Below are 264,820 nucleotides of genomic sequence, written 5' to 3'. Positions count from 1 at the left end.
GCGGTTAGTGCTTCCAGCCTCCTGGTGATCTGGGCTTCGGGCCATTGTGCTTTATACATGGGGGCCCTGGGTGGGGAGAGTTGGGGGAGGTTGGAGGTCAGGGTTGGGTGTGAAATGTCACCTTGGAAAAGATGCTTAGAAGAGCCAGCTATAGCGTGAGTTCTTGTCCCTCCTTATGACACACGACCACTCAGTCTGGTGTGTTCTGGCAAGATGTGTTTCAGAAGTCTGTTTTAGGGCTTTTAATCATCTTTAGAAATGACTCCCGTGGGCCAGCATCCTGGCGCAGCTCGTTAAGCGCGGGCCTGTGGGGCCAGCATCCGGCATCGGAGCACTGACTGAGGTCCCGGCTGCTCTGCTTCTGATTCAGCTCCCTGCTGTGGCCTGGGAAGGCAGAGGAAGATGGCCCAAGTCCTTGGACCCCTGCCACCCACATGGGAGACCTGGATGGGGTTCCTGGCCCCTGGCTTCGGCCTGGCCCAGCCCTGACCGTTGCGACCATTTTGGGAGTGAGCCAATGGATGGAAGATCTCTTTCTCTGTCTCTCCCTCTCTCTCTGTCACTCTGCCTTTCAAACAAGTAAAACAATCTTTTTTTAAGAAAACCATTTACTTGCATCTTAATGGTTGCCCCTTGAAACCAGTCACATTGGCCCCTGGCCTCTCTCCTTGGGCCGCCTGCCTGTGGTTGGGTGGGTCCTTGTAGCACAACTCAGTGGGTCTAATGGCGCAGGCTGGAATTTTATTGAAACCCCCCCCCCAAAAAAAATGACAAAACCCATGTACTTTTTCACTCAAATGAGAAAGAAAAAAGGCACCCAAAGAGAAGATCAACTGGAAGGCAGGCACCAGCCGTGGACAATGGCTTTTCAGGCAAGCCAGGCACGGAGCTCGGGGCATTTGAAACTCGACCCAGACAACTTCATAAAGACGGAACACTGACTCTGCACACCTGAGAAACGCCATGCCTGCCCAGAAACACACAGCCTCGCGGCTCTCACCTCGGTTGCGAAGTGCAATTTCTGCATAGCAGTGGCAACATGAAACGTGTTTCTCCATTCACTGAGCTTTGCCTCGAGGTTACTGCACTCAGTATCCAAGGCACGAGTTTCCAGAGGCAAACACCAATTTCCAAGGGCGCTTCATCGTCCATTCTCCCTTTCACTGGCTCAGCATATGAAATCTAGCATTTGCGTGCTACCGTGCAGTCTCCGTAAGCATATTTTTTAAATCAACGTGGATGGCGTGATCAGGTAGGACAAATGGCTTTCATGTGTCACATCTGGAAGAGGCATCGCCAGCAGTGGTACAGCAACAGATGACGGCGAGTCTTTCTCCTCACTAAGATGCTCACCTGCTGCCGTCCCGGTGATGAGGCCAAAAAGCACACCAAAGCCCAAGACATCATCCATCAGAAAGGCCAGGACTGTTCGGACCTTTGCAGGTTCCTTCCGGAATGGCTCTTCCAGCCGTTCTAGTTCAGAATGAAGCAGACCTGGCCTCTCACTCTAGGTCATGCACATGGAAGCTGCCCCACAAAGGGGCCAGAACACCTGGCCGCTTGGTCCAGAGCTCTAACTTTGGTTTGAAATTAAACCCTGGGCTGCGCATCTCCGTCACGTCACTTAGTATCTGTGCCGCCTTGGGCAACTGACTTCGCCTCTCCAGTCCTGTGCTGCGGGCTGGAGTTCACCCCCGCTGCAGGAGCGTGGTCAGGGCTAGAGGTGACCAGTGGGAGCTGCTGGTGTGATTCCCCACACCAGCGGCGTGTGCAGGACGACTGGATCTACAGCGGCACCAGTGCACGTGCGGAAGATCCTCAGACGGTGCTGCCACGCAGTCACAGCGAGTTTTTCGTGATAGGAGATAACTGCTCAGAAAGCCAAAACAAAATTTTAAGATTTGTTTATTTGAAAGGCAGGGAGAGAAAGAGAAAGAAAAAATGTTCTTCCATCCACTGGTTCACTCCCCAAAGGGCCACAACATTCAGGGCTGGACCAGGCCAAAGCCAGGAGCCCGGAATGCCATCCAGGTTCCTCATGTGGGTGCAGAGACCCAAGTACCTGGGCTATCTTCTGCTGCTTTCCCAGGCACATTTGCAGGGAGCTGGATTGAAAGTGGAGCAGCCAGGGCTCAAACCAGTGCTCATGGGGGATGCCAGCATCACAGACAGCAGTTTAACCTTCTGTGCCACAACACCAGCCCCCAGAAAGCCAGAATAACTATATAAGTGCCACCAAGTTCTCTGGAGACAGAAAGCAAAGGAAAACAAAACAAAATACATTTTTCATTGTTTTACTCATACAGAGTTAGGTACAGCCCGTTTCTGTCAGCCCACTTGTCCCAAATAATTTCCAATTAACTGGAAAGACAAGTGGGAAATGGTGTCAGTTTTCAGACCTGGGAGACAGATGTCTACTTTGCAACTTCTTCTCAAAGACACCAGAACACTGAAATGATGAGGTTTCGGGCATCCGGGTGTGCTTTGTGTGCCTGTCTGCTTGGGACTGGGTGGCACTGACCCCAAGGCACACTGCAGGTGTCACCATCAGTTAAAGGAGGAGGCGTGGGGGTGGGGGCAGCTGGAGCTCAGAGGCAGAGGCCTCCGGGGACACTGGACACTACTCAGGGGCTCTGCAGCCCGGAGCCAGCCACAGAGACTCTGCTTCCTCCCCGTTGGACACTCTGCTCCCCAGGGTCACCACAAGTGACAGGCACAGGACCAGGCTGGACCTGCTGCTTTGTGGGCAGAGTGACACAAGTCTACTCTCTAAAGCTCCAACCTCTCATGCCAACACAGACGGGCCCCATCATGTCTACCTCTTGGATTTGCCGCAGCCTTCACGTGACAAATGCATTCCTTTTAGTTTCAAAATTTATTTATTTATATGAAAAAGCTACACAGAGAGAGAGAGAGAGAAAGAGATCTTCTATCTCCTGGTTCACTCCACAAATGGCCACAACGGCCCCAACTGGGCCAGGCAGAAGCCAGGAGCCTGGAACTGCATCCAGGTCCCTTGTGTGGATGCAGGGACCCAAGTACTTTGGCCGTCTTCCACTGCTTTCCCAGGTGCATTAGCAGGGAGCTGGATTGAAAGAGCAGTCAGGACTCAAGCCAGCGCTCCGATGTCGGATGCCCACCTCACTGACCAGCTCCGACCCTGTGAAGGGCTCAGCAGGACCCCAGCTGGATGTGGGAGCATGGGAGGATGCTCCTGTGGCTGCAGCTGGCCTGGTGGCACAGCTAGTGTGTCTCGTTTCCGCGTGGGCTCCCTGGGAGGGCCTGGCTAGAACGGAGTCACAGCACGGGTGACGGCTGTAACACAGGCCCCTGGGAGGAAGAGAGCAGAGCTTGCACATGCGGCCTGCATGGGCACAGTCCCGTCTGTGGCGTGGCTGCCCCCGCCAGTCACACCAACACAGCACGTAATATTTTTTGTCCGCCTGTAGCTGAGAAACTTCAGGCTGAAATACAAAGTCCGAGAAGTCTGAAAATGGTTGCATGCTTGCAGCATGTTATTTCCAAAACTGAATATTTCTTAAACAGAAAAGTCCTTTAGGGGTTTGTTTGCACAAGATTCTGAAGAAATTTGGGCATAGGTCCTGGGAAATCTCAGAGTGCTAATTGAGAGAAGCTAACAGGGAGCAACTGTAAGTCTGTTTCAACGCCCACTGCCTCTCTTACGTCTCCGGGCTGTTCTGAGACGTTTGTCAATAGCCCTTTGCAAAAGCAGAGGCCGGGAAGCTCGGAGACTGAGTGTGTTTTACAGAAGTAAGACTCCTGGGGAAATACCCCGTGAACGTTTTTCTAAACATCAGCTTCGAGTCTCCCATAGGATTAAAAATGGCAGCAGAAAGCCTCAAGTGCCTGTTCAACAATTCAGCCCACAAAAGCGTCCGCTTTCTAGAACTGGGCCAGGCCCGGAGTGTTTCTAAAATGCGAAGCTTCCAAGATCCAAGGAGGCTCGGCTCTCAGCGAAGTCAGGCAACTTTGCCCAAGGTCAAGGGGAGTCCAGGCCAGGGCCAGGCCTGGGAGGACCTCGGGCCTCTGCTCCAGGGTTGCAGGAGGGCCCGCTGGGGCGCAGCTCGCACACCTCACCTTCTTTCCAAGGCCCAGACAGCAGGGGTTTCCCAGGCGCAGCCAGCCCTGTCCCTTCTCTCACGTGAGCTGGACTTGGTGCACCCCAGTCAGTCTTTTCTCATCTGAGAGAGGACAGGTCCCTGTGTTCTCAGAGGGAAAAGCTGTTCTGAAGTGGGCGCTGCTCCTAGTTCTACCAGGATTCCTTGTAATCAGGATATTTTAATACAAAGGAAGCCATAAACACCCTCTCTACACCCATGGAGAAACATATACATAATCCAAGCGCACGTGTCAATCAAGGGCACTTTCCAACAGGGAATACTGCACATGCCAGCGCTAAGAACCTCTCCCAACCTCGGTCCCTTTTGCAGCCTGAAGTGTGTGATGCAGACACACCACGTGCAAGCGCCAGGCAGTCAGCCTCGGCTTTCCAGCAGCCCTAACTGGCAAGCGTTGGCCCGTTAAGCTCAGGTGTGCACACCAGAGAGGAAGGGCGTGCCACACACCCAAGTCAGCCGGATCCCTTCCGGGGTCCCGTCAGGTGGGAGGGGCTTTATTACTGCAGCTCACGCGGGTGTCCCCAGCTTTGGGTGGCTGCGCCGTGGCCTGGTTCTCCTGGCCCCAGGGAGCGCTAGGCACAGGTGCGCAGTGGGAGGAGCCCTCTGCCATGGCTTCCCTTGCATTTCTCTGTCCAGGGGCTGGCGTCTGCTTTCCCCAGCGGGGACGTTTCCGGGGTATTTGGATTCTCCCCTCGTTTTCACTTCGTCAAGCTTCTGTACCTCTGCACCTAGGTGAGATGATTTGTTCTCTTCTTCCTGTGCTTGATGCGCCTTAAAAGTTGTTGCTTTAGGTTCTTTTATTTTTTAATTTAGAAATTATTAAAAAATAATTGCTGAGTTTGCCTCAAGAATCTTCTGGAAACCGTGCACCCGCCACCCAAGAGCAGTGCCCGTGGCCCACAAGGTTTGGCCGGTGATCTCAGGGCCTCTCAGACACCCTAAGCCCCACCTGTGCACCCACACACCCCCAGGGGTGGAACTTACACCACGGGTAAGGCCAGGCTCACCAGGCCAGAAAGCGAAGGAGCCGGGATGTGCCATAGACCCGCCCAGCGACGGTGGCCCCAGACAAGGGTAAATCCACTGACGGACAAGCCTGCTGACTCTCAGACTGGCTGCTGCATCTCTGTCTCTCCAGTACCTCTGCTCGTCCTAACCCCTAAACACCGCAGGGACCAGGGCTGGGTCTCAGCTCTCTCCACGCTGTCCTCCCCACCCCCTACCCGGAGTGCCCAGCTCACCTGGGCAGAAGCTCACCTGGGCAGAAGCTCACCTGGGCAGACTCAGGTCAAAGCCCAGAGCATTCCTCACGCTTCCAGGCCCACCCACACCCACTCCCTCACCACTCCTGTCTGCAGACCCTTCCAAAGTGACAGGATCTGACCACGCCCCAGCTCCCTGCCCCCACCCTCGGCTGAGGCCCCTCCCACCTTGCTAACCTCTCATTCCCATCAGAGGCTCCCCGGCCAGTAAGTCAGTGACTCCCCGGTCAGGTCACTCTGGGGTCTCGGCCCCCCATCGGCTGCCCGCCCCAGTACTGAGCCAGCCGCTCCCTGAAGGCTGTGGCCCCACCCCAGCTCCTCAGTGGGCCTCGCTTCTGGGGGGACTCACAGCTTTCGTGGGAAAATGTGCTTCGGGAAAGCACCACGCATGGGTTTCCGAATTCTTTGCACCAAAGGAAAGTGACATTTTAACCTCATTTTCCATGAACTTCTTCACGTGCCTCTCACCCTCGCGACTGAGCGTCGTGCCCGCCATCTCCCAGCCCAGCCCAGCTGGTGCAGCTGTGCACCTGACGCCCCCTCCCACAGCCTCACCCCGTTCTCCGCTTACTGCCGCTCGCCCTCCCCTCCCCTCTCACTCACCACGCCCTGGCTTTGCTGTACTTGCCTCAGGTCACTGACAAGTACCCGACTGCAGTGTGCACTTGCTGGCTTATTTATTCAGTGAGTTTTTGCGTCCTGTGCACACAGCGTGGGCTCCCCTAGAACAGCGAGTTCGTCTCTTCACCATGAAGCCACCTAGCACACAGTCAGCCCACAACACCCATGCGTGGAAGCAATGACTGAGCAGCCCGTGCAGAGCACACGGTTGGCCACAGTCAGACCGGCAGAAGTAGGGGCACCCCTGGGCCCAGCAGGCTGACCCGGGGCATCTCGTCACAGAATTATCGGTCCCACGTCAGACTCAGGCTGGGAAGTACAGACAGGCACTGCTGTCACGGGGAGACGCATGCGCTCTGCTGTTTACACCAAGTCAGAGGCAGGTGTTGTAAATCGCCTGCAAGGCTCCCGGAGACACAGGGCCCATGTAGACGCTCAGGTGGACAGGCGTGCCCAGGGGCGCAGGCCGCCGCACGGCAGTCGCCATCTCCTCGCGGGATTCCTGATGACAGCCACAGCCCCCGCGCTGAGCTGTGCCAGACACTTCCAAACTCTCCGGGCCGCATGCGCTGGAGCCTGCGGGGGACCCTGCACACACTGGACTCGCTCGTCCTTTCAGGGCACCGTCCCTGCAGACTCGGCAGGAGTGGCCCAGGCGTCCAGGGACCGCTGACCGCCAGGGCAACCCCAGTCTACCCTCCACCAGCAGATCTCCAAGTAGGCTCCCGCGTCCTGGAGGGACGCAGCGTGCTGGGGCCCTGTGGAAGTGCTGAGTCAGACCCCCCTACACTCGAGTGGAGCCCGTCCATCGCTGTGCATCTTCCAGGGACCACCGCACACTGGGAAGCTGCAGGGCCCCTGCAGCAAAACCAGGCAGTGGTTCCCACCGCATGGAAAGCTCTGCTGGGCTGAGAGTCGTGGCCCCCACGCCAGGGTGTCCACGGACCCCACTTTCGAGGCTGGCCACTCGGACCATCGTCCACTGAGCTCTGGGACGCTTCAGGGAGGTTAACTAATGCAAGTTTTAGGAACAGAAAAGCTTTGACCTCCCCTAATGAAAACTAAGTTGTCTTCAGTTTAGAGAACCAAGAATAGGTGTACCTTAGAAAAACCTGGTTTTAATCAATCAGTACAAAAGGCAACAGCAAAAACCTGACATCTTTGCTTCAAGAGTTATGGGGGGAGGGCGGGAAACAAGCCTTAGAAGTCTCACTGTTAAATATCGCATTTCCAAATACTCAGTGTAATCGTCGCCATGACACCTGAAACTTCAGAAGCGAGTCATTTTTGTTGCTACAGAGGGAACTCTGTAGTGAGGCTCAGAGTGCAAGGAATGGGGATCTGCGGTTCAGTCTTGCTTAGCAGACAACTCCTCCCCGGAGCAAGACGCCAGGTTCAGTCTCTGTGGGTTGAGTGAAAGCGGCCTACAGCTGAAACTATGTCCCAGACTGCAAAGCCCACATGTCCCTCGATTCGAGGCATAATAGGGGCATTCTGGAACCAAGTTTAAATGGCTTTTCTGTCTCTCCCCGCACGCATCGAGGGCTGTGAGCACAACATTCAAATGCAGCCAGAAAAATGTCCCATAAAGAACTTTATTGACAAAAAGGTAAATTTTTAACCGCCCTTCAGTAGGCTGCATTCACGAGGGGGCTGTGTTGAAGAAGCTGGGCTTTCACAGCTTGACCAAGAATTCCCATGTTAAGAGAACGCGTGCGGTGTAGAGGAACCCAACTGCACGGCGCTCCTCAGTGTGACCGCCTCTGCCCCAGTCCTGTGTTGGGGGCAGATGGCTGGCTGCTGGGCACAGTGGGCTGCACCGCCAAGGTGACTTTGCCCTTCAAGTCAGAGCCCAGCAACTGTGACCCAAACCTCCACGTTGTCTAAACGCTTCCCTGGGAAGGCACAGGTTGTCTTCTGGACATGCTCGAGCGCCAGTCATGCCACCCACACAGCAAAGGTCGACTACGCACGAACACCAGCACAGCTCCCCGAGGGGACGGAAGGCCCCGCTAAACCGTGCCTTGCCTGGGGCAATCTGCCAGCATCCGTGCAGTGGCTCACAAGTGCAGGCCGCCTCCGCTCCCGCCACAGCCAGGACCCGCTTCCTGGGGCTGCCATGCTGCTCAGAGAAGTAACACACACGTGGAGATGCACAGGAGCACATGAGCACGGGGAGCTGGAAGCACCTTCTCACTGTGAGATCAAACACTGCACTCTTCCCAAGGAGCAATTAAAACCTGAATCCCAACATCGGCTCCCAACCGCGCCGTAAAGCAAGTGAACAGTAACACTGGAGGGTTGGGGGTACCTTGGTAGAATACAGTTAAAAAGAGGAAGAGAGGCCGGCGCCGCGGCTCACTAGGCTAATCCTCCGCCTTGCGGCACCGGCACACCAGGTTCTAGTCCCGGTTGGGGCGCCGGATTCTGTCCCGGTTGCCCCTCTTCCAAGCCAGCTCTCTGCTGTGGCCAGGGAGTGCAGTGGAGGATGGCCCAAGTGCTTGGGCCCTGCACCCCATGGGAGACCAGGAGAAGCACCTGGCTCCTGCCTTCGGATCAGCGTGGTGCACCCGCTGCAGCGCGCCAGCCGCGGCGGTCATTGGAGGGTGAACCAACGGCTCAGGAAAACCTTTCTCTCTGTCTCTCTCTCTCACTGTCCACTCTGCCTGTCAAAAAAAAAAAAAGAGGAAGAGTGTCATGTGGATGTACAGAATATTCTAGACCGACTGAAGTCCAGAGACTGACTGTGAGGTGACACGTAAAACCATTGCCTTGGGACCCAGGTCACGGCCAGGCTGGACATTTAAGCCCCACCACTCCTTCCCAGTGATGTTGATCTTCCAGTACCGTCTTTGAGCCTCAGTTTCTTGTCTGAAAAATGGGAAGAAGGAATTGTAAAGATGAAACAAGACATTTTGTAAAAACAAAAAACAGCCGCTTAATACTCTATGCCTGAATCTTGACCTTTCCCTAGCAGGCACCTGTAGCAAACAAACAAAAACGTAATAGAAATATAAAGTAAGCAAGAAGAAATCCAGAGGCCGGCTTTGTGGTGCAGGTTAAGCTGCCACTGGCAATGTCAGCGTCCCATTATCTCTGCCTGCGGTTCAAATGGGCTGCTCCACTTCCAGCACAGCTTCTTGCTAGTGCACCTAGGAAGGCAGAACAGGACGGCCCAAGTACTTGAGTCCTGGCACTCATGTGGGAGGCCAGGAAGGATGCCTGGCTTCCGGCTGCGGCCAGGCCAGGCTTGGCTATTGCCACCATTTGCAGAGTAAACCAGCAGATGGAAGATCTCTCTCTCTCTCTCTCTCTTTCCCTCCATTTCCCCCTCTGTGTCACTCTCCCTTTCAAGTAAATAAATTAATCTTTTTCATAAAAGAATAAAAATCTATCCACCATATCCTAAAATCCCAAATAAGTTCATAATACAAGAGTACTTCAAAATTAAAAGAAAAATGAAATAAAAGGTAAATTCATTTTGCACAAAAAATCTGAAACCAATGTATACCTTTCCATGGTATGCATTTTCCAGAATTTTTTATTTCATTTATCGAAAGGCAGAGAGAGACATGGATATCCCCCACCCACTGGTTCACTCCCCAAATGCCCACAACAGCCAAACTGGGCCAGGCCAGAGCCAGGAGCCAGAACTCGTGGGTGACAGGGACCCAAGCACTTGAACAATCACCTGTAGAGACCTGCAAGCAGAGGCAGAGCCGGGACTTGAACTCTGGCACTCTGCTATGGGATGCGGGCATCCCAAGCCGTGTCTTCACTGCCCCGCTCCAGGAACGTGCTGAAACCCCTCCCATGGGCCATTGAGATCCCGGGGATGAGTCCACCCTTGATCAGTTGTGTTCCCCTGGGAATGGTGCTGTTGCCAGCACTGTGTGTGTGTCAGACTGCTGGCCAGCGTCTCCACCACAGGCTGAGAAGACCCAGGCATCCAGCTGAACCGGTGCCCCACACCACACACCTGCCACGCCAGTGCCACTAGAATACCAGGAAGTTCTTATTTTAGCCACTTTGAAGTCTGTTTCCTCAGCATTTTATGGGTGCAAACATCAACCAGGTCAGCTCCCCGGTCGGAGACATATGCCCTGCTCGAGTTCGCAAACCCATCCCCGCCAGGCCCGCCTGTGTTTCCTTCCTGTCTTCCACTCCTGGGAGCGCTCACAACCTCCTGTTTTGTTCAGACCGGGTCGATAGTCAGCGATTGGGCAAACACCGGTTTCCCCGGGAAGCACAGATGTCAAGCAGGGGCGGGGCCTCCGCACCGTGATCACAGATGAGCCCTGACTGGTTACGTCCAGTGTCCAGTCACGTGAAGGCTGTGATCTTCCCTTCAAAGCCACACAATGAATTCCTCTCTCCACATGCATGAGGAATGGCGTTTGTCCTTGGCTTGGAGCAATACGGGGAGAGGCTGGTTCACACTTCCCCCCAGGAACCCAGCGGGCTCTCCTGCCTCTCTCCAGAAGCAGGTGGTGTTAGGAGGGCTCTGCTTCTGGTGCCCTTGGCCAGGGCAGGAAGCAGGGGCTTCCTGGGTCTGTGTTTCTGCCGTGCCGGCTCCCACGCTTGTCCCTGGCCATGGTCATGGCTCTGTCGCCCCAGGTCTGGGGCTCTGGGGCTCATGCGCATTCTTACTTTCTCTTGTGCTGTCCCAGGGAGGGGAAAGGGGTACAGGCATGAGGTGGCACGAAGAGCACCACGGGACTGACACGTGCACCCATGTGCAGGCCGGCCTGGCGGCTGGAGGCCCACAGGAAGCTCGGGCACTCTGGAGAGATTGTCATAACGCCCACGGCAGTCCTGCACGGCAGGCCCTGCTGCTGTCTTGTAACAGAGGAAACCACTGTTCAGAGACCTGAGCTTGGCCAAGGTCGTGCTGCCATTCAACCGTGAGGCCAGTGCTAGTGACCCCCAGGCACCAGCTCTCCCCAGCACCCACCACCTGGCCTCCCGGGGGAGTCAGTGGAAGCAGGATCAGGCTCACTTCGCCAGAGGACAAAATCCACGCCTGAGCTAATGGCTGGGGCGAACACCCAAGGTCCAGTGTGTGTGATATTTCAACGGCACTCAAGGCTGCGTGCACACAGCACAGTCCTTGGCGCTCAAGTCACAGGAGCCCGCACACCCATCCTCAGAGCTGCACCATCTCTTGGTGCTGGGGGCAACCGCCTCTCCTCCCTCTCCTGCATCCATCCCCAAAACCCATCTGAGCAGCGCTTGGCGCATGGGGACAGCGCAGAAGCCTCCTCTGTTCCCATCTCTCTGGTCCTTCTCCCTCCCGGGCAGTGTGAGAGCCCACCCTGAGCCAGAATCCTGACCAAGATCGGATATCCGGGCCACCTAAGTTCTCCGTCCGGCTCTGCATCTCCGAATGCCTCCCCACCACCCCCCAGCTCTGGGCTGGGGGAGCTCCCGGGGCGTGTGGTTCCTGCCTCCCTCGCTGGGCCAAGGCTTTTCTCCAGGAGAGAGGAAGTGGGACGCGCCCCAAGGTTGGCCTCCAGGGCCTGGGAATGCGCGAGGCCCGAGCGGGACCGGGGCGCCGCGCGCCAGCCCCCGCGCTCCCAGGCTCGCCCCGCTGCCGGGCGCGGGCACTTTCTCACAGCCCGCTCTGCTGGAGGCGCGCTTGCCATGGCAGGCACGGAGGGCCTGCTTTGTCCGCCCTTCCTTTCTGATCCCGCAGACGGCTTTTCTTCTTCTTGCTCTAATCCCTTTCGGCACTGGTGCGGGCAGACCCCAGAGGCCCGGCGCAGGAGCTAGGACCCCACACTGGGGCTTTCACACCGAGGGGCTCCCGTCCTGTCCTCCTGGGAAGACTGGCGGTGCTACTGGGGCACCAGAGTCCTGGCTGGATGTCCTTGCGCCTGGTGGAGCAGCGAGTGGTGGCCAATGAGTCTGGATCGTGGGCTCCCACTTTGCAAGACAAAGGTGCCTGCAAGAAACCTCCTTGCATTACAAGTTCCTTTGTGAAAATGATTTTTATTTGTTTACTTTATTTATTTGAAAGGCAGGCACAGAGAGAAAAAAACTGGAGTGGGAGCAAGGAAGAGGCAGCTCCCGCCCATGGGTTTACTCCCCAGATAACTGCCACAGCTGAGCCTGGGCGGAGGCTGGACCAGGCCAGCCTTGGGAACTCTGGCGTCCCGCGCGGCTGCTGCCCATTTGTTGATCATTTATTTTGTGCCAGCGGACAGAGACCCATCGGCTTTGCTTCCACACAAACCCCTCAAGGGCAGGAGGCCCAGAGGCAGGAGTTGGGGGTTGGGGAGGGAGTTGGGGCTGGCCGCCAGCCTCCCCTTCAGCAACTGCCTGGAAGGTCCTCCCTCCCCCCTTTTCCTTCACTCCTGCCTCTGTCCCTTTTCCAAATTCGGCTAGTTTTCCCTTCTTTTCCTGGTTTCTTTTCTGTGGCCCAATCCCAGGGTTCCTAGCAGATTTCCAGGCAGCTTACAGCCCTGCAGAGTTGCAACGTCCTCCAGCAGCGAGATGAACGGCCGTGAGGGGGCCACGGCAGCCAGAGTGGAACAAAGAGGCTGAGCTAGACGGGGCCTGGGCTCCTGGTTCTGATATCGGAAATGACCCCCCAAAATCTATATGAAATGTAGCCCCTTCGAGTTCCCCAGAAGTCCCATCTGGGGTGCCACATATGCTATCGAAATTTGGGGTGCCATGTGACATCACCATATGCTTATTAATAAATTCCCAATATTAATAAGCTTAAGAGGGTTCTTGCCTAATATTTAGAGAAGAATTCTAAATACCAGCATAAATAAACGAGGCAGCATGGTACATTTTAGGCATTTATTTGGTGCGAAAGATGCATGGGAGAATGAGAGCTTTGTTTGAGACAGAGGTAAATCTGGGTTCATACTGAGCACCAGGAACAAGCCACATGGAGGAGCATCTAGGCCAGGAAGCCTGGAGCACATGGCCTGAAGGCCACGCACCCTGGAGGTGCAGGGCAGCAGCAAGCCCCCTCCTGGCAAGAAGCCCAGAGAAGAGAGAAGGGCTGGGACACACCGTGTCCCAGGCTTTTAACCCACTTCCAAAGGGGAGTAGTTAATTAACCTGATTGGGGGGTGGGCACTCAGGTGTGGCCAGGTAGGGTCATGCAGTCACACAGGGGCGTGGTGAAGGTATCAGGTAGGGTGTGAGGTCACACAGGGGTGTGGCAAAGTCGTGGTCTTCCAGCTCACAGACCCAGTCGATTTTAACCTGAATGCCTGCCTACTTCAGTTCCCTGGTGCTCCTGGGTTGTGTCCTTGTAAGCCACCTGAGCTGGCTCCAGGGGCCTGAGCTGAGCCGCGACAGGTGCTGCTCTCCTGGGAACTGAAAGGAAGCTCTAGAGTGGACAAGGATCCGTCCCCAGCCAGCCCCATCGGTGAGCCCTTGGTTCAAGGGGTCTTTTCTGCCTTCTCCCTACCTCCAACCCCGCCCACCCATTGATGCACCACTCAGAGGGCACCACACGCGCGGTCCCCAACACCCGGCTAAGGACAGTTCCTACCAGAATCCGGGAGAGCGGAGCTCAGAGCAGGAGAGGGAAAGCTGGCTTTGCCTCTTCCTCGCGGGGGTGCTTCCTGTCCCTCTGCACCTTACACACTCTTCCCTGAAGGAAGAAGGAGAAACTCAGCTCGTGCTGAGTCGTAAGTTCAACACCACATACCCAGCCTATTAGGGAAAAGAGACAAAAATTAATTTTAAATTTTATGGTCACTAAGCAGTACATACAAATGGCCAAGAAGCATGCAAAAAAGTTCTCATTTTCATAAATCATCAGGCACAAGCAAGTTGGAAGCAGACTGTAATATACCACACTCAGAGTGGTAAACGTGGATAAGGCACCACTCTTAGACTTTTTTGAGGGGAAAGTAAAATTCCTCAACCACTTTACCCTATGACCCACTGATTTCACTCGAGAAATGCATCCAAGAGAAATAAAACATTTGTGTGCAAAATTACCCGTGCAAGGGCAGGCGTCTGGCACAGAGGTTGACATACAACCTGGGATGCCCACATCTCACATATCAGTGCCTGGGATTGAAGTCCTGGCTCTGCTTCCAATCCAGCTTCCTGCGAATGCGCACTCTGGGAGGCAGCAGGAGATGACACATATGCTCGGGGCCCTGCTGCTGTGTGGAAGACTTAGTTCCAGGTTCCTGGCTTTGGTCTGGCCCAACTCCGTCTGTTGTGGGCATTCAGGAGTAAACCAATGGATGGAAGACCTTTGTCTGTGTCTGTGTCTCTGTGTGCCTGCCTTTCAAACAAAATGAAAAAAATCAAAAAATTTAAATAACTTGCACAAAAATATTCATGGAGCTTTATGCATAATAGCAAAGAATTGGAAACAGCCAGTGTCCATCCATAGGAGAATGAAAACAAACACTGTATGTACTTGGAGTAAAAGGTGACAAATTGCTGATACCGGCACCTCTGTACATAAAACCCAAAGCTACACTGCGGAAAAGACATGCTGCTGATTCCATTTACCTGAGCAAAATAATCTGTGGTGGAGGAAAAACTCCAGGCAGTGGTGGTCAGAGATCGCTAGGCAGGGGCACAAGGGAATTTTATGGGAAGGGAAGGTCTACATCTTAATAGAGACTTGGGTAATAGGATATTCACTTGTTCAAAAACCAGTAAATACACACATATAAAATGTTGTAGACAAAAAGCCCTGGTCCTTCTTGCAAACAGGTGTTCTGGGGGGTGGGGGGCGCACAGGTCCATGGTGCCGCATTAGCAGACCAGGGCTGGAGGTCAAGGACAGGGCCTCCTGGAACTTTTGGCTGGGGTCTGTGTGATCCTCAGAGGGCAGCTCTGCATACTCAGCTGTGTTCTGCTCCCAACACCCCCAGGGCCCCCAAAAAACCTGTCTCTACTGCTGGAAACTTTCAAGTTGAAAAATCCTCAGTTGCCAGCGACATTTGAGGCCATCCGCTCACCCAGGGCCTGCTGTGTGTGGACCAGATGTCCTGCTGTCTTCCAGAGGCAGGAGGTAGAAGTGTTTTCCGACAGAGAGGGTTTAAGTCCACCTGAGGGTCAATGCTGAGTCCAGTTCACAGGCAACACAGGGGCCCAGGAACGGGCTGAGCAATCCCGGCCGGAGGTGGGCTGTAGCTCGAACAACTGGCCCAAAGGAAGTCAGTGTCATCAACAAGGGACAGTGCAGGAGACTCCCAGGACTCGTGGCCAGTTCAACAACAGGCCTGCAGTGCATAGTGGTGTGAACTCAGCTACGAGGGAACACACAACGGGGACACGGACAAAGTGGATGGAAAGGGGGCTCCTCGGAGCGCATCGTGTGTCTTGTTCTGAAAGCCGTATTTTTCAGGGGCTGCTCCAATATACCCAGAGTAGACATCTCCCCGGGGTGGGATGGGACACCCTGCTCCTGCCTGTCTGTGCTGAGTCCCCTCAACCCATATGGACATATCTGCCCGGCACTGAGCTGCAGGCAGCCCCCAACCCAGTTCCCATGCTGCAGCCCTAACCCCCAGGGCCTCCACATGTGGCCAGATGCAGGGTTGCTGCGAAAGTACTGAGTGCCGTTGGGGTGGGCTCCTCACCCAACAAAGGGGGAAGTGGGGGGCAGAGACACGCACAGGGAGAGTGGAGACAGACCCGCGGCTACAGGGCGCACCAGTGCCGCCGCTCCCTGGGCTCGGGAACCCCTGTGGTCATTCACGGGGTCACACAACCCTGCTAGGAGCACCAATCACCCGAATCTGAACTTAAAACAGGAGAGGCGGGGGCCGCAGGGTCCCGGGCCGCCGCCCTCGGCCCCCTCTCCTGAGCCCCCTCTGCTCCCCGGAGCTGCCCTAACCCTTTCCGTCCACGGCGAGGCCTCCCAGGAGGGCGGCCGAGGGGGCGCCGGGCCGGGGCAGCCCCGGGCCCTCCCTGTCAGCCCGGAGTCCGCCTCGTCGTCCCCTCTGCGGCCCTGAGGCTGGGCTCGGAAACCTGAGCCAGCGGCCCGCGGGATCAAAATAACGGCCCAGAATAGCCCGGGCCGCCGCCCTTCGCGGCCGCCCAGCCCGGCCCGGCCAGGCCCTTCCTCTCCGCGCCGCGGCCCGGACAATCGCAGGAAGCCGACCGCTTTCTCCGCACGGGCCGGCTTATCGAAGGGCCGCGGTGCGTTCCGCGGCTGCGGACTTCCACAGAAAGGCCGGGAGGAAGGTCGCGTCCTCCGGCCTCTCCACCGAGCGCAGAGACCAGCCGGCCTCTTCGGGGGCCTCTGGGGTCGGGTGACCACTCCCCGCCCCCACCCCCGCTCCTGAAACACAGCTCGGGAGGGGGCCACGCGCACTCCACAGGCCGCTGAGGCCAGGGTGTGACCCAAGCCCATGTATCCCTCCCAGCCCACCTGGGAAAGGGGAGAGGACAGGAAGGCAGTGAAGGAGACCCTCACCTGAATTCCTGGTGGCCCCTCCCAGGAGCCCCCTGTGGGCCTGGCACCTGCAGCCCCTCCCCCTCCATGCTTCTCCTCCCTGGGCTTCCAGAAACCCCACTGCCATCACATTCCTACCTGCATCCCCTCCCCACAGAGGCAAAGACCCTGGAAGGCCATCCAGAGCCCATCAGGCCCCTGCTCAGGCCACACCCTCTCCTTTCCCCAGCCGGCCAGAAACCCTGCTGGGCCCACTGCCCCTCCCTGCTGCCGGGATCCAGGGGCTCCCACTGGCCGGGTCTCCCAAGCGCCTGGGCCATCTGCTGCTGCTTTCCCGGGCACATTAGCAGGAAGCAGCATGGAGAGCAGAGTAGCTGGGACAGAAACCGGCACCCATGTGGGATGCCCGCGTTGCAGGCAGCGGCTTTGCCCACTAAGCCACGACAGTGCCCCGTGGCGCACCACAGTCTTGCTTGTGTGGGTTTGACTTTGAGTCCCTGTGTTTGTCCCTCAAACATCGCATTGAGGTTAGCAGTGTCCTCTGGAATCCACTCCACATCAGACAGGCGGGCCCAGGCCACAGGCCCTACTGTCCGCCGTGTGTGTTACAGTCATGGCAAAGCTCCTGAGCACAAGTGTCACTGTCCCTCACAGCACCCGCCAAAGCACCTATCACACCGTCTGTCTGCCCCATCTGAGCAACAAGCCGATCCCGTGACGGTGGGCATGGATTAACCAAACTGACGGCTGATAGCCCCGAGGCGACGTTGCTAGTTGAAAGTGGGAGTTGGCTCAGGATAAGACCTCAGATTCAGAGGGCAGATTCTATCCAATTTTTATTTATTTATGTTCGATTTATTTGGAGAGTAAAGAGACAGAGAGGTTTTTTTTTTTTAAAGATTTATTTATTTATTTGAAAGAGTTATGCAGAGAGGAGAGGCAGAGAGAGAGAGAGAGAGAGAGAGAGAGAGAGAGAGGTCTTCCATTCTCTGGTTCACTTCCCAATTGGCTGCCACAGCAGGAGCTGCGCTGATCCAGAGCCAGGAGCCAGGAGCTTCTTCCAGGTCTCCCACGTGGGTGCAGGGGCCCAAGGACTTGGGCCATCCTCTACTGCTTTCTCAGGCCATAACAGAGAGCTGGATGGGAAGTGGAGCAGCCGGGTCTCAAACCAGCACCCATACAGGGGCCGGCACTTCAGGCCAGGGTATTAACCCACTGCACTACAGCACCGGCCCCAACAGAGAGATCTTCTATCTGCTGGTTTACTCCACAAACACCCATAACAGCTAGGGCTGGTCCAGGTGGAAGCTGGTAGCTTAGAACTTAAGCCAGGTCTCCCAAGTGGCAGGGACCCAGCCACTTAAGCCATCACTTATTGTCTTCCAAGTTGGACACTAGCAGGAAGCAGGAGTCAGGCACCAGGACTTGAACCCAGAACTCCAATAAGCGATACGGATAGCTTAGCCACTGCATCAGATAATGCCTGCTCCCAGAGGACTGATTTTGGAGAGATGGAGTTGGGCCCCTCTCATGAGATAAGTGAACCCTCCCCTGACAGTCTGTTCTGGAGGGGCTCCCTGCATTTCCTTATCTAAAAAGCCAAGAGAGCACATAGCTGGCTCGAAGACACGGGTTCCCTCCGTTTGCACGATTCCCTCCGTTTGCACGATTCCCTCCGTTTGCACGCATGGGGCATTTTAATAATCGAGGCAGCTCGCAGTTAAATGTAGGCGCAGCTTCAGACTGGGTCTCAACACTACAGCTCAGAGGAGGCGTGTGCATGGAAGTCTGCTTGTTCCGCACGCCCTAGAGGAGGTCGTCCCTTGGCTTCTCCCAGGACAGCGCTCCCCGGACCCCTGCTGGGCCTAAGCTCTCCCCCGCCTGGCAGTGCCTAGCAGTGGGCTTGAGTGGAGGAACAGCACACCTATTAGACAACCTCCTCTAAGCAAACCCAGCAGGTTCCCAGGCATGGTGCCTGCATCACTCAGAGGAACAACGTTCCAGGGGTTCTGTGTGCTCTGTCAATCAACCAGTGAATCAGCATCTAACTGAACCCCTTCTGCAGACATCCTTAACCTTTAGGGAGGTGGTGCCTTGGACCCCTGTGATCGTCAAATGAAAACTCTGAACTCACTCTGTGTCGCCTGCAGAAACAGAATGGGGTGAACAGTAACCGGAGGTCGAGTCATCACAGCAGATGAAGGTGGAATTCTGTCCAAGGATGCGGGCCCAGGTGCTCCCACAGGGCTTCCTGCTCTGCCTGCACGATCCCCTTAGCCGGGGGCCTCCGGAGCTGGAAGGGCTGAATGCACTCCAGGCATCCATTTGATGAAGATGAGGGCTCCCTCTCACCTGTCACCGCACCAGTGAGAACTCTCTTTCCCGTAAGTTCCCAGCAGACTTCCCTTCAGATCCTGCCGGCCTACGAGGTGAGGCGCCAAAACCGGAACCAATCACTTCAAGGGGCTGGAGGCCCTCGCAGGTGGCGCAAACCCCTAAGGAAGCCAGGGAGAGGCACCGCTACAGAGAGGCAGCAGCCCGCGCAGGCTAGGGGATCTGTAGACCCCTTAAGTCTCTCCAAAAGCCACCCGCAAGACCCCCTGAGGGCCCAGGAGCCAAGCACATGCATGCATCCTGTTCAGAGGCACCTTATACAGGTACCCCAAGCCGGGGCATGGCTATTCGTAGGGTGAAGATTACCGTAGTAGGTATGAAAGCAAGTCGTGCAGGTGCACACTGTCCTGGAGATCAGTTGGAGGAAGGTGGTCTGGGAAGAAATGGAAAACAGAGTTGATGGGAAAGACGGACCAGATTCCAGGAAGGGCAGGCCAAGGCAGGGCCGGCTGACATTCCACACGCAGAAAGCAACCGCCTGCCCGGAGTTTTTCCCGTGACAGAAGAGCTCACAGCTGGGTCACAGCTAAGCCAGGGGCCGTCCCCCCTGCTGCATTTGTGTGGCGGCCTTTTGATGACCAGTGGATTCTGAGAACAAAGCTCCCAGGCCGCCGTGTGTCACCAGACCCCAGGGGCAGAAGGAGCTCCTCCGCCCACGCACAGGGAGGGCCCGATCCTCAGGAGCCACCCAGCAGGCACAGAACTGAACTTGCCGATTTGGCTTGATCCAGCTTGCACAATCCTGTTTTTGGATGTTTGGTGCTGTTCTGATGTCTTTTGGTTCTCAGTGAAAACTCTCATTGCTCTTGCAGCTCGGTGAGATCGTAAGAGTGACAGGAAGAGATTTAGCAGTGAAGATTCAAGCTCCTACAGCAACGGTAACAAGGGCGTTAGGGAACCAAGGACAAAACTTGAGGAATGGGGCCAGTGCCGCCGTGGCACACTAGGTTAATCCTCCGCCTGCAGCGCCGGCATCCCATATGGGCGCCGGGTTCTGTCCCGACTGCTCCTCTTCCAGTCCAGCTCTCTGCTGTGGCCCGGGAAGGCAGTGGAGGATGGCCCAAGTGCTTGGGCCCTGCACCCACATGGGAGACCAGGAGGAAGTGCCTGGCTCCTGGCTTCGGATCAGCACAGCTCTGGCCGCTGCGGCCGTTTTGGGGGTGAACCAACGGAAGGAAGACCTTTCTCTCTGTCTCTCTCTCTCCCTGTCTGTAACTCTATCTGTCAAATAAATAAATAAAAAACCTTTTGAAAAAATTGAGGAATAAAGTTTTCCTTAAAGAGAACATATAGACTTAGCTGGTGTTTCTGAATTGAGTCAGAAAATGTCCCAAAGAGAACATGGCCAGTTTGTGTCTTGATTCAATCCCCAAAATGGACTCCCGTGCCCTCATGGGAGAGGAAGTCGGCACCAAATGAAGCATGAGACACTTGTAGATGCACATGTGGGGCTTGGAGAAATCATAATCATTCATTTCATGTGTAAGTGGCCTCCAAAATTTTCATGGAAGGCAGGTATTATGAAAAGACTATTCTCGGATTTCAAAAATATTTTGCACCAAAACTAACTACTCTTTTAATTCTATTTTTTTAAAAGATTTATTTATTTATTTGAAAGTCATAATTTCACAGAGAGAGAAGGAGAAGCAGAGAGAGAGAGGTCTTCCTGCTAGTTCACTCCCCAACCGACCACAATGGCCAGAGCTGCGCCAATCCAAAGCCAGGAGCCAGGAGCTTCTTCCAGGTCTCCCACGTGGGTGCAGGGGCACAAGGACTTGGGCCATCTTCACTGCTTTCCCAGGCCGTAGCAGAGAGCTGGATCAGAAGTGGAGCAGCTGAGACATGAAATGGCACCCATATGGGACGCCAGCACTGCAGGAGGCGGCTTTACCTACTACGCCACAGCACCAGCCCCTAATTCTATTTTTTACAAATGTCTGAAGTGCACTTGTATTTAATCTATTTATGAAGTAATACAGAGTCATATGCAAAATCCCGTATCCTATAAAACAAATTACATTCATCTCTAGCTGTATCTCATTCTTATCCATATATATATGCTATTTTATAGGATTCATAATTAATTATTTTCATATATTGTACTCTGCTGAACATTTTGTGTGCATTATAATTACCACATAATGTGCTATAGAGTTAGCATTCTATGACAAAGCAACCGCTCCTGTATTATGCATGCTAAGTCTTTATTCTCATAACCCTACCCACATGCCTTATAAGAATAGTTTTCTGGCATTGTGATATAGTGTGTTGAGCTGCAGCTTGCAACACTGGCATCCCATATTAGAGTTCCAGTTCGAGTTCTAGCTGCTCCATTTCTGATCCAGCTCCCTGCTAAGATGACCCGAGTGCTTGGGCCCCTGCCTCCCACATGGGAGACTGAGTGGAATTCCAGGTTCGGGCTTTCAGCCTAGCGCAACCCTGACTTTACGGCCATTAGGGGAGTGAGCCAGCAGATGGAAGATCTCTCTCTGTCCATTCGTCTCTCTCTCTCTTTCTCTCTCTCTCAACTCTGATTTTCAAATAAACGAGTAAATCTTTTTTTTTTTTTTTTTGACAGGCAGAGTGGACAGTGAGAGAGAGACAGAGAGAGAAAGGTCTTCCTTTGCCGTTGGTTCACCCTCCAATGGCCGCCGCTGCAGCCGGCGCACCGCGCTGATCCTGGCAGGAGCCAGGAGCCAGGTGCTTTTCCTGGTCTCCCATGGGGTGCAGGGCCCAAGCACCTGGGCCATCCTCCACTGCACTCCCTGGCCATAGCAGAGAGCTGGCCTGGAAGAGGGGTAACCGGGACAGAATCCGGCGCCCCAACCGGGACTAGAACCCGGTGTGCCGGCGCCGCAAGGCGGAGGATTAGCCTATTGAGCCACGGCGCCGGCTCGCGAGTAAATCTTTTTTAAAAAAATAAAGTTGCCAGCCTACTGTCAAGTGCACCTCACAAATTTTAAACGAAAAAAAAAAATAGCTTTTTCTTACTTGAAATTATTTTATTCTGGAGACCAGAACTGGAAGATCACAGTGTAGCATGTTATGGCTCTTGACAACAATTACCAAATTACCTGCCAAAATAAACAAACAATTTGCATTTCCATCAGGAATTCGTGGATATTCCTAGTCAACTGAGAGAATTGACTTCTTGTTTTGATCATCTTTCTCCCATTATTGGTCATTGAAAGGGGTTATCATAGCATTCAGAGTTTGTGTTACTTGTGCCTGACTCCCGGTAGGTGACGGTTTTCCTCCCACAGATCTGTTGAACTCACTCCTTGCTCTCGTTGTCACTTCTCGTCTTTCAGGGTGGCTGTGAAGGCCCTTGGTGTACACCTCACGTTGAGCCTCTGCCGCTTGTCGCCGTCCTGCCTGCTGTGGCCGGGCTGTTCTCCCACCTGCTCTCCTTGCTGTGCCACACCCCGTGCAGAGCACTCTGTCCCAACAACCTGCAGGGGAGCCTTGTTCTCCCCATTTCACAGCTGGGAAAGTGGAGGCTCCAGCTCTTACGTCTTTGGGCCAGCCTCCCAAGGCGAGGACCTAACCTGTGGGTCCTTCCTGCCCCGCAGTCTTGCCACAGGCACGCTCCAGGCGTGTTTGTTCGGCTTCTTTCTACTTAGGTCTCTTCTGTGTCCTGGGCTTTTGTGACATGGTGGCTTTTAATTCATATAACCACATGTGTGCACACTGTTTTAAATTGAGTCTCTCTGCAATCACAATGACCACCGTGGACACATTGTTGATGTTACTTGATGTGACATTGTACTAAGCCCATTGATCAGTTCCCAGTATTGTTTTCTAATTTGTTTATTTGAAAGGTGGAGCCACAGAGAGGGAGAGGGAGAGGCAGAGGCAGAGAGAGAAGTCCTCCTCTGCTGGTTCACTCTCCAAACAGCCACAACAGCCAGAGGTAGGCCAGTCCAAAGCCAGGAGCCAGGAGCCTCCATGGGGACCCCCATGTGGGTGCAGGGGCCCAAGGACTTGGACCACCCTCCACCGCATTCCCAGGCACACCAGCAGGGAGCTGAATTGGAAGTGGAGCAGCCGGGACTCGAACTGGGGCCCATGTGAGATGCTGGCACTGCAGACAGTGGCCCAACCAACTATGCCACAATGCCAGATCCCACAGTATTATTTTTTTAAGAGAGATTCTGTCTTCCCAGATGGTTCTACGTATTCATTAACCTGGGATGTGGAGACCTTGTGTCATATGAAGACTTTTGCTTCAGAGGCATTTTATTTTTTGCATAACTCCGTCTGTCCATTTCATGTTAAGATGAGCCTGGGTAGGGGAGAGTGTTTGGTGCAGTGGTCAGGATGCCTCGTGGGATAGCTGCATGCCATATGGGAGTGGCTGGTTCAGTCCCAGCTCTGCTCCCAACCCGGCTTCCTGCTAATGACACCCTCAAAGGCAGCAGATGGCAGCTCCTCTGCTTGGGTCCCTGTCACCCATAGAAGAGACCCAGATTGAATCCTGGCTCCTGTCTCTGGCACGGTCCATCCCCAGCTGGTGTGGCATCTGGGGAATGAACCAACAGGTGGCAGCTATCTCTCTGTGTCTCTGTGTGTCTGCCTCTCAAGTAAAAATGAATTTAAAAAGTGTATAAGTTTTTAAAAATTACCTGAGTAATGTGGCTTTCTAGGTGGGAGAAGAAAAATGAAGTCTTAAATAGTCATACTGTGGTCAAAAGAATAGAAGTGAGACAGATTGGAAGACACAGAGCTGATTCTCCCTTGAGGTCATGCCAAGCGAGTGCCAGCAAATGCCAGACTTAAAAATCTCTGTCTGTGAACTGACGACGAAACTGTGCTGGGTCAGGGGTAGACTCCCCAGTCGCCGATCTGCATGGGAACCCACTCGGGTGCCCCACATCCTGACAAATTCAGACGCGAACCCTCAGTCTTTGCTTAGCTTTGTCCTTTCCGTTGGAAATGGCCCATCCAACCCCAGTGGGGCCAATGGCGCCACTCTTGCACTGGCAGCCCAACCAACCCCGAGACGTGAGAACCCACACTCCCGCTGCCATGTTTCCGGGGTGCTGGAACACACTGTCACCCGGGGATACAGGCTGTGGATCTCAAACCTGCTGCTGCCACAGTCAGCAGCTGAACGATTCTAGCCACAGAGGTTTTCAATCAAGGAATCGGTTCCCACAATCATCCTGGTCTACACAGCAGATCCCTTGCGGCAGGTGCATCTCCCCCCGCCATGGAGGGAGTGGAAAGGGCACTGACAACGTATCCTGTGTCCTCCGTCCACATGGTGCAGCTTCTGGGGACATCTGACCCCTCTCTGTGTCGGTGGGATCCCACACACAGGGCCAAGCTTCTGCCTCCTGCCTTAACTAGTTGGACCACAAGCATGGCCTGCCCTGCATTCCAGATCTCCCTCCCTTTCCAAAGCTCTTGCACCTGTTGATTCCCAGGCCTCGTACACCCTACTCTCTTAGCTGCTTGCATCTCCCTGGCTGTCCTCGTTGGCCATTTCTCTCAGTGGTGCACGCCTGTGTCCCCTGCCCACCTGTCTCTGCCGTCTCTGACTTGCACAGGCAGCCCCTGTAGGAAACCTCATACAAGAGCTCCTTTTTGGCCTGTTTGTTCTGTTGAGATTCCAAGCACATTCAGGAGTGAATGGTCATAACCTGAAGGAGCTGGAGCCACTTCCTGAGACCGCGGTAACACAGGGCCCCAAGGCGGCGGACTCCAAATGCAGAAATCTGTCCCCCCACAGTTCTGAAGGCCACGGATGGAAATCAAGAAGGTGGTAGGGCACTGCCTGCCCCTCCCAGCTCCTGGGGGCCTCAAATGTTCCTTGGCTTCTGGCAATGTCACCCCAGTCTCTGACTCCATCACCACCTGTCTCCATATTCTCCTCTTTTTTTTTTTTTTTTTTTTTTGACAGGCAGAGTGGACAGTGAGAGAGAGAGAGACAGAGAGAAAGGTCTTCCTTTTGCCATTGGTTCACCTTCCAATGGCCGCTGTGGCCAGCGCACCACGCTTATCTGATGGCAGGAGCCAGGTACTTATCCTGGTCTCCCATGGGGTGCAGGGCCCAAGCACTTGGGCCATCCTCCACTGCACTCCCTGGCCACATCAGAGAGCTGGCCTAGAAGAGGGGCAACCGGGACAGAATCCGGCGCCCCGACCGGGACTAGAACCCGGTGTGCCGGCGCTGCAAGGCGGAGGATTAGCCTAGTGAGCCACGGCGCTGGCCTTCTTCTCCTCTTCCTATAGGGACACCAGTCATGCTGGATTAGGGGTCACTCCAATGACCTCGACTTAACTTGGTGACCTCTGCCAAAGCCCTATTCCGCAGCAAGGTCACATTCACAGGAACCAGGCCTGACTCTGGCAGTATGTATTTTGAGGGCCACAATTAACCCAGGCAAAGTTTGTCGTCGGGCTCCTTCCTTCCCCGCCACCACATCCTCCCCAACTCTGTGGGAGCCCTCTCCTGTCCCCAGGTCCACCCCCTATTCCGTGGCCCCGGTCCAGAGCTGCAGCGGGCGAGGGCAGAGGGAAGCCCTGCAGCAAGCAGCTCACCCTGGGCTGGCACGAAAGCCTTGCAGTGAGCAAATGGAAGCAGGGGTGGAGCTTCGCGCACCCCTCGAGGCTCGAGGAGGAGGCCGGTGTCTGGGGGCCCTGGAGATCATTCCGGGGGGCACTTGCTCGCTTCACTGAGACAAAGGCTGACACCTGTCCCGGGAGAAGGAAGTGAGCCAGGCTTCCTCTCCCGGCTCCCCATGTTCCCAGGGCAGCAGGGTCTCCTGACAGCTGTGCACACCTGCAGGGCGGTCAACAAGATCTCCGGGAGAGAGATGTGAGCACACGCATGACCCCAGGCGTGTTTCTGAGGCCTGTGCGGCACAGGCTGGTGGGAAAGCCAGAGGGTCACGGTGGAAGGAGCCGTAGTGGGTGTGGACAGGGCCACCCAGTGCCCAGTTTTTACAGGGGGACCACAGTGGGGGTCAGGGTGACAAACAGAGGATGCTTGTATGTTCTGGCTCCTTGGCACCTCCCCTGACTGAGATGTCCTTGGAACCCACCGCAGTGGTCAAGGCGGCACCTGCCACCAGAGCTGACTCAGACAGGAACTCCAGGGGCTGGCACTGTGGCGCACCTGCTGCACCAGAATCCCACATGGGTGCCAGTCTGTGTCCCAGCTGCTCTTCCTCTGATCATCTCCCTGTTAATGCGCCTGGGAGACAGAAGACGCGCCAAGTACTTGGGCCCCTGCCACCTGTGTCGGAGACTCAGACGGAGTTCCAGATTCTTGGCTTTGGCCTGGCTCAGCCCTGGCTGTTGTGGCCTTTTGAGGAGTGAATCAGTGAATCAGTGCATGGAATATCTCTCTCCTCTCCTCTCCTCCCCTCCCCTCCCCTCCCCTCCCCTCCCCTCCCCTCTCCTCTCCTCTCCTCTCTCTATGTCTCTCTCCCTCTTTATAACTCTACCTTTCAAATAAATATATTTTTCCAAAAAAAAAAAAAATGAAGTGGCTGGCATTGTATTAAAATGAGCAAAGCCGCTCTCTGTGATGCTGGCATCCCATGTGGGCGCCTGTTCATGTCCTGGCTGTTCCACTTCCAATCCAACAACCTGCTAATGGTCTGGGAAAAATAGCAGAAGATGGCCCAAGTATTTGGGCTCCTGTCACCCACATGGGAGACCCAGAAGAAGCTCCTGGCTCCTGGCTTTGGCCTGCCGGAGCCCCAGGTGATGTGACCATGTGGGGAATGAACAGAAGATGGAAGATCCTCTCTTTCTCTGTAATTCTGGCTTTCAAAATAAATATATAAATCTTAAAAAAATGAAATTCACCTGCCACCTCTTGTTCGGACCCAGAGGACAAACTTCCCTCCCTCTGGAGAGAGCTGCTTCTGCCACCATCGCCACCTGACTGCAGGTGCTCTGCTTGCCGGCTGCAGCAGGTGGCCTGAGCTGAGAGGAAGGAAGAGCCTCGAGGGCACCCTGTCCAGCAGGGGCAGCAGCGAGGCCGGGGCAGGGCAGCCGGAGCCACACCGCGCCCTGGCCTTGGGCCCCGCCCAGGGTCAAAATAAAGCCCTGTGAGTTCCAGGTCTGAGTCGGGAAGGTTGGGAGAGGTCACAACACGCCCTCTGGAGAGAGTTAATTGTTGGAGGACATCACACCTGGGAGATCGTGGATCAGCCATCTCCTAAAGTTGCGTGTCCCTCTCATTTTTTTAAATGGCTGCATGAAATTTCAAGTTCAGACAGATCAAGCCATCATCCATCTAACAGTTCGCTTTCTAAAAAGGTTTATCCTGAAACCAGTAAGTCCCAATTCTTCTAGCACACCTGTCACAGCCCACGCCAGACAGAGTAGCACCTGTCCATGGGGCTCTCAGGCACACACACATCATGCACCTGTGCCGCCTCCACCAACCCCAGCCCCTCTGAGTGACCTCCCCCCACAGGCACCTGCTCCCCTCCAAAGAAACGCAGCGACTGCTTCAACACAGCATGTGGAAAGGAGTTGATTTTTCAGCTCATGTTCTGCAGTGTGGAGCTCATTCACCCCTCCCCCTCTCTGCGACATCAGTTGCCCCTCCACCTGGGCCATCCTCCTGGCCTCTGCAGTCCATCCTGCAGCCCCAGAGTCCATAAAGCATCCGATCCTTTACCAACCTGCCGCACCCTGGGGCTAGGCTGCAGGTTTCGGTCCATAACTATTTCCCAATAGTTCTGCTGACGCCGTTGGACCTCTGGGAGGAGTCTCCCTTGCCTTGTGCTAGGGCAAGAGATTCACCGTGAAAGATGACAGGGAAGGGAGGAGCACTGGCAAGGACCATCACAGATCGTAAGAAGGGTCCAGGGGCGGGTAGGCGTCCCCAGACTCTCGTGTCCCATCCCCCACGCAGTTGACACTGATGGCGTGTAGAAGGGGTGTGGTCCTGATGGTGAGGTTGGAAAGTGGCTAACACCCACTTCTGGAAGGGAAATGGAGTGACCTGGTGGGATGTCACTGTGGCAGCCACAGCCCCGGAGGGTGCTGGGGGGGAGGGAGTGCGTGTGTGTGTGTTGTTTTGCTGATTTGTTGAAGTTCTTTCTATTTTTTAAAGGATTTTATTTATTTATTTGAAAGGCAAAGTTACAGAGAGGCAGAGAGAGAGAGACAGAGGTCTTCCATCACTGGTTCACTCCCCAGATGGCTGCAAGGGCCGGAGCTGCACCAATCTGAAGCCAGCAGCCAGGAACTTCTTCCAGGTCTCCCAGGCAGGTGCAGGGGCCAAGCACTTAGTCCATCTCCCACTGCTTTTCCAGGCCACAGCAGAGAGCTGGATTGGAAGAGGAACAGCCGGGACTCGAACCAGCGCCCATGTGGGATGCCAGTGCTGCAGGCGGCAGCTTTACTCACTATGCCACAGCGCGGGCCCCCGAAGTTCTTTCTAAAAAGGAACAGCCCTTCCTTCCCTTGCCTTGGAAAATGAATGGGAGCCACACAAACCCCAGATGTCTCTTTGGTGTCACTGTGGCAACTATCTCACCAACACCACGTCTGCTTCCAGAGCACAAGGAGGTTTTAGAAATGAAGCATGACGGGGGCTGGCGCTGTGGCGCAGCAGGTCAAAGTCCAGGCCTGCAGTGCAGGCATCCCATACGGGCACCAGTTCAAGTCCCGGCTGCTCCTCTTCCGATCTATCTCTCTGCTGTGGCCTGGGATAGCAGTAGAAGATGGCCCAAGTGCTTGGGCCCCTGTACCCACATGGGGGTCCCCATGGAGGCTCCTGGCTCCTGGCTTTGGACTGGCCTACCTCTGGCTGTTGTGGCTGTTTGGAGAGTGAACCAGCGGATGAAGACTTCACTCTCTCTCTGGCTCTACCTCTCTCTGTAACTCTGTCTTTCAAATAAATAAAGTAAATCTTTAAAAAAAAAAAAAAGAAAGAAAAGAAAAGAAAAAGAAAAAAGAAAAGAAGTGTGACACCTGACTGCACACCCAGTGAGTCTCTGCTCCCAGCCTAACAGGCTCCCATCTCGCCCCTGCTCCAGTGTCAGACACAGGGGGGCGGGGCCTGCCCCTCAGGGAGGAAACTCCCACATGGACCCAGAGGTTGGAAAGGGGAGGAGAAAGTTGGCCTTAAGGAACTGAGCATCCCGCACCACTGTGGCGCCTCCAGGTACTGCAGGTGCACACACCGGGGCTCATAGGCCCACAGAGCCTTGGCCACCCAGAAGGGCCAGGGGCCTGGCCTGTGTAGGCGGCGGAGCACAAGGTCAGGTGCATCCACCCCATTTCCTCTCTGGTCTCCAAGAGACCCAAGCCGCAGCTCCCATTGCCCCAGGCCAGGTGAACAAGCCCCAGGGCTCCTGAACTGCATGGTCTGGGTCTTGTGTTAGCCACATCTCCTCCAAACATCTCTGAAACTAAGGAAGCCACCGACTCACCGCTGGATGTGGGAGAGCAGAAAGCCGAGAGTCCCCACCATGGAGCAGTTATCACTCGTAAGTTCCTTATCCCAGGGACACCAAACAGCAGGCGAATGAGAGATGCTCACTGTCCAGCTAAGCTGACACAGGGGAAGTCCTAAAAATGTGCCTCTTCCAATCGGCACCCGGGCAAGCTGTCCCTCCTCCAGCCTCACGGCCACCCTCCCCTGCGGTCGCGCCCAGCTGTCGGAGCCTCCACGGGGTGGCTGGAACCAGAGTGTCTCTGATCCCCCTCCTCCAAAACATTCTCACAGAAGCCGCCCAAGAGCACAAAGAGCCAACCAGAGGAGAGGGACAGAACGGGAGGCCCTGTCCCTGCCTCGGACGCAGGTGCAGGCGTCAGCAGCCACAGAGAGGCTGCCAGTGGATGCAGACCCCGGCGGGGACGCGCTCGACTTGTGAAAGACCCCAGGGTCTGAGGCCTTCCCTGGGGCTCCGAGGGGTGCTAACGGGCGCCTGACAGTGTCCAGGAGCTCTTGGAGCCCGGGGACGCTCCTCAGCCAGGTTCTGTTTGCTGGGACTGTCGTGGCGGTGGGCCAGCGTGGGGAAGAGTGTGTCTTGGCACTCAAACCGCACGCACAGGCAGGCGGCAACGGCCGTGAGCACAGAGGAGCTTAATGGAGTGGCGACGGGCACATTCCACCTGCCGGGCTCCGTGGGGTTGCCTCCCAGCGGTAGCGCTAGCTTGGATACATCCCATAAATTAACCCAACCATGAATATGAGCGCTGCCCGCCTCACCCCGCCACCCAGCCCTAAGGCCTGAAATGGCAGGCAGTGCTTGCTGGAGACTGGCCTGGAACATCCCGGGCGTGCCCACCCGTGGGCCTGCCCTCGTAAGAAAATAGATATAAATTCTGGGCGTATTTTGGAGAGACAACTGCTTGTGGTTCTACTCCCAAGTTATGGAGGCTGTGGCCAAGAGGCGGCTGGGCTGGGGGCTAGAGGTGGGGACTGAGGCTGTGGGATGCCTGCTCTGACGTTGCCATGGAAACCCTGAGTGAGGGGAAAAGGAGTGGAAATGGAAATGCCCCATCTACCTTGGAGGTCAACCAGCTTCTAGAGATGAAATTATCCCTGCACCAGTGTGTGGCAGAGAATGTGCCAGACGCCAGAGCCACGGTGCTCCCCTTGGTCTGTTCCAGCCCCCACAGCCGGGCCACCTGGCTGTGTTCTCACCTCTATCCTGAATGGTCACTGCTTTAACCTGGAGAAACTGGCAGGTGGCCGGGAGAGCACCTTGGTCAAACAAACTTGGGAAACGCTGCATGCGGAATTTTTAAAACTCCAAATAAAGTTCTGCAGCAGGCAAACCTACCTGACCTCCTTAGTCCAGTATTTCCCAAAATGTGCCTCCTCGGGCTACAGGAACACGCTCAGAATTTGCTCCCAGATGCCCAGCCTCAGGTCCGCCCGGAGACAGGCTGTCACGCATGGGCTAAAAGCCGTGGAAGGGTTGCACCCTCCGATAAGTCAGTGCCTGCTGTTTTCCACTGTGCTCCGGGCAGGACCGCGAGGCTGGGAGATACCTGTCTGCTGGACTGCCCAGGGCAGTCAGTGTCCCCTGCCCTTCGTCCTCGCTGGGCAAATCTAATTACAGAGCCCTGTTACACCCGCCCAGCTCCTCGGCACGCCGTCCGGGAAAGGGCTTGGCCATGCCTTGCAGGTTCTCACCCGGTGTTTGGGGCCAAGAAGTGACGCCACCAGAGTGCGAAATAACAAGGCCCTGATGGAGGTCAGATGTGAAGAAAGGCCGGAGGCCCCAAGGCAAGAGCCAAAGGTTCTGCAAAGGAATACCATCGCCGCGGAGAGGAGGGGCTGGAAGGGGCCTCCAGTTCTTTATCTTCTACACGCCGCAGGGTGTGTGTGTGTGTGTGTGTGTGTGTAAGAGTGTTTTCATAAGATGGATTACCAGTACCTCACTATTTTAGAAAAAGCAAATTTGGAAGCCTAAGTAAACAGGAAAAGAAGTTTCAGATTCGCATTTCAATTAACCAGTTGCATCCTACGTCTTTTTTTTTTTAAGATTTATTTTATTTATTTGAAAGACAGAGTTACAGAGAGAGGTAGAGACAGAGAGAGAGAGAGGTCTTCCATCCGCTGGTTCACTCCCCAGATGGCCACAACAGCTGGAGCTGCGCTGATCAGGAGCCAGGAGCCAGGAGCTTCTTCTGGGTCTCCCACATGGGTGCAGGAGCCCAAGCACTTGGGCCATCCTCTACTGCTTTCCCAGGCCACAGCAGAGCTGGATTGGAAACAGAGCAGCCGCCCATATGGGATGCCAGCACTTCAGGTCAGGGCTTTAACCCGCTACACCACAGCGCCGGCCCCATCCTACGTCTTTAATACAAGAATTGGGTCCTGCCCTGGAGGTGAGAGCCACAGTCTGCTTGCTCTGGGAACAGTTACAACCTAAGGTTCCACCCGAGCCCACCGCAGCTTCCCACACAGGCCCAGGTGCCCCTGCCTCCCAGGTTCTGTATCCATTTGAAAGGCGCATCTGGGGCCCTTGGCCTTGGAGCCAACCAACTCCTCCTCTGACCCTCCTGGCTCACCGGATGGAAACAGTGTTTCGCTCGCTGGAACAGCCCGTCCCAGGCCCGCGGATCCACCCTCGCTGGTGGTCCTTGCTCCGCCTCGCATCAGCATCACAGCACATCTCGTCTCCTTCCTGGGGCCGCAGGTTCAGGTTCACGGAGTTTGTCTTTGTCAGCGTTCTTTGCCTTGCAGACACCGGAAGACGCAGCCTAGCTTCCAAAGGGCGCTTACTATGGGAGTCCTGGCTGCGCTCACGGAGCCTGGAGCCGAGTTTGCTGGCAGCTTGCCCGAGAGCCCTAGCCTCGGCTCCTGTGCGCCGGCATGGGAGAGTTTCCTGGGGCTGCCAGAACAAAGCACCCCGTTCAGAGGCTGGGAGTGTGCGCTGCGGGGATCGCTCTGGGGGGCTCAGTCCCAGGCCGCCCAGCTCCCCCTGATGGCTGGCGATCTTTGGCATAACTTGGTTCTGTGCTCACGCCACCCCCATCTCTGCTTCCCTTCACACATTGCCTCCTTGTGTGCCTCTCTGCCTCCATTTTTCCCTTTAATAAGGACACCAATCGTATCGGATTAGGGGCCCACCCCTCTCACCCGCACTTAGCAAAAGGTTGCTACAACAACCCAAATAAGGTCACCATCAGAGGTGACCTTGGGGTTACCTTGGGGTGGGGTAATCCAATGTAACCCGCAAACCATGGGGTTGAAATTTTATTGGATGAAGCACCAGGAAAAAACAGTGTAGTTCTTCACTCTCTCCCCTTCTTCCTTCCTAAGCATGGATGTGATGCAGGAGGTAGAGCAGCCGTTTTGTCACAATGAGGACAAAAGCCTCCTGCTATAAACAAAGGAGGAAGAAGTCAGAAGCAGACTTTCTGGGGCCATTACACAGTCTGGACTGAATCCTTTTCACCTAAAAGTAAGAAAGAAAAAGAAAAAGATAAGCTTCTCTTTATTGAAGTCAGTGGTGCTCAGCCAGGAACAATTTCCCACCCCCACTAGACATTTGGCAATGAATGGAGACATTTTTTGGCTGTCACAAGGGAAGGTCCCAGGGGCAGAGCATCTGGTGGTGGGGAGAGGCAGGGGTGCTGACGAGCATCTTGTGGGGAACAGGACGTCCCCTCAGCCGAGAAGGACCCAGCCCAGAGTGTGGTAGGGCTGCTGGAAGACCTTGGCCCTGGTCACCGGTGACATATTTTGATACATGCAACCCAAACCCATGGAGCCGGCAGCACCGGAAGGGAGGCTGCGAGCAGGAATCCAACTGTGCTTCCTCCGGTTCTCCGGACAGCACCTCTCCCTTCGCGCTCTCTCTGCAGGCCTGGTCCATTCCTTTCTCTCTGCCAAACACAACATTCCTTCATCTCTTGACTTTATCTGTCCTAAGCCCAGGACACCTGTAGAGACTAATTTGTAGCTCTCATTCCGAATTCTTCGTTTCTGGGAAAACCGACTGGACTGGCTCATCTGGAGTTGGGTTCTGAATCAGCTGCCCGGGGCCAACACAGCTGCCCCGCTGTGGCTGCCGGGTCTCTGCCTAGGGGGTGGTGCGAGAGGCCAGCAAAAGCAATTTTCACCAAAACGGGGTCACTGGCCAGGAAGACGGCCCAGAGCCGGGATCCTCCAAAGGGGGGATCTTCCTCCGTGTTGGCTCCTTCCCGGCCCCTCGCTCAGTGCTTGTAAGCAGAAAGTAATCAGTAAACAAGTGAGGAGCGGTTAGGAGGACGGGGAAGTAGCACGATGCTCTATGACCCAGGGCTACGTCCTAGTGTGATTTATTTAGGGGGCCCCAGGGGTAGGGAAGACGGATTTCTCCAAGCAGGCAGCAGGTGGGAGACACCCTCCAGCCACAACCTCCGCAGGTCTACTTCCTACGCTGTGTTTGTCTGGGTGTCCGGAATTCTTTGACACTGCTGCACACAAGTTTATAGTCAGTGTATTTTGCTTTTTCAGATGAAGGTTTGGACCCACGGCTTTCCATTGAAGTTTTCCACCCAGGAAGGTGTCTGCGTTGAATGCAGATTATCTGCAAACAACTACCTTATTGTTTAAAGAGAACTCTGTCCAGTGCTTCCCAGCTTTGGGGCTCTTGGGAGACATCGTGACCCTTGGTTAAGCACCCACGTGGGGCCAGGGTGCTTCCTCCATATTCCCTAAGGCCCTGCTCACGCCACCCCTCAGAGGGCGTGCCGGGCAGTCCGGTGGTCAGGGCCCTGCTGCTTGACTGATGGGTTCACTGTGTGCAGCAGTCCAGCCCCGGGTGTTCCCCGCCGGGCAAAGGCTTCCTGCCCCAGCCCCTGGGGTGTGTGTGAGTTTGAGCCTGAACAGGAGCCTTCCACATCTCATGACAACCGGTGGCTGGAGTTCATTCCTGACGTGGGTCATGGAACAAGAGAATTTAGATGGCGGTCCTTTCCCAGGAACCACAGAACTTTAAGAAAAAAACCTCACCGTGTGGAGCCCCGTGCTGTGGCAGGCACCTCACCAGCACTGTCACGAAGACCCTGAAAGGTGGCGACTAAGATGTGCATCTTGCAAATCAGAGCTGGCTGTCACGGGGTTCATCGGTTTTCTCTCCCAAGGCCACACAACAAGTCGAGACGGGGCCAGTGTCTGAATCAGGGACCTGTGCCCCCCACAACCTCCCCACCCTTCCTTGCCAGGGACTCCAGGAAGTGCCGGCCAAAAATAGGCCATGCTGTGTGCTGCTTCCTTCCTCCTGGCCGAAGGGAACAGCAATGCGTGGGAGGGTTCTCCCCAGTTTCCTCTTTCTGATTAACAGTGTGTCCTCCGGCTACAGCCCCCTCCCTAGAACCCACGCCCACCAGGGCAGGGAGAGACTAGGACGCGATCTCTGGCCCAGACAGGCCACTCCCTGCTCCTCAGAGGACCTGTCCCTCTCCAGGATGGGTCCCTCTCCTGGGGCTGCTTGACTTTTCCCTCGACACCCCCCTGCTCGGATTTTTCCGCTACCCTTTGGCCCTACACCTGCACCCAGCTGGCATCTCCGTGAGTTCTAGGTGGCAACAGCCCAGAGGAGACCACAGCATCAGTTTCTGGTTGCGGAGTTTGGGCCCACTTCCCACAGTCCTGTTGATGGTCCCTGGAGGAACTGGCTGTGCACGGACCAGGGGGACACTGGAAGAGAGAGCACCTCTCAGGAACACTCAAACAGGTTCGCCAGCACCGCATCTCCTCTTCTGCTCCAAGTCCTGTGTTCAGACGAGCGGCCTAGGGAGCACTGCACCAGTAGGCTCCTCCTGGGTCCCACCCCTCGGCTCTCACAAGGAAATTCACGCCTCTGCGCATTCCTCCAGCGTTGGTCAGCAGAACCTGGCCCCTGGGGGGATCAGAACAGGGTCCTGGGCAGGCTGTGGCCGTAAGCTCTGCCTTCTTTAGAAATATTTATGCTTGGAGTCACCTGTGACAACACCAGCATCCCATGTGGATGCAGGTTCCTGTCCCAGCTGCTTTGCTGCAGATCCAGCTGCCTGCTGATGGCCTGGGAAAGCAGGAAGGGGAGGGTGGCCCAAGTGCTCGGGCGCCTGACCTGGGAAAAGCTCCTGGTTCCTGGCTCTGGTTTGGAGCAGCCCTGACCATTGCACAGTCTAGGGGGTGAACCAGTGGATGGAAGATCTCCCCCCCGCCCCGTAACTCTGACTTTCAAATAAATGAATAAATAAGAAATATCTATGCTGAAAGAAATTCTGCAAATCAAATCCTAAACTCATTAGAATTGACTCTATGCTGTTACATTCACTGCTGTGGTTAAACTTTAGAAAATGTAGAATCTTTTTGATAATTCAAATAAATGAATTTCAGGACCCAGGACACTGGCATCCCGATGTGAGTGCTGGTTGGAGTCTGGCTGCTCCACTTCTGATCCAGCTCCCTGCTAATGTGCCTGGGAAAGCAGCAGAAGATGGCCCACGTGTTTGGGCCCCTGCACCCATGTGGGAGACCTGGATGGAGCTCCAGGCTCCCAAACTCATCCTGGTTCAGCCATGACTGTTGTGGCATGAACCAGCAGATGGAAGCTCTCTCTCACTCGCTCTCTCGCTCTCTCTTTGTCACTCTGCCTTTCAAATAAATAAAAATTTTTAAAATAGACAAATTGCAGTTCGCCTCTGTCCTTCTACCTTTCCATACCATTCTTGGAGTGTTTAGAAGTGCAGCACGTTCACTTGCCAAAAGATTTGGCCAAAACCGAGTAGAAAACACCTACAGCAAACACGATCCGCCAGAATTCCTGGAGCTTCTAGCACCATCCAGAGCAAGCTGCCGCCTGTGCCATTCCTCCCTGAAGCGCTCAGGGCTCCGCAGGGGTGGGGTGGGAGGAGGAAGGCTCAGAGAAAGCCGGCGGCAGGATCTCCGCTGTGGCCATCGTCATGGCGTCCGAGGCAAGAAAGGCACCAGGTCCTGGCGGAGGGCAGAGGACAGCCTGCGCTTTTAGGTCCCAAGCCGCAGGTGTCTGCTGAGCTGTGAGGATGGGCACAGCCCTCCAGTGCTCTTTGCATGGGAATCCGCGGAATGCGAGGGTGTGAACCATTAGCTGCTCCGTATAATAACAAAGGGAAAAATTTCAGAACAACAACAACAAACACATCCTTAGGGAGCTGCGAGACTTAGAAAGATATTTCATTGACTTTTACGTTTCTTGCAGACCAAAGGGCATTCAAAGGCTTCCTAAAATGGGAGGCTCTTTGGAAAAGCATGACCAGCCTGGGGTTTCTGGTTGTAGCTACAAACGCTTTAAATAGCCCCGGGATTAATTATTCAGAGCAGCAGTCTTCCTTGAGGACTGAAACCGTGGGAAGAAAATACCAGGTGTTGGGACACGATGCCTTCCAAAGGCACCGGACATCTCATCGGGATCCATGCGGCCGGAGAGCGTGGCACGGACACCGCACGTGGAGGACGCGTGTCCAGGAGACGTCCTGGTCCTCAAGGAGCCCTCACAAAGACCTGCAGTGTTTGCCCTCAGCGGCTGGTCCAGGCCCGGGACGGCCAGGAAGGCTCACCCTGGCCCCGCATTCCGTCCCCGTGATCTGCCTTGCGGGGAACACACACCTGACACCAGGAGGCCTCTCCTCAGCGCCCCCAGGAGGCAGCACTCCACAGCGTGGAGCGGTGAAGAGAGGAATCAGTAGCTAGATTCATTTCCTTTTTTCATTTCCCCAAAGTGCACGTGGACTTGGCATGGGCGCTCCCAGCTTGGCCAGAAGCGGCTGACAAGCCCTGAGGTTTGGGGTGCCGTGGGCAGAAACCCAGAAAGCTGAAAGCTCCCAGGGACCTGGCCGCAACCGGTCTGGTGGCCACACCCTCCAACGATGGGGGATGGACGGTGGGGAGTGGACCCTGGGGTCCTTGCCGGGCCACGGACAGAGCTGGGGAGTGCGTGTGCCTGCATGTGTGCATGCCAGCTGGCCTGTGCACTCCAGCTTTGTGGCTTTGCTGTGGCGAAATGAAGATCCTGGGAGCACTTGTGTGCTCCTCTGCTGGGCATGCAGCCCTTTCTTTTCCTTGCCCAGTTGGCCACTAACATCTGGAGGAAGTGAGGCCGCGCTGGCTGATGACCTCATTCCCACTGCGCCTCAACATCCCCCCGCGAAGGGACAGGCTCAGAGGGAGGTCCGGCCATGGCAGGCTGACCAGGCTGGCCCCACACACCTCACTGTCAGGAGCTGTGGTTGCAGCTGGGCCCAGCTGGTGGGCACGGCCCTGAGACCAGAACCGAGACGGTGACAGAGGCTTCCTGTGATCCGGCCGTGGGACTCAGTCACCCAGCAGAATCAGCAAAACATCTACTACTATTGATGACGTTGGCCAAACTGAAGATAAATCGGGTTCTTTGTCTTGAACCAGTGATGATGACAAATGACTTTTATGAAATCAATAAATCAGTAGATCAATTGAGAGCCAATAATTCAGGACCCCCAGAGGCTGATCACAGCCACACCCTGCCACGGCGGGCGAGGTCAGCTCCCCGCGAGACAGCCCCTGATCCCTCCCCTCTGCCCTCCGTCCTTTGGTCCCAGAGGAGACAGAAGCAGGCTGCACGTCAGTTCAGGAGGAGCCCTGGGCAGTGTCGAAGGGCAGGCGTCACGGATAAAGCCCTTCCGGCACCGCCTCTCCTGCCAGCCCATGCTTCCAGGTCGGTGTAGTCACCGCCTGGCAGATCAGAAGCTTCAGGTGCCTGTGGGCAGCCCGGGAGCTGGCTCTGGGCAGCAGCAGGCGGGGTGCTGCGTGTGGCTGCGCTCCTATCCACTGAGGGCCTGGTGTCCCACAGCCAAGGTACCCAGCTGCCCAGGGGCTGGGAGGCCTGCAGCCTGGGAATCACCTCCCTGCACCCCACCCTGCTCTCAGCCCCGCACCTGCTGCCTCCTGGGAAGGAGCCTCCCCACCGCTGCTGGCTGGTGCACACACACAGCACCCGAGTGGACACACACACACGTGCACACACATGGTTACACACAGCACATGCACAAAGCACACATACACACTCGTGCACACAAACATGCGCACTCACACACAGACATACAGAAACCCACAATCACCCAGACACTCCCGCAGACGGCACCAGGCCCCAGCCTGGCAGAGCTCAGCGAAGGCCGCAGGTGGCCTTCTTCCTTTGCTGGCTCGAACCCGGGCCTGCCCCGCCCTGTCGCAGGCTCGCATCTCAAGGCAGGGATCCACAAACCCCACGTGCTTTCGCGTGAACTCAGCGGGAGAGACTGCAGGCCGGCGCCAAGCCGTGACGGCACTGGAGTAGGCGCAAGCCCTGTGCTCTGACAAGGGCCTTCGCTGAAGAGACGCCGACGCTTCCGGAAGCTGCGAGGAGTTTGGTGAGAGTGGCAGCTGTCCTGTCGTCCAGGAAGAGAAGGAACAACCAGGACCTGTTTTAGAGCCTCTGTCTGCAGACGGGTAGGTCTGTGAAGTGTGGTTTACCAGGTACAAGCCGTGCTCTGGGAAGGGAAGCGCTTTGTGAAGACGCCCAGATGAGGGAACCGTGCAGAGAGAGAGCTGCGTGGTGTCTCTGCACAGGCGCCTCACGGGGACTTGGGTAAGCGTCAGGCTGGGCACGCCACCCGCAGCCTCAGCCGGGGCACAGGGCCAAAGGCCACATGGGCGCTGAATGAGCCGATGCAGGCCCAGCCACCTGGGGCACGACACGGAGGAAGGTGTCCTACCAGAGGTGGGCCCAGGGACACCACGGGGTCGGCGTATGAAACCACCAACTGTGCAGAGTAGCACCAAACCTGGTCAGGCAGCAACCCACTGGAGACAGTCCAGCATGAAGGGGACACACTTAGCAAACTGAAGCATGAGTGTTCTATAAAGATTTATTTATTTATTTGAAAGGCAGAGTTATATATAGAGAGACAAACAGAGACAGACACAGAGAGACAGAGAGACAGAAAGGTCTTCCATCTGCTGGTTCACTCCCCAGATGGCTGCAATGGCTAGAGCTGGGCCCATACAAAGCCAAGAGCCAGGAGTTACTTCGGGATCTCCCACATGAGTACAGGGGCCCAGGAACTTGGCACAGGAACTCCCAGGCACATTAGCAGGGAGCTGGATCAGAAGTGGAGCAGCCGGGACTCGAACCAGTGCCCAAAAATATTGTTTTCACCTGGGCAGTCATTGTGTTCAACAAACATTTTGTCAAGCTATATAGGGAAAAAGTTGTTTAAATAGCACTTTAGCAAACCCCATGTAAATAAACAACAAGTTGTTAAAAAACACAGAGCCTGAATCCAAAACAACTTATACTCACATAAAATACGGAAAACAGAAATGCCAGAAACAGAAGAAATAACGTTCTTTATAACTGCTCATAAATGTCAAGGAGCTGCTAAAACAGCTGGAGTGACACGGAGTCATGCAGAGGATCGGATTCGAAAGCTTCCTAAAGGGGTGGATGAGAGGTGAGAGGGAGGAAGGGAGGTGGAGAGGCCAAAGGGAAGGTTTTGCATGAAGCCAGCTGGGAGGTGCAAGTGCCCAGACGCAGGGACCAGGTAGCCGGGAAGTCAAGAGGAAGAGGGAGGCTGGGATTCATCTCTGTGCTGGACAGAAAGGCAGATGGGTGGGACTGGCAAAGTCAAGACTGAGAGCTGTAGATTTTATTTGAAAGGAAATTGGAGGCAGATGGTCCAATGGCCAGGGGGAGGCCTTGTGGGGCCACAGGTCGAGGGAGTGGGCAGAGGACTTGCTCACAGGGTCCTGGGGCTTGAGATCACCTGCTGTGTGGGTGGAAAATGGGGAAGAGCTAAGGGAAGCAAGCCCCCTGGCAGGTGAGAGACTGGCTGAGTCCTCGAGAGAGGCAAGGGGACTCCCAGGTGACCCACACATTCTTCATCTAGCTGCCAGGGAGAGGGGAGTCTGACCACAGATAAACAAGGAAAGATTACAGCAGGGGGAAACACAATGTGGACCCTGGATGTTGGCAGGGTTAGCCTGGAATATCGGTGGGTTTCTAAGCAGGAACTGCCCACCAAAATAAAAGAAAGAATGGCTGAGCTTGGTGGGGTTGAGTGTGGAGGAATTCAACATATTGTGTCCTGGAAGTAGACACACCCTCCTGCCATGACTAGAAGGACATTGGTGCTTCAGCTTCTAGGATTCGAAGCCCAGGCTGGGTGCCACCTGCCCACACGTGGGAAGATCGGTGGTCAGCCTGATTCTGTCAAGACACGCTGGGTCTTGGCGTGAACCCAGCTGACAAGAGGTCACGGTGGGCATTGTAGCATCCTTGTTCTTGTCCTATTGGGCACTTAAAAAAAAAAAAAGGTCACTTATTTTCCTGTCTGTTCTTTTTATTTGTCAATAACTGGGGAGGAATAATCTTAGACACGGAGAATAGTTGCAGTGACACTACATTTCTTGTCTACTCTGTGACAGTTTTTCAATCTGCCCTTGTTTTTGATGACCTTGACAATTTTTAAGACGATATATGTCAGTTCTTTTGTAGAATGTCCCTCACTTTGTTTGTTTGTTGTGTTTTGTTGATTTTTTTTCATGAATAGACTGCACTTGGCCGGGTTGGGGAAGAGGATCGCAGAGGAAGAATGCCACGCCTCTTGTCAGACCCATGCAGTCTGGGCGATTTATCACCGATGGCACAAACCTTGCTCACCTGGCCTAGGTGGTGTTTGCCAGGCCTGTCCATTGCAAAATCCCTTGGTTCCCCCCCCCCCCAACACTCTATTCTGGAAGCATGTCAGTGAGCCCAGCGGCTCTCAGGGTTGGGGGTGAAATTACACTCCAGGTCTTGGATGGGGAATCGTCAATGTAGATTACAGTCATGCAACACGGAATGACCTTTCGGTCAACAGCAGACCGTGTGCAGGATGGCAGGGTCGTAAGATTCCACTGCCTTGTCATGTCATAGCCACTGGAGTCGGGGCAGGCACACTACGATGTCCCCACAGCGGTGAGGTGGCGTGACGACACAGTGTTCAGGATGTGTTGTTGTGGTGGGAAGATACGTGGCTGTATTTGGAATTCTGTGAGAAATATGGGTCCCTTCTCTCCCGTTTATTTGATCATTTATTGGTGTCAACACGGACTCATGTGTATTTATTTTATATCATGAGTTACAATGCAGTACTACATTATTTACTTTTTTGCTCAAATCTTTATGGCTTTGGCCACTGGGAGCTATTTGGGTTTGATTCTCGTGTTCCTTTGATGCATCCCATCCCTTTGCTATTTGAGCATTTCCTCCATTTTTGCTACTACAAGACACTGCAGGCCATCTCCTGTTTTCCCTGACCCAACCCTGGAAGAAGTCGTCTCTCCAACTGGAGGATTGGATTAGAGACCCAGATGCGGACCCAGGACAAGCGTGCTGCTGCTGGAATGTCACCACTTCAGGCCCTCTCAGCAGACAGGCAAGGGAACACGCACACCGGTGCCAGCTAGCATACAAACACAAATACATGGCTGTTCTTTAAAAAAAAAAAGTTTGTTTCATTTGAAAGTCAGAGTTACAGAGAGAGAGAGAGAGAGAGAGAGAGATCTTCCATCTGCTGGTTCACTCCCCAAATGGCTGCAATGAACAGGGCTGGGCCAGGCTGAAGCCGAGCCTCACCTGGGTCTCCCAGGTGGCTGGCAGGGGCCCAAACACTTGGGCCATCTTCCATGCTCTTCCAGGCCATTAGCAGGGAGCTGGACCGGAAGTGGAGCAGTCAGCATAGACACTGGTGCCCCTCTGGGATGTCAGCATCTCGGGCAGCAGCTTTACCTTCTGTGCCACACCACTGGCATGATTATTCTTGTATCCGTCTCTCAAACACAAACATTAATTCACGCTGACATCTCTGACCCAAGTCCAGCAGCCGTTCCCTTTCCATATCTGCCCCTCTTTGACAGCAAGAGAGCTAGTTCCCAGAACCCATCGTTCATTGACTTATCCACGCCATCCCAATGCACATGCTTCAAAGCTGTTGGCCAGCACCCTCTTGAACTCTTTTATCTGCGTTTTTGACACACAAATTGTTTATGTATTAACTTAGTGCACAGCAAATGCTCTAGAAGACATCAAGGCACACGAAAGAATTGAGACTCAAAAAGATGCTAGAACCAGCTAGAATAATGAATCTAAGTAAAAATAAAAATTACGACACAATACACAATAATTCGATGTTTAAAAAGTGACATGAATAACAAAGCAGAGACCAGGCTTACCAGCAGGTTCATGTGAGAGGGGGAGAGGGGTGGCGCGACCTGGTTGACCACAAGCTCAGGGTATGACGGTGTTGCTAAACAGAACCACAGATGAAAATAGAACATCCCAGGAAAATGCTCTCTGGGCTGGGCACAAGGCAGACAAGCTCTCCGCAGATGCAAACATTTATATCCATCCTTTAAAAAGTACATAGGGAGAGGGATAGGATCACACTCTTAAAATACTTCCAGGGATTAGATGTACCCTGGGCCGCTCCAGAGGACAGGTCTAAGACCAGCAAGTCCAATGATCATTCCTGACCTGGTGGAGCTGAACGAGGGTAGTGCCAATGACCTATCCCGTAGGCTCTGATGTGGAGGATGGCGCATTGTTGGCACAATTAAGATCCATGAGGCTGGAGGGCAACACTAGAAGTCGTATCTAAAGAGAGTGACAAGGAAAAGCTGGCAAAGGGAGCCCAACTGGGCTGCTAATGACAAAGCCCAAGTGAAAAATGCAGATGAAGTGGGGAACCAGAGCGAGGGTTGGTGGGGGACCAGGAAAGCTGACATGAAGTAACACTTTTCGTCCCACTTTCTGTCCTATGCCAGTGCACTGTTTGCCTTCCCTCCCAGTCCTTTTGAGGGGCACAGAGCAAAATGGCAAAGTTAGGACAGGAAGAGGGAAGCAAAGCTTGTTTGATCAGGATGGCTTTCTAACAAATGGAGTTGTCCCAAAATGGAACATCATTCCTGTCAAGAGACAGTTTCCAACAGAACCGGTCAGGCAACAGCAGTGGGTGGCTGCTGATCACTGTCTGGACATGCCAGGACCACAAAGGAGTCACAGAACCTTGGGGTTCTGTCGGGCTCAGAGGGTAATTGACCAGGCTGAGCTGATGGGGTCCCAGGGAAGTAAATAATAGATATTCAAGATGCCTGGAAGAAATAGCAAGCACAGATGCCATACAATAGTGGAACCCATGAATGTGGCATTGCAAGTTGTGTTTCCAATTTACACATTCAGTGTAATCTCAATCAACATACGAATGACATTTTTCTCAGATCTAGAAAAAACAATGCTAAAATTCACATGGAAACACAAGAGACCCCAAACAGCTAAAGCAATCTTAAACAACAAAAACAAAGCTAGAGGCATCACAATACCAGATTTCAAGACATACTACAGGGCAGTTACAATTGAAACATCCTGGTGCTAGCACAGAAATAGACATGTAGACCAATGGAACAGAACTGAAATCAATCCACACATCTACAAGTAACTAATTTTTGACAAAGGAGCTAAAGACAATTCCTGGAGAAAGGAGAGTCTCTTCAACAAATGGTGTTGGGAAAATTGGATCTCTGCATGCTGAAGAATGAAACAAGACCCCTACATTATCCATTATACAAAAATCAATGTAAAATGGATCAACAATCTAAATCTATGACTTGATATCACCAAATTGCTGCAAGAAAACATTGGAATTCTGCAAGACATTGGCATAGGCAAAGACTTCTTGGAAAAGACCCCAGACTATGAAAGCAAAAATAGACAGATGATATTCCATCAAACTAAGAAGCTTTTGTACCACAAAGGAAACACTTCAGCAAAGTGAAGAGGCAATCAACAGAATGAGAGAAAATATTTACAAACTATGCAACTGATAAAGGATTATTATCCAGAATCTATAAAGAGCTCAAGAAACTCAACAACAACAAAACAAGCAATCCAGTTAAGAAATGGGCAAAGGACTTAAACAGGCATTTTTCACAATAGGAAATTCAAATGGCCAAATGACACATGAAAAAATGCTCAAGATCACTAGCCATCAGGGAAATGCAAATCAAAACCACAATGAGATTTCTCCTCACCCCAATTACAATGGCTGTCATAAAGAAATCAACAAGTAATAAATGCTGGCAAGGATGTGGGGGAAAAGGTTCCCTAATCCACTTATGGGAATGCAAACTAATACAGCCATTGTGGAAGACAGTATGGAGATACCTCAGAAAGCTGAAAATAGATATACCATATGACTAGTGAAATAAGCCAGCCCCCAAAACACAAATAGCATATGTTTTCCCTGATCTGTGGTAACTAATAGAGTACCAAAAATGTACCACATAGGAGTGAAATTGGTATTTCGAAATTTGATTATTATTTTTAAGATTTATTTATTTATTTGAAAGGCAGAGTTTCAGAGAGGCAGAGGGAGAGAGAGAGAGAGAGAGAGAGAGAGAAAGATCTTCCAACCGCTGGTTCACTCCTCAGTTGGCCACACCAGCCAGAGCTGTACTGATCTGAAGCCAGGAGCCAAGAGCCCATTCCTGGCCTCTCACATGGGTGCAGGGGCCCAAGGACTTGGGCCATCTTCTACTGCTTTCCCAGGCCATAGCAGAGAGCTGGATCGGAAGTGAAGCAGCCCATATGGGATGTCGGCACTGCAGGCGGTGGCTTTACCTGCTACGCCACAGCACCAGTGCCCCCACTCTTAATTTTTACAAAGATCTCTTTTCAGTTTACTTGATGATCATAAAGTTAACCCTACACTAAGTAAAAGAGTTCAACAAATATGAAGAAACAAAACAATATTTCTCAATGGTAGAGACAAGGGCTGTAATAATCATCAAATCTCAAAATGTCCATTTCTCTCCAATACATTACATCAACTTTACACACATACAATGGATATACTTTTTTTTGTAATTAAACAGTTTTTAGAAAAAGACCACTCACTAAATTAACCCAGGGCTCCGGAGCTCTAACCCTGGCTGGGTCATTGACTCCCTGTGGGACCTCCGTAAGTCACTGGCGTCCCTGACCTTGATTTCTGCATCCATAAAGCAGACTGGGCCAGAGTTTTGCTAAGGTCTCAGCCAGCTCTACATCTTTTAAGAGGAAGGGTCTATCCCTGAAGACAAGTGACCCAAGTGGTACTTTCCTAGGACGTAACTGAGCCCCCTCTCCTGGCCTGCAAAAGTCCCTTTAACATCTCTGTTAGCAAAGGGGAAATGGATTAAAAACTGTAAGACAGTGGTTAGCACCTGAGTCCCCACTGGGGACACAGCTCGAATAGTGGAGGTGAGGAGAGAAAACATGAATGGGCTCCAAGTGTAAATATAAAGGAGCCAAAGGTGTCACCTTAGATCTATCCCAGCACTCCACGGCGTGGGCTGGAGGCGAGGCCAGACCAGACGTGACGTCTGTGTGAGCTGAGAAAGGAAGCCAGCTCACAGAGGCCTGCGCTATTTTGGTTTGCGCATGGGAAGACATCTGTCATGGGATAGTACGCTCTGCAGGCGCCTGGAACAACACGTGGCTAGATACACTCTCAGGTTGGGGGGAATCCAATCTGAAATTAACGTGCACACACATGAGGGTACTTTCCAAAGTCCGGGGGAAAGTGGACTTGAAAGATATAATAATTTTGGTGCAAAAAAAAATTGGAAATTCATGCATAGTACCCGTGTTCCGCAGACTTTCGGAAGACCCCTGCTACGTGTCATTCGTGGAAAGGTTAAAGTTGATGCCTGGAGGGTGTTGCCCATGGGAGAACAGGGCTACGTGGGTAGTGAATTCTAGAGAGGGAAATTCTGTCTTCTCTGAGTGGGAGCTGGCTGCAAGCACAGGGTTGAGCTGCAGTCAATTCTGAGCGTGAAAGCCTTGACTGAGGGCTGTGAGGTTTCACACAGCCCTGTCCACCAGCCCTCCCCACCTTAGGTTCCCAATGAGCTATGGACTGAAAATATCTGGGGGAACAGGAGGGTATCTGTACTAAACAAGGACAGACTTTTTGTCTTGTCACTGTCCCCTAAGCAAATCAGTGCAGGAACTGTTTACATAGCACACACATTGTATTGGGTATTATAAGCACTCTAGTGGTGATTTAAAGTATACCGGAGGCACCTGCGCTGTGGCGTAGCAGGTAAAGCCGCCGCCTGCAGTGCCAGCATTCCATATGGGCGCTGGTTTGAGTCCCAGCTGCTCCACTTCTGATCCAACTCTCTGCTGTGGTCTGGGAAAGCAGTAGATGGCCCAAGTCCTTGGACCCCTGCACCCAGGTGGGAGAGCAGGAAGAAGCTCCTGGCTTTGGATTGGCTCAGCTCTGGCCATTGTGGCCAATTGGGGAGTGAACCCGCGGATGAAGAACCAAAGCCGGGAGCTGGGAGCTTCTTCTGGGTCACCCACGCTGGTGCAGAGAGGGACCTCTGCCTCTCCTCACTCTGTAACTCTATCAAATAAGTAAATAAATCTTTAAAAAATAAAGTATATAGGAGGGATCTGATGTTTGGTCCAGCAGTTCAGACACTGCTCGGGCTGCCTGCACCGAATGTCAGAGTGCCTGGGTTTGAGTTCAGGTTCCACTCGGGATTCCAACTTCCTGCTAACACGCACCCTGGAAGGCAGCAGGTGGTGGCTCAAGTAACTGGGTACCTGCCACTCTTGTGGGAGACCCACCTTAAGTTCCAGGATCCTGGCTTTGGCTTGGCCCAGCCCCAGGCACCGTGGGCATTTAGGGAGTAAACCAGCTCTGTGTGTGTGTGTGTGTGTGTGTGTGCGCGCACGCGCGCATAGTTACATGCAAACTCTACACTCTCTTATGCAAGGGACTTGAGCATCTGTGGGTTTGGTATCCACGGGCGTCCTGGAACCAGATCCCAGTGGATAAGGAAAGACCATTGTAGGCGATTTCCACAGCAGAATATCAAGTTCTAGAAGCGCTTCTCATAGGCAGCTCTGGAAGAAATGGGCCACAGGGCAGGGTCTGGTCCACAGTTCCCGGGGCGATCTACACTTCACGCTCTCAAGCTTTCCCAGAGGCCCTGGGACAGACCTGGCCTGGGGATCAGATCTGATTTTCAACCTTAACTACAGGACACAATATGACATGAGCAAAGTCGCTTAGCCTCTCTGTGTCTCATTCCAGAGATATAATCTGGAAATTCCATGGCTTGAAAGTCCAGGCTATAATGCTTTACATTTAAACATCTGCATGTTTAAATGCTTCAGCTATGGCACCTGCATTAGACGTGGACACAGATAATTAAATACCTCACTACTCGGCTGTAGAAGGAAGGAAGGAAGGCCAGGCAAGACTCCAAGACCCATCGCAGTCCCTCGAAAACTTTGAAGGAACAAGCAAAGTTCAGCAACCCCAAACTGGAGACTTTGATTTACTGTCACTGAACAAGTTGAAAAATCCTAGTAAGAGACACTTGAACCTTTTAAGTATCATCTTGTGGTAATGATGACCTCTCATGCATATTTATGCACTTAGCTTTATAATAACCACTTGAAAGGCTTGGATTTCCCCCTAGGGAATGAGCTATGTGAAGTGTAACAAAATATTCCAAGTTCAAAGGTCCAAATATGTAAAACACAAAATGTTAGAATTCCTTCCACAAGCAGAAAGCACCTTGGTGCCCAACAGGCCCGCGTACTATTGATTCAGGGAGCACCTGGACACGCAAGTAGCTCTCGAAAGCCATCGAACGCTGGCCTCACCCTCGGCCCCACATTCCTCCTGGGCAGCGCCGGCCCGCCCTGCTGGCTGACGTGTGCACCGCGCGGTGAGGACAGGTAAGAGGGACGGGCAGACGCTGGTTTCACGGAGAGAATTCCAAGCAGGCTTCCTGTTTGGAGCAGCCCAGAGTTGCTCTGCAAAACCTTTTTTTGTTACAGTTACTCAGTGTCATTCATTACCCTCTCAAAGTAAAATCATATGACCCCATTTCCTCAGTAAGTTAATTATTTTATTTTTTTGGATGAGGCAAAAACACTACTTTTATTGTTAATTAATATGCTAAAATTAGATTATACCATTCTGGACATGTGAAATTTAATTTAGTACTTTCAAATATGTTTTTTAAAAGGCAGCTAAAAATAAACGCCCTCATCGTCTTTTCTTTTTCCAGTTGAGCATAAATTTCCTTCCGAGGAAGCTCCATTTCTTCCTACTGTTGTGAATGACATAATGTCACTTATTTTCCAAAGGGAGGGAGAAAGGACAATAATGAGGCATTCAGTTCACATTTCAAAATTCAGATATTTAATAGTGGAGAAAAAACGTATGTAACAAAACAGAGATAATTACCCATCGGTCTCAGGACCCACATTGCCAAGTGGAAAAGTAAGAAATGTTTTAACTTGAAGGCCAATGTCAAGTGCTTAAGCTTTGTCCTGGTACATTTCTTTTGCTCTTCCCCTTGATCAAAGCGAAGACGCAGCAGGAAGTTCTCTTCTTGGAGACAAGCAGAGTTAATGGTGCAGCCCAGAAAAAGGCAGCGTGGAAGGTGCTTCAGCCGCGGCGCCCGCACGCCTTCTTGCCTCTCGGTCCTTCCTGCTCCAGTGAGATGCCACCTATGCGTCTGGCACAGCTCGCAGGCAGTAGAGCTGCAAGTGGACAGCCATCCATGGCCAGAGAATGTGCTGACCCCCATGGGAGAGGTCGGCCTTCAGGGGACTCACTGCTCTCTGTCCAGTTAGCACGCAGCAAGCCTACACGCAAGGAGGGACTTTTCCCATCTCTGCAGAGCACCGATAGTTCTTGGAAGCCAGTGAGCTGACGCTGGGCGTTCTCTGCTTCCTGTTTGGTCCGCCCCTGCTTCTCCTGCCCAGAGAATGACAGAAAGATTCAGTGTAGAGTCTGCGTAGCAGGAAGGGGAGTGCTGTGTCAGACCTGGCTGTTAGCTTAGACTTTCAAATCCTTGATGCAAAACGTCCTTTAAACTGTGCCGTGTCTCCCGAGATGAACCAAGGAGCGAGTTCACATCTACCCAGCCGTGACGCTGAGAGTCAGGGCTCGGCCTCATTCTTCTGCAGCAGTTTTTCATCTAGCAAACACGTCCGTTCTACCGCTACGTGCATGCGGGTCCGACATACCTTCACACCGGGTCATCTGAGGATTGCTTCAAAGGAAAACAGAGACCGACATAACACTGATCTTCGCTGTTGCTTTCGGTTTTGCAGGAGCCGGGGAAGAAGCCGCAGATGCGTGTCCGTGCTGCCCAAGGCAGTGATGGAAGGCAAAGAGGAAGGCGCACAGGTCTACACACAATGGGAGACCAATCCACATTTCCCTTCCCTCAAATGAGTCAGGGAGCCCTCTGCCTGGGTCTCACTACTCAGGAAGAAAACATAATCTCCTCTCATTAGCTTGTTCTGCTCCCTCCCCCCACCCCAACACCACCACTGGCTTCTTTCCAGAACATTAAAATAGTCCTAGGGGCTGGCATTGTAGCACAGCATGTTAAGCCACCTCCCGCTACACCAGCATCCCATATTGGAGTGCCAGTTCAAGGCCAGGCTGCTCTGCTTCTGATCCAGCTCTTTGCTAATGCGCCTGGGAAAGCAGTGGAGGACGGCCCAAGTGCTTGGGTTCCTGCCAACCGCACGCGAGACCCTCATGGAGTTCCAGGCTCCTGGCTTCAGCCTGGCCCAGCTCCAGCTGCTGTGGGCATTTGAGGAGTGAACCAGTGAATGGAAGATCGCTCTCTCTCCTCTCTTTCTCTTTCTCAGTGTCACTCTGCCTTTCAAATAAGTAAAATAAATCTTTAAAATAAAATAATCGCAGAGAAGAACAGCAGTTACAGAAGCAGAACGATAGTGAGATCAGCTAGCAAATAGCAGTCTGCCTCCTGTGTCCAGCTTTCGGTCAGAACTTCCCCTGTTCCAGCCTCTATTCCAGTCCACAGAGTGACTGTCCTACGCCAGCGACCACCGAAGCAAGCAGGGACCACTCCGATACAAGCTGAGAGCCGCGAGGGTGTCCCACCCGGGCCACCCGGGCCTCCCTGGGCCAGGAGTACCCCTTTCCAATCCTGCTCGGGCCGGCTGGCTCCTGCCTTTCCCGCAGTGTCATGGCCGAGGTCTCTGCCCACTCACCCAAGGCCCTCACTTCCTCTGACGTTCAAGGTGACGTGCTGGCTCCACACTGCTCAGCATGCCCAAAGACTTGTTCTGCCCTCCTTTTGTTTTCTTTTGTTTATTTATTTTTCTTTATTTGAAAGGCAGAGTGATGAGAGGGAGAGAGAGACAGAAATGCCAGCTTCAAATGCCTACAACAGCTGGGGCTGGGCCAGGCTGTTGCCCGGAGCCCAGAACTCAATCAAGGTCTCCCACGTGGGTGTCAGGGAGCCAAGTACTTCAGCCGTCACCTGCTGCCTCCCAGGGTGCGTATCAGCAGGCAGCTGAGTTGGAAGTGGAGGCAGGACTCAAATCCATGTGGGTATCCCGAGTAGAGTCTTAACCAAACTGCACCTGACAGACACCCTGCCCTGCCATCCCGTCTTTGAAAGCATGACCCCCATCTCCTGCAGTAGTTGGATGAGGTCGTGACCCACAACCCCACCTCCTGAGAGAGGAGCCCAAGGCTCCCGTCTTGCTCTGAGCCCCACCAGCAGCCAACACCACGCCTCCCTCCTCCTTCCCATCCTCCGTGGACTCCCTGTCTCCCTCCTCTCATTTCTCCTGTGCATCCTCTTCGTCCTCTCAGCTCCGGCTCTGCCCCTCGCCGCAGAGCCTGGTCCTGTCCCACAGGTTCTGGTCACACAGGGCATTTATACAGTGTCCACAACAGCCTCAAAATGACAGGGCTGAGCCCAGCCCACCCCAGAGACTGCCTTCCCCTTGCCCAACTCCTCTCTCCACCCCCATTCCCTCCTCATGCTGGTGGGGCCCAGGGCTCTTCCCAACCCTTGCCCTGGGGCAGCAGGTGGAAACCAGGGCATGTTCCTTGCGTCAGGGTTGGGATTATCTCTCTCTTCTCCCGGTGGGAGAGCCGATTATGCCTCGGAGTCTATTTATCTTACAAACAGTTATGGAGCTGAAGAGGCTGCATCGAACAGCTGAGGTTTTAAAGAGTTGGAGTACTGGGGCCATTATTATAATGAAGCTCTGTGATGTATCATCATGTCTCTGGGTGGCCAGGCACAATCCTTTAAGTCTGAGAAATTGTAGATGACGTGTAGTTTTGTTTTATTTTAATGCAGAGAGTGCAGCCTCTCCAAAGCTTGTGCTCCTGACCCACAGCCCCCATGTCCGTCTGGGGGCTGGGGGGAGCCCCAGCCCATAGCCAGGTCAGCCAGGCCTCTCCACCTTCATCCCTAAACTGGCAGAGCCTACAGCCTCAAAGAACCCAGCATTTCCTCCTCCTGCTCTGGCCACACTGGGCCCTGGGTAGGGCACAGCCTGGGTGAACACAAGGGCTGTGCTGCTGTCCTCTTCCGTCAGAATCTGTCTGTCTGTCTGCCTCTTCCAACTGGCTCAGTGGGGCAAGAAGGAAGAATTTCTCTTCCTCCCCAGATGCAGCAAACAGATGCTGGGGACCAGAGACCTTGCACAGCCGATAAAAGATAAGTCATAAAATCTATAAAACTGCTGAAAGAAATCAGAATTTCAGCAAACTGTGTTTTTTTTTTTTTTCAGGCGGCTCCTTTTGATCAACTATGGGGAGGCAGCATGCGGGGTTGGGGGAGCCAATCATGCGTGAAATCCCATCTGTTATTATAGCGTGGGGTGAATGTGGCTAGGAGCAGAATAGAGGGTGGAGTGATAGCTGAGCTGTGATATCGACAAAGTAGAAATGGAGAATGGAACCAGTGATAAAGACGAAGCCGTCACCATCAATTAGCATTTACCATTTCGTCAACATCTTGAAGGCAATGGGCTTTCTAGGTTTAACGTGCAACTTCAAAGTAATTTTGTAAGCTGTTTAAACGATGCTCCCTTTTTACGTCTCTACATAATTTGATTACACAAACCATCCTCCAATCCTTGGATATGCAAATACAACATCAAAATGATTTTTCCTGTTTTCATAGAACTGGATGCGGTTGCAGTGATAAGAAGCCACAGTAATGGCAGCAACACGTCAGGAACTCACGCACTGGGCACACTGAGGCCACGTGGGTTTCAGGTGACTTATTGGGAATGACCCTTGTTCTGCAGCCACACCACCCTGAACAGACCCAATCTCGGCTGATCCCGGAAGCTAAGCAGGGTCAGGCCTGGTTAGTACCTGGATGGGAGAACAACTCTTCGGAATAAGAATTTGGAAACCAGAGGTGGCACACAACTGAGATTCAGAGCCGAAGCCTTGGCTGCTGCCAGCAGGATGCTGAGCTCACAGTGGAAGCTCAGGGCCTCTGTTTCCCATCTGTAGAATGGGAATAACAAGACGCAGCTCATAGACATGCTGCGAAGATCAGCACTTAGAGGAAAGTGCCCGGCGGAACGTGGAGAAGACGCTCACATCGCAGCAGCTGCCCCTCACTCTACTGGGACGACCATGATGATTAATGGAATTCTGGGTTATTCTCTGGCAAAGTTATGTTTCAAACAAGCACCAAGTGAGCTGAGTTCTGCCACTCGGCCAGCTCTTCAGATCTCGGGAGAGGGGACAACGCTGATGCTTCTGGGAGGAGGAACCCCCTCGGAGGACCACAGCACCCAGGCAGTCTGCACTTCCTCAGCTCCCTCTAGGGATCAGAATGTGTGCCCCATGCTGTGGTCTGGAGGCAGTGACCCTTGACCTCTAGGAGTTCCCAGTCTGGGGGGCGAGGGAGGAGGTGGTGAGCAAGCATGAGCAAGGTCAGGGATTGTCAGCTGGGCAGTGACAGGCTTCACAGGACTGGCGATGGCTGCCGAGTGGAGGCTGAGTGAGAAGAGTGAGGTGGATGGACGAGTGTCACGAAGCCTGTGTCCCCGAGCGGTCCTCGACTCAGGGTGATCTACCCTCCTCCGGGGACACTTGGCAATGTCTGCAGACATTCTTGGCTGTCACGACTTGAGGGTGTCGTGGTCCTCTGGTGGATAGAAGCCACCAGGCATGCAGCTGCAGTGTCAGGACAGCACCCAGCCACTCCCCACCACCAAAGACCCGCCCAGTCCCAAATGACAGTTGTGCCTGGATGGAGACCCTCAAAGTTATAGGGACCTATAACTTGTGTGCACCTACTTAGCTATGCTTCAAAGTTATGTTTCTTTCTTGTTTTAAAAGATTTATTTATTTATTGGAAAGCAGAGTTACAGAGAGGCAGAGAGAGAGAGAGAGAGAGAGAGAGGTCTTCCATCCATTGGGTCATTCCCCAATGGCCACAACAGCTGGAGATGTGCTGATCTGAAGCCAGGAGCCAGGAGCTTCTTCCAGGTCTCCCATGCGGGTGCAGGGGCCCAAGAACCTGGCCCATCTTCTACTGCTTTCCCAGGCCACAGCAGAGAGCTGGATTGGAAGTGGAGCAGCCAGGACTCAAAGCGACACCCATATGGGATGCCGGCACTGCAGGCACACTGCAGGAGACAAGCACTTCTGTGTCACCACCCAGGATGAAAAGTGTGAACGGCGTCTGGGTAGTGGTGGGGGTGGGGGTGGGGAAGGGACACACACCAGACTGAACCCATCCATTCAGCCATGCTGCCCAAATCCACACCCGCCCCCCAGCACTGAAGCACAGGCAGGTGCCTTTGAGACCCAAGGCCACAGCTCTCATTCTGAGCTGTTCCCTGGTGGCCATGGGGTCAGAAGAGTAGGACATTGCTGGACCAAGTCCCTGGAGCATCTAAGGGCTCTGACCCCCACGCATCACTTCACCGCCCTGAGCCCACAGTGACCCCAGGCGCCCAGCAGCAGGACCAGCCTGTCTGGGAGGCGGTCACACCACAGTGTGATCTGGGAGGTCGCCCAGGTCCTCACTGGCCTCTGCACACCCAGCAGCACTTCTAGGGGCTGCAGGAAGGCCCCGTGGAATTTTGAGGCAGTGAGTTTAATTTTCCACTTTCATAACTTCATTCCTGCGAGTCTTGAGTGCTGGGTTTGGCCTTTACGAGTCCTTTATTGTACAAATCTCCCGAAGCCCTTATCAGCTAACACCCCGGGCTTCGTGGAGCCTTTCAGAATGAATTCACAGGAACTAGAGCGAGGACAGCAGGAAGAAGGCAGTTCGCTTTACGGGGGCGCGAAGACCAACGATAAATTTCCAGGCGTCGTTATTTACCTCTTTATTTAGATAAGGCGCTTTCTCTGGCTCTTCTGTATCTGCCCAAATGCCTTCGTTGTGGAGCAAAAAGGCCACGGGGGGAGGGAGAGGAGAAAGTCGTGGAGGGGCCGCCTTTGCTCTTCCCCGGCAAGTGTGTGGTCATGGTGTGGAGAAAGTCCTCCTCTCCTCCAGCCAGTTACCTCCACTGCGACGGAAGACGGTGAGCGGCTGATGTTGATGAGTGTAGGAGGTGAGCCCGGGGCTGTGAGCTGGCTCTCGAGGCCACCTTACAGTGTAACTGGCAGGCAGGTTCCAGGCAGGGAACCCGGAAAAGCCGTAAGGAAGAAGAATGGTCCGAAGCCGGAAGTCGCTCCCAGGCAGGGAGCAAACCCGAGAGCCCCGGGTGGGGTCCCAGGAGGAGAAAGGAGGAGGAGAAGGCCGCGGCTGAGGGAATGGAAGCCCTGCAGGAGTGGTTGGGGGAGGCAGATGGTTAACACAGGGGGAAGGCACCCACCGCAGCTCGGCCCCCTTCTCAGCCTCCTGTGGCTACGACTCTTCTTTAAGCAAGAAACGCCCGTGTCTCCACGTCTGGGCGGTTTCTGAGGACGGTGCTCGCGGCCCCAGTGTGTGGCCCTGATACCTCCTGTGTGTGCCAGAGCTCACCCAGCCCCGCCTGCCCCGCCCCCTTGATCAGATCGGCTGGTTGGTTTGTGCTGCCTAGTCCAACCTCAGAAGGACCCCTAAAGGTGATCCACACACCTGCTCTCATTAGAAGGAGGACGGATCTGGACAACCTTGGGGTCAGTGCCTCTGGTGGGAACGTGAGGGGACAAAGGCAAGGCCAGCAATGCCAAGCATCCCAGCACAGTGGACTGTGGCCGAGAGAGACTCGGGAGGTCAAGGGCATGCTGACGCGCTTCGGGTCACTTCTGATCATGAAAAACTCAGATTTGTTTTATACAAAATATTTGTAAGCAGGTCTGATGTCACGTGTTTAGTGACTGACGCAGAGATGACAGAAGAAGGATTTGCCTTTGGTGCTCATCGGTGCTGAGATACCAGGCAGCTCTCAGAACAGAGCCCCGGGGGAACTGCGCCCCACCCCCAGGCACACCCTGTGTGGCCAGGCTGAGCCTCCTCCCTGGGGGTGGAACTTAGCCCCAGTGTTGACCTCTGGCTCCCGAGGCAGTTCTCAGGCTCCTGTCCAGCTTCTGATGCCCCAGGGGCTGCCCCCTGGGTTCTCCTGTCCCTGGGCCTGCTGAGTCACAGAGAAAGTGTCTGGAGGCAGTGGTGCACCAAGCGGGTCTGGGTCTGCCCCGTGAACTGTCTCTTTAATGCCCCACCCTCTCCTCCAGGAGGATTGGAAGGCGAAGCCCTGGAAGCTTCTGGTCCAGCTCAAGTGGGTGTGCCCTGGGGCCCAGGCTCTGAGCCATTGCACCACTCCTCCCACTGGTGCCTAGGGACCCGGGCAAGGCCCTCCCAGGGGTGTCCAAGGCCAGCTCCTTCCTAAGAACCCCAAGATGTCACTTCCCTTCCTGACTGCTACCCCAGGAGTCCACAGTGCTGACTTCCCCCAGTTGACTGGGGAGTGATAACATCCTCATTCTGACAGCTATGGGGTGTGTGCTTGGGGGTTCTTGGGGCTTAAAGATGTCTTGGGCTTCGTTGCCCATGAGCTAAATACAGGCAATCCCAGGCCACGTCCTTGGGGTCCTGCATGGCTGTTAGGAAGGCAAAGAGGGCCAGAGACAAAAGCATTTGAGAACCACTGTCCCAGGCCCACCAGGCTTCGGATCTGCACAGCTCCAGCTGTTGCAGCCATCTGGGGAGTGAGCCAGTGGATGGAAGACCTCTCCCCCCTCCCCACCTTTCTGTAACTCTGCCTTTCAAATAAATAAATAAATCTTTTAAAAAATCTTGATGTGAGATCATCCCATATCACCAAGCTGGGCCCTCCAGGGCCCTTGTCAGAGACACACAGAGGAGAGAGAGTGAGGAAGTGGTTATGTGAGGATGGAGGCAGACATTGGAGTGATTCTGCCGCTGACTGAGGAATGCCTGTAGCCAGCAGAAGCCGAAAGAGGCAGGGAACAGAACCTCTGTTGGAGCCTTGGGGTGTGTACAGCCCTGCAGACACCCAGTGCTTGGACTTCCACCTCCAGAACCGCGACACACTACATTCCTGCTGTTGTGAACCACAGTTTGTGGTGCTTGACTACAGCAGTCCCAGGAAATGATACCCACCTGAGATGGAGCCTTGGGATTTCCAGGACCCATCGTCTGACTCTCTCTAGCCTGGGTCCTTCCAGAATCCCACACTGGCTGGGTATCTTCCAGTCCAAGGTCTCCACAGAGCATGGATGCTCCAGCCCTGCTTCCCGGTCCCTCTGTCCCACTGGACACAGGTAAAAATGGGAAAAACAGCAAGGAGCTGAGCCCACTAGAGCCCTCCCATCCTAGTCCCAGGGGAATGAGTCTGTCCCTCGTCCTTGGTGGGGGGATGAGGGGGGTGGGAGGGGTGAAGACACAAACTCAGAGTGAAAATCTCTAGTAGGGGCAAGAAGCTTCGGACTCCCCCAGATGTTTGCCATGAGCCAGGGAAATCTGAGTAGGTAAAACTGAAGCAGTGGGGCCAGCAATGTGGCGCAGTGGGCTAAGCCCCCGCTTGAAGTGCTGGCATCCCATATGGGCACCAGTTCAAGTCCCAGCTGCTCCACTTCCTATCCAGCTCTCTGCTATGGCCTGGGAAGGCAGCAGAAGACAGCCCAAGTGCTTGGGCCCTGCACCCACATGGGAGACCTGGAAGAAACTCCTGGCTCCTGGCTTCGGATCAGCCCAGCTCCAGTGGTTGCAGCCATTTGAGGAGTAAACCAGCGGAGGGAAGATCTCTCTGTCCCTCTCTCTCTCTGTAGCTCAGTCTCTCAAATAAATAAACAAATCTTGAAAAAAAAAAAAGAAAAGAAAAACTGAACCAGTAGTTGTCACAAGGCCACTGGGAAGAGGTCGAAGCCAGCATGCACGAGTGGAGACTCATTTGTTTGTTTGTTTGTTTTTTTACAGGCAGTGTGGACAGTGAGAGAGAGAGAGAGAAAGGTCTTCCTTTGCCATTGGTTCACCCTCCAATGGCCGCCACGGCCGGCGCACCGCGCTGATCCGATGGCAGGAGCCAGGTACTTATCCTGGTCTCCCATGGGGTGCAGGGCCCAAGTACTTGGGCCATCCTCCACTGCACTCCCTGGCCACAGCAGAGAGCTGGCCTGGAAGAGGGGCAACCGGGACACTTGCACCCCAACCAGGCTAGAACCCGGTATGCTGGCGCCGCAAGGCGGAGGATTAGCCTAGTGAGCCGCAGCGCTGGCGAGACTCATCTGTTAACACGCATGTAGTATCTCCGTGTGAAGTGGCTTTCACTGCCTGATTCCAAGTTGACAAATCACTGCAGTGCTAAGGATACATATTAAAAAGACAGGGACTGCACTCTCGGCTGCCTGCTAAGTAGACTTGTCTGGGAGTCTGCGTCCCAGCCTCTGGGTCGGGCTTCAGCCCTCACTGACCGGAGGTCACTGTGTGGAATCCTTTCATTCCTGGGACTCTAAAGAAAGCAGGCTTTCTGCCTCTGCACAGGAGCGTACATGAAGAGTCTTCAGTCTGGAAAATGGAGTGAAAACTGTAAGTGTAGTTTGGTGCCCGAACTTTGAAAATCCACGCGCAGTTTGCTCACAATGTGCATTTTCCACGAATGTTTTCAAGACCCGCTCACGTGTGCAGCAGTGAAACACGCAACACCAAGAAATGAAAGCCCAAGTATCTAAGGAGACAAGAGGTGCAGAAATCCCAGCGTGGGAATGGGAAGCCTTGTGCCCCTGCCAGTTCAGGTGGGAACTTGGGGTTCAGATATCGGAACTCGGCAGTGCCTCCCACGCAGAGGGCAGTGCACCCCGTCAGGTGTGGCAATGAATCATGGGAATCCCCAGGCCGAGTCCTGGTGGGATAAGGATAAATAAAATTAAAATTCGGAAATTTGCTTTAAATGGGTTGTTAATTGCTGTTGAGCTTTAAATATTTGAGATTATTAATGTCTCCCTCACCCCCTGAATGATATTTCAGCAACGGTCCCCTGTTATTAGGCTATTAAATCAGACATATCAAAAAGGAAGCATTTATTTATATCTTCAGAGACATGTACATCTAATTAAGATGGTGTTACTGTGCATATTTTATATTAGGCAAGTGCTGCCTGCGATTCCTGTCTAATCAGCTCTGAAGGGTCTTAATAAGTGTTTGGAAGGCTTGACATGGGCCGAGAGGACACCCTGCACCCTTCCGAGCAGCAATTCCTCCCACCCCCTCGCCCTGAGTGACGGTGTTGGTCCTAAGAGGCTGACTGACAACCTCCAGGAAACAAGTTCAAGAAACGCACTGCGCTGCCAGAGCATCTGGGTGTTAATAAAGGTAACAAAACGAGCCACCCTGCAGAGCTCACCGACCACCTTCCACAAGTGCCCCATGGACACCCACGGCCTCGCGCAGCCCTCACCACCACCCAAGGGGTGAGGGACACGGCCATCTCCATTGTGTAGGCGGGCAACACAGGGCTTACGGGGGTGAAGGAGGTGGCGGAGGCAGGACTAGGACTAGGACTTTTTGTTGTTGTTGTTTTCTCTTTGAAAGTTTATTGTTATTAAAAAAAAAAAAAAAAACCCTAGGCTTTACACATTTTACATTCACCTTTCAGAACATTTAATGGTACCAGTTAAAGACACTATATAAAAAACCCACCAGCTGCTTGAAACAGCTGCAGATTTACCGTGTTCTGGTATTAAAGTGGTTTGAACTCTTTGGAAAAATTGGTGTAACATTAAGTCCTAAGATTTCAAATCCCCAGATGAGGAACAAAAATTATAAATCAGGAGGAAATTAGTAAAAATTCAAGGTTAAAAGGAAATGACAGGAGAAAAACAAAACAAAAATATTGTAAAAAATAGGATTTCCCTTTCCCTCCCCAGGGTTAGGTTACAAATGCAATCAACTCTGTCTCATACCACTCCCCCCCCCCCACCATTTCTCTTAGAAAAGCCACCCAGTCCTAAACACGGGATCTCGTACACAAATACATGTAGCCTGATTGGCAGATCAGCCTCTGGGATCGAAATCTGGCCCCCGTCAAAAGTTTTTTTAAAAAATAGTAAGTTAGGTAGTTACACATTCTTAAATACTGTTATCCAAATGAAGAGAAACATCCTGGCTTTGGTATGGCAACAGAAATCTAGCTGAAAAACAGGATGGCTGGCATGGGTCGAGAGAGCCTCTGCTTCTCCCACCCGACCCCACTCTAATGCCAAGAGATGTTCGTCCATCCCGGTCCACAGTCACCCAGGAAGACGCTGCCTCTGTCCTCCTCCGGGGGATGGACGTTCACTCTGGGGAGCAAAACCGGATCACATTCTTCTTATGAACGGAGCACAGGACTTTGTATAGTTGTGGCAGACGCACTTCTACCTGTAGGACTGACACGTCCCCAGAATGATGTCCAGCAAGGCGCTTGGGGGAGGTGACCGTGGAGAAGGCTCCCGCAGGACTGAGTGGTGCCTGGCTCCATGCGAGCTGCCTGCTTGTCTTTGTGCACGCTGGTGGACACCGCCCTCCGGCCTGCCTGGAATTGTTCCTGCTTTATTTTAACCCCTCGGGCAAACCCATTCCTAGTTCTCCAGACAGAACCCAAGCTCTGGTGTTGGCCTGCAAGTGCTGTTGGGCTCTTAAAAGGGAGAGGGTGTAAGAGACAGAGGAAGCCCATGTCTAAAGGGAGGTCGAATTTGCTGCCCGGAAGCAGGCATCTGGCTCGGCAGCTAAGATGCTGCTTGGGTCGCCACATCCCGTACCAGAGCGCCTGCCTGGCGTATCTTCTCTGCTTCTGGTTCTAGCTTCCTACTACGCACACCGCACACCGGGAGGCAGCAGGTGAGGTCTCGGCAGGGAGTCCCTGGGTTGAGTTTCCAGCTCCTGGCTTCAGCCAGGCCAGCCCTGGCTATTGAGGACATTTGGGAAATGAATCAGTGTATAGGAGAGCCCCCCCGCTTTGTGTATGTGTGTGTCTGTGTGTCTGCTTTTCAAAGAACAATAATAAACAGAAACATTTTAAAAATTCTCCGTATAAAGCCAATTTATATCATGGAAGTGATCATTTGCTGCTCCTGTGTGTTTCTATTTTGGAGCTTCGTTAGCCCAAGATTCTTGACCCTGTTTTCTGCAACGTGGTGAGAAGGTAGTGGAGAAAGCAGGAGTCTGGGTAATTTCAGAACGATTCAGGATTGAATCATGGCTCCGGCACTTCCAGTTGATGAGGCCTGGAGCAAGACATCTCATCTCGGAATCTGTTTTTTGCTGCATGTCAAGCATTCTTCTCATAGTCTACCCTAGATATGCATTGTCTGATACGGTAGCCACTCGTCACATGTGGCTATTTACATTTAAATTCATTAAAATTAAATGAGAAGTAGTGTTCCTCGGCCACACTAGCCACATTTTAAGTGTCCCACAGCCATGTGGCAACAGGTTACCAACTGGACAAGGCGGATAAAGAACATGTCTATCATACAGAAACTTCTGCTGGACAGCAGGGTTCTCGGGACTGTCAATGCCAAGATCGGGACCAATGGGTGGTGACCTTGGCAGTTTCTGGCCTTGATGGGGGCGCATTCCTCATTCTCTCTTGGACCTGGTCTCCTCATCTGTAGAATGAGAGTGCTGATTACTTCACAGGATGGCTGCAGAGATTAAATGAGGAATTGGAAGCAGAGGACTTAATACGGTCTCCGTCACAGCAGATGCTCGGTGCATTATTGCTCCCCTTGTTAAGATAAAAATCAGTTCCCCTAATTGCTACTGTGTTCATATAATAGGATATTGCCCCTGCTGTCCAGAATTTATTGGTTTGTTATTAAGGTTCTATCTCAGGATGTTCCTAGAGGTGATTTGACAAAATAATACTAAAGTCATGCTTAAATTGCCATAGGAATCCGTTCTTTAATTCACATTTGAGAATTAATTGCTCACAAGATAATCTTAACAGCATTCCTGCTGGTATTGGTTGCTATAATTATAGACTCTTGGAGCTTGCAGAGGTGTTAGGGAAAATACAGTTGGATTCACCGTGTCTGGAGATAAGGAAAGTGAAACCTAGGGGAGGGGCTGTGATGCTCCCCATCCTCTGGCCATGGAGGGGCCAAACAAGGACTGGAACCCGGGTCTGTCATCACCAAGTACAGGGTTCTCAGCAGAGCGCCCCAGCACCCTGGCGGCTGCTCCACTTTCCAAAAGAAAACAATGAACTCTGGGTTGCTTGCAAGGCAAGGCCAGTGTGCCTGCCTCCCTTTGGACATCTACCTGAGTGTTGGGAATTCCAGCGTGGAAAGCACCAGGTGGCCACCGTGGTCATCACTCTTCCCCTCGGCCACCCTGGTGGCTCAAGGGTCCATTCTGCTTTCGCTTTGTTTGGCCACTGTTGGACCCACTCAGTCATTTCTTCATCACCTCGCAGGTTCCTCCCCCAAAACTGGAAACTTTGACCCGGGTGCCATATACAAGGCATACAAGGCAGGCTGGTTGCTCTTCTTCTGATCCGCTCACTGGCTAGGAAGTGGTCTTGTGTTTCAACCATTTGTAGTGACGCATTCAGATTCGGATAGAAAGAGAATTGATGCTAAAAGAAATCACATCTATGAATCTTGGGGTACAGGAAGAAAACCTAATCTTGAACCAGTTTGAACTTCCCTACCAGAAAATAAAAGGTTTTACAGAAGTGAGAAATTGTAATTGATGGGCAGAAAGCTTATGAATAAAGAAGGCTTTTTTTTTCTTTAATAAAAGGGATGTTTTCTTGCCTTTTTTTTTTTTTAGTCCTCCAGAGTCTAGAACTTTTTAAGTTTCCCATTAGAAAGCACAGAGTGAAAAATTACAGTGGCATCTGAATTGTTCAAGGCCCCCAGGTCTTTTTTATCTCCAGCCACAAAGCTGAGACTCCATCTAATTACACAGTTCAGGCAAGCCAGGGATGGGGGTCCCTTCCCTCACCTCCCACCCATCACTTCTAGCAGTGGGTGGGAGAAATGACAGAACAGGGAGAGAGCGATAGTGTAGTCAATTACAATAATAATAATAATACAGTAAGATAAAATAAAATAAGCAATAACATAGCAACACTAATCACCAATAGATTGATGGTAAATAGATTACCAATGTGTGTATAATGCATGTAGCTGTATGTGTTCAATTTTCCTGCCAGAGTTAAACAATTTAGTGTCTCAGTCGCAGGTACCCATATAGTTTCACCTATGTATGAGCCCAAGTATGTAGGTGTAGATCAATAGCATTGTTAGGGTTATACTCGGGTTTTGAAATTTTATCTTTTTGAAGGCGTATGGTGGTTTTTGAATGATGACGGAATTTGTAAACAGTGAGCCTAAACTTGCCAGTGGACTCTGATTTAGACAATCACGAAGTGCTCCTACTTCCTTTGGAACGTGACAGCATTTGACATGCACAGAAAAGTCCCAACAGGAAGCGGAGGGAAGAGGAGGAAGTATATGGACAGTTAGATAAAGTATGGAAGCTGCCACGAACTAGCCTTGCGCCCCTCCCCCGCACACACACGCAGAGCAAGCAAACAACCCTAAACTCACTAGCACCCCTGGAGCGAGTGCCTTCAGCTGCTGCAGCTTGCTCTGTGCCCAAGGACTGCGGGTGCTCTGCAGGTGAGAGGGAAGGGGAGCGATCTCTGGACGGGGTACCCCGATGGGACCTGACATTGGCTCTCTGTGCATCACGACTTGCTTGGGATTAGAATAACTGAAGAGCAGAATTTCCTGTCCACCTGTGAGGAGCTCTAAAGCAGAACTCGGGATTAACTGGAGGGAATTCCTGGGTCAGTGAGCGAGCGAGCGAGCTTCTGCCTACTGTCAGAGGGGCCTGGTTCCCTCCCGGCCCCTCTGAGCCCAGCCACCTGGAGTGCGCCAGTGGAAACACCAAATGACCTTCCACAGCGTGGCCTGTCACACTCGCTCCCTCTGGTCATTCTTGGCTCTCTTAGCTCAGCCTTTCGTCTTGGCTCTGTAACCCAGTTTCCAGTTTTCCATAGTTGCTTTAATTTATGACATGGTTTGGACTCACTGGCCATGACCTTGGCCCTCACCTCGGGATATTATTTTCAGTATTTATCCTCTAGCTCTGCCATTGCCACCCTGGGAAGGAGGTACTCCATCCTATCAAGGCCCCACCCCTCAGGCCCAAGAGACAAAGGCCAGGCAAACACACTCCGGTGCCCAGTTCTTGGCTCCCAAACAGCACAGAGGCCCAGAGGCAAAGGGACAGAGTAACAGGGTGGGCGAGGTTTGGCCGCTGTGAGTCTACTTTTAAGACGCAATGCCCAACCTTCTCCTCCCGTAGAGAGAGGCTGTGCCGACTCAAGGTGTAGTGCTCTGGAGAGACAAGATGGTACGGCTGTGCCTGCTCACATAAAACACAGGCGGGTCAGTGGGTCAATGGAGTAGATATTCTCATGGGTTTCAACCGGTCTTGAAGGATACGATGGACCTGGCCTGCCATGTGGGCACCACCCTGCAGAGCCAACCCAGAGCAGCTGGAGCTCTGGGGCACACTGAAGCAACTGCAGTTAGGACGGAAGACCCCATCCTGGGGCCACCGATAACTCCATGCCACCAGCACAGTCACTGCCAGACATGGTGTCCACCTAGAGTCGCCCCAGGGACAACTGCTGAACAGATCACCGCACGCAGGCCCGGAGCGTGGGAACCTGCTTCTGTGCTGGCAGTCCGCTGTTCCTTCGGGCGCCCCTCAGACGGAACCCCCACCGTGGGTATGCAGCAGTGCAATCTCTACTCCGCGTTTTTCCACTTGAGAATCTCTCAGGGTCACCCCGCGGTGATCAACAATGGAAAACCAAGATTCTCACACTGGGGGTGACTCTGACATAACGCTGCTTCCTAAGAAACTTACTATCCAGAGCATGGTCTGATTCCTCACTTCCGCTCCCTGGTGAGGTTAGCAACGGCAATGGCTCCCCTACAGGCACCGACCAGAGGTGGAGCACAAACCAGACAACATGCACTTGAAACTGCTCACGGCCCCCACACTCCCCATGCAAGCAAGGCAGGGCGAGGGTCTCACTCCCCACAGTGCTGAGGGCTGCAGCAGCAGTGAGCCCCAAGACCTGGGAGAGCCCAGTCGGCAGGTGGGGTCTGGGAGGACCCTCTGCTCTCTCGATGTGAGCACTTCCTGCTCCGACTGCCTCGGACCCCTCCTATTTTCTGTGGCCACCACCTCCCTTCTTTGAGAAAACTGCTTCCTTTTCACTCTGGTTCCAACAGTGACCAACCAGGGCCTCAACCCAAGTGCGGGCAATGGGAATCTTTGCCTAGGACATTTTTTAAAAAAAGATTATTTATCTACTTGAAAGGCAGAGTGCCAGGGGTTGGGGTGGGGAGGGGGAGAGAGAGAGAGAGAGAGACAGAGAGACAGAGAGAGAGAAATCGTCCATTCTATTCGCTGGTGCACTCTCCAAACGACTAGGACAGCTGGAGCTGGGACAGGCTGAAGCCAGGAGCCAAAACTCCATCTGATTCTCCCTTGTGGGTGGTAGGGACCTAAGTCCTTGAGCCGTCTTCCACTGCTTTCCCAGACACATTAGTAAGGAACTGGGTCAGAAGCAGAGCAGCCAGGACTTGAACTGGTGCCCCCACATGGGTGCCAGTATCACAGGTGGTGACTTGACCTGCTGTGCCACAACGCCAGCCCCAAGCCTAGGACTTCGAATTGGCATCAGGCTTAGTTGGGAAGGTGGAAAGTTCTCTGCATGGTTTTGTTTCTCCTTGTGGGGAAGTTGTGAGATGTGACGGCTGGCAGCTCTGCGTCCAGCCACAAGCAGGGAGCTTGTCTGAGAGAAGGGAACACCATCTGCAGCCAGGAGTCAGAAGTCAGCCTCTGCTCCAGGGCCTCCTCAGGCCCAGCTCCTCCCTTGCCTTCCTAGGGATGCTGGAGACGTCCAGTAATGCATCCCCATGCCCAATTAACCTACTTGAATCTGAGCTTATGTTACTTAAAAAACAAACAGTAGTAAATAATCCTATCCGTGCTCAAGGTTACCATGCAGGTCACCTCGATCCTGTGAGTCCATTATAATCCCACTGCCATTTGTTTGTCACGGAGGCTCCGTAAATTAAACAGATGGCCCAAGTCCTACATTGAGCTATTAGAATACAATGTTACTTAAAGCACCTCTGATTAGAACCCTATACAGGTAAGTAATGGTTTTGTAGACACTGTCTCCTTTGATTCTTATTTATTTTCTACAAATTTTTATTTATTTTATTTATTCGAAAGGCAGAGACACAGGGATAGAAAGAGATGGGCCAGGGGGCAGCGGGAGAGACAGAAACAGATACTTGAACCCTGATATCCAGATGAGATGTCCCAAGCAGCAGCTTAGCTGCTGCCAGTCCTTCGAATTTTACACCAAGCTTCTGCAACAGACTAAATCATACGCATTGTTTGATGTTCAGAGACGTAAAGTGACTTTGCCACTGCTGTTCAACGCGTGAGGAGCCATGTCTTGTGACACAGCACCCGCTGTTCCTTCCAGCCATGCTTCGGTGTACATCTGTGCACACACAGGCACACCCAGATGCAAGCGCACACGGAGGCTCTGTGCACACACAGGCACACCCAGACACAAGTGCACACGGAGGCTCCGTGCACTTAAAATGAAAATCAAATTCAGTGGAAAAAAACTCTCCTTAGGATGACATATAAAAACGTTTTAGGATATTACTGCCTGTAATTATTTGTCCTTTTGTATCTCACTAAAATATTGGTTAAGGAATCTCCTGTGTCTCCCACTGTGCTACCGGGGATAAAATGCTTTCCATTATCTTGAGACTTGATAAAATAGAAAGACCTAGTACTTTCTGTCTTTTGGTTTTGCTACCTAATGAAATGTGAGAAAGCAAGCTGACACATGAAAGAAAAGCAAAAGATAACTAATTCAGAGATTAACTTTGGGAAGGCACCAAAATTAGATCATGTAATTAGTTCACAGTTTAGAAGGCTTTGGTGGAATTTCACTTATGCAAACAAATTCCATTCACATAGTTTAAGAGGTCTGAATCGTTTTTACAGATGAATTATGCTTAAAATGGAGGGTTACGTAAGTCCTAGTCTTCATTTTTCTCCTTTATATCCATTGGTTGTAACAGTCAAGGAAAGCCAAGAATTAGCACTCAATTGTTTACTGGAAAAATCAATGCTAGCTAATAAAATGGAGGGAAGAAGGCTGCAAGAAGCCAAACCGCAGCACTCCTTAAAAGGCATGCACACTCCTTGAAGGCCAGGAGCCAGGTCAGTAGGCGCCACGTGTGATGTGCCCTGGTCTTCAGGTCTTTGTACCACGCTGCACAGGGGGTGATGAGCAAGAGGCCAGAGGGGCTCACTGGCTGTGAGAGTGCATTCAGAGGAAGTCCTCCGTTCAGAACTGTCCAAGGCAGACTGGCCCAGACTATGGGGGTCATGGAGGGAACACAGAGACCCCGCCACTCCGTAGCCAGTGGTCACCACGAAACCAAGGCGGCCGTCCTCAGTAGCAGCATCGGTGACTCAGCAAGAGCCGCATGTTGGCCACATGCTGAAACACTGGTTGTAGGAAAAGGATTGCAGCTTCAAACACCTCTGGATGGGAATTCCTCGTATTCTTAAGTATGAAAATTCATATGTAAGATTCAATTATGAAGAGAACTCACAGATGAACCAACACAAACACAGCAGGCAATGAAGTCATGAAAACATTTGAAAAGAAAATGTGTGTTTTTCTTTTTTCCCCACTGAACGGGTAGGCTGTTTGTATGGACGAGATAAAGTGATCATTTCAGTGTGGGAAAACTTGTTGGATAGTTTCTCCCTTGTTTACAAAGCAACCCTTTTCCGACAAGTTTGTACATGTGTCCACTGTCAGAAAACACAGAGACAGGCCAGGGGAGTTTTGAATTCGGTGTTTGGCCAGTAAACGTTTGCAGTCAGCTTGGGTTTGCGCTCAGCTGTGAATCTTGTCTCGGGCTAGGGCGATGCCGGTTGTAGGCTGCAGAAATGCTATGGTGTGGAGCAGCCACTCCGAGAGCCTGTGTGGCAACAGCTGGGCACTGGCCTGTCTCTGCTTATCGTGTTTGAGACGATGTGTAAACGTTCTCAAACAGACAGGAGTCTCCAGCTCTGCAATGAGTTGGGCAAAGGTTTCAAGGACCAAATATTTGACATTGTTTGAGAACCAAAAATTGTACCACGAGATAAAACTTTGTGAGAAGAGATAATGCAAAACTGTCAGTTTTAATATGTCAGTTCTGAGTTAAGACTTCATACAGATATTTCCATTTATTTCCTTGCTGTTATAATACAAACTCATTTCAGTTCTGGTGTGAGAAAAGATGATGTTGTGCAATACTTTGGTAATGAAGTTGTACTAGGAAAAAAGAGAGGCTAAATAAAAGAGGAGGTCTCCATGTCGACAGAGTGGGAATGCTAATGTTGCCTGCGTTTTGAGTGCACTTAATTACGTTTTATTTATTTTTAACTTATTTGAGAGGCAGACACACACACACAGAGCTCCCAATTGCTGGTTCATTCCCCGAATGCCTGCGTCAGCTGGGGCTGGCCCAAGCCAAAATCAGGAGTTGGGAAATCAATCCTTATCTGCCATCTGGGTGGCAAGGACCTAACTACGAAGCCGTCACCTGCTGCTTCTCAGGGCACACATTAGCAGGGGCTGGAGTTGGTGTGGCTGAATTCCGGACACTCTGAGATGGTATGCAGACATCCCAACTAGCATCTTAATTAGTAGGCCAGACAGCTATCCCTAGAATACTTAAAAAAGCCAATGGAAGAGGCTGGGTTTATGGCCTAGCAGATTAAGCTGCTTCTGATCCAGCTCCCTGCTAATGGGCCTGGGAAGGCAGCAGCGGATGACCCGCACGTGGGAGATCTGGATGACGCTCCTGGTTTCCGGCTGGCCTAAGCCTGGCTGTTGCAGCCATTTAGGGAGTGAACCAGTGAATGGAAGATCTCCCTATTTTTCTCTTGGTAATTCTGCCTTTGAAATCAATAAATAGGGGCTGGCGCTGTGGCGTAGCGGGTAAAGCTACTGCCTGCAGTGCCGGCATCCCATATGAGTGCCAGTTGGAGACACAGCTGCTCCACTTTCGATCCAGCTCTCTGCTATGGCCTGGGAAGGCAATGGAGGCTGGCCCAAGTGCTTGGGCTCCTGCACCCATGTGGGAAGACCCAGAGGAAGCTCCTGGCTCCTGGATTCAGATCAACGCAGCTCTGGCCCAATTGTGGCCAGTTGGGGAGTGAACCAGCAGATGGAAGACCTCTCTCTCTCTCTCTCTCTCTCTCTCTCTCTGTCTCCCTCTCCTTCTCTCTGTGTGTAATTCTTTCAAATAAATAAATAAATATTTTTTAAAAATCAATAACTAACTCAATTAAAAGCAAGTGAGAAACTATGAAATGTTTTCAGAAATACATATGCTGTGTATGTTATTCAAAGTGTGATCATTTCAGTGAAATTTTTCATGTTTAAATGTCAAGAGAGACACCATCTTTTTTTTATTAAATACTTATTACATTTATTTGAAAGGCAGAGTGACAGAGAGAGAGAGAGAGAGAGAAAGGGACAGGAACAGAGAGAGATCTTCCATCTGCGGGTTCACTCATCCAGTGTCTACAATGGCCAGGGCTGGTCTAGGCCGAAGTCAGTAGCCTGTAACTCCATCCTGGTGTCCCACACAGGTCCCAAGCACTTGGGCCATCCTCCACTTCTTTCCCAGGTGCATTAGTAGGCAACTAGATCAAAAGCAGATCAGCCGGGACTTGAACCAGTGAGGGGCAGCTTAACCTGCACAAAACTGGCTCTAAGGCACCATCCTGAGAGTGTTTGCACGTAGATTTCCCTACATCCTTGGACCCGGGCATGTCTTTGACAGTAGGAGAGTTTCCATGAAGTTCCTTCCTATCGATCAGTAGATGCCAAGGAATTCACTGACTACAAATTTTTTTTAACAAAGTTTATCGTTAATGTCTTATTACATAACAAATTCATGTTTATTATAGAAATAGCTAAACAAAAAAGATAAAATAGTAACACTAATAATAAAATAAAAATTCTTCCATCTCAATTTTTTCATTTGAAATAAGAAAATTGCTATATATATTTGTCTTTCATGATTATTCACACAAAATAAATTCTCAGAAGTGAAATTATAGTCCAAAGGCACATGCAATCCCAAATCGTTGATGTCTGTTATTAAATTGTCTTGCAGAAAGCTTCCTTTGGTTTCTGGCACTATCAGTAGTGTATAAGAAGTAGTGTATAAGAAGAAGTGTATGTGAAGACAGCACATAATATAATCAAAACGTGCTTTTTAATTTTATCGGTTAAAACGTTTTTCATGTTAGTTTCGCTTTCCTGGATAACCTTCTACATTGTTAAAGGTTTACAACTAGCAGGGCTGTATTTGTAGTCAGGGAAAGCGTTTTTATGCCAAGCAAGCATACAATATCCAGCAAAGCTACCCTGGAAATGATGGCGAAAGCAAGCCTTTGCCAAAACAGGAAAGCCCAGGATTTAGCACTGTGAGGCAGGCCCTGCAGGAAGCACCGAGGGGAGATGGAAGTGAAAGGAGAGTACTGCCCCTGTGAGAGCACAGGCAAGTACGAGACTCACCAGGAGACAGGTACACAAAAGAGAAGAAACATCAGACCTCGTCCCTCAGAAAACCACCAAACAACAATAGCATAATAAAGGTACAAAGCATGTGCAGGGGCTGGCGCTGTGGCGTAGCAGGTAAAGCTGCCTTCTGCAGTGCTGGCATCTCATATGGGTGCTGGTTTGAGTCCCGGCTGCTCCTCTTCCGATCCAGCTCTCAGCAATGGTCTGAAAAAGCAGTAGAAGATGGCCCTGCACCTGCATGGAAGACCTGGAAGATGCTCCTGGCTCCTGGTTTCTGATAGGCCCAGCTCTGGCCATTGTGGCCATTTGAGGAGTGAACCAGCAGAGAGAAAACCTCTCTCTCTCTCTCTCTCTCTCTCTCTCTCTCTCTCTCTGCCTCTGTCTCACTGTAATGCTGAATTTCAAATAAGTAAATAAATCTTAACAAAAAAGAATATGCAAAACAATCAAAATAATTAAACAAATTGACAGAATTGAGTCTTTAAATATCAATAACTTTGAGTGTAAATGGATTAAAATCTCCAATTGAAATATTTATAATAGATTAATGAATAAAATAAATCAAGACCTAACAATATGCTGGCTTCAAGAAATTCACTTCATGATAAAGATACACATAGACTCAAAGTGAAGGTATGGAAGAAAATACTTCATACAACTGGAAACCAAAAGTGAGGAGGAATAGCTATGCTTACATAAGATAAAATAGACTTCAAGTGAAAAACTCCAAAAAGAGACAGAGGGTCACTATGTAATGATAAAAGAATTCAACAAGAAGAAATAGCAATTGTAAATATACGCTGGAGCACCCAGTTCTACAAAGCAAGCACTATTAGATCCAAAGGGAGAGAGAGATTACATACAATAATAGTTGGAGACTTCAGCACCACATTTTCATCAATAGGTAATCCAGACCAAAAAAATCAACAAGGAAACATCACAGTTAAACTCTACTACAGAGCAAATGGACCTAAAAGACATTTATAGACCATTCATACAACTGCTGCAGAATATACATTCTTCTCATCAGCACATGGGACATTCTCTATGACTGGCCATATATTAAGCCACAAAAAAAGACTGAACAAATTTAAAATAAAACTCAAAGTCATAGCAGGTTTCTTCTCTGACAGCTAGAAATCAACAAGAGTAAGCCTAGAAATTGCACAAATACATGGAAATTATACAACATGTTCTTGAATGACCAATGAGTCAAAGAAGAAATCAAAAGAGCAATTAAAAATATTTCTTGAAACAAGTGAAAATAAAAGCACAACATGCCAAAATCTATGAGATACAGCTAAAGCAATACTAGGGACACTTAAAACCCTAAGTGTTGACATAAACGAGAGAGAGAGAGAGGGAGAGAGAGAGAGAGAGAGGTATTTCAAGTAAATGGCCAATGATATAACAAAAGGAACTGGAAAAATAGAAATAAACCAACACCAACATTAGTAGAAGGAAAGAAATAACAAAGATCAGAAATCTTTGATCAATGAAATAGAAATTTCAACAAAAATTAATGAAATAAAGAGCTGTATTTCTGAAAAACAAACATCAACAAAATAAGCTAGACTAACCAAGAAAAAAGCGAGACAGTCCAAAGAAATAAAATCAGAAATGAAGAAGGTGACATTACAAAAAATAACCACTGAAAGCATCATTAAGGTTTATTATCAACAACTACTCACCAACAAATTTAAAAGTGCAGAAGAAATGGACAAATTTCTGGACAAATGTAACTTACCAACATTGAATCATTAAGAGATACAAAATCTGACCAGACCAGTAATGAAAAAATCAGTAATAAAGTCCCCCAACAAAGAAAAACCCAGAAACTTTTGAAGAAAAACTGACACCAATCATTTTCAAATGATTTCAAGAAATTGAAAAGAGGTCTTCCAAACTAATTTCATGAGGCCAACATTACTGTGATAGAAACCTCCCCCCAAAAAAATAGAGAAAGAGGGAGAAAGGAAACAGCAAATTTTGTTGATGCAAAAATGCTCAGCAGAATTCTAATAAAAGTCAACAGCACATCACAAAGATCACACACCGTGATGAACTGAGATTTACCTCAAGGATAAAGGATGGACAATATCTACAAATCAACAAACATAACACACACAACAACAGGATGAAGACCAAAAATCCATATGACCATCTCAACATAAAAAGAAAAAGCATCATTACAAAATCCTCAATAAATCAGGTGTAGAAGGAACTTACCTCTACACAATGAAAACGACATGTGACAAAACTACAGCTAAAATCATACTGAATGGAGAAAAGCTGGAAGTGTTTCCTCTAAGAACTGCAACAAGACAGGATTTCCACGTTCACCACTCTCACTGAACATAGTAATGAGAGTCTTAGCCAGATAAGTTAGATAAGAGAAGAAAATAAAGGTCATCCAAATAGGAAAGCAGGATGTTGGATTATTCCTGTTTGTACATGACATATTGTAATCTGTAGACAAATCCAGATGCACAAAAAGGAAAAAAATGAACCTGTTAAAACTGATAAATGACTTCAGTAATGTCACAGGATACAAAATCAACATACAAAACTCAGCATTTTTATGCACCAATAATGAAGATGCAGAGGAATACAACAAGAAAGGAATCTCACTTACAATAGTTCACTCACATACAAAAATAGCTAGGAATAAATTTAACCCAGGAAGAGAATGATGGCTACAATGAAAATTACAAAATTCTGGCAAGAGAAATTAAAGAGGACACACAAAATGAAAAGACACCCATGTTCATGGATTGAAAGAACTAAAACTGTTGCAATTTCTATACTACCCAACACAATCCACACATTCAACGTAATGCTCATTGAAATGCTAATGACATTCTTCAAAGAAGTAGAAAAAATTATAAAATTCATATAGAGCTACAAAAGATCCCAAATAGCAAAAAGTACAAGGCTGGAGGCATCAAGATAAATGATTTGAAAATAGATTATAAAGCTAGAGTAACAAGAACAGAATGGCACTGGAAAAAAAGTGACATAGGCCAACGGAACACAGTAGAAAAACAAGAAACAGATCTATGCCTCTACAGCCAACTGATCTTCAACAAAGCATCAGAATCATTGGAGAAAGGACAGTCACTTCGATGAACGATCCTGCAGAAGAAAAATATCGGACTTTTATCTTCTTGCAGTATAAAAAATCAACTAGAAATGGATAAAAGACCCGAAACCATGAATCTCCTAGAACAGAACATAGAAACACTGCAAGACATGAGTACAGGCAATGAATTTTTGGATAAAACCTCAAAAGCACAGAAAACTAAAGCAAAAGTAGATAAATGGAATTATATCAAACTCAGAAGCTTCTACACAGCCAAGAAAACAATCAACAGAGGACAAAGACAATCTATAGAACGTGAGAAAATATTTGCTAACCATTCATTCAACAAGGGACTAATATCCAGAATATATAAGAAAACAAAAAAATTTAGCAATAAAAAATCTGATCAAAAATGGGCAAGTGATATGTACAGACATTTCTCAGAAGAAGATACATAAATAACCACCAACAGTATAGTAAAAAAGTTCTCAGCATCACTAATCATCAGAGAAATGCAAATCAAAATCACAAGGAGTTGGAAGAGCTATTATCAAAAAGACAAAAACAAACAAATGCTGGCCAGGATGCAGAGAAAGGAGAATGGTCACACACTGTTAGTGGGACTGAAAACTTGTACGGCCACTATGGAGCACACTGGAATTTCCCTAAAATACTAAAATAGAGCTACCACATGATTCAGCTATCCCACCGTGGGGTACACATCCAAAGGGAATGAAATCAGGATATCAGCGATACCTGCATTGTTATGTGTATCCCAGCACTGCTCACGACAGCCAAGATATGAAATCAACTGAGGTGTCCACGAACAGAGGAATGGATAAAGACAACATCACACGCACATGTTCTATGTGACATATACACATGCTTATATATAAAGTACCATATATATATATATATAAAATAGAGTAGTGGAATAGTATTTCACGGTAAAAAGAATGGGGGTAGGTATCTTGCTGGCTGCCTGCATGCTGTATCGAAGTGCCTGGATTCAATTCCCAGCTCCATTATCCTGATTCCAGTGTCTTGCTACTGCAGATCCTGGGAGGCAGTCCTGCGGCTTCAAGTTGGCTGGCTTCTGCCGCCTGTGGAGGGACCTGGGTGGAATGTCTAGCTCCCAGCTTCAGCCTCCTGACTGTGGCAGGCCTGCAGGGTGTGAACCTGATGTCTGGACCGGAGCAGGTACTCTCTCTCTCTCCCCTTCTTTCAGAGGGAGCGAGTGCTAGAGAACTGGAAGGAGACAGAGAGAGAGAGGAAGGGAGAGAAGGAAGGGAGGGAGGCAGGCAGGAGAAAGAAAGACTAGAATCCTGTCTTTTGGGACAATATGGATGGGACTTGATGACGCAATGCTGAGTGAAAAAAGTCAGGCATAGAAAGATAAACATGGCATGTTCTCTATCATACATGGAAGGTTAAAAAACCCACGATTTCATACAAGTAGACAAAAGAATGAAGCAGTGGAGGGAGGGGGGAATAGAGGTTAGCATTAGGTAAAAAACAGATAAGGGATATAAGTACTGGTGTTCTATATAACACTGCAGGGTGAGTATAATTAAAAATAACTTATTCTATGTTTCAAAATAGCCAAAGGATTTTGAAGTTTCCTAATACATAGAAATGATGAATGAGATGATATATACAATAATTGCCCTGATCTGCTCATTACATATCTCAATACATGCATTAAAATATCACAATTTGCCCTATAAATATGTATGCTTATTATGTGTCAATTTTTAAAAATAATAACAGAGAAAAAGTATAGGAACTTCTAAAATCAAAACAAAGCAAAATGAACAAACAACAAAACACAGCTGCTTCTGGTGGAGTCTCTCAGACGACTTAAAAGCCAGTGCTCTGCTTGCTGTCTGTCGTGTGTCAGACTGCAGACTCCAGTCCCGTGTCCTCTTGGCCACAGGCAGAGGTGGCCCTGGAGTGGCCGGGACGCCTCCGGCAGAAGCTCTAGTGGCTGTCAGCCCAGACAGTGAGCTGAGTGTTAGTGATAAAGCGTCAGCAGAGGTGACAGTTCTGTTTATGTATGTGTGTTTATTTATGCATGAGATAATGAGTAAATTTACGTGTGCATTTCATTTATTTGATTAAAGCCACACAACATTCATTTAAAAATACTTAGTCAATAACCATACTGATTGCCAGAAGTTCCTACAAAATACTTGTTTGAAATAGCTTCCAAGCAAAGCAACTTTTTCCTCCCAAGGTGGGAATCTGGAAAATTTTTCTTGAAGCTTTCATAAGTTTTTCCTTAAAACGTAGATACAGTCTTTTTTGAGCTTGGTTACAGCCAAGTACCTATTCATTCAGACAAGTAATAAATGACTATAAAATAATGTTGAACGAGTACAACCCCGTCAGTGTCTCTGTAGACTTAAAAATTTTCAGATGAGCTTCTGTTTCAGTTTTTATCCACGAAATTGATTTAAAGACAGCATAATACTTAGATTATAACAATAGCAACACGGATGGACTAGTCAGTTATTTTCTGGACTTTGAATAGCTAAGAATCAAATAATCAGATTTTGGGGGGAGGCTACTTGGGTGGCAGAAAATGGAATTGATAAATTGATTTTGGTGTAAATGTTTTTGAAATCCATGCATAATTTTTTTTTCCTAAAATGCTTTTTCCATGGACTTTTGAACACTCCCTTCATAGGAGAGTCTGTTCTGCATTTTACTAATTCTGTTTGTCACAGAAAAGCAGAGGGAGGAAGATCATGAGGGGAGGGGCGCCCTGCTTCTCTATCGAGTGCCTGCGTGCCCACTGCCAGCTCAGGCAGACCCCAGGAGGCGCAGTGCCGGCTTCACTGCTCTGGTCCTGGACACTGGCACGGGGGCCTAGAGTGGCTTCCCAACTCCTGGCTCTGGCCTGCCTCAGCGGAGCGCCCTTGGGGAGTGACCCAGTGATGGCAGATCTCTCTCTCTCTCTGACTCTGTGCTATTCAAATAGATAAATTTGAGACAAGTGTCAGTGCGTGGGGAGGTCTTCTGTTTGTTCAAGTGGACGTCGGGGGCGGGGGGATTCCTTTTCTGTAAGTGCTTCCTTCAGCTGGAGCAGCAGCCGGGGGCGGCGGTGGGGTCGGAGGAGAATTTCCCAACGTTTTCGCTCCTTTCGAATGCAGATGAGCAGAGCCAAGCTACGTGTGTCTTGAATCCAGAACGAATTTCTGAAAATAACAGATAAAACCGTAATCTCGTTGCATATTAAGACCTACACATTAACATAAATGCCAGTTTAGGGGTACCATTAACAACCAGAAAATCACGTTTTCCACGTGTGCTAATGCACAAACATGAAAGTTAATGGCAGGAACCCAGCACCCTTCAGAGCAGGGCCGTGTGGGGGCTGCTGTGCGTGGCCCTGGGAGTTCACGTGCGAACAGGAAGGAAGGGCGTGATCAAAGGTTGGAAAATGACTTTCTGGGAGTCTGATCTTAAGGCCATGAAGAGAGCTGCATTTCAGCGCCAGCGTGTCCGTGCATCATTATGGTCGTGTAGAATCGAAGGTGATTTGCATCCTTCGCCATACCCAGGTGCAGGGAGACCTCACTTTAAAGTGGGCCGCAGCTAACCGAAGGAGAGCAGTCCCCTAAGAGCCACCCAGAAGACAGCAGTGCAGTGAAAGCCGCGACGGCCCCCTTAGGGATCTGCACCCCATGTATAAAGAAAACGCTGACCAGTCCTTTGTTTCCCACCAAACTCTAAATTTGCAACACTGAAGCCGTCCCGCGTTTTCCCTGGGAAGGCCGGGCTGCCCGGGACCAGCCCCGGGCGGGCGCACATTCCTGCTGACTCGGGGCGGCAAGCGAAACTTTGTGTTTCTCGCCCGGCAACAAAGTTTCCGCCGCTCTTCCTCCCCCTCTCGCCTCCGGGCTCTGCGGCGGGAACGCGGGCGGAGCCGGGTGCGTGCGCGCAGGCACGCGGGCAGCCGGGCGCCCCGGGGGCCCGGCCGGGAGCGCCGAGAGCGCGCGAGCGAGCGCGCACGCCCTCATGAATATTTAGGAACCGCCGCACCTTCCCAGCGCGAGTGAAAAGGAGTATTTAGCGAGGAGCTGAGCTGGGCTGATCTGCATGTGAATCGGGAAGGGCCATAAAAGGATGAAAAGGTGGGGTGGGGGACCTTGGGACACAACCCGTGGTCCCCGGGGGGCCATTCATCCCGGCCAGCCCACCCCGTCCCCGGCCGCCTCTTTGAGCAGAGCCGGGTTCCAAAGGCGCTTGGCAAAGGATGTGTGCGCTTTGTTCTCGCGCGCGCACTTTTTTTTTTTAAAGAAACAAAAATTGCTGTACGGTTCGGCCATTCTTCTTGGTTGCTGCCAACCATTGGAGGGCTGTATCGATATCTGGCAAACCAGACACCTTATACGAAGGGAGCAAGACCGAGATTTTTAAATGGTGACATCTGGCCGTGTTTTAAGTGCGCAGCTGAGTGGCGTTAACTGCATGCACGAGGTCGGGAGACCATCACCAGACACAGGGGTAACTCAAAAAAAGTTCGTGGAAAAATGAGATAAGCTTATTTTGGTGAAGGAAGGAAGGAAGGAAGATTGAAATGCATGCATACTTTTCTCTCATAGTACTCATTTTCTGTGAACTTTTCAAAGTGCCCTTGTTTATCTCCATAACTTTTTCATTTTGTCCAACAGAAGTTCTGCACGTAAATGGTAACTCCCGTTCGGCAGGAACCAGAGTGTCAAGTGTTCTTGGCTGTTGGGATTCCCTGCACTTGGTTTGGGAAGGCTGGGTTTGCAGAGCTACCAGGAGTTGGGGAGGGAGAGTCCACGGGAGGAGAGGCTGGAAAAAAAATTTTTTTTCCTTCTAAGTGTGATTTGTCAGGACATTGAACTCAAAGGATGGAAATGGACAGGGGACAGACAACCTGGATGTCAAATGGCCATACTGGTTTTTATTGGAATGAAAGAAAATGACTGTCAAGTAGCCTCTGGAATTTCTCCATTTTGACAAGGAATTGTTTTATGCCAGAATTACAAAATCAAAAACAAAACCTTAGTCGTACCGTACGGTGCCTGAGCCAAAGCAGGTAGGTTACATATTTACAGAGCTAACCCACCAACTGTTTGGGGATGCACCGAACTTGATCGAAAGACTGAAGCGAAAAGGATGGTCTCTATATAACCAAGTATTAAAAAAATATATATTGCTGGACCCATTTTACACATTTCTGGGCAAGTATTCTGATCAAATTCCAACACAAGGAAACAGCATAGAGGAAATTTGCAGAAATTTCTAAACCCTGCAAATTCCCGTTGAACTTTATGAATCTTTAATGAAAACCTAAGTCCAGTGCAACAAGAAATGTGCATAGTTCTACTGAGTTCCTTCTAATGGGACCTTTTTTTTTCCCCCTAGCATCTATGGCAAGGGTCCCTCTCTCCCAATGACCATTATCTGTTGAGACTACACGTGAGTGACTATGTTCCCTCATTGGAAGCCAGGTCTGTTCCTGTCACCGATTCTTTACAGGAATTGTGATAGTTTGTGTAATGTCAAGATGGGATTATCCAGAAGGCCCTCAGGGCAGGTGTTGGGAAAGGGGTTGGGGGCGGGAGCAAGGTCTGAGCTGGAGGCCCAAGGGGACCAGGGGAAGCTGGTAAATTGGTAACTTGCAGTTCGAAGCACTGAGGAAAACCAGCACTCATCAGCTTAAACTAAAAGATTAGTCACCCAAGGTAATCAGGGACTGTGAGGCAAACACTGCAGAATGTAGGAATTCAAATGCTGTCACAGGGAATGCTCTGCTCTCCTGGGTGTTGGCATCCTTCTTTGGCGACCTCTTATCATGAATCCCTACGACACAGCTTCACCCTCTAAAGCCAGCAATGACACCTGGATAAAAAGTGATCTCCTGCAAGCCTCATCAAGTGTGGTGGCTATGGTGGACCACCACTGTGGTCCAGGGCATGCAGCCTGGGCCATAGGCACACGCACTGGTGGTGGGGGCATGAAGGCTCTCCAAAATCACATGGTAGATTTGCCCATGGAACAGGAGAGATGGCTGGGAGAGGAGGAGGAGGACAAGGCGCGGCGGAGCGGGGCAGGGGAGTGTGTTGGGTAGACAGCAGCTGTGTTTCCCACGTTTCACTGCGCGGTTGCTCCTTCACTGAGCTCAATTGTTGGTTCATTTGTGGTAGTCGTAAGGGTTAGCCAGGAGGCTGGCCGAATGCCTGCTACTTCGGACGTAATGCAAGTGTGTGTCTCGGTCAGGCAACGGCGCTGTGGACGTGGGCAGCCCTGAAGGAGGATGCCTCTCCATGCAGTTACTGGGGGCCCCGATTGCAAGCAGTCCCCCTACCAGCCTTGCTGAATGGGCCAGATGCAGGACTCTGTGAGCCAGGCCTGGAAGGGAGTGCACCCCCTTGGCTCTTGAATATTTGCTGGACCTCAGGTAGCTCACGGGAGGAAGAGGAGGGAACCGGTTTTGGGGAAACTGCTGCCATCTTTGCCTCAGCAGTGCCCGCTATCCTGAAAGTGGTTTCGGAGACGAGAGGCATGTGCAGTGGCCTGGTGATGGCAGGTATTGAGTTCCGGTGAGCTCAGTCTCCTGGTGTCTCCTCCACCAGTGAGCTGGGATGAGCATCCCCATTGGAAGGTAAAGAAAACATGCAGAGCGGTGACTTAGCTTGGCTCAAGGTTGCAAAACTACCAACTGCGGGAGCCAGGATCTGACGAGAGACTAGATGGCCACCCAGGGTTGCTGCTCGTGAGACTGATGGGTTGTAATGTCAAGGCCAAGATGGTGTCAGCTCCTAGAAAATGCTCAATCGGTGCAAATCATGGAAAACACACAGTATGAAAAAAACTGTGCATGAAGTCAAAAAATTTCTGCACCTAAATGAACTTGTCTTTTACTTCCATTTTCTGTGAGCTTTCCGCAGGGCCCTGGCATTATTAATGTGCTCCGCTGGTTACGTACAGCGTCTCTGGGAAATGGGTCTGGGGAGGTTGAATTTGGGAGCTCAGACAGAGGCCCCAGAAGCAGGTTCCAGAATGCTTTCTGCTATGGAGTCCACATGACCATTAGGGAAACTGGGTCCATGTGTGAAAGCAGTTCAATTGTGGAACCAGTCAAGGGTCAACGGAGGGCATGAGAACCTTCCCCACTGACTGCAGACCTCGTCCTGCTGGTGGGACCCTGTCCCGCTCCTTACCCCAGTGGTCGCTCCCTTCCGGCCCTGTGCTTTTCAGTCCACATCAGCTCCTGGGGAGCCTGCTCTGCACAGCCTTCCCTTGCTCTGGTCCCCAGGCCAGCTAGTCCCACATCCCGGAAGGCTCCTGAGCACACACCCATGGAAGAACTACTCCTTCGCTCAGTCGATTTTGCCGCTTGTCCCTTGGACAGCTTTCTTGACCGCAGAGACCACTACTCACCTTTGCATCCCTGAGGTCGAGCGTTGCGTAATAAGAGGAGGCAGTCTGAAAATAGTGCTGGGTGCTAATGAGCACGAGAATGATGGCAAATGTTTTCTTGGGTGATCGCTGTATTGCAGACGCAGGCTGAGGGCTGGTCATCATTGCCTCGTATCATCCTCACCGTAAGAGCGTGAGTCCTCTTAGCAGTGGGTGCTTTTGCAGCCGAGGAGACCGAGCATCGTGGAGGTCAAGCGGCCTGAGCGAGGCCGCACAGCACATGGAGCTTTTCCTCACTTTGCTGTATGGCCTCTTTGGGGCAACTTTGAGTCGGTGACCAACACTCCTACATCCTGCTCCGTGCTGGGGGCATGGAGACAGCAAGGAGGAGCAAAGGAGGCAAAAGTAGACCCATGAACAACAGCCCAGAGAAGTCTGGGGTGCTGGGGGAAGAGCAAAGACAGAGCCCCATTACCCCAACCAGGTAGCAAACAAGGCCAGAAAGCAGGACCCCGAAGCCTGGAGAAGCTGTGGAGGGCCGAAGGGAAGGAGCCTTTCCCTGAAGGGTCGGCAACTGGGCCTGGGCCCCCAGGAGCTGGCAGCAGCCGGCAAGGAAGAAAGGGCCGGGACCTCTGACTCCACAAAATACTGATGCGCATGTCTGGGAAACAGTGGACACGCTTGGCTCAGGTCTTGGCTGAAACTACATGAAGTCAGGCTCCGGGGACCACTGCTGGTAGTTTTCTGAGATTCTTCAGCAACTTGTAATGTTCCCAACGCTGGTGATTTTTCAACTAAAACTCCTTTGCCCTTTTCCTAATTTGTGTTTGTTTTGCAGGCAGCAGGGTCAGGGAGAGGCAGGGAAGCCTTGTCCCTCTGGGCAGTGGGTCCTGGGAGAAGAGGCTGGTACAGAGAAGCAGTTCGCTCACCTGGGAGCTGGGGCCTGGCCAGAGGGAGCCCGCAGGTGGGGCCGGGAGGGGGGCTGCATCAGGGGCTGATCCCCCTGGAACTTGACTCTCGGTCCCAAGGAGGATCCCCTGCAACAGAACTCCGTGTTAGTGCTGGGGGAAGCCGTTCCCTTACCCTAAAATCTCCCTCTGAGGAAATGTCCTCGGAAGACATACTGAGAGCTTTAATTGCCGTGAAGATCTTTGCCCCACCTCGGGGCCTCCTTTTGACACCTGAATAAGGGGGAAAAGAGCCAGTGAATGACAACATGTGCTAGTTTTCTGAAATTCACCCGTGATTCCAATCAAATTCCAATTGAAAATGGATGGCAGACTCAAGGATGCTTTTAGTCTGAAATGCTTTCGAAACAGTCAGAAACCCGGATTTTTTTCTTCAGCAGTTTGGGTCTTGGCGAAAGATTTCAAAGCGGGCTGGGAATCTGAACGGCGCTCTCCAGCTGCCTGGAGCCACCTGGAACTCTAGGACGTGGAGGTGGCCTGGAGCCCACAAACACCGGGGGCTGGAAAATGCGAGGAAGTGGTTGTGCTCCAAACTTGAAATCCAAAGCTGCTCTCACGGTCACTTTCTAGCGGTGATTTTGGGGAGCGAGTTAAATTTTTTTCCTTTTGCTCTCTTCTTCCTCAGGCATCACTTTACTTCCTGTGCTAATGAGAATGATGTCGCTAAGGCAGCAGAGATGAAGTATGGACCCCTGAAACAGGGACAAACGTAGGGCAAAGAACAACCATCAGTCTTGTGTTAGGCAGTTCTTCAAAAGCTGCCGAAGGTTTACGTCCAGGAAGCTCAATGATGTGAAGAACAAGGTCGTGGGGTGGACACATGATGGTGCTACCCAGCATATGCTATATTGTGAATAAGAAGTCCTGTCGAGTCAAACCAGTAAGGTTTGAGGCTAAAGGGACTCCTGGCCACTGGCTGAGACAGGGGACAGGCTGGAAATCTGGTGGCCAAGACCTCCAGTGACATCAGAGGGGATGGGAGGAGCCAGAGGTGGAGCCTGAGGGAGGGAACTGTTTGCTCCGTTCAGACTTATGTCACTCACCAAGTGAATGACAGCTCAGCGTTAAAACACACATTTTGCTTTAGGAAAATCTGGTATAAAAGCAGGCCATTTAAGCTTTTTGTGGTCCACACAGCATTACGATATCTTGGCACATAATCATGTAGACAAGTTACAATAAATCATTTTGGTAAAAACAGGTCTCGGGAGGAACATTCTTACCAAGCTCCTCACAGTGTAGGGAATCAATTGTCCTTCACACCAAATCGCCTCCCAGGTGTCTACTGATGACACACAGCCCTCTTGGCGAACGAGAAGACCTACGCTGCAAGTGTGAACTCTGTCCGTCATTACGAGCGCAACAGGGCGTGTGGTCACTGTAATGAAGCCAGACTCATGCCGGGGTCTCAAAAAACGTTTGTTTGAAACTTCCTTTTTCCTTTCAGCTACCTTGATTTTATCGTGCGCGCTCCTGCCCTCTTCTTGCTATGCGGCTCTGAAAGCTGCTTTGATACTGATGGTCGGGTTGGGCTCCCTGGACACATTTCTTGGAGGCCCCATGTGTGGCCTGGGGCTGGGCAGTGGTGGCAGAAGGAGGACATCCTAATGGAGTCGGCTGAAATGGGAGTCTGACCCGGCGTGGGATAGGGTGGGGATGACATTCAGGGAATCGGCAAGGAGCGGCCGTGGCCAGCTGCCCACAGGTGATCTCCTGGAGGCACCTGCAGGACCCACTTGGGTCCTACCCTGAGGTTTTCAGTTCCTCCAAAACAAGAGCTATTTTTCCCATGGTATCTGATTTAAAAAAAAAAAAAAAAAAAAAAAAAAGTAGTCTGCTGGCTACTGCTTACCCAATGTCTGGTGAGACAGGAGGAAAGCAGATCTGTTTTTGCTGAGTGGCCCAGAGGGCAGACGCCCTCAGGGCTACTTCACTCTTCTGCTCTAGCACGGAGAAGGGGCCTGGGAAAGCCTTGAACAGGCTAGCACGGCCCAGCGGGTGCTGGAATGTTTGTCACGTTTTAATGTATGTATTTTATTTTATTTTTTAAGATTTATTTATTTATGCAAAAGGCAGAGTTAGAGAGAGGGAGGATCAGAGAGAGAGAGAGAGAAAGGGAGAGAGAGAAAGAGAGAGAGAGAGGGAGAGAGAGATCATCCATCTACTGTTCCACTCTCCAAGTGGCTACTATGGCCGAGGGCCGGGCCAGGCTGAAGCCAGGAGCCAGGAGCTTCCTCTGGTCTCCCACTTGGGCCACCCTCCGTTGCTTTCCCATATGCATTAGCAGGGAGCCGGGTCAGAGTGAACCAGTACCAACATGGGCCGCTGGCCGCTGTAGATGGCGGCTCAATCCAATACACCACAAGGCCAACCCCTGGATGTCACATTTTAAACACTGAGTCAGAAGTGGGTGGTTAGCCTAGCCTGTTTAGATTCATGCATTCCACATTGGAGTGACTGGGGTGAATTCTCGGCTCCCATCCTGACTCCAGCTTCCTGACAATGCAGAGCCCAGTAGACAGGGTGTTGGCTGCTGCCAACCAAGTGGTTGATCTGGGTTGAGTTCCTGGCTTCCAACTTCAGCTCTGACCTAGCCCCAGCTGTTGTGGATGATTGGGAAGTGAACCAGTGATGAGAGCTCTGTCTCTGTGTGTCTCACTGCCTCTGAAATAATAATTATAAAAATAGAAGTTAAAAATAAGCCCTGGATCAGCACACTGCTGTCAATGAGAACCATCATAGTGGAACCTATGATGTCTGGTGAGCCTCTATAAGGCCGGGAGGCCGGCGTCTGTCCACCTAACCCCCACACCTTCCAAAGACCCTATCCTCTCAGCTCCCTCAGTGGATGGCCAGCTCAGTTGCTTCCAAGGCAGGGGCAGGAGAATGCAGCCTCCCCTAGTCCACTGTGGTCTCGCTGTTGCAGAGCTGTGTCTGCTGTCCGGCAGCTGAAAATGGGTCTCGGGGTGCGTGGAGGCCCCGGGCCAGCTTTTGATCAACTGCTGCTGCTGCTGACAACACAGCGGCCTGGGATCCAGGCTCCCAGCAGGTTGTTTGTCCTTCTACTTCCTAGTGTCAGCAGTCTTGGGAACAGGAAATGGTTTGTGCAATAGGAAGTGGCAGAAAACTGATGACTAAATACTTTTGAACTCTGTGGATAGTTTCAACGTAAACAGAGATATTTACACACATTCCAAAATGCATGTGTATTGATAAATATGAGTTCTATCCGGGCCTCGTTCTTTTTAGTTTCTAAAATGCTGGTGCTTATTGAATTCTTACTGAGACCCAGGTATTCTCTAGGCACTTCATGTTTGGGAACAAAGGTAACCCTAACAGCCTTGTGTTGCACTGTCCCATTTTACAGGTGAGCAAAAAGAGGCAAGAGATCATTTAAGCAACTTCTGGGAAGTGGCAGAGCCGAGAACTGGACCTAGGACCGCCCTCCCTCTGCAGGAGGGAGGTTCCAGGCCTCCATTCAGCTTTGACATGCGGGAGAGGCATCTCTACAGTCTGGGCACATGGTTCAACGGTGGGGCTAAGGTATTATTAGCTCATATTTGCACAATGCACAGGAAGTACTTATTAAAAGGGCCCAAAGCACTTGTCTAAGCATAAAGATGAAAGTCCCCCCTCCACCCACCCCTCGGGGCTCGGCGTTGAGTGGCCCTGACACAGGCACTGCCTGCTTCTTTCCCTCCTGGGCTCCGTGTCTGCTCCCTGCCCCCACACAGAGTGGCAGGGCCCGGCTGGGGCGGCCTGATCAAGGGCAAGTGTGCCTTCATGAAATCAGGCATGGGACCAGCTGAAATGTTGAAACCAGTCAGCTGAGGGGGAGACGAGAGTCAAGTCTGGCTGCGCCGGTCCCCAGAGGTCAGGAAGCTGGCACAGAGAAGGGCTGGCTCTCTGGTCCCCAGCAGCCCCGAGAGGAACTGGAGCCAGCGGCAGCTTGCTGCCGGCATGTCAGCTGAGCGGATGGGCTGCAAAACTGTCTTCAAACTCCCGGAATCCAGGTCCTTCTTCTCTTTCCCCAGCACACAACTTAGTTTGTTTTTCTAGTTCCCGCCTCCCTTCTTTCTGCTCTTCTGGTAGCTTTACCTGCACAGAGAAATGGCACCAGCACTGGCTGTCACGGTTTGAGCTTGCAGTGTCTCGCTAGTACTTAATCCCCGGCTCACACTGTAGATATAGGGCATGCCTTCTGGAGCTGTTAAACCAAAAGTGTTACTCCTTTCACTAGGTTACATTGTACTTCCATCCACAAATCCACACTCGCTAGTAAGGAATATTGAGAAAAATGCAGTTCAATTAATGCCAGTTAATCGAGCTGGTGGCCCTTGAAGATCTATAAAATGTAACTGTAACATACTTTTACAGATGGGCTTAGACCGAATAATTAGGAAACAGTAAATGCTGGCGTCATCAGTATTACTTGTCCAGCTCAGCAAAGGAACACGAGTGGCTACGTAGAGAGGGGAGGGAGCAGAACAGAGATACTTTGGTGTGAAATGCAGTTTATCATAAGGAAGGTGATTACTCATTGTTCAGCACTGGCAAGAACCTGTTTTAAAAAATATTATTTGGGGGTGGGGGAAATAGCAAAACCGAAGGCTTTGTGATTTCAATGTAACTGGGTGAACATGACTTTCATGAACCTTTCTAAATGTGGACATATGAAGGGACTTCTGAAAGTTTGTGTTAAAGCAGGATTAAAAGATGGGTTTATTGGGGCCGGTGCTGTGGTGTAATGCGTAAAGCCTCAGCCTATGACACTGGCATCCCATTCGGGCACTGGTTTGAGTCTGGGCTGCTCCACTTCCGATTAAGCACCTTGCTAACGTGCTTGGGAAAGTAGTGGAAGATAACCAAAGTGCTTGGGCCCCTGCACCATGTGGGAGACCTCCTGGCTCCTGGCTTCAGATCAGCCCAGCTCAGGCTGCTGCAGCCATTAGAGGAGTGAACCAGCAGATGGAAGATTTCTCTGTCTCTGCCTCTTTTGGTAATTCTGCCTTTCAAATAAATAAATAAATATTTTTTAGCAGATAAATATATTTTTTTGACAGGCAGAGTGGACAGTGAGAGAGAGAGACAGAGAGAAAGGTCTTCCTTTTCCGTTGGTTCACCCCCCAGTGGCTGCTGCGACCGGCGCACTGCGCTGATCTGAAGCCAGGAGCCAGGGGCTTCTCCTGGTCTCCCATGCGGGTGCAGGGCCCAAGGACTTGGGCCATCCTCCACTGCACTTCCGGGCCACAGCAGAGAGCTGGCCTGGAAGAGGGGCAACCGGGACAGAATCCGACGCCCTGACCGGAACTAGAACGCGGTGTGCCGGCACGCAAGGTGGAGGATTAGCCTATTGAGCCACGGTGCCAGCAGCAAATAAATATTTTTTAAAAATTCAAAAGAAAATTTTAAAAAAAGATAGGTTTATTCTGGTGCAAAAATTTCTTGAAATCTATGCATGCATTTTTTCATAATATGCATTTTCATGAGCTTTTGGAAGACCTCACCTATACCTAAAGAATCTATATGTATATTAGACACAAAATTATCTATTCTCATTTTAGTTAGTAAGAACAAATAAACTCATGTTTACTGGACATGAAGATATGAAACAAAGTAATTTTCTAAATATGTAAAGATGATGCAAATAGAGGTAATAGTCCAAAAAGTTTTAGTAATTGGTATAGCATGGGTATCAAGGGACTAGATTGTCTGCCTGCCCTGGTACTGCACCTGTGGTTTCTGGGTCCCAGGGTGAGTCCCAGATTTGGGTATATTGCTCAGAGGAGTGACTGTTCACCGAGTGTAGTGCAGAGATTTCAACTTTTTTTTTTTCCCAAAAATTTTACTGATTTTGAAAAACAGTGAGAGAGAGAGAGAGAGAGAGAGAGAGAAACTTCCATCTCCTTGCTCACTCCCCAAATGGCCCCAACAGCTGGGGCAGGGCCAGGTTGAAGCCAAGAGTGTATTAGCAGGGAACTGGATAGGAAATGGAGCAGCCAGGATGGAAACCAATGCCCGTATGGGATGCAGATGTTGCAGGCGGTGGCTTAACCTGCTGGACTATGGCACTGTCCACATATTTAAACATTTACAAATGAACACAGCAGTACTGGTGTGTACTGGTTGACTACCAGGGCAGCAGACAATCTCCTATCTAAAAAAGTAAAAAAGGGAAAATGATTCTGATAAAATCACATCACTATGCAAGCTGTTTTAATGTGAGGAGGTACTCATTTTCTGACCTACTACAGATTCAGAAGACTACGGCTGCTCTGGCCCACTTGCCTCCAGCGCTATGTCTCTTGCCGAGTATGATGTTTCTCGCACTCAACAAGCCTTCTCAGCAGTCACCGGATCACACTGCACACAGTGTACGCACAGCCAAAGGCTAGGGCTCCCATCACGGCCCTCCCACGTCCCTGTGACACTGAAGGCACAGAACGCTTGCACCTCAGATGCTGTTGTGAGCAGCTTACACAGCTGCCTGCCCTCCCTAGAGGCCAAGGAACTCTACATTTCTGTTTTTCTTTTGTTCAATGAAATAAGTAATTATTGAGAGTGGGCTGCTTCTAAGGCACTTCAAGAACAGGAAGAGGAATAAGGCTCTACTTGTAGCAAGTTCTTCTGCTAAGAGTTTGAGATGAAATTTTTTTTGTGCTCTTCTTTTTATTAAGTTGTAATGTGCTAAAGAAAAAGAAAAGATTTGGCCTTAATCCTTTGAAAACTGTAAAAATGTAAGCTTTTTACCCAAATGTATTATATTGTCTATGGGAAACCAAAAAATCCTTAAAATATTTTTATTTCAGTAAGGAATGTAAAAATTGGACACCTATATATGTTTAAATAAAATGTTTATTGCCATTGCATGATCACGCATACACATATAGGGCCATCCTAGGCACAGAAATGAAATTACCACCAAGTAACCTGATCTTGATGAGAAAATTTTATCCAGAATCACAGAATTTTAGAACTCCTGAAGACTCCCAAGGTCACTTAGTTCAACTCACAGACAGACTGAATTAGTTACTCAGGGCTTTGTAGCTTATTAAGATGGAATTCATAAGGCCTTTTTTATACCCAGCTCAGCAATCTTTTCTCTATACAACACCAGCTGTATCTCAATTAGATACAAGGGCTCAGTATTTGAAAAAACTTAACATTACCACTGAAAGGAAGAAAGACTCAAAGATGCCAGCTATTTCGGTCCTTAAAATTCAAAGCTCTTGGGCATCTACCTTTAACCTACAGAAGGGCCAGTGTCCTGTGGTAAGTCACTTACCAGTTTGAAGGTCTGGATTGAATTCTGTCCTCAGCATCTACTACCTGTGTGACAAAAGTCAGGTTCTTTAGTTAACCCTCTGGGGCTTGGCTTATTCAACTGTAAAATTGGGATAATTATTAACCTAGAGTCTTTGGGCACTCAGTTACTAAGGGCCTGACCCTTCGTTGGGGCTCTTATAAAATGCCAGTCTTCTTTTTGGTCTCTCCTCAGTCCCCTTGGGAGCTCATTTTAGACGGCACAGATCCGCAGAAATTACTGGAAAGTTACAGTCAGTCTGTAAGTCACATTGTAGTAAAGGACAATGGCATTTCATCAAATATCTGGGACACGAGCAGTTACTTCCTCTGCTCATACAATGTTTACCCATGCTAGCTGTTTAAAACTAACTCACAGACCATGAATTACACCGAATCTGTTTAATACATTAAAATATAATCACAGATTCATCCTGAATGATTTGGATCCTGAAGGAAGAAGGCCATTCAGCGCAGTTCAGGGGCACGCTGCTGACATCATTTTGCAGTCCTAAAGCCAGGGGTCGGTCTGAAAGTTGATCAAAACAAAATGCATTTTTAATTCACTCTCATATTCCTATAATTAATGGACACTTTTAGTTGAGGTTTCTGTTTCAATATGGAACGAAGCAGCTTGCATTGCATGGCTCAAGGGCCTGAATCCTGGCAGAGACTGTTTTTACCTCTAGAGTTTCACTTAGGGTCAAATGAGTAGAAACCTTACACCGTCAGTTAACATTTAACCACTGTGCAGTGCAGTGGTTTCAGCTGAACGTTGGTACTACATCTGGAACTGCCCTGCTAGTGGTTTGAAAAGGCAGGAAAATTAACATGGGAACGGCTGTGGGGAATCTCACAAACGCTGAATTTGTACTGAGAGATAAATATGCCTGCAGTTGATTGATTCATTTCCTTGTAGTTAAAACAGTGCCCAAGTCCCTTCATGGACAAACACTTAGGCTTGGCACTGCAGGCCAACCAGGACCTGGCACCCACTACTCTCCATGGAAACGCCTATCCTACACCCTGGCACTTTCCTCCTCTCCAAGTTCTTGTTCGTGCCTTCCCCGTGCACTTGGAGCCTTCCCTTAGCCACGGGTCAAACCCTGTGCCCTCGTGCAGCTGTGTAGGCTTTCCAGAAGAAAGGGCAGTGCTCAGCGACCCTGCGACAGCACTGTGTCTGCTCTGCACTTGGCAGTTACCAGGTAACTTCAAAAGATGGTGGCATTAAACTCCCAGCTTAGTCTGAGAGTTAACCACCTCTGGGTTAACGATATTCAACAACAGGTATTCAGAAGGTTTGATTACCATATTCACACTTAAAACCTGCCATTTGCAGTCTTTCAAATAGCACCTCCTATATATTGCACAATTTAAAATGATACCCAAGACATCTATTAGGACAATAAACAACTACAGACATATCAAAAACTTTCCTCTTCCCTTTGAGGAAAACTAAAGGATTAAGATTTCTAAAAAGGCAGGCCGCCTGCACCCATGTGGGAGACTCAGAAGAAGTTCCTGGCTTTGGATCCCTCCAGCTCCAGCTGTTGTGGCTGTTTGGGGAGTGGCCAATTGGGGAGTGAACCATCGGATGGAAGACCTCGCTCTCTCGGCCTCTGCCTCTCTGTAACTCTGCCTTTCAAATAAGTAAACGGCTCACTAGGCTAATCCTCCGCCTTGCGGCGCTGGCACACCGGGTTCTAGTCCTGGTCGGGGCGCCGGATTCTGTCCCGGTTGCCCCTCTTCCAGCTCTCTGCAGTGGCCAGGGAGTGCAGTGGAGGATGGCCCAAGTACTTGGGCCCTGCACCCCATGGGAGACCAGGAGAGGCACCTGGCTCCTGCCATCGGATCGGCGCGGCGCGCTGGCTGCAGCGCACTGGCCGCGGCAGCCATTGGAGGGTGAACCAACGGCAAAGGAAGACCTTTCTCTGTCTCTCTCTCTCACTGTCCACTCTGCCTGTCAAAAACAAAAAACAAAAAACAAAAAAAAAACAAAAAAAGATTTCTAAGAAGAACACTGACAAAAAGTCATCAAACAGGGGATCTTTAAGTCCAAGAAACACTTTAGCTCCTGCGAGAACTTCTCAGTGATGAAGACAGAGAAGTGTTCAAATATTGTAAATTTTCCCTTTTAAATGTCAAGAACAGCAAAAAGCAAATAGAACCTATCAAATGTAAGAGAATAGAAAAGAGATTTCCACTCATGGTTAATTACTGATCATTTTTAGGGCCAACAGATTAGATGACATAATTTCTCACAGTGCAAGAAAGCTATTACATGGCCCTTCAACAGGACACGCTATAACTAGTGTATATTGTAACATTGTGAATATTGTATTATGATAATTTTTTGATAATTGAGGCTTTGCACATTAATTCAAAATTTTTAAGTTTCTTGAAGGGAAGACGTGTATCCCAAGAGCTTTTGTATTCCTTGCCGAATCTTGTGCATATTGGATAATTACTGCTGTAATATAAGGGTTCTTTGAAAAGCTTATGGAAAAATGGAATCAAAATTTCAAAACCTTTTGAAATCCATTTTTTTTCCTAACAAGTGTTTTTGAGGAACTTTTTGTTTGAAGTACTCTCTGTGTGTATCTAAAATGCTTGAGGCAGGAGCATAGGGGAGGACAAAGGAGAGGCACCGAGGGTGTCTGGGATGGGGCAGGTACCTCCACTGAGAGCCACTGCCCTCTGCGGTGGGTCCTGAGGTGGCCAGGGACCGGCTGCTCCTTAGCATCATCCGCCCACCTCCAGTGTTTGCTGCAAGGATTGCAGGAACGACACAGGTAAGGGTTTCCTGGTTTCTGGTACAAGTGCTTAGTTCTTTCTGAATAGCTATTTACTGAGTACTTATGTTGACCATGTGCTTTTGAGGTGTTGGGAATTCCAAACAGAAGAGAGTAAAGTCCTTGCTCTCATGGAGCTCACGGTGTAGCGCCAGGTGGCAAACAAACTGAACTAGTCATATATGGCAGGTGGAAACCAATGCTGTGAAAAGTAAAAGGAGGGGAAGTGTGTGTGTGCCTGTGCACTCCATGCACGGTTTCATCCAAGGTATTAAGGGAGGCTTTCTCTGGGGAGACCAGACAAAGTCAGGGAGCCCAGCTGGCAGATGGAGGAGAAAGGGCATCCTTGGGAGAGCAAACGACAAGTCTGGAGGCCTGGTGGGGAAGCTCGCTTGGCGAGTTCAAGGATCAGGAGGGGCTCTGGGGGCTAGAGCCCAGTGGGAAGGGCAGAGCAGGACTGGGAGGTCGGCAGGTCAGCAGCAAGCAGGGGTCGGGATCTGTGAACTCCGGGCTCTCTTCTGCACAGGGAAACCACGTGAGAGAGAAGCGACCGACCTATGTATATCCGAAAAGGTGATACACAGAGCCACCATCAACTGCTGCAGCCCGAACGGACTCCACACGGGCAACGAACGCTGCCCATCACGCTTGTTCCACCCGGTTCAGTCGGATCACCGCCAGTGGTTAAGCCAAATGCAACTGCAGCCTCTGTGGGTCGAAGACGGGGGCACGTGGTCATACGGTTCAACCCGATCTACTGGATGGGGTCCGCGGAAAGGTTCCGAGTCCGCCAGGACTCCTCAGCTGCAGGCTCGCGTTTTCCACGACGTGAAGTGGGGTAACAGCACAAGCGAAGCCATCGGTGTGCACTAACATTAAGTGAGATACAGGACACAGACCCGGCACCCACCACAGGACCCCAGCGCTAGCTACCCAAGCCAGCTGAGGAGGGGAGACTCACATCTTTCACTTCAGAGATCAAATGAGCAAATCAGCGTCCAAACCTTTGAAAGCTCCAGCAGCGTCCGTGATGGTCGTTAGAGACAACAGCTTTGTGATCAAATTCACTAATCCCCGCATTTATACAAACTCATCAATTAAACAGATAATTAGGCGAATATTCTGAGGCTCTTTAAACGGCTGTGGCTGTTGGGGAATTTAAAATACTCGAGTTAAATGATCTTAATGCGTCTACCAAGTCAATTTCCTCTATCAAATTAATTTCAAAACAAACTGTGTTCTTTAAACGCGGACGCTAAAAGCGCCTGGCCACCGACATTCGCTCAACGCCTTACATGCAGACCGGACCTGCAAGCGCCCCTCAGGATTTGGGTAAGGCCAGATTGGAGGGTGAGAACCCCGCGTTCGGGGTTCAGACGCGGCGAGCTCCGCGGGGCTCTCCCAGCCGCCAAGCCGGGTCTGCACCGCGAGCTGAGCGGACACGGTCCGCAGGCTCAGCGGCCGAACCGGGCGCCCCCGGACTCCGCGGCGGCCGCGCCGGACGAGCCCCGCTGACGGGCTCCGAGCGGCCGGACAACGCCGACCCGTCGGGACCGCCGCCCCCGGCCCAGGCCCCCGGCGCCGCTCCCCGGGCCCCGCGCATTCTCGGGGTTCCGTCCCAGCAAATCGCGAGGGGCGCAGAGGACGAAGCCGACGACGGCAGTGGTCACGCGTGGCTCCGCCGGCGGCTGAGGCCGGGGCAGCGCGGCACCGGGGGCTGGGACGTTCCCGGCTGCGTTCCCACCAGAGACCAGAGGGTCTCGGCGGCGCTCAGACCGCGGCCCGCGCGCGCCCGACGGCCGCCGGTGGGGCACCGGGGCGCCCCCCGCACGCCCGGAGACCCCGCGCCCGGCCCCGCCCCCACGCAGGCGCGCTCCGGGCCTCCCCTCCCCCGCCGCGCGCCCGCCGAGCTCGGCGGGGGCGGAGCGACCCCCGGGAGGGGCGTGGACGCCGGGCTCGACGCGCGCACGCGCGCTGCAGCCTCACAGCTACGTGTCGGGCCACGTGACGCCCACCCCAAAGTCCCCCGTGAAGCAACAGGACGTTAGAAAGATTTCTCTTCTGGGGGGGGGGTGGGGGTGGCGGCTGGGGGAGGCTCAGAGACTGGTTTGAAAAAACTACAGTAACGGGCGGCCCCGGCGCGTCGTGGCGCGTCCCGCCGGGATTCCTCTCGCCGGCCGCGCCCGGGCCCGCAGCGGCGGCCGCGGACCCCGCCACCCGGCCCCTCCCACCCGGCAGCCCCGCACCCGCCCCTCCCGTGGTCGCGCCCGCACCGGGCGGCCACCCCGTCCCGGCGTCCAGGCCCGCGCGCGGCCCCTCGGGCCCCGTCCCGCCGAGGGACGCGAGAGGGCGGCAGCACGGCCGCGGCCCGGGCCGAGGGGCGGCGGCGGCGGCGGCGGCGGGAGGCGGGAGCGCGCCGGCCGGGCCCCGCTAACGGCCGCCCTGCGCGGCCCCGCCCGCCGCCCGCCCCCGGCCCTCCCCGCGCCGCCGCCCCTCCCCCCGCCGCCGCCGCCGCCGCCGCCGGCAGCGCCGCCTGAACTGAGGCGAACTCCGCCGCCAAGTGAGTGAGGAGGAGGAGGAGGAGAAGGAGGAGGAGGAGGAAGAGGAGGAGCGCAGTCAGAGCGCGGCGGCAGCGGCAGAGGCGCCTCGGCGGGGACCAGCCCAGAGAGCCCCCGAGCCCGCGGCACAGCGGCGGCGGCGCTGAGCGGGCGCGACCGGCCCCGCGGACGAGCGAGCGAGCGAGCGAGCGGCGGCGGCGGCGGCGGCCCGGCTCCTCCGCGGCCGCACTCGGCCCGCCGAGACCCGCCTCCCGCCCGCCGGCCTCGGGAGGGACGCGCCGAGCCGGGCGGCGGCCGGGAGCGCGTCGGGCCCGGGCGGAAAGTGCCTGCGGGGGGCGGGCGGGCGCGCGGAGCCGGCCGCCCCGGGGCTCGGCGCGGGAGCCAGAGCGGGAGCCGGCGCGGAGCGGGACGCCGAGTCCCGAGCGGCCGGCGGCCGGGGCTCGCCCCCGCCCCTCCCTCCTCTCCGGCGGCGGCGGCGGCGGCGGCGGCGGCGGCGGCGGCGGGCGGAGTGAGCTGCGGAGCCTGGAATATGGTTGGGGAAATGGAAACGAAGGAGAAGCCGAAGCCCACCCCAGATTACCTGATGCAGCTGATGAACGACAAGAAGCTCATGAGCAGCCTGCCCAACTTCTGCGGGATCTTCAACCACCTCGAGCGGCTGCTGGACGAAGGTGAGCCGCCGCCCCGGCCCCGGCCCCGCCGGGCGACCCTTCTTCCCGGCTCGGGATGGTGGCGAGGGCGGGAAGGTCACGGCCGGGCGGGACCGCGCGCCCGGGGGACGGGAAGCCGGGGAAGGCGCACAAAGGAGGACCGGGCCGGGCCGGGCTCGCGGCGGGCGGGCCGGGGCCGGGCGCACCCGCCGGGCAGGACGCCCCCCGCTGGGCCGGGACTCCTCTCCCCCCCACCCCGCTGCCGGCGGCGCGCGCGGTGGAGCGCTGGGAGAGGCTCCTGTGGCTTTGGGGGTCCCGTTTCCGAAAAGCGGAGTGGGGCTGCGCAGGCCCGGGGGCCTCCCCGACCCTCCCCGAGAGCCAGCCCGGGCCGCGCCGCCAGCCGGGCGGGCTCGCGTGTCCCTGGCCCGCCCGCTCGGCCTCGCGTCTCCCCGTGCCCGCCCGCGGGGCGCACCCCGGCCTCGGGAGGCTTGGGTGGGCTCCGCGGACGGGCGGGCCGCGCGGGGTCCCCGTGCGTCTGGAGTTTGGGTGGCCGTGTGAGTACGGGGGGGGGGCAGCGGCCCGAATGACAGCGGGAGCGCTCCCGTCCTTTTGTTTGGGGGAAGCGAGAACTGTTAGGGAGTTCGACTACACTTTTGGGGGGTGGAGCGCCAAGTCCCGCGATGACAGATGGGAGCGGAGTCCCGAGCCGGGCCCGGCCGCCCGCGCCGCCTCGGCCGGGGAGTCGGGGCGCCGCGCAGGGCCGGGGAGCAGCCGGGCAAAAGTTTGCGGGGCCCGGAGCTCGGCGAGCAGGTGGCCGCCGGCCGGCCGCGCGGCGCGCCGAGGGGCTCGGCCGCCCCGCGGAGCCCGTGGGACCCGCGCAAAGTCCGGGAATGCCGTGGCGAGGAGCGTTTTCTGCGTAGCATCCCGGAGAACTGTGTGAAGAAGCGGAACGCTGTCGGCTGTGCCGACGAGGAACAATAGGTTTCGGGGTTTTCAAGAGAACTTGGAGATGTTAAAAATAGATCCGGGGGCCGGGGCCGGGGCCCGCAGCTGGAATGTCAGTCGGGAACAAAAGGCCGGAAATGTCTGCGTGAGGACGGACGCGCGCGCAGGAGCGCGGGCCGCTCGGGCCGCCGGCGCCGGGGTCCCCGCACACCGGGGTCCCCGCGCATCGGGGTCCCCGCGCACCGGGGCGGGACCTGGCCGCGGCCGGGGCCGAGGTCTGCTCGCCGGCTCGCTCGGGAAAGCCCGCTGTCTGTCCCTTTAAGGGGCCCTGCCTCTCCTGGTTGTGTTGGCATTTGAAAGATTGTGGAGGCAGAAAACTTTCTGGAATGTCACACACACACAAAAAATGCAGGAACTCTCAAATCGAGTATTTCCGACTGTGAGCGCTAAGGGGCGCCAGTTATTATTTATTTCTAACCAAGGAAATGTTTGGAGCAAAAATACAGTCAGGTCTGACCTGCGTTAAATTTAGTTGAAACTTAAATTCCGTATTATCGTTTTATGTAATTCTGTCCATGAATGTCTACACATATGGAATGCATTTTGTTTAAAATTATTGACATAACTATCATGGTTCCGGGATAGGACTTTCTTAATTTTCTCCTTGGAGTATTTTGGTAAAGTTATAGTAGTGTTAGTAGTAATTTCCAAAGATAGTGTTTCTTAAATGCATTTGTTAAGAAGGAATCTACGTAGTAGGTGTTAAAATGAAAATAGGCCTTGACAGTATTTTGAGTTGATTAAAATTGCGTTTTTGAAAGTTGAATTCCTTCAAACAGCATTAGGAAATTATAAAATTGGAAATATTTTTACCTCATGTGTACTATTTAAAGGCTAAGTAGTTTGAGTTTGACTAGTACTAAAAAAGTTTCCTACTTGTGCCTTTTCACTGATCTAAAATCGCTAAATAATTTGGAGTTGGATTCCTGTTAAATTTCTAACCTTTGGCCTTAGTAGTAATTAATCTTTCAAACCGAGAAATTTCTGTCGTCACTATCTCTAAAAGATTTTTTTTTTTTCTGGTTGTTAATCGTAACTGTTTTGAGTTTGGAGAGTAGAAAATCCCTAGTTCAGTCGATGATGTTCTAAAGAACTGTTTGTTTGCCCTTTAATGTGGCTTACTCCAGCTCGCTGACTAGTTTCAGCCATTCCGACTGCCCGGGTAAAGGGTGCTGCTGTGTGGTAGTGGGGGTGTTCAGAACAGACGGCATGATGTCAGGAAACTTGATTGTTTTATCAGATCAGTACAAACCTGCAGGAAGAGGGGCTATTCCTCAGTGTGGAATAAGCTGCTTCCTGTAATTGTTAGCCTTATTATAAGCTTGATATGAGTTAAGAAAAATGTCAGTTTTTTGAGTGCATTACATTTTTTTCCCTTGCCGAATGATTTAACTGTGAAATTTGGCAAATTGCACTTTAGCCCTTTGTAGCCTGTCATTGTCCAAAATAAATTAATCGTGACTTTTGTTTGTGGATTGGAGTTACTTTTCCTTTGTCCATGATGCTTGGCTGAAAAAGTAGTTACTAGTTTCAAGTACAGCTGTAAATTCTGCTTTATCGATTAGTTTCTTGGAGTTAAGATATTTTACTAGCAGAGGTATTCGATTATTAAAAATTGTAAATGAGACCATTTAGGAATTTTGTTGCGAAGTGCTTTGCAATGTGCAGATTTGTTCTTAAGAATTTGCCTGTCAGTTTGAGAATTTTTATTTGTCCATGTAAAAATTCGGGAGCTAACAATGCTAGGTTTTCCTATTTGCTTAAAACTTGAATGTGTTAGAAGGGGCATTTTGTTACATGTCAAGGTAACCTTTAGTCTATCTTCACAGATAGCTTTTCTAATTGTTTTTGTTTGGGCGAGTTGCCAGTTTTTCCTGCCATGTTTCTTCAACATTTTTTTTTTTATTTTTATAAAGTTTGAATGTGTTCCAGGTTGGACCAGTCATATATATAAAGGATATAACTTAATTATTTCAAGCATAAGAGTCTTTCACTGAAGATTTATTGAGATGATTACAGATAAAACCTGGGACTTAAACTGTTTTTATCTGAACCCTGAGAGACCACCCGTGGGAAAGAGCAGTTAGTACACAAAGTTTTCTTCTTAAAGACCTTTCTTTGTTATGAAAATGAAACCTAACAGCAGTAGTTGAATGCAAACTCTTTTTTAAAAAATAAAGTTTTCTCATTCAGAATCCAGAAAGTGAAGAGTAAAATAAATTGGACTTAAAACTCTCAAGCAGGAGAATAGTGGAGAATGACATTTTTGATAATCAGATTTTGGCTTTTCATTTTTTTGGGGTGGAGAGGAGGCTAAAATTGATCTGAAAATAAAAAATGTATAGTATGGTGAGAAAAAGAGAATCTAAATCTTTGTTGTGGATATCAGAAAACTTGGCATGTATGTGGCTCAAAAGTGAGCAAACATGTTCTAAATTACTGAATTGAAAAATATAATTTCTGATGGTCTTTTTAAAATAATTTTTTGACAGTTTAGTTTCTTTGCTTGTTTCCTTTCCCTTAAAAATGTGAGGGAAATTATTTTTATTGAGAACTTGCTTTATTAGTTAAAATTTTTGTTTAATAATGTTTCTACTTAACGCATTCATTATTGAATTATACCCTCAGTTTTCTTTCACTTTTTATTCCCCCAGATACCTTGCTCATTTACTGACGTTTCAGTTTAAAAATTATATGACTTGGTATTGAGAAGACTCTGGCTGTATAGACTTCTTAGTTTTAACTTTCTGTCTGAAGAAGCAATCACTGTTGACAGTAATCAATAACAGATTTTTACTTACGGTGAAGGAATTAATTTGTTCTTTAGGAGCTAAGATTTTGCTTTTGTACACAAGCTCTTTGAATTAGTTTTAATGAGAAGCCAGTCTTTATATCAGTTCCTAGATCCATTACTGTCTTTTTCTGCTCACCCAGGAGATGTCACCAGCTATATATGGCGATAATAGAAATGACCATTTGTCTCATAGGTTATTTATTCAGCTTCCTTTCGCACTTTTTAAAGCTTAACTTCCCTGTATATGGTAGATATTTCCTTTTAAATCTTTATCTGGCTTGTATGGTCTATATTAGGATATGTAGCACAATTGAGTTTATTTTAAAATAGATCTCTTTTCTCCATTTCATGTGAATACCTTTACTTAAATGAGTTGGGGAATGTCAAGTAAAATAAGTTAATTTGATTCTTTAAAATGCTTCATGCACGTTATATATGTTACTACTTGCCTCAACTGTCACTGTTCTGGAGCTCCTTGGGTTTTCCATAAGAACAAGTGGTTTTTGGCTTTCTTTTTAAAGGGAAATAGATACTTTTAACAGGAAAAAGTGAGTTATTCTAAAATACCTGACCTTTGACCTAAGTGCTCCTCTCTTACCTATTAACTTTACAAATGTAAAGTTCTTTCTTTTGTTTTTTGATTGGTGGGTGGGTAGCAAGAGACTAAATTAAAAGTGTGATCCTAGGGGCAGCTTTTTAGAAACTGAATGTTACTATGGTTGGTGTTAGTTCACTGGAGGACTCCATGTAACTAATGCAATTTGTTCGAATTGTTTGTTTGATGGTGCATTATAGACAAAACTTTCCATTCTGTCTCAGAGATGGAAAATGCTGTAATGTTGGTGAATTTTATTTGTTGATAACTTTGAGACAGCCACGGAGCCACTTTATATTATTGGCTTGTTGACCGTTGTGAAAATAGCTGAGAGCCTATTTTAAGGACAAGGAATGGGGATAGTGGGTGAGCTTATATTAGTCAGAATTAGAATTGTGTATCAGTTTTTTTATTAGATTGCCAGGGCTTCATTATTTCAATGATTCTTCCTTTATTGACATTAAGACAGTTCAGTGTGAATTTTAAGAGCAGTAATGTGTTTTTCACACAGTGAGAACTTCTAAGGAATGCCTGTGCACCTTTTCAAAATCGGCATTTTGATTTGGGAACCCCAGATAGCTAGATTATCTGATTATTTGTGTAATTTTCATAAAGATTTTTATTTATTTATTTGAGAGGTACAGTATAGATCGTGAGAGGAAGAGGCAGAGAGAAGGGTCTTTCATCTGCTGGTTCACTCTCCAAATGGCTGCAATGGCTGGAGCTGGGCCAATCTGAAGCCAGGAAGGGGCTTCTTCCAGGTCTCCCACGCAGGTGCTGGGGCCCAACCACTTGGGCCATCTTCTACTGCTTTCCCAGGCTATAGCAGAGAGCTGGATTGGAAGAGGAGCAGCTGGGACTCGAACTGGTGCTCATGGGATGCCGGTGCCCCAGGCGGAGGATTAACCTGCGCCACAGCGCCGACCCCTCCTGTAATATTTTTACAGTATTATTTTCACTTAACTTCAGAAAGCCAAAAATAGCATTAAACTTTTGATAAAGAATACAGTTAGTTTTGTTAGTATGACTGTGCTAAGAAATTTGTCCTATCACTGTAACCTCAGTGGGTGCTAGTTACTACTTACTATGTGGTTGGTCATCATACTTAATGTTGGGATATCATTATCTGTTCTGCTCTTTGGATAAATTGCTGAAGTGTCCACCTCGGCCATGCCCTGCAGGCACTCTCAGAGGAGTGCTGACACATATCTTTTTTTTGATCAGTATGGGATGAGAGCATGTAGTTTTTTTTTTTTAATTTTTAACAGACTTTGAATTTTTTTTCTTTAATTTTTAAAGATTTACTTAATTATTTAAGAGGGAGAGACAGCTCTTCCATTGGTTGGTTCACTCCCCAAATGACCAGTGGCCGGACTGGTCTGTGCCAAAGCCTGGACTATTTGGAGCCAGAAGCTTCTTCCAGGTCTCCCATGTGGGTTGCAGGCCATTCTCCACTGCTTTCCCCGGCCATTAGCAGAGAACTGGATTAGAAGTGGAGCAGCTGGGACTGCACATTGTGCCTATATAGGATGCTGGTGTCACAGGCTGAGGCTTACCCTGCTTTGCCACAATGCCAACCCCAGCATGGAGTTGTGTAATGATTGGTGGTGGTTTTGGGCTTTTAGAGAAAAAAGGTACATTTATTTTTTCTTAAAAGTGACTTTTAGAAATCTTATAATTTTATTTGTAGTACTTCCCTTCAGGGTGTGTAATCATAATTTTACTGTACTGCTATTGACACTAATGAGAATTAGAATTGCTTCAGTTAAGTATATAGCCCTTATACCAAAATATATCAGTCTAACAGAGGAAAACGATTAGTCTTTCATCTCTACCCTTGGGAGTTTTGTCATTTACAGAATTTCCTAGGTAAACCTTGTTCCTTGTCAGTTTCTTGTGTCTCTTCTCTATGTAAAGCACAATAAATAGGAAAGATTCTTTGTCCCTAAGACATGCTTTGGTGTGTTCTGGATAGATAAAGGACCATTTGATTATTTTAGTGTAGTTGAAAACTTAAGTATAATCATATGTCCCAGTTTGTCATTTTACCCAAATAGCATTTTTAAAAATACAGGTGTGTCTTTAAGCTAATTTGAAACAATGCCATTTCTTGGAAGATTGATAAGTTGGAACTTTCAGTTAACAGACAACTTAGCTCATTTCTTTTTTCTTTTTCTCTTTCTTTCGTCCTTTCTTCCTTTCTTTCTTTCTTTCTCTTTCTTTCTTTCTTTCTCTCTCTCTTTCTCTCTCTCTTTCTTTCTCTCTTTCTTTCTCTCTTTCTCCCTTCCTTCCTTCCTTCCTTCCTTCCTTCCTTCCTTCCTTCCTTCCTTCCTTCCTTCCTTCCTTCCTTCCTTCCTTCCTTCCTTCCTTCCTTCCTTCCTTCCTTCCTTCCTTCCTTCCTTCCTTCCTTCCTTCCTTCCTTCCTTCCTTCCTTCCTTCCTTCCTTCCTTCCGTACAGGCAGAGTTAGAGAGAGAGACAAGAAGAAAGGTCTTCCTTTTCCATTGGTTCACCCCCAAAATGGCCGCTACGGCTGGTGCTGCGCCAATCAAAGCCAGGAGCCAGGTGCTTCTTCCTGGTTTCCCATGCGTGTGCAGGGCCCAAGCACTTGGGCCATCCTCCACTGCCTTCCCGGGCCACAGCAGAGAGCTGCACTGGAAGAGGAGCAACGGGGACTAGAACCTGGTGTGCTGGCGCCGCAGGTGGAGGATTGGCCAAGTGAGCTGCAGTGCTGGCCAACTTAGCTCATTTCTAAAGGAAATCTAGTCTGCTGTAGCAATTCTAGTGTTTAAAAGTTTGTGATGAATTTTAAAATATCAGCTTGCAGATCAGTGATTTAACTGGGATTCTTTAAGTAAATGACTGAACTTGAGGTTTTTACTGTTTTAGTTTCTTGAAGCAGAAGCTCTAGTTTGAAAATGGAGCAAAGCTATCAAGGCTAACAAGCATTTTGTTTATGTTCATAATGGTGCTTCATTTATTCTAAACCTGTATGTATGTTTTATTGAACTGAATTTTGAATTTGGTGAAATGAATGCATTTCCTGCAACTTTTTAATCACATTATTTATGACTGGCAGAATTTGTCACAGTGAAAAGTCTTTGAGCCTTTTTGGAGATACTGAAATGCCAGAAAAAAAAAAAGTCAGTTTATTTAGGTTTGTAAAGTGGTCCCGTATTTTGGCCATGTCCAAGGCAGGATCATATATGTGAAAATAAATGTGTTTACAAAGGAAGATAGACAATGAATGTGATTGGCTTGGAATCTGAGGATGAGTATTAGAACTAGTGAAGTTCCAGATAAGAAATGTTTTTGAAATAATGACATAGAGGGTACTTTAAAAGGTTCATGAGAGGGGCTGGCGCTGTGGCACAGCAGGTAAAGCTGCTGCCTGCAGTGCTGGCATCCCTTATGGGCCTCAGTTCGAGTCCTGGCTGTTGCACTTCTGATCCAGCTCCCTCCTAATGTGCCTGGGAAAGCAGTGGAAGATAATCCAAAGTCCTTGTGCCCCTGCACCCACCTGAGAGACCCGAAAGAAGCTCCTAGCTCCTGGCTTCGGCCCTGTCTGTGTCTCTGTAACTCTGCCTTTCAAATAAATAAAAAAATAAAGAAAAAAAACTCATGAGAATATAAATAAAAGATTAGATTATTTTGTTGTAAAAGATTTTGAAATCCATGTACAGGGTTTTCTTTATTTTATTTTTTAAAAATTTTTTTATTTATTTATTTTTTTGACAGGCAGAGTGGACAGTGAGAGAGAGAGACAGGAAGGTCTTCCTTTGCCGTTGGTTTACCCTCCAATGGCCGCTGTGGCCAGCACTCTGCGGCCGGTGCACCGCGCTGATCCGATGGCAGGAGCCAGGTACTTATCCTGGTCTCCAATGGGGGGCAGGGCCCAAGCACTTGGACCATCCTCCACTGCACTCCCTGGCCACAGCAGAGAACTGGCCTGGAAGAGGGGCACTGGGACAGAACCGGCGCCCCGACCAGGACTAGAACCCCGTGTGCCGGCGCCACAAGGCGGAGGATTAGCCTAGTGAGCCGCGGTGCCGGCCTACAGGGTTTTCATAATATGCATTTTCCATGAACTTTTTGAAGGCCTTTCATATCTAATTGGCCCAGGATTGAAAAGGTATTGAGCAGGGCCCTTGCTGTGGCGCAGTGGGAGTCCCGGCTGCTCCACTTACGATCCAACTCTCTATTATGGCCTGGGAAGGCAGTAAAAGATGGCCCAACTTCTTGGGCCCCTGTTTCTGTGTGGGAGATCCAGAACAAGCTCTTGGGTCCTGGCTTCTGATCAGCTCAGCTCTGGCCATTGCAGTCATTTGGGGAGTGAACCAGCGGATGGAAGACCTCTCTCCCTATCTCTGCCTCTCTCTGTAACTCTCTCTTTCAAATAAATAAATCTTTTCTTTTAAAGATTTATTTTATTTATTTGAAAGAGTTACAGAGAAAGGTAGAGACAGAGAGAAAGGTCTTCCATCCGCTAATTCACTCCCCAGATGGCCGCAACGGTGGGAGCTGCACCGATCCAAAGCCAAGGGTTTCCCACATGGGTGCAGGGGCCCAAGGACCTGGCCCGTCTTCTACTGCTTTCCCAGGCCACAGCAGAGAGCTGGATCGGAAGAGGAGCAGCTGGGACTCAAAGCGGCACCCATATGGGATGCCAGTACTTCAGGCCAGGGCTTTAATCTGCTGTGCCACAGCACTGGCCCCTAAATAAATCTTCAATAAAAAAAAAAAAAAAAACAACAAAAAACAGAAAAGAAAAGATATTGAGCTGTAAGTGAACACCTTGCTTTTGACTCTGAGGCAAGCTGGATATTGTCAAGACTGGGCTTGATCACTTGGTGGGTATCAAATTACTGGGATTCCTTGGCTTTTAAGTTAGTTTTAGAACTTGAAATATATAGGAAAAACTAAAGAAAAATACAGAATCATTACATTTTAATAGTAAAATTAGGAAAACTAACACAATTTTTAAAATCTTGAAATGCAAAGCATTTCTTTTTGGTTGCAGTTGCTTGTAGGGAAAGTTGGAGTAACATTAAAGGATCCTTCATGTTATTTCAGAGGTAGAAGGTACCTGAGAGTCAACAGGTGCAGAGACTCAGGTCTGGGGAGGCTGTAAGTTGAGTATATTACAAGCTAAGGTTTGAGCAGAGCTGGAGCGAGTACTTCTAATCACTCCATTAAGTGGAACTGGAGGCCAGAAACACAGAATATTTCTATATGCTGGAAAACTATTGTTGCCTCAGCTTTTGAGCATGAATATGAAAAAGCAAGTGTGGTATTCTGTTATTGAACTTGGACAGATGTTGATCAGATTCTTATAGCTAGAATAATGAATTTTTTATTGTAAAAACAATCTTTGAGAGGCTACAACTGAGAAAGTAAAGGCAGCTAATTCACTCAAACTTTTTTTTTGTTAACCAAAAGATAGAGCCTCAGTTCTTTAAATATTGTGGTGCAAATAAATTCAGTTTGTTGCTGTTACTACTTTTAAATATCCACTCAATAGGAAACAACATTTCTGAAAAATTTAATATGGAGGCTTAATATTGCCAAATGTTTCAACTCAGAAATGTACATTGCCATCAGTTTTGGATCAGCAGGAGGTGAACAACCCAATAATCTGTCAGGTAGATGATCGAAGAGCAACCAAACACCTGGTTGGATGTAACCATTACAACCCCATTACCATTGCCAGCATGTGGAGGGTGGATGAGTGCCTCTTTCAAGTAAATTGAAACAACTTAAGTGTACTTAAGTGAGGTACAAGTTGTGTTCCTCTTTGTTTTACATGGTAAGTGGATACATTTTTTTAAAGAAAAAATAAAAATTTCCAACCCAGGACAAACAAAAATTACCAAGAAATTGACAACACTTCATCCTGTACTCTTGTTGCTTCTGCCACCATTATTGGCAATTATACATTGTTAGGACAGATGTTCAGGTGTTAACTCCATATGTGTGTATGCACATGTACATGCATGAGACAACAGAAAGACAGAAGTGAGTTGTATTTTCTGTGACTATGCTAATGAGACCATATAGTGAAGTGGTAAGAATTCTTTGGGTATACTCAAATAACTGATTTAATGATGACTGCAATTAATTAGTTTTATGTTGGACAAGATATCTAGCATCTCTGAACCTCCACCCTTCCATTGTAAATGCCCTCCCAACCTCAGAAGTAAACATTCTGGGGCTAAAGAGTACTATATGAAAAATAGCTACCTATACTGTAGGGTAGCAGGAGCATCTAATGTCTCAATATTTTAAGGTTATGAGAGGATGAACAATTACATAAGCAGAGTAGCTTGTAGAGAATGAGAAACAAAAAAGGGGGAAAGGTAATTGCTTTATCCTTGTGGATGTTGGCTGTTGTGCTCAAGAATCACTGATTACCAGCACAGTGATAGTTTGGAAGAGGTCACTGTGGCTGAAATATTTAGTAAAGTTTTTGGAGAAGTGGAGCTTGAGTTGCTGTTAAAGGTTGGTAGGATTTAATGAAGTGAATGGCAAGCTGGATAGGATTCTAATAAAGGGATGGGGAACCTTTTTTCTGCCAACAGCTGTTTGTTTATTTATAACATCATTCACATGCCATAGAAAATGATCAACTTTAAAAATTAACCTGCTGTAGTTTTATTGAATTTGCAGTCCTGTCTGTGGTTGCCTTGGCAGGGCCAGAGGAAAGGGTTTCACAGATCGTACATGGTCCATGGGCCTGACGTGCCCCACTCCTATTCCAGGAGAAGGGGAGGTTAAGCAGTTAGCAAAATGATGGAGACTGCAAGACTTGCTCAGGAAAGGTGTATAGATTTAGTTGGAATGAAGGCATGCATTACATGGCCATGTCATAATGAACTCTTTCTGGTAAGCTAACAAAATATATATGATTGATGGGCTAAAGGAAGTAGAAATCAGATGCAGTGTAAACTAGTATGTGGTTAACTCATCAGGATTTTTTTTAAATAGTTATATTTTCTGAATAGTATTTAATCAATGTATTTGTATTTTGAGCTTTCTGTATTTTAGATCTAAATGAGATTTTTACGTGCTCTTACTATAGAACATGTAAAGTTTCAGTATATTGATCCTGAAAGTATTGGGAATATGTGGGGCTCACTTGTTTAGTTGTTGGCCCAATTTTTAGTTAGAGTATTGAACTTTGATTTCTTTCTTTCTTTCTTTCTTTCTTTCTTTCTTTCTTTCTTTCTTTCTGTCTTTCTGTCTTTCTTTCCTTATTTACTTGAAAGGCAAAGTTACAGAGACAGAGAAGTAGAGATTTTCCATCTGCTGGTTCACTTCCCATATGCCTGCAGCTGTAGGGGCTGAGCCAGGCCAAAGACAGGAGCCAGGAGCTTCTTCTGGCTCCCACATGGGTGGCACTGGCCCAGGCAGCTGGGTCATCTTCTGCTGTCCTTTCTGGTTGATTAGCAGAGAACCGGACTGAAAGTTGGGCAGCCAGGAGTCAGTGGCACCCATTAGGGATGCTAGTATTGCAGGCTATGACTTAACTCATTACACCACAAAGACCCTGAGGTTTCACTTCTATGATAGTTTTTTTTTTTTTTTTTGACAGGTAGAGATATAGTTAGAGAGAAAGGTCTTCCTTCCATTGGTTCAACCCCCAAATGGCCGCTATGGTTGGCGCTGCGCCGATCTGGAGCCAGGAGCCAGGAGCTTCTCCTGGTCTCCCATGCGGGCGCAGGGGCCCAAGCACCTGGGCCATCCTCCACTGCTCTCCCGGGCCACAGAGCTGGAGTGGAAGAGGAGCAACCGGGACTACAACCTGGCATGGGATGCCAGCGCCGCAGGCGGAGGATTAACCAAGTGAGCCACGGTGCCGGCCCCCTTCTATGATAGTTAGGAGAATTGAAACTCCTGGTTTAGAGAGTTTTTGGAATTCTTGAATTAGTTTAACTTGAGGGAGAAGTTTGACCCAGTGTCACTGATCTGGTGACTGTGTGTGTTACCAAGTACAGTGAAAACCTTCTGAGTACTTTATTCATCATTCCTTTTACTTTTACTTATCTTTTTTGTGTTGAATATTTTAACCCATTAGCCAACCTTTTGACATTCCATCCCTGTTTGTGTATCTCTTTAAAGTCAACATTTTCCCTCACTGTGACATCATTTTGAATAAAAGGATTTAATTCTACACATAATAGAACAACTAGTTCACATTTAGATTTCTGCAGCTGTACCCGTAATATTCTTTAATTTTTTGTTTGTTTGAAAGGCAGAGATAAGGGGTGGGGGGAGTTGTCTTTCATTGACTGGTTCACTACCCAGTAGCCACAACAGCTAGCGTTGGGCCAGGTCATCCTGGTCTCCCATGTGCCCAAACTCCTGGGCCATCTTCTACTGCTTTCCCAGAAGTATCAGCAGGGGAGCTGGATTGGACCTTTAGTAGCTGGGACTCCACCCACCTGGTCACAATGCCAGCCCATCTTAATTTTTTTTGTCTTCTTTGAAAGGCAGAAATAGGTCATCCATCCACTGATTCATTCCCTACGTGGCCACAACACCAGGGCTGGATCAGGAGCCGAGAACTCAATCCAGATTTACCCCTTTGGGCCCTTACCTGCTGTCTCCCGGGAAGCTGAATTGGAAACAGGAAGTGGGGCTTGGATCAAGCACTCTGATACAGCAGACTTGAATTTAGCTGCTGAACATGTTCTTTGTGGTCAGGATGACTTGACTTGCAGGCTGCTTTTTGTGGATGAAACTACACAGTATCAGTGTCATAGTTGGCGATTTGATTTTTGTATTTCCAATTACATTTTAGCATTACTGTAAATTTTATAATCCTATTTTTTCCCTTGCCAACACTAAACTATGATTTAAGTAATTACGTCATCATCAGGAACCACCTACAATTTCACAGCTCTGGCCCTAAAATTATATTTCTAAGTAGTTGCAAAATCTCTACTGCAAACCTTTGTCTTTAAGAATTTTTGATAGTAAGGAACTTGTGTTCCAGCAGATGGGGATATCAGTACACACACAAAAAAAGCATTTAGTGATCAAGTTTAGAGATAACCCTTTTGACAGAATTGGAAAGTATTTTTCTTTCAATTTGTGGGGGGGACAGTTGTTCAGAATATGATGGAAATGGCAGTTAACTGAATTTAGTGTTTGAGAGTGGGGTTTGAGTAAATGGAGATACTTCTCATTAAAGAATTTGTCTTTTTAAGAGACTCTATGTTGGTATGTTGACTATATTAAACTAACTGATTTAGGAAATTGAATTTTCTGAAATAGTTTCAGCTTTTACAGCTTAGTTGTTGGAATGGTTTCTGTTCGTTTTGGTGGGGGACTAAGTCACATATATCAAAAGGTATTCTAGGGCCAGTGCCCCTGCTCAATAGGCTAGTCCTCCGCCTGTGGCACTGGCACACCGGGTTCTAGTCCTGGTCAGGGTGCCGGATTCTGTCCCACTCGCTCCTCTTCCAGTCCAGCTCTCTGCTTTGGCCCGGGAGTGCAGTGGAGGATGGCCCAAGTCCTTGGGCCCTGCACCCGCATGGGAGACCAGGAGAAGCACCTGGTTCCTGGCCTCGGATCAGCGCGGTGCACCGGCCACAGCGGCCGTTGGGGGGTGAACCAATGGAAAGGAAGACCTTTCTCTCTGTCTCTCTCTCCCACTGTCCACTCTTCCTGTCAAAAAATAAAAAAAAAAAAAAGTATTCTACTTTCTACATTATCGGTGCAATTCTGAGTCAGGCAACTGATGTTTATATAAGTCAGAAAAATGTGTGTCATAGTTTACTATTACATCTTGTATGAAGAGAAAGTTCAGGGATCCTGGTTTTATTATTGCAATAAAAAATTATCGGCAGTAAAAAGATAATCTTATCTCACTTTATTATAGTTTATAGCATTATAACAGTCCTTGTCAGTTGTTTTTAGTTAGGCAAATATTATATATTTTACTTTAAAATGTACCTTGCAGTTGTTGAAGAGATAATCTTTTTTTTTTTTTTTTTTGACAGGCAGAGTGGACAGTGAGAGAGAGAGACAGAGAGAAAGGTCTTCCTTTGCCGTTGGTTCACCCTCCAATGGCCGCCGCGGCCGGCGCACCGCGCTGATCCGATGGCAGGAGCCAGGAGCCAGGTGCTTTTCCTGGTCTCCCATGGGGTGCAGGGCCCAAGCACCTGGGCCATCCTCCACTGCACTCCCTGGCCACAGCAGAGGGCTGGCCTGGAAGAGGGGCAACCGGGACAGAATCCGGCGCCCCGACCGGGACTAGAACCCGGTGTGCCGGCGCCGCTAGGCGGAGGATTAGCCTAGTGAGCCGTGGCGCCGGCTCGAGAGATAATCTTATTTTTAAGATCCTTCATAGTGTATGTTTTGGTTAATAATTCATTGAAATTGTACTTTTTAGTTATATTGATTTTTGACAGGCAGAGTTAGAGAGATAGAAAGGTCTTCCCTTCATTGGTTCACCCCCCAAATGGCCGATGTGTCTGGTGCTGCGCCGATCCAAAGCCAGGAGCCAGGTGCCTCCTCCTGGTCTCCCATGCAGGTCCAGGGCCCAAGCACCTGGGCCGTCCTCCACTGCCTTCCTGGGCCACAGCAGAGAGCTGGACTGGAAGAGGAGCAACCGGGACAGAATCTGGCGCCCCGACCGAGACTAGAACCCGGAGTGCTGGCGCCTCAGGTGGAGGATTAACCTAGTGAGCTGTGGCCCTGGCTGAGTTTTTTTTTTTTTTTTATTAAACTACCAAGGCAGTTGTAAAATACTTTTTTTTCCTTTCAGTCACTTGAATTAAACTCTGCACATGAGGGAAGAGTTTACTTTGTTTTTATGTAGAGAGCCAGGAAGGAGGAGATCTCCTGTGGTACCTTTATAGAACTGATAGTCATCTGTGTTTTCCTCTTCTCCCTTGCACAGTTCTTTTTGTCTGTTTTGTTCTTAGACTGTAGAGAACTGAATATCCGAACATTTTCAGGTCATTTTTGGTGACTGCATGATTGTGGCCACATTCAGTACTCAAGAGTGGTGGCGCAAGGGTAGAGAGGTATTATAGCACCTTGTTTTTGAACCTCAGTTGGGTTACTACTTTGCCGGAAAAGTTATGATTGACCAATTTTGCATATACATTTTAAGGATTTTTTTCCTTATAGTTCGTGAGTATATTAGAAGCTTGAATTTCCTTCTGCTACTAATCATTTCAAATTGTTAAAAGGAAGTAGATACACTAGAGACACTTCGATTTTATTTTAAGAAATTTTATGTGTTTCAAAGGCAGAGACACGGATGGAGTTGGGGAGAGGCAAGTGGGAGAGAAGGGGATATCATCCTATCTGCATGTTCACTTCCTGAATTTCTTTTTTTTTTATTTTTTAAAGATTTATTTTACTGATTTGAAAGACAGAGTTACAGTGAGAGAGAGAGAGAGAGAGAGAGAGAGAGATCTTCCATCCACTGGTTCATTCCCCAGATGGCTGCAATGGCCTGAGCTGCGCTGATCCAGAGCCAGGAGCCAGGAGCTTCTTCCAGGTCTCCCACGTGTGTGCAGGGGCCCAAGGACTTGGGCCATCCTCCACTGCTTTCCCAGGCGATAGCAGAGAGCTGGATTTGAAGAGGAGCAGCCGGGACTAGAACCGGCACCCATTTGGGATGCCGCTTCTTCAGGCCAGGGCATCAACCTGCTGTGCCACAGTGCTGGCCCCTCACTTCCTGAATTTCCACAGCAGCTGGCCTTCCTTGGGAGACAGGCAGGTGCCACTGGAGGAGCAGTGACGCAACTTTTTGAGTCATCACTTGCTTCCTGTCAGGCTGTGCATCAGCAGAAAGCTGGCATTACCAGAGGAGAGCAAGACTTACATACAGGCCCTCTGACACGGGATACAGGCATTCTGCAGAGTGTCTATAAACAGCTGTGCTAATGCCTGCCTTCATTACTCATTTTTATAAAGACTTAGCAGCTACTGTAACTGGCCCTAGGAATACCAACTCCTTTATCATTACAATGCAGTTAATCTGAAACCAGCATTTATGCTGCTTTACAGTAGAAACTGATTATTGTAATCCAACATGATTTTCAGTTGCATATTTCACTTTAAGTTTTTTTTTTTTTTTTTTTTTTTTTTTTTTTGACAGGCAGAGTGGACAGTGAGAGAGAGAGACAGAGAGAAAGGTCTTCCTTTGCTGTTGGTTCACCCTCCAATGGCCGCCGTGGCCGGCGCATTGCGCTGATCCGAAGCCTGGAGCCAGGTGCTTCTCCTGGTCTCCCATGGGGTGCAGGGCCCAAGCACTTGGGCCATCCTCCACTTCACTCCCGGGCCACAGCAGAGAGCTGGCCTGGAAGAGGGGCAACCGGGACAGAATCCGGCGCCCTGACTGAGACTAGAACCCAGCGTGCCGGCGCCGCAAGTGGTGGATTAGCCTATTGAGCCACGGCGGCAGCCTCACATTAAATTTTAATGATTTAACATGTAGTTGAATCTTTTTATTCTAATTCACCAATATTTGAGTGCATGCTATCCGTGGATGCTATGAGGGATGCACCAAAGGTTCAAATGTATATCTTCGAGTTGCATGGGTACTTGATAGATAATATGAAATGTATTACAAGGTAATGAAAACAGAGGGCTGTAGACTAATGCTAAGGAGGTCACATTAAGCTGGGGAGATTATGGAATGTTTGAGAAGAGGTAGAATTTCACTTGGCTCTTGAAGGACAGACAGGATTTAAGTGCAGAAAAGGTAAGCTAGTGGTGTTATAGCCAGTGTCCTTGGATGTGAGGACATCTTGCATGGGGAAGTAAAATAAACACCTAGAGTTTTTCTAGACAGCCCATTTGATAATGGGGGATTCATTTAACGCTTTTCCTTTTCTTTCTTTTAGGTGTCCCTCCCCGCCCCACCCCCTTGTTTGATTTGCCTCCGTGTTTCTGATTTTAGCCCAGGTTTTCTTGTCTTTAGTCTGTGTGGTATTAAGTTACAGTGTGGCATATTAATGTGATACACTGCTATGGTTCTGCTGCCTTTCTCTTCCCTTTGTTTCAGATTTTTCTTTGACTCATTTTTTAAAAATTTTCTTTTGGAGTGCTTTATTTTACTGCTTAACTTTTGTTATTTCTGTATGCTTACTTTGGCTTTCTATTCCTTTCAGTGCCTTTGGATTTTACATAACTCCTTGTTTTGAGATCATGTGTGTCAGTGTGTGTGTGTGTGTGTGTGTGTGTTGGTGATGGTATTGGTTGTAGGAATAAATTGGGTGCATGGTGGAGGAAGAGGTATATCTGGGTTGTAGTGAGCTTGTGAATTCTAGAGCCAGTGAGTCTAAACTACAAGTTAGTTGCTAGCAAATTCTGTATGAGGTCCATATGAAGTGGTAAGATTTTTGCCAATAATGTCTTTCCTTTTTTTTTTTTTTAAAGGTTTGTTTATTTATTTGAAAGTCAGAGTTACACAAAGAGAGGAGAGGCAGAGATAGAGAGGTCTTCCATCCGATGGTTCACTCCCCTTTTGGCCGCAACGACCGGAGCTGTACTGATCTGAAGCCAGCAGCCAGGAGCTTCCTCCGGGTCTCCCGCGCAGGTTCAGGGGCCCAAGGACTTGGGCCCTCTTCCACTGCTTTCCCAAGCCATAGCAGAGAGCTGGATCAGAAGTTGAGCAGCCAGGACCAGAACCAGTGCCCATATGGGATGCTGCTGCTTCAGGCCAGGGTGTTAACCCTCTGCGTCACAGTGCCAGCCCCATTCGATAATGCTTTTTCTAAGTTCTCCCCTTTTTGCTTTTGCCGTAGTGACTTGCAAGACTGTAATCATGTTGGAAGGGAGGGGATAAAGATCTGGTAATTAAATTCATGTTCCATGAAATACTTGCCCCTTTAGGTAGTCTGAGCATAGAAGGGTTATGTCATCCAGGAAGAACTGCGTAGTACTCCAGGATTGGAAGTAAAGACAGTTATTTAGTCTAACGGAATATTTTCTGAAATTACTTGGTAGAGGAATACATCTGTCTCTTGTTGGAGCTAGTGTTCTGAGGGTACATTATGGGAAAATTTTAAAAGAATTATAAAGATGCCTGGATCTTGGGAGGCAGGTTTAAATAATAATTGGGAATCATCTTAAAAGATCCTTTGAAAGAATAGTTAAATTTCACTTAACTTGAATTTCAAGTTTTAGTTGAAGGAAAACAAGGAAAAGTGTTTTTTTTTTGGCTTTAATTAAATAGCAGTTTAGTCCCGTGGTTTCAGTAATAGATTTGTTTAATTCATATGTATTTGTTACTTAAATAAAAATCCAGTGGTGCTGTTTTTAAAAATACAATTCTCTAAATGCAGGAAAGCTAATGTATGGAATTCTGTGACTTAAACATGAAATTGAAATTTGGCTTAAACTAGATATACACAGGTAAAAAAAAATAGGCTCAAGTTATATAACATTTGTCAGGCTTAGGTCTAAAATTTTTAAGTATGAGAACTATTGAATTGTAAGGAAGATGCATTAAATTTTGGAAAGAAAGATACTTACCCTTGTTAAGTTGTTTAAGATGCAGTGATACTGGGGCCTGCGCTGTGGTGCACTGGTTAATCCTCCCCTGTGGCGCCGGCATCTCACACGGGCTCCGGTTCGATTCTAGTCCCAGTTGCTCCTCTTTCAGTCCAGCTCTCTGCTATGGCCTGGGAAAGCAGTGGAGGATGGCCCAAGTGCTTGGGCCCCTGTACCCGCATGGGAGACCAGGAGTGGGTATCTGGCTCCTGGCTTTGGATCGTCGCAGTCCGTTGAGGCCATCTGGGGAGTGAACCAAGGGAAGGAAGACCTTTCTCTCTGTCTCTCTCTCACTGTCTGTAACTGCCTGTCAAATAAATAAAAAAATCTTTAAAAAAAAAAAAAGATGCAGTGATACAGTAGTTGTATAATCAGTAACCAGTTGAGTTTTTTCCTGTGAACTTATATTTTAACTTAGGAATATTGGATGCTTTCTTTCCTGTCTTCTTACAGTTGTCATTTAGTCATATCATAGAGTGAAGATTTAATGCTTTATTGTTCATAGCAGCCTTTAAAAAAGGAAAGTGCAAGGTGATTGGTATGGTAACATTTCATGTGGAAAGCCCAAAGGATTTTTGTAAAAAAAAGTTATATTTTTTTAATAGAATTCTTTTATTTAATATAAATTTCAAAAGTACAGCTTTTGGATTATAGTGGTCCTTCCCCCTCATCACCACCTTCCCACCCGCAAACGATCCCATCTCCTACTCCCTCTCCCACCCCATTCTTTCATTAAGATTCATTTTTAATTATCTTTAGATACAGAAGATCAACTATACTAAGTAAAGATTTCAACAGTTTGTACCCACACAGACTCACAAGGTATAAAGTACTGTTTGAAGATTAGTTTTGCTTTTTTTTTTTTTACTTTTAATTTTTTTGACAGGCAGAGTGGACAGTGAGAGAGAGAGACAGAAAGGTCTTCCTTTTTCTATTGGTTCACATTCCAATGGCCGCTGCGGCCGGCGCATCACACTGATCCGAAGCCAGGAGCCAGGTGCCTCTCCTGGTCTCCCATGGGGTGCAGGGCCCAAGCACTTGGGCCATCCTCCACTGCACTCCCGGGCCACAGCAGAGAGCTAGACAGGAAGAGGAGCAACCGGGACAGAATCCGGCGCCCTGACTGGGACTAGAACCCAGTGTGCCAGTGCCGCAGGCGGAGGATTAGCCTATTGAGCCACAGCTCCGGCCAATTTTACTGTTAATTCTCATAGCACAACACGTTAAGGACAAAAGTCTTACAGGTAGAGCAAGTGTACAGTGACTCCTGTTGTTGATTTAACAATTGACACTCATATTTATGACGTCAGTAATCACCCGAGGGTCTTGTCATGAGCTGCCAAGACTATGGAAGCCCCTTAAGTTCACAAACTCTGACCTTATTTGGTCCAAGCCATAATCAAAGTGGAAGTTCTCTCTTCAGAGAAAGGTACCTCCTTTGAGGGCCCCTTCTTTCCACCGGGATCTCACTCACAGAGATCTTTCATTTAGGACATTTTTTTGCCACAGTGTTTTGGCTTTGCATGCCTGAAATGCTCTCATGAGCTTTAGCCAGATCTGAATGCCTTAAGGGCTGATTCTTAGTGCTGTTTAGGGCGTTTGTCTATGAGTCTACTGTGTATCCTGCTTCCCATGTTGGATCGTTCTCCCATTTTTAATTCTATCAATTTTTATTAGCAGACACTGTTCTTATTTATGTGATTCCTTTGACACTTAATCCTATCTTTATGATCAGATATGAACTTAAACTGATCATTTTAAAAAGTTGTATTTTTTTAAAAAAGATTTTATTATTTGAGAGGTAGAGTTATAGACAGTGAGAGGGAGAGACAGAAAGGTCTTTGATCGCTGGTTCACTCTCCAAATGGCTAGAACAGCTGGAGCTGGGCTGATCCGAAGCCAGGAAGACGCTTCTTCCAGGTCTCCCACACGGGTGCAGGAGTCCAAGCTCTTGGGCCATCTTCTACTGCTTTCCCAGGCCACAGCAGAGAGCTGGTTTGGAAGAGGAGCAGCTGGAACTAGAACAGGCCTCCTATTATGGTATGCCTGTGCTGCAGGCAGAGGATTAACCTACTGCACCATGGTGCTGGCCCCAAAAGTTATATTATTTTTTGAAGAAAAATTTTCCTAATTCTGAGATTTTAAGGCTGGAATGGATTTTAGGAATAAGATCCTCATCCTTCATTATATATGTAATGCGTTTTTTTTTTTTTTTCAGAGGAGGTGAAGACATTTTACAGGTTAGAAACTTGGTTCAAGAATCATAGGTCATTGGGCTCCTATGAAAGAAATATATCTAAGTTTCACCATTAGCAAGTAAAAATACTTTTGGATTCCTCTAAGGAGAATTGTGTCATGACTGATGATTTGTATCATGTAGCTGCCTTCTGATAGGAGTATTCTTAATTATTGTAAGTGCTGTTTCATTGCTTGAAATGTCTACTCTTGGAGTATTTTTTAACTTTTCCTCTAAGTAGGAATAAAATTGAGCATCTAATTTTCCTTTAGCTGATGTTGAACTAGAGACAGAAGGTTCTCCTGGGTTCATGGGAATCTCTGGTAGCATTTTCCAGCAGGCTGAATCCAGATCTGGGAATATTTCAGTGTGTGTTAGCATAGAGGTTTCACTGTCCATGTTTTACATAATATCAGTAATTTAAAATCTTTGGTTGGAGTAGGCTTTTCATTCCCCCACTACTTTATACATTAGGTAAAATTTACCTTAGAATAATGTGATAGAGGTGTATAAGGTAAAGATACAGGAAAAGGAGAAACTCCTTGGTGTCTTCTGGTGTCTCAGTCAAGTTTTGTGCCTGGCTGGATTGGTACTTAGACACGGTGATGTTGATGTTTGCTGCAGGGGTTGGAGCTCACAGGCTGGGACAAAGTTGTGAAGGGGTGATTTGAGGAGAGATGTCCAACAACACTTTTTGTCCTTTCACAAAAGAACATAGAAGAAGGAAAGTGAATAGAGAGAATGATAGTGATTAGAGAAGATCAAGTAGGATCTGAGTTAGAAGATTCTAGGTCTGTTTTTAAGCTATAGGAGCATTGAATTAATTTCATGGAAGTAAGGGGCATGAGGATGTTTTTATTTTTCACATTTCCTTTTCATATGAATTAAACTATTATTGATGAAGATTTTTGTTGAAGTGTTTAAAGTGAATGTCATAGCACTGCTTTCTTGGTACATAACTGCCGATGTATCGGTCAGATTTGAGTATTAAACTATCACTTTGTGGATGAATGAAAGTTTTGGAGCAGTTTAAGAGGATCCTCAGTTGGAGGTCTTTGATTTTGTGAATCTGGAGTCTTTAATTTTTGATGTTATTAACTAGCAAGAACATATATCTTGACAGTATAAATAGAAACTAGAAAAGATAGCATATGTCTGAAACTTTCTAAATGTTTTAAAGAGAAATATTTTGTTAGGAGCTAGAATATGTAAGTAACATTTTTATATAACTAAATAACAAAGTTTCTCTGTATTCCTTACAATGCAGTATAGTATTACTCTGTTCTACTTCATTCAAAAAAATTCTGGTTGTGACTAGTGGAGTTTTAGCAAAGCGGATGTTGATGCTTTTTATATAATTTTCAACAATTTTCCAGCATTTTAGTGGGTACTGGGAATACAAAAATTAATAATAGTCTGGTCCTTAAGGGGCCATACAGTAAGATGGGGCGAAAAATGAAAATAGAAAATACAGTGCTTTCTTGACCGTGACAGAAAGCTTAAGACGGAAGGGCCTCATCGCAACTAGCTGCAAGAGGAAAACTTCCAGGGCAGACATCATATCCTATGGTAGTTCTTCTCATGATAGGCTTAACCTAATGTGGAATTTATGTCTCTGCTTTTCCCTTTGTAAATTTGGAAACAAGTTTACTTGAAGAGAAAATATTTGGATTTTTGTCTTTTTTTTAAAGATTTATTTATTTATCTGAAGGCAGAGTTACAGAGAGGCAGAGACAGACAGACAGACAAAGGTCTTCCACCGACTGGTTTACTCCCCAGATGGCTACCATGCATGGAGCTGTGCCCATCCGAAGCCAACGGCTAGGAGCTTCTTCTGGGTCTCCCACGTGGGTGCAGGGGCCCAAAGACTTGAGCCATCTTCTGCTAGTAGAGAGAGCTGGATTGGAAGTAGAGCAGCCAGGACTCAAACCAGCATCCATATGGGATGCCTGCACTGCAGGTAATGCTTTACCCGCTAACGCCACAGTGCTGGCCCCTGAATTTTTGTCTTACTGGTTATTTAAAGTAAACATTAATTACATAGATAACTGTAAAAATCATAATTTCACAAATGAATGATACTGCTTTTTTGAGTATACCTTGGTGATTAGCCTTAATGTCATTATTTGGGAAATATCTTTTCTGTCTTCCTCCCTTTATCCTGCCACATCCATACTGTAACTTACTAAGAAAGTAAAGTCAGGTACCAGTGTTGTCTAACATAAATATTTGACTATTGGTTGTTTGCTCAGATGGTGAAAGTTAACTAGGAGTGTAAAACAAATCATGAACTTTTAAAAAATGGAGTTAAAAGTTACTTCATTATCTAACACTTAAAAATGATTTTTGTCTTTTGTTGCAATTTGGAAATGTTATAGCAACATTGATTCTAAAAATTTGGAGTTCAGTTGGTTTTTTTTTTGCAGAAACCTTAAAGGTGGGCATTTCTGTAGAATTTAGTTTCTGTAGGTTACACAGTTGTTACAGGTTTTTCCTGTGAGTGATAAACTACTACATCAGGTTGAAGAAGCTAATGTCTCAGTGGATGTGGTGGCTGTGGTGGCTGCTGTAGAATGATTTTGCTGTTACCAGTGAAAAATGCTTTCCTTATAGTTCTTGTGCAGCAGGCCATGGAGTAAAGCCCATTTTTATAATAAAGGTGATGAATTTAATCGGAAACTGGCAGCCAAATGGAAATTGCAGACCTTGATACTGGGAGAAAATTGCCTATAAAGCAACTCTTGAGAGAACAGCCTTTAAATTTATCCACCCATTTCGACATTGAGGCGAACACAGGAATCATAGGATATTTTGCTTGGCCTGCTTAGTTCAGATGAATGACACCTGAGTGTTTAAGAGCTAGAGAGCATTGGTTTAAGGTTGTTTAAGCTTTATACATAAAGCCTTTTGCACATATGAGTACATTTTTGTATTTCTTAAATACTTAAGATACTGCTTTAAAAAATTTTCAGCATATATGCCTAAATGAATTGAAATCTGCTTACTCCACTTATAGTTGTAAGCCATGAATTTCATGTGTGTTTTTTTTTTTTTGCCATGTATATGAAGAACTCTAAGATGCAGAACACTGTTTATAATTAATGCTGAATTGATGGAATGTCATAGCCAAAAGTCTGTATTTCATGTTTTGTTTAAATAATTTATAACAATTTATTTAAATTTTGTGTGTGTGTGTTTGAAAGATGCAGAGGTGAGGTGAGGTGAGGTGAGGAGTGAGCTCCCATTTGTAGGCTCATATACCAAATGCTTGCAAGTGGAAATTAGCAACTTGTTGGAGCCTTCCATGGGGTCTTGGTTTTTCTTTTGGGTAGGGGGAACTCAGTTCCTTTAGCCATCGTTGTTGCCTCTCAGGGTCTGGGGTCTGCGCTAGTGGGAAGCTGGAGTTAGGAGCCAGAGCTAGTACTTTGTGGATGCTGATGTCTTTAACTTCTAGTCTAAATATACCCACTCTGCAGTATAAAGTTTAAACACAGTGTAGTAGAGTTTCTATTGTGGGAAGTATCTACTTAGTCTTTTTTTTTTTTTGGGTGACTGATGCTTGTCATTTCTTAAGAGTCACCCAACCCTTAATCCAGCATACAGTATTAACCTGAGTTTAGGTTATCAGATTTTGTTTGGATACACAGCTATGATCTGATTGTATTTTATGGGTAGCAATGTTAGGTGATAGGGTTGTAGATGTGGTAAATCTGTGTTATTTCAAATATAGAATTGTAGAAGCATGTAGTTTTAAAGCAAACGTGAGAACTTAATATTGGATTGAGGGCCGGTGCCGTGGCACACCGGGTTCTAGTCCCGGTCGGGGCGCCAGATTCTGTCCTGGTTGCCCCTCTTCCAGTCCAGCTCTCTGCTGTGGCCAGGGAGTGCAGTGGAGGATGGGCCAAGTGCTTGGGCCTTGCACCCCATGGGAGACCAGGATAAGTACCTGGCTCCTGCCATCGGATCAGCGTGGTGCACTGGCCGCAGCCATTGGAGGGTGAACCAACGGCAAAAGGAAGACCTTTCTCTCTGTCTCTCTCTCTCTCACTGTCCACTCTGCCTGTCAAAAAAAAAAAAAAAATTGAAAAAAGAATTGGATTGAGACTCCGACGATGGCTTACTTTTTTTTTTTTTTTAAAAAAAAAAAGGGTTTTCTTGTGATACACATCCAAAGCACAGCTATAAGTGCAGCCACAGCTTAGTTAAAAAATGGTTGATGCCCAGTTCTGAAATACCTAACTGAGCTAGCATTTTAAGTTGTGGAACCATTTTAGAGTCATCTGCTTGAAAATGCATTATCACTAAATAAGCTCAACATTACAGGGTTGCCAGGTTACTTACTATAAGGTAAGGAGGGTGATCACTGAAATACTGTGCTTTCAGACTGACACGTTGTTGTGGGGCTGGGGTTGTGGAACAGCCGGGTAAGCTGCCTCTTGGAGTGATGCTGTTTGAATGCTAGCTCTAGTTCTGGCTCCTTTCTATCCAACTTCCTGTTAATGTATTTTAGAGGACAGTGGTGATGGCCCAAGTACTTGGGCCTCTGCCACCTATGTGAGAGAACAGGATGGAGTTCCCGGCTGCTGTATTTGGCCTGGCCCAGACCTGGCTGGCTGTTGTACCTGTTTGGGGAGTGAACCAGCAGATGGAGGATCTCTTTCTCTCTTGCTCTGCCTTTCAAGTAAATATATAAATTTTTTTTTTTAAGATTTATTTATTTATTTGAAAGGCAGAGTTACAGAGAGGCAGAGAGAGAGGTGTCTTCCACCTGCTGGTTCACTCCCCAGATGGCTGCAATGGCCAGAGCTGCTCCGATCTGAAGCCAGGAGCCAGGAGCCTCCTCTGGTCTCCTATGTGGGTGCAGGGGCCCAAGCACTTGGGCCATCTTCTGCTTTCCCAGGCCACAGCAGAGAGCTGGATTGGAAGCGGAGCATGTGGGACTTGAACTGGGGCCCGTATGGGATGCTGGCACTGCTGGCAGCTGCTTTACTTGCTACGCCATAGTGCTGGCCAATAATCGTTTTTCAAAAAATTTTGGTTCATACCAGTAATTTCCCTATGAAGACAGGCCTTGGTGAAAGTAGATCTTTGTTCTTAGAAATTCTGTTACGAAATTTCCACTGAGAGAAGTACATACTGGTTTTATGGAACAAATAGCTAATTTGAATAGTAACTTGCGTATGTAAACCTAGAGGCTGCTTTAAAATATACAACTGTTCCTTGACCTCTGTTTTTTGAGAAGTGTTTGCTTAAATTAAAAAAGTACCTGGAGCAAGAAAAATAGAAGCACTTACCTGAATAATCATAGACATTACTTGAAATTTCAATCCAGCACAGTGATAGGATTAGGAGGCAAAAACCTCAGAGTTGTAAAAATGCACAGAAGCATTTCTTTTAAGCTTTTTTCATGTATCTGGGCCATCAGTACAACTATGTGTCATCAGAGTTATAAATATGCATCTTTGTTTTTCCTTTTATTTTCTTTTCCTTCATAGTAATTGAAATGAGCTTATTTTTTCCCATAGATTTTTTTAGGTCTAGGTGTTTATATCTTAGGACAGTAAGCCTTATCTATCACTTCTAATCCTCTAATCTATTTACATGGAAAGATGACTTTTTTACTTTTGGAAGGGTTGCACTAGCAGGGACCATATTGCTTGCCATTGTGTCTCCAGGGCAGAGCATAATATCATAGAAAGGTAGGAAGGATTTTTAAGAAGTTCATGGAAGGGGCTGGCATTGTGGTGAAGTGGATTAAAGCCCCAGGCTGTAGTTCCTGCATCCCATATAGGCACTAGCGAGTTTGACTCCCGGCTGCTCCCTTTCTGAAGATCCAGCTCCCTGCATATGCTCCTGGGAAAGCAGCAGAGGGGAGATGGCTCAAGTGCTTGGGCTCCTGCACCCACTTGGGAGACCCAGAAGAAGCTCCTGGCGTAGGCCTGGCCTAGCCTCAGTTGTTGCAGCCATTTGGGGAGTGACCAGCAGATAGAAGACCCCCCCCCCCCCCAAATCTCTCTGTAACTCTTTCAAATAAATACATCCTAAAAAAATGGAAAATGGGATTTCAGAAACTTTTGCAGGAACTCCTTATTTCTTTTAAAAAAGATTGATTTATTTGAAGCAGAGTTACAGAAAGAGATAGACAGAGATACCTTCCATCTGCTGGTTCACTCCCCAAATGGCTTCAACAGCCAGAGCTGGACCAGGCCAAAGTCGGGAGCCAGGAGCTTCCTGCGGATCTTCCATATGGGTACAGGGGCCCAAGATCTTGGGCCATCTTCCTCTGCTTTCCCAGGGATTAGCAAGGAGCAGTATTGGAAATGGGAACAGCCAGTTCTTGAACCAGTGCCCATATGGGATGCCGGCATTCCAGGAGGTGGCTTCACCAGCAACGCCACAACACCAGCCCTTCATGAATTTTTCAGTTACCCTCACTGGATGTATTCAGTCAGTAATAGATTCTATTTTGTGATAGATATTCTACATATATTTGTTTTGAAAGAATTTATTAAACTCAAATTTTATCTAATGAGATGTCATTATATGTGAGTAAACATGGACTGTGAACAACTTAATGACTTGTTGAAGGATTGCAGTTAGTCTGTGGCAAAGTTTAAATAAATATTTCTCACCTGACTTTCCTTCCAGTTTAATTTGTTATGCCATTAAATTATTATTGTGTGTCTCTACTTCCTTACCCCCATTAACTATCACTCCAGTTTCTCTTTTCAGTCTTTTCCCTCTTCTATCTGGCTCCTACTGTGTGTCACCTTTTCCCCAGATATCTAGCAGAAACCAAAATTAATTTTGGGCATTGAATAGTAATGCTATAGACGCTCTGTTGTAGGAGCAGAAGAATACAGTTTTTAGGGTCAAGCCTAGTTTCTCCTTCTGAGTTTTCCACTTACAAATGATAGAATCTTTTGGTGAAAATCCTTAATCCTTAGATCTCAATTTTCTAACTTAAAAAATGAAGATGAAAATAGTACCTATCTGAAAGGCAACTCTCTTAACCATATTGTAATATTAAAAAGTACTGACATCTTAGGGAGACTCAGTGTGGAAAGGAATTAGATTTCATTGTTCCAAAACTTTTTTAATGTATTTGAAATAGTTAGATCTGTCATCCACTGGTTCAAGTCCCCAAACAGTCGCAACAAAACCAGTAGCCAGGAGCTTCATTTGGGGGTCTCCCACGTGAGTGGCAGGAGCCCAAACACTCAGGCCAACCCTCTGCTGCTTTCCTAGGCACGTTAGCAGGGAGCTGGCTCTAAGTGGGGCAGCCAGGGCACAAACTGTCGCTTCATATGTGATGCCGACATCAGCTTAACCTGCTGGGCCACAATGCTGGCCTCATCTTCTAAACTTTGAATTTGAGAGATTTCCATCCTCTATACTAATTATCTGCCGCCATTCCCACCTGCACTATATTCTGTTTCATTCTCAGTGAAACTCTGCTGTGACCTGTAAACCAGTCTCTCTTCTCTCTCAGAAAGTTTGGATAATGGGGAAATAGGGACTAGGCAGCTGGGTGATCTCTTTGCAAAGGAAAATCCATTTCTAACTGTGTCCTTCCTTGGAGATATTTCACTGTACAGTGTCTGGTCTACTTACTTTCCTGGAGTCTTTGTCAAACAAGTCTGCTTTTGAGAGCCTGACATCAATTACAAATGTGAAGTCCAGAAGGGGCCAAAGATCTTTTTGGATCTGAGTTCTGGTTGCTTACCTGAGGACTCAGTTTTTTCCTGATAATTCATTCTAAGCATATCTGTCTCTTAGTCACACAGACCACATGGCCACTGAATCTGACATAATACTTTCTAATATTTACATAACTTCCTTAGATTATGTGAGTGATTATGAGGAATGGAAATTCAATAAAAGGTAAACTTACTACTTTGCATTATGAAGTACATTGAGGGCCTTCTTAAGAGGTCATAGCTGGGTACTCTTCTTCCATTTTTTAAATTTTTTTTTTTTTGACAAGCAGAGTGGACAGTGAGAGAGAGACAGAGAGAAAGGTCTTCCTTTTCCGTTGGTTCACCCCCACCAATGACCGCTGCTGATCCAAAGCCAGGAACCAGGTGCTTCTTCCTTGTCTCCCATGCGGGTGCAGGGCCCAAGGACTTGAGCCATCCTCCACTGCACTCCTGGGCCACAGCAGAGAGCTGGACTGGAAGAGGAGGGACCGGGACAGAATCCCGCGCCCTGACTGGGACTAGAACCCAGTGTGCCGGCGCCGCAGGTGGAGGATCAGCACCGGCTTCCATTATTATTTTTGCCCAACATGTTTCTGAAGGGGTAGGGACTGTGGCTGTATTTGCATACTGCTCTATCCCTATGGCCTTGGCTAGAGCCTGATGTGAAGTTGTGTAGGTTTACAGTACATATTTATTAAGTGTATAAATGAAAAACCACTGTATTGTATTGTTAATGACTAATACAGCTTTTAATATACTTTTATGCTTTATTATAGTTTGCCTTTAAAATACTCTTATACTTTATTAAGGCTGGATCCATTGTATTGTTTTTATGTTTGGGGAATTAAAAAACCTTTATTTAACATTTTAACTAAATCTGAATAGAGGGTTGATAAGGAAAGGACCATGTGGACTATAAAAAAGCTCAAGAAGAATCAATTGCTAAAATCCTTTTGGTGCATACAATGTTGGTATCTTGGTAGAGGCAACTTTTCTTTATGGGTTAGTGGTTTCTTTTTCTTCAAAAAGCTGAGACCAATCATATATGTAGATGCTTGTGTATTTGTCTTCTCATCTGGTCTGAGAAATTTAACATTGATGGAGTGAACATATGTTATTAGCAAAGTGTTTTAAACCTAAATCTAGTATTGTATTGAGAATGAACCCTTTTCAGTAGAGCAGTGCATTTATGTTATTGTAAAGGAATGAGGGCCTAAGCTAGTATTCAAGCAAATACTCTACTGACAGGTGAGGGATACAGCCAGCTAATAGTACCAAGAGTACTAACAAGGTTTATTCAAAAGGTATGTTTCCAAGGGATCTAAATGTTGGTAATATACCAAAAAGAAAAAAAAAATTAATGTAGGAAACAGGCAGTAAGTATATTGTATATTAGGCAATGTGAGTTATAGGAATAAATTGAACAGGATAAAATGGGCCTAGAGTGTTCTGATGAATTGTGGCATATCTACAGCTTTGAATAGGAAATTCAGGGTGATCCTCCTTGAACTTGACAAGGATCAGAGATTTGAGGGCGATGAAGGGGTGTGTGTGTGTGTGTGTGTGTGTGTGTGTGTGTAGTTCTGTTCTCTCGGGAATAGCCTTCCAAGAGGAAGGGAGTCCTTGCAAAAACTTCAGAGGTCAGGGCCAGCACAATGGATTAGAAGAGTTGTTCGGCAAGCTGGGAGGGTAGCATAGGAGTGCACATGTGGATGGCAGATGTCTTTGTAGATTCTCATGAGGATCTGGGCTTTGATAGTGTCTGAGATGGGATTTTTTTTCCTTTTTATTTCAGAACAGTTTTAAGTTTGCAAGACAAAAATTGTGAAGTGGTGGCACAAAGGGTTCCCATATATCCTGCCACACCCAGCTTCCCCTATTACTAATATCTCCTGTTATTATATTTGTCACAATTAATGAGTCATATCCAGTCCCCCACCCCTGCCTTTTTAAAAAATCTAAGCTCCTTCTATCCCTCTCACCCCTCCCATGATCTAGTAATCAACCTTAAGTATTCAGATTGAGGTTTGTTTTTTAGCTTCCATATATGAGGAGAGAACATTGTAGTATTTGTCTTTCTCTGTGTGGCTTATTTTATTCAACTTGATATCCTCCAGTTGCATCTATTTTGCTGCAAATTATAGGATTTCATTCTTTTTTAATGGCTGAATAATACTCCATTAATACTGCCACATTTTTATTATCCATTCATCTGATGATGGACACTTGGTTATTGTGAACTGTTATTATAAACATGGTTGAATAGGTGTCACTTTGATACAATAATTTCATGCCTTGTGGATATATACCCCGTAGTGGGATTGCTGTATCATATGGCAGATCTATAATGTTTTCTACAGTGGCTTCATTAATGTACATTCCCATCTGTAGTGTGTGAGAGACTTCTCCTTTTTCCACATCCTTACCAGCATTGGTTACTATCTGTCTTTTTGATAACAGCTGTTCTGACAGGAGTAAGGTGATAGCTCACTGTGGTTTTGAGAAATGGGAAATCTTTAGAGCAGTGGTTCTTGTAGGTGGCTCTGGGCATCCTAGGGAATCTCAGACTGCAAACTGTCTTCATGATAGTAATGATGATACTTGCCCTTTTCACTGTCATTACATGAATGTGCAGGAGAGTTCTCCACACTCTGTATGTGCTGTGTGACATTGCAGCAAATTGAATCCAGAAGATAGTGAGAATCTAGCTGTCTATATTAAGATAAACATGAAAAAATTGTAAAAATAGGAAAGGATGCCTTTTTCACTAATTTATTTTTTGTTTTAAAATGGATTAATTTCTGTAAAATCTAGATTTGAAGTTAATATCTAGGGAATTTACTGTCATTTTTCAGTGGTTCAAAATAATTTAAGTGTTTTAAAATTTATGAGTAATGTTAGATTTAACTTTCAGGAACACAAGCTCTTTTGGTTCCTCGAAGTAATGTTTTAAGAGTGGAGTCCTGAGTCCAAAATGTTTGAGGGCAGTTCTCTTCAGAGGGTTTTGAGCAGAGGACTGACATTTTACTTGAACTTTAGCAGGCTCACTCTGGAGACTTAAGGGGATTGACTGATGGGCAGTGGTGGAAATAGTGAGATCAGTTAGCTGTTTTCTGTAGATGAGGTAAGAAATGATTGTGATTAGGTCTAAGGTTGGTACGGGGATATACTGAAAGTTGACTAGTGGTTGCTAGTTAATGAGTTACGAAGTGATACTGGAGTGCACGTGTTCTGAAAGTTGAATGCAGTATTTGCTAGTGGATGGTATATGGAGGGCAGGGACGGACTGTGTTCTGAGGTCCAAGGGATGTTTTGGGGGAAAGATTTGGGATTTGGTTTTGAATGTGCCAAGCAGATATGTCTGGAAGACAGTTGGGTGTGTTTGGAGTTGAGAGTAGAGGGTTGGTCTGGAATGTTCCTTGAGAGTTTGTTTTTTTTTTTTTTTTTTTTTTTTGGGTGGAATTGTTCTCATCTTTGTTTTTGTTTTTTAATGATAATATTTAGCATTCATTCCAATAAATTAAACTTATGTGATCTCAAAAAGAATTCTACATTTTAAAAACATGGTAAGATTACTTTTGGGGCAGGTACTGTGGCACAGTAGGTTAATCCTCGGCCTGTGGTGTCCGCATCCCATATGGGCACCTATTCTAGTCCCGGCTGCTCCTCTTCCAATCCAGCTCTCTCCTGTGGCCTGAGAAAGCAGTAGAAGATAGCCCAAGTGCTTGGCCCCTGCACCCATGTGGGAGACTAGGGAGGGGCCCCTGGCTCCTGGCTTCTGTTTGGCGCAGCTCCGGCTGTTGCAGCCAGTTGGGGAGTGAACCAACGGAAGGAAGACCTTTCTCTCTGTTTCTCCCTCTCACTGTCTGTAACTCTACCTCTTAAATAAATAAATAAAATCTTAAAAAAAAAAAAAAAAGGATTACTTTCTAAGAATGTTGTTACCATGATAATGGAATGTTGACAGTTTTAGGAGGCAGTAAAAATGTAGTAAACACAGTTCTACCAGTAGAACCAAAATTCTACCAGTAGAATTTTGTGTCGTGTCCCAGGGCTGAGCCGTGTAATAAAGTTCTGTGAGTGGGCTCACGGGGATTTAAACGGTTTCCGTGTTTAACGGTTAGCTGTGGAAAGGTCCACTATAATAGTATTTTAGCGCCATGAACCTGTCAAAATCAACCTGCCCAATTATCCCAAATAACATTACTTAGATTTTCTGAACCTAATTCTTAGTAAAATAAACTAGCTGTAGTTTAATTAAAGGGGATCATATTGCTTACCATAATTAAAAGTGTTTTCAGTACCAATTACTTTGACATTTGGGGGCATTGTATAGTATTTTGCTCTTGTTATAAAAATGGAACTAAGAATATTGTGCTCATATTATTTTCCTTTCTAATTCAATTTTAATGCTTGGTGTAAAGGACTTTTTGGAATATTGAATGGTGTGGACTCTTTATTATGGATTAAAAGATCTCCCTAGCTTTTCTGTAGTATGGGGGAATTCTCTATTATATGTGCTGTTGTAACACCTGTGAGTGGCATTAGGCATTCATTTACTTTATTTTTTTTTCGAAGATTTATTTATTTATTTGAAAGGCAGAGTTACAGAGATGCAGAGGCAGAGAGAGAGAGAGAGAAGTCTTCCATCTACTGGTTCATGCCCCAAATGGCTGCAATGGCTGGAGCTGGATTTATCCAAAGCCAGGAGCCAGGAGCTTCTTCTGGGTCTTCCACGTGGGTGCTGGGGCCCAAAGATATGGACCATCTTCTGCTGCTTTCGCAGGCATGTTAGCAGGGAACTGGATCAGAAGTGGAGCTGCTGAGACTCAAACTGGCACCCATATGGGATGTTGGCACTGCAGGTGGCGTCTTTACCTGCTATGCCACAGTGCCGGCCCTTTAGTTGCTTTTATTTTTGGAATTAAGTTGATGCCCACCTAACCCACTGGTGCGTGATTAAACATCTTCGATTTTATCCCCTTTGAACTTAGTTGGGACTTAGAGTAGAATTGAAAAGGATAATTGAGAATCTAAGGAATTGTTGCTCGGGAAAACAGTCTGCTTGTCCCCCACAGAGATAGAATTCCTGCAGTTTTTGGGAATTCTGATTTTTACTTTGATCTACCAAATTTCTTTTTAAAATCCTGAGGTGTCTGGAGATTCTAAGAAGGTAAAATATTTTAAGGACAGACCTCTCTCCTCATCTCAAAAATATAAGTGTGTACAGGCCTGGTTCTGTGAGGATTTGGTGCTTAACCGGGATGTCATTTTAAGTAAATCCTGGTGCCCAATTATGATTCTGACAGGAGTATTAGGAGTCCCTTGTGTGCTGTTCACAGTAGGTTATTGGGTATATACAGATCTTGCCTGTGGGGCATCAGCACAAAGCAGGCATAGAAAGTAATCTGTAAGGAGACAAAATAGAGATGCGCCTCACTGACAGCATTTTAGAGTACGCAGAGGCCATGAATGTGGTCTTGTCTAACCTGTTCATTTTATAAGTGAGGAAACTGAGACCCAGAAAGTTAAATTCAAAGCCGCACAGCTAAATGGTGCAGGGAATCAGGAGTAAAATCCCTACTATGTTCTTCAAAACAGATTTAAAGTTGAATGTATTTTGTAAAAAAGTTTTTGCTAGGGGCTGGCATTGTAAAGCCTCCACCTGCGGCCAGCATCCTGTATGGGCGCTGGTTCAAGTCCCGGCTGCTTCACTTCCGATACAGGTCTCTGCTGATGTGCCTGGGAAGGCAGAGGAAGATGGCCTCAAGTACCCTTGTGGGAGACCCAGAAGAAGCTCCTTGCTGTGGCCTGGCCTAGCCCGGCTCTTTCAGCCATTTGGGGCAGGGAACCAGTGGATGAAAGACCTCTCCCTCTATCTCTCCTGCTTCTCTACCTTTAAAGTTAACAAATCTTAAAAAAAAATTGCTAAAGAAAATCTGCTTAAAATTTATAAATAACATTTATGAAACTTTGTAAGGAAAGTTATATCTACTTGAGGTTAATATTAGATTTTTTTATCTGGATGCTTTTATTTTAGAAAATGGTAGTAGTAATCTGCGTGATTAGTAAGTGCTTATTTTATAGCAAATATATGTAATTGAAAAAATTACTTTATGATATTTAAATAGTAGAAGAAATTATTTTGAGTCATTTTTGATTTCAGTTTTATTGGTAAAGAGACAGTTTTTCATAGGTTAGTGGATTTCATGACTTGCATCCTTTCCCACAAGGATTTTTGCTTCCTCCATCAGAATAAATAACTCCAAAGGCCAAACTAAAAATCTTAAAAAAAGATAGAAATGTAGGAAAAATGACACAAGGATTAATGGTAACAGCTTACAAAGTAATAGCTCAGTTATGGGAACCAAAAAATTAATGTTGATTCAGTACCATTAACTAATACTATTCAATACAATTAGCTAATCTGCAGATCTTACTCAAATTGAACTTGTTTTCCTACTCATGTACTTTGGGTTCCAGGATCTGATAGAAAATTCCACATTTCTTTTTTTTTTTTAATTAATATATTTGAAAGGCACAAATAAAGGGGAGAGAGATCATCCATCTGCTGGTTCACTCCCCAAATGGCTGCAACAGTCAGGAGTGGGCCAGGCTGGAGCCAGGAGCCAGGAGCTTCTTCTGGATCTCCCATGTGGATGCATGGTCTCAAGTACTTGGGTCATCACCTGTTGCTTTCCCAAGGTTGTCAGCAGGAAGTTGTGTCAAAAGTGGAGTGGCCTGGTGCTCATATGGGATGCCGGCCCTGCAAGCGGAGGCTTAACCTTCTATGCCACAGCACTGGCATCTCCACATTTTCTCCAATGTCACTACTTCGTTATATTCTTCATTTGTGTTTGTCTGATATTGTCTCATGACTACTAAATGTCATGAGGCTAGACATTTTTGGCGAGAACATCACACGCAAGCACTGTGCTGCATGTCCCAGCGTGTCAGGCTAGGGATTCCTGTTTTGTCTTTGATCACTTGGTTAAGCTTACGTCTGCTAGATTGCTGCACTGTGGTTTCCAGTATTTACCCCATCCCCTTTGTAGTTAATAAATATCTTATGGGGAGATACTGTGAAACTACAGATATATCCTGTTTCTCATATTTCAGCTTACTAATTTTAGCATCTATGAATGAATGATTTTTGCCTTCAACAGTTATTACTGTGTTGTGTTCCTAACTGTAAATGCCCAATTCCATCTTTACTTGCACACTATCTTAACTAAAAATTTTGTATTGAAGATCTTTCTCTTTTTCTCCCCCCCCCCTTTTTTTTTTAACTTTTTATTTTTTTGACAGGCAGAGTGGACAGTGAGAGAGAGACAGAGAGAAAGGTCTTCCTTTGCCGTTGGTTCACTCCCCAATGGCCGCTGCGGCTGGCGCACCGTGCTAATCGAAGCCAGGTTCCAGGTGCTTCTCCTGGTCTCCCATGGGGTGCAGGGCCCAAGGACTTGGGCCATCCTCCACTGCACTTCCGGGCCCCAGCAGAGAGCTGGACAGGAAGAGGAGCGACCGGGACAGAATCCGGCGCCCCCGACTGGAACTAGAACCTGGGGTGCCAGCGCCGCAGGCGGGGGATTAGCCTATTGAGCCGCGGCACCGGCATCTCCCTTGTATTTATTTGTTTCAATACAACACTATGGGCTCATAGGTTATAATCCATTACTATCTTTATTCACATACATTTACAAGAAAAGTATTGGTAATATGTTGAAATAATTAATAATTCAAAAGTGCTTTCCCTCCAATGGGTAGAGCTGGTAACATATCCTTTGGATTTTGATGAAATCCCCTATTCATGTGATTAACATGTAATTTATTCATGTGATCTAACAGTTGGGAGTCAATAACTTAATCCTTATTACACTAATTTTTTTTCATTTAGTAAATATAAATTTCCAAAGTACAGTTTATGGATTACAATGGCTTTCCCATTGATTTTATTTGAGAGACAGCACGAGAGAATGAGAGAGAAAGCTCCCATCCACTGGGTCATTATCCAAGTGCCTGAAAGCTAAAGCTCATGTGTAATACAGGGCTCCCCCTTGATTGGCAGGAGCCCAGTAACTTGTACCATCTCCCATGCCTGCCAACGTCTGCTTGGCAGGAAACCTTGGTCAGGAGCTAGAGCTAGGTATTGGACCAGGTACTACGATGTGGGATGCATGTGTATTAACCTGAGCAAGGAAGAGAGAGATTATCTGTCTGTTGATTCATTCCCCACATGAAGACAGGAGCCAGGAACTTCATTCAGGTCACCAACATGGATGGCAGGGTTCCAATTACTTGGGCAATGTTTTGCTCTTTTCCTAGGTGCTTTAGTAGGGAGCTGGATTGGAAGTGGAGCAGCTGGGACTAGAATTGGTGCTCATATTGAAAGCAGGCAGCAGCTTAATTTACAAAGCCAAACACCAAGTAGAGCATTTTGACTTAAGGTGCTCTCTTATTAAGATACACACACACAAATCTTTACTTAATATATGCTAAATTGATCTTCTGTGTATAAAGATAATTGAAAATTAATCTTGATGTGAGTGGAAGGGGAGAGGGAGTGGGAGAGGGGAGGGTTGTGGGTGGGAGGGTAGTTATGGGGGGGGAAGCTATTGTAATCCATAAGCTGTACTTTGGAAATTTATGTTCATTAAAAAATAAAAAACAAATTGCCCTTAAAAAAAAAGATACACACACAAACACGCACACATTATATATATATATATATATATACATACACACACATATATGTATATATATGTATAGATATAAATGGTGAGTGATTATTTAAAAACAATTCATTTGGTAATATGGAAGTTTAGTAGTTCCTATAAATCCATCTCCCAGAGATGATTACTCTTATGAGTTACTATTCTTTTTTTGACATCTGTATGTCTGTACATATACTTAAGTATAAATTGGATCATATCATTGACATTCCTTTCTGTAATGTGTGAAAGAGTCTTTGCAGGAATGTGCAACTTACTGTCAAATATATTCCCTGATACAGAGCTGCTGTTAAGAACAAACAGGGAAATAGAATTAGCATTGTTATAAGGTCTTTGCTTTTTCATGCTTTTGTGTGTGCAGTTTATTAACCGTTTTGTGCAGTTTTTAATTTTGGAAATGTAAATTAAGGTAGTGATGTTAAATTTAATTTTGTACTTTTAAATATGAAGTGCAGAAAAAATTTAATGCCCAAAATAAGGTCTCATCTAGAGAAGTACTGATAATTTTTTTTTTCTTCCTCACTGGTTTGAAAGTAGTTGCTTTGAAATAAAATCAGATTTAATTAATTTGGTTGTTGAGTAAGCAAAACGTATACTATTCAATAGTTATATACTCTGGTTAACCTTCTTAATGTATTTACTTGTTGAGTGAATAAAACACATTCATTCTTACTGTATACTCTATAGTTACCCCTTTTCTCTGACCTTGGAACCATGGATGAAGGTGGCTTCCTAAAATAAGCTTTGTGCAGTTACAGTCCGTGCATTTTTCTCTGCTGAAAACAGCTTTAAAACTTTCTCTGTGTTTAGTAAATCCTGAATTAAAGGTTTCATTTTACAAAAGGAGTCTTTGTTAACCCTAAACTACATAAGGGTACATAACAGCCACCTTTTTATAAAGTGACAGTTGTTCTTCAGTTATAAATAGATGTTTAATATTATTGTTGTAAGATTTAATGAGTACGTATAAATAAAAACTAGTAATTTGTTCAGACTTAAAATAACTGAAATCTTATTTTACTCCTGTGCTTGTGTGCTACTTTAGTGTCCAGCAAGAGATGATGGGCAGATAATGATGAAACAAATACTGAAGTCCATGTAAGCTAAAGTTGAAATGATAAAAGCTGTCAGTTTAATTTTCCATATAAAATATGTACTTTGTGTATCAGAGCATGCATATTTATAAATAGATGTTTCTTATTTTACTGAATAAATCAATGGAAAATGTTGAATTAAAAAAAGGCAGTCATAGTCATATGACTGTACCCTATCCTTTTCATTCTTCTCTGTATTTTAGCTCTAGTTACACTGATATGCTGATTTTATCTTTGGATTTAAATTTATTGCACAAAGAAAGTACAAAGAAACATGTCTGTAGCATCAGCATAGCCAGTTGAACAATTGCAGTCAGCTGTCACGCACAGTAAAAGATGTACTCTCTGTGTGAACAAGTCTTTCAGTGCTTTAAAATTTTTTTTAATTTGGATTTTTACCAATCCTGAAAAGAATTCATGTGTGCATTTATTTTCTTATTTGTATATCAAAGCTAGTAAATGATTTTCATATTTCATTTCATAATGTTCATTGTCTTAGTTTAAATTTGTCAACTTCTAAAATAGAAAGTAAAAGAGGACTATATTCTTTGCCTAGTTTCCCTGCATTGTAGTATTGACTTTATACACTGCCTTACGTATCTATCTAATCTGTTTTGGGAAATGACTGCTTCATTCCATAACTGAGATCCTCAGCCTGTATTTTTTTCTTTTACATTTCTTCATGTTGTCCTTAATTATGATTTTCTAGTTTTTCATTGAGTTAGTTGATCTGTTAATATAGTAATTCACATTTTTTAAGGATATGTGCAGAATTGTAAGGTGACAGGTAGACTGCATGTATGATAATTCAGATAAAATAAAAGTGATAATAATGGAAAAATCAAAGGCAAAAGTGAACTGATATATGAAGCATTAAGAATGATTTTTTAAACCTTTGAGTTTAGTTCCATAGTTGGGTAAATGAAGAAGATGGGAAAGGCTTATGGTAGACAGTTTAACATTAATATAACAAGTCATGTCAAATAACTGCACAGTGACTTTTTTCCATCTTAGGAGCAAAATATACTGACAGTGGAGCTTTAGTTTGGAAAAGAACAAATAATCAAGATAATTAGAGCAGAGAGAAATGTGAGGTGACAGTAAGTAGTATAACCAAAACAAGTTTTCAGATCTAAACAAAAATAGTGTTCAGCATACTGAAATTTGAAAAAATATAATCACTTACTGTTCAAGAAATGGAAAATAGGAATAGCATAAATATTGGAAAGGTATTGAAAAATTTAGACATTGAAAAATTTACAGTCTAAACTTGACTGAGATCTAGACTGGATATTCCAAAATGAATTATTTTGTTTAAATGATCAATAGTTGTACATAGGATAGTGAACTGTGTGCTGTATAAAATTTTAGTTAGATCCTCGACTCACAGACTAGGCATTTTTAAGAGTGTCAGCTGATAGATTAACACGTGTCTCAAGGGGTTTGCATGGTAGAAAACATTCAGGAAAAAAAGACTTGTCTCTCACTGTCTAAGCAGTTGTGCAAGTATGGAATGGTGGAGGCTTGTCTTAATAATGTCCTCAGTGTTGTGCTTGCCAAGAAAGTTTAGGTATCCTTACACCACAAAGTTCAGGACTAGAAGTGGACAGCCTTAGGTCTATGTGCATCCTCATGGATTGTTGTGGAATGCTGTGTGATATGAGATTTTATACTCTCAAAGGGTATGAAATTGCAGTGTGTAAACAGGTGGGAGGAGATGAAGCCATGCCATAGTTTGGAGAAGAGGTCAGTTAAATGTAGAACTTCTTAAGTATTTTTGAGACTGCTAAGTAGGGGCCAGTGGGTGAGATTGTAGGAAAGCAGGTTTTGGCTCAGTAAAACAAATTTGAAATATTTCAGACTGTCAGAAATGTCTAAAAACAAATTGAACTGAGACAAGATATTTAGATGGAAGATATGTATCTAACTTTGGGGGTTATTGCAGTGGGAATGTTTATACTGGTTGGTCAAAATGGTTCTGAACTTTTAGTTTTAGATGGATGAAGGTAATGTGGAGGTTGGAGGTGAGCATTCAAGTAATATGTTTGATGCAATAAGAGAATATATTTGAGTTATTAGTTATAAAGTATTTCTCATGTTTTATGAATATACACATTTGAACCCATCACTTAGGAAGTAATTAGAGCATTGCCTGTACCCTATACCCTTTGTATCTTTCTGTAACAGTTTGGCGACAGTTCTCTCAAATTGATAGGATAGCACTCCTTTTAAATGAAGCTGTGATTGCCATGACTGCTGAAATAAAACAAATTTTTTCAACATTGATGTATTTATCTTCTGCTGGTTCAATCCCCAGATGGCTGTAACAGCAGAATCTGGGCCAGGTTGAGGGCAGAAGCCAGGAACTCTATCCTGGTTTCCCACATGGGTGGTAGAGGCCCAAGTACTTGGGCCATCTTCCTTTGTCTTCCCAGGCTCATTAGCAGGGAGTCGTGTCAGAAGCAGAGTAGTTGGAGGACTTGAACTGACATTCTGATATGGGATGTAGGTATTGCAGGCAGCAGCTTAACCTGCTGTGACACAGTGCCAGCCCCCTGGAGTGGAAGGTTTTTACACTGGGATTATGGAAAAATTAATCAGTGGGGTTCTTGGAAGCAGTGGATTCAATTCAATCACTCAGTAAGCAGCTTCTAATTCTATGAGGTATGGGCATAGAGGTTAAATAATGCTTGCCTAAAATCACAAAGAGTTACTGTTAGAAATGGAATCAGAACTTCTTGTGATTTGATTATTATAAAAAACACACCTGAAAGTGCTGGTGATTTCCTGACTGGAAAGGTGCTTCTGAGAAAGAGAGTCCTCAGGTGTTTAGATTTAACAGTGAATAAGATTGTAAATTTCTTGAGGACCTGAGCTGTATGTTAGTCATATTTTTGCTTCCATCAGAACTGTCAATTATATAATTCATATTGTTATTAAATTGAGTGATATATCTTAGAGACTGAAGAAATTGCAGTAGAAAGACTTCTTATTTCTCATATTAGATGAGTTTTTTGAGAGCTGAAACTGAATTTAAGACTCCACAACTTAGCTCATTCTTTTTTTGTTTAGCTACCTATCTACCAGATTTATTTATTTATTAAAGATCCATTGAGTTCCAGGCCCTGTTTTTAGGAGCCAGGGATAAAAAGGTGCCATGGAATATTTAGTTTTTTTTTTTAAAAAGATTTATTTATTTGAAATATTTATTTTAAAGATATATTTATTTATTTATTTATTTGAAAGGTGGAGTTAGAGAAAGAGCGAGACAGAGACAGAGACAGAGGGAGAGAGAAAGAGAAAGTCTTCCATCCACTGGCTCACTCCCCAGATGGCTGCAGTGGCTGAGCTGTACCCATCCGAAGCCAGGAGCCAGGAACTTCTTCCAAGTCTCCTACGCGGTGGACTTGGGCCACCTTCTCTACTGCTTACGCAGGCCATAGCACAGAGCTGGATCTGAAGTGGAGCAGCTGGGACTCGAACCGGCGCCCATATGGGATGCTGGCACTGCAGGTGGCTGCTTTACCCGCTGCGCCACTGTGCTGGCCCTGGGATATATATCAAAGAATCATAGATGTTTATAGAAAAGTGGTAAATACACTGCATCATCTATCTGGATGTATGTATAATTTGAAGGTTATTGGTTTATATATATATATTTAAACTAGTTATCTAAATTTTCTGATCACTAGTAATCAATTATTTTCTGTTCTTGTAAGTCTGATAAATTTCGTTAGTTGAAAAACCAACCCTCCCCAGCTGTTATAGTGATCCTGCTTATAATCACAGGTTTTTTTTTATATTAATTATAAATTTCAGTTGTAGTATAAATCCACTTGGTCTTAATGCATTTTTCTTTTAATATGGTGATGGATTCTATATATTTAGGTTGCTTCCGTTTGTATAAGCAAATCCATCTATAGTTTCCTTGTATGCTTTTTATTATGTTTTTATATTGGTGCAATACTACTTTTTTTTTAAAACAATTATTCTTCAAGAAATACAAATTTTGTAAGTACAACTTTAAGAATAGTTATTCTTCCCACCATACCAGCCCTCCCACCCCTCTTCCTCCCTCTCCCCTTGCCAGTCCCATTCTCCATTAAGATTCATTTTCAATGAACTTTTTACACAGAAGACCAACTCTATACTAAGTAAAGATTTCAACAGTTTGCACACACACACGCAGACTGAGAACTGGTTTTACATTTAACTCAATACAAATTGTTGAGGACAGAGGTCCTGCATTGGAAGTTAGTGCTCAGTGACTCCTGTTAACAATTAACACTCACGTATGAAGTCAGTGACCACCTGAGGCTCTTGACATGAGCTGCCTATGCTGTAGAAGCCTTTTGAGTCCACAGACTCCATCAGGCAATACTGCTTAATAATAATTGAGCAGTTTCTCAAGCAGAAATTAAGTGGGCCGGCGCCGCGGCTCACTAGGCTAATCCTCCACCTGCGGCGCCGGCACACTGGGTTCTAGTCCCGGTCGGGGCACCGGATTCTGTCCTGGTTGCTCCTCTTCCAGTCCAGCTCTCTGGTGTGGCCAGGAGTGCATTGCAGGATGGCCCAAGTCCTTGGGCCCTGCACCAGCATGGGAGACCAGGAGGAAGCACCTGGCTCCTGCCTTCGGATCAGCGCGGTGTGCCGGCCACAGTGCGCTGGCCACAGCGGCCATTGGAGGGTGAACCAACGGAAAAGGAAGACCTTTCTCTCTGTCTCTGTCTCTGTTTCTCTCTCTCTCACTGTCCACTCTGCCTGTTAAAAAAAAAAAAAAAGAAGAAGAAATTTAAATGATTGATGTGAATGGAATGGGAGAGGGAGCGGGAGATGGGAGGGAAGTTATAGGTGGTGGGGGGGAAGCTACTGTAATCCAAAAGCTGTACTTTGGAAATTTATATTTATTAAATAAAAGTTAAAGAATTTTTTTTTTTTTTTTGCATCCAGGAGAGCTTTTTATTTGTACGGAACGGTTTTAAGAATACAGAATAAAATAGCTTTATCTCTACTATTATTCACAACATCTGGTCCAAATATTACATATCTTTAAAATACTTAAACGTTTAATGAAGCCATGTTAGAAAAAACAATATGAAAATTCTTTTTTAAAAACTCCATAAAAGAATTACACATCTCAAAAAACAACCCCACCCCAAATACCCTCGGTATGCAAAATAAAAAACAAACAAACAAACAAACGCCCGGGAAGGGATGTAGCCAAAGTCAGTCACAAAACCTCAAGGAAAACGGAGGCAGCCCCACGGTTTTCAGAACAGTATGGAGGTGTTGGACAGGGGCCATGGGGGACACACAGGGAAGGTGGTCGTCTGGGCGGTCAGTGGGCTGGCGACGCTGGGGACGTGAGAACGCTGGATGTGAGCGCCAAGGCGGCAGGGTCCAGAGCACCCCCGGAAAAAAGTTAAAGAAATTTAAGTGATAAGAAATCTATACTGGGAGGCTGGCACCATGGCACAAGGGGTTAAGCCATGGCCTGCAGTGCCAGCATCCCATGTGGGCACCGATTCAAGTCCCTGCTGCTCCACTTCTGATCCAACTCTCTGCTAATGCCTGTGGGAAAGCAGCAGAGGATGGCCCAAGTCCTTGAGCCCCTGTACCCTGCACTATATTGTAGGTGCTTTTTATTTTTTAAAATTATTTATTTAGAACGTAGAGTTAGAGAGAGATTGTCCACTGTGCTGGTTAACTCCCCAGTTGGCTGTAAAAGCCAGGGCTGGGCCAGGCTGAAGGCAGGAGCCAGGGTCTCCTATGTGGATGCAGAATACCAAGCACTTGGTGCATCTTCCACTGCTTTCTCAGGCACATTGGCAGGGAGCTGGATTGGAAGTGGAGCAGCCAGGACTTGAACTGGCACCTATATGGGATGCCGGCACTTCAGGTGGCGGCTTAACCTATGCCACAACATAGGCCCCTGTAAGTGCTTTTATGGAGACTTGAATTAAAGCATATGTGTGTAATTTTAATTACATTAAAATATACTAGTGCCCTTTCCTTTGGTTAAGATGGACACTAATTTGATGCTGGGCATTGTTAGGAAAGATTTCATCATAGATCTAGAACTATAAAAAGTGCTTTAGGAGAGCTTGAAGTCTTATAACAGTCAAATCCAAGGTACTCTTGATTTTTATGTCATCTACTATTCAGAGATAAATTTTGGTAAGTTTGACAGGTTGTTATTTAAGAGATAAAATGTGTAATAGATTGAATCTTACTATTTTTGAAGTAGAAAATGTGTTTTGCTTTGTTTTTAACTGATTAAGACTTTACAACTGGGTAAGAACATATTTGGTCCTGCCTTTTTGGTGTTGGATTTTATTTAACTGAAATATTTAAATAGCAAGTTAGGGGAATTAAAACATTGCGTTTATATTTGATAGTTGCTTAATGTCAAAAAACTGAATCCACATTTGGAAGTTATACTAAATACATACTATAAGAGGCATTTTCTTTTTCAGCACTGATGGTGCAAGCTTTTTTTCTCACGAGGGGCATACTATATAGGATGGAGAGATAATTAACTTGGGCATCCAGTTAACTTTAATAGTGACAGCCCTTATTATGTGTTCTGATGGGCAGGAGCTTGTCCTTTCGTGCACAATAGAAGATGAACAGTTTTTGAAAGAATCCATTTTCTTTATAGGACTTGCTGATTCTTTAAGATAGAATTGCTGTTTTTTATTTAAAAAAAAATAGGAACTGTAATACAGTTTTTATACAGTTTTTTAAAAGGTCATTGATTTTGGGTATCTTCACTTTTTTTTTACAGTCTACTCTTTAACCTAATTTAGCTTGATATCTGTTACCATTTGTTCTTGAAGTTTCTGTGATCATTAATGACTTAGTGGTCAAATCTGGGTTACCATCTTTTGCTCTTTACTTAGCATACTTCTATAGTGTTTGACAGTGCTGATCATCCTGTCCTTGAATTGAACATTTCTTACTTTCTGTGCTACCTCTCTTCTCCATGCTATCTGCCTCCACTTCTTCTTCGTTTGGATACTCTTTACTTCACTCTTAGAATGTTGCTGTTTCTGGAGTCCATCTAGTCCTTCCTTTTTCCTTTACCTCTAAGACATCTCATAGCTTTAACCATTAAATTTGTGTAACAGACTCAGACTTCCTTTGGGCTTACAATCTATTATCTTTGAACATCTGTTTGAATATTCTAAAGACAAAATAACTATCAGAGTGGTCCAGTTTAAATCTTAATCATACAGATTAGTTCTGAAGTATAAAAGAGCCTTTCATAATAGTTTTGTTTTACAGATTAGTTCCGAAGTATAAAAGAGCCTTTCGTAATAGTTTTGTTTTGTGGGCATTCTTACAGTTATTTAACTAAAGGTATCATTTGGAATAACTGGCCTTAAGCATGGAAAAATTAGTTAAAATAACAAGTCTGTATCATATTGGTTAGAGCTGGTGTCTGAAGTGAGTTTCAGTAGGATATTATTTGCTTGGTATAAATTTGATTTGTGGTAGAAATTAAGGCTATAGTCCTATTAAATATGGACTTAATCCAGAGAATGACAGAATAGGTCAGTAATTCTTTACTAGAGTTTTAACAGTTTATCAATGAAATCCTCCCCTGCCTATATTTTTTTTCTTGGTAGCAAGAATATCTTTTTGTCTAACACATTTAAAATTTTTACTTTTAACAGAAATTAGCAGAGTACGGAAAGACATGTACAATGACACATTAAATGGCAGTACAGAGAAAAGGAGTGCAGAATTGCCTGATGCTGTGGGACCTATTGTTCAGTTACAAGAGAAACTTTATGTGCCTGTAAAAGAATACCCAGATGTAAGTATATTTTTTTGTTTTATTCAATTTTTTTCTGCTTTGTATATTTTGTGAAGAGATTTATTTGGTAGTAAATACTTGAGCACTATCAGTTGTTTTAAAGAATTTTTTAAGGGATGGAGGTATGAATAATTTGTTCTGAATAGTTAAAAAACACTTCTAAAATGTTTCCTTTTTATTACTGCTGTGTCTCATCTGTGAGTGAACATTGAATTTCAAAACAAGGCCAGGAATTGCGGAAAGAGCTTTGGCCTAAATATCAAAGAGCACCAAGTGCTGACCTTGGCCATAGTTGGGCTTCACTATCTTTTCTGTAAAATGGACATGTGAGATTATAAGTTTCTTTCAGCTGTAACACTTTTATGGAAATTATTGTTTAGTATCTTATTCCCCCTCATCTTAATCCATTGCTCAACTGTTCTCTGTAAGCATCTTATTGGAAATAGTGTCCTTGTCCTATACCAGTTGATTTCTAAATAAATCCAGCCTCTTTGCCTTTTGTCACAAAGCTCTACATGATACCGTCCATTCTGTTTCTCTGATCTCATCTTTAATGATCAGCTCTCTTCTTTACTATAGTGTAGTCACATTGGCATTCTTTGGGCATTTAGAGCAAGTCAAATCTGTTCCCAGCCTTAGGATCTTCCTTTTAGTTGTACCTTGATTTCTACTGACTGGTTTCTTCTTGTCAAGATTTCATGTCACCTTAGAGAGTCCTCCCCAGACCATTTTATTTAAAAGTATCTGATTACTCACTGTTGCACATAAATCTCTTTTTTTCCTATGAGGTATTACTAATTATCTGCTATTTTTCATGTTTGTTTTTCTCTCTCTCCAGAATAGTGTAAGGTACTTAGAAAACAATGTTGTCTTTGCTATTTATGACTGTATCCTCCTTAGTGTTGATACATAATAAGTATCAAATACCAGTTGAGTTAATATAGGAAATGGTGGGACTTTATTGGGGGCCTGGGAGCAGAGTTTCAGGGGACTCTTTGAAAGTAAATGAAAGAAAGAGTTGATATTAGAATGTTGAAAGTGTGATATGCTCTAAGATTTATTGGTTTCTTGGTCAGGGTACCAGCCTCTGCAAGTGGCAGACAGAAGTCTTAAGTTGGATTAATGGGGATTAAAAAAACGTTGGTATTTCATAATTTGAATTTCCAATTCAGTTTTCTTTAAGGCTTATTAATTTATTCTACTTTTATAAATATTTTTTTATTGCAGCTATACAGGCAGTTCCTAGATAATGAAGGCAGAGGAAGAGTGCATCCACAGAGTACTGGGTAATATAAAATGAAGGGAACAATAGCTGCAGAACACAACTTCATGTAAGGGAGGAGCCAGGGTAACTCTGAGAACTTCAGTAGCAGAAGTTTGTGGATCTCTTTTGTTCCCAGCCTTGCTCTTACATAACTTAGTGCCTCCCAAAGTTTTTCTTCAAAATTCAGAGAAAATTTAGTGTAATCTGCATGATGAGGGAAATGAAGTGACCTGTCATAACCTAGACATGAGCAATGTGATAGGATTTAGGTAGCTGTCCTACGTGGGGTCTGCAAATATGTGGTGTCGGCATCCCATAAAGCAGGGTAGAGAACCTTTGTAATTTATAATGATATTTATAATAGCATTATCAAAATTTAGCTGGCTATGGATTTATTGACTTTTGAATCCTGCCTGTGGTTGCCTTGGCAAGCCCAGACCAAATGATTTTGCCAGCTGGATGTTCTCTACTCATGCTTGTTTAAACCTTGAATATAAAAATTCAGCAATAGTCAGTAATACAGAATGTGTAAGACCATGAGACTTAAGTAGAGAATATAATCATGGGTTTGGTCCATTTCTTCATAACAACAAAAAAGATCCCATCCAGAAGAGGGATCTTTACACTGTTCTGTGTAAAAGCCTTGTGTTGCGTACAGGCTTCAAGTCATCACCTGGGCCCACTGTCCCGTTTTTTTTTCCCCTTCTACCAGTTGTGACTCATTGCGTGGTGGGCTGTTGTTGTGGTGGTTGTGCTGGAGTTCAGTGTTGTCTAGATCAGAGGCTTTCAGATGTGGTCCCTGAATCATGGGACCCGTACCTTCTGGGGATGTCTAAATGTTCAAATTCATCCCTTACTGGTTGAATCAGAAGTGGTGGGGCTGTGGCCCAACAGATTGCCTCTTGATAAGCCCAATAGGCGATTCTGCTGCATGCTTTCACTTAGAGCATGGGTACAGAATCATCCCTCTGCATTTTCAGCATTTGATCAATTTGAGAGAAAGAACCTGGTAAGGCTGTGCATGCTGCCATCCACTGATTAACTCACCAAATGGCTCCTGGCTGCAGCGTGAACCAGGAGCCATCGGTAACAGGAACCCAGCCACTTGAGCCCTCACTGAAGCCTCCTACTGTCTGAAAGGAAGACCTTGCACACAGGAAGTAGGAGTTCAGAGTGGAACTGGTTTTGAAACCATGCACTGTGTTGTGGGATGTAGGTATCTTGTCTTAATATGTGTCTTAACTGCTAGGTCAAATGCCTGCCTAACCCTCTAAATTTGTTATTAACATGGGACTAAAGTAGGCCAAAAACGTAGGTGATTACGTATCTGACCATTTTTGCCATGTATTTTTTCAGGAGGTATGTAGAGTGGTAAACGACTCACTATCCCTGCTTTCATGGAATGGGTGTTTTAGTAGCAGAGAAAGATAATAAGCAAATAAATACATACCTTTCGTTGTGGTCAGTGCTATAGAGATAAAAGTTGGGTTAACAGATGAACTGTGAATGTGTTTGTGGGGAGCATCATCAGGAAGGGAATCTCTTATAAAATGATGGGAGTGGAGAGAGCTGGCCAGAATGATGAGAAGACGGGTCTGCAGATCATTTGGGAGAAGCATTCCAGGCAGAATGAAGAGTAAGATGTGAGATTAGAGGTAGCTGAGGGGTCTTAGCTGAAGGGCCAATGGACTAATAGTGGCTGTTCTGAGGGAAATGGGAAGCCAGTCAAGCGTTAGAGCCCTGGAATCATACCTGGCTGCTGTGTTCAGTGGTGGCAGCAGAGGGTCAGTTAGGAGGGAGGGGAGGTTCTGAACAAGAGTCAAGAACTGATTGCTGATAGCTGGGAGGCACAGAGTGTGAGAGCAAATCAGAAAGACCCAAAGGACTTGACCAGTTGGGAGTAATGGAATTGCCAGTTCCTGAAATGGGAAAGACTTAGGGTAAAGCAGGTGTAGGGGAGGAGGGTTTAGTGGTTCTGACTCAAAGGTGTGAAGTTTGAAGTCAGGCATCCAGATGTGAAGATGTCATGAAGGCAGCTGATATAGTACAAGTTTTAATGGCCCTTTTGGCCCCAAAAATGTCTATTTCAATAAAATTTACAGTTAGAAATTTAGTTGTAACTCATAGGTGGAGAGAAATAGAGAAAAAACAGTTTGGCCCTCCAGTTAATTATTTTAATATCTTGATTTAAAATTTCTTAATGTGGTGTTTTTTCTTTTTGGACCTCATTAATTCATGCTGAGTAATAACTATTTTGTATTATGTAATAGCAAGTTATCCTACTTTTTAAAAAAAGATTAATTTTTTATTTGAAAGTCAGAGTTAGAGCGAGAGCAATATCTTCCATCTGCTGGTTCACTCCTTAGCCAGTGGCCCGGGCTAGGCCAGGCTGAAGCCATGAGCCTAGAGCTACTAGCTATTAAGGATATTTGTTATGGTATGTATACTTGAAACGTTAAGATTGATAAACTCTTTGGGACATGATTTACTGATTAAATTGAAGTAAGACCTTTTCCTAGGGATTTTATGTAAAGATAGCTCCTGATCTTTCCAAATTTTATTTAAAGATTGATTTATTTATTTGAAAGAGATCCAGGGAGACCAAAGGAAAGACAGGCAGACAAAAAGATCTTCCATCTGCTGGGTTCACTCCCCAGATGGTTGCAACTGCCAGCTCTGGGTTAGGCTGAAGCCAGGAGCCAGAACCATCTTCCAGGTATCCCATGGAGTGTAGCAGGTCCCCTCCCCACCCCCGGTCATCTTCTGCTGCTTTTTCTAAGCCATCAGCAGGGAGCTGGATTGGAAGTGGAGCAGCTGGAACATGAACCGACGCCCATATGAGATGCCGGCATTGCAGGTGGCGACTTTACCTGCTACACCACGATGCCAGCTCCTGAGTTTCCAGTGTTTTTAAAGTGAGTTTCAATTTTGAATAATGGACTTGAAAGATCATCATGATGTCAGAGTTTGTAAAATAGATTTTCAAATTTTTTTTCTTACAGGATCTTAACTTGGATGCTGTAATTATTAGTATAAATTTATAACACAGTACTCTCTGTGATCTCTTTGATGATACAGATTGAGCATCCCTACTCCCAAACAGTATCCTACATGCTGTGAAATCCAAAATACTTGGGAATGCTGAAATGATGCTTAGAAAGTTTGAGATTTCAGATTTTCAGAGGAGAGAATTCTTATCTGGTGAAGTCTGCAAATAATCCCAAGTCAGAAAAACTCAAATCTGATTCATGTCTAGTCCCAACATTTTGGGCAAAGGTTACTCAGCCCCTAATAATCTATTTGTTTTTAAGATTTATTTATTTATTAGAAAGGCAAAGTTATAGAGAGAGGGATACAGAGAAAGAGAGCTCTTTCATCTGCTGGTTCACTCCCTAAATGGTTGCAACAAGGATTCTTGAACTCCATCTGGGTTTCTCACATGGGTGTATGGGCCCAACCACTTGGGCCATCTTCCACTGCTTTGCCAGGCACAGTAGCAGGGAACTGGATGAGAAGTGGAGCATATGGGATGCCAGTGTTGCAGGTGGAGTTTTAGCCTACTAAACCACAGTGCCTGTCCTTTAGATTTTCTAAAATTTAATGCTTTGGTAAATATTGGGTCCTTTATATTTAGTATTGTGAAGAGAAAATTGAAAGAGGGAAAGCAGACATTTGGCAACAGTGGTTAAGATGCCTGTTATCCCCTATCAGTGTGCCAGGGTTCGAGTTCCAGCTCTACTTTCAATCCCAGTTGGCTAGGAATTAGCACGTGGTGGTTTGGGTACTTGGGTCTGTGCCATCCAAGTGGAGACCAGGATTTAGTTCCTGGCTAGGAATTAGCACGTGGTGGTTTGGGTACTTGGGTCTGTGCCATCCAAGTGGAGACCAGGATTTAGTTCCTGGCTGCTGGCTTCAGCAAGGCCCATCCCTGGCTGTTATGGGAATTTTGGTAGTGAACCAGCAGATGAAAGAGTCCTTTCTCTTTCTGTCTCTCCCTGCCAAATAAAATGAAAGGACAAACAGGCAGCCCAGTCTGCCTTTCAATTAAACTGGAAGAAAATAGAAGAAGTGGCATTATTTTTAGGGAACAATTGCTTCTGGTAAGCAAATGTTTTCCATTTCTTTTGAGGTAGGAAGTTTTATCTGTGAGTTGTCTTAGTCTGAAAAGGTTTGTCAGGATCTACTATTAAAATTACTGCTACAGGCCGGTGCCGCCTGCGGCGCCGCACATCAAGCACCGGAGTCTGTCCCGGTTGCTTCTCTTCCTGTCCAGCTCTCTGCTGTGGCCCGGGAGTGCAGTGGAGGATGGCCCAAGTGCTTGGGCCCTGCACTCACATGGGAGACCAGAAGCACCTGGCTCCTGGCTTCGGATCCGTGCGGTGCGCTGGCTGCGTTGTGCCGACTGCAGCGCGCCGGCCGCGGCGGCCATTGGAGGGTGAACCAACGACAAAGGAAGACCTTTCTCTCTGTCTCTCTCACTGTCCACTCTGCCTGACAATTAAAGGTTATATATACCCCTTTTACTCTAACACACATCACAGTTTATGTTTATACAGGTTGAACATCCCTTATCTGAAATGACTTGGTACAGAAATACTTTGGGTTTTGGAGATTTTTGGATTTAGGAAAGTTTGCAGATATATAATGAGGTATCTTATGGATAAGACCCAAAGCTGAACTCAGAGAATTAGTTTATTCTGTGTATGTTTTCATATGTGTGTATGCATGTGTATATATTTTTGTATGCACATAGCTTGGTGGTAAGTTGATACAATATTTTTAGTGCACCTGAAGTTTGATGTGCTCCATTAGGTCAGATGTAGGATTTGCCACTGGTGATACCATGCCAACACTCAAGAAAGTTTTAGATTTGGAAGCATTAAAATTTTCAGGTTTTGGATTTGGAGTATTCTATCTGTATTAGGCAACCTAAATTTATTTTTGTAAGTGAGTGAAATCATACATCCTTTCTTATGATTTCTGTTAGAGCAGAAAGCTGCTATGGTTTTTGAGAGAACCTGTGTTTACTTTAAGATGTTGAAATTGAATTTTCCAACAACTAGCTGTGCAACTGAATTTGGTTAATTATTTCATTGGGAAAGTATTATTTTATGTCTTACTATACCTAGCCAGTTTGCACAAAATAGTTGATAAATAAATGAGGTACATCCTGAAATGTAGTTGTAACTACCATGGAAAACTGTTTTTCCCAAATTGAGAATCAGCTTCCTTGATAAATAATGCAGTTATCATGACTTGCTTATCTTTCATATTGATGGGATTTTTTAATTTATTATTTGGTAAGGAATTAATTGAGCCTAAAGTATGTCCTGTGTTGTACTGTTTAGGGTCATATGACAATGGTTTGTAATCATATGAATTTGTCATTTTAAGGACAAAAAAGCTAAATATGAAAATTAGAAATATGAAAGCTTTTAGAAGATCTGAATATAAAAATAGCTGTAAGATTTTAGGCACCAGGGCACAGAAGTATGAAAAGACATACTCTTTGCTATCATGGTACTATTACAGCCATAATCCAGGTTTAGAACAATGTGGATCTGAACAAAGAGTGACAGCTGACGTGAAAAGGGAATGTATTATAGTGAGAAATCTTAATAATCCTTCATCTGTTACTTCTACATGTGGAGTCTGAGAATGAGGGAGGATCTTACTTGTAGTGTCAGTCATTGACTACAGAGTACAGAAGGGGAGAATGTTTTAAAATATGGTGGAGAAGACAAGAGTTGGCGATCATAAACGTACTACCTTGACAAGATATGATATTGAACAGGGTGGAGTAAAAGACACTTTTCAGTATGTCCACCATGACTAAAATTTGTGCCTTCAAAAGCAGTTCACTGTGAGCTGAATTGGTAATTTCAGAACAGTTTGTGGAACTGACAATGTAGATTGCAGCAGAACTCAGAGCAGCTGCTCTAATCATGTCCCAGATTCATTTCAGGATCTGAGAGGACACTTGTCTTTACTCAAGTATGTGTTTTTTTTTTTTTTTGTCATTATGCATATATGTCATTGAAATACTGATGAAATAATATCAAAGACTTTCATTCATATGAAAGGTTCAATTAAAGTTCAAAGGAAGCATGTGATTTTTTTTTAAAGATATATTTTATTTTATCTGAAAGGCAGGAGTTAACAGAAAGAGGGAGAGACAGAGATCTTCGATCTACTGGTTCACTCCTCAGATGGCCGCAGCAGCCTGAGCTGGGCTGATCCAAAGCTAGGAGCCAAAACTTCTAGGTCTTCCATGTGAGTGTCGGGCCATCTTCCAATCTTTCCCAGGCCATTAGCAGGGAGCTGCATGAGAAGTGGGACAGACAGGACCTGAACCAGGGCCAAAATGGGATGCCAGTACTGCGGCACACCACTGTACCGGCTCCTGTGATTATGTTCAAAGCAGTGGGACTGTCAGTATAAGCCATGCAAATTATGAGAAGGTAAGGTATGGATATGGTATAGTAAGGATATGTTTTGGGGTGTAGGTGTTCCAACTATGAGAAACAGAGTCCTTCTGAAAGTAAATCTGCCTCAACAGGATTTTTTTTTTTTTTTTTAAGATTTATTTATTTGAAAGACAGAGTTACACAAAGGAGAAGCAGAGAGGTCTTCCATATATTAGTTCACTCCCCTAATGCCCTCAGTGACTGGAGTTGGGCCAGTTGAAATCCGGGAGCCAGGAGCTTCTCGGTCTCCTACACAGGTGCATGGGTTCAAGGACTTGGGCCTGCTTTCCCAGCACATATAGCAGAGAGCTGGATGGGAAGTAGAACAGCTGGGACTCGAATCAGCGCCCGTATGGGCGCTTTACCCGCCATGCCACAGTGCTGGCCCCCTGACAGGATTTTTATAAACTTAGTCATGGACATTTTTGTTTCCTCAAAGAATATCTTTATTTTCCTTCCTTCCCCCTTCCTTTTTCTCCTCACTCTTCCCTCCCCCTCCTTTTTCTTCTTTTTCTTTTTAAGATTTATTTATTTATTTGAAAATCAGAATTGCAGAAAGGCGGGGGGGGGGGTTTCCATCTGCTGATTCACTCCCTAGATGACTGCAATGGCTGGAGCTGTGCCAATTCGAAGTCAGGAGCCAGGAGACTCCTCCAGGTCTCCCACATGGGTGCAGGGGCCCAAGGACCATCTTCTACTGCTTTCCCAGGCCATAGCAGAGAGTTGGATGAGAAGTGGAGCAGCTGGGACTTGAACTGGCACCCATATGGTATGCCGGCACTGTGATATGGCGGCTTTACCTGCCATGCCACAGTGCCGGCCCCTGTATTTCTTTTTATTTCTTTGTTTCCCATTACTATATATCCCTATAGAAGTAATAGATGTTTACTATAAACAGTTTAAATAATGCAGTATGTATAAAATACACAGTCAAAAAGTTAACACTAACAAAAATGTATAAGGAGTATTAATGTCCTCGAAGGCAGTTTTCAGCAGCTTGAATACATTTTTTAAGACTTAAGCATATACTTATTATAATATTAATTTTTAATAGGTCATTTTATACAGACTCTATAATCTATCTTTATAGCTTAACAATATAACTTATACTTCTGTTCACATTGAAACATAGAGATCTCTCTTATGCCCTGTTAACAGTTTTATATTGTAGACTCTTTGTTGTAAAGAAGTTAAATTTTTCAGTAACTGTACTGATACTCACTGAGTAATGTAGTGTACATCTGTGTAATTGTCTGCTCAGTCCCCCCACACATAGCAGAAAACTGCTTCTCTTGCTAATTTGTGTACCATGATGGGCCATCACACTGGGGTGAGTTTAGTCCTTTCCCTAGTCTCTATTCTTGGGTTCAGTGTGGAATTCAACATAATTTTGATACAGGTCAGATAATGCTCAGATATTATAATGATTTTGAAGAGAATATCAACTACCCACACCCAATTTGTCCCCCCTCCACTTTTCTTAAAAATTTATTTATTTGGAAGTCAGAGTTACACCGAGGGATAAGGGGAGAGAGAGAGAGAAACCGATCGATCTTCCACCTACTGGTTCATTCTCCAAATGGCTGCAATGAGTGGAACTGTGCCGATCAGGAGCTTCCTCCGGGTCTCCCATGCAGCTGCAGGAGCCCAAGGACTTGGGCCATTTTCCACTGCTTTTCCAGGCCATAGCAGAGAGCTAGATTGGAAGTGGAACAGCCGGAACTTGAACCAGCACCCATGTGGGATCCTGGCACTGCAGATGGCAGTTTTACCTGCTGTGCCACAGCGCCAGCCTCATGTTTTCCCTTTTTTGTTTTCATTTTAATGAATTTTTAATAGATTCAATATGATTTAGAGATACAGGTCTAAGAACATAATGATATTCCCTCCCTTCCTCCCTCTCGTGCACGCACTTCTTTCTGTCCTTTTATTTTGAGATTTTTTTAAAATTTATATTACATTAAAAAAGATTCATGCTTCACCAAATAAGAAGTTTAACAAATAAAAGACAGAAAGACTGTAGTGTAGTGTGAATATACACTATAGGTGTAAGCAGTAATTGAATTTATAAATGACCATTTCACCCATATAGTTTATTTTTTTCAGTTATTCATAATTTCTTTCAATGAAATAGAATGAATGACAATGTAATATCTAAGTACTTCTTGTGTTTATAAGATAATAATTCACTTAGACTGTAAGCCATTTCCTTTCAACAGTTTATACATAAGAATAATTTTATGTGGCTTACAATGCAAATAATTATACACTACTTTTTTTTTGACAGGAGTTAAGACAGAGAGGGAGACAGAGAGAAAGGTCTTACTTCTGTTGGTTCACCCCCCAAATGGCCGCTATGGCCGGTGCTGTGCTGATCCGAAGCCAGGAGCCAGGTGCTTCTTTCTGGTCTCCCATGCGGGTGCAGGGCCCAAGCACTTGGGCCATCCTCCACTGCCTTCCCGGGCCACAGCAGAGAGCTGGATTGGAAGAGGAGCAACCGGGACTAGAACCCCGATGTGCCGGCGCCACAGGTGGAGGATTAGCCTAGTGAGCCACAGTGCTGGCCTATATATACTACTTTTTAAAAATACTTTCAGTTACCACAGATCACGGAAAATATGTTATTTGTCTTTTTGTGACTGCCTATTTCACTAAGTGTAATGGTTTCCAGTTACATCCATTTCGTGGTGAATGACAGGAATTCATTGTTTTTTTTTTACAGCTGAGTAATATTCCATATGTACCACATTTATTTTATCCTGCCATTGGTTGATGGGCATCTGGGTTGATTTCATATCTTAGCTATTGTGAATTGAGCTGCAGTAAACATGGAGGGTACAGATAGTTCTTTCATATGCTGATTGCATTTCCTTTGGATAAATTCCCAGGAGTGGGATGACTGGGTCATATGGTAGATATATTTTCAGCTTTCTGAGTAATCTTTTCTGTGTTCCACAATGGCTGTATTAGTTTGCTATCCCATCAACAGTATTTTAGGGAATCTTTTCTGCCACATTCTCCCTAGCATTTATTGTTTGTTGATTTCTGTTACAAGAGCCTCTCTCAGTAGCATGAGGTGAAACTTCATTGTGGCTTTGATTTGCATTTTTCTGATGGCTAGTGATCCTGAGCATTTTTTCATGTGTCAGTCGGCCATTCAAATTTCCACTTTTGAAAAATGTTCAAGTCCTTCACCCATTTCTTAACCGGATTGCATGTTTTGTTGTTGAGTTTCTTGAGCTCTTTATAGATTTTGGATATTAATCCTTTATCAGTTTACAGTTTGCAGCTTTTTTCTCCCATTCTGTAGGTCACCTCTTCACTTTGCTGAGCGTTTCCTTTGTATTGCAATAGCTTGTTGAAATCCAGTTCATCTATTTTTGTTTGGACTGCCTTTGCTTCTGGGGTCTTTTCCAAGAAGTCTTTGCCTTTGCCAGTGTCTTGCAGTTTCCCTGTTCTTTAGTAATTTGATGGTTTCAGGTTGTAGATTTAGATCCTTGATCCATTTTGCGTTGATTTTTGTATAAGGTGTAAGGTAAGGTGTCTTGTTTCATACTTTTGCATACAGAGATTAGACTTTCCCAGACCTGTTTGTTGAAGAGACTGTATTTTTTCAGAAATTGATTTTAGCCTCTTTGTCAAAGATTAGTTGGTTGTAAATGTGTGGATTTATTTCTGAGGATTGTACTCTCTTCCATTGGTATACATGTCTATTTCAGTGCCAGTACCAGTATGTTTTATCATAATTGCCCTGATGTATGTCTTCAAATCTGGTATTCTGATGCCTCCAGCTTTGTTCTTGTGTTTCTGTGTGAATTTTAGCAACATTTTTTTCTAGATGTGAGAATAATATGATTGGTACTTTGGGACTGCATTGATCTGTAAACTGCTTTCAGTAGTATAGACATTTTGATGATATAAGTTCTTCCAATCCACGACATGGAGGGTTTTTCCATTCTTTGGTGTCTTCTTTTATTTCTGTGATGTTTTGTAATTTTCATCACAGAGATCTTTGACGTCCTTGCTTAAATTTATTCCAAGATATTTAAATATTTTTGTAGCTATTGTGAATGAAACTGATCTTAAAAGTTCTTTCTCAGCTGCCCTGGCATTGTCTGTGTGTACAAAGGTGACTGATTTTTATCTGTTGATTTTATATCCTGCCACTTTACCAAAATCTCTAATGAGTTCTGATTAATAGTGTCTTAGTGGAGTCTGGAGTTCCCTGATATATAGAATCATGTCTGCAAATAGGGATAATTTGACTTCCTCCTTTCTAACTTGTATCCCTTTGATTTCTTTATCTCACTTAATGGCTCTTGCTAAAGCTCCCAGGACTATATTGAATAGCAGTAGTGAGAGTGGTCATACTTTTCTGGTTCTGGACGTTAGTGGAAATGCTTCCAACTTTTTCCCTGTTCAGGATGTTGCTGGCTGTGTGTATATTGTATATTGCCTTGATTGTGTTGAAGAATGTGCCAATTTGCTTAAGGTTTTTAACAAAAATGTGTTTTTTATCAAATGCTTTCTTTGCAGCTGTTACAGCTTTTAATTCTTCAGTGTGTTATTGTGATGTTTTACATTTATTGATTTGTGAATGTTGAACCATCCTTGCATACCAGGGATAAATCCCACTTGGTCTGTGTGAATTATCTTTCTGATGTATTGTTGGATTCAATTAGCTAGTATTTTCTGGAGGATTTATACATCTGTGTTCATCAGGGATATTGGTTTATAGTTCTCTTTCTCTGTTATATCTTTTTCTGGTTTTGGAATTAAGGTGATGCTGGCTTCATAGAAGGAGTTTTGGTGGATTCCCTGCCTTTCAATTGTTTTGTACAGTTTGAGAAGAATTACAATTAGTTCTTTAAAAATCTGTTACAATTCAGCAGTGAAGCCATATGGTTTTGGGCTTTTCTTTGTTGCAAGGCTCTTTATTATTGAATAAATCTCCATATTTGTTATTGGTCTCTTGATGTCTTTCCTCAGTTTTGGTAGATTGTAAGTGTCCAAGAATTTATACATTTTTTTCTTGATTATCCAATTTGATGGCATATAGCTGTTTGTGGTAATTTCTGGTGGTTCTTTTTATTTCTGTGGTATCTGTTACATTTCCTTTCTCATCTCTGATTTTATTAATTTGGGTCTAATCCCTTTTTTTTTCCCCTTTAGTTGGGCCAATGGTTTATCAATTTTTTTTTTTCTTTCAAAAAACCAGCTTTTCATTTTGCTGATCTTTTGGATTTTTTGTTTCAGTTTTGTTTACTTCTCTAATTTTAATTATTTATTTCCTCTTACTAATTTGGGGGACGGGTTGTTGTTTTTCTGGGTCCTTGAGATGCATTGATAGCTCATTTGTTTGATGCCTTTCCAATTTGTTGATGTAGGCACCAGTTGCTATAAACTTCCCTCTTAGACTGCTTTTTGTAAACACTGCTTTTGCTGTATTCCATAAGTTGTATTGTTTGTCATCTTCATTTCTTTTCAGGAATTTTTAATTTTCCTTTTGATTTCTTCTATGATGCACTGTTCATTCAAAACATGTTGCTCAGTCTTCATGTGATTGCATAATTTCTAAGAGATTTTTAGGTTTTTAATTCCTAGCTTCCTTCCATATGGTCAGAAAAGATATATGGTATGATTGCAGGTTTTTTTTTTTTTTTTAATTTGCTGAGACTTGCTTTATGGCCTAGCGTATGGCCTATCCTAGAGTAAGTTAAAAGCACTGATGAAAAATATATTCTCCAACAGTGGATTGAAAGGTTCTATAGATTTCAGTCAAGTCCATTTGGTCCATAGTGTTGATTAGCTCTGTTTTTTTCTTTCTTTTTTTTGTTGATTTTCTGTCTAGATGTGTCCATTGATGAAAGTTGGAGGTTGAAGGTTCCCCATTACTATTGTGCTGGAGTCTGTATCTCTTTATGTCCATTAACATTTATTTTAAATAGCCTAGCATTGGGTGCATATGCATTTATTATAGTCACATCTTCCTGATGAATTGATCCCTTAATCATTACATAATGCCCTTTGTCTCTTTTAACAGTTTCTGAGTTAAAGTCTATTTTGTCTGATATTAGGATGGCTACACCTATTCTTTTCCACTCTCCATTAGCATGGGGTTTCTTTTTTCATCCTTTTACTTTCAGTCTGTGTGTATCTTTGTCGGTGAGGTGTGTTTCCTGTAGGTAGCAAATAGCTGGGTCTTGTTTTTCAATCCATTTAGCCAGTCTGTATCTTTCAACTGGAGAATTGAGGCTTTTTTTTTTTTTTTTACATTCAAAGTTGCTGTTGATAAGTAATGACTTGGCTCTGCCATTTTTTATTTTCATAAATATTCCAGGTTTTTTGGTTTGAATTTCCTTTGTGTTTTTACTGGGAGATTTTCTGTTGTCACATTCTTTCATAGTAATATCTGTCTTTCTGTGTTTCTTGTGTGTAACACAACCTTATGCTTCACTTGTAAGGGTCTATGAGTTGTGACAGAGTCTTTAAATTTCCATTTGTTATGGAAGGTCCTTATTCTACCTTCATTATACATGAGAGCTTTGTGGGGTACAGTATTCTGAATTGAGAGTTTCCTTTAAAACTTGAATTATGTCTCTTCTCTTCTAGCCTGTAAGGTTTCTGGTGAGAGATCAGCTGTGAGTCTAATTGGAGATCTTCTTAAGGCGATCTGGTGTTTTTCTTATGCACATTTTATAATTCTTTATATTTCACTCTTGAAAGTTTGACTACAGTATATCGTGGTGAAGATCTTTTCTGGCCATGTCTATTAGGAGTTCGGTGTGTATTGTGTACTTGGATGTCCCTTTATTTCCCCAAATTAGTGAAGTTTTCTATAATTACTTCACTGAATAGGCCTTCTAATCCACTTTCTCTTTCCATACCTTCAGGAACTCTGTAAGACCTGAATATTGGGTCATTTGATAGTGTCTCACAAATCTTGAACATTGTTTTTAATTTTTATAATTTCTTTTTTTTTTAAAGATTTATTCATTTATTTGAAAGAGTTATACAGAGAGAGGAGAGGCAGAGAGAGAGGTCTTTCATCCGATGGTTCACTCCCCAATTGGCTGCAATGGCCGGAGCTGCGCTGATCCAAAGGCAGGAACCAGGAGCTTCTTCCGGGTCTTTCCACATGGGTGCAGGGGCCCAAGGACTTGGGCCATCTTGTACTGCTATTCCAGGCCATAGCAGAGAGCTGGATCAGAAAGGAGCAGCTGGGTCTCCAACCGGCACCCATTTGGGATGCTGGTGCTTTAGGCCAGGGCTTTAACCAGCTGCACCACAGTAATTTCTTACTTTCTAATTTCTTTCTCTTCGATTGTGCCTATTTCCAAAGATTTGTCTTCTAGCTTGGAGATTTTTTTTTTTCTGCCTTACCAAGTCTGTTATTAAAGCTTTCCACTGTATTTTTTTTTTAAGGATTTTATTTATTCATTTGAAAGGTAGAGTTATAGACAGATGAAGAGATGAGAGAAAGGTGTTCCATCTGCTGGTTCACTCCCCAGATGGCCGCAAAGGCCAGAACTGCACTGATCTGAAGTCAGGAGCCAGGAGTTTCTTCCTGGTCTCCCACACGGGTACAGCGGCCCAAGCACTTGGGCCGCCTTCTACTGCTTTCCCAGGCCATAGCAAAGAGCTGGATTGGAAGAGGAACAGCCGGAACTAGAACCAGTGCCCGTTAGGGATGCTGGCGCCGCAGATGGAGAATTAACCTACTGCACCATGGCACCAGCCCCTCCACTGAATTTTTAATTTGACATTGAATTCTTTATTTCTGGAACTTCAGTTTGATTTCTCTTCAGAATCTCAATCTTATGGGAGAATTTTAAGATCTATTTTATTTATTGGACAGTTACAGAGGGGTAGAGAGAGGTCTTCCATCTGCTGGTTTACTCCCCAAATGACTGCAGCGGCTGGAGTTGAGCTGATCTGAAGCCAAGAGCCATGAGCCTCTTCTGGGTCTCCCATGCGGGTGCAGGGACCCAAAGCTATGGGCCGTCTTCTTCTGCTTTCACAGGCCATAGCAGCGAGCTGGATCAAAAATGGAGCAGCTGGGACTTGATCTGGTGCCCATATGGGTTGCTGGTGCTGTAGGCTATGGCTATTTAACCCCCTGCACCACAGTGCCGGCCCCATGTATGAATTATTTAACTCGTGAATTTGCTTCTTACTGCTTCTGAGTAATCCTATAATCATTCTTCTGAATTCCTTCTCAGGCATTTCATCAATTTCTTCTTCTCAACCTTCTAATATTGAAGTGTTGTTGTGTTCCTTTGGGAGAGACAGGTTGTTTTCCTTGTCTTGTTTCTTGTATTTCTGCATTTATTTTTAGGCATTTGTGGAGGTACTTACTGGTTTTCTCCACTGATGAGATTTATCTTTGTGGATTGGTGGATGATCTCCTTCAGTACATACCCAGTGGCATGTCCTGAGTGTAGCCAGAGAGCTCTGGTTATGACTCAAGGGTGGAGTGAGAGAATCCAGGGTGACACCCACGTTGGGCATGGTAGGTCAGCAGAGGAGGGTACGAACACATTTGTTGATGTAATCACAGTCTTACCTCCTCTCTTCCAAGGGGATTGATGCCCTAGGTTAGCCCACTGTGGGTATAATCCTCACCCACAGTGGCACAAGAACTGCAGAAGGGATCTGTGCAATCCTCAATGTGAGTACTGAAGCCTCTGCAATGACTCAGCTCCAGGTAGTCAGGGAGCTGGGTTTCTGATGAAGACATGGTGATGGCCCAGAGACCCCACTATACCCCACACTCTGTCACACAGTCACAGGATTCCCACAGTCATCGTGCACAAAGCTCCCACAATCACAGTCTCTCTGTCCCGTGAACCTGCTCTGTCTACAGAGAGAGCAGAGTCGTTTCCAGAGCCAGCTGCCTGTGTGTGTTCTGGCTTGTCATTTTGTGCCCCTGAGCCTGTGATAGGGTGAGAGGATGGGGACAGCTCACAGTCCTAAGTGTGTACCCAGCCTCCTCTCAGCCCTCCCATACAGACTCAGTGTAAGTGGGAATTGCAGAATTTTTTCCTCTGGTAATATTCCCTCATTGTGTTCATGAGAGCCACTATTGCCTCTAGTTTAGTCAAGGTGGTGACTTCTCCCCACCAGTTGCTGGTGGCCTTGCGGAGGAATGGGGAAAAACATGTGGTTTTCCTTTGCTGGATTAGGTGGGTACCATACCCCGCTTATGGCTGTAGGCAGACTCAGACAGTGCATTCCACAAAGTTCTCCCTCATGTAGTATCAACAGTTGCATGGGCTGCCACAGTCTGCCTTAACCTCGCTCTCAGAATCTGGTGTTTCCTCTAGCCTCTGGCTGCAGGAGTTGTGGGTGATGTCCCTGCTCACTGCTGTAAGTCTGCGCTTTCCATTCTGCTCCTTGGTGTGTTTCTTTCTGTAGAATTTCCACTGCAGGCTTCTCTCCAGTTCTCTCCTTTTCTTCTGCTATATTCCCCTGGTCGTCATCAGCATGTCTTTTCCCTATTCAGCCGTGTTCGTCATGAATGTTTTAAATGATTAACAGCAGTGAGAATGCTAAACATGAATTTGTGTTTTATCTTGCTGTGTGTTTACAGTCTTTGGAAGAGGATAAAATATACTGTGTTAGATATCTGAACTCTAGATTCAATCAAGGCGATCTAGGATTTAGGATGCTTATCTGACATCTCTTGTATTATGTCGACACTATGATATATCCACTAGAGAACATTGTTTTGAGGAGTAAGTGACCTGATACATGTGATGTGACCAGTATAGAAGCTTTTTAGTCCTTCAGTACTAATCATAAAACATCCTCCAGCATACTTAGTACCACCCTTGCACTCATGACACTTCCATGTTGAAATGCTAAGTGAAAGTAATTGTTTCATTTCCATGATATCATTGACTTTGTCCTTTGGGATTCTTTCTGAGATCATTCACTCAGCTTACCACTTGAAAAATTTCGGAACTACATTAGTTCCTGTTCTGCATATAATTTATTATTCAATGATTGCATCCCTTGCATTTTTTATGTGCAATTTACAAAAATTTTAGTTATTTATAATTTATCATGTGATGGTTGATATACCTTGTAAAATGATTATCATACCCAAGGTACACATTCATAACCTTACACAGTTCCATTTCCATTTAAAAATAAATGAAAACACTTGGCTACCATGCTGTACATTAGCTCTCTCAGATTTATTCATCTGGCAAAATTGAAACTTGAGCCTTTGATCGGTGTGTCCGTGTTGCCCTCTTCCCCTACAACTACTATTTTACTCTCTGCTTAACTAATTTAACTTACTTATTTTTAAAGATTAGGGGAGTAGAGGTGCAGAGATATTCTATCTTCTGGTTCACTCCCAGATGGCCACAACACCATGGGTTGGACCAAGCTGAAGCCAGGAGTCAGGAACTCCATCTTGGTCTTCTGTATGAGTAGCATGGACCCAAGTGCTTGAGCCAGCACCTGCTGCTTTCCAGGCTTAGCAGGAAGCTGGATTGGAAGCAGAGTAGCCAGGACTGAAATCTGCATGTTAGTATGGCCTAACTAGTGGCTTAACCCACTGTGCCACAACACCCACCTCAAGTTCAGCTTGTTTAGATTCCACATGTAAGCGAGCTTATATAGTATTTGTGTGTGGCTTCTAAACATAGTGTAATGTCCTGTTCATCCATGTTGTCAGAAAATGGAGGATTTCCTTTTATATTACTAAATAACAGCATCACACCATACCACACAGCATCACATCTTCTTTATCTTTCATCTTGAGAAGGACGTTTCAGTGGTTTCCATATTTTGACTGTTGCTAGTAATACTGCAATGATCATGGTGGTATAGATGATTTCTTCTGAAGTAGGATTGCTGAATGTTATGGTAGTTCTGTTTTTAATTTTTTGGGGCCCTCTATTGATTCCTAATTGTTGAACTGATTTATAGACCTCCTTCTATAATCAAGAGTTTGCTTTTCTCCATACCCTTGCCAACAGTTTATTATTATTTTTGGTCCTTTTGATCATAGCCATCATAATAGGTGTGAGATGATACCTCATTGTGGTTTTGATTTGTGTTTCCCTAATGATTTGTGATGTTAAGCAACTTTTCATATGCCTGCTGGACATTTGTATGCATTCTTTGGAATAATGTCTGTGCAGTTCCTCTGCCACTTTTTTTTCTAAGCATTTCTGCTTTTTTTTTTTTTTTTTTTCTCCTGACAGGCAGAATTAGGCAGTGAGAGAGAGAGAGAGACAGAGAAAGGTCTTCCTTCTGTTGGTTCACCCCCTAAATGGCTGCTACGGCGAGTGCTGCGCCAATCCAAAGCCAGGAGCCAGGTGCCTCCTCCTGGTCTCCCATGCGGGTGCAGGGCCCAAACACTTGGGTCATCCTCCACTGCCCTCCTGGGCCACAGCAAAGAGCTGGACTGGAAGAGGAGCAACTGAGACAGAACCGGCACCCCAACTGGGACTAGAACCCGGGGTGCTGGCACCGCAGGCGGAGGATTAGCCTAGTGAGCCATGGCACCCACCACCTGCCAATTTTAAAATTGCATTTTTTTCCCTCAATTGAGTTGTTTTGTGTAGTTTTAATATCCTGATACGTTTTGCATATAAACCCCTTACCAAATGTATAGTTTGCAATTTTCTCCTATGTTATGGGTTCTCTTTTGTTTTGCTTCCTTTGCTATACGGAAACTTGCTATCTTGATACAGTCCCACCTGTTTATTTTTATCTTTATTGCCTCTATTTTTTATGTCAAATCTAAAGAAATTCATTGCCGAGATCCGTCTCTTTAGAGCTAAATCCTATGTTTTCTTCTAGGAATTTACAGGTTCAGATCATACATTTAAAATAATTCACTTTTACTTAAGTTTTGTGTGTGGTATGAGGATACATTTTCATTTGTTTGTGAATATCTGGGTTTTGCTGTTGTGGGCACACAACACCAGTTGTTGAAGAGGCTGTTCTTTCCCTGCTGCGGGCCAGGCTGAAGCTAGGAGCTAAGAACTCCATTCAGGTCTCCCACATGGATGACGAGGGCTCAGGTACTTGGACCGTCTTCTGCTGCCTCCACAGGCACATTAGCGGGGAGTTGGATTTGAAGCAGAAGAGCCAGGACTCAGTCTGGCGCTTTGATACAGTATGCTGTGTTGCACCACAATGCGGACCCTCCCCGGTACTGTAGTGGGCCATTTCATGGTTTCCTAGGGTTTATAAAATCATGTCATTTACAGACGCAGTTTAATTGTTTGCTTCCCAATTTGGATGCTGTTTATTTCTTTTTCTTGGCCTGATTGCTCTGACTAGGGCTGCTAGCACTGTGTTAGAACTGCTCAGAATGGGCATTCGTCTCTTGTTCTTGGTCTGGAAAGCTTCCAGTTTTTTGCCATTGAGTGTGATGTTTACCATGGGCTTTTCTGATGTAGGCTTCGCTTTGTTAGCCACATGCCTTCTATACTGACTTATTAAGAGTTTTTTAATCATGAAAGGGAAATTTTGTTGAATGCTTTTTCTGTATCTGTTGAAATGATCTTAGTGTTTTTGTTCTTCCTGCTGTTATGATGTATTTTGTTTATTGGTTTGTGTATTTTGAGCCACCTTTGTTTACATCCTTCCCAGGAAAAATTCGCTCTTGATCATGGTATGTGATCCTTTGATTTGGTTTGCTAGTGATTTGTTGATGGTGTTTTTTAATTTACGCTCATCAAGGACATTGGCCTTTGGGCAATGGGTAGTGGTGCCTTCATAAGGTGAATTTGGAAATGTTCTGTCCTACTCAGTCTTTGGGAAGAGTTTAAGAAGGATTGGTGCAGAGCCGGCGTTGTGGCGCAGCGGGTTAAAGCCACGGCCTGCAGCACCGGCATCCCATATGGGCACCGGTGCCGGTTCATGTCCCAGCTGCTCTGCTTCCAATCCAGCTCTCTGCTATGGCCTAGGGAAGCAGTAGAAGATGGTCCATGTCCTTGGGCCCCTGTGCCCGCTTGGGAGACCTGGAAGAAGCTCCTGGCTCCTGGCTTTGGATCAGCTCAGCTCTGGCTATTGCGGTCATTTAGGGGAATGAACCAGTGGGTGCAAGACCTCTCTGTCTTTGGCTCTACCTCTCTCTGTAACTCTGACTTTCAAATAGGTAAAATAAATCTTTAAAAAAAAAAAAAAAGATTGGTGTGGGGCCAGTGTCGTTGCACAGTAGGTTAATCTGCTGCCTGTAAAGTCAGTATCCCACATTGGGGCACTGTTAGAGTCCTGGCTGCTCTGCTACCAATTCAGCACCCTGCTGATGTACCTGCGAAGGTGATGGAGGATGGTTCAAGTATTTGTATCTCTGCCACCCATGTGGAAGACCAGGATGGAGTTTCTGTTTCCTGGCTTTAAGCCTGGCCCAGTCATAGCTGTTCGGACCATTCTCGGAGTGAACCAGCAGATGGAAGGTATCTCTCTCTGTCTTTCCCTCTCTGTAGCTCTGCCTTTCAAATAAATAAATATTTTTTGTTTGTTTGTTTGTTTAAAGAGTAGAGGTAGGTGAAGGAGAATTGGTGTTAATTCTTCCTTTAAATGTTTGGTGGAATTTACCTGTGAAGCCATCTGGTTCTGGGTGTTTCTTTGGAGGCTTTAGATTATTGATTTTAGTCTCCTTAGTTAGAAGCCTGTAATGATTTTCTGTTCCTTCAGTTTCAGTCATTGCAGGTTGTATGGTTCCAGAAATTCATCCATTTCTTCCAGGTTATCAACTTCTTTGGTTCATAATTATTAACAGTAGTTTCTTTGCCATTAATTGGAGTATATCCTCTCATTTTTTTATTTTACTTGGGTTCTCTTTTCAAGTAAAGGTTTGTGAATTTTGTGTATCTCTTCAAAAACCAATTGCTTTCATTGATCTTTTCTTTTATACTTCCTAGTTTTTCTAATCTGTTATTTCCTTCCTTCCTTCCTTCTGTTTAAGCCTATAGTATTTATTTCTTTTATTCTTTTAGAAGATTTATTATTTTATTTATTTGAAAGAGTTACAGAGAGGTAGAGACAGAGAGAGAGGTCTTCCATCTGCTGGTTCACTCCCCAGATGGCTGCAATGGCAGGAGCTGTGCCGATCCAAAGCCAGGAGCCAGGAGCTTCTTCCGTGTCTCCCACTTGGGTGCTGGGGCCCAAGGACTTGGGCCATCTTCTACTGCTATTCCAGGCAATAGCAGAGAGCTGGATTGGAAGAGGAGCAGCTGGAACTAGAACCTGTGCCCATAAATGGATGCCAGCGCTTCAGGCCAGGGCTTTAACCCACTGTCCCATGGCACTGGTCCCCTTATAGTATTTATTATTTTTAGGCAGTCTCCTATCCCACCAAAAAAAAAAAAAAAAACAAAAAAAACAAACAAAAAAAAAAAACAAAAAAAAACACACCTCTAGGAAATTTTCACCATAGAATGAAAAGTCATTATAGGTTGAAATTAAATTATCTAGGATATTTGGGCTCAGAAATGTTTCAGGTTTGGGATTTTTTTTTTATTTTGTTATGTTAGTTGAGCATCCTATAATTTGAAAATCTGAAATCTGAAATGCTTCAAAATCTGAAATTTTTTAATGTCATGCCAGCAGTCAACAAATTTCAGATTTCAGAGCATTCCTGATTCCAGCTTGTTTGTGATTTCACTATAGAAATAAATTTTAGTTTCTTCACTGTGCTGTACAGTATGTGTAGCAAGATAAGGGTGCATGACTTCAAGACACATGCAAGTCTTCACAAGCCATGTGGTGAGGATGTCAGAGTTTGGTACAGAGTACTCTGAGAACCTCTCTTTGGAGGAAGGAAACTGTCTTGGAATCAAAGAACACAAGGATATATTGGGCGATAGGAAGAATTTTGACTTCTTTGGTGGGAGGAAAAAACATTAAAAGTATCTGCTACTTTTACAAAACCATGTCAATTGCATGTTGCTGGAACATAAGGGTAATAGCAAAAATAAAGGATTAAAAGACAGTTTGAACACTGGTATATAACATTTTCCATCTTATACTCTTTTTTAAAATTTATTTATTTATTTGAGAGGTAGAGTTACAGAGAGAGAGGATAAGACAAAGAGAAAGGTCTTCCTTCCGTTGGTTCACTCCCCAACTGGCCGCAACAGCCGGAGCTGCACCAATCTGAAGCCAGGAGCCTGGTGCCCCTTCCCGGTCTCCCAGATGGGTGCAAGGGCCCAAGCACTTGAGCCATCTTCTGCTTTCTCAGGCCACAGCAGAGAGCTGGACTGGAAGAGGAACAACCGGGACTAGAACCCATGCCCATATGGGATGCCGGCGCCGCAGGCTGAGGATTAACCTGAGGTGCCACGGCACCGGCCCCACATTTTATACTCTTACATATGTTTCCCTTCATTTTTAATTTTAGTTGGTTGAGATTTTTTGTGTTTTTTGTGTTTTTTTTTTTTTTTTTTTTTTTTTTTTAAGATATATTAATTTGGGAGGTAGAGTTACAGAGAGGCAGAGAAAGAGAGATCTTCCAACTGCTGGTTCTCTCCCCAAATGACTGCAGCAGCCGGCTGGAGCTGGGCTAACCAGAAGCCAGGACCCTGGAGCTTCTTCCAGGTCTCCCACCTGGGTACAGAGCCCCATCCACCTGGCCATCTTTTGCTGCTTTCCCAGACTTATTAGCAGGGAGCTGGATCAGAAGTGGAGCATCCGGGACTTGTACTAGTGCCCATATGGTGTGCCTGCACTACAGATGGCTTTACCCACTGTGCCACAGTGCTAGTCCTTTTTGTGTTCTTGATTGTTATTTAGCTTCTAGAAGGAATAATTACCAATTTCATTCGTTGGAATTTGTTCTGAACACTTTCAGCCACTTAATTACATCCTACCCAAAGGAGCAAGCTTTTGGGTATCCACATTTGTATTCCACAAATCCCACTTTTTGGTTGCAGGTGGTAACCAGTTCCCTTTGTTGCAGCTGCCTTTCTTGCATAACTTTATACAGAACCTTTTCTGAGGGTACTACTTATTACGCATATTTGCCGCTAACAGAGTGTTTCTAAAGATCTAATGTGAAAGGTTTTGCCGGATAGTTCCTGTAATAATTATTGCATAGCACATATTTCTTTGAGAAATACAGTACTTGAGCACTTATCTAGAATTAACATGAAGGTAGAAAAGGGACGAGGGGTTTGTTTACCCAAAACCCACAATACATTTTCATATACTGATTGTTACTTTTAATAACAGTTGTGTTGCTACATAGTCAAAATCCTCTCATCCTACAGAGAGAGGCTCACAAGTGTTGACGTGATTAGAAGTGATTCATTTTTTAATCTGCTTATTGAATAATTTCATCCACAAATAGACATACTCTTATGTGTTTATATTTCATGCTTGCCATGTTATATATATATGATATAATATAAGGTTTGTAAGCTATCTAACTGAAATCACCTTAGAAATAATAGATGTAATATTTTTAAAAGATTGTCAGAAAGCAATTAAAAGAATTTCATGTTATAAAAGTTTTTATTTCCCCTCAGAAAATTTTACCCAGAGATTACTTTAATAGTTTTGCCAAGTGTTCTAATTTCCTTATAGAAATATTGTTAGTTATCCATCATCCTATCATAGTGTCTCATAGGAGATTTTATCTTTAAAAAAGTTAATGGGCAGAATTTTTTCATTCTTCACACTTTGTCATTGGGAGAAAGCTATTGTTTCTTTATAAAATGAAATGAGTAGCAATATTAATCATCAGACGTTTGTTCTTTAGGAATTAACTTGCCATTTAGCAAAAATATAATTTTAAACCCCAGAAATGATCCAGATTTAAATAATAGTGTTAATTAAAATCATTTTTTCCCCTCTTTTTCTTGTTCTGTTCTTTTGGCCTCTTATTTATTTATTTATTTAAAAGGCAGAGAGGCAGAAGCAGAGAGAGAGAGAGAGAGAATCTCCCACCCCCTGGTTCACTCCCCAGATGGCCACAATGGCCAAAGCCAGAAGCCAGGCACTTCTTTCTGGTCTCCCACGTAGGTGCAGGGGCCCGAAGACTTGGGCCATCTTCTACCGCTTTCCCAGGCCGTAGCAGAGTTGGATTTGAAGTGGAGCAGCCACTAGTACACAGTGCTGGCTCCCTCTTCTGGCTTTTAAAGTTGCTCTTAGCTCAGACTGTTTGAAATTATTTTCTTTGAATGTGTTCTGACATTGTTTTAATTGAATGAAACTGCAGAACTGGCATGATAAATCAACATAGAATAAATTTTAATGCAAGACAAATGATATTAACTTGGAAATTGGTTGCACAAGACAAAGCAGCTGCTATGATTAATTTTTTTTTCATTCTCTACTTGCAATGTTTTGAGAAGGGTGACCTTGACAATTCAGTTGTCTTTAGAATCTTGATGGTATGTACTTTAACATACTTGGAGTATTATACTCTGTTGGTTCTTGAGGACAGTAACAATTGGTTCATTTTTAAAGTTAGGAAAATTTTATCACAGATTTAATGTTTTGGTTTTAGCTTGCTCAAAATGTTTTTATTTTAAGTAATAATTGTGATGGTTAATTAGCTGTGGTTTAAGCTTTGTAGTTTAGACCAACTGGTTTAACAGGTCGAAACAAATTATGCTGATTATTTGATGTACTAAATAATATCCAGTCGTAAATAATATTTAATGTACTAAGTAATCTCCAATCACAATGCACTTAATCACAGTATACTTTGCTTTTTTTTTTTTTTTTTTTGAGTTTGATGGTTGCCTGTACCTTGCCCAGTCTTTCTGTTCCTTTTATTAAGGTTTAGTTATTTTTTTTGAAAGGCAGAGAAGGAGTGCGAGTGAGTGTTCTTCCATCTGCTAGCTCTTTCTTCAAATGGCTACAACTGCTGGGGCTGGGCCAGGCGGAAGCCAAGAGCCAGGAACTCCATCTGGGTCTCCATCGTGGTTGGCAGGAGCCGAGCACCTGGGCCTTCTTTTGCTGCCTTCCTAGGCACATGAGCGGGGAACTAGAAAGGAAGTGGAGCAGCTGGGACTCAAACTGGAGCTCAGAATGGACACTGGCATTGCCAGCAGCAATTAACAGCCTTAACCTGTGGTGCCACAAAGAACGCCACAACTTTGCATTCTTTCCAAGCGTATTTACAAAAGTTGGCCATATGCTTTGCTGCAAAGCCAGCCTAGAACACATATTAAAGGACTAGTGTACATAGTATATTTTCTGATGGTAGTTCTGGAAGCTGGAAATTAAAAAAAAATAAAGATAATTAGGCAGTTCTTATGTTTGAAATGGAGAAAATACATTTTGGGGCTGTTGCTGTGGTGTGGCAGGTAAAGCTGCTGCCTGCGTTGTCCACATCCCATGTGGGTGGCAGATCGAGACCCAGCAAGCAGCTTGACTTCTGATCAGCTCCCTGCTAATGTGCCTGAGAAAGCAGTGGAGGATGGTCCAAAAGCTTGGGCTCCTGGACCCATGTGGGAGACCCAGAGGAAGCTCCTGGCTTCAGCCTGGCCCAGCCCTGGTCATTGTGGCCATTTGGAGAGTGAACCAGTGGGTGGAAGATCTCTCTCTTACTCTGCCTTTCAAATAAATAAATGGCCTGTGTCTGTAGTTATGCTTTTGAAGTTGCCTGGCTGTGGACATTGATGGTGACTGGGTCACGTGCTTTTATTGTCCCGCGGGTTAGCCCAAGATTGTTGACATGGGAATAATAGGCCTCTAAGATAGTTTGACCAGCTAAGACTGACATTAGGCTTTCAACTGATACATCATTCTTTTCATTTTATTGTATTGGCATTCTTCCATTATATGGTGTTGGCCAAAGTAAATCATGGTGGTAACATAGATTCTAGAATTGGTAGAAGGTACAAATTTACATTAGCAAGAAGACAATGAGGCGTGACTGGTATTGTTGCGTAGCATGTGATGCCTCTGCCTGGGATGCCTGCATTCCATATGGGCCACAGTTCATTTTCCTGGCTGCCTACATTTGATCCAGGTCTTTGCTAATGGCCTGGGAAAAGTAGTAGATGTTCTAGGCACTTGGGCACCTACCATCCACTTAGGAGACTGGGATGAAGTTCCTGGGCTTCTGGCTTCGACCTGGCTTAATCCTGACTGTTGTAGCCATGTTGGGAGTCAACCAACATATGGAAGGTTGATGACTCTATCAAATAAATAAATAAATCTTAAAGACAATGAAGGATTGAGAATTGATATATTTGAAGTTAGCCTACCATAGTGAACAAAAACAAAATGGATTTCTTTGAAAAGACTAGAAGAATGATCCAGAAAAAGAAATGTTGATAAACTATCAGAAAAAAGAAATATGATATCCTTACAGTTCAAGCTTAGACTGTAGATACATTTCTGAATAAATACAATTTAACAAAAAACTTGTCACAGAGAAAACTCTAGGCCTAGGTGGCTTTTACCAGTTCTATTTAAATGTTTAGATAAGAAATAGCAGTGGTCTTACTCATGCTCATCCAGAGTAGAAAAAGAGGCTAGAATAATCTTCATGCTAAAATCTAAGAGGCATATTTTGAGAAAAAATGTAACAGGTCAATTGCATTCTTGAATGTAAATTTTAAAATAATTACCAAATGTTAGGAAAGTGAATGTAGCAATTTGTAAAATAGTGCATCTTGATCAACTTTAGTTTATTTGAGCAATTTAAGATTAGATTGACATTTTATTTATTTATTTTTAAAGATTTATTTATTTATTTGTAAGTCAGAGTTACACAGAGAGAGGAGAGAGCATGAGGTCTTCCATCGGCTGGTTCACTCCCCAGTTGAGCAAAACGGCCAGAGCTGCATCGATCTGAATCCAGGAGCCAGGAGCTTTTTCTGGGTCTCCCACACAGGTGCAAGGGCCCAAGCACTTGAGCCATCTTCTACTGCTTTCCCAGGCCATAGCAGAGAGCTGTATTGGAAGTGGAGCAGCTGGCACCTGATTGGGCACCTGATATGGGATGCTGGCACTTCAGGCGAGGGCTTTAATCTGCTGTACCACAGTGCTGGCCCCAAAATTTTATTTATTTGAATGGAAGAGAAAGAGACCTTCTGTCTTCTGGTTCTCTCCCCAAATGCCTGCAACAGCTGAGAATGTGTATCTTCAAAATCAGTGGATTACTTCTTGAAATCTGGAACAAGTCAAAAATGATACACATTTATTTGTAGTGAGCTGGAGATGTATTGCCAGTGTTATGTAAACATGAGAAGAATTAAAGAAAGATACAAAGTTGGGATAGAATTGTCATTATCTACATGTGATAATGATTATTTACATAAGGAATTCAGAAGTACCTGCAGAACAGTATGTATATCATTGAAAAATGAACAAGGTTGATAAAGGAAACCTAATTATGTGTTTGTACACAAGGAATAGAAAGTGAAGTTCAGAAGACGTAATAGGAAAAATCCTACAAGTTATACCTTTTTTCTTTTCAGTTTGAGAAGCAGACACAGAAAGTCAGACAGAGCTCTCCTTATTCATTCCCCAAATGCCTACAACAGCTGGGACTGGGCCTTCATTCCCAGGAGCTGGGAACTCAATCCAGGTTTCCTTTGTGGGATGTGGTTGGCAGGGACTCAAATTAGTTGAGCCATCCTAGCGTCTTCCCTGACAGTAAGAGGTAATTAGGAGCCAGAACTGGGACTTGAACTTTGGCACTCTGATGGGTAGCATAGGCACCTTAGCTGTCATCTGCTGGATCAAATGCCTGTCCCTTGAATTATATCTTAACATAAGAATTTAAAAACTATCAGAAAGATGCACATTCTTGAGTGAAATAAAATGACCTAACTAAATGATACTTTGTGTTCATGTTTCAAAGACTTTTTTTTTTTTTTTTAATTTATTGATATATTTGAAAGGCAGAGTTAGAGACACAGTGCTGGCTCATTCCCCAAATGGCTGGGGCTAGATCAGGCTGAAGTCAGCAGCCTGGTACTCCATCAGGGTCTCCACTTGGGTGCAGGGGCCCAAGGATGTGAGCCATCTTTCACTGTTTACCCAGGCTGGATTAGAAGTGGAGCAGCTGGGACTCAAACTGGTGTCCACTTGACATACATGTGAAAGATGTGAACAATTAAGTTTAACAAAGATATTACAGAAGAGTATGTTTGATATTATTGGGGTGGGGAAAGATTTTTTTTAAACAAATGCAGAAAACATGAACTGTGAAGAGAAGGTTGATACTTGAACTTTAACATTAAAAATTTAGACAAGCAAGCATTTGACTTAGTGGTTGAGAATGCCAGTATCTCACATCACATAATGTGCCTGGTTGGATTCCTGGCTTCCACTTCTTTTTCCAGCTGCCTTCCAGAGCAGAGCCTAGGAGGCAATAGGTGATAGCTGAAGTGATTGAGTTCTTGCCTCCAAATGTGTGGGAATCCGGAATTGAGTTTGTGTTTCTGGTTTCCAACTCCTGGCTCTAGTTCCCATTGCCTGACAACTGTAACCAATATTTGAGTAACCCATAGATGGCAGTTCTCTTCAGTAGTCTCTCTGCCTCTCAAATAAAATAATAGTAATAGTAATAATAATAATAATAATAAAATCTTTCCAGTCATCGTAAGACACCATTAAAGGAGACATGAAACCACAGGCTGGGAAAAGGTATATGGTATACTTGTACTCACAAAGTAAAAATCAGTAAGGAAAGGACACAGTAGAAAATAGGAAACTTCAGATGTACTTCAAAAGGACTTCTGAAATGACCAGTCCACCTAAGAAAAAAATACTGGACTTTATTAGTAATCAGAGGGATGTCAGCATGGTAACAAAGTAACATGGGCCATAAGAAGTGTTAGGAAGAAGATGAAAACAAAGTTCTCATCCTCTTTGGGGATGCAGATGTGTACCATTTTTAGAAAGTAGTTTAATACTGTCTACTAAAGTGGCTTAGTTTTTACATTACATCACATTCTTTTTTTTACCTCAAGGTCAGTCCCTTTTCCTGTTCCTTTATCTTGATTGTACTGGCTTTTCCCTTTTAGAGCGCTTCCTAAAGTCTTTATTTATATTTAAGTTTGAAGCAGTGGAAGTTTTTTTTTTTTTTAAGATTTATTTATTTATTTATTTATGTGAAAGGAAGAGTTATATACAGAAGAGGCAGAGAGAGAGAGGTCTTCCATCTGCTGGTTCACTCCCCAGATGGCCGGAATGGCTGGAGCTGCGCCGATCCGAACCCAGGAGCTTCCTCTGGGTTTCCCACATGGGTGCTGGGGCCCAAGCACTTGGGCCATCTTCCACTGCTTTCCCAGGCCATAGCAGAGAGTGGATCGGAAGTAGAGCAGCCGGGACCTGAACTGGTGCTCATATGGGGTGCCAGCACTGCAGGCGGTTGCTTTACCTGATATGCCACAGTGGTGGGCCCCTGAATGTTTGAATGCAAGAAAAGGAAAGTGCCTAGTTGACTAAATAAATAAATAAAAAGCACCCATGGGTTTTTGTTAAACTGATGGTAACCAGTCATTTTTTTGAGTCTTTTATGCAAATGAAGAAAATTTACTTTTCAGTTTCAAAGTTAGTCTATTCTTCCTTTTGGCTTAAAAGAAAACTTGTGTATATAAATACTAGAAATTTCTGTTGAGGGATGATGATAATTTTTATATGATAATTTATATCACTGTCCTATTCATGAGAAGAGTTCAGGCTCTTGATAAAAAATAGTACAAATTAAAGGCAGAAATGGAAAAGAGAAAAGAACATCATGATGCCGATATAAAATTTTGCGAAGAATTGGTTGAAAATCATGTGCTCATTTAGCATAGGGTGGAATCCAAATTTGAACATCAATGTTTCGGTGTGTAACTCAAACTTGTCTGTCAGCAATTCCCTGGAAGTTGATTTGTTAAGTAAATAATACAGAACCCCACCACCACCACCACCACCACCAAGGATTTCCATAAAAGTAGTGCAATTGCTATTTAAGAAACAGTTGGGTTTTATAGGAAGGATTTGTGTTCTTGAGTGGCATCTGATAGTTCATCAAAATCTTTACTGTATTCTGGTTTAGATTACTTGTTGATGGATAGTTCAATATGGTACCTGTCTTAGCTATACTGTTGCTGTTAATTCATAGTCTATATTAATGCATATAAAAGTTTTGTGCTAAAACATGGGTGAAACAATAGTGATACTCTATGCTTGACAAGAAATTCATAAGGGCTGTAGATGTTATTAGAATTTAAAGAACATTTAACTTAAGTAAAAAGGAAATATACATGCATACCTTAATATAATTTTGGGAGCTGCAAATTCTAGCAAATGAATAATTTGTGGTGACTTTTTTTTTTCTAGTTTAATTTTGTTGGGAGAATCCTTGGACCTAGAGGACTTACAGCTAAGCAACTTGAAGCAGAAACAGGATGTAAAATAATGGTCCGAGGCAAAGGCTCAATGAGGGATAAAAAGAAGGTAAGTACTTAAAAACAGGTTGAATCTTTTTGTGAATAATATACTTAAACTTTTCCATCCTGATACTAAAATATCTAGGTATTTTATAGATGCAATAATACTGTATTCATAAATTTAAACTTTTATTTATTTTATTTTCCCTTGTTAGTCATCATTTTTCACTTAGTGAAATAAAATTCAGTTCATCGTATTAATTTTTGTATTTATATGTGAGAAACTACCAGTTTGGAAAGTAGTCCTACTATGATGTTGTGAATATATAAAAATATTGTAACTAAAAGCTTGAAAAGTTGAAACAAATGATTTGAAGATAAGAAGTTTAGGGGGAAAAGCCTCAGTAATGTTGATTATCTTTTTTTTTTTTTTTTAAAGATTTTATTTAGTTTATTTGAGAGTTAGGTTTACAGACGGTGAAAGGGAGAGACAGAGAGAAAGGTCTTCCTTCCGTTGGTTCACTCCCCAAATGGCCACAAAGGCCAGAGTGCACTGATCTGAGACCAGGAGCCAGGTACTTCTTTGTGGTCTTTCATGTGGGTGCAGGAGCCCAAGCACTTGGGCCATCCTCCACTGCCTTCCCAGGCTATAGCAGAGAGCTGGACTGGAAGAGGAGCAGCCGGGACAGAACCGGTGCCCGTGTGGGATGCCAGGACCTCAGGCGAGGATTAATCTGTGCCATGGTGCAGGCCCCATGTTGATTATCTTTAAATCTATTCTTGTCAACAGAATTTAAAGATATTTTAATGGATGTGTGTGAGTTCTCTTTGAGAATTTTTAGATGTTTTCTTGACATTTTTATTAGCATCTTTAAAAAAGCATATTCTGAATCTGCCGTGTGGTAATCTTTTCAGGTAATCATGGCTGTGAAGTTCTAATTTCCATATTTGAACTTAGGTAGCATTGGCATTAACAGTACTAATTTAGTTGCCTGTGGACAATGAATGATCTCTTGACTTCTACAGGACAGTTTTCACCAAAAGATTAACATGTATCCATTAAACAAGTCCTTGAGCTCCTATTAAAGCTGTCATTTTGGACCTTCACTCACTCACACAGACTAGGATTAGAGCTTGGAAACACAGTTAGACACTTGAATAAAGATCATTTTCTTCTGTTTTTGACAGAAGAATGGAATGATGAGAGTTAGCTCTGCAACTAGATTGCTTGGATTTGAGTCTTGTTTCTAACAATTACCAGCTTTGTGACCTTGGACAAATGACTTAATCTTTCTGAGCTTGTATCATATAAAATAGGAATAGTAATGTCATTCATCTGTGATTGTGGTGTGAGGATTAAATGAGTTGTAAAGCACTTAGAACAGAGTTTGACACATGGTGAGTGATCAGTTAATGATTTTTTTTTGTAAGTTTAGTCTTAATACTAGGTCAGATATTCTGTTTTATTTTTATATTCATATGATCAATTTTCTTTGTGTTTTAAATACCTCATACTCTGACAGCTTTTCTTTCTGTTTCTTCAGTGGTTAGTACTTCCAAATTCTGTGTTGGTGTCTTTGTTCTTTTTTTAAGATATGTTTTATTTATTTGAAATGTGGTGCTGGGGTGAGGGGTAGAGGAAGAGAGGAGAAAGAGAACTCTTCCACCAGCTGGTTCATTCTCCAAATGGCTGCAATGACCCAGGCTACCTTGTTGGTCAGGCAAGAGCTAGGAACCTGGAACTCCATCTGGGTCTCCCACATGGGTGACAGGGGTTGAAATACTTGGGACCATCTTCCAAAGCCTTCCAAGGCCTTTTAGCAGGGATTGGAAATTGAAGAGCTGGGACTAGAACTGGCACTCATATGCAGGCTGTGGCTTAACCTGCTGTGTTACAACATCAAGGCTTTGATTGCTTTGTTCTTAACCACAAATAGAAATACCTTACACATTTTATTTATTTTTGTTTTCTATCTACCACTGACTTGTGAAATAAAGAAAGCTTAAAGATCACACATAATGTAAGAAAAAATAGTAAAGATATCAAAAAATGAAATTTAGCTACAGATTACATTTATAGTTTTATTAGAATGTTTTAAGATGTATTTGCTTTGGACATAGCAAGTTAATTTGAATGACTGTTATATGTTTGGTATTATCCTGTGAGAATCCTTTAAAGAATTTTTGTATAGATTGTAACTCCAGGAATGTCTTCTATAATCTTATTAAATCATTTTGGTTCATGCTGTAGTTATTCTCGTGTGCTTTTAAAGTGTTAATAAGAGTAGGTTAAAAATTGAAAGTATTGTCATTTGTTGCTTATTATTTTGGGAAATAAAATACCAGAGTTGTTGATGAAAGTAACAAGACTGAGGTATATTTCAGGAGTGATAAAGAAAAAGTCATTTGGCTTTAATCTTTTTTTTTTTTTAACTTTTATTTAGAAAATATAAATTTCCAAAGTACAGCTTTCGGATTAACAGTGGCTTCCCTTCCCCCCCATAACTTCGCTCCCACCTGCACCCCTCCCTTCTGCTCCCTCTCCCATTCCATTCACATCAAGATTCATTTTTAATTATCTTTATATACAGAAGATCGATTTAGTATATATTAAGTAAAGATTTCATCAGTTTGCACCCACACAGAAACACAAAGTATAAAATACTGTTTCAGTACTAGTTATAGCATTACTTCACATTGGACAACACATTAAGGACAGATCCCACATGAGGAGTAAGTACACAGTGACTCCTGTTGTTGACTTAACAATTTGACACTCTTGTTTATGGCATCAGTAATCTCCCTAGGCTCTAGTCATGAGTTGCCAAGGCCATGGAAGCCTTTTGAGTTCGCCGACTTCGATCTTATTCAGACAGGGTCATAGTCAAAGTGGAAGTTCTCTCCTTCCTTCAGAGGAAGGTACCTCCTTCTTTGATGGCCCCGTTCTTTCCACTGGGATCTCACTCGCAGAGATCTTTCATTCCCCCCCCCCCCCCCCCCCAGAGTGTCTAGGCTTTCCATGCCTAAAATACTCTCATGGGCTTTTCTATAGAGTTGTCAACATATGTACAAGCTAAGAATGCTAGAAAAATCTTAATTTACTTTTAACAAAAGTGTTATAAAAGAAATGCCATTTGCTAGCATGAGTCCTTGACAAGACTGGTAAACTCAACAAGAGTTGTGCATGTCTATTGTGGAGTTTCCTTGGTGTTTGGTGACACAGAGCAGTAGGTACTAGAAAGAGTGTGTAACAGGAGTGTCGGTTCAGCTCAGGAATTAAATGAAGGGCATAGTTGCCCCTGAAAAGATTTAGCAAATAGGGGAAATTATAAATCCTATGTGCTTTGAATTCTTTTGGGAAGATAGGTAGTACTGTCAACATTCTAAACTGCTGATTTTAAGGATGTGGGTTAATGTGCCCCTTTATTACTTCAGAATTCCTGATGGAGTCAACAGCATTGGCTTTGTGTGGAAATACTAAATGGAACGGTGAGAGCAGAGATTGCAGTCGGGCTTCATAAGAGGCTGTGATCAGGGCTTGGGATATTGTGAGAAACTTTTCTTACCAGCCAACACGCTGTGGGGACGGTCTTTGTCTCTGAAACAGAGTGTGCATACCTAACAGGGCCTGGTTAGAAAGTGTGCTCAAATGAAATTCATTTCTTTTAATGAATACTTCTTTTGATTTAGAGCATGTACTTTGCACCCAGCTCTGGTCTACATTTTAAAAAAAATTTTTTTATTTGAGAAACAGCACCCATCCACTAGATCACCCCCTAGATGCCCACAACAGCCACAGGGTGTGGGTTGGAACAAAAGTCAGGAGCTAGGAACTTAAAACCAGGTCTCTTGTGTTGGTGTCAGGGACCCAATTACCTGAGCACATCCCCTGCTGCATCCCAGGGTTTACATTTTAGTATTTTTGTATTATCAGTGAGGACAAAGAAGCTCAAAGAGATTAATTTTCCAAATGTCTCATGCCAGAAAGTGACAGTCAAAAAAAATGTTTTTAAAGATTTATTTATTTATTTATTTGAGAGGCAGAGCTACGGATAGAGGGAGAAAGAGAGAGAGAGGGAGGTCTTCCATCCACTGGTTCTTCCCCAAATGGCCGCAACAGCCGGAACTGGGCCTATCTGAAGTCGATCCTCCCTACCTGGGTGCAGGGGCCCATGCACTTGGACCATCTTCCACTTCTTTCCTAGGCCATTAGCAGGGAGTTGGATTGGAAGTGAAGCAACCAGGACTTGAACCAGCTCCCATATGCCATGCTGGCACCGCAGGCAGAGGCTTAACTTACTATTATCACAGCACTGGTGCGGGCAGTCAGAATTTGAACTTAGGGAGAAGACAGTTGGCCTAGTGGCTAAGTTGCCTGCATTTTATACTAGAATAGCTGAGTGTGATTCCTGGCACCAGTGGATTCCAGCTTTCTGCCAGTACAGACCCTGGAGGCAATGGTGATGGCTTAAGACATTGAGTTCCACATAGGAGTCTTGGATTGAGTTCCCAGTTCTAGTCCTAGCCCAACCCCTAGCCATTGGGGGAATGAGCCAGCAGAGTGGTAGCACTCCCTGTCTCTCTCTCTCTGCTTCTCACATAAATAAAATTTTAAAGTTTGAACCTAGTGATTAAGATGCCTGTGTGCCTGTGCCCCACATCAGAGTATCTGTATCTGGGTTCTGTTCTCAGCTCTGGCTGCTGACTCCAGTTTCTTTCTAATTATAAACCATTCCTAGGAGCGTTATCCTTTTTTTTTTTTTTTTTTTGACAGGCAGAGTTAGAGACAGAGAGAAAGGTCTTCCTTTTCCATGGGTTCCTGGTCTCCCATGCAGGTGAAGGGCCCAAGCACTTGGACCATCCTCCACTGCCTTCCTGGGCCACAGCAGAGAGCTGGACTGGAAGAGAAACAACCAGGACTAGAACCTGGAGTGCCAGCGGCCCTAACTGGGACTAGAACCCGGAGTGCCGGTGCAGCAGGTGGAGGATTAGCCTAGTGATCTACAGCGCCAGCCGATATCTTCCAATATGTTAGAACAGCTTGAATGTGAATGCTAGGAACTTCGACTGTAAAGCTGATAGGAGCATGCTTTGTAAAATCCCCGTGGACTTTTTTGTTTTCCTTCAGTTGTAGTATCTTTGAAACTTTGTTTTGTGTTTTGAAGTCCATGTGTAGTATTTTTGTAATGCATATATATCATTAATGCAAAGATTTGAAAGTGTTTTTCCAAAAAATTAAATTTTAATTATATTTTTCATGAACTTTTTGAGGTATACCGTCATAATTCTGCTTTTTATAATTAGCATTTTCCTCTTCAACTCTGCATTCTGTCCTATGTCAATTTACACAATAATTGATCAGTATGTCTAAGACTTTGTGATGGATGTGGTAGGAGAGCACACTTGAAGTTTCAAGGCAGTATTGGTGGTAATAGCAGAAGCAAATTTCACTGATGCAGGAGAATCTAGAATTTTTTATGTTTATGAAATAACTTACTTTTCTCTCAGCTCTCTTTGATGAAAGTACTCATGCGAGTTCAGTTCTGTGGTTGACATACTGGAGTGGCTTTGATGGCTGGTGGTATGAGGTCAGATACGTGCGGCTCTAGACAGCCTGTTTGTTGATCTTGTTCAATACCTAGCTTTCAGACAGCTCTAACATAGTTTTAGTTCATTTTCAAGTGAACAGTTGAAGCACAGACAGGGTGATGAGCTGTCGTTTGCTCTTGCCCAGCATCATCCCTTGCTTATTGCAAGAGAGCACTTCCTCATTCCTCAGTGCTCTTCCTCCACCTTGCTGACCGCCAGGCTATTTGAGGAGCAGATCCTAGACATGTAAATCCAGCTGTGGTTATTTAATTAGATACCTCAAAAATAGAAGTCTTTAACAAAACCGAGTTTGTCTTTTTGTCAAGTGCATTAGTAGGGAGGGAGATTGGGAGTGAAGTAGCCGGGACTGGCACTCTAACATGGGATGCAGATGTCCCAGGGTGTGGCTTAAACTCCATTGTGGACAGTGCTTGTGATGTAAATTTTTTTAAGATTTATGTATTTATCTGAAAGTCATAGTTACACACACACACACACACACACACACAGGTCGTCCATCCGCTGGTTCACTCCCCAGTTGGCTGCAGCGGCTGGAGTGGCACTGAGCTGGAGCCAGGAGCCTCTCCTGGGTCTTCCCACGTGAGTGCAGGAGCTGAAGGACTTGAGCCATCCTCCACTGCTTTAGCAGGCCATTAGCAGGGAGATGGAGCAGCATTGGGCAGCTGAGACCAGAATCAGCACACATATGGGATGCTGGCACCACAGGCAGAAGCCTAACTACTGAGCCACAGCTCCAGCCCCCGTAGCTTTATTTTTTAAGATGGAAGAGTATAAAGCAGTACAATAAGAAGTAAATGCTTATTTCAGGTTGCATAGTGTCTCAGCACACTTTTATAGAGTTGGCTGCTTCGCTCATGCTGTTAAGAAAGATTTGGGAGAATCTGAAATAAAAATTCAAGTTATTTAAAGTGTGCTTATTAAAATTTATGAGACATTCTTTTGAGGGGGGGTAAAAAGATGAACCCAAAGAGAATAAATCTTTGTTTTCATTAGTAAAGTAACATTGTGAGTAACCTGTAAAATTTGAGCTAATTACTGTGCCATAGATCTAATACCAGGATGAGTTAATTGCCCGTGTCTAATGAAATGAAGACATGAGTTTCAGGGAAAAAGGAGAGTACGTTTTACCACTAGATGCTTTTTAATGAGCCTTTTAAAATTAAGTCTTGATTGGATTGCAGTCAATTTAGTTAAGGAATATTTGAGCACCTTGTGGTTGTGTTATACCTAACAAATTCTCTGTTTAGAAGATTCAATTCCCTATTGATAGGATAGATGATGGAATGTTACTGGTGAATCTATAATTATGCTGCATCAATCGAATTTTTCACAATTCTTTAACAAGGAATTTTGAATGGAAAATGATTTTTTCAATCATACTAACAATAGATTATTAGGCATCCTAATCTGTTCTACTAATTTTATTTTTCTACTCCTTCAGTTATGAAAGATCACTAAAATTTTTATTGCTCTTTTTTATTTTTGTAACTTTTTTCCCTAAGATTTATTTATTAGGAAGGCAGAGTGAGAGAGAGAGAAATGTCTTCCATTCTCTAAGTGGCTATAACACTGGGGGTCTGGACCAGGCTGAAGCCAGGATCCCCAAACTCCATCTGGGTCTCTAACGTGGGTGGCAGAGTCTGAAGCACTTGTTCCATCTTCCGCTTTTCCAGGCTCATTAGCTGGGAACTGGATTGGAAACAAAGCAGAAAAGACTCCAACTGGCTCTCCGTAATGCTGGCCCCTTTATGATTTTTAAACATGTATAATTGTTAATGCTTGATTTTGAAGGCAAACATAACTTTTAGGGTTTTTGGTTTTTTTTTTTTTTTTTTTTTTTTTTTTTTTTTTTTTTTTTTTTTTTTTTGCTTTAATATACAGGTTGTTACAGAGCCAAAAATACCACAGTGTTGTGGCCTTATGAAGTTTTTGATATAAAATTAAAATATCACTTTAAATACGTGTTTAATGTGTGTTAGAGTAAGAGTGAAATTTTGTGTGGTATTTGAAGCAGATAACTTATGAAAGAAAATTTAAATCAGAAGGTTTTTTTTTTTTTCCTGTAGTACTTGATCCTTTGTTTGCCTGTAGGATTTTTTTGTTGTTGTTTTTTAAGATTTATTTATTTATTTGAAAGATGGAGTTACAGAAAGGCAGAGGCAGAGAGAGAGGTCTTTCATCCACTGGTTCACTCTCCTAATGCCTTCAAGGGCTGGAGCTGCGCCTATCCAAAGCCAAGAGCCAGGAGCTTCCTCCAGGTCTGCTGCACGGGCGCAGGGCTCCAGGCACTTGGGCCATCTTCCACTGCTTTCCCACTTTCCCAGGCATATATAACCGAGAGCTGGATTGGTAGTGAAGCAGTTGGGACGCAAACTGGGTCTACATGGGATGCTGGCACTACAGGTGACGGCTTTACCTGCTGTACCACGGCGCTGGCCTGGATTCCTGCTCTTTATGAGTTTGTTCTTACCAGCAGCTATGGTTAAGACAAGAGTATGAGAGGTAACCTGACTCCATTCTGCTCTCAAGCAGTTTGACAAAGTTGTACAGCTCAGTACTCTCTAGTATTACTGTTGCTGCTGCTTCATTACTGCTTGCCTGAATTTATACTTCTGTGTTTTGCCCATTTTTTTATAATCTTTGTTCCCTCTCTCTTTATATGCCACTAAATATAATTACACACTTTCTGTTTGTTTTTCAGTTGTTAGTTTTTTTTGTTATCATTAGTTATCTTGGTATATTTGTGTGTGTGTGTGTGTGTATCTCTGTCTGTTTCAGTATATGTGAGATTATGGTATTCTATGCGGAGAAATGTAACTGCTTCCCATTTGCTGCCAGTTAGTTAAATATCCTGTTGCTACTACCTGATTTACCTACTTTTAGTTACTTTCAGCTTTTTTTTAATGATTATTTAAGGACTTTCTAACATATACAAAAATACAATTTTATTATCACATTGTTTTAAAACTTTAAAATTTTTAAAGAGTTTAGTTTTTAGAACAGGTCACAGTTAGAAGCAGAAAATAGTCATTGTAGAAAATAGTACATGAGCGTTATATTTGTGTAGAAGTAACTGGTAGAAGAGTTTTTACATTTTTTATGTATTTGTTATGACAGAAATTATTTGGCAGGACGTGAATAGAATGGATCATAAAGTGTTGTAGGGAGTTGGGTAAGAGTTGAAGGAAGGGGATTCACTGGTAAGCTGGGGAGGTGGTGTTGCGAAAGCAGTCTTCTGAATTTCATTTTATTTCCACATTAGTCTTTGCTAATCTCCTTTTGCTGGATTTTCAAGGCATTTATTCTCTAAATATACAATGTAGTGTTCGTACTGATTGTATTGTTTATTCTTGTTTCCTTGCCCAGACTGTATTCTCCAAGAGCAGTAATTTATGTTCCTCAGTGAAGTGTGGAAATAATTGATGCCTCTTAAGAACAAAATAAATTCTTATGACAGAATTTTAGTCAGCCAGTTTCTTATTTTCTGAGATACAGAGGAATGAATAGATAGTGCAGAAGAAGCATTCAACGTTTTTCTTAGATGATTGAATGAATTAAATTTCAAAAATGAGGAAGAGAAGAAGGAAAGCCAACAAGCACTTCATAAGTTAGTTGAGTAAGAATTGAGATGAAAAAGCAAGGTTGAAATTTAAAATCTGAAAGTAAAATTAATTGGCAAGCTAGAGACAGTAAGGAAGCACATTCAGCAAGAAACACTGGTGATCATACTAGTTCTCAAGCCATAACCACACATTTGAAAGGACAGTTTTTAATTGTCGTGAAGGATAAACGTTTTTGTTTCCTCTCAAAAATACGTTTGCTTGTCCACAATGAGATGTGCTCATGACTTGCAATACAAGCCCATCAAGTAGACGAAAATAATTTTTCCTCAAATGATTGGAATATTTAGTAATACTTTATAATATCTTTGTTTTATTTTGTTACTAATGGATGTCATTTAACATTTATGTGAAATTCTAACAAACTCCTTGTCAGATCACCAAGTATTCAGTAAATATTGTGAATTCTGGAAAGTGTTTTGCTTTGGTCACTTGCATGCTCCTCTTCAACCCTCCGCCCCAACTGCTGGCCGAGAGCTGTCTGTGACATGTAGCTGGGAGGGGTGTGGTCTACAGATGTATCTTGAATGTTTTTACTATTATAAAAAGAAGGCATTTAAGGCAGATACATTTTTTTAGACAATAGTTGTTTAATGAGCTGCTTGTATATACAAGAAAAGAGAATAGGCCTGATTGCTCACAATGTGACGTTTAAGAAAGTATTTTTCCAGATCTTATACATTTGCATATCTAATTGCTGTGTAATCAAAACTGAACTGTAGCTACTTGAAAGGCAATCATCTGTACAGGGAGGAAGAGAACCCCATAGCCACCCCCTCCCCCAGTGCAAGCCAGCCTGAGTATTAGCATTATAGTCTTCTTGTGTTTAATTATAGGTGTCTGACTGAGCTGTAAATTTATGCTTGTGTAACAAAGAAGTGAATGTGACCCTGAAACACCAGCTCAGCTTTGTTGTAAGAGAGCATTGGCTTTGAGAGAAGTTAGCACCCATTGTGTGTTTCCCTGATAAGGGCTCCTGCCAGAATGCTGTTAATTACCTGCTTTGTTTGATGTGGAAAGTAGTGGTTTTGCACTTTCTTCCCAACAGTGACAGCCCTCAATTAAAACTTGTATAAGCAGCCATAATGCCCTAGTTTATCTGTTGGGAAGACATAAGGTGAAGAAAATTAACTTTATTTTTTTCCAGCTGTTTGTTGACAGCTTTGTATTTTGTAAATCCTTTAAGAGTAAAAAACACTATTTTCCAGAAAGTTGTGTCCTTTGTGTTTTTTAGGCTTTATATATTTATTTTCTTGCTACCTCACAAAAGGTTCATTAATTTAAGAAAGAATATATTTTTAATATTCGTAAATGTCATTTAGATGTTTTGTATTAGAGCTTGAGACTAAAGATTTTTTTTATAGTTTAAATCATTTGAAATTATAAATCTAAAACAACTTTGAAATTCTGATTTTTAGTTTCGTTAATATTGAATCAGTAAGTGCATCTTGATCATTTAAACTGGGAAAATAGGGCAGGTTCAGCCTGAGACCAAAGGTAAGATAAAGGATTCAGGGTTGGATAGAACACTTGGGTGAAATTGTAAGGATTTTGTTATTTCTTACCTGGAGTTTTTATCTTCCTAAAACTTTTGTGCTTAAGAAAAGGAGTTCTGTTGTAGTTTGAATCTAAGAGAAAAATAGTTACTGCATTCAGGATGAACTTGAAATTTATCTTGTTATTTTAAACTTAATTTTCATACATTAATTCAGTAATATTCCCCCACCTTCCTTTAAGAAGTTTGTTCCTCTGAGTCCAATTGTTTACTATTAAGCTTTTTTTTTTTAAGAAAACTCTTTGTTGGCCTTCTGAAAATTCTATCTTGTAATATTTTTAAATGAAATTTTATATTGTAATAAATTGCTTTGAGGTAAGGTTATCAAAGAACTGTATTTCAGTTATTTTTGTGAGGTTTTCTCAACTGGGTTTAGATTTCAGTTGCTGGTCTGTATAATTAATACATTTACTTAATAAAAGCATTATTTTGTAACAGATAAATCCGAGTGTATCAAGAAAAAGCTGAGTAATTTGTGCTTCAGGAAGTTTCATTGTTTGAGTAATAAAGAATATCCTTTATATCACATAAGTTGTGATCTTTGGCAATGTCTTTAAGTACCTACTCTATTTTCTGGATCTGTCTGGGTTTTTCAAATCATTTTGTCAATTTGGGCAATGTTTTCAAAGTTGTTTCCTACTCAAGTAATCCCAGGTCGTGTCCATGTCTCCATTCAGGTACCTGCTGTATCCAGTAGTTGAATACAGTATTCTCTAATGGTAATAACTTAATAATCTCCAACACCTGCACAGTGCCTGCCTTATTGTAGACACTCAGTGTGACCCTTATGATCAAATGTTTGAGTTAATTGAAATTTTTTATGTCTGCTGTTGTAACATTTTCATACATAATTACATTTCTTTCAATACTGAATTTTAAGTTTAATTATTTATCCATCTCCATCCCCCACCCCCATTCCTACCTGCCCGCAGCAGTGTTGGTTGATGTGTGTGTGTGTGTGTGTGTACCTCTTGTGAATCAGAAGCACTGACTGCACTGAATGACTCACTCAGTTTTAGGGTGATTAAAGGGGAAAAGACCAAGAAACTGGACTTTGAGCACGAGAAAAGGGTCAGTCTCACTGGGCTTTGGGTAGGCTGCATCACTTGTTAATAGAGAATAAAAGGTATCCCTGTCATATAGGAAATGTTTCTGGTTGCAGGAGGCAGGAGAGAGAAATTTGCTACTTGAACTAGTGCCAAACTGCCTGATTGTTTTGAGTATTGGATTATAGAGTTTTGAATTGTAAAAATAAAAATTTAAGGGCTTCTGCTTTGAGTATTGAATAAGAAAATTACTTAGTGTACTGAATTCTCTAGAACAAGCAACTCAAAAATATGGATATACTATTAAGAAGAGCGACCCCAATGAACCAGGAAGGGAGCATAAGCACGGCCCGTCCTGCAGCTAGTCCTTGCAGCAGGGAGGTCAGCACACTGAATGCTTTCTTGCCTGGCTTTTAAGCTTGTCAAGTGGCATCACAGGTGGCATTTAATTCGAGCCTGGAGAAATCTGTACTTCTACAGAAAGGGAAGAAGAAAGGAAAGAGCGAGAGAACCCCCAAATTCTACCTGAGCTTTTGGATTACACATACGTAGACAGATTCAAAGCATCTCACAGAAAAAAATGTGAGCTGCAACCAGAGCTGACATCTAAGAAACAAAGTTTGCAGGTCTCAGTTGGGTCAAGATGATGCCTACTACAAATAAAACAAAACCAGCTCTCAAAAGAAAAATAGCAGAACGCAGAATTGGCTTTTTTTTTTTTTTTTGACAGGCAGAGTGGACAGTGAGAGAGACAGAGAGAAGGGTCTTCCTTTTTCTGTTGGTTCACCCTCCAATGGCCGCCACAGCCGGCGCCCTGCAGCCGGCACACCGCGCTGATCTGAAGCCAGGAGCCAGGGGCTTCTCCTGGTCTCCCATGGGGTGCAGGGCCCAAGCACCTGGGCCATCCTCCACTGCACTCCCTGGCTACAGCAGAGAGCTGGACTGGAAGAGGGGCAACCGGGACAGAATCCGGCGCCCCGACAGGGACTAGAACCTGGTGTGCCGGTGCTGCAAGGCGGAGGATTAGCCTAGTGAGCCGCGGCGCCGGCGGCATATATTTCAAAATTAAAATTTGAAAAAGGGGTCACATTCTCAAAAGAAATTCAGCTGAGAGCAACCTCCACATTTTGGAACTAAAAACATGTATTTTTTTTTAAATACAACTGTTAAAATAATTCACAAAAGGAAGACAAAATCAAAAAGATAGACAACCCTAGCAAAGAAATAGAAGCAGTAAACAGGACTAAAAGGAAGTTTTAAAACTGAAAAATAGGGGCTGGCACCGTGGCATAGTGGGTAAAACCACTGCCTGCAGTGCCAGCGTTCTATATTGGCTCCAGTTTAAGTTCCAGCTGCTTCACTTCCAATCCAGCTCTCTGCTATGGTCTGGGAAAGCAGTAGAAGGCGCCCTTTCATTTGCCTGGGAGACCCAGAAGAAGCTCCTGGCTCCTGGCTTCAGATTGGCTCAGCTCCAACCGCTGGGGACATCTGGGGAGTGAACCAGTGGATGGAAGACCTGTCTCTCTGCCTCTGCTTCTCTGTAGCTCTGGCTTTCAACTAAATAAATCTTTAAGAAAAAAAAAAAAAAGAAATGAAAGTATATCAAGTGAAAAATTTACTGGTTGGACTTCTGAGGGAGGATTATGTGAATTTTAAGATCTAACATTTAGGGCCAGCGCCATGGCTCACTTGGCTAATCCTCTGCCTGCAGCGCCAGCAGTTGGGGTGCCGGGTACTAGTCCCGGTTGCTCCTCTTCCAGTCCAGCTCTCTGCTGTGGCCTGGGAAGGGCAGCGGAGGATGGCCCAAGTGCTTGTGTCCCTGGGCCCGCACCGGAGACTGGTCAGAAGTACCCAGCTCCTGGCTTCGGATTGGCACGGCGCCGGCCCCAGCGGCCATTAGGGGAGTGAACCAATGGAAGGAAGACCTTTCTCTCTGTCTCTCTCTTTCGAAAAAAAAAAAAAAAAAGATCTAGCAAATGCAAATTTTTGTTATGAAGAACAGAAGTTTAGATACAAGGAATAACATGTCAAATGGTCCAACATGTGCGTGATTAGAGTCTCAGAAAAAGAAGAGAGAGTATGGGGGTGGGGTGACTTGAGAGTCTCAGCGATTTCATGACAGACACAGATGTACAGATTGAAGATGCTCAAGAAACACCAAACAGAATGAGCACAAAGAAGTATCTACTTATGCACATCAGAGTAAAACTGTTGAAAACCAGAAATGAGGAGCTAGATTTGAAAGAATCTTACTAAAGTTGCATTAAAAAGCAGCTGAAGACATACTCCAATTGAAAAGGCAGAGTTGTCAGATGGATTTTAACAAGCCCAGGGCAGGTAGTTTGGCCTAGCCATTAAGACAGCTGCATCCACATATTGGAATTCCTGGATCAGATACCCTTTTCTGCTCTTGACTTCAGTTTCCAAGTATTGCAGATCCTGCGATGTAGAGATGTTAGCTCAAGGGCACCTGCCACCCATGTAGGAGACCAGGATTGAGTTCCTGGCTGCCAGTATCAACCATCGTTGTGGTGGGCACTTGAGGAGTGAACCATCAGATGGCAACTACAGTGCATAAAATAAAATATTTCAGTAAATTAACAAGCAGAAGGCTTTACTGGCTATATTATCAGTTCAAATAGATCGCATTATTATTGACTATTAAGGGGATATCATGAGAAACTGTAAAGTAAGGTAACTTATATGAAAAGAATTAAACTTTGGAAAACGAGGTATTACCAAGAAAATTGAAAAACTTGAGTATCCTTATATCAATGAAGAAGCTGAGTTTGTGATTCAAAAATTTCTCCCCATAAAGGACATGTCAAGCCTTGATGACCATGCTAAAGAATTTTATCAAATTGAAGAAAGATGTAGTGTGAATCCTATATATACAGCTTTTCATAAAAATAAGAGAACACTTCCTACCTCATTGTCACAAATTGTTAATTGCCAGTATTACTGTGCTACCAAGATTAGGCAAAGATACCACAAAAAATATTACTCATGAATATAGCTGGAAAAGTTCTTAAAAAAAAATCTTAGCAAATTGAGTCCAGTGATATAAAAGACACTATTATGAGTACCAAGTGAGATACATTTTGAGAATGCAAGGTTAGATTAATATCTGGAATTATTGTAATTTATTTTCTCAGTAGAATAAAGGAAGAATACCATGATTATATCTGCAAGTGCATAGGAATATATTTGACAAAATGCAGTATACATTCATGATAAACCTTCCAACAGACTTTAAGAGAAGAAAGTTTCCTCAATTTGATAAAGTCTGTCAATGCATAAACATATTAACAGCATACTTAGCAGTAAAAACTCATTCTGTTCCTTTTGGATCGCAGAATAACCAAGGTAATTTGATATGACCATTTCCAATCAGTTGGTACTAAGAGCCTAGCAAGGGCGACAGGCAACAAAAGAAAAGTACACACAGAACAGAAAGACCAGAGATTCTGTTTCCAGATTTCCTTGTTGTATATAATGAACATTCTAACGTGTAAAAGTCCATCAAGGGGAGATCATGATATTAACTCTGTGTATATCAAGTGATATTGCTTGAACATATGAAACTATCATTACCAGAACTAAAAGCAGATAACCCACAATTGTACTTTAAACATAACTCATAAGAACTGATCAAGCAAGAAGAAAAAAATAGTAAGGACATAGATCATCTGAACAGTACAACTTGCAGACAACTTGTTTTTTCTTTTAAAGATTTTATTTATTTATTTGAGAGGTAGAATTACAAACAGTGATAGATATAGACAGAGAGAGAGGTATTCCATCCGCTGGATCACTCCCCAGGTGGCTGCAAAGGCCACAGCTGCACCGATCTGAAGCCAGGAGCCAGGAGCTTCCTCCAGGTCTTCCACATTGGTGGAGGGACCCAAGCACTTGGGACATCTTCCACTGCTTTCCCAGGCAATAGCAGAGAGCTGGATTGGAAGAGGAACAGTTGGGACTAGAACCGGTGCCCATTTGGGATGTGGGCGCCACAGGTGGAGGATTAACTTGTGCCCCCAGCAGACAACTTAATTGTTTTAAAAATGCGCACAAAAATGACAGTTTGCATTCTTTTAAAATGAATGTGGAACATTTTGCCAAACTTATCATGTACCCTGGTCAGGAAAGAACGCCTTGACAAATTTCAGGCATCTAAAATTATTTCCAGTGTGCTCTGTATTCCACAGTGAAATGGAACTGGAAATAAAAAAGGATTATGTAAAAGGAGATAAGAACGGTAAATTTTCACTTAAGAATCAAGAAACAATAGTAAAATAGATCAAAAGCAAGGGAAAAGTAAAACGATGAGCAAAGTTTAATAAACAGAAGATGTGCTGAATTATATTGATGGTTAATGGATTAAGAAAAAAGTGTGTTGTTTTTAATGATAGCACCATAGTTTTACCTAGCACCCAGAAAAATAGATAACCAATTAAACTGACAGTTTACAATTCACATAGATGTTTTATTTACACTTGAAGTAGCTTTACCTGGACTGATCTTCATATTTTCGTGTTGTAGATTAAAAGACAAATGAGTGAAATTAATGAGTTCCTAAAAATTTTCTCAGAATTCTTTATCAGTTTTTACTCAGTTGTGTTTTTCATGCCATTTAGCAATATGTGCTACCACAAATATTGATAATGAAGGAGTTTGAAAAGAGTGATCCATTGTTCTACAGTTTTCTCCCAAACTTTTACAAGTGTTAATTTCCTTTTTTGGGAACTCTGAAAGAACTGAGATTTTTATCTTGTAAGATCATGATGTAGCTTGCAACCACAGTTTTATGGATGCAGGCAAAAGAACAGATCCCTGGACAGGAAGCCATATTCGCACTGATTGCTGAGTGCTGGCATGCACAGTGTAGTCCAGAGGGCAGATGACAGCTGCATTCAGTGGACGAGGGTCAAGGACCCCGGTGCTTCATGAGCAGGCAGCAGACCAGGCAGCCCTTTCCTTGTGACCTCCTAAAGCTGGGTGTGGCTTGTGACTTGTGACAAGTATACTAACGGAAGATGTTAATGGGGGAGCTGGGTGTGAGGTAGATGGGAACTCTGACAGCTCTACGACAGCTTCTGTTTTGTAAGTCTAAAACTATTCTGAAATGAAAAGTTTTTTTTTAAAAATTAGAATAAATGAGATACTATAAGTAATTGAAAATCAGTACCAAAGAAAAATACTGCAAATAATTTAAAAATTAAGGAAAAGGGAACAAAGTGTTTCATGCAGTAGTCTGTAATTGTGGCTTACTGGGATATTTAAATTTTTAGTTTTGAATTTCAGTGCAGGTGAAAAGCATACCAGAGTTGACCAGAAAAGAGTAGCACACATCTGAGCACATATATTTTGTCAAGGGAGATGGCACCATCATTGGTGCTGGCTCGTTCAGAGTTCACACAGCAGGCGATTAGGAAGGAGGGTCCAGGAGAAACGAGAGCATTTGTTTAACTAACCCAGGTAGTGTTTGGGATATCTAGTGTAGAGAAGGCTGAAGCTCTAGGCTTCCAGCTGAATAAATCAGGCCCACCCAGATTAAAGTCCGTGATGAGTAACCCTAATTACAGGAGCAGAGCTCCCTCTCAGCAGCATCTAGATTAGTGTGGGACTGAACCGCCGGGAGAGTTGGGACGTGCTGCCAGGTGGCTGCTGCCTCCCATTTGTTCTCCAGCTCTTGGGACGCAGTGTGCTTTAGAGACCACCCTAATTGGAAGCACACTAGAAATGAAATTCTGCCTGTTGTAGTTCAGCCTTGTGAAAGTGATGTCACAAAGCCACCAGACCAGATACCTTTTTTAAAAAAATAAACAAACAAAATTTGCCCCTTTTGTTTGATATTAAAGGGTAATTTTATTGATGTCAGTGATAATATACAGCTATATTTGGTAAGTTAAGATCAGTGCAGGTCATGTGTCTTCCTCCCCACACCCTATTTAGTTTAATAGTGGCTTTTATGAGCCACTCCCTAACTTGTTCTTTGTTTTTCCCCGTGGCATAAATTTTATTTAATTCAGCAATACATTTTAATATTTAATGTAGAAGAAATTAGTAATTCAGTAGGTTTTTATCGGAGCAAGATTCCAGTTAGGATTCAAGTAGTCAAGGGAGACATATGATTCTTACCGCATTTTTCAGGACTTCAGATAAGCAAGTTTGGAAAATAATGTATTTTATATATGCAGAATTTTTTGTTGGTCATATGTGCTTGTTTTTTTTTTAATTTTTTTTACAATAGAGATATGATTGACACTCATTTCTAAGTCATCTAGATTTCCTGGATATATTTTTCAAAATGTATATGAATGATAGAAACATTGTAAGAAAGAGCGTGTGAAGACTTTCGGGTTATTGACATTTTGATGAGAAAGAAATACATTTAGGTATTATTAACTGTTAACATTGAGATTTAATCTGTACTGAGATAAGTTGCAATTTATGAGATGTAGATTCTGGGATTGGATTACCATTTATTTCATAGTAGTTTGGTTCAACCACCATCCCAACATGGAATAATTTAATCACACCCCCCCCCCAAAAAAAAAAAAAAGATTATACTAATTTTATTTACAGATTCTCCCTTTTCCCCTGGAATGTCAGTTTTCTGTTTTGGTAAGGTAAACCTAGGAAGGCCCATAAAATAACAGTTCTGCTGTTTCCAGCTTTCTTTCTTTTTTAAAAGATTTATTTTATTTATCTGAAAGACAGAATTACAGAGAGAGGCAGAGACAGAAAGAGATGTCTTCCATCCACTAGCTCATTCCTCAGATGGCTGCAGAGGTCGGAGCTGAGCCAATCCGAAGCCAGAAGCCAGAACCTTCTTCTGGGTCTCCCACGTAGGTGCAAGGGCCCAAGGACTTGGTCCATCTTCTACTGCTATCCCAGGCCATAGCAGAGAGCTTGTTTCCAGCTTTCTCAAAATGTGTATAGGTATTTACAAGCACTTGGACCATCATTTACTGCTTTCCCAGGCCCATTAACAGGGAGCTGAACCAGAAGTATAGAGTCAAGGTTCAAATCAGTGCCCAACTGGGATGCAGCCAGTACAGGCAGTAGTTTAACTCTCTGTGCATCCACTCAGGCCCCTGTATCATTTTTTAACAATTATGTTTTGCTAGACAGGTTGTTTTTTTTACAGGCAGAGTGGACAGTGAGAGAGAGACAGAGAGAGAGGTCTTCCTTTGCCATTGGTTCTCCCTCCAATGGCCGCTGCGGCTGGCACGCTATGGCCGGCGCATCGCGCTGATCCGAAGCCAGGAGCCAGGGGCTTCTGGTCTCCCATGCAGGTGCAGGGCCCAAGGACTTGGGCCCTCCTCCACTGCACTCCCTGGCCACAGCAGAGAGCTGGCCTGGAAGAGGGGCAACCGGAACAGAATCCGGCGCCCCAATCGGGACTAGAACCCGGTGTGCCAGCGCCGCAAGGCAGAGGATTAGCCTGTTGAGCTGCGGCGTCAGCCTTAGGTTGTAATGAAAGCTTGTAAGGGACATACAGTTTTTTATAGTTATATTTTGTTAGTCAAATTTTAATGCAGGGTTAGAAAAATATATTGGATCTTTATAGATTTTTGAATAATAGAGGCTATGTCACTATATATATGTATCTAGGGTCACACAATTTTTCCAGATCAGTAAAATTATTCTACTTTCTATCTGGTGAGAAACATGGATGTGAAATGCATGTTAACATTTTGGAATTTTTAGGGAAAGAACAAACTTCAATCATAATACATTAACCGTCTGGAGCATCCAGTATTACACTTGATCTCCATAAGACTTTATATTATCCACATGATTAGCCAGGAAACATAGAGGTATGCTGTTCAGAGTGCATTAGAAATATCTGTAGCACTGGTTAAAGACAGAGATACTTTGGCTCTCTGCCTATAATAATTGTTGGGACCTATCCTGGGAAATCAGATCTTTAAGATACTTATATATGCTAAATAATGTTAAATGTTATAAATATTTTAAACATATAGACTATTAGGTTTGGATTTCGTTTACTTATTTTTCTAGTCTTTAATTCTAAACCTTCAAAAGTTGACTGTCACCACCAAAATAAAGGAATGATGGCATTCTAAGTAATTTGGAGTAGGCAGTTAGATTTTTTTAAAAGTCAGATGAATCATATATTAATTACTTGTTTTACTGTGGCTTTGATTATGAGACTTTCTAATTGAGGAGCTTGGGCATATCTGATTCTTGGTTAAATGTTTAAATACAGGGGCTGGCATTGTGGCATAACAGGTTAAGCTGCCACCTGCAACAGCAGCATCCCATATGTGTGCCGGTTCAAGTACTGGCTACTCCACTTCCTATCTAGCTACCTGTGGAGGCTCCTGGGAAAGCAGCAGAAAATTGCCTAAGTCCTTGAGTCCCTGCAGCCATATGGGAGAACCCGATGAAGCTCCTGGCTCCTAGCTTTGGCTGCCCCTGTCCTGACCATTGCAGCCATTTGAGGAGTGAACCAGTGGATGGAAGACACCTCTCTTTCTCTTGCCCTGTAACTCTGCCCTTCAGATAAATAAAGTAAGTCTTTAAAAAAAAAGGTTAAAAGTTTAAATATATTGACAAGAAGAAAATTTTACAGTACAATTAAGGGGAAATTCCCATTAGCTGGAAAGCCATCTTTTCTGTGGGTGGGTAGGTGGGTGATGCCAAATGTCTTTATCTGAAGGAATATTTTGGGACAACTTTGATGAACATAGGGGTCACTCTGTAGCTACAGAAGTTACCTAAGGATTTAGCGCTTATCACTGTTTCCTGTGGTATACTGCTGTGCAGATTGGAAGCATTCTGTCTTGTGTGAGTTGATTACATGGTCACTAAAGTCTTTTTTTTTTTTTTTAACATTTTATTTATTTATTTGAAAGGCAGAACTGCAGAGAGCAGAGAGGTAGAGACAAGAAGAGATCTTCAATCCAGTGGTTCACTCCTAACATGGCTTCAACAGCTGGGGCTGGGTTAGGCTGAAGCCAGGAACCTAGAACCCCATCCAGGTCTCCATTGTGGGTGCAGTTTCCAAAGCACTTGGTCCATCTTCACCTGCTTTCCTACAGGGAGTTGGATTGGAAGTGGATTTTCCAGGACTTGAACCTGCCTGCTGTGCCACAATGCTGGTCTCTAATCCTGTCTTTGATGAATTTACCTGTTCTTTCAGGCAGTGGGTCTCAATGAAGTCACATAAATGAGAGTCACTTTTGTCGATGGCCATTTTGTGCCATGTGATTCTTGTCTGGACCTTTGAATGCTTTCTTCCAAGTATAATACATACTCCTTTGCATTCAGCCCAGTCTGAATGAATTCTCAGGTTTCATGATGTCCTGAAGGAAGATTCAGCCACATTGTTGCTTTTGAAGCTTCAACAGTTTCTCCACGTGTTCCTTTTCCTTAAGAGGCTGGTGAAGAAAGGAATTGACAGTCTTCAAAGCCACAGACTTGTGGTCAAGGTAGTGAGCTATGGACAGGCAGATGTGGGAAGGAGGTATACAGCTCCTGGCTGCTCTGGAGTTTGATGTGGTCATGATGGTAGGAGGCTGAGGAGACACAGTGGCAAGGCTTCAGGGTGGTCCAGGGGCACTGTGAGGAGGTATCAAGGGATGGCTTTTGGTCTCAGTGGCCAGCCTGGGTGGGAGCTGGATTAGCAAATGCCAGGTTTTGTCCAAACAGTATTAAAGCAAGAAACTGCAGTACCTTGCTGTTAAGGAATAACCTCTCAAAAGCCATCCCCCCAATATTATTTTATTAAATTTTTTTTGTTAATATAAAGAACCATTTTCATGTATTTCAAAATTGTTATTCTAAAAACATAAGGATACGTCTCTTCCTTTCTCCCTCCTTCTCACTTCCTTTCTTTTCTTTTAATTTTTCTGATAATGTATATTTTAAATTAAGATATTTAATTATTTGAAAGGCAGAGATACTTAGAAGCAGGGAGAGAGAGAGAGAGAGAATGAGAGAATGAGAGAATGAGAGAATGAGAATGAGAATATTACATCCTCTGGTTCACTCCCTGAATGACCACAACGGCCAGATCTGGACTGATCCAAAGCCAAGAGCCAGGAGCTTCTTCTGGGTCTCCCACTCAGGTGCAGGGCCATCCTCCACTGTTTCCCCAGGCCATAGCAGAGAGCTGGTTTGGAAGTGGAGCAGCCGGGACTTGACCAGTGCCATGTGAGATGCTGCCACTGCAGATGGCGGCTTAATCTATACCATAGTGCCGGCCCCAGATCATGTATGTAATTTCAATTTACTTTATGATCACAAGTTCAATACCACACTAAATACAATGTTCAACAAGTAAAAAGCAGAAAGACCACTGTTCTACAGGGATGTAGCCAAGGGCTGTACATGTTAATCAGATTATAAAATGTCAATTTCACACTTACACATCAGTTTCTTTGTGCTCTGTATATTAGCTACCACAAATCAGAGATCATGATATTTGTCTTTTGGATCTGGCTTATTTCACTGCACATAATGGTCTCCAGTTGGATCCATTTTGTTGCAGAAGACAGGATTTCATTCTTTTTTATGGTTGAGTAGTAGTGCCTTTTCTGTGTGTGTGTGTGTGTGAGTGTGTGAGTGTGACATTTTCTTTAGCCATCAGTTGAAGCACATCTGGGTTGATTCCATATCTGAGCTCTTGTGAATTGAGCTGCTATAACATGGGTGCACAGATAACTCTTTTCATATGCTGATTTCATTTCCTGTGGATAAATTATCAAGAATGTGATTCCTGGGTCATACAGTATCTATTTTCAGATTTATGAGGAATCTCCATACTGTTTTCCTTAATTTTTGCACTAGTTTACATTCCCATAGGCAGTGCATTATGGTATCTTTTCCCCCACATCATCACCGGCATTTGTTATTTTTTGATTTTTGGATGATAGCCATTCTCACTGAGTGAGGTGAAACCTCATTGTCGTTTTTATTTGCTTTTCCCTGATGGCTAGTGATCCTGAACATCTTTTCATTCATGCGTCTGGGTTTTTTTGTTTGTTCTTTGGTTTTTTTTTGTATTTCATCCTTAGAAAAATGCCGATATTGTCCTTGGCCCATTGCTTAACTGGATCGTTTGTTGTTGTTGTTGTTGTTGTTGTTTGTTTGTTGTTGTCGAGTTTCTCGAACTCCTTATATATTCTGGATATTAACACTTTATCAGACTCGTGGTTTACAAATATTTTTCTCCCATTCTGTTGGTTGCCTCTTTGTTTAGTGTTGTTTTTTTTTTTGCAGTGCGCAAGCTTCTTAGTTCCGTGTAATCCCATTTGGCTGTTTGTGCTTGTATTGCCTGTGCTTCTGAGATCTTATCCACAGAGTCTTTGCCTATGCTAGTGTCTTGCAGTGTTTTCCCCTAGTAATTTGTTTCCCCCTAATAATCTCATGGATTTAGATCCTTAATCCATTGTGACTTGAGTTTTGTATTGGTTGTAAGGTAAGGGTCCTGTTTCATACTGCTGCTTGTGGAGATCCAATTTTCCCAGCACCATTTGCTGAAGAGACTGTCCTTCCTCCAGAGAGTGATTTTATTTCGTTTGTCAAAGCTTTGTTGATTGTAGCTGCAAAGATGAATTTCTGGGATTTCGGTTCTGTTTTGTTGGTACACATGTCTATTTTTGTGCCAGTACCAGACTGTGCCCTGTAGAATACCTTGAAATCTGGTGGTGGTACCTCCAGCTTTAAAATGCGTCTTTTAAGAAAGACATTGGAAGGGAACAGGGACTTGGAGGATTACACAGCAAAAGCATGAGGTGGTATGCGCTAGTCACTGTCTTAATCCTGGTCAGCCTGGAAGCTTTTTTGGAAGCTTGCGTGTTTGTCCAGTCACCTGTCAGAAATCTTTTTTTGTTGGCAATGGACCAGGTGTAGTAGAAAATTTTTTACTGAATGAGTAAATAACTTGCTCAGGTTTACAGTAGTGGTGAAGTGTGGCAGGCATTTGTATCTTGTGTCTTTTCCTTATAGTTAATATTATGTACCTTTGCTTCTTTTTGAGGTAAGAAATGTGGGACAGACATTCTTGAGTGTTCTTATTTAACTGATTTCTTATTTCTGCTCTGTTTTAGAGCAGGCTAATGATAATTTAGGGTTTGAAGCAAATTTGACACGTTATCAGTCAGCAAATAAATACTTGATATGTGCTTAACATTGATCAAAAACTCATTGACTATAAAATAATTTTAAGTAAGAATTACATGGGTGCTTCCTTACCATGGATCTGAGTTCAGTTTATAACACAAAGCTCTCCCATACATGTGTATGTATACATTCTAGAACATACAGTCCCAAATAGCTAGTCTTAAGTATAGTGACTACACTATTGGGTTTCTCATCCTGTTTTATTACTGACGTGTTGGAGAGTATGTGGAGGGAGCTGTAAGTTAATATTTGGACAAAAGAATGGGAAAATAATTCACCTAGTAGCTTGAGCAGGATGTTGCAAAGTAACCGCTACCTTATAGTCTCTAAAGGAGGAAGTACCTGTTGTAACTTAATGAGCCATGTGCTGTTGTTTCTTATGTTTTGGAAATCTATAATATTAGTTTATAATATTTTTAAGTTTTTTAAAGATTTATTATATTTATTTGAAAGGCAGAGTTAGAGATATCTACTATCTGATGGTTCACTCTCCAAAGGGCCAGGGCTTGAGTAGACCAAAGTGAGGAGTCTAGAATTTATACCCAGTCTCCCACGTGGGGACAGGGGCTCAAGTACTTGGGTTATCTTCTACTGTTTTCCATGATGTATTAGCAGGGAGCTGGATTGGAAGTAGGGCAGCGGGGGCTTGAACTGGTACTCATATGGGATGTTGGTATCACAGGTGGCAGCTTACCCTGCTGCGCCACAATTCCGGCCCCTAGTTTATACTATCTTGCTTCAGGTTGTAAGGCAGACTATGTGTGAATCTTCATATAATTACTTTGCTTGTGGTTGTAGTCTGTTGAACTCCGATTCATCTCTTTATTTTTGTGTTTGTTTTCATTTCACGGAAGATAGATAAAATTATTGTTTTGCTATTGTCTGATACATGTTTTTTATAGATCTTGAATTGAATTTTTCAGATTTTTTTCCCTAATTCACATAAAAATGTAGAATGTATAGAAATATATCTTGTGGCTTAGAAACAGTGATCATTTAATGCATTTTATAATACTTGCTGTTTTTGGTTTATAATATAACAGTTTGATACCAGAGGAAAAATATTTTGCTGGATAGTTTAGGAAACTGATTTCTTGATACAATGACAGTAGTTTAGTGCACGCTGAGTAAACAAAATAATGATAAAAACATTGATTTGGTAATGCTTTGAAATGAATCTGTTGTTAATTATAGTAATATGTATATGTGTTGAAATTAGAAATAATTTGTAACATTTTACTATTGGATTTTGGAGTTATTGTTTACATATAAAGTAAGACAAATATAAAAATATCATTTAAGAAAAACTGATGCAATATCACAAAAAGAATATTCACATCTGTGCCGCGTAGAAGAGAAGAGAAATACAAATTGTTGGTTATATAACAAACTGTTATTTAGGCCTTTTAGAATGTATTATAATACAAAAAGAACAAAAAGGAACCTTCTTTACTCACTTTAGAGACTTGCAGTTCTGTTTAGCAGAACACTAGACTACAATGTTAAGTGTCTTTATAGAGCCATAAAAATCCACAGTGCAAGTCAGGGTGGGGCAGGATCAATTTTTGATGAATTGAAGTAGCTTCAGGAAATAATATGGAAGAGGAAGTAATGTTCAATTTCACAATTTTTTTTAATATAAATTCCTTTTAGTACTGTCTTAGTCTATTTTGTATAGAGCCTTTAGTGATTGTGGTTGTGGTTTGTTACCCTTCTCCAAGAAATTTCACTGATTCTCTTTTATGTGTCATTTCAAATCCAAACTCTGCATGGAAGGCTATTTAGTGCTTGGTCAGTTGAGCTTGTTACTTAAAGATAACGGGTGTGTCTTTATTCAGCTTTTTCCCCTTATATTTAAAGATAATTTAATTGCTTTTCTGTAATGTTTAATAAATTTTTATGGATGTGTTAATTAAAAAATACATTGTTCTGGGGTCAGTGCTGTGGCATAGCAGGTAAAGCCACTGCCTGCAGTGCCAGCATCCCATATAGGTACTGGTTCAAGTCCTGGCTGTTCCACTTCTGATCCGGCTCTCTGCTATGGCCTGGGAAAGCAGTAGAAGATGGCCCAAGTCCTTGGGCCCTTGCACCCACATGGGAGACCTGGAAGAAGCTCCTGGCTTTGGATTGGTTCAGCTCCAGCTGTTAGGGCCATTTGGGGAATGAACCAGTGGATGGATGGCCTCTCTCTTTCTCTGTCTCTGCCTTTCAAATAAATAAGTAAATCTTTAAAAAAAAAAACATAACTGTTCTTAAGCTAGTACTTTTCATCCCCAAAGTACATTTCTAGTTATAAAAATTTATTTTTTAAATGATGATCTCTTAGTCATGTCAGTTTATTTATTGGTGAGTCACCTCTTTTACCAAGAGGCTGCTTTACATATATTTACTATCATCTTGTAACCCTCTTTGATTTTATTGACTTACTTATTTTTAAAGTTTAAGAGGAGAGCTGTATCATAAAGATGTTATCATTAGGGTTTGGGTTATTGGTTTTGACGATAGGCTGCTTGGCCATTGTTTTGCTAAGAACACACTACATTCATAGTCTTCGTCCCAGACGGGTAAAATGATGTCTTCATCTTCTTCCTCACCAAATTGCTTCTCCATGATGCCAGAGTAGTCTGGGCAACCTGTAAGGCCTCCATTCTGTCTATCCTACTGAGTTCTTCTATCAGCAGATACAGGTTTTCTTTCTCACACAGCAGCTCTGCCTCCTTAAGAGATGACATCAAGGATGATGAGGACAGTTTTAATATCTCAGTCAGTGAGCAGATTCAGCAGGGGCTGCAAGACCGCCCAGTGGACAGGCTCACAACTGACTCACTGTGGCCCCCTATTGTGAAGTTGACCATCATTCAGAAAGCCTCTTGGTGGACTGCCCATTTTTTAGCGTAGTCACCAAGGGAGGCAGTGAGTCATAAGTGATCAGCTACTAAATTTACTTGTGGGGCCCTGTGGCTACGTTGCTCAGGACCCAGGCTGCCTTCTTCTGGATAGAGGGTTTGGGGTGCTTCTGGAGTTGGGGCGACACCCTCAGCATGCCTGTGTCGATGTTTCTCTGGGTCTGGTGATGGATTCCCATGACAGTGTCCCCCATGGTGTGGAAGAGAGGAGTTAGGATGTTGAGTTCAAGCCTCAGCAGGACCCAGTGTCAGCCACGCGGTGGAGGCAGTCATTGCAGCACGTGTCGTGGTGCTGCAAGAGGTGGAAGAGGATGGACAGTAATTGCTGACCCACTTTCTCACAAGGATGAGGGTTCTTGTTTCACCCCAGGTCCACGTGATGTTCCACAGAAATGTGATTGGTATAGCTGCTGAAACCAGAGCCAGCAGATGGGGAGTAACAGTGACTGTGTTCCTAAGAGCCCACACCGCCTGTTCACGTAACACCACAAGGGAGGACAGGAGCTTGATCGGGGCTGCGTGGTGCCTCCTTGCACGATGGCTGTTTGGAAGTCCCTGAAACAGCGTTGGCCAGAGCTCAGGCTGCCCCTAACTGAAAGTAGGGATAAAACGATGACTTCAGGAACTCCACCAGTCTGAGCATGATCTCTCATGTTCTGGTTCACTCCCTAAGTGACTATAACAGCCAGGGTTGAGGCTGGAAGCCTGGAACTCCATCCAGGTCTCCCCCTACATGGGTGACTGGGACTCTGCTGTCTCTGTGACACATTACCAGAGAGCTGGAATGGAAGCAGAGCAGGACTGCACACTGATACAGGAAGCAGGCATCCCAAGCAGTGGCTTAATTTGCTGCACAAGACCTGCCTCAGCACATCCCAGCCATGTTAACACCCTGGTAGATCAGTTGCATACCCTTATGAGATGCTGAGTCTGTACACACTATATAACATTAGGAGATTAAACTCATTCTGTGATGTCTGTGGTATACCCATCTCTGTTTTACAGATGAGGAAACTGAGGCATCGAAAAGTTAAAATATTTTTCCCAAGATTAAACAGTTAATAAGTGGCTATCTAGTAGTATCATAAATTCTTTAGAATGTGAAACAACAGATATTTAAGATTCATATTAAAAATCATTCTAAAACAATTGTTTTCCTTTTTTCATTTCTGTTTAATTAACTAAGGAGAATTAGGTTTTTGTATAGTGATCCATGTGCTGCTTCTCATAACTTAAAACTGTTATCTCATTAGCCTGTTAATAACTTTCACTTGAAATAGACTGTGGGTTTTTCAGAATAACCATCTTGTTTCTTGTTTTCAGAGACATACTAGTAATCTTGGTTGTTTTGGTTTTAAATACTACGTTTAGTTGTTCTTCTCAGCTTACTTAGTTGTAAGCTCCTGTGAGGCAGAAGCACATTATTTATCTGAAGTCCTCAGTTACTCAGCGCATGCAGCAGGTTTCTGCCCATCATTTTTCTCATTAGTAAATGAAAAATGGGCGATTATATTAATAGCTGCCTCTAATATTGTTGAAAGGGTTGGTTTAGAAATATAAAGTGCTGAGTATAGAGCTCTGTTTTGTTGAATGACTTTTTTCTTTTAAAGATTTAGTTGTGTATTTGAAAAGCAGAGTTAGATAGAGAGACCTCTCTGTCTGTTGATTCACTCTCCAATGCCCACAACAGTTGGGGCTGGGCTAGGTCAAGATCATGAGCCAGGAGCTTCATCTGGGTATTCCATGTGGGTGTAGGAGCCTAAGCTCCTCTGCTGCTTTTCAAAACACAGTAGCAAGGAGCTGAATCAGAAGTGGAGCAGCCGGGACTTGAAAACTGTGTCCATATGGGATGCAGGCGTTGGCAGGTGGTGGCATTACTGGCTATGCCACAATGCCAGGCCCTGACTTTTTTTTTAAGCTCATGTTGTGCTCTAGTAAATATTAAGTTGTTGGCGCATTTGTTAGAGTCATTGTTATGGGATATAGAAATGAGTCTGATTCCATACTTCTTAGAGTTTTTTAGACAATAATATACAGCAGACTGATGATGTCAAAAGAGAAGTAGTAGAGAATATGGGAAAAACTTCCTGGCTAGGACCTGGGGATAAACCATTGAGAAATTATTTTAAAATTTGAGTTTCTGATGATTTGGGAGGGCAAATGAATATACAGAGAAATTTCAATCTTTTTTTGTGTATGTATTGTCAGTGCATAAATACATTACAATTTAATATTCTAAAGTATCACATTTTAAAGCAAATGATTGTTTTATGTTTCTGTGCCTTTAATACTCTTGAATCTTTTTGGACATGGAGAGAATAAGAATCTTTCTATAGGACTTCACATGGAGTTGGTGACAGGATTCTGTTAATGCTGCTTCCTTTGGTGGCAGCTACTTCCATATGACTGCTTCTTAACCACAGAAACTCAGCCAGAATTTCCAAAGGGATTCTGTTTCCTACCAGTCCTTTATTTGCATCCTTAAAATTTTTTGTTAAGCATTAAGCAGCCATTGATCTTTAAATTTCTTGAGAAATGGACAAAGTCATCATTTTTATGTTTTCAGTAGAAAAATTTTTGCAGATTTTCAGTTCCATCTTCTTTAACCTTAACTGTGGCATCATAAAGATATTACATTCAGCTTTTCAACTGGTGTGGTTCAGAATTGTTTTTGCATACCATATGTGTCTCAGTTTTTTATTACTCATTTTGATCCTCATAGGACAGACCACTATTATTTGGCTGTGACTGGGGTTACGTAATTCAGTTTGGACATACAGTAATTATAGTTAAGTTAATGGAATTCATATATGAAAATTGGAAGTAAGACTTCCTGACAGTCTTTAAATATTGTGTCTCTAGGCGATAGATGTTCTTATGAGAAAGCATTGGAAATAATTCTGCTGTTCTTAAAGTGGAAAATATTTGACATAAAAATTGTTTTATTTTAGTAAATTGTTCTGTTGTACTTAATAAGTTTTTTTTTTTTTTTTTTTTTTTTTGTGACAGGCAGAGTGGACAGTGAGAGAGAGAGACAGAGAGAAAGGTCTTCCTTTTCCATTGGTTCACCCTCCAATGGCCGCCGCGGCCGGCGCACCGCGCTGATCTGATGACAGGAGCCAGGTGCTTATCCTGGTCTCCCATGGGATGCAGGGCCCAAATACTTGGGCCATCCTCCACTGCACTCCCTGGCCATAGCAGAGAGCTGGCCTGGATGAGGGGCAACCGGGACAGAATCCGGCGCCCCGGTCAGGCTAGAACCCGGTGTGCCGGCGCCGCAAGGCGGAGGATTAGCCTAGTGAGCCACGGCGCCGGCCCCTTAATAAGCATTTCTTAAGTGCCTCCAGCCTATATGGTTTTTGCCTTGATGATGATTTTAATAAACTGAACATGTAATTATCCTAGTCTTCATATATTATTAGAAAATACTTGTTTGAAAGTATGATTGTTGTTGGACATAACATTTAAGTTAAAAAAACCATTTTTTGAGGTCAGCTTTTATGCTTAGAGTCAGTGAGGGATTAGATTATGCGACTTTTACTTTATGCTCAGTTTCTCAATGAACATTTCTTAAACTAATAAAAGATTATATGTGCAACTGGAGATAATTATATTCTAAGGTTTCATAGTTGGCTTAAACTGTGTATTCATAAGCCATTGGAATCTTGGTTTCCTTCAGTATGGAACAGCTTTAAATTTCTTCCAAAGATGTTTTGGCATCTGAACTTTCACATGAAGAGCACAGTAGGAACAGAAGTCTTGTTCTCATTTGCCTGACTACAAATGCATAATTAAAAGAAACTGTCAGCGGGAGTTGGGACAATCAATGTGCTCTGATGCTTCGTATTATAGAATTACTTTGTTGTTCAAACAGATACTGTAATTAGAGCACAGTTTTAAACTTTATAGGGCAGTGACTCATCAAGTATTTTTAAGAATCATAAACAGAAGGGATTTCTCATGTTGATTTTTTTTTTTGCTTTTTTTTTTCTTTAAGATTTATTTATTTGAAAGGCAGAGGGACAGAGAGAGAAGGAGAGACAGAGAAAAAGAGATCTTCCATCTGCTGGTTCATTCCCCAAAAGGCCGCAACGGCTAGGGCAGGGCCTCCCTGAGGCCAGCAGCCCAGAACCCCCTCCAGATCTTGCACGTAGATGGCAGGGGCCCAAGTACTTGGGCCATCATCCAGTTCCTTCCAGGTGCATTAGCAGAGATTGAAGCAGAGAAGCCAGGACTCAGATTGGAGCTCCAGCATTGCAGGTGAATGCATAATGTGCTGTGCCAGAATGCCAGCTCCTTACTTCATTTTTTGTCACTGTATACAGCAACTTAAAAAATGAAATGGGTGATATTTTATTGAGAAGTAATGGTTAGAATTTAGTTGTTATGGAGCCGGCGCCGTGGCTCAATAGGCTAATCCTCCACCTTGCGGCGCCAGCACACCGGGTTCTAGTCCCGGTTGGGGCGCCAGATTCTGTCCCGGTTGCCCCTCTTCCAGGCCAGCTCTCTGCTGTGGCCAGGGAGTGCAGTGGAGGATGGCCCAGGTGCTTGGGCCCTGCACCCCATGGGAGACCAGGAAAAGCACCTGTCTCCTGGCTCCTGCCATCGGATCAGCGCGGTGCTCTGGCTGCAGCGGCGGCCATTGGAGGGTGAACCAACGGCAAAGGAAGACCTTTCTCTCTCTGTCTGTCTCTCTCACTTTCCACTCTGCCTGTCAAAAATAAAAAAATAAAAAAAAAGAAAAAAAAAGAATTTAGTTATGGACATTGTGTTAACTAACCCCAACTTAATAATAATGACATTTACCATTGGAAACTTTAAAGACTGGAGGAATTCTGTGTATTAAAATGTTAAATGGTTTATTCTTTTTGTAAATTTGTATCAGTGCAGTTTGTTAGGTAGTTCTCTAATTTAGAGATGAGACATTTATACAGTAGATCTGTTTTACCCAGGTGCTTTTCTCCCAATTGTTGATAGTATTCTTCATGTAACTTATTTAGGAATCCATCTATAGAGAAAGAGAGCTTGGCTTGCAATTAGAAGATAGTCCATATGTGAAAAGTAGAGTCCTAAAGATTGGAGAATTCTACCCTTCACTAATTTATGGTGCTGTTAGCACATTTTGTTTAATCATTCTGCTCTTTTATAGGTGCTATGTTGTGCTAGGAGTTAGTTGTTAAGAATGTGGGATATAAAGTGACTTTGCCTACTTGTGATTTAGACAAGCCATGTCTGCTTCAGCTTCATTGTTATTATGTTGGTTAAAAATAATAGTCTCACATTCAGTGGGGGCAATTAGAGAAGAGGGCATCATGCTTGGCAAGCAGCAAGTATTTAATAAAAGCTTAGTTACCATCATTATAATGGTCATTGTCATCATTTTTCCAGTTTATCATCACCTGAGAGGATAAGAGTGATTTTAAATTTATTTCTGTAGAGTATTCATGTAAAAAATAGAGGTCATAATAAAGTTCCTTGATTGTGTCTGTTTTATGATCACGTGTAAATGGTATTACTAGAGTTGTTTAATGTGCCTTAAAACTTTAATTTTGTTGAATAAATAAGGCTCTGTTCCACTTCCTTAAATCCTTGTTGGTTGTTTCACTTTACCTTAATTGTAAAGAGATTCAAATTGGTGATTTTGAGTTTTGAACATTTTTATATACTATTTATATGTAATTTTTCATTGCTGTCATTTTGCTCTGTTACATTGAGTATTGACTTGAGTTTTGCAGTTTTATAAAGACCTTTGGTCTTATTGTCCCCAATTCTTCTGATACACTGAAATGAGATAGCATTGAGGGGTTGTAAAAAAGAAGCACAGTCTTTGATGTGGCGTGAAAAGCAGATCTCAGGAGTGTTGTTGTAGGGAGAATTGACTAGGAAGGTAGTGACAGAACAGGAATGATTGTCAGATGTGTCTGCAGTTGAGGAGATCAAAAAGAAGCAGGCCCAGAAACTAAGATATATTAGCAAGGGAGAACATAGGGAGGATAGTATAGGCAGAGGCAGAGTCATCCTTAGTATAGCAGTATGACAAGAAGTCTACGGTATACTAATGCATAGTTTGATACAGTCCTGAGCCGCACATTAATATTTTTGGCCAACGATGGATCATATCCATCACAATGGTCCCTTAAAGTAATAGACCTAATTATGTTGTGGCCATTTTAGTTTGTGTAAGTAATTTTGTGATCTCGCAATGATCAAAATGCATGTCTCTCAGAGTGTCTTGTCATTAGGTGAGGCATGACCGACTGCATTTGGTTTTAATGTACTCTTCAATAATAATATTCAGTTATTCAATTCAGTAAATAGTTGTTTAGTGTCACATATGTCTAAATTTTATGTATTTATACTCTGAAGAGTAAAAATGAGGCATGATTCTGGTATTTAGCTAAGGCAAACTTATTAATACCTATAGATAACTGTAAGTTAATATATGATACAGCAAGAGAAATGAAAGAAGAGGAATCCTAGACATAGATGATAGCTTTGCATAAATTATCAAAATCAGTGTTTGCAGGATTTATTATCAGGGAGTAAATATGAACCTGTCAAAGGAAAGTGAGTGAGAAATGTCATGGAAGTTTGTATGGACTGAATGCCCAAGTAAGCTATGACTGCATTTCAGGGATTTTTCTACAAAATCAGTTGGTACTTGAGTTATTAAAATAATCCACACTCAGAAAGCTCATTCTGGATTAATAATACCTGAGATATAGTGTGTTTATGGACAACAAGTTGGAGAAAGGACATAATGAATTCCAGTTTGGAAGTGTTGAGAGTGCTTAGAGACACTGAGGTACAGATGTCAAGTTGGCGGTTAGTCTGAATTGGCACTCTAGAAATGAGCCAGCAGAACTGTGCTAGAAAATGGAAATACAGCTGCGATCTTTTATAGTGCTGAAGATTGTATTATGAAATGAAATTGCTTTGCATAATAGAAAAGAAGCAATAATTAGTAGCATCAAGCTGTCTTTTTCTGTCTCAGTTGTACCCCTTGAAATATTATTTAAAGTGTAACTGTAAAAATAACTAATGCCTTATAAAGCACAATTTCTGATAGTGTATATATTTTATTGCCCTGCCTTTTTGCTTTTCAACATTCTTTGTCCTGAATTACTTATTTAAATGAGAAATTTGAGGAGTAGATTACTTTTCTAAAAGTTTTTATTTAATTTATACAGTTTTCATAGGTACAACATTAGGAATATAGTGGTTTTTCCTCCCATACCCACCTCCCACCCCACAACCTACTCCCTCTCCCATCCCATTCTTCATTAAGATTCATTTTTAATTAACTTTACGTACAGAAGACCAACTCTGTACTAAGTAAAGATTTCAACAATTGCACACACACACACACACACCATTAAAAAGTGCTGTTAGAGAACAAGTTTTGCTGTTAATTCTCATGGTACAACTCATTAAGGACAGAGGTCCTACATAGGGAGTAAGTGCACAGTGACTTGTTGTTAATTTAGCAATCGACATTTTTATTTATGATGTCATTGATCACCCAAGGCTCTTCCCATGAGCTGCCAAGTCTATAGAAGCTTTTTGTGACTGCAAACTCCATCAGTATTTAGACAAGGCCATAAGCAAAGTGGAAGTTCTGTCCTCCCTTCAGAGAAAAGTACATCCTTCTTTGATGGCCCCTTCTTTCCACTGGGGTCTCATTCACAGAGATCCTTCAAGTAGGATATTTTTTGCCACAGTGTCTTGGCTTTCCATGCCTGAAATGCTCTCATGGGCTTTTTAGCCACATTCAAATACCTTAAAGGGGTGATTCTGAGGTCAGAGTGTTACTTAAAATGATTGCCATTCTATGAATCGGCTGAATGGACTGCTTCCCGTGCTGAACATTCCCTCCTTTTTAATTCTGTCTATTTTTACTACCAGGTACTTGATGCTATTTCTGTGGTCTCTTTAACACTTAATCCTATTTATATGTTCACTTTAACACTTAGTGTGATCACTTTTACAATTAAGATGGCATTTTACAACTTTACAAACTTTTTCCTTCCTTGCTTATTCCTCCTCTTATTTTTTACTGAGATTTATTTTGAATTAACTTTATATATATATATATATAATTAACTCTGTCAAGAGTTCAACATATTATATGAAGAAAAGAAAAAAATTAAAAAATAAAATAAAAATAAAGAACTGTTCCTCGATAGTCAAGACAAGGGCTGTTCAAGTCATTGTTTCTCAAAGTGGCAGTTTCACTTCTATAGCTTTCATTTTAGGTGCACTGTTAGTTATCATAGATCAGAGATGACACATAGTATTTGTCCCTTTGGGACAGGCTTATTTCACTAAGTATAAAGTATAAATCTGGATTGGTTCATCTTGTTGCAATTGACTGCATTTTATTTATTTATTTATTTATTTTTACTGCTGTGTAGTATTCCATAGTGTACCTATCCAATAATTTATCCAGTCTTCAGTAGTTGATGGGCATTTCAGTTGATTACACAGGGAAGTAGATTCTTAAATTGTGAGTGTTTTAGGGTTCAGTAAGCATCCCATAATCATATCCATTTATTTATTTACCTAATTTATGAATAAATAATAACTTTGTGGATATGGTTTTGTTTTTTTTTTTAAAGATTTATTTATTTATTTAAAAGTCAGAGTTACACAAACAGAGAAGGAGAGGCGGAAAGAGAGAGAGAGAGAGAGAGAGAGAGAGAGAGAGAGAAAGAAAGAGGTCTTCCATCCTCTTGTTCACTCCCCAATAGGCAGCAACTGCCGGAGCTGCACTAATCCAAAGCCAGGAGCCAGGAGCTTCTTCCAGGTCTCCTACGCAGGTGCAGGGGCCCAAGGACTTGGGCCATCTTCTACTGCTTTCCCAGGCCATAGCAGAGAGCTGGATCAGAAGTGGAACAGCTGGGTCTCAAACTGGTGCCCATATGGGATGCCAGCACTGCAGGCGCCGACTTAACCTGTTATGCCACAGCACTGGCCCCAAACATGCATCTTGTGAGGGCCTTTGCTTAATTTGGAACTGTAAATATTTTAATAGAATTATGAAAAATTGCCCGTTAATTTGTGAATGTCTTGAATCTTTTTTTTTTTTAAACTTTTATTTAATGAATATAAATTTCCAAAGTACGACTTATGGATTACAATGGCTTCCCCCCCATACCGTCCCTCCCACCCACAACCCTCCCCTTTCCCATTCCCTCTCCCCTTCCATTCACATCAAGATTCATTTTCAATTATCTTAATATACAGAAGATCAGCTTAGTATACATTAAGTCTGGATTTCAACAGTTTGCTCCCACACAGAAACATAAAGTGAAAAATAATAGATGATTTTTTTAAATGATGATGAAATCAGAGCAGACCTATTGTCATGTTTAATCCCAGTGAGAGTCAAGTTGGGAATTGATAATTTCTTTTTTTTTTTTTTTTTTTTTTTTTTACAGAGGATATTTACCAGTCTCAGATTGCTTTTGATATCAGTTTCAGAAATGGAGAACACAGGGCGAAATTGTATTGAATAATTACTAAGCACAAAACCTAACCGTGGGACAGGCATTTGGCATAGTGGCTTTTCAGCTACTGCTGACACCCACTTCTCATACTGGAGTGACTAACACCTCTCTCCATTCCAGCGTCCTGCTAATGGTCATGCTGGAAGGCAGTAGGTAATGGCTCAAGTACTTTGGTCTCCCGCCACCCGCGTGGGAGTCCTTGGTAGTGGTCCTGGCTTCTGCCTTTCCTAGCTCTGGCTTCTGGGGACAGTTGGAAGATGCCTGATCTGTTTTTTTTCTTTCTCTTCCCTGCCTTTCAAATAAAAAAAGTTTAAATTTCATTTATTCATCGTGGTGAAAATTCAGTGGGTCCTTTTAGCCTGGAAGCTCAGATCCTTTAGCTGGAGTCCATCTAAGGGTCTCAAATGAGTGGCAGGGACCAACTGCCTGAGCCTTACTACTCCCTCAGGGTTGCACTAACAGGAAGCTGGAGTCAGAAGTAGAACTATGACTGAATCTCAGGCAGTCTGATATAGGATGTGGGCATCTCAAACAGTGTCTTAACCACTGTGCCAAACACCCACCTCAGCCAACTCTGCTTCTGAGAAGCCTCCGTGTAGTTAGATAGATGTTTCAACATCAGAGTGTTCCTTACCAGGTGATTAGAAGATAGCAGGAGAATGAAATGTCGATGTGAAACTAATAGTTATGACTTGATGTAATTAAAGAGTGACCTTACAGTTCAATTTTTAAAAAGTAAGGTCCGTTAGAAATATACATATAGTTAAAATATTCTTAAAATTATTTCCTGTTGTGATATCGAAATATTTCCATAATTTCTCACTACTTGATATGCTATTTAATAGCACTTCTTTTGCAATTGTCTTTCTTATCCTTGACAACATTCTGTTTACGCCTAAGGAAATTGGAAATAATAACCTGCTTCTCAAACTGTTTCTCCTGATAATTTAGTGATACCTTATATAAAGTTTGTTTGTACTTAGAAGCTCTATAAAGGGTGGGATTTCATATGCAACTATTGTATCCTTAGCATCTGGCTCCATTCCTATACAGAGTAGGTGTTCAACAAGTGTTCATTATAGGATCTGTCATTTAACCTAGTAGTCTTATTCCCAAGCTGTGTGTGTGTGTGTGTGTGGTGGGGGGAGGGAAATAATTCATAAGGTTTGTAATGTTACCATGGCAACATAATGCAGTTATAGTTTCTTTAAAGAGAAAAATTTATAACACTGTATTTTGTAATTTTTTTAGGAGGAGCAAAATAGAGGCAAACCCAATTGGGAGCATCTAAATGAAGACTTACATGTTCTAATCACTGTGGAAGATGCTCAGAACAGAGCAGAAATCAAGCTGAAGAGAGCAGTCGAGGAAGTGAAGAAATTATTGGTACCTGCAGTAAGTAGTTATTTCCAAATCTTAAATTTCGGTCTCACTTCTCAGGGTTTTTTAAATTAATGGCTGTTTAGTCTAATGGAGAATAGGTTATCATTTTTTAAAAATTTATTTGACAGGTAGAGTTATAGACAGAGAGAGAGACAAAGAGAAAGATCTTCCTTCCGTTGGTTCACCCCCTAAATGGCCGCTACGGCCAGCACTGTGCCAATCTGAAGCCAGGAGCCAGGTGCTTCTTCCTGGTCTCCCATGCGGGTGCAGGGGCCCAAGTACTTGGGCCATCCTCCACTGCCCTCCCAGGCCACAGCAGAGAGCTGGCCTGGAAGAGGAGCAGTCGGGACTAGCACTTGGTGCCCATATGGAATGCCCGTGCTGCAGGCGGAGGATTAACCTAGTGAGCCACGGCGCCGGCCCTGAATAGGTTATCATTTAACCACAAAATATAAAAATAATTTATAGCTCATTTAGTGCTAGTCTAATGGGCAAACCATAGACATTGCTGACATTCTTAACTGGGAAAGCCTTTTCATGTGTGTATATATATATATATATACACACACACACACACACACACACACACATATATATATGTATTTAAGATTTATTTATTTATTTGAAAGGCAGAGTTACACAGAGAGAGGAGAGAGAGAGAGGTCTTCCATCTGCTGGTTCACTCCCCAGTTGGCCGCAATGGCCAGAGCTGCGCCAATCTGAAGTCAGGAGCCAGGAGCTTCTTCCGGGTCTCCCACCTGGGTGCAGGGGCCCAAGGACTTGGGCCATCTTCTACTGCTTTCCCAGACCACAGCAGAGAGCTGGATTGGAATTGGAGTAGCCAGGTCTCGACCCGGCGCCCATGTGGGATGCTGGTGCTTCAGGCCAGGGTGTTAACCCACTGTGCCACAGCGCTGGCCCCCATTTTCCCATAAATTTTTGTAAAGAAGTTATGCAGGAAGTAGCAGACACAATATGACTTCTCAAAAATGCTGTCTTTTGAATCACTATATTTACGAGGAGAATGTAGGCACAGCATCAGCAAGGTAATGAAAGCTGTTCTTTTTCAAAAGCTGTTTCTTATTGTGAACAAGTAGTAAGTTTGTAGATGTCTCTACCACTAACTTTTATGCAAGGTAGGTGGGATGTGTTAGTAGGAGCATGTAATTTGAATTGTCTATGAGTGACAGGTACTCGGGGTAGCATCTCATTATCTCTTATAGAAAGATTAGTGAACATTAATTGAAACTTTCCCTTAATGTAATAAAAAGTCATCTTAATAAACTTAAACGATAGCTTTTACTAATGTAAAGCATGATTCAGAGCAGCTTTTTAACTTTACTATTATTTCTATGATCATAAAACTATTGCATTTCATATTTAGAGGTCGTAAATAGGATATTGAATGCTTTTTGAGGGTGACATCTCATAAGAAATTACTCAGACACAATTTTGTGTTCTCTTCTTTCCCTCCATTCCATTTTCTTTACTCTTCTCCCTTTGGGTGTGCTTCTCATTAATAGGTAACCCTTTAGTAATTTTTAAAATGGCGATTACAACTATTACTAGACTATTATCTTTTTCAACAGGAAGTGAAAATTACTGGTTTTCTGAGTCACTATTAAATTTTGTTTTACAATAGTAAGAATACATGGAAGGATAGACCCTAATTGCCATTGAAAAACTAATAACACTGTTAGTACTTTGCCCACCAAAAATGTATTAACATTGACATAAATGAATATGGCATCTGCTGTTTTTATTTTCCAGATAGTCTAATCTTTATTACCCTGCTAGTGTCTTCTAAAAGTAAACTCACCAATTATATACACTTTCCATTAACTTTACAAAATTAATTCCTTGGAAGGAAAAATTTCATTTAAGTTCTGTTGACCTTATAAGGAATACAAATAAGTAGGTTGAGCATAAATTAGAATTTCTGTTTGCCCACTATTATACCATGTAATTGTATAACTTTTCTTTAATAAATGTGTTGTATTCAGTAAGCTATATAAAAAAATTTTTGTAAGCATATTGGGCTATTAGTTCCACCTGGATGTGTAAGTAGGAGAAATTTCCAACTTATTTGTATCTGTTTATGTGTTTATAAAGTGAGAGTCATAGCAATCAATCTCCAAAGAACTTTTTGTTTTACATTTATTTATTTTAAAGATTTATTTATTCGAAAGTCAGAGTTACGGAGAGAGAGAGAGAGAGAGAGATATCTTCCACCCAATGGTTCACTTTCCAATTGGCCGCACTGGCCGGAGCTGTGCCGATCTGAAGCTAGGAATCAGGAGCTGCTTCTGAGCCTCTTACACGGGTGCAGGAGCCCAAAGACTTGGACCATCTTCTGCTGCTTTCCCAGGCCTTAGCAGAGAGCTGGGTCAGAAGTGGAGCAGCTGGGTCTCAAACCAGCTCCCATATGGGATGCTGGCGCTACAGGCCAGGGTGTTAACCAGCTGCGTCACAGGGCTGGCCCCAGAACTTTTTGTTTTAAAAGTGGTTTGTCTTTGAATATGAAAAGGTGGTAGGGTAGTTCATAAAAAGAATGACAGAAACTTTAAAAAGCTTAATTTATGTCCTGAAGGAGAAAATTTCACTTTTGATGATAAACCTATTTATCTTCTATAGAAGAATTTAGTATTGTTATTGAACAGATTGTAACAATTTTAAATTGTGCTTTTTGAAATTACTTACAGTGAGGTAATAAAACTTTCTTAGAATTATAAATCATAGGATAAAAAGTACAGACTTTTTGGTTTGGCTTCTATCCAGTGATTTAACACTTGCAGTAATTTCTTATTTATTTTATTGAATATGTTTATTATGACATGAATACTGTATTAGAGAATTTGTTTTAATTAAGGTGAACATTATTAAATATTTGGTGATACCAGGGTTAAGCAGAAATTTAAACAAAACAAAACCTCTCCATAATTGATAATTACTGTCTTTGTAAAAGTTAACCCCATTGTCGTCTTAGGAGAAACATGTTTGCTTTAGACTTATGTATAAATTTATATTTATACCAAGAAATAAAATGATATATATACAAAGTATAAAAATGAAAACAAGGTAATATATTCAGACATTCACCATTCTCTGTTCTAGCTGTTTAAAACTATCCAGTAAGTTGTTAACTATAGTCATCTTAGAGTGTTACAGAGCACTAGAGCTTATGCTTCCAAACTGACTTTAATTTTGTAACCAATAACCAACTTGTCTAAACCATCTCCTTCCCAGCCTCTGGGAATCTCTATATTATTCTACATCTATAAAATAAACTTTTTAAGCTTCTGCTTACAAGTGAGACTTATGTTCTTATTATAAAACTTTGAGTTTACCTTAAATAGATGCTCTTTGTAAAATCTAATTGGCAAAAAAACTTTCCAAAAGTTGATCATTTTGACGTCTGCTACCCAGTGATGATTACAAGGGTTAACCTGCTAAATTCCGAGTTTTCAATTCTGGGAATATTTCAGTGCCATAGTGATTATTTCACAGTTACTATACATAGTATATTTATTGAACAGAGTCTTTATTGGTATACTATATATAGGACAGTGGTAAATGATTGATTAACATTATCTATTTTTACCAAGTATATATAGTTTAGGTAATTTTTTAGACCATTAAAGTTTTCCTCTGTTATTAATAGATATACCTTTTTTTTCTGGTTCTGTGTCTTTACGTTGCACAATATATGGATGTGCTGTTATTAACCATTCCTTGTTGGGCATTTATTTTTCACTTTTTACACATATTAATGTTGCAGATAACTTTTTAAGAAGATGCTGGAGTACCTTTTCTGAATATTTTGAGACAGATTTCCAGAAATAAAATTGTATGACTAATATGTGAGCATGTTTTAAACATGAATTTGGTCATGTGCCACCATCATATTAAGAGTGCTAATTTTAGTTTATTTGTGTTTCTAAGTCCTAAAATTTAAGTATCTGATTTTCTATTTTGATGAATTTTAAACTGAAATCTCATTGTTAAAATGAGGACTTAGAGAATTTGAAAGCTTCAGAATTGCTCTTTTTTTTTTTTTCAAGATTTATTTGTTTATTTGATAGGCAGAGTTACAGAAAGAAAGAGAGAGATCTTCCATCTTCCATCTGCCACAAATTGCCACAATGGCTGGAGTTGAGCCATCTTCCGCTGCTTTCCCAGGCACATTAGCAGGGAACTGGATTGGAAGTGGAGCAGCTGGGATACAAACCGGTGCTCACAGGGGATGCTGGCACTACTGATGGCAGCTTTACCCACTATGCCTCAGCGCCGGCCCCAGAATTGTCCTGAATAGCTCATATTTGCTTTGCCTCTGAATTACCTATTTCATCCCATCTAGCTAATTTTCTGTTTGTTTGTTTTAAGATTTATTTATTTGTTTGAAAGGCAGAGAGAGAAAGAGAAATTTTCCATATGCTGCTTTACTCCCCAAATGGCTGGAGCTGAGCAGATTTGAAGCCAGGAGCTAGAAGCTGGGAGACTCTTCCTGGTCTCTTATAGGTGCAAGTGCTCAAGTACTTGGGTCATCTTCTACTGCTTCCCCAGGCTCATTTTCAGAGAGCTGGATTGAAAGTAGAACAGCCAGGACTCAAACCGGTGCTCAGACGGGATGCCGGTGCTGCATGTAGCATCGTAACTCCCTACACCATGGCTCTGGCCCCTATTTTTTGTGTGAATATCAGCATTTTTATTGCCAGAGTTGTATGCACTCTGTGTATCATAGATGTGTATGCCTAATAGTTTGAGTTAATGGTTGGCTTTAAATTTTTTCTATTTTCAGTCTTACATTTTAAACCTGTAGTTGATTCTGTTAAGGTTTTCTTTATGATTTTCAATTGCTTTTATGATCTTACCATTTGAAAACAAGTAAAACATTTCCTTTGCATTTTCTTTTAGGTTTTTATTTATTTCATGCTTTTCTTTCTCATAATATTGTTGTACTACTACTTATAAATTCTGTTGTGTTTATGAAACCACTGTGTCAAGCAGCCAAATTCTTACCATCTATTCTCTCAGGATCGAGAAGATTACTACCTCTGTCTCCTTCCTTTCCTACCTTGCTTGCTTGCCTTGGTGAGATTTGTGACTTCTTATTTTCATGAATAAAAACTCCATTTCTTACCCTTTTGTTAATTCAACTCTTTTTTCCTAAAAAACTTGAAACATTTTTGAATCAAAGAGTATATATAGAGAACATGAAGAGGGAGAGTACTAAGATCATACTGTGTTGTAAAACACATTTTATTATTTTTTAAAAAGATTTATTGGGGTCATTTGAAAGCCAGATTTAGAGAGGAACAGGGAGAGAGAGATAGCTTCCGTCCTCTGGTTCACTCTCTAGATGGCCACAGTGGCTGTAGCTGGACCTTTCATCACGTTCTCTCATGTGGGTGCAGGGGCCCAAGGACTTGGACCATCCTCTAATGTTTTCCCAGGCAAATCATAGGCAGCTGAACCAGAAGTCGAGCAGCCGATACTGTAACTGGTGCCCAAATAGGATGCAGTGCTGCAGTTGGCGGCTTTATCTGCTACACCACAGTGCTGGCCCCCACAAAGAACATTTTAAATCCTTGCAAGAAAGGTGCAGAAGTTCTGTTAGTGTTGGGGTACGTTTTGCTTTAGAGATTATCTGCAGAAGTGGAGGGAAATAATCTAGGTTTCAAAAGATGGGGGATGCAATGTTTAAATTTAGAGTGTGTTTAGAGAGCCATAATTAGCTTTCAGGATTATAGGATACATGAAGGGTTGTATTGGGAAAAATACTTGGAAAGGCATACTGTAGCCAAATTACTTAGTGCTTTTCTGATTATTCCAAAAATTTTGAACTCATTTTCTGTGGCAGTTTAATGTTTTTGAACAGGATACAAAATGGAGAAAGTTGTGGATGTAGAATTTTACTTGTGATGAGTTAAGGTATAAGTGAGAGAATAAGTTACAAGGTAAGAGAGAATGGCAGTGGTGAAGGGAGAAAATGGGGAGAAAGGGGAGAGAGATGGTAGTTTGTAGCTGCTTAGATGTCAGCCTCCAGTAGGAAAGAATTTGGGGTGATTCTGATGAGTCTTCCTCAGTAACTGAATAATGAGGTGTTTGTAACTGCAACAGAGAACTTTGAAAACCACACATTTATGGGGACAGATCAAGAATGTGATTTCCAGTTTTAGGAAGCTTTTGAAAACTAGCTTCTGTGCCCAGGTTGCTGATCTTAATTATTTACAATGTTTTTATTAATTGGAATGCATGTATGAATCTGTAAGGACCCAACATTCCTGTCGTCTTTGGTGAGAGGAGTTATGGTCCAGATAAACACCTTTCACCTAGCGATCTCCCCTAAGAGGTACTTTCCAATCAAGGGTGCGTGTTGAAAAGGCTGTGAACCATTTACTGGCCCTGTATTTCAGTCTCTCCTGCGTATGATAGAGATTTCTCTTCTTCATTCATACACTTCTTCCCTTCTCCTAAGCATGCAGAAATACTGTTCTTGCCCATTTCCCTGCAGTTCCAATGATTGCTGTTAGTTCCTGACCAAAGCATTTATTTAGTAGGCAATGAAGGAGCATCCCGTGTTTTCTCATCCTGTCCTTATGCCTAAAGATGTCGTGTTCTACTGGTACAGCAACAAAATCGTGGCAAGTGAGCCAGCCTAGACCTTTGGGTGATGTACAGCAGAGCCTTCTGTGCTGCAGCACAGGGGACAGATAGATTGGACATGAAATAAATATTTGATGGATTAAGCCATTGTGATTTGGGGATTGTTTTTTTCTACAATATAATGTGTGGTAGAATTTTTTTTTTGGGAGTAAAGGTTTATTGTTGGATGGGGGAACCCCACTGACCAGGGGTGAGGGCAAGAGAGTGAGAGACAGCATGTGTGCAGGAAGCAGGTCCCATTATACCTTTACAGGGAGCAGGGAAATAGGAGCAGCAAATCCCGTTAAGGTGGGAATGGAGCTGACACCTGTGGTTGGGCCATTTGGTCACCTAGCTTCTAGCAATGGTGACGGGGCCTAGAGCCAAGGATGGTGTGTGAGGCATAGATCATGCTACAGATAAGCCTGTGCCATTTTGCTAACATTCCCCCCTTTTGTTTTTTATAAAGCAAGTGTTGTATGACATCACATCAGCCAGGATGTTGTGGAGGGATGATGATCTGTCTTTAGAGCTACTTCCTGCTGACATGAGGGCGACCAGTTACTTGCCACTGGTGTGGGGTGATGTCTCAAACTGCAGTCTCCTGGGTGGGGAGCCAAGTATATCCCTCTAGCAGCATTTGGTTGACTGCCTGGTTGGTGAGGGCTTTGGTTCATTCCGTTATCACCTTCTGGAAACACTTAAACAGACAAGATAATAAAGGCCAGAGTGAGAATAGCAGCTAATAGTCCTAAGAGTGGCATTAACCAAGTAATGAGAGGATTTCATAGAGGAGAGGAAGTTGGGGTGGGGGGGTCAGTGTCGCTGGACCCTAGTGAAGACGGACGGGTGTGGTTTTACCTGGCCTGATTGGTTAACATAACAACAACACTGTTAAGGCCCTCTATCTCACAGTACCAAGCCTGTTGGTGAGGTGATAAGATGTTGGAGACCTCAGATGGCATCAGCTGAGGTCTCAGTGGACCTGGTAACCTCTTAACTGTTGCAGTTGTTTTGGAGTGGTTGGTCGAGATATCATTGTGGCCCAAAGCTGTTCCTAGATCACTGCAGAGGAAAGAGGCTTTGAAGCTGGTATGTGGTAGAATTTTTAAACTTTGAAAATTTACAGCTGTGAGCCAGATGAGGGCCTGGCACAGTGATTTAGCCATGCTAAATCATTTCAGTCAAAGAATAGGGAGATTTATATTGTGAGTATTCATTACCTTAGGACCACGTCTGGCACATAGTAAGCTTTCTAGTAATGATTATTAAGTGAGTAAAAGTGTTAAAGTTGGTCTCAGAATTCAAGATTATTTTAGTAATACAACTACATTTGATTGAAATTGCGTTAAGAAGATAATGTTTGCATACTTACTACAAAAAAGGTAGCCTGGCTTCTGCAGTATTTCCTACCTATTATGTATAATGTATTACCAAATTTCAGTGTATTATGACAACAAGAAATTTAAAGCATTGGCTTTTCTGATTCATTAGAGCTTCCTAGACTCAAATGATTAGGCCGTTTTCACCTGGCTTCTTATATAATATCAACTGTAGTACAGTACAACCTATGGCGGAATATTCAAGCTTCAGGTTAAGCACTGACAGCTTCAAAGGAATTTCTATTATTGATTTTGGTAGCCCAAATAGATCAGCTTATCAGCTTTAAACTTTTTTTTTTTAACAAAAAGATTTACTTAATTAAAAGACAGTGTTACAGAGAATGAAAGAGGAAGAGAGACTTTGTGGGGTGGGAAGAAAGGAGAAAGACATTGTGGGGTGGGAAGGAAGAGGGAGGGAGAGAGATCCTCCATCTACTGGTTCACTCCCCAAATGGTTGCAAACAGCTAGGCTTGCTCAGACAGAAGCCAGGAGCCCAAAAATCTGTTGGGTCTTCCATGTGAGTGGCAGGGGCCCAAATATTTGGGCCATACTCCACTGCCTTCCCAGGCACATCAGCAGGGAACTGGTTCAGAAGCAGAGCAACTGTGACTCGAACTGGTGCTCCAGGAAGGAATGCTGTGTCACAAATAGCAGCTTAACCCACTGCACCATACTGCCAGCCTTAGATTTAAATTTAATGAGTCCTACTGTATCATGATAAGGTGGCTTAGGGATAGAATGATCAAGCAAGAGTCAAAAACCATCTTGGATGGTAATTATAATGGCTGCCCAATTCCATGAAGCACATGACTATTTCTAAAACAATCTAAGGCACCAAAAAGCACAATACCTTATTTTACATTAAGTAAATAGCTATTTAAGCATTTTTTTAGTGGCTCTAAGCTACAATGTCATGATCATTTTCCTACTTCCTTTCCTTTCCTAATTACTTTCATTGGTTCACTCCTCATCTGCCTGAAGCAGCTGAGGCTGGGCCAGGTCAAAACTAAGTGTCAAGAACTCAATCTGAGTATCCCACATAACATAGGTGGCAAGAATCTAATAACCATTTGAGCCATCACCTGCTGCCTCCCATTGATGTGCATTAGCAGAAAGCTGGAATCAGGACAAACCCAGGTGGTATTCCAATATGGGATGTGGCTATCCCAATTGACTTCTTAACCATTGCACCAAATGTCTGCCCCTATAATATCCTAAATTATTTTTTAAAAAAAATTTTGCTAGAAATAGTTGTAGAATTAGTCCTACTCTCTTAATGTGTATATTCAGTAACATGATATAGTTTTATTTAATACCTTCTTATAAGAATGCCACCACAGTCTGACTTTTTTTAGTTCCATCTTGGCCACTAAATTTGTGCTTCCTTGTTTCCCACTAAGTTTGTTGTTCAAAAAGTGTCCTTACTCTTCTAGTGGTTATAGCATGCATAACACTATGTTGCTGTTTTCTCCACTCTTTTCTTTTTGTTTAATAACTTCATCCCCTGTCTTGCTTACGATTGTTATTTGTGGTACCTAGCGTGGTGTCAGCACAATAGCAATAACATAGTAAATATTTAAATAATGAATAAGTGATTCAGTTTGTAATAGGATAAAATCAGTACTTGTTATATTTCTACTGTTCAGATAAGTAACTGAAGATTCCTGAAGTATCAATTGATTGGGTTGCTGTTTGTTGGAATACAGAATGCATAGTGTTTGAGAGCCAACCTCTGGATTTGAGTACTATTTTTGTGACTTTTTACTATCTCAATTTCCTCTTCTCTGTGACTGGAACATCATTATGCTTCTCATGCTCATTGTGAGAATTAAATGGGGATGGTGCACTGAGAATACTTAGCATAGTTTGCTGCTTCTGTTTTGACGTTATCTAAGACTTATAGTCTTATAAATACATGTATTGTTCTTCCCACATGATGATTTTACAAAGGAATATGTTAATTCAGGATTGAAGAAAATTTAAGGGCACAGTAGTTTCTTGCCAACTCATTGTTACTATTTTTAGATAAATTAGTAGGAACTCTGTAAACAAACTTTTGTATAAGGCTCAATAGTTTATCATTACTTAAATTTTTCAAGAAATATTTTTGGGGTAAAAATATTGAACAATCTTGATCTGATAATTATTCACATAGATGAATTTGGCTGGTTCTGTTGTTTTTCTTGTTATTCATGTAAAAGTTTTAATGGAAATGATAAAAAACCAGCAATTCCTCTAAGATGTGTTTTTATTGATGACCATGTATTGAATTGAGAATTACAGAAATGAATCACTTCATTAATTCCATGGAATTTGTCAGAAGCATATTAGAATTACAGCAGGAAAGAAACATTTCTTTTGTTTTGCTTTATCTTAGATTCTCATTCCACTGAACTGCCGGTAAGATTTTTCTTATTTATTCATATATTATGTGAAATCTTTTTGAAACCTTCTGTGGTGTTCATGTCTCAGAATTTAGATTTAGGGAAGATGGTGGCATAGGAAGCACCGGGAATTCCCCAACTTACACTAACCTGTTGGACTGGCAGGGTCTGTCTGGTATCATTGTTTGGAACTCTGCAGTCCATTGGAGGCTTGCATTGTAAACTACAGGTAATTTTTGTCTATCTCGGTTCTTAGCACAGTAGCATCTATCCACACTACTAGGCCCATGTACCTGAGGCAGCAGGTAAGAACCTTTCATGAGCTAGGGTGGCAGAAAGTACCCATCCTTCAGAATTGAGAGAGAAGTTATGGTATTTTCTGACAAACAGAAGTTGAGGAAAGAAGAACTAAATAAATGAAGAGATATTCTTTGTTCATGGATGAGTAGACTATTTATCAAGGTATACGTCCTTCTCAACTTGATCTGTAGATTAAATGGAATCCCAAGCAGAATCTCAGGTTGTTTTATAAATATTGAAAAAATGATCCTAAAGTTTATAAGGATAGGCAAAAAAAAACCCACAAAAATCCAGAATAGCTAACTCAAAATTGAAGAGGAAGTCTGAACTTCAGGACACTACTCAATTGCAGCAATCGGGACAGTATTATATTAGCTAAATAGTAAAAAGTTAAATGGAACAGAGTAGAAGACTCTTAGATAAACCCACATTAGCACAGTTAATTGATTTTTACAAAGGAGCAAAAATCATATAGTAGAGAAAAGGTGATCTGAATAAAAACAACACATGGTGCTAGAACAACTGGACATCCATGTGACCTCCACCATCCCCAAAATAAAAAAAAAAATGAATTGGTGCCTGTGTAATGGCACAGCAGCTTAAGCTGCTGCCTGTGATGCTGTCGACCCATATGAGTGCTGGTTCAATCACAGCTGTTCTACTTCTGATCCAGTTCCCTACTAATGCACCTGGGAAAGTAGCAGGAGATGGCCTGAATACCTGGGCCATGCACCTACATGGGAGACCCAGGTAGAGTTTGTGGCGTTGACCTGGCCTGCTCTGGCCTTTGAAGCTGTTTGAGGGAATTGACCAGTGAGAAAAAGATCTCTCTGCCTCTCCCTCTCTATCTTTGTGGCTCTGCCTTTTCAAATAAATAAATAAATCTTAAAAAAAAAAAAAAAAAAAAAAAAAAACTTTGACCCTGACACCTTACACCACCTATCAGAAAAATTATTTCAGGACAGTCGATAGATGAAATTGTAGAATACAAAACTAAACTTTCAGAAAAAATACAGGAAAAGAACATAGGAGGGAAATCTATGTCACCTTGAGTGTGTAAATGAATTTTTATAAACAACATCAAAGAGTATGATCCATGAAAGAAGTAATTGATGAGCTGAATTTATTATAAAGAATAACTTCTGTCTTGCCATCTTTCTTCTAGGTATACTACTATTTATTTTTGTAACTTGATTTTCTGGTCTGCAACCCTGCTGATATCTTTCCTTTATTGTAAAATGTTTTATTTTGATTATATTGACTGATCAATTTAGAAATCTCATGCTGTTTGCAAAAATGGGAGTTTTTTCTCTTTGCTTTCAATCTTTCTGATTTTTACTGTATTCTATTATTGTATTGGTGCCATCCTTAGTTTTACATTTTTTGTTTTGGTTTTTTTGACAGGCAGAGTTAGACAGTGAGAGACAGAGAGAAAGGTCTTCCTTTCATTGGTTCACCCCCTAAATGGGTGCTACAGCCGGTGCACTGCGTCAATCCAAAGCCAGGAGCTTCCTCCTGGTCTCCTATGTGGGTGCAGGGCCCAAGCACTTGGGCTATGCTCCACTGCCTTCCTGGGCCACAGCAGAGAGCTGGACTGGAAGAAGAGCAACCGGGACTAGAACCCGGAGCCCCTATGGCATGCCGTCGCCACAGGCAGAGGATTAACCAAGTGAGCCACGGCACCAGTCCTGAAACATTCCTTTTACTTTCTGTTTTTTGGGAGCTTATTGTAAATTGTTCAATTTTATAAGGCTATTTTGATACTTCTGTTGATAATCATGAGGTTTTTTTTTTTTATTCTATTCCTGTGGTGAATTGCATTGATAGATTTTCTGATACAGAATTTTGCTGCCTTACTAACTTAAACCTTTTGATGGTGATGTCCTTCTTAAATACATTAGCAGTTACTGCAGGTATATCTATGATTTTCTTTTCTTATACTTTTTATCTTGTTTTAGAAATAGATTTCAGTATTCTCAAAAAAAATTCCTTTGAGATTAGTGATACTCAGGATTGTGTTGTTCTGTTGGTCGTTTCTGTACCGGATGCCTACCATGTGGATTAACAGTAACGACAGGGCTTTGGCATTCGAAATTGTCATTTATGCTTTTCCTGATACTTGAATGCTCTGTTACAATTTGCCGTTTCTAGCTGGTTTAGTTGAGTTACTGCTTATGTACCTCAGATTTGCTCATTTTTTCACTAATTCAAGCCACTGTTAATTTCAGAACTCCACAACTGGTGTTTCTTCTTCTACTCTTGGGTTCTCAATCTATCTTTATATTGCTGTCAGTCTCAGTATCTCTTCTTGCTTTAAAACCTCTCAATGATTCTCTCTTTGAGGAGTGAGTACAACAATCCTAGCATGGCCTACAAATTCCTGCATGATTTGCCATCACTTAGTTTCAAAGCTGCTTTTTTCCTTCCTATGTACACACATTCTACACAACATACATAAATTTAATCTTTCTGTATTGACTTGAATATCATCTTCTCACCGCTGGGCCTAAGTAGTTCAACAGTGTTTATTGAATACTTACTTGAGGCTAGACATTGTCTACTATTGATGATACAGAAAGAGTGAAAATTGTAACTGCCCCTCAAGAAGCTTACTTTCTGGTGGTGATGATGGGGCTGGGTTATTGTCAGTAAGGAAAACAAAAATAAACTATACTGTGTCATAATAAAGTACTTTAAAGAAAAATAAAGTAAGCAATAAAAAACTAACTTAAGGAAACACTATTTTTTATAGAGTGACTGGAGAATGCCTCTGAGAAGGTGGCATTTGAGAGAAAATCTGATTGAGACATGCAATCATTTGGATATCTACGAGTTTGTCATTTTTTAAAAGATTTATTTATTTGAGAGCCAGAGTTACAGAGAGAGAGAGAGAGAGAGAGAGAGAGAAGGGTTTTCAATCTACTGGTTCATTCCCCAAATGGCTGCAACAGCCAGGGCTGGACCAGGCTGAGGCCAGGAGCTTCTTCCAGGTCTCCAAAGTGGGTGCAGGGACCCAAGCACTAGGGTCATTCTCTTCTGCTTCCCCAGGTACATTTGTAGGGAGCTGGATCGGAAGTGGAACAGCTGAGACTCAAACCAGCGCCCATATGGGATGCCAGCACTGCAAGTGGAGGCTTAACTCTCTATGCCACTGCACCACCCCGATCTGCAAGTTTTCTGCCAGGCCCTAAAGTGAAGAGCTTAGTGAGCAAGTTGGGAGTGGTAGGGTAGTCTTGTCTGCAGGGAGAGGAGCCAGTGGCAGATGGAAAGGCCTTTTTGGCTGTGTGAGTATTTTTTATTTTTCACTGGGATGAGAAGCTGTTAGAGGAATTCAAGCAGAGGAGTCACAGCCTAATTTAATTTATATCTCAGAAGATCACTCTGGCTGTTGGGTTGAGAATAGATTTTGAGGGCAGTAGTGAAAGAGATGCCAAGAGGAAGGTGAAAGTGACGGGGACTAGTGTTGAAGACACTGAGAAGTACTTGCATTATGTAGATTTAATTTGGAGATGAAGCTGACAGCAGTTAGGATGGATTGTGTATGATACAAATAATGTGTTCAGATTAGGTGAGTTACTTTTTTTTTTTTTTAAGATTTATTTATTTATTTATTTGAAAGCATTAGCTTCCATCTGCTGGTTCACTCCCCAAATGGACCAGGCTGAAACAAGGAGCCAGGAGCTTCTTCTGGGGCTCCCACATAGGTGCAAGGGCCCAAGCACTTGGGCCATGTATCGCTACTTTCCTAGGCACCTTATCAGGGAGCTGGATTGGAAGTGGAGCAGATGGGCACCCTGTGGGTGCTGCTGGCACTGCAGATGGAGGCCGTGTGCCACAGCACTGGCCCTTTCAGAGAGGCAGATTTGGAAGGAAAGTCAAAAATGAAGTTTGGAAATGCAAAAATTTGAAATATCAAATGTTGAATGTGCTTTCTATTACAATAATCAGAAATTAGGGGAGAAACAAATTTAGAGTCATCGTATCAGAAACTTTTAGAGCCTTGGGACTGAATGGTACCTTAAGAAATGGACTGTGGATATGGAAGAAAAGTCTGAGCCTGGACTCTGGGGTCCTTCACTGTCTCGCTGAGGAAGGAAGTGACAGTAGAAGCCATGAGGAGGAGCTGCTGAGCTGGCGGAAGGCAAGCAGTTCTCAAGGAGTCAGTGGTCAGTTACATTGCTGAATATTATTCAGGGGAGGTTGCCATTGGATTTAGCAAGCTGGTTGTTAAGACCTTGTCAATCAGTGTTAGGGTTAGGGGACTGTGAGGTTAAAACCTGATTGGTGTGAATTCCAGAAAGAATGTCACACCAAGAAAAGGAGCTGGGGTTTCCCTTCTCAGAGTTTCACTTTCTGTGTAAAAATGATCATGTGGGTCTTGCGGTTGCTTTACTGCTTCCCCTTCCGTGCTCTTTCCCGCACTCCAGCTCCATCACCCATCCATTTTGGGTTCTTAGATCTGTGTAAACAGCAAAGGGTCCTCTTCAGTGTACAACAGCAGGACGTCCAGCGTTGGATGCTTCCCTTCTTGCTAGTAAGGAAATACTGCACAAATTTGGCAATGGAAGTTAAATTTTGTCTATATACTTGTAAGAATTTTTTTTTTTTACTTTCTTCCTTTTAAAGATCTATTTTTTATTTATTTTGAGAGAGTTACTGAGGGGTAGAGGGGAGACAGAGAGACATCTTTCAGTCTTTGGTTTTTTCCCCAGATGACCACAGTGGCCAATGCTGGGCCAGGCCAAAGCTAGGAGCCAGGAGCTTCATCTGGATCTCCCACATGGGTTGCAGGGGCCCAAACACTTGGGCTGTCCACATCTGCTTTTCCCAGACCACTAGCAGGGAGTTGGATCAGAAGTGGAACATCTGGGACTCAAACAGGCACTGTGTGAGATGCTGGCATAATAAGTGGCAGTTTTACCCACTATGCCGCAACGCTGGCCCCAGGATAAATCTTTGAAAAAATAGTTAGTGGGCTGAAGGGTAAGTATATTTTAAATGTTAATGCCTCATCATATTAAAATTTCTAAATTGCCTTCTAGAAAATTTGTACCAATTTATAGTCCTGCTGGAATGGCATGAAAATACCTATTTCCCAGTATTATCACTGTTGTTTAAGTTCAGTTTTTATATTAACAAGCCTTGTGATAGTTTAGGTTATTTTTCTCTCATACAGACTTTATTTTCATCTTTATCTTTTGGATTGGTGTGCATTCCCTGATTTCATGTTTTATGGAGAAAATAGTATTTCACTTATAATTTAAAGAATAAATTTATAGCTATAGCCTAGAATTACCCTTATATCTGTTTAAATGGTTCTGCTTTACCATCAAGAATAATTTCTCTTTCTGGAAAGATGTTAAGAAAAAAAGAGTTTTGTATCCATTTTGATTAATGTTCTATAGCAGAAGATCCAGTACTGGCTTGAGGGGTGTGGAAGTGGGACATGGGAGGGTAGAGCTCTTGCTTGATGTAAATTTTCATATAAACAAAAAAATCTCGTTTTTGCCTTTTTACATGTACTGATTTTAAGGTTCATAAATCTGCTTAAAAGTTTGTTAGTTTCACTCCTTGTGGTTCTAATTTTTATAATTATTTTGAAAAACTACATATATCTTAACTATTTGCATAACAGCACACATAACTGTTTAATCATTTCAGATTCTTTCTATTACAAATGTAGTTTTCAAAACGACTTATACAGTAGATTTCCCCATCTTGCCAACAAGCATGCAAACTTAGAGAAGCATTATCTCAATTAATAGTTATTGTCTTCAGAAAATAGTTCAGTATTCTAATTCAACTGCAAAATTAATAAAGGTTTTTTTAGTGATCTTACATCATTCCCTAGTGGAGTAAAATAATAACTAGTTAAGCATAGCCTCTTGTTTCCCGAATCACAAAATATACCTTGCAGTAAGTAGACAAGTTATTTCTCCACTTCCAGATACTGCTTGTATCTTCCAAGTCTGTACCCATTGCTTTCAAAGTCTGTTGGAAATACCTTCTTCATCATAAGCTCAGCCAAACTACTTGTCCAAATCTCAGCTGTGTAAATCTGAACTGTACCTCCTTCAGGTATGGGGACCCTTTAATGCGCTGTTCAGTTACACTGTGGTGTTTTGTGGGAAAGTAAGTTATGCTCATTGATGGCAATCCTGACTTTGCTTAACTTTAGGAACTTAGGTCATCATTGGCAGAAACCAACAAAATACTGCTCACATACATTTATTTCTGTTTTGTTATTTTATTTAGAAAACAAGATTCAGCGCCTACAGGCTTCCTCTCAGAGTGGGAGAAGTGAGCTGGTTGCCTGAAGCTCTGTGCTGTGCAATAAAGATGTCTCTCAGTTATAAACAAAGTGTAGATTGCTAAAACGTGGGAGGTTGGAAATGGATGTTAATGAAATAATTTTAAGATTCTGGATAGCTTCAGATAACTGTAAAGTAAAATTTCTTATGTATTACATTTTCCCCTCAATTATCTTGTAAGTAAGAAAGAGAGTTTCAGGGTGCTTGGATATCAAAGAAGAAAATGAACAAAAATCATTTTTTGCTTATGAGAAACTGCTAGAATTTTACTAAATATGTTTTACAACACTACAGAAAGGTGATGGGAAGAAATAATGCCTCGTATCAGGCCTTCTTATTTTAAGTGTGTTCATTCTATAAGGAAATTAGACTTGAAAGTATTGTGTTTTTTTTTGTAACTGCTTTATCATGCAAATGGTTCTTATCGTCTTAACATTCACTTAAGATGTTTACAAATGTAACTGCAAAATTCTGCAAATTGTGAAATAATTTCTTATCTTTTCAGATCACTGTAAAATACATTTGATCCTCACAGGGAAAGCTTCTGCATTAAATTAATATACTCATTTCCTAACTGTCATAAAGTATTTTTATTTCTTTTGGTTTTGCTGTACTGATTGTGTAATATGTTTGGACTTTTCCAGTTTATTTTGACTTTTTTTTTTTTTAAAGATTTTAAAGGCTTTTTAATGATTTACTTATATATATGGAAGACAGAGTTACAGAGAGGTTGGAGAGACACAAAGACAGAGAAAAAGGTCTACCATGTGCTGATTTCACTTCCGGATCGGGTACAGCAAAACAGGGAGTGCCCATCCAGAATGCAGGAATCGCAGGCAGTGGCTCAACACATGACGCCATGTTGCCTGCTCCTATTTTGACTTTTTTTTTTTTTAACATAGGATCTTAACTTATTTTTACTTAACTTGCTTCTTGGTATGTTTGTGTACAAGTTAGTTAATTGATCAATTATTTTGTGTTTTCATTAAATAATTTATCTTTTAAAAAAATCTTTTTACCAAATTGTTACAATTTGTAATATATTAAGTCCTTTATCGGCCAAATATTTCTCCTAATCTTTGGTTTGTGTTTTTGCTCTCTTTTGTTCGTGCTTGTGTTTTGGGGAGAGGCTTTTAATTATAAATTCTGTTTCTTTGGTAAATATAGGACTTTACAGATTTTGTCTTTTTTAATATATATTTTTAAATGAGTTTGTCCTTGTCATCCAAGTTGTCAAACTTTAGATCATAAGATTGTTCACAATATTCTGTTTTTATCTTCTTAAGTTCTGTAGGATCTGTAGTTGTGTCCTGTCATTCATGATGTTAGTAGTTTGAAAATTATTTTTCTTGATCAGTCTAGGTTTAGAGCTTTAACAATTTTGTCAAAAATTTCTAAGTTTAAGTGTTTAGCTTTGCTTAATTCTCTACTTTTTAAATTATTGATTTCTATATTTTATTTGGGTTTAATTTTATTTCAGGGTTTTGAATTAGTTTGATACTTCCTTTTCTATTCTTTTTTTTTTTTTTTTTTTTTTTTTTGACAGGCAGAGTGGACAGTGAGAGAGAGACAGAGAGAAAGGTCTTCCTTTGCCGTTGGTTCACCCCCCAGTGGCCGCTGCGGCCGGCGCCCTGCGCTGATCTGAAGCCAGGAGCCAGGGGCTTCTCCTGGTCTCCCATGCGGGTGCAGGGCCTAAGGACTTGGGCCATCCTCCACTGCACTTCCGGGCCACAGCAGAGGGCTGGCCTGGAAGAGGGGCAACCAGGACAGAATCCGGCGCCCCAACGGGGACTAGAACCCGGTGTGCCGGCGCCGCTAGGCGGAGGATTAGCCTAGTGAGCCGCGGCGCCGGCCCCTTTTCTATTCTTGAGATTTTTCTTTTAATGCTTTAATTATATCACACAAATGTTATGCTGTATTTTCATCTTATTCAGTTCAAAATATTTACTAATTTTCTTTGATTTCTTTTGATCTATGGATTAGTCCAAGTATTTCCAAAAACTATTCTATTTATCTTATTGTTTCCTATTTCCAATTTAATTCTGTTATGGTTATAGGATGTATCGAATATTAATTCAGTCTTTTTGACCTAGTTACGACTACTTAATAGACTAGCATCTGGCCTGTTTTCATGAATCACCCATGTATATGTACAAGAATGTGTATGAATGTATATTCTGCAGTAGTTGGGTGTATCAGTATTATTTAGATGAACATAGAAAACGTTCAGATCTCTGATCCTTACAATTTTTCTCTACTTTTTGTCACTTACTGAAAGACGCATGTAACTATCTCCATTCATCTCTTGTAAAAATATATATGCACTAGTGTGTTCTCTTTGGCACTGCTGGGGCAAGTAAATTTGGTGTGCACACAAGCCCATGTGGGTATAGCATGCATAACTTGCACATGATTTGGTGGTTTCATTGATCTCTTCAATGTGGACTTCTATTTGCTGCAGAACAGTATGCCAAAAATAAAAAAAAACTTCTGAATCTATTAATATTTCTAAAGAATACTGTCATGTGAAAGTATGTTCAGCACACACTTTGGGAACGCATCCTAGGTCTCAGATGCCATCCTTTCTTCTCTTAATCTGTGCTGTATTTTATTGGAAGTTATTAAATAGTAGTATGCTAGCCCGGGCTTTGTATGTCCATAGCCTGTGATCTTTTCTTACTTTCTCATAAAGGACGTAGGAAACAGCAAGACAGTGAAACTGAGGGGATGTTGTGCTGGACCATGCTAATATGAAGAGTGAGAAATAAGAGGAGAAGGATACATACCAAAATTCCCTTGCTCTCATTAAAATTTTTCATCCTTTCCGACAGGTGCAGAGATAAAAGGTTTCTGTTGGGTATAGGATACTAAACTGGAAAGACTAAGTGCAGCAGTAACCTGAATTAGAGGAATTACGTGATTCATGCAGCCTAAGTTTATATTGTCTCTGAATTTAAGACAGACTGTAGCACATAAGATGCCGACCAATCCCAGACAGTTCATGAAGTGTTTATGTGCAAGCTTTTTTACTTTATGATAGAATCCTGACTCCTTTTTTGTTGTTATTTTCTCTTTACTTATAGGTATAACTTGAATCAATTTTAATATATGGTTATCTCTTTATAATAAATATTCATATACATTCAAGTCAGTAATATAAAACTAAGTAATTGAGAGATTATGTCAATTTCCAGTCAAGGATTTTAAAATTTATAATTGTTGCCAGTTAATCTTGGTTTTTATGTTTCCCAGAGGTTTTCTTTTGTTTTGTGCCATCTGTATGTCTCACAGTTAACTGTCTATTGATTATAATCTGAAAATAAGCTTAAAAGAGTTAATGAATAAGGGAAATAATGACTCAAAAGTAGTTTTATCTCTGAGTTAAAGCTTTTAAACTGATGATGCTGGACATAATTCTTGACCAAATATCAGTAATTGAAATTTTGGTATTGTTGGCCTCCTTTTGATTTTATTGTGAGAGAAGGCAAAGCATTAAAAGACAACTCACTAGAATGCATTTGCTGCTTCCTTGATAGAGCTGTAATGTGATAGTGAGCATCTCATGTAGGAAAAGGTGTTGCTACTGTTTTGTGCTTTGCACAACCATTTTAATCTGAATGGGAAATCTGTCTAGGGACCCAGAGTACAGTAATTAGCGGTCTCTTCAGAGTGTCAGAGCAGAATTACCATTGTAATGGTTTAGCTGCTGGAGAGGAGGATTGAATTTGGGTCTGCCTCTCTTGCCAAACGAAGTGAGTTGCCATGGGAATTTTCAAATGTGAGAGGCGTTCACTTAAAGCAATTTGGCGGGTTTGAATAAACTCATAAATTACAGGTTTGAAAGAAGCCAGGCCTTGCTTTCTCTCATACAGGCAGGACTGATAGCTTCTTAAATTCTTAATGGGAATGAGTTGATCCATGTTCCCCCGTGCAGTCGATCAGCTTATTAAGCCTTATTTTTCACTAAACATAGTACAATAAGCACTTTAAAGAAAGACATTTTGTTCCAAATCTCTAGTGGGAAAAAATTGACAAGTCTAGACATTAACTTTCCTTTCTAAATATGTCTTCAGACAATGCTATTAAAATGATTTTTTGTTTTAATACACATTAACCAGTTATTGACTTTAATTTTGCTCAATGTAATAAATATTCATGATTGTCATTTCTCACAAATTAATCTCATAAACTAGATTATTCAGGTTGCATATCAATACTTTCAGAGCAAGCTTCCATTCTCCCTTGTCTCTCTCAAAAGCATTGGATTTTAGTGTGATGGCTTTTTTGGTGAAGATAATGCTCCCTCACATGCCTACACTGGTGAACATCACTTAGGCTTGTATGACTTCCTTTGTCCTCAGCATACCAGAAACAATTATCATCTTGCATTGGTATTTACATTTGCCCTTGAAAACACCCAAAGTGAAATTTTAAATAATTAAATTTTTGAATCTGTAAGATATTTTCACCAAATAAATAAGAGCTTTTGAGAGTTTTTAATATTTTTAAGACAGTAGGTTACAATTTCTTAGAGAAATTGATAATTATTTGGTTGTTGCTAATCCTAGTGCCCTGAAAATGTAAATCCATATATGCAAGTCTGTGTTTAATTAATATGCTTATTAACATAAGTTAATGTTTAATGTAGTTGATAAAGATTAAAATAAACATACAATAAATATATTTTTATTTATACATTGGTCTTTGCCACTTAGCATATAACTACACTGTATCATCGTAGTCTGGCTAAAATCCTGTAGTTTAAAATTTCTGTTGAATCGCTTGTAAAGCTCAACTCAGTGACAGATAAGATCCTGAAATCTCATTTTAGGCTAGACTGTGGAAATCACCCTAGAAGCCCTCACTGGAGAGCTCTGTGGTTCACATTGAACTCCTTGGGAATCAAGTTGACATTGTGCTATCCTGGACTGTGAGAAAGGTCCTTGGTTGGATTGTTCTGAGTTAGCAAACAGGATGAAGGGGAAAAGCACATGTGTACATTGAAATGTGCTGCTACACTTTTTTTTTCTTGCAAAGAGGGATATTTCTAAATAAAATTTAACCCGTTCTATGTCAATGTCTTACACCCTTCCCTGTGTTACAGCTGTGCTGTTTTGTTTTGTTTTCAGAACAGTAATAGGAATTTCCCCAACAATTTTCACAAATAACTAGAAGTGCCATTTCTTTGGGTAGCAGTTCATACAGACAGATTACACTAAGAAGTGTGGGGAAAGTGTGTGTTTTAAGTCTTCAGTCAGTGTCATCGTAGTTAGGCAAATCTCTGAGAGTGTGAGCTCTGTTATACACTGTCCTGCCTTAGTGTTGTCTGGGAGTGGTTCAGGCTTCTTAAAACCAACCTCCAGGGGTTTTTTCCCCAAACTTGGCACTTTGTTTTGATGAAGCTCCTTGGTGATAATAATGAAATATGTCTTGTCAGTAGTAACTATGAACAAGCTTTCATAAATACAGACTCTGTATGAATAGCTTCCTCCTTTTGATTCTTGTAAGAATTCATTGAAGAATAGCTTCTCACAACACAAGCATTTGTTCATGTTGACAAGCAATTTGGACAGCCTATATAAGTCTAAATTTGAGATGTTGGAAATACCAGAGACGGGACTTTGGGCACAGTATGGGTTTATTCTGTAAGAAATATTTTTGTGGTTTATATAGGAAATCATTCCATTTTAACCTTGGATCCCATGCATTCTCCCAAAATGTGCATGTTGACTTGTAATAAGGGTATAATTACATATACCAGTTAATTCTTAAGTATTACTGTTTATATCCCATAACTAAATAAGCTTTTCATTGGCTGGTATAATGCTTTTTTTTTTTTTTTTTTTTTTTTTTTTACATTTCCTTGTTATATGTATGATATTTCTAAGTAGATACCTTAAAGTTAGCTTAAAATAGATGTTAATTTTTATTTTATTAAATAAAGTGTTTAAAAAATAGCTGAGTGATTTCTCAGTGTATCTTCTTTAGTTCAATTATTTTCATACATCCCTTTAATTTGTTTGCATGCCGTTCTGATGGTTGGTAAGTAGCATCATGTTCCTTATATATAGGCAGAACAATTGTACTGCATTTATTTCATTTTGTATTAATGTACATTGAAATTGAATTGGGAAAAGCATTAAGAAAATCAAATGGCCCTTATTTTGCTTGTTTATATTTTTAAATTTAATTTTTTTGAGAATTCAAATGTTTAAATGTTAATATTTGTAAATAAAATTCAGACGTCTAAATATAATGAATCAGATAAACATTTTAAAATTAAGATTTTTTTCAGGCAAGCTTATTTGATGCCTCATTGTAACTTGGCTTTCTGTTGTATTTTTTGTAAGTTTTTAAAAATTAATTGCAGTAGCGGCTATTAGAGTAGTCTACTTACTAGTGACAAGTGACAAGACTTTTAAGGGGGATTAACTCCAAAAACCATAAAACTGATTTGTATACATAAAAGTGTTCTGTTTTTCATTAGCTTAACCTTACTACCTTTGTGGAAAGAAGCCTCTTGTTTTTAATGTATACATTAAATAAAAAATGCATACTGGATTGTTTTTAGTTACATCTTCTAGCTGCCGTGACATCAGCTTATTTTTGGTAGCCTTCTTTGTAATATGCTTCTGAACAAATTAGCAAGCTCGTTAGTTGGCTTACTTTGTGATGCTAATTTATATATTCTGTGAAGGCTGGTGGCATACTCATTTTAAATACTTTGATTACTGAAATTAGCGATTTTGGAATTATACCTGTGACAATTTAAAAAGCACTAAATGACTGCCAGAAGCAGTTCATCTCCCAGACGAGTTGAGAAACTGCTCGGCACCAAGAGTTAGGGTGATGCAGAGACTTAGCTGTGGGAATCTTAAGTGAGAGGAGAACATAGTTACTGAGTTTCCTAAGTCATTATTTGATGCTTGCTCTTCAGGAGTGTCACGCTTTGATTCAAATTAGATCCTTTCCTGGGTGATCTTGATCTTGATCTCTCACTTCCAGCTTATTCTTCCTGAACAGTTGTGTTTACAGTCACTCCTCCAGGTACCACTGTGGTGGTGATTATTCTTCAGTATGTTTCCACTTGGAAACCTAGATCAACTACCATGCAACCCTTCACCTGGGTACTGAAACACAGGAAATATTCGGAAGCACAGCTTTTCTACAACTGAAATTAAATTCTTCCCTGCCTTCCTCATGTAGTTGTTCCACTCTTGTTCTCTTTAGGAAGAGCGTTCATTGCCTCGTTGTACCCTATATTCCCCTTCCTTCTTTGCATTTACTTTCTTGAAAAGCTCTGGCTAATCCTGCTAATCTCATTTAACTTTTCTGTTGTTGTAGTTGCATTAGGTCTGTTTGCTGTGGGACACTCGCCTTTCTATGCTCTTCTTTCAGTCAGAGCCATCTTTTTCATATAAGAGAAATCCTCAAGCACTTAGTTCCAGATTTGCAGTGACTTTTTGTTCACCCCGTCGTGAGAATTGTCTCCGTCTGGAGAGTGCCTGCCTTTTCAGCTTTGTTTTCGTATCATTTTTCCCTTATGCATTTTTCCCACCTGTATTAAATAACTTGCTAACTCTTATTCTTTTTTAATTTGAGTTAAACATGTTCTTCTCTGTAAGATCCTCCTTAACAACTCACAACGTACAAGCACTGTTCCCAAATTCCTTTGCTCTGTGTTCTGGGCTAGTGTTAACCACGGTGTGCATTATGCATCACAGCTGAATTTTTCCCTGTTACTCTGAATCCCTCCCCCCTGACTGTGAGCATTTCAGCAACACATGCAACAAAGCCCACTTCATCTTAGTAACGATCCCTGACTGTACTGTACTTAGTGTATATGTTGGTTGAATGAATGGTGATTATTTTTAAATAGAATACTCATTATTTGCTTTTTATTGAAGTAATTATGGCACCTAAAAACACATTAATGTAAAATCTTGCACAGGTCACTTTTAGCATCATAACATTTCTCATCACCTGATTAAGTGGTTCATTTCTATCTGGCAGTACATTATATTTCCGTTTTGCATGGATCACTGTGATTGCAGGATGAGGGAAATTGAAAGGGGCAAAGTAGACTATGAAAGGAGACTTGTTGTGCATCTGTTTCAGTCTGTTGGTAGCTTTGACCCAGGGACTGAGGAGTTGTGGAACAGCTATTTAGGAGGTAAAATAATCATGGTTTGGTGTGAAGGGTGATTGACAAGAAGGTATCCTATATAACCCCAGAATTCTGATTTGTATTTACTGTTTGAATGGTTTTGCCATTCACTAAGTGAGGGCACAGGGACACCAGTTGGGTTTTTATAGCAGGAGTTGTGAATTCAGTCTTGACCATAACAAGTGTGAGATGCCATTTAGATATGTGGGTCTGCTTATGTGTTTGTGGCTAGGAATTGGAGATGCCATCTTTGAGATAGCTGAATACCTCAGACTGCTTTTGAGGATTCTAGTCTGGTGTAATGGCTGGATGGTAGTGACTGTGAAGTGTCAAAAGAAAAGTAGAAAAACTCACAAAGTGAGAGAGCGCCAATTGGCAGGGATTAAAGAGGAAATGGGCAGTCAAACACAGACTTTTGCAGGTGTGTGGGCATTACAATTGTGAATGGTGGACGTGAAACCAGTTTGGGAGTAAACTGATAAAGTGATTACCTGCAGATCCAGTGTAATGGTAGAGGCTGGAGGGAGGGATACATGGACTGGAGTTTTGTTTTGTTTTGCTTTTTGTTTTTCTTTATTTGAAAGTTGGAGTTAGAGAGAGAGAGAGAGAGAGAGAGGTCTTCCATCTGCTGGTTCACTTCCCAGATGGCTGCAATGGCCAGAGCTGCGCCGATCTGAAGAAGGAGCCAGGCGCTTCTTCCGGGTCTTCCACGCAGGTGCAGGGCCCAAGGCTTGGGCCATCTTCCACTGCTTTCCCAGGCCATAGCAGAGAGCTGGATGGGAAGTGGAGAAGCTGAGTCTTGAACTAGTGCCCATATGGGATGCAGGCACTACAGGCGGCAGCCTTACCCACTATGCCACAGCGCTGGCCTTGGGGTTGTTTTTTAAGTATAGGAAAGTTGGAGAACGTTCCATCACTCATTGAAAGGTACAGAGGAGAAGGAAAGACTCATGAGAAATGGCTGAGACAACTCGGCTGCACCCAGAGGAGGAGGAGGAGAGGACAGGGACGTGGAGGACCTGCTTGAGGTTGGTACTGATGGGATCTGAGCAGGTGCTACCTGCCGTGGTGTCTGATTTGGAGTGGATGCACATAGGAAGAGGCTCAGGAAATATGGAGAGTAAGAGTTTGCCTTAGTATTCCAGTGCTTGGAGTAATTTAAGATTTGTAGTACAAGTCTGACCAATAGAAAATGTATTCTCTAAAAACACTAGACACTGTACTTTAGTTTGCTATAATTTTAAATAGGTTTATATTAATATGCAATAGTGATGTTTCAATAGGTTATTCACAGTCTCAAAGAAGCTATTCTTTTTAATCTAACATTATTATTTAACAGGTGCTTTAAGCATCTGCTTGTTGTTTTTATTCTACAAATATTTACTAGTGTTTTATATATATCAGAAACTTTTTTTTTTATTTGACAGATAGAGTTAGACAGTGAGAGAGACAGACAGAGAGAAAGGTCTTCCTTCCGTTGGTTCACCCCCCAAAATGGCCACCACAGCTGGAGCTATGCCGATCTGAAGCCAGGAGCCAGGTACTCCTTCCTGGTCTCTGACACGGGTGCAGGCGCCCAAGCACTTGGGCCATCCACCACTACCTACCCGGGCCATAGCAGAGAGCTGGACTGGAAGGGGAGCAACCGGGACTAGAACCCGCTGCCCATATGGGATGCCGGTGCCACAGGCGGAGGATTATCCAAGTGAGCCACGGCGCTGGCCCTATGTCAGAAACTTTATAGTTTACTTTTCAAAGTTGTACTATGCAATCTGGTCTTCAGTGGATGAAGAGGTGATTACTTAACATCATTTTATGAAAAAGCCTGAATGGAAAATTTGGAGAGTTTCAAACTCATAGGAACAAAGTGACTTTTTCTATATATATTTCTGTAGTCAAAAATTTTTAGAAAAGCTATAAATTTAATGCTATGAAATAGGGTTATAACAGGACAGTTCCAGAGTCATATCACTTTTAATTGTGAAGCCAGAGCAACTGCCTTTCTTTGTACCACTAAAATTGTTTCTTACAATTCATACTAAATACTTAAAGTACCAACCACCCCCCAAAAAAGCTGCTTACTTTAGAGCGTTGGTCAAATTCTAATCAATATTGGTAAGCCATCAGGAATGTTATTCTGTAGTCATTGATTGGCAATTCCATTTCTTCTCATGAAGACTCATCTATGAGGAAAATGTTGGTGTCTGTATGTTGTTGTATTTGAGTAAGGATAAAACAAACACAATTTCTCATTTAAACTTGAGAACACAGAATATGTTGGTGACCTCATCACCAAAATGTGTAAGGATTTCCTCCATTAACAGCCAGTCAGTTCTAATACTGCTTGGAGATAGGAAATACTCAGTCCTAGAAGTTGAGGGCTCTGTCTCACAGTTCCTTTAGATGTCAGTAGCAAGCAGTGAGTTGTCACCTATACTTCTGATCAATAAACTATAAAATAATTCCCTCAGTCCCTCTTTGGGTTCAATTAATTTGCTAAACCAGCTCACAAAATTTAGGGAAATGCTTTACTTACATTTATCCATTTAATATAAATGATATTACAAAGGACACAGATGAACAGCCAGACAGAAGAGATGCACTGGTCAGGGTCTGGGAGGAGGTTGAAGTCTGTGACCTCAGCAGGCCACCACCCTGTAGGAACCTCCATGTATATGTTCATCTATTTGCAAGCCGTCCGAATCCTGCCCTTTCAGGTTTTTGTGGAGGGTTTGTCATGCATGCATGATGAATTATATCACTGGCCAGGAGTGGTCAGCCCAGCCTTTAGTCCCTTCCCTTCCCTGGAGGTTGCGGGGTTAGGGCCAAAAGACCAAACTCTAATCATGCCTTGGTCTTTCTAGTGACAAGCTCCTATCCCTAAACTGTCTAGAGGGCCCCCTCCTAGTTACCTTATTTGAGTCAGACATCCATCATTCTGGAAATTCCAATAATTTTAGATTCTGTATGCCAGGAGATGAAGGGATGGACACAAAATGTACATTTTACAATATCATCATACAGGTGACACTTTATTACTTCTGTAATAATCATACAAAACTGAACCTCTAGAACTTGCTGAAATTAAGAAATTCTGCTGCTGAGTTTGCAGCTGGGTGAAGCACAAGTTAAGGTACTACTTAGGAAACCAGCTTCCCATATCAGTGCCTATATTTGAGTTTCAGTTCTGCTTTTGAGTCCAGCTTCCTGCCAGTGTGCACCCTAAAAGGCAGCAGTAATAGCTCAACCGCTTAGGTCCCTGCCATCATGTTGGAAACGTGGATTGAGTTCTGTCCTGGCTTAGACCTAACCCAGCTCTGACTCCCAGGCATTTGGGAGGGAACTAACACATAGATATCTACCCAGCCTTCTCTATCTGCCTTTCAAAAAAAAAAACTGAATGAAGCAGTGATTCTTAGATTTGATCATAATTACAATTAGAGTTAAAATGCCTTTGAGCCATTCAGTTTGTTCCCAAGTTAAATTCACTTGAACAGTTTGTAAAGTATATGTCTCTTTTGTTAATCTTATTTATTGATGTTACAATCAGAAAGATTTTGAATATAAGATGTAACTGGAATGTGACATTTCCATATAATGAGAAGTACTTTCAACGAACTCCTCATTTTCCTCATTCAGTTAATAGTTACTTTGTTTATGTTTTTTAAAAAAGTAAAACACTGTAGGGCAAAAGGAACTTTATTCCACCTTCTGAATGTTTGTTAAAATCTGAGTCTATAAAATGAACTGACAATAGATCAGTAGGAGGAAAAGCATAGAAATTCACTAATATCCAGGCATATGTCATTCACACACAAAGTATGAAGCCCGAAGACAGGCCAGTGGTTGGAACTTAAATACGTTCTTCATAGGGGAGAGGGAATTGGGGAGTACAGGCAGTATTGGAGATAAATTACTCTAGGGGAGATGAAGCATCCACTCTGCCTCCAAAAAACTCCCAGACACTAAGTAGCCTGGGCCAGATTTGTTCTGGGTTCCAGGCATGATGTCCATTCTTATGTTTCTTGTGTAAAAACACAGTTTCACAATGTGTGTGTAAGTTTGGGAATGAAGTGGCAGTAAATAAATGAATTTAATTCTCTCTCTGTAACCCTTTCAAATAAATACAAATAAACCTTTAAAAAAGAAAAGAGAGAAAGAGAGATCTTCCATCTGTTGATTCACTCCCCACAAGGCCACAATGGCCAGAGCTGGGCCAGGCCAGAGCCAGGAGCCTCTTTCGGATCTCTGTCTCTACCTCTCTCTGTAACTCTTTCAAATAAATAAAATAAATCTTTAAAAAAAAAAAAAAAAAAAAAAAACAAACAAAAAAAGGTGCAGCCAGGACTTGAACTGATGCCTATACGGGATGTTGGCGCCACAGGTAGCAGCTTTAACTGCAATGCCACGGTGCTGGCCCCTCTTCTTGACTTAACACTAATGAGAGAATCTCAGATTGGGAATGGTGAGTGTAATAGTATTCTTCAAAAAACAAAAGGTTAATTTTAGGCAGTAGGAACCATTCCTTTTTTAACTAAACACACTATTTAGAATGTTTTGCTGCTGCTCCAAGGCCCTTTGATCAGCCCTTTGATCATTTCTTATGTTTATTTTCCTCTCTTCATCTACACTGTAGTTAATCCTAGTTCAGCAGATCATTGTATGTTGCATAGGTTGGAATTTCTAATTGCTTCCTAATCTGTATGGTCTTCCTGCCTTAAATTGTACCTTCCCTAACATTATTTGTACTGGAGCTAAAACAGTACTTCTGACATTCAAATATACATGACTTTGTTTTGTTTGTTTGTTGTAAAGATTTTTTTATTTATTTGAAAGAGTTACACAGAGAAGGAAATACAGAGAGAGAGAGAGAGATCTTCTATCCTCTGGTTCACTCCCCAAATGGCCACAAGGGCCGGAGCTGCGCCGATCAGGAGCCAGGAGCTTCCTCCAGGTCTCCCACGTGGGTGCAGGAGCCCCAGGACTTGGGCCATCCTCCACTGCTTTCCCAGGCCATAGCAGAGAGCTGAATAGGAAGCGGAGAAGCCGGGACGGGAACCGGCGCCCATATGGGATGCCGGCACTGCAGGCGGCAGCTTTACCTGCTATGCCACAGCGCCAGTCCCCTAACATAACTTTGTTTCAGTTAGAACTCTTTGTGTACTTTCTGTGAGTATGTCCCCTTGCTTGACATGTGACATGCAAGCCAGCAGATTAAGCCACTGATCTGGGACACTGTATCCCCAGTCAGTATATAGGTTCAAGTCCTGACTACCCTGCTTCTAATCTGGCTTCTTGCTAATGTGCCTGGGAAGGCAGCAGATGATGGTTCAAGTATTTGAGTCCATGTCATTCACACAAGACTGGGATGGAGTTTCTGGCTCTTGCCTGCCCCATCCCTGGCTGATGTGGGCATTTGTGGAGTAAACCAGATAGGTGGAATATCTGTCTCTCTCTGCCTTTCAAATAAAAAATTATTTTCAAAAAAGGGAGGGGGAGAGATTCTTTATCAAAACTGTTACCCTGCAGGCCTCATTATTTCATAGTCTTGATTCTTTACCACAATTTTCTTTTTTTTCAGAACTGCTTTGTCTTGTTTCCCCTTCCTTTAGCGCTTCTGTGTCCTTTGGATGTCACTCATGATGGCCTGAAGGCCTTTCACACCCTGTTCATCATCCTGAGCTTAGCTTGGCACTCTTGTGTAGTCACAAAGGGGCAGAGAGAGAGAGTACTTCCATCCGCTGGTTCACTCCCCAGATGGCCGCAGCGGCCGGAGCTGTGCCGATCAGGAGCCTGGAGCCAGGAGTTTCCTCCAGGTCTTCCACATGGTTGCACTTGGGCCATCTGCTGCTGCTTTCACAGGCCGTAGCAGAGAGCTGGATTGGAAGTAGAGCAGCTGGGATGTGAACTAGCCCCTATATGGGATACTGGTACTGCAGGTGGCAGTTTTACCTGCTGTGCTGCAGGACTGGCCCAATCAGTTCGTTTTAACTCTGATTTGTCTAATTACCTTTTTTTTCCCTAGTAATTCCCCCTACAAGTTCCGGGGAGGGGGGGGCAGACTTGTTTCTACTTGTCATTTTTTTTTTTTACTTTTATTTAATGAATATAAATTTCCAAAGTACAGCTTATGGATTACAATGGCTTCCCCCCCATAACGTCCCTCCCACCCGAAACCCTCCCCTTTCCCACTTCCTCTCCCCTTCCATTCACATGAGGATTCATTTTCGATTCTCTTTATATACAGAAGATCAGTTTAGCATACATTATCTACTTGTCATTTAAAACATAGCCTAGAGAACAGGGTTTCAGTAAGCTGTTTTTTTAATAAATATGATAATTTTTAAAAGTTCCAAGGACTGGGGCTGACACTGGTGAGCTCTGTCTGGAGCACCAGCATCCCATGTGGACACCAGTCCATGTCCTGGCTGTTCTTCTGATTCAACTCTCTTGCTCTGGGGCTTGGGAAAACAGTAGATGGCTCAGCTCTGGCCATTGCAGCCATTTAGGAAGTGAAGCAGCGGATGAGACTTCTCTGTTTCTATCTCTGTCATTCTGCCTTTAAAATAAATAAATCTTTAAGAAAATATTCATGAAACATGATTATTGAGAAGCAGAGAGACACAGAGAGAACTCCTCACCTGCTGATTCACTCTGCAGATGCCTACAAATGGCCAGGGTTATGCTGATGCCCAAGCTGGAAACTAAGTCCAAGTTTCTGCGATGGGTGGCAGTACCCCAGCTGCTTGAGCCATCACTGCTGCCTGCCTCTTAGGGTCTACATAGCAGGAGGCTGGAGTCAGTAGCCAGTGGTAGGTATGGAACCAATGCACTTTAATAATGTGTTGTTGGGATCTTACCTGGTAGGGTAAGTGCTATTCCTGTATATTATCTTTTTCAAAAAAATTTGTGTATGTGAGAGAAAAAATCTGAAGCAGTTAACAACACCCTTTCTTGATCATGTCTCCTTTTTTTCTTTTTTAAGATTTATGTATTCATTTTGAAAGAGTTACAGAGAGGGAGAGAGATCTTCCATCTTCTGGTTCATTCCCCACATGGCCGCAACTGCCAACACTGGGCCAGGCCAAAGCCAGCAGCTTCATACAGGTTTCCCACGTGGGTGGAAGGGGCCCAGACACTTGGACCATGTTCTGCTGCTTTTCCCAGGCCAGCAGCAGGGAGCTGGATCAGAAGTAGAATAGCTGAGTGCAGAAGTGGCGCCTGTATGGGATGCCAGCATTGCAGATGGGAGCTTTACCTCTACACCACAACACTCGCCCCTGATTAGCTCATGAAATATTTTAAGGAATTCCTTGGAAGCTTAGTCTGCCTATCCCTTCCCAGTCTTAATGGTGACATTACATACAATTTAAAATTTACCCAAACCTTGAGTTCACCCAGCCGTCATTTGTGGCTCACAGTAAATTTTGCCAGCCCTTAGTAACCCTTGGGTTCTTCTTCTTCTTCTTTTTTTTAAATGTAGAGTTACAGAAAAAGATTTCTTCCATCTTCTGGTTCACTCCCCAGATGACCACAACAGTCAGGGTTGGGCCAGGATGAAGCAAGGAGCTTCATCCAGGTCTCCCATGTGGGTGGCAGGGGCCCAGAGGCCCAAGCACCCAAGCCATCCTCTGCGGCTTTCCCAGGCATATTAGCCAGGGATTCTGGATTGGAAGTAGAGCAGCCAGGACACAGTCCAGTGCCTATATGGAATGCTGGTGTTGGCTTAACCTGCTACGGCACAGTGGTGGCCCCCAACCCTTGAGTTATTAAAGTATTTCCCAGCACTTAACCATTTTCTCGTTGTTAAAACACTTTTTGTTTCCACCGATAATTATGTTCATAAAAAGTTCATGGGTTCTGGGCCTGTGCTGTGGCATAGTGGGTAAAGCTGCCGCCTGCAGTGCCAGCATCCCATATGGGTACCAGTTCAAGTCCTGGCTGCTCTGCTTCCAATCCCGCTCTCTGCTGTGGCCTGCAAAAGCAGTAGAAGATGGCCCAAGTCCTTGGGCTCCTGCACCCATGTGAGAGACCCAGAAGAAGCCTATGGCTCCTGGCTTCTGATCTGTCTAGCTCTGGCCATTGAGGCCATTTGGAGAGTGAACCAGCAGATTTAAGATCTCTCTCTCTCTCTCTTTCTGCCTCTGCCTCTATGTATCTCTGGCTTTCAAATAAATAAATAAATCTTTGCCAAAAAAATAAAAGTTCATAGGCTCATTTTACCACATTTAATAGATATTTTGTCATAAACCTCAAAATACAGGCTAAACATAGCCACAAAAAAATTCATCACCCAAACCCAAAATGTCTACACATAATCAGCTTACTAAGCATAGTTTTATTGTTTCACTGTTAATGTCAGTAAAATTTAAAGTTCATAGGTAGAAGAACTGCTTTCCTTGAAGATAACATATGGTACACTCTAGTAGAGTGAATGTTTCACTGTGTTGGTAGGTCTGCCAACATTACCGAAATTTTAGTTCTAGAATTGACTCCTAACAGTCAACTCCTGTTAACTTTTTCAGTTATTTATTTTATGCTACCGTGAAAGTAAATAATTTAAATTGCTGTATAGATTGCTCACCACTTAAGAAGTGGAGGGATATTTGCATGGTAAAGACCATGTCTTATTCTTTATATCCCTAAATGAGATGGTCTTTACATAATGGATGTTTGGTAAAATACAAATTTCTTTTACTTCATGTAGACTTTCTTTATCTGTGGAAAGTGGTTGCCTGTACACCAGTATTAAGATTAAGAGGAAGTATGTCAGTTAGTTTAATTGGAAATTTAAAAAAAGATAGGCAAAGTTTTTTTCTTTAGTCTGTCTTAACATTTTGACCCATGAATTTTTCAGGGAAACTGCTGTCTTTATTTTTATTTATTTATTTATTTTTGTGTGTGTATCATTTGAACTGAGGGGTATTTAGAAAAAGATAAACAGGCTACATTACCCAGGTAAAGAACAAGTTGAGCGTGGCAGTTCTGAAATCTCTCTTCAGTACTGAACTATCAGGATCCTGAGTGGAACTCAATCTAGGTCTTCTACATGGGTAGCAAGAGCCTAATGTCATCTCAGCTATCATTTGCTGCCTTTCAGGGTCTGCATTAGCAGGAAAACAGGATTTGGGAGCAGAGTTGAAACTCCAACCCAGGCTCTCGATTACGGGGAGTGGGCATCTAACTGGCATCTTAACCTCTAGGCCAAATACTTACCCCATTTTTTTAAAATATATTTGGCACATTCACTTCTGCAAGTCACTAGGACTTATAGTGAAGGCATGTTAATTTACGAATGCAAGGCATGTGAAGTTTTTTGTAAACATCAAGAAAAGGGGAGATGGAGCACATGATGTGTAGGATAGAACATCCTCAGAATCCGCACCATGGGTTTATGAGAGTATACCGTAATGTGTGGGAGTGGCTTGCAAAGCCTGCACTCTGGGAGAGGAAATTGGGGCTCTTGAAAGAGGAACACAGGATGCTGATAGAAAGAAGACTGTGCAACCAAGGGGCTCTGACAGATAATTCTGATTAATGCAGAACACTGGCAAATAACTCATTCAGTGTCTTGAATGCAAAGCTGGAGAGTTCAGTTTTTATATAGGCAGAGTCAGTTAAAATTATTTTTTAGTTGATACAGTATTGGTGATTTGGAAACATTCATGTATTTGTTTTAGGGCTCCATGGTAATTAGATTGTAGGGTTTCTTTTTTTTTGTCTTTTTCCTGTTTTTTCTGTTTGTTTATTTGAAAGGCAGAGTTAGAGAAAAGAAGAGACAGAAAGCAAAAAGATCTTTCCACTGGTTCACTCCCCAGATAGCCACAATGGCCAGGGATTGGCCAGGGATAGACCAGGCCAAAGTCAGGAGCCAGGAGCTTCTTCCAGGTCTCTATGGCAGGGAAGGGTCTCAAGCACTTCAGCCATCCTCAACTGCTTTCTCCTGTGCATTAGCGGCGAGCTGGATAGAAAGGAGAGCAGCTGGGACTTGAACAGGTGCCCATATGGGATGCTGGTGCAGCAGGCAATGACTGAACCTATTGTGCTACACTGCCTGCCCCAGATTGTTGTAGTTTTTAAAAAGGTGTACTTTGCATGTAGAAGGTTAAGTGTGTAGTGAAGGAGGTTAAGCCTCCACCCATAGTGTCAGCATCCTTTCTGGGCACTGGTTCAAGTCCCAGCTACTGTACTTCCAGTCCAGCTCCCTGATAATGTACCTGGGAAAGCAGTGGAGATGACCCAAGTACTTGGGCCCCGGCACCCACATAGGAGACTGGGAAGAAGCTGCTGGCTCCTGGCTTCAGTCTGGCCCAGCCCAGTCCCAGCCTTTGTGGCTTTTTGGGGAGTGAACTAGTGAATGGGAAATCTCTCTGCCTCTCTCTCCCCATTTCTCTGCCTTTCAAATAAATAAATACATTTTTTTAAACCATACTTTATGGATTTCAGAATACTAAGGACACATAATTTTCTTTGTTTCTAATGTGAATTTATTGATGAATTCTGAAGATGCCTTCTCTTAAAGTCATCAGCATTGGATGAGATATCATCAACATCAGGACTTTGAATCGGGGCTCTGATTTGGAAACCAGCTTTGCAATGTGACCTTGGGTAGCTTTGGATAGCCTACCTAACTCACTCAAGCTCCAGGACTACTATAGTACCATTACCACAGATTTGTGATAGGATATAAATGTTTAGATGCTGAAGATCTAATATCCAATGCTAATAAACTAAAACAATGTACAAGTTGTTCTACTTGACAGTGCTAAAACCCTGTTAACTCTGATAGTGCTAAACATCACTATTTCTGTCACTTTAACATAGCTTTAAATTAGCTGATAACACGTCTTCATCTATGTGCAAGTTTTTGTATACTTTTCAAATTTAATGTTTCAAAATTAAAGAATATTCATAATGCTTTAGTAATCCTTATAGTATTTCTGATGCAAAATACAAGGGAGATCTTGAGCTACTCTTAAGACTCAACAGCTCCATTACTAGGTATTTATTCAAGATGATGAAACCTTATATTCACACAAAAAATCTTGCATGAAGATTTTTATAGTGACTTTACTTACAATATTCAAAAACTGGTTATAGCTGAATTTCTGTAGCAGAAATACTAGTCACCCATCAAAACAAATTAACTACTGATACATGTTACAATATGGACGAGCCTTCTAAATATTGCACTGATGGAAAGAAACTAGACACAAAAACACACACAGGACTATTATACAATATTCTGTAATAGGCCAACTAAACTGTAATGTGTTAGAATAATATTGGCAGCTGAGACCTGAGCTACCTGAGGACTTTGCTCAGTGTCACCATCTGTGTCTTAATGTACATTCTACAAAACTAATTGTTGCATTTAAGGTCTTGGGAATTCACTGTATGTAAAGTATACCTCCGTTTTTGTAAATGATTTAAACTCTAGGGCAACTCCTTAAGTAAGAAGTTACTGGTTGTAGGTAATCACATAAATTTAGCAGTGTTAAAGTATGATTTTTTGACCTTAAATGGTTGCTGTAGAACAGTTTCCTTTGTCCTAAATGGAAAGGTCCTTGTTCCAGCTGTCTAGAGGTTGTGTCCCTCACTCAGAGTTCCACAGCACACCTTGTGAACGCCTGGAGTGGAGCTGCGAAGCTTCTGATGCTGGTGCTGTCTGTGAAGGCAGAGTGGTGAAGTGTTAAGGGTGTGAGGATGCAGCTCCTCCTGGAGTGAGAGGCCCCAGGGTCCAAGTCCAATTCCAACCTAGATGGTTCTCTTCTGGGAGGCATTGATGTGTGAGACCTGAGGTCACTTCCCTTGTCATTGTGGCAGCTGACAGCAGCAACTCGAATGCTGTGCTGTTCTGGTTTTTATTCTCTTCTTGAATGATCAGTGCTGCTTGCAGTATCCTACACTCGCATGTATATACACAGTGATGTGCACACGTGCAGTACTTCCATCATCTTTCCCTTTGACCTTTTCCCATGTGTAATAGTGTATCACCAGCTACCGAGTGGTTTTGTTTTCTAGAGGAACAGTTTAGTCCGTATGTATTTTCAAACACCTGTTCTCTCTGCAAAAAAACTTTTTTGTTCTTTATTTATGTGATTGAGATAATTTGCTATCTTATTTGCTGACATTTTTAGATTTCTATTTCCTTCTAAGTATGGAAGATGACTAGAGGTATATTTACTGCTTTTTATTAAAAATTTTATAGAATTCAATTTATATTTTTGGTATTTGATTGTATATATTTAAATTTGAAGCAGCTGTTGATAAGTTTTAATTTTTCATGAAGTATAAGGAGTTTTATCTTAACAGATATGTAATTCTTTTAATAGCATTCCCTTTTGATAGCAACTTACTTATTTTTAATAGAATATCTGTGTTTTTTAAAAGATCATTTTGTTTCATCTTATACAAATTGGTAGAGGTCAAGGAATAGTAACCCTACAAACAAATATCTTTTGCCTATAACCTGCTGCAAAGTAGGATTTTTAAAAGTTGGCAGTGGCATACTAAGTCCTAAACAGTAGATAATACGTGGAAGTAAGAACCGTTCCCTCTCTATCACTATCTTTAAGAATGATTTTGACAGATGGACCTCATCCTTTGGGACCTAGACATTTGGGATTTGGAAGTAAAGATTTCTCATACCAATCATTTAAAAAGTCCTGATTAATAATCCTGAATTTGGGGATCTGTAGGGTTTTTAGTCATTTTTAAATAGAAAACAGCTCTGTTTTCATAGTGCTTACTGCTTTGCGAGTGGTGATATTCCACAAGCAGAAATTCAACACAGAAACAACAGAATCTGGAGGATGGCCCCTGAGAAGGTAGTGCTTAGGTGGAGATGGTAGGGTGGCATGCAAAGGAGCATCTGCAGAGAGGAGTAACTGGGAGTAGTGATTTGGTTTGATTTACAACAGTAGCTGTGTATATAAAATATTAATTTTAAGATTAATTGGTTTAACTTGAGAAGATAGTTTGGGGCCAGACCATCAGTATCCTACTTCTATATTTTTAGGTAGCAAGTACCCATATAAAGATTTGAGGCTTTAATTTTTGAGAATATTGAGGTAGAAGCTGTATTTTAGTCAATTGATGTGGCCTATATACAGACTGGTTGGAAGACAGATACCATTAATGGAAGATTCTAGTAGTTTTGATATTGTATCAATAGTAACTAGAACAAGGGTGACAAAAGTAAGTGGAAAGAGAGGGACAAATTCAAGGTAAAATATTGTGGCCAAACATGTTGATGATCAGAAATCATCCTGGATTATGTCTGTCATTGTGAATCTGAGTTTTGGAACATTCAGCAGAAATGATAGATGCTAAACAAAATGTGCTGTATGTAATTTTATCTAACATTTTCATTTCCAGTTAAAAGTGAAGCTTTTTAGAAAAACTTTAATAAATTAATACAGCTTACATAAAACATTTCCAAGTAGATACGTAGCTAGTGACTGTAGAATATGTTATATATCCTAATGCCATCACTGAGCAGATGGCCTTTGGTATGTCGGCACCTTTTGGTTCCTGTTCTTTCCTTCTCCCTGATTGAAGCAGATGACTGTAGTTACATGATGTCTAGTTTAAGTCTTGTGTGTAAATACAGCAGTGATGTATGTGGATGATCCTGAGTGCTACTGCTCTGTTTTTCCATGTGTAGGCTGAAGGAGAAGACAGCCTGAAGAAGATGCAGCTGATGGAGCTTGCGATTCTGAATGGCACCTACAGAGATGCCAACATTAAATCACGTAAGAATGAAACCGAGGCCCAGGGTTAGGGCAGTCTCGGCTGTTTTGTCCACAGACCTTTCCCATTTGGAAAGCAGAACAAATGAGAAGTAATTGTGTCACTTGATGTGGCATCAATAGTCCTGTTTTTAATACTTCCATGAATTGAGGATGCTCTTGATCTTATGACAGCAATCTAAGTATTGGGTTTTTGTGGACCTTTATTTAATTTATTTTATAGTGAAGTTTCAACCTTTAAATTCAAGAGTTTCAAATAATTTTCTATTTTGTTAACTAGATTTAAGACTATTTTGTTACTTTTATACAAAAGATAGATTTTTAAAACATCAAAATTTATGCTTAACTGATGAAAGTTGTATGTATTTGTGGGGTATCATGTGATATTTCCATACATGTATGTACATTGTGTGTAGCATTTAAGTCAGGGTAAATGTGTCAGTTTACCTTAACCATTTATCATTTCTTTATGGTGATAAACTTATTTTTTAAAAGCTAACTAAAGTGTACCTGTGAAATTCTTGCCTTTCACCTTGCTTGCCTGTTTTCCCTCCAGTATTTTTCCTCTATTTTTTTCATATGAGAGTTCACAGAGATCAGTTGGTAATAACTATGTTCAGTCTATTTTTTTCCTTTTTATGTGTCTGTTTTTATAAGGTATAAGAGAGTTGCTTTTTTATACTTTAAATGACATAATATGAAATTTATATTTTGAGACAGTCTAATACAGTGTACACATGTAATTTATGAATGCAGCATCATATTTAAATAGCTAAATTTTTTAAAAAAAAGAAATTTAAAGTCTTTGATAACTCTTTTTTTTTTATTTATTTATTTTTTGACAGGCAGAGTGGACAGTGAGAGAGAGAGAGCGAGAGAGAGAAAGGTCTTCCTTTTCCGTTGGTTCACCCTCTAATGGCCGCCACGGCTGGCGCACCGCGCTGATCCGATGGCAGGAGCCAGGTACTTCTCCTGGTCTCCCATGGGGTGCAGGGCCCAAGCACTTGGGCCATCCTCCACTGCACTCCCTGGCCACAGCAGAGAGCTGGCCTGGAAGAGGGGCAACCGGGACAGAATCCGGTGCCCCGACCGGGACTAGAACCCGGTGTGCTGGTGCTGCAAGGTGGAGGATTAGCCTAGTGAGCCGTGGCACCGGCTGATAACTCTTAATGGGTTTAAAGTAGTACTTTTCAACTAACTTTTATTTACTCATGAAACTGAGTATATCATTAACAGTCATGGAAAAATATATATTATTAAAAACAATAAACATGGATTTCAACGTTTTTTCTTGCATGTCTTTTAATTCTGCCTTGAACTTTTTGAAGCCCTATTTTTATATCATTAATCCTGACTTTATAAATAGTTAATTCCCTAAAGATGCAGGTGATTTATATGTAGACCTAATAATTACTTGCTTTTCTTGTTACAATGAAAAATACTCATTTTTTAACCTGAAACTACGTTTTAGAAATGTACCAAAACTGTGTTTCTGTGGACTCCAGTTCCAAATTATGATTTTTTAACATCTTTTAACGCAGTGTTTCCTTGTGCTTCTGCATGAATCTTTAGTCTCATGAAATCTTAAAAGCAGATAAATCAAATAAATGTAACCTACTTTAATGGTGTCATTCTTTTTTTTGTTTTACAGTGGCTTTTTAATTTTTGCACATTTATTAATCACATTGGGAAAGGGAAAGCTGTTTGCATTTGATTGGTGTGCTTTGACATTTTTGTGTGATTGGCGCATGTACTAATGATTTCCTTTTATTTTTCTTCTTTCCTGCTTTTTCCCTTTCTTTTTCCTACTCCCCTCTCGTTTTCCCATGTTTTATACTGCTGTCTCTGTACTTCCTTCTGAATTTCTTTGCTTACTGTAGCAGCCCTTGCCTTTTCTCTTGCAGCGACAGCCCAGGCTGCCCCAAGGATCATTACTGGGCCTGCGCCTGTTCTCCCACCAGCTGCCCTGCGTACTCCTACGCCAGCTGGCCCTACCATAATGCCTTTGATCAGACAAATACAGACCGCTGTCATGCCAAACGGAACTCCTCACCCAACTGCTGCAATAGTTCCTCCAGGGCCCGAAGCTGGTTTAATCTACACACCCTATGAATACCCCTACACGTTGGCACCAGCTACATCAATCCTTGAGTATCCTATTGAACCTAGTGGTGTATTAGGTAAGTTCTTCTCTCTGTGTGACTAACAACATTCTTTTCAATAAATTTTGCTGCCCCAGACTTTGAAATGATTTTATCAGTTTTAGACAGGCAAGTTTCCACTTGGAAGGACTGAATTTTATTTCTGCCTTTCAGAAGGCTTTCCCTTTTAAATAATTATACTTTATATTTGTTAAAGTGCACTTATTAATTCAAATTAACTTTGGTTACACAAATTGGTTATATAAATTTTTAACACTTTTCACATTTGACATCACTGAGGTAATTTTGAATTTTAGGGTCCACCCCGCTGACCTGTCACCTCCATCAGCTCCACTTCACAAAGTTAGATTTAATTGTCAGCTAAATTTTAAATTTTCATGTGAAACTATTTTAAGATCTTAATATTTATATTATTGTGTGTGTTTTTAAAAATTTGTGATCATTTAAAATGTAAAACAAACCAGATAAATAATGGCCTTGTTAAGGTTTTCCAGTGCTTGTCTTTTGAAGTGTTAGTTAACATGAAACATGAATTTCGGTAGTACAGTATTTAATAGATGTGTGAATAAATACCAAGTCACTGAATTCAGAGTCCCACCTGAGGCAGAAGTGAAGGTCATGGTATAAGCTCTTGGTGTTACATGAACAAAAGTGATGTGCTCGAAAAAGACATTCTTGATCCCTTTTTTTTATAGAGTGGATTGAAATGCCAGTCATGCCTGATATTTCAGCCCATTGACTTGCTGGATGGAGGACTAGAGCACCAGCAGCTGTTCTAACACGACCAGTCAATGTGGAACACACTGTTTCCGTGCATCCCTTTTGTTTTTCCAGACAGAATTTGAATACTTTTTTTTTTTCTTCTTGAATTGTATATGACCTTGGTGCTGCATGCATGCCGTTGACTTTTAGGACTTTGGTGTTTTAAGGTTTTTTTTTTTCCCTCCAGCATTAATACTGATTTATAAAAATTTGAAAGCCTTTTAATGAATCCGAACACTAAGATTTAAATTCAAAAATTCATTGTTCAATTAAAGCCACAATGCTCTGTATGTTATCTGTGTGTGTGCATGCACTCAGGTGCCTTTTGTTTTATGAACAAATACATTATATTGTACATGTTTTCCGTTCATCTCTACATCATTGTATGAAGTAATTATAGGTCAGAATTATACCACAGAACTGTTGATGAAAGGCTTGTTTCTGTTGCACATTTCTTGAAGCATTTTTAAAATAACCTGTAACCTGTAACCTGAAGTTTTCCTTTCTATTAATACTCTGTCCTGTGGCCCTGTGCATGCTCCTTCCCCCAGAACTCCTCTCTGCTGCACCCACAGCATCTGTTCCTGAGGAGTTAGGACTCTTGCCTTCCTGCAAGGCTGGGGTTCTTAGCCACCAGCTCGAATAGGAGAACTTTCATTGCAAGATCTCCCTGATTTTGCTGTCAGAACTACACTCACGTATGATTAGTTTATCTAAAATGGAAAAAGGGTTGTGAACCAGTTTACTGCTTAGAAACAGCAAGAGGCACTGCAGTAAAATTTCTCACTATAAACTAGTAGCATTGTTTTCTTTTGGTGGGAAATTTTTATTTATAAAATCTTAATTATTAGACTGGCAGAATTAACAGGAAAAAATGCATTTCGTAATTGGCATCGTAAGAAGAGAAATACTAAGTGAAGAAGTTTGTTATAATCAGTTTTATTTCTTGCTTTGCCACCTAAGCAGTAAAACTTGATATTGACCACTGGAAGAACTGAGAAAATTATCTTCAATTACTACATTACCGTAAATTTGCACACAGATAACATGCATGCTGTAAATCACCTCTCACAATAAATTACTTGCAAATATGCAGTGCCCTTCAAAACAGATGCAGACACGTGTGTTGGTGGTAGTGAGGAGATTGGTGTTAGCATCAAATCTTCATTGATGACTAATTTTTAATTCCCTTCCTTTTATCTTTAGGTATGGCTTTCCCAACGAAAGGCTAAGAATTCAAGAACGGTCTTAACTGAACCCTCATCAGATCTGAATTTAACAAATGCTTAGTCTCAGCAGCCTCCGGGGGAAAAAAGCTTAGCCTAGCAGTCAGTGACTTACTTGCACTTTTTGCACATAGATATAAAGTAAAAACTTGTTATTAATTTGGTTTAGCCTGTAATATTATGAAGTAACAGTAATTTATAAAGGAGTGTATAGTAGTATACTGACTGCTAAGTGTACTATACTGTTTGCTTTACTAATCACCTAATTCATTGCAGTTCATACTTATTGACTCAGAGTTTAAAACCACAATCTGTAGGCTTTAAGAATTGCTTTTAAACCTTTTTAAGTGATAAACTCTGGAAGTGGTCTTAAGGTTAGCAAATAATTGTCAGTATGAAACGTGGCATTATTGACGTAGTTGTGCTGCAAGAAAGGCACTCCAGTGAATATGTGACTAGTAAAGCTTCAATGTGTTTGCATCTAACAGAGCTCATGAAGTACTGTGACTTGGGGATTGTGAGTGAACAGATGAAAATAGGTTAAGACCAAGGTGTTTGAAATGAATGCAATATAAATAGATGCATATATACATGACATGTTATGGTTAACTTTAAAACTACTGTGCCTTAACGTGTTTCCTAAAGCAAACTTTTGTAGTAAATGAAATTTGAAATCCATTTTGATAAACCTGCTGTTAATGTTTCTTCCCCTTGTGAATGTTTTCTAACTTTGTCTTGGTAATTGCAATTTAACTAGGTGCGGTGGCTACTAAAGTTCGAAGGCACGATATGCGTGTCCATCCTTACCAAAGGATTGTGACCGCAGACCGAGGTTAGTTTAGTTCTGCAGTTCTTGTTTATAAGAAATGGGTTGGATGTCCATACAGTTTGCAACACCACACCTGATGGAAAAATGTAACTGCTTACCTGCCCCCTGTTTTCATTTTCTAAATTCATTTGTAATAATTGACAGATTTAAGGTTGGGCCTTTTGTTTTCTTTCTCCCTTCATATATTTTAACTTATTAAGTCTTCTAGTATTATGTACTATGGATTTATTCCTACTAAAACATAAATTAGTCAATTTCGGGAGCTATTAAATTTTTATGTTGCCTTAGCTATTTTTCAATAACTTTTACTGAAATTTACCTTTTAATTGTTCTGAAATTCTGGGTTGGTATTGCAAAATGAATTGAACAGATGGTGCTTTAATGAGAGAAGTAAAGGAATATTTGCCTCCTGTGTACTTTTGGAGAAAACTGAAGATTTAGTTTCCATTTTTCTTTACAATAAAATATTTGAGCCACTTTATAAACATGAGGAGGATGTACATGTCAAATACTTCGCTAAAATCAAAAGGACTGTGAAGATAACTTTCATGTAGTTGAATATTTTTCTTAATTAGAATACCAATTCCCTTTTATTCTTCCATTCTCTTGCCAAAATGGATCCTTTGATTTTTGTCATTTGCTGCTAAAATATATTATCTGAAGGTAAACTATCTCCTGAAGTTCTGTGGTATATAAGATCCAACTGTTTAAATATCCTTTTTAACTCACCTGTGACTGGAAAATAAGTCTTCATTTTTCTCCTTTTCAACATTTGTAGTTTGTGTCCTATATATATGTGTGTGTGTGTGTATGTGTCCTTGGACCCTTATATACATTATTTATGTTTATTGAGGAGTGATCTTTTCGGTTTATTGACATTGAATTGTTTTCTAAGTTGTTTTTTTTTTTTTTTTAAACCACAAGATAGGCATCTGAAGCTTGGTAGAAAAGAACTTTTTCCCATCTTCTATGATGGTACATCTGCCATCTACTAATTAAATTGATCAAAGTCTCTGCTGTTAGTAGGGAAAAGAAGTGATATGTTACACTCCAATTATACACCTCTATGACTATGAAACACCTACCTACTTCACATGATTTATATTTGAATATTGATTATAAGTATTGGACACAGCTGTTGTCCACATCAGAAATAAAATGCCTTTCCATTGTGATATTCATTTAGCATCATGCATCATCAAAGAGCCTTCCAGACTTTTAACTAATACATACATTACTTGTGGTGAACATTCAGTGAATGACCCTAAGCTCCATGATTATCTATGAAGATTGTACTCCTTGCAAGTCATGTAGAGATGGAAAATCTTGGTTTTTTTAAAAGTTATTTAGATTTGAAGAAACTAGATAATCCCATGAATAATTTGAAGCTTTATTCATATCGATACTGTTTAAATTAGTTCTACTGAATACCCCAGCATAGTTTTTCCACTGTTAAGTTTTTCCTGAATGCCCCCTCTTAGGAGATTTTTCATTATTTGGTTTTAACGCAATAATTATTGGCTTACTTAATACTCCGTGCCTTGAGATAGTCGAAAATATTAAAGGAAGGTTTTATCATATTTGGAAAATGACAGCACATTCCATGCATGGCTCTTTTTTAGTTAAATGTGTTTTAATTAATTCTCATTGTTTTTATTCAAAATGCAATGTCAGCAAACCGAAATGCTAATTTTTTTTTAAAGTAACAGAATACTTTATACTTGCTATCACTGTATGCACTCATTGGGTCTAAGGGTGATGTCTAAAATCCTTTACTTAAATTATTTTATGATACTACTGTTTTCTCTATTTTTGAGGTTTTTTTTTTTTAATTATTTTTTAAAAAAGTCTTTTGAAGAGATTATTATAACCATTCACCTAATACAAGGAAAATCAGCCCTTGGATATGTAACCATGTAATTCTAAATGAACATTTAGAGTACTACATGGTTGACAGATTTCTAGTCTTTACTAAAAATAAACCCACCTCTAGACGTGTGTCAAAACTGAATTTGAAACCTATAAAAGACCAACTGACTTTTTAGTTGTAATTAACTATAACCGGTTTTGCACAGTTGTCACTCCTGTGTGTACTGTAGGAGGCCAGGACTTGGCAGAGGATATATTATAGGTGTACTGGTATATATAAATGGTAGTTACTTTGTTTATATATTCCACACTTAAAGACACCTAATGAAATGTTTTTCTGAGTAATGATTTTACAAAAACCATTACTTACATAATTTGTATAAAAAATTTAAACAATTTTAATCAAAACTAAGTAATATCAAAAATGCTTTAAGATTCCATATTTTGGAATACCTGTTAAATAATAATGACTATAAATACTTACTTTCTCCTTTGATTTTGAAATAGCAGTTTTTATTTTAAATGAAATTCCACTTTTTAAGAAATTCAGGGAAGATTTGGTCACATTGAAGATATAATATTTTTGTAGTATTTATGAACTGTCCTAAATGGTAGACTATGGAAAGCATTTTTGTCATAATGAAGGTAAATCAGTCCATTATATTACATCATTTAAACTCTGTGAGCATTATATCTACTGAGTTTTGATTTATGAAGTGACACAGAATCTGACTTTGCACTGAATAACTTTTTGTTCACATTTCCTCTGCCTTAAGTCACAAATGGCAACAGTACAGAAAATTCTATCAAACCTCAGAATATAGTAGAAATAATTAAGCTGTTGAATGAGTCTTAAAAAAATCATACTACTGTTAAGTGGACCAAGTTGGATGAAGCAGAATGTGACAGATGTTGATTAAGGAAGGAACAACTCAAGGACATTGGGAATGATAACTTTTCCACTTGAGAACTACTTTATGTTTTACTGTAATTTTTAAATTTTTTGTTACTTTGCAAAAGAAAATAGTATTTACAGGTGGCTTCTTTTAAAATATAAAAATATAAAGCAGGAATGTATATGAAATGTCAGATTTTATTGTATTTGCAGAGTATTAGCTTTGAAATTGAATAAAGAAAGCTGTTTGTAGTTTTAAAATGCCTTATTGGTATCAATTAGAAATTTCTTCTATTTTTTGATGTACCTAGAGCTTTTTGAGTATAGAATTTTAAATGGCAGGATTTTACAGTGTTTACATGCAAGTGCATTTTATAAGTGTTCTATATGTGTAAAATAGTCTTTTCAACTGGAAAGTGTTGGCTGGTGCAGAAGGCCTGGCCTTTTTCTGGTTCCCATGATGTTGCCTACACTGCTAGACTACAGTTTAGTATTGCTTTGTATCATGAGGCCAAGAAATTCCATGTTGTTTGTAAATAGAATAATTGAAAAAGCAATAAACATTTATTGAATAAAAGAAACCTGTTTGGCCCAGAGTTTATGTTGAACCAAATTGTTCATAGAAATTTAAATTCCATTAGATTCATTTCTGTTGATCATCAGTTATTAATAATCACAACCATCATTAATAGTCGCTTAATGCTTGCATCTGAGAGAATACTAATGCTTAATAGCAGTCAGATACTGTTAACTGCACTGACTGTTTCAAAATTCTGTATACCAAACCTATTCATTGTTGTTTTCCAATTTCCTTCATTGACTGCTACTAACTATTAGTTGTTAGTTGTATTTTATTTCTATTTTTTTCCTGTTAACCAGTTCCTTTTTTTTATTTATTTATTTTTTGTGGGAGTGGGCTCTTCTTCATTTGTTCAAATCATGATATGGAATTGTCATGATTTTTATTGTATTCTGTAGATGGTGTCAATCAGTTTGTCAGAATTAAACATGCTTTTTTTTTTTTTTATTAGTTGTGATTAGTTTTTCATGTTGTCATTAAGCCGTCACTAGCTGAAACTAATCTCTTCTCTATCTTTTCTTTTCTTTTTTTGTTTTGTTTTTTGTTTCTAACCACCCAGCCGCCACCGGCAACTAACCTATGACCTTCTGACCTCTGAACTCTTCACCCAATGATGACCTGACCATGCCTGCCTGCTGATCAGTTAACTGGTAATCGCCTTTGCTTGCCTGTCGTCAGTGCAGCGAGCTGAGGCACTTGTCCGTTCGTCTTACCATCTAACCAAACAAAAGACAAAGAAATTGTTGTCCTCCAACTCAGCTTTTTTTCCTTACCTCCCCCCCCCCCCCCCAATTTGGGTGAACGTGGTTCTAGAACCTGCACTGAATAGTAGTAAAGCAATAAGGCCCAATTCATCCCACAGCACTGACCGTCTTTTAATGTCCCCCTCTGAGCGAACGGTAAGGGGAGACAGATGGCCCTTAACTACTCATTGACAGAGGCAGTTACTGTGAGAGACTTCTAGGAACCTTTTTCTTCTCATAGCGAAGTCAAAGCTCTCTCTGAATGTACTGTGTGATGATACATCATGCATGAACCTTTGGTCAGGGATGTCATTGGTGAAGTGATTTCAAAAAGTATTCAGAATTCGATATGCTGTTCCGTCACTACTGTGCCCTCAAAGGGCAGAGGGGGCAGCCTTCTCACATTGCCTGCCAGAATCTGAAGTATTAGAAGAAAGTGTGCCATGAGAGGAGACGTGACAAGGAGTTTGGGAAATTAGTGCAAAGTAAAAATACTGCAACACTATTTTTAAAAAGATAAATATCTGAGTTAAAATTACTGAACCTTTATTTTACACCTCCGTTAAAAATATACGAGAACAAGGTACATGCATTATGTGTCACATTACTGGGCAAACTGTTCAAGTATTTTTTTTAAACCTCCCTGTATAGAAAAAATCATTAAGGATGTAAAAGCCATGCTTGCCTATTTGCTGTATACATGTAATGAAATTGTAGATAAAGTGTAGTGCATTGAAACAAATGAACAAAAAGTAGATTCTTTTACTATACAAGGGTGCTGGTGCAGAAAAAAAATATATATATTTTTGGAAATGTAGCATTTTATACTTTCAAGTGTTATAAAAAAAAGAAAAAGAACAAAGAAACCCTTTATTTCATTAAATGATTTTTTCTGGTGGTTGTCAAGAAACAAAAGACCAAAAGAGCCTTTTTGTCTTTATTTTTTATTTTTTAAGTATTGGAATAAGTCTAAAGAAAAGAAAGTGCCTTATTTTCCTTCATGGTCATTTAGTCAAGTGTCTCGTAAGATCAGCTCCTCCCTCACAATAAAAGTTAATGCATGTTCCTCAGTCGCCCAGTATGTGAAAGAAGATAAGAGGGGAGACAAATGAGTTGATGGTTTGATTCATACGATTTTTGCCACATTACCTTGATGCAAATTTGCCAAATCTGATACTGTGAAAAAATTGATAACTTTTCTAATGTCTGACTTGTTAAGTTTTAAAACATAATTCTTTTAAAAATCATAATTGAATACTTTTGGTTATTATAATCTCCAGTGTTCACCCAAAAGATTCTGAGATAAAAATTATGTGAGATCATCTGAACATCAGTTTACAGACAGAATTACAGCTTTATTTTATTTGGAGAAGGGGTAGACCTTGGACTTTTTTTTTTTTTTTTCTTATTAATTGGAGAATAGTAGTAAGCCTAGCAAACCTTTTCACAAAAATGAATCTTAGTGATTTTCATTCTGAAAAACTGTTTTTAAATGACCCCAATTTAATCATCCTACTTTATACCATTAGCAGAGGACTTGTAATGTCCATCTCTTTGCTGGTTTTAGTAACCTCCCCTCCTGTTCCCACATGTGTTTTTGACTCCCTTTTTTTTTAAAATTTTAAAAGAATGGGAAAAACCATCATTGTGGGTGTAAATACTCAAGTACACTTCAGTTGCTCATGAATTCAGTTTTGTAGTTGAAGCATTTTGTATGCAAAGCTACATCTGAACACTGAGTGAATAGTTGTTAGCTGCTCAGTACCAGACATGGCAAATCTCAAGTGGCAGTGGACTTCCAGCTCGTCAACTCTTCTCCCTCTCCCGTCCTTCACAGGCAAGGTCAGCAGGACGCTCAGTCAGCACCTTCACGGTGACCTCTCCATCATCGTGTCTCTCTTGGAAACCTTTTTCAGTTTATTTACTATGCAATAGACATTCATTGTTTTGTATTCTGCTAGCTTTGGTTTAATGTGCCACTGCTTTGTCTTTCTGTTACACATACCATTGTTTTGATTTATTTACAATATATGCTGTGCCATTTTGATTTTTATTTTGTTTGGTTGGTTGAATAAATTTGCGACACTCAAACACTTGAGGTGATAGTTGTTAAAAACGATACCAGTATTTGATCCAGTTTCATCTCAACTGCGTTATACCTGGACATTTTAGATGTTTATCAAAGGTCTTTTCTGGGGAAGGAAGTAAATGTATGAGATAATAAATGTGTGACATTTATGAGTAATGCTGGCTCTGAACAAACTGTTGAAAACTTTAGTTGGTAAAATTTTGGATCAACTGAAAAAAAAAAGCATGACTTTTGAACTCTCTGAATGCCTTGGTTCTCAGTATTATCATTCTTTATTGAATTTATTTCTTATTAAAATATGTAGTTTTTAAGACTTTTTTTTCTGACAGTATTATGTAATTTTTTAGCGTGGGTAGGTGGGAGTGTCGCTTGTATGTTACCGTACAGCTGACATGTATTTTTGTCTATTCTTTATTATCTTAGTAGTTTCATGCTATGTATGTACCATAACCAACCTATTGCCTATGAGAAACATGTAAGATAATGTATTTACAGCCATTGTTACAAGTTTATAATGTATTTTTCTATCTTGTTTTATATGTATGTTATATAACATTCAAAAAGAATTTTTTTCTTGATTGAGAAAAGGATACAAAATGCAAAATCCACAATTTTGATAACTGAAAATTGCCAATTGTTTTGCAGTACTTTATTATATTGGGTGTCTTGTCTTTCTTGAGCTTTTAGTTAGCTAATGAATGAAAACATTAGACACTTTGAGTTTTAGTTGGGATTTTACATAGCTTGCATTTTAATTCTTTGGTTCCTTGCTGTTTCTATTAACCCATAGCATTATTTTAATAAATGTTATAATACCAACCTACTAACTCTGGACTGTGTCTGTTTATTAACCTTTCCATGTTTAATAAACAAATAAAAACAAAAGAATGTCAAGTCGTAAGTTACTGGACTAACCCTGGAGAAGGTGACACAGATAACATAGCGTGACTTGTGTTCATGTTGTCTGTCAGCTGACAGCTGCGCACACTGCTGTTAAAACAGCTCTGGGTTTTCTGGCCTTTTACTTTGGGGAGTAGGTGCCAGGAGAGATGGGAGCAAAGTGGTTTGAGGCGTTCTCCTAGTCTTGCCCCTTGCCTTTCAGCATCTGCATTACTAATTCCACACTTTATTTTCCTTCTCCACATAATCTTGATCTGCTCAGAGCATGAAGATCAGAGAGATTGATTGTAATGATATTCTTTGAGAAACCAGTTTGATTCTTTGTTGGATCTTTTAATTTCTTTAAGTAGGTAGTTTTATGGCCACATCATAAAGCAAAGAATCTGATATTTTGCCTCCACGTAGGTCTTCATTCTACCTTGGCATCTCCCTTTGTCAGTTGTCAAGCCTGTTTTAGCCAAGTGGTTCTGTTAGGCACTCTCTCTGTGGGTGAAGCCAGAGACTGCGGGCTGTTTCTCGGGGTCCCCAGACGCTGTGCTGCCCACCTTCATTCTGGCCCTCCCGAGGCAAGTTACTGAGACTTTCTCAGATGTTTTTCTGTCTGGAACATTAGAAATTTAAGGGAAAAGCACTGGAGTTTAGAAAGTTTTGTGTGTTTTGGTCTCTTACATTCAGACCTGTTTGATTGACTTCTTTAGTTGAGGTGTATTTTTATTTTTCACAGATTACTATTTGTCTTTTCTGTGAAACACACTTTATTTTCTGGATAATAATTTTTGTCAGGATGAATTTTTCTGTTTATTTTTATAAATTGCTTTTTATTTATTTGGAGTTCTAAAATTTAGGGCTGAAATGAGTTACATGTAGTAATTGTTCTTAACCAGTATGCTCTTAACTGGACTGTCAAGTATTCTCATTTTTCCTGGATACACATATATGCGTTAAACACACAGCATAGGGATGACTGACTGGAACCAGTGCGGGATGAGCAGGGCAGGGTATTGTTAGGTAGACAGATCCTTAATATGTTACCAGCTTAGACATTCTCGTGACGTAACAGCTTGTGTGTCCTGTGAGGATTTGAAGATGTTGTGAAGCTGCTAATACACAAGTTGTCGTGTTACTGTGTCACTTAGATAGTTGAGAGTTCCTATGCAGTTGACTGTTCTCTGAAGCCCATGAGTGCAGTCTTAAGGGCACTTGATGTATGCTTGTGTTATACTGTCACCTTTTATGTGACAAGTATTGTAAAAAGACAGTTTTAAAAGGTGAAAATGGCATTACAGCTCCCATCTTAGAGTTAATTTATTATTTGATACTGTTACTTAACACAACAACTGTAAAATGAGCTTTCAGTCGAGATTGTTTTGTGAATGTGCTTAGTGAAACATTCCCCTTTTCATGAGGGATAATGACAGGGAGAAGAACATCGCATGCAAGTCGGCATTCACATATGCCTTGGGTACGGTGGCTCCGTGTGGCTGGGTCCCCATAAAACAGATCTGTGTGTACATACACAGGATCAGTATTTAATTAAAGTTTTCTAAACAAAAACTGGCTTTAAAAGACTTAAGTTTTCTGGTGCAGCAAAAGAAGATGACAGGCATAAATGAAATTGCTCATTACCAAATCAGAAGTATTTAGTAATGGAGTGCGACTTTCATATGGGAGAGTCTAAAATTGCTCCAGTTTTTTGTTCGTTTCTTTGCCTGGGATGGGATGTCTATTCTTGGTAACAACTAGCTGTTACTAGCATGGTTACCAACAAAGTGCTTTTTGGTAAAATGAAACATTTCCCAATTTTAATCCATTATTTAGTGAAAGCTAGGCTCAAAATTTTTTCTAAGTACATAGAGTAATTGTTTCACATTGTTACACACTTGGTACACAAATACATTTTTGTGGTTTTATTTCTTTATGTATTTATTTATTTATTTTGAGAGGCTAAGAGAGATAGCTCTTACCAACAGGTTGACTCTGCAGTGGCCACAGCTGGACCAAGGCCAAAACCAGGAGCCCAAATTCAATCCAGGTCTCCCATCAGTTAATTACTTACGCTGTCACCTTCTGCCTCCCAGGATCTGCATTAGCAGAAACCTCGAATTGGGGGCCAAGAATTAAGTCCAGGCACTCTGATGTGGGTGTAGGCATCTTAACTGCTAGGTCAAATCCCTGTCCCTGTGGCTTCCTTAAAAAAAAATCTGAATTAAAATGTTTTTGTTATGAAGAGGTTTTTTTTAAAAATCATGTTTGCACACCTGGTATTCAATGCTGAATCAAACTGGTTAACTGAAGCATAGCACTGTTCTTCCTTATGTTTCCGCTGCACTAATTGCCAGGAGGATGGGCGTGAAGGAGGAGAAATTACTTCTTCATAGAAGAGGGCAGCAGGTGCAGTGAATAACAGAAAATTGATATCAGATTGCTCTTCGAGTTTTGCTGTCCCTTCTTAGCAAAAGACACCTTGTGGGCAGATCTCAGATCCCAGGGTCAAAAAGCTTAATTTGTATCTTTTTAAAAGTGCTATAACTGAGAAATTTTGATTACCAAATATACCCTTTATGGTTTATGTTGTGGTGGTATGTATAAAACATTTAGAACGTTATTTGTGGAAATTGTACTTATATCTGTGAGAGTGTGTGTGTGTGTGAGAGAGAGACTCGTAATACTTGTTCCCAAATCACATGTCAACTGAGAACCGAACAGAACTGTACATGGGGTGCAGTAAACCACCTGGGAAGAGTGCATGTGTTTCTCCCCGCACCAGCGTTTGTGAAGGTCAGGATAAAGAATGCACTTTTTACTTAATTTAAGAATCTGTCATTCTAGAGTTCTAATGTCATTTAACTAGGATGATTAAAAAGAAATCAGTGAAGTGCTACATGACTCTTCAGTTGGACTGTGCTGGTTCTAATTACCATAGGAAACTGGTGCGGTCTTTAGGTGGTTTTTAAAGGAAGGAAGAAGAAATCCAACCTGGATCTCATTCGCCACATGAGAAGGGCTGTTTGTTAAAGTAGAAGCATTGCTGTGAAAGCTTGTTTCTTGCAGTTGCAAGGTTTCCTTTTGGCATCTCCGTCCTTTGACCCCTTGTTTTTTCACACAACCTCCACATCCCTGTGCCTCCTCTCTCACTCCCTGGACCCTGGATTTGCAGACACCTCTAAGAGAAGCCAGCTAGTGGGTGTGTTGGATCCATAGCACAGAACAGTATGGGGTGGTGTGTTTTACTTTTTCAACTACTTTCCAGTGTTTGCAACCTAAATTTTAAGAATTTTAAAAACCTTATTTTCAATTAGCAAAATATCCAGAAAGTTCGAGCTGAAAAGGGAATAATTGCCCCCTTAAAGCAAGTGCACCCTGGGTAGTCATGGCCCTACCTTTGCTAAGACTGCACTTCTGAGCTGTTGGATCTCTCACTCCTGTCCTGGTGCCTGTGACTTTGATTGCTTATCTCTGCTGATCCAGAATGGTGATTGGACTTCAAACTAAGTTCTCAGAGGAGATCAT

At 43.7% G+C, this 264,820-nt stretch overlaps 1 protein-coding gene, 5 long non-coding RNA genes and 1 pseudogene across 27 annotated transcripts; 2 read left to right on the top strand and 5 right to left on the bottom strand.

Moving 5' to 3' along the window:
- Positions 1 to 12,818: 12,818 nt before the first annotated feature.
- LOC108177393 (uncharacterized) lies at positions 12,819 to 15,153 on the bottom strand. The gene is made up of 3 exons (XR_011388921.2): positions 14,977 to 15,153; positions 13,539 to 13,640; positions 12,819 to 13,360 (listed from the first exon to the last, which is right to left on the bottom strand). It is a non-coding gene; the product is annotated as an uncharacterized LOC108177393 (long non-coding RNA).
- Positions 15,154 to 17,301: 2,148 nt separating this feature from the next.
- LOC149126390 (uncharacterized) lies at positions 17,302 to 19,448 on the bottom strand. Of its 2 annotated transcripts, none has more exons than XR_016233565.1 (3): positions 19,119 to 19,448; positions 18,553 to 18,840; positions 17,302 to 17,554 (listed from the first exon to the last, which is right to left on the bottom strand). It is a non-coding gene; the product is annotated as an uncharacterized LOC149126390 (long non-coding RNA). The 2 variants fall into 2 exon arrangements; XR_016233566.1 differs by having other exon boundaries at positions 18,553 to 18,913; positions 19,119 to 19,329.
- An 11,823-nt stretch (positions 19,449 to 31,271) lies between these two features.
- Positions 31,272 to 42,872, bottom strand: LOC103349946 (uncharacterized). Of its 3 annotated transcripts, none has more exons than XR_016233564.1 (5): positions 42,484 to 42,872; positions 34,949 to 35,134; positions 32,454 to 32,704; positions 31,815 to 32,137; positions 31,272 to 31,504 (listed from the first exon to the last, which is right to left on the bottom strand). It is a non-coding gene; the product is annotated as an uncharacterized LOC103349946 (long non-coding RNA). The 3 variants fall into 3 exon arrangements; XR_011388431.2 differs by having other exon boundaries at positions 34,923 to 35,134; positions 42,484 to 42,663; XR_518050.5 differs by lacking the exon at positions 34,949 to 35,134 and having other exon boundaries at positions 42,484 to 42,792.
- Positions 42,873 to 75,356: 32,484 nt separating this feature from the next.
- Positions 75,357 to 83,491, bottom strand: LOC149126389 (uncharacterized). The gene is made up of 2 exons (XR_016233562.1): positions 80,730 to 83,491; positions 75,357 to 76,507 (listed from the first exon to the last, which is right to left on the bottom strand). It is a non-coding gene; the product is annotated as an uncharacterized LOC149126389 (long non-coding RNA).
- A 2,019-nt stretch (positions 83,492 to 85,510) lies between these two features.
- On the top strand, positions 85,511 to 88,545 carry LOC149126388 (uncharacterized). Its single transcript, XR_016233563.1, has 2 exons — positions 85,511 to 85,689; positions 87,931 to 88,545. It is a non-coding gene; the product is annotated as an uncharacterized LOC149126388 (long non-coding RNA).
- Positions 88,546 to 93,956: 5,411 nt separating this feature from the next.
- On the top strand, positions 93,957 to 261,233 carry QKI (QKI, KH domain containing RNA binding). 19 transcript variants are annotated; one of them, XR_011388429.2, is made up of 8 exons: positions 93,957 to 94,999; positions 141,326 to 141,468; positions 172,474 to 172,590; positions 210,180 to 210,323; positions 249,171 to 249,258; positions 251,160 to 251,435; positions 252,113 to 254,237; positions 258,138 to 261,233. XR_011388429.2 is itself a non-coding variant. In XM_051855180.3 (8 exons), the coding sequence occupies exons 1-8, from the start codon at positions 94,858 to 94,860 to the stop codon at positions 258,152 to 258,154; spliced, it is 1,002 nt and encodes a 333-aa protein (XP_051711140.1). In that variant the 5' UTR covers positions 93,957 to 94,857; the 3' UTR covers positions 258,155 to 261,233. The 19 variants fall into 19 exon arrangements, 16 of the variants coding, with proteins under 16 accessions (XP_051711140.1, XP_051711139.1, XP_051711138.1 ...); XR_011388427.2 differs by having other exon boundaries at positions 251,136 to 251,435; XR_007923130.3 differs by having other exon boundaries at positions 251,136 to 251,435; positions 253,386 to 254,237; positions 258,138 to 259,134.
- On the bottom strand, positions 198,971 to 200,169 carry LOC149126387 (importin subunit alpha-8-like; annotated as a pseudogene).
- Positions 261,234 to 264,820: the final 3,587 nt, after the last annotated feature.

Source organism: Oryctolagus cuniculus, chromosome 5, assembly GCF_051225735.1.
Source record: "Oryctolagus cuniculus isolate XC-2025 breed Fujian yellow rabbit chromosome 5, ASM5122573v1, whole genome shotgun sequence".
Classification (NCBI taxonomy): Eukaryota; Metazoa; Chordata; class Mammalia; order Lagomorpha; family Leporidae; genus Oryctolagus; species Oryctolagus cuniculus.
The sequence above is the reverse complement of the archived record's forward strand: the minus strand, read 5'-3'. Positions and strand labels throughout refer to the sequence as shown.

What these genes read in the sequence shown, in the direction of transcription:
- QKI (XM_051855178.3), top strand. Translation starts at nt 94,858, where the DNA reads ATGGTTGGGGAAATGGAAACGAAGGAGAAGCCGAAGCCCACCCCAGAT. An exon ending in CGAGCGGCTGCTGGACGAAG is followed by an intron (nt 95,000 to 141,325) that starts GTGAGCCGCCGC and finishes TACTTTTAACAG; the next exon opens with AAATTAGCAGAGTACGGAAA. An exon ending in CAATGAGGGATAAAAAGAAG is followed by an intron (nt 172,591 to 210,179) that starts GTAAGTACTTAA and finishes TAATTTTTTTAG; the next exon opens with GAGGAGCAAAATAGAGGCAA.